This window comes from Nyctereutes procyonoides, unplaced genomic scaffold (assembly GCF_905146905.1).
Source record: "Nyctereutes procyonoides isolate TBG_1078 unplaced genomic scaffold, NYPRO_anot_genome, whole genome shotgun sequence".
Lineage (NCBI taxonomy): Eukaryota > Metazoa > Chordata > Mammalia > Carnivora > Canidae > Nyctereutes > Nyctereutes procyonoides.
Window position 1 is genome coordinate 29,498,444 of NW_026575052.1, and position 288,358 is coordinate 29,786,801.

The 288,358-nt window shown below is 41.5% G+C and overlaps 3 protein-coding genes and 1 pseudogene across 7 annotated transcripts; 1 reads left to right on the top strand and 3 right to left on the bottom strand.

Annotated features, from left to right (window-relative positions):
* Nucleotides 1–16,540: 16,540 nt before the first annotated feature.
* Nucleotides 16,541–25,619, bottom strand: TMEM171 (transmembrane protein 171). 4 transcript variants are annotated; one of them, XM_055331043.1, is made up of 4 exons: nucleotides 25,520–25,619; nucleotides 22,419–23,123; nucleotides 17,968–18,109; nucleotides 16,541–16,810 (listed from the first exon to the last, which is right to left on the bottom strand). In XM_055331043.1, exons 2-4 carry the CDS (start codon nucleotides 23,053–23,055, stop codon nucleotides 16,624–16,626), a joined length of 966 nt encoding a protein of 321 aa, XP_055187018.1. In that variant the 5' UTR covers nucleotides 23,056–23,123; nucleotides 25,520–25,619; the 3' UTR covers nucleotides 16,541–16,623. The 4 variants fall into 4 exon arrangements, with proteins under 4 accessions (XP_055187018.1, XP_055187019.1, XP_055187021.1 ...); XM_055331044.1 differs by lacking the exon at nucleotides 25,520–25,619 and adding an exon at nucleotides 25,364–25,508; XM_055331046.1 differs by lacking the exon at nucleotides 25,520–25,619 and adding an exon at nucleotides 25,299–25,319.
* Nucleotides 25,620–53,727: 28,108 nt separating this feature from the next.
* Nucleotides 53,728–169,598, bottom strand: FCHO2 (FCH and mu domain containing endocytic adaptor 2). Of its 2 annotated transcripts, none has more exons than XM_055331364.1 (25): nucleotides 169,485–169,598; nucleotides 154,540–154,631; nucleotides 140,257–140,331; nucleotides 136,608–136,749; nucleotides 136,363–136,515; nucleotides 125,677–125,781; nucleotides 122,013–122,111; nucleotides 120,683–120,779; nucleotides 108,718–108,762; nucleotides 104,931–105,003; nucleotides 101,412–101,436; nucleotides 96,256–96,316; nucleotides 95,804–95,976; nucleotides 93,885–93,909; nucleotides 92,104–92,146; nucleotides 89,243–89,337; nucleotides 84,188–84,291; nucleotides 79,481–79,610; nucleotides 75,001–75,112; nucleotides 71,522–71,677; nucleotides 71,064–71,196; nucleotides 60,619–60,818; nucleotides 59,892–59,956; nucleotides 56,474–56,638; nucleotides 53,728–56,143 (listed from the first exon to the last, which is right to left on the bottom strand). In XM_055331364.1, the coding sequence occupies exons 1-25, from the start codon at nucleotides 169,515–169,517 to the stop codon at nucleotides 56,121–56,123; spliced, it is 2,424 nt and encodes an 807-aa protein (XP_055187339.1). In that variant the 5' UTR covers nucleotides 169,518–169,598; the 3' UTR covers nucleotides 53,728–56,120. The 2 variants fall into 2 exon arrangements, with proteins under 2 accessions (XP_055187339.1, XP_055187338.1); XM_055331363.1 differs by lacking the exon at nucleotides 169,485–169,598 and adding an exon at nucleotides 158,656–158,906.
* On the top strand, nucleotides 151,709–153,197 carry LOC129513432 (protein farnesyltransferase/geranylgeranyltransferase type-1 subunit alpha-like; annotated as a pseudogene).
* Nucleotides 169,599–199,095: 29,497 nt separating the features above from the next.
* TNPO1 (transportin 1) lies at nucleotides 199,096–260,322 on the bottom strand. Its single transcript, XM_055331633.1, has 25 exons — nucleotides 260,192–260,322; nucleotides 259,965–260,078; nucleotides 257,467–257,542; nucleotides 253,442–253,591; nucleotides 249,702–249,808; nucleotides 247,682–247,815; nucleotides 241,811–241,892; nucleotides 238,372–238,494; nucleotides 236,281–236,399; nucleotides 228,962–229,022; nucleotides 228,220–228,388; nucleotides 224,508–224,660; nucleotides 223,526–223,751; nucleotides 221,239–221,410; nucleotides 219,534–219,620; nucleotides 218,082–218,189; nucleotides 217,790–217,948; nucleotides 217,623–217,710; nucleotides 215,128–215,226; nucleotides 214,823–214,918; nucleotides 211,891–211,966; nucleotides 210,912–211,011; nucleotides 208,249–208,323; nucleotides 207,229–207,371; nucleotides 199,096–204,852 (listed from the first exon to the last, which is right to left on the bottom strand). The coding sequence occupies exons 2-24, from the start codon at nucleotides 260,067–260,069 to the stop codon at nucleotides 207,264–207,266; spliced, it is 2,673 nt and encodes an 890-aa protein (XP_055187608.1). The 5' UTR covers nucleotides 260,070–260,078; nucleotides 260,192–260,322; the 3' UTR covers nucleotides 199,096–204,852; nucleotides 207,229–207,263.
* Between the last annotated feature and the right edge of the window lie 28,036 nt (nucleotides 260,323–288,358).

The following is a 288,358-nucleotide window of genomic DNA, read 5'->3' on the forward strand; positions in this document are numbered from 1 at the left end:
ACTGGTGAAGGGGCTCCTGGGGGGCTCAGTCAGTGAAGGGTCTGGCTCTTGATTTCAGCTCAGGTTGTGACCTCAGGGTGGTGAGATCAAGCCCCGTGTTGGGCTCTGTGCTCACTGACTCTACTTGAGACTCTCCTTCTCCCTCTGCCCCCTCCCCACTTGCACCCTCTCTCTGTCTCTCTGTCTCTCTCAAATAAGATCTCTCAATTGATTGGTCCTACTTCTTATTTTGGAGGAGGACAATTTGGCAATATCTATTAAATTTAAAATGCACATACAATGCAATCAGAAGAGACACAAATATCTCCTAGGGATGTAGCCTTTACATAGACTTTACACCAGAGCGTCCGCAGCCTAGACAATGAATCATTGTTCCTAGTAACACATACACACAAACCCTTAAGTGTCCCTGAGCCTTGGACTGGATAAGTAGGTCATGGTGATGACAATAGGGTGTCTGTCACCATTGAAGAGCGAGCAGGTCTATAGGGACAGGTACGGGGTGATCTCTAAGGCGTGCTGTTGGCTGAACACAGTGTATTTCCATCCATCATTTGCAAAGGGAGAGGGGTCTGTACGCTTGTCACTGGAGCTATGTGTGCGCTTGGATGCACAACAAACAGGGGGAAAAACAGTGGCAGAGGGTTCCAGTTATCCATTGCCAGATAACAAAACACCCCCAAATTTTGTGGCTTAAAACATAATCCTGTTGCTTGATTGAGTTCTGCGGGGTGACCTGCCAGGGATGCAGCCTGTAAGCCCTGGATTTAAGGGCCGAGTCGGCCGACGAGCTGCTTCACTCCCACGGCCCAGGGAGGTGTGCTGGCTGTTGCTAGGAGCTCAGTGAGGGGTGTTCAACCGAGCTCCGACCTGTGCTCTTCCCTCATGGCCCCACCCCGCGTGGCCCTGGCTTTCAGGAGGGGTGTCCTGAGAGTAAGCACTCCCTGGGTGTCAGGTGGAAGCTGCAAGGAGCTCACGACCTAGCTCCGAAAGTCCCAGATTATCACTTTTCTGTCACTGTATTGCTCGAGCAGGCTCCTAAGCCAACCCAGACACAGAGGAATGGAATTAGATTCTCCCTCCGTACAGGACAGAGTTCAAGGCCCCGGCGTCCAGGAGCGCGTGGGACAGAGGGTCCTGCCGTCCTGCACGAGTACAACCTTCCAGACACTAACTTTTTCACCGTGTCGTCTGTGATCCTGCTCGAACTTGGGTCCACATGGGCCTCCAGGCGTGTTTCAAGATTTTAGATGAACCACATGTGTCTCCTCATTCACTTATATTGGGTGGTAACCTCATCCTTCTTTCCAGGCAAGCTCTCCGGGGGACTCGCGGGGAGCACTGTCACCATCATCAATAATATCAAGCCCCCGTGGCCCAGTGGTTTAGCGCCGTCTGCAGCCCAGGGCCTGATCCTGGAGACCCGGGATCGAGTCCCACGTCGGGCTCCCTGCATGGAGCCTGCTTCTCCCTCTGCCTGTGTCTCTGCCTCTCTCTCTGTCTCTGTGTCTCTCATGAATAAATAAAATAAAATCTTAAAAAAAATAATAATATCAAGTCCTGAACTTCCCTGGAGTTCTTGCATATTTTCACTGTTCGTCAGATGTGCCCATCACGCTTCCTGTTTTCAACCACCAACCCACAGTCTCAGTTAAAAATTATCACTTTGAAATGATTATAGCTCAAAGAAATCAATGAAAAGTGACACAGAAAACCACAAAAACAGCTTTTGGAGGTTATCAAAGAACTCTGGTGGGAAGTGAAACCAAGCATGGTCATGCATTTGTTAGCAAAACATTAGATTGAACACACTGTGGGTGGGAAGGAAATTGCTTTGTGGGAGCCTGTGTGTGTGCACATGCGCATGCATGATGTCAAGTGCCCGGAAGCTCACCCCTGAGAGATGGATCTGCACCTAAGTCAGTGTCCGGTGTCTACGAGGCCGTGGACGGTGAGTAGTGGGGGGATCTCAATCTTGAGAATTGTCCACGGCTAACGTGTTTTATTTGCTTGAATTTCTCTCTGGCAGCAGGTGGCCGCGTTGCTCTTTTACAGCACGAAGCCTTGGTGCTCGGCGGCTGCTGGGTTGCGGTCACACAGAAAAGCGCGTCAGTGGGTCAGGAGAACGCCAAGACGGGGCGCGGGGGCTGGGCGGGGACCCTGTGCCCCCCTATCCCCTGCCTGACCATCACGTCCCGCCGCAGGGAAGTGTGTTATCCGGCCAAGCAGCAGTGCGGGGCCCGTTTTCCTCAACTGTCATGTAACTGCTCTTCCGCGGAGGGCACACGGTGGCCGGGGGACCTCCCGGGGGCTGAGCTGCACGGGCGTGGAAGGACGGGAACATGGGTGGCCTGACACCGACACAGACACCAACACCGAGAGGCAGCGAGGCAGCCCCCGGGGGCAGCTCGCAGCGAGGACCTGGGGGGCAGGTGTGCATCGGCCAGGTACCTCCCAGACTCACGCAGCATCCGTGTACGCGTGAACCGCAGTGTGAGGGCGTGCGCCTTGAAGGACCCAGGGAGTGACTGACACCCGGATACTCTCCGTTTTAGGGCAGTTGTGCCATATAACAGCAGGTGCCGCGCGGATCCTCAGGGTCAGGGCACAGGGCCAGGACTCCCGGTGGGAGGGGCGCCCCAGAACAAGGGACTCAGGTAAGCATGCCCCCAGGGATGCCAGCCGAGCTTTGTTGGCATCGCTAAGCACGTTTACATGACAAGGGCAGCAGGTCGTGGTCCTCAGTGCGGCCAACGCAGCCCCGCCTCTCACGGTGCCACCGCCAGGCAGCCTCAGCCGAGACCTTGTCAGAAGTGCAGATGTGCCCCCCCACCCCGACCCACCGCGGTTGTGGTCCTGAGATCTGTGTTCTAACCCGGTGATTCTGACGCTACTCAATGGAGGATTATTTCCCTAAGTCAAGTCCCCCGTTTCCTTTTTCTTTCTTTGCATTTCTCTGTGTGCGTGTTGGGGGGTAAGTCAGGCCATCTCTGGATTGCCTGTCACTTCCAATAACCTATGATTCTGAGACTGTTCTTAAAATGACGACCGTGACTGGGGAGGGGCAAGATGGCGGAAGAGCAGGGTCCCCAAATCACCTGTCCCCACCAAATTACCTAGATAACCTTCAAACCATCCTGAAAATTTACGAATTCGGCCTGAGATGTAAAGAGAGACCAGCTGGAATGCTACAGTGAGAAGAGTTCGCGCTTAGATGAAAGATCTAAATGTGAGACAAGATTCCATCAAAATCCCAGAGGAGAACTCAGGCAACACCCTTTTTGAACTTGGCCACAGTAACCGGAGAAGGACAAACAGTGTATGTTCTCATTCATTTGGGGAATATGAATAATAGTGAAAGGGAATATAAGGGAAGGGAGAAGAAATGTGTGAGAAATATCAGAAAGGGAGACAGAACATAAAGACTTCTAACTCTGGGAAATGAACTAGGAGTGGTGGAGGGGGAGGAGGGTGGGGGGTGGGGGTGAATGGGTGACGGGCACTGAGGGGGACACTTGACGGGATGAGCACTGGGTGTTATTCTGTATGTTGGTAAATTGAACACCAATAAAAATTAATTTATAAAATTTAAAAATAAAATAAAATAAAATAAAATGACGACCGTGCATCAACCAGAAGGCCTGTGTGTGCATCATCGTGCGCGTGTGCTCGTGAACCAGCCCACCCACGCACAGCGCAACCGGAGGCTCCTCTGCACCCAAAGCCTGGTGCCACTAATGACTCGCTGTGTCGCTGGGTCAGCTGCTTAGACTGAAGCTGAGTGTCCTCGTTTATAAAAGGTAGTAGCCTGGCCGGTCCGAGGGTCAGGTGAGATGACTGCGCAGGAGCGCGTGGCCTAGGAGGCTCGGTGACCATCAGCAGTGATGATCTTATTTTGCTACATCTTTTTTTTTTTAAGATTTTATTTATTTATTCATGAGAGACACAGAGAGAGGCAGAGACACAGGCAGAGGGAGAAGCAGGCTCCATGCAGGGAGCCCCATGTGGGACACCATCCCAGGACACCGGGGTCACGACCTGGGATGAAGGCAGACACCGCACCGCTGAGCCACCCAGGTGCCCCATCGCTACATTTCTTTTAAATTTTTTTTTTTTTATGATAGTCACACAGAGAGAGAGAGGCAGAGACATAGGCAGAGGGAGAAGCAGGCTCCATGCACTGGGAGCCCGATGTGGGACTCGATCCCGGGTCTCCAGGATCGCGCCCCGGGCCAAAGGCAGGCGCCAAACCACTGCGCCACCCAGGGATCCCCCTATCGCTACATTTCTTGAAGCTCCCCCTTGGGTACTCAGGGAGCTGGTCCCTAGTAGGGTTGGGCGCCCAGGCTCTCCGTGTCAGGAGACCCCGAAACCGTAGCCTGGGGACTAAGGCTCAGCTGCTCCCAGGCCTGAGGGCCGACCTTCCTGATTATTAGGCTCAGTGCGCTGCGCGTCTTGCGGCGGCGAAGGCGTCACAGAGGTAGAGCGTGCACGTCGTCCTGCCAGGGCGTCAGCCTCTCCGGAAGCTTGAAAAATGCGAAAGAGAAAGGCACAGGCAGAGACTCAGCTGAGATGGGGAGACGGCGGCTGGAGACCGCAGGCCTCTGTCGTCATGCGTGTCTGTTTACATCTTTGTCCGTTTTCGTTGTGTACATTTTCTTGTGGCTTTTGTTCGTTTTTTGCATCATCAAAGGAGCAGAAATGGTTGAGGCCTGGGATAGAGTCAGAGGCGCCTCTGTGCAAAGCTTAGGTGAGGGGGTCCCGCGGGGGCACATGAGGCACCTGTGCTGCCCTTGTCCCCGGACTTCACAGAGAGGCCTGCCCCCAGCCGCACCGGGGAGGGGACAGGCCCTCCAGCCGGGTCTGCCTCCTGGGGGGGGGGGGCTGACCTGGGGGCAGGCACAGGCCACCCAGGGCCACTGCGGAGGAGGAGCAATGCGGGTCCTGTGGTTGCCCCCTGCCTCCGTCCTGCCGTCGACACAGCGGCCCAGCTGGCGGCCCGGGAAGGGGGCTGAGCTCAGGTCAGTGGCCCGTCTGAGGCCGGTCTCTGGCCGGGGTCGCCGGCACTGCCATGGGGCCTGCAGTCTGCAGGAGGGGAGCCCCCAGGCTGCATACCTGCCAGGCGACGGGGCCCAGGGCCCAGGGTGCTCTGACACTGCGTTGACTCCCCGCAGTCCCCTCCTGCCGACCCAGACCCCACAGTTTGGGGGGCATTAAAGGTACTTGCTCCTACTCCCTGTTGCTCCAGAAAGCCCATCAATAACTGGCCTCCACTTGGCTGGAACGCGGGCCAACGGGACGTCCTGCAATACTGTGCTTCTGGTGGCACCGCGGAGGGACCATGCAGACCGACACCCGACATCCTGAGGGTACTGGGAAGTGGGGCTCAGAGTCAAAAAGTGCTGGGAGTAAAATAAAGCCTGTCGTGCAACACAACGCATGCAAATTGAAAATCCATACACGAGGGGCCCCTGGGGGGCTCAGCGGTCGAGCGTCGGCCTTCAGCCCAGGGCGTGATCCTGGGGTCCCCGGATCGAGTCCCACGTCAGGCTCCCCACATGGAGCCTGCTTCTCCCTCTGCCTGGGTCTCTGCCTCTCTGTGTGACTCTCATGAATAAATAAATAAAATCTTAAAAATAAATAAATAAATAAATAAATAAATAAGCAAACACTACATCTTAATTAACAGTAAATGTATTTCACATTGATGTGGTTGCCTATTGGGAGAAAAGAGATTAGTGCTGAGAATGGGGAAGGCAAGGGTAGGGGCCCAGGGCAGGGGGAGGGTGGGGAGGAGGAAGAGGGGAAACCTGGTAAGGGTGAGGAGAGCAAGCGGTCAAGGAGTGTGAGGCACCCGGGCAGAATGAAGTTCCAAAACAAAAGGTAAAGAGGGAGCCAGCTCGCATCTAGTCCTTTCACTTCAGGGGCGGGAAGCCAAGGCTCAGAGTGATTACTCATTACTCGATCGATTACTCATTTGGCCCCCGAGGTCTCACGGGTCAGTGGTGGGAACCAGGTATGTCGCATGTCCCCCCCACCCCCCACCGTACCTCCTGCCCTTCTCACCACTGACCCCCGCCGGTTGTAGTTGTAACTGGAGACGTTGATCACCGTTGGCCCGGCTCACAGCCTCGTAGAGACGCAGCTGCCCTGCTGGCCCCCAGCGCCCCCCAGGCGGGCATCCGACCGCGGCAGCCTCCCCACGGAGGGGCCCCCGGGAGGCCAGACTTCCAGTGCCAAGCCCGGAAACGTCCTGAGCCAACCAGGGCAAGTGGGTTGCTGCGGCAGGAAGGGACCCCCGGCCCGTGTGCTCAGGCTCACAGAATAGGCCATCATGTTCTCAGAGAGGGGGAGGCTAAGATTGGGGTGCCCTGTATGAAAGGAGGACAAAGAGACCTCGAGAGCTGCCCGGTTGATCCCGTGCGGACAAAATTTACAAGTCGACGCCATGAGCAAGGAGAGGACACGGTTATACTTCAGGAAGGCTGACTTTCAGTAGCTTCTGCCTTAAAAACCACCGTGGCCAATTGCAGATCCTCGTGGAGACTCTTTCCAGATGCTTCTGTTTGCTGTTGCTGCCGCTTCTGCTCCCTGTGCCAAGGAAAGGGCTGTGGCACACGCTTCTCTGCATTACAGCTAGTTCTCCCCAAGTCGTGCGCTTTATCTTCCAAATCAAAAAGAAATGAGCAAACCCGGGCGCAGTTAGACATTCCCAAGTGGGGGAGCCCCAGAGCGACCCTGGTGACTCCCACCTCTCACCTCCTGGAGCCCACGAAGCTCTTGGTCAGCCAAGGCCGGGGTAGATGGTCTCTCCCAGGGAAGCTGGGACAGCCTGTTCCTACGTTTTGCTCGGACGCCACGCAGCTACCGCGACTGTTGCTGCTAAAGGCTCGCAGCCGACCCCAGCCCGGCCCCGCACGCCCCCAGTGGGAGCCTCCATCCCCGGAAGGAGACCCTCCAGCCAAGGCCATGAGGGCGCAGGGCTACAGCAGGTCAGCCTCCTGGCTCCGCAGAGACCCCTCCAGGGGCACAATTCCTGTTCCAGCCCTGGTGGCATCGCCGCTGTCTCCAGCTGAGGCCACATCCTTGCTCGGCAGAGCACGCGGGGGGCCAACAGGCACTGCTGTTAGTCGGTCCTAAAGCAGCGGCCGGGCTGCCCTGCATCCAGGGATGCTCTCCTGCTCCCCCTCCGCTCCGGGGCTAGGATCCTGCCCACCCCCAACGGTCCGTCTGCCCTCCCTCGCCTCTCCCCTCTGGTATCCAGAAGCTAGCGCCCTCTCCTCCTGCCCCACAGCCATCATGCGACTGCATCCAAGCTCTTGAAAGTTCGCTAGCGCCCACGCCCCTGTTGTCCTGTGCAACCCCTCACCCCACTCGGGGAGACCCCCTGGCCCTGAACCCCAGCTGACAGAGCAGCCTGATCCAGCGCCCCGTCCACAGCCTGCGACTTCAGGGGGGGCCTGCGAAACACACACACCAGCGGGGCACCTGCCCACCTGGGAAGGCACGCCCCCCCCCACGCTCTGCTCTCTGGGTCCCTGGCCCTCCCCTACTTGTGAAACACCTGCTGCCCCAAGGAAGTGCCTCCTCATTTCCTACCCCTGCCCCCCGTCCCCAGGGCCCTGGGCTGTGTCTCGGGGTCTTCGTGAGCCCAAGGTCTCCTGCACAGCTGCAACCTTGTGCAAGGTGCATGTCGCCTCCTAGAAGGTGTCCTGCGACCCTGGTTCTCCCCGTTGAGCAAACAGGGGCACCTGGGCCTCATTCCCGCCCGTGCGTTGGCTCGAGGCTTTGGGGTTCAGGCAGGATGGGCCAGGGAGCACAGTGCCGGGGGGCGGGGGGCTAGTTTGCCATTCACCTCCCTCCTACCGGGGCCCGGTGCTCCCGGCACAGGTTTTGAGGCCCTCCCTGCACCTGCGAGCAGCCAAGGAAGCCAGGAGGCCAGCAGAGCAGCACCCGGGGCTTCTTCACATGCGTTGTTGCTGGGATTCTGTTTAAAAACAAGCACACAGCAGAATTCAGGGGAAATCGCGACTCTAGCCCTATAGTCATGAGTGTCTTGGTCTAAGAAAAACCTGTAAATGTGAGAGTAAGCCTCCACCTTAGCCCTTCTTCCCCCAATTACGGTCGTTGTTTTTTATTATTATTATTATTATTATGAGGTGTTGGTGGGAAATGTCGCAGTCAGGCAAGTTGAAAGAACATTGAAAATCTATATACCCTCCAACTTCTTCAATAATTTTTAAGCCCTGCCAGCTGTCCCATCTCTGTATTTGTGTGCATGTGTCCCTCAATGAGCCTGTGTATTGCTCGGTGCTCACTATGGTCGGGGTCGCCACCATCTGTCACCACACAGCCCCATTAAGATGTTACCGGCTTGGTTCCCTATGCGTACCTGTCATCTCCGCGACCTATTTATAACTGGAATTTTACCTCTTGGTCCCCCCTTCACCTCCCCCAGCTGCTAGGGACCACCGGGTTGTTCTCAGTGTCCTCTGCCCCTTTTTCTTTGTTTGCTTTTGTTTTATTTTATTCTGTTGGGTCCGCATGTAAGTGAAATCCTGCGGTATTTGCATTTGTCTGACTGTTTCACTTAGCAGGACGCCCTCCAGGTCCATCCGTGTTCAAATGGCAAGAGTTGTTCCTTTACACGACTGAGCTGTATTCCGTTGTGTATTTGCTACATCGTCTTCATGCGTTCGTGTGTCGATGGACATTGGGCTACCTCCCTATCTTGGCCGTTGTAAATAGTGCTGTGATAGGCATCGGGGTGTGTATGTCTTTTCAAATTAGTGTTTTCGTTTTTCTTTGGGCAAATACCCAGTAGTAGAATTTACTGGATCCTACGGTAGTTCTATTTTTAATTTTTTGAGGAACCTCCATAGAGTTTTCCAGAGTGGTGGCATCAGTTGCCACCAGCAGTGCATGAGAGTCCCTTTCTCGCCAACCAACGCTTGACATTCATCTTTCTGATACTATTCTGACTGGTTGAGGTGATATGTCATGTGGTTTTGCCTTGCATTCCGTCATGATGAGCGACATTGAGCACCTCTTCGTGTTGTCTGTTGGCCGTCTCCAGGCCGTCTTTGGAAAGATGTTAAATCCTCTGCCTATTTCTTAATTGGATTGTTTGGGGGTTTTTTTTGTCTTGAGTTGTGTACGTTCCTCACTTATTTTGGATGTTGATGCCTGACCAGATACAGCATTTGCAAGTATCTTCTTCGATTCGGTAGATCGCCTCTTCACTTTGTTGATGGCTTCCTTCCCTGTGCAGATGTGTTTTATTTTGGTGCAGTCTTAATAGCTCGCTTTTGTTTCCCCTTCCTGAGGACACACGTCCTATAATATATCACTCGGGGGATATCCAAGAGATTAGTACCTGGGTTTCCCTTTAGGGGTTTTATGGTTTCAGGCCTTACATTTGAGTCTTGAATGCAATTAGAGATTATTTTTGTGCACGATGTAAGAAAGTGGTACATATTTTTATTCTTTTTGAACCCCTGGAAAATAAGTTGTAGACATCCCGATATTTCAATCCTAAACACTTCAGTATACATCTGAGAGTAAGGACCTGCTTCTCTCCAACCACAAAAGCATTAGCACCCCTAAGAAGATGAACAATCATTCTATAATATGATCTAAGAGCCAGGCCCTATTCAAAATTTCCCAATCAATCTAAGAATCTCTTATAACTTTGTTTTCACCAAATCAAGATTCAGCTGAGAGTCACACATTATGTTTTGTTATTATTTCTTTAGGGTCTATTTATTTTATTTGTTTAAGATTTTATTTATGTATTTGAGAGAGGGAGAGAGCAAGAAAGCACAAGCAGGGGGAGAGGCAAAGGGAGAAGCAGGGAGCACCATGTGGGATTCCATCCCAGGACCCCGGGATTATCACCTGAGCCGAAGGCAGATGCCTAACTGACTGAGCCACCTGGGTGCCCCTCTTTTGAGCCTATTTAAAAATTTTTGTTTACTGATGTAAAATTAACATAATTTTAATGCATCCATTTAAAGCGTACAGTTTGGGTTTTGAAATATATATATAGGGAATCCCTGGGTGGCTCAGCAGTTGGGCATCTGCCTTTGGCCCAGAGCGTGATCCTGGAGACCCGGGATCAAGTCCCACATCAGGCTCCCTGCATGGAGCCTGCTTCTCCCTCTGCCTGTGTCTCTGCCTCTCTCTCTCCTCTGTCTTTCATGAATAAATAGAATCTTTAAAAAAAAAGAAATATTTTATATATATATATATATATATATATATATATATATATATATATATACCTTTACAGCAACCACTCCCATCAAAATATAGAAAGCATTCCCTCGGGCCACTTTTGCAGCCAATCACCGATTCACCACCCCCTTCCCCAGGCAACCACTGATCCTGATTTTTATCACCATAGACAGCTCTACCTGGGCAAGAAATTCAGAAATCCAGTAATATAGCTTATATTCTTCGGTGTCTGTTTTCCTTTGCTCAGCATAATATTTTTGAGATTCATCCATATTGTTGTGTATACAAGCAGCTTGTTCCTTTGTGTTGCAGAGTAACATGCCGTTGTAGGAATGCACCAGTGTGTTTATCCACTCACCCATTGGTGAACATCTGGATTATTTTCCATTTTAAGCTATTATGATTAAAGCTACTATGAAAATTCATGTACAAGTCTTTGTGTAGACATATGTTTTCATTTCTCTTTGGTGAAAATCTAGAGTTAGCGTTGGTGGATCATATAGTTAGTGTATGTTTAACTTTGTAAGAAGCCGCCAGATGGTTTCCCAAAGTGTTTTTAGGACATGTCACCCTCTTACCAGGAACATATGAGAGTTCTAGTTTCTCCACAGCCTCACCAATGCTTAATATTTAAAAATCGTGGGGATCCCTGGGTGGCTCAGCAGTTTGGCGCCTGCCTTTGGCCCAGGGCGCAATCCTGGAGTCCCAGGATCGAGTCCCGCGTCGGGCTCCCGGCATGGGGCCTGCTTCTCCCTCTGCCTGTGTCTCGGCCTGTCTCTCTCCCTTTCTCTATCATAAATAAATAAATAAATAAACAAACAAATAAATAAATAAAATATTTTTTAAAAATAAATAAATAAAAATAAAAATCGTTTTGCTTCTTGCCATTTTACTGGGTGTATAGTGGTATCTCAGTGTGGTTTTAATTTGTATGTCCCAAATAACCAGAGAAGTTATACGTCCTTGCACGTGTTCATTGCCGACTTACATGCAGGTGGCCCTTGAACAACATGGATTTGAATCATGCAGGTCCACTTATATGCGGATTTTTTTACAGCACGGTAAGGACATTTTCCCTTCCTTATGATTTTCCTAACATTTTCTTTTCTCTAGCTTACTGTATTATAAGAATACATACTACAGGGATCCCTGGGTGGCACAGCGGTTTGGCGCTTGCCTTTGGCCCAGGGCCTGATCCTGGAGACCCAGGATCGAGTCCCACGTTGGGCTCCCGGTGCATGGAGCCTGCTTCTCCCTCTGCCTGTGTCTCTGCCTCTCCCTCTCTCTCTCTCTCTCTCTCTCTCTCTCTGTGTGTGTGTGTGTGACTATCATAAATTAAAAAAAAAAGAATACATACTACATATAATATACAAAATATGTGTGAATGGACTGCTTATGTTATTGGTTAAGGCTTCTAGTCAACAGTAAACTATTAGTAGTTTAAGTTTTGGAGGAGTCAAAAGTTATACACAGATTTTTGACTGCACTGGGGATTGGCAGCCCAGCCCGTCCAGTTCAAAGATCAAATATAGGGCAGCCCCGGGTGGTTCAGGGGTTTAGCGCTGCCTTCAGCCCAGGGCCTGATCCTGGAGACCTGGGATCGAGTCCTGCGTCGGGCTCCCTGCATGGAGCCTGCTTCTCCCTCTGCCTGTGTCCCTGCCTCTCTCTCTCTCCTCTCTGTGTTTCTCAGGAATAAATAAATAATCTAAAAAAAAAAATAAACAAGGATCAACTATACTTTTCGTGATCTGTCTCTTCAAATATTTGCCCTTTTATTTTTTTTTTTTAATTTTTATTCATTTATGATAGTCACAGAGAGAGAGAGAGAGAGAGAGAGAGAGAGAGGCGCAGAGACATAGGCAGAGGGAGAAGCAGGCTCCATGCACCGGGAGCCCGATATGGGATTCGATCCTGGGTCTCCAGGATCGCGCCCTGGGCCAAAGGCAGGCGCCAAACCGCTGCGCCACCCAGGGATCCCAATATTTGCCCTTTTAAAACTTGGGTTATTATTTGTTGTTGACTTGCACCTATGAATCTTTTTGCCAGGTTTATGCATTATAATTCCCTCCAGTGACTTGACTTCTCACTTTCTTAACGGTACCTTTTGAGGAGAAATTTTAAATTCAAATAAAATCCAATTTATCAATATTTTCTTTCAAGATTGGTGCTTTTTTGTATCCTAAGAAATCTTTGCCTACCCTAAGATAGATTTTCTTTTATGTTTTTTTAGAAGTGTTGTAGTTTTAGCTTTTATATCTAGATCCCTAGTCCCTTTTACAGTTCATTTTTCTATATAGTGTCAAATGGGAGTTAAGGTTTTTTTCATACATATATCCAGTTGTTGTAGCATAATTTGTTGAAGACTGTTTGCCTCCCGTTGGATTACCTTAAAAAAATAGACCATAGATAGATACGTGGGTCTACTTCTGGACTCTATTCCATCTAGTCCATGGCGTATCCTCTGCTAAGATCACAAAGATTACCAAGCTGTCATAGTAGCTCTTGAAATCAGTGTATAAGTCCTCCACATTGGTTCTTCTTTTCCAGAATTATTTTGAGTCTTCTGGTCCTTCACATTTTCATGTGAATTTTGTAATAAGCTTCCCAATTTTTATTTTTTTAAATGCCTGTTGAGATTGGGATTGGGATTGCTTTGAATCAATAAATCCACAGGGAAAACTGCCATTTTGACAATATTGATTCTTTCAATGCATGAACATGGAAAATATGTCCATTCACTTGGAGCATGTTTAATTTCAACAGTTTTATCATTTTCAGTGTGTGTATATATACATATACACACACACACACACATACACAGATACCTATATATACACTTATCTAAAACATTAATCTTTTGACCTTGTAAATAATATTTCATCTCATAATTGTGCTAAAAAAATAAATAATAAAATAATTGTTTGTGCTGAAATATGGGACATATAAGTGATCACTGTATGTGGACCTTGTGTCCTCCATCCTTACTAGGTGTCTCTTTTGGGTGTCACTAGCTTTTCTGTGGAATCCTGAGGATTTTCTTTTTTTCTTTTTTCTTTTTTTTCCTGAGGATTTTCTGTGTTTGCAACCATGATTTAGTTCTTCCTTTCCAATGCATGTGCCCTTTTCCCCCTGACTCTTGGCAATGGTCAGGACCACCGCAGAACGTTGACTAGAAACGGTGACAGAGAACTCCCTTCCTTGAGTCTGATCTTGTGTGTGTGTGTCGGGGGGGGGGGGGAATATTCAGTCATTTACCAAAAAGTATGATGTAGAAAAGGATTCAGAAAAAAGCATTTTACAAATCTCAAAATCCATTCATGAGTGAAGGTCTTGGTAAACTTGGTCTAAAAAGTCAAAGGCATCTATCCTTGTTTCAAAGATTGTTGAGTTTTGAGTGAGTTTGTATGTGGATCAACCTGAATCTCTGAAGACCTACTTTTAAGCGTTGTTGAGGCAGGTCTAGAGTAGCGCGGTCACCCTAATCCTGAGGTGTCACCTTTCTGGTAGTCGTCACAAAGCCCATGGAATTCAAGGGTCTTTGCTGTGACATTACTTACGATATTAAAAGACCAGAAACAATGTAAATGTGCAGAATTAGAGGAATAGTTGAAGAAACTAGGGAGTATTCACACAATGGGGTACTACATAGTGATACCGCCAAATTAGGCAGATCTCCGTCCCCAGGGTCGTTATGGAGAAGGATCATTAGGTGAGAAAAGCAAAGGGCAGGGCAGCGTGTATTTGCATGTGTGCGTGCATGTACACACGCCCATAAAGTACTATATCCTATCCTCTATACTGCACCCACATTGCAATGTATATTACTTTTCATACATAAAATATTATGTATTATATATAAATATTGTGAAATATATGCATATCGAAAAAGAGCATGTGCATCAAAACAAAAACTAATAAAAGGCATGATGAGTTGGAGGGGTAGGTGGGATGGAGGAGACGAGTCACGGATGGAACCAGGGTCTCTCCATGTCCACCTTTTAATATAGTATATGTTTTATGTGTTCAGAAATAAAATTAAATTAGGGTGCCTGGCTGGCTCAGCTGGTTGGGCATCCCACTCTTGATCTTGGTTCAGGTCATGGTAAATATTAAAAAAAAAATAAATTAAATCCAGAAGCAAAATTAATTTTAATATTAAATATAAATGGGGATAAATGACCCCAATCGTGTATCAGATTAGCAACAGGAAGAAAAATAATTGTTTCAGTGACCTCTGATGCACGACCCTAAGTTTACATTTGGGCTTAATGAAATACACATTTTTTAAGGATTTAAAAGGCTCCAAAAACTCTTTTACTTCGTTCCATCATTTTGATAGCGGTAGTAGAACTGAAGTACAGTTGGAAGGGAGAAGGAGCCCCAGCCAGCAACCTGCTGCGGGAGGAGCAGCCACCTCTCGGCGCTGGAGCGTGGTCCTAGGTCCTTTCCGGGGCTGAAGGGGGCACCCCAGAAATAGGCCGGGAGGACGGAGTGGGGGGCTGCCCCGGGCACATGTGAGGGCACGCCGGCCCCTTCCCAGGACACAGACTTGGGGCGGGGGGGGTGATGTTGGGCTCTGCCGGGGGCACCCAGGGCTGCAATAACTTGTCGTGCCATCGGGCGTAACGTGGCCTCATCCTGTGCCCACCACCCTCCTGCGCCCACCACCCTCCTGCGCCCACCACCCTCCTGCACCCACCACCCTCCTGCGCCCACCACCCTGCTGCCTCCACCACCCTCCTGCGCCCACCACCCTGCTGCCTCCACCACCCTCCTGCGCCCACCACCCTCCTGCACCCACCACCCTGCTGCCCCCACCACCCTGCTCCCTGGCCCAACAGCCATCCTTTCCCCAAGGGCAAACCGGCACCCACGGACTTCTGGTTGCATTTTCATTTCATGGGCTTGTAGGGTAAAAGCACCCGGTTACAGACCCCCCTCCCCCGCCCCGCCCAAGCCTCTGGAAGGTCTTGGTCCAAAACGGAGTCAGTCTACCTAGAAATTTCAGCTTAATCATTTCAAACAAATAACAGCAGAAGGAAGTGGTAATCATCTACCCGGGGTTCTAATTTTAAAATGTGAATAATTAACTTTCCAGGAAAGAAAAAAAAAAAAGGCAACTGAACCTTAAGAGCAGTTGAATCCAGTAAGCGTCGCCATACAGGGCGGACAGCAGCAGCAGAAGCCGCCCCACACTTACCGCAGGCGATTCCCAGGGACGTGGTCGCCGGAGGCCAGACTGGAGCGTTTGCGCCCGGGTCCCGCCCTCAGGCCCCTGCCCGCTGGGCCACGGAGAGGCGTCCAGAGGTGCCACCTGCGCCGCCCTGGCGGGGCCACCCCCACGCGCCCGCTTCCAGTGCGCATTTCCTGCAAGTCAGCTTGTCCCGCAGAACCGCCAGCGCAGCTCCCTCTGCTGCGGGCGGGAGCTGAGCCCTGGCCGGCGCCCACCTGCACCCAGGAATCTGCAGGTGGGTGGGTGGCGGTTGGGGAGCCAGGCCCAGGACACTGCAGCAGAGGCGCGTCCTTCCTGCACCCCCTCCCGGGAGTCCAGTTATCTCAGTGGCCCACACATCCCGCCCTGGGGGCGCCTGCCCCCCGCCCCCCCCCCATGGTGACTGGTTGCCCTTGGCTCAGGTCATGACCCCGGGCTCCTGGGTTCCAGCCCCACCTCATATTGGAGCCCCCTGCTCAGCAGGGGGGCTGCTTCTCCCCCTCCCTGTGCCCCTCCCCTGCTCCTGCTTGCTCTCTCCATGTCAAAAAGAAATACAATTTTAAATAAAAAAAAGAAGAAATTCATCTCCTGACAGTGTCACTGCACATGCACGACAGAAGAAAGAAAGGGGATGGGGGCAGGACAAAAGAGAGGACAAGGAAGGCCAGACAGGGCCTGGGAACACAGCGCCGCCACAGGGTGGCGGAGGGGACGGTGGGGTCGGAGGGGGACAGCAGGGGCAGCGGGAGGTGGCAGGAGAATGGTGGGGGGACAGCGAGGGGACAGCAAGGGGACAGCGGGAGGACAGCAGGGGACAGCGGGAGGACAGCGAGGGGACAGCAAGCGGACAGCGGGAGGACAGCAGGGGGACAGCACCAGCTAGAGGGTTTCAAAAGCCGGTCCCACAGTTTGGTGGCAGCGCCCTTGGGACACGAGTTATTCAGCATCAGGGCCGTGGCTTCTTCATCCACCGACTCAAACGAGGGAACAGGCTGCAGGTGGGCCAGGCCACAGCCCGAGCACAGCCTGTTCCAGAACCTTCCCTTGGGGCCGATGCCGCAGTCCCAGGGATATCAGGATGGAGTCAGTGCTGTGGTATTTTTTTCTTTTTATTAAAAAACAAATTAAATAAAATAGCCATCAGTTTTCCAGAAAACGGAAGCGGAGTGCACGGCTCACGGCGCGGCAGGCCCGGAGCCCAGGGTCGGCGTCGAGGCGGCGGCCGTTTCCTTCTCCTCGTACCTGGGAGGCAGCTCGGGGGGTGGGAGGGGGTCGGGGGCCACAGCAGCCCCAGAAATGGTGTATATGGATTCTCCATGCACCTCGGGGGCGGCGCCCTGGCGCCCAGGAGCTGGGGTCCGACTGAAAAGGAGGGAGAAGGGGGACAGGTCAGGCCCCAGGACGCACCTGAGAGCGGCGCTCTCGGCCAGCGGCGGCTTGTGCGCCTCTGGGGCTGCGGTGACACGCACACCTGGGTGCCTCCCCCCGCCCTTCGGGTCACATTAGAGACCTCACCCCGCTGCTGCCCTTGTCATGAGGGAGTCCGTAGGGAGCCTCGTCTGGCCTGGGTTCAGGCCTGGTCTCCGCAGGCTACCGTGGGGCTGCGGGAGGCAGACAGAGGCCAAGGCAAATGGGTCAGGAGGCCAGGCCCCGGCGGGAGCTTCCAGAACGCGCCACCTGGACCAAGGTCCTAGCCCCCGAGCCCTGTGTGCACCTGCGGTGGGCCCTGCCCCCCAGGCCGGCCCGCCCTACTGCAGTGACAGAAATCACACAGCGGTGGGGACCAGGGCCATGGGTAGGCTAACAGGCCTTCACTGAGGGCTTGGGGGAAGCTCATGGTCGGAGAAAAGAACATAAAAATCCCCCAAGAGGATCACGCAGCTGTGCGGAGCCTCCGTCCCCCGTCCGGGCAGGACGATCCTATCTGTGCCCCTGCAGCCCCCACCCCGTTTGTCGTGCAAGAGGAATGCGGGCCTTGGGACGTGGAGGGGCGGGTGAGGCGGCTGCCACCCCAGCCCTGCCCGGGTCCTACTCCCAGGGCACCCGGGGGGCTCCGCGGTGGAGCCTCTGCCTTGGACCCAGACCGTGACCCCGGGGTCCCAGGATTGAGTCCCGCGTCGGGCTCCCTGCATGGAGCCTGCTTCTTCCCATGACCCCCATGTCCGTCTCCCCGTGACCTAACGTGGCAAAGCCCAACATGGCCCGGGGTGTCCCAAGGCCCGGCTCGGGGGCTCAACACGTGGAGGATCAGTGCAGCCAGGAGGACCTCAAGATGCCCGCACAGGGCTTCATGCTCCACCCGGTGCAACCGCTGTTGTCATTTTTAATGTATGCGCTGCCCCAGAGTTTCCTGAAGGGCGCTCTTCCTGCGAAGGCGATAATCGGGCCGCGCCGTCCACCAACAGAGCCCCCGGCCTCTGATGTCCGCGCCTGCAGCCTTACAGACCTCACCTGGCCTGGGCTCAGGCCTGAACACGTGAAATGCACCTACTCATGAAGTTCAAATGCAGAAGTCTTACCCATAGTTAAAAATACTGTAATACGAAGGTGGATTTTCATCTGGACGCAAACCATCAGCCCCAGGACTTCGAGTCGCTGCAGGAGCCGAGGACTCGGGAAAGTAGGGCGGCGGCGGCGGCGGGAATAGGATCACGGCGTCACCTAGGGAAACAGCATTCCAGTGAGCAGGGCCGCAGGCGCACAGCAGCAGGAGCAACGCGGGTGAATGATGCATTGGGCCCATGAATATAAAAGGTCAAAACACCTAGGCTACCTGCGGAATTTAAACGTGCACCCATCGAATGTGCAGGGGCGGAAAGTGAAGGTGGCCCGGGGCAGGGCGACGGGGGGGGGGGGGGGGGGGGCACTGGAGTGAGTATTCAATGGGGCACTTCCTCCCTGGCAAAGAGAAGCTTCTAGGGGTACCCGGGGGCTCAGTGGTGAGCGTCTGCCTCTGGCCCAGGGCGTGACCCCAGGGTCCCGGGATCGAGTCCCCCATCAGGTCCCAGCATGGAGCCTGCTTCTCCCTCTGCCTGGGTCTCTGCCTCTCTCTCTGTGTCTCTCATGAATAAATAAAAACAATCTTTAAAAAATAAATAAAAAGAAAAAAGAAGTTTCTAGAACTTGATAGTGGTGATGGTGGCAAACACTGGGAAGGTGCTTAATGTCACTGTACACTGAAAAATGCTTAAAATGGTGAATTTTATGTTACGTTGACAGTACCACAGTTCTTTCCAGCAGTGAACCAGTATTTCCCTTTTTTAAAAAAATAATTATGTTGTTATGATGAAGATATTTTTAATATTTTTTAATTTTTTATTTATTTATGATAGTCACACAGAGAGAGATTGAGAGAGAGGCAGAGACACAGGCAGATGGAGAAGCAGGCTCCATGCACCAGGAGCCCGACGTGGGATTCGATCCCAGGTCTCCAGGATAGCGCCCTGGGCCAAAGGCAGGCGCCAAACCGCTGCGCCACCCAGGGATCCCGAACCAGTATTTCCTGATGGGCCTGAGCTAGACCCCTCGGTGAAGTGCCCGCATCCTCGGGACGCCTCCTGCTCCAAAGCCTTCCTCATCCTCAACTTAAGATTTTAAGTCATCACCGCTTGGCAGTTGGAGGAAGCGCGGTTCTCCGGGTGGTGGGAGCCCCCCGGGGAGGAGCTGAGGCCCCCGGGTCACTGCCGCCCAGCAGGTGCGCCTCCGGGGCTCTTCCCACCCAGGTCACCACGCGGTACAGGCAACAGGCACTCTCAAGGGAAGCTTGTTTGCCTTTGGCGGGCGGGCTGGGCCCTCGGCCTTTCTGTGGCCACGGTTCCCTCCAGACATAGGACATGCTTTCCACAGGAGACACAGACTCCACGTGCAAGCTCTAACTTGCACTCAGGTCCCCATACAGACCCCACCAGGGGGGCTGCCCAGAACATTCTAGACGTGTGGCGGCCCCAGAACATTCTAGACGTGTGGCGGCCCCAGTACGCGGAGGTTTGAGGGTACCTCTCCCCGGCCGGCGGCACCACAGGACAGCTCAGGAAACATGAGGGACAGACGACGGTCATCAGGGCCGGGGGAAGCGTCTGCACCGGGGTGCACAGGCCGCTTTACCGCTCCCGGGTTCCCACCCAAGCAGGCACCGTGACCCCCCCCATCCCTGGGCCCCACCTGCTGCACCTGCCCTGCCCGCCATCCCTAAGTGCACCTGCCGCAGAAGTGGAGGCTCGGGTGCTGCTGGGGACGGTGCTGCTCTCGGAGGGACTCCTGCAGACACCGGGGCACCCCTGCTCCCTGCCCACCCCGTACCCCGGCACCCCTGCCCACCCAAACACAGGCACCCCTGCACTGCCCCCCCGCACGCCCACATCCCCTCACCCCTGCACCACCTGCACCCCTGCACACCGACAAACCTACACCCCTGCACTCCCTGAACACCCGCATCCCCGCACCCCTGCACCACACTCATGCCCCACACCAACAAACCTGCACCCTGGCACCCCCTCCCACCCCCACCCACCTGAACACAGGCACCCCCGCACCCCCTTCCCACTGACACCCCTGCACCCTGGCACCCCCATACACCGGCACCTCCTGCACCCCTGAACAGCCGACTAGAGCCTCCAATGCACACACCAACCTAAAGCCAGCTGCCTTCAGTGGTTGTGGGGGTTCATTCTGTTCATAGACCCAGGCTGGCAGTGAGCCTCCGGAGCAGGCCGGTCACCTCCCCCGCCAATACCCAAGCCCCAGGCCCCCCGCCCCTTGCCCGCCGTCCAGGAGGCCCGTCGGAGCCTCTGCCCATCAGCTCCCGCCGCCAGGCCCTGCAGCCTGCTCTCCCTGAAAGCAGTCCCATCCCCTGGGGTGTCCCTTTACTACGTCCTGCAGGACTGGAGGCCCCCTGGGTTGACGGCAGACGTCCTCCAGGAAGGGCCACCTCACACCCTTGCACCTGGACCCGGGACTCAGCGCCCAGTGTGCCCACAGCGGGTGGATCCTGTGTCTGTGGAGGAGGCGTGCCCCTTCTGGGAGCAGCTGGACCCTGGGACTGAGCCCAGAATCGCCTCTATCCTCCAGTCCCTCACAAGGGAGGGCCGACCGTCGATGGACAACACCTAGATTCTTATCCATTAGGCTAGAGGCAGGACTTCTGAAAATGTAGAGCCTACCCCGAAACTATATCAAAGGAGACCAAGACGAGGAGTTAGGCTGCCAGGTTTGATGGAACTTACAAGGTTAAACGGAAAAGATTTTGCGTGATGGAGCGCCAACCTCGGGAGGAGACCCCCCGGGAGTCACTGTGTCCCTGCTTTCTGCTGCCCCCAATTCCAGCCATCAGGAGGGAGGCTGGACCCCACGATCCCCTGATCGCCACCCCAAAGGGCACACATCGAAATGCTCCCAACTCAGAACACCGTGAGCATCAGTGAATGTATTTACTTGTCCCCTCCACCCCCCGTGTTCCCCAAAGAGAACTGAGCACATCTACAACATGGGGTGAGCCCTTAAGTCACGTAACAGCTCCCCACAACACCGGGCGAAGGATGAAACCAGTGGAAACAGAGTTACAGCCCGGGGCCCGGGGGGCCATAGTACCTGTGTGCCCACCTGCCTGGGTTTGGATCCTGGCTCTGCCACTTGCTGGTCTGTGACCCTGGCAAGTTACGTGACATCCTTGCGCCTCGGTCCCTTCATCTCTAACATGGACGTACTGAGGGTACCTGCCTCACTGGGTTGCTGTGGGTATGAAAAACTGGGAAGCAGCTGCCCTCGAGGAGCACTTGGATGGGTATTTGGTCCCAGAGGGACCCCTCGGTCTGTGTTAGCCGTTATTAATGTATAACCAATATTGCTGTGGTCACCACAAATATATAAATACGCAGTCGGCTGGGAGTTTCAACCCTGGCCCCAGGATTTGTCTGTGAATCCATCTGCCCTCGTGCTCCAAGGTCCAAGGCCAGTGCCACGTGAGGCTGGCAGGCCAGGGGCTCCCCCATGAGCCCTGCTTCCTGCAGCAGGCAGCCCGGACCAGACGTCTCGCTCACCACGCTCCTCTGGTGCCTGTGTGACCTCTGCCCCTAGAGCTCCCGGCCTAGCCCTTTAGAGGTCAAGGCGATGGCTTCAGAGCTCTTCCCTTGCAGAAGTAGGAGATGGGGGGGAGTGATTTTTCAAAATTGAGCAGCAATGGGGTTTCTCCTTTGTGTGAAACTGAGGCCAAGGCCGCCGGGGCAACAGTGACCCACTCTTCTGCAGAACCCAGAGAACACAGAAGTCAATTCTCGACATTCCGTGGGGGAAAGAAGAGACAGGTGCGATCACATTTCCTCTTTCTCTGTGCCACCGTTTCCAAGCTTCGCCTCCACCCCGAGGCCAAGGATAACATAGAAAATGAACAATGTGGGAAACGGTGCAGATAGCCCTCGCCCCCAAAACACAGAAGATGGGCGGACTTGGGGATACAGAATCCTAGAACGCTAGCGCTGCCAGGAATCGCCGCAACGCTCATCTTACAGTCACAGAAACCAAAGCCATAAGAGGTTACAGACTTAGGAAGGACAGCCAGTCGGGGACATCCTGGGACGGGACCCCACACGTCCAATACAACACACCCTAGGTACCAACGGCACTTGGCAGGCCTCCCAGGTGGCCGAAGGCTCCCAGGCTATCCTAGTACCTTCTCTCACGTTCCTCTTCATTTGCTCTGTGACCTCAGTCAAGGTCATGACTTCATGTCCCAAAGCTCTTGCTCAAGTAATTAATAAAGAAGTGCTAGAAGGAGACGATGGGCACGCGCTAGGGTTCTCCTGCGGCTTCCCACGGCGGCAGCGCTGTGCACGCACACATGTGTGCGCCTGCGTGCATGTGTGTGTGAGAGGGACGGAGAGAAGAAAGAAAGTAGGCCAGAGTGAGGGCCACCCAGTGAAGCCCTGATGCAACCGCCACCGTGATACGTGCGAGCACAGGACCAATAGCCACGTACCTACGGTGACCTGGACGGGCTCCAAGCTCTGGATCTGCGGGTCCTCACTTTCGGAGGCATCCTGGCCCTCATGCAGGTTGTTTCTCTTCACGTGGGCCACCACAAAGAAACACAACCCCATGAGTACAATCAGGGGCCCCATGATCTGCAGGGACAGGAATCCACACATCTGCGGCTCCGTGTCGGCAGAGTCCGTCTCGTTCAGTGCTTCCTGCGCCCAGTCTGAGCCACAGCCGGGGACCCAAATGCCCAGGATGCTGATGAGCATGCCACTTGTCAGGAACAGAAACCCGAAGATGAGGCACTGGACAAACTGGCGACTCTCCCCACAGAGGAAGGCTCGGTCGGGGTCCGCCGGACTGCCCCGCAGGCGGCTCTCCCGGAGCTGAAGCCGGGCCCGGGAGCGGGCCAGGATCACGGCCCCCAGCCCTACCGCGGCACAGGCCGGCCCGGCGACCTTCAGCACCACACTGCAGTCCTGGAAGACTCTGTACTGGCATGCCTGGAACCCAAAGATGGACAGCAGCACCCCCACACACAGCAGCATGGCACCAAAGACAAAAAGGAAGAAGATGAGCTTGCTGACGCACCTGTCGCGCTGGGCCCCGTCTGGCTCGGCAGCAGCCACGGGTGACATGGCCAGGAGCGGCCCCTTGCCCAGAACAGGCGGGACGGACTGCCTTCCCTCCGGGGGTCTCACTAGCTCTGAAAATATAACCAGACACCAAATTAAAGTGGGCACAGGTGTCCTGACCCGCCCTGGCCATTTCAGAAATCACACTGGGATGAAATCACAGGGAGCAGAACTCCATGCAAATGATACAATGAGTTGGTCCATGAGTCAGAAGCACTGGCATTCAGAAACTCCTGAATATGCCATTTTACGAAGATATTTAGGAAGAGGAAATGCAATTACCAGGCACCTAAGAGCGTCTTTAAAAAAAAAAAAAAAAAAGCAATGACAACAAAGCTGATACAACAAAAGTAGCTGGGTGTGGCTCTTCCTGTTATGAGTCTTACAAACTCCCTTCCCCAGGCAAACAAAACAAAACAAAAAACCCCACAAAGCAATGGTGAGTGTGAGGGAAGAACTGCAGGGATTATTTCTGATTTTCAGACGTCCCATGTTTCATCACAGCTGCTCTATTTCCAAATCGATAAATCTCGGTTCAGTAGCTAACTTCCCGTTTCCTGCTTCAGGCTGCGGCAGCTTTCCATTCCCTGTTTTCTTCTAAGGCTGGGACACCCGCCGGAGGCCCAAGTCCAGCCCTTTCCACGGAAGGGGAGGGCGGTTCGGGAACACGACACAGTGGGCTTGGTGGGTTTTAAGTTAACTCTGCCAAAATGTGACTCTTGAGTTCTCACACAGGTGCTGGGGCTGCCCAGGGTCTGAAATCTGAACGGGCCGGGGGGACCCCAGGGAGCCTGGCACCGCGGGTCAGGCGCAGCCTCTGTGTGTGGGTCACCTCTCGCGTACCCTCCTGCAACGGGGCCTTGCACTTCCACAAAAACATTTAGGCTCAGTTAAAAGTAAGCAGCCGATCAAATCACCAGTTAAAAGCATTAAACACAACAGAACTTGACTTTGAAGGCAGAGTATAAGTGAAATCCAGTGGGGAGGCCCCTCCCACAAGATCACCCAAGGCCCCGCTGCTGTCACCATATAATCACAGGAACCCAAATCTGTGGTTACCAGTTGTCTAGTTTCTGCAGGTTGCCTTTATCACCTTAGGTAACCTGTCTTACCCTGATGGTGGGATATTTCACCAGGACCCTTCAAGTTGGGGCACTGGAAAAGACGACTCGTGTGAAGACCATTTGACTTGCTCAAGGGAAGAAGACTTCTAATATTCCGTCTTTTGTATCTGTCATCACATGCAGGAGCTCAAGGTTAAGGCTGTAAAGCCAAGGCCTCCCCGGCAAACCCCGACCATGTCCGAGGAGGGTCGGTTTAAGTAAAGAGAACAAATGGCTGTTGTAGACGAGGAAGTACTTTTCCAGGAAAAAGTGTATTGGTATCAGAAGGAAGTTGGAGAAGAAGGAAATATAGGAGGGAAATGAGCTTCCAGGTTAAACCTGGACAGACTGTGTGTAAGATGGGATAAGGGCGCCTGGGGGTAGGTGGTGGAGCCTCTGCCTTTGGTTCAGGGTGTGATCCCGGGATCCAGGGATGGAGTCCTGCATCAGGCTCTCTTCAGGAAACCTGCTTCTCCCTCTGCCTGTGTCTCTGCCTCTTATGAATAAATAAAAATCTTTAAAAAAAAAGATGGGATAAAGCTGGGACAGACACTTAAAATACTGTACTAATTTAAAAACCAGAAATCTGAGTCCTGTAATCTCTGTTACTGGTTCCACAGATAAGGGTGATTCTCCACTACAAAGTCCTATCAGGAATTCATTGAATTCCTGGTACCTTCAACTCTGAAGCGAGTCACAAAGGCTTCTAATGTCTTTATTTTTTTTAAGATTTTATTTATGAGAGGTTATTTATGAGAGGAGAATTCATGAGAACACACAGAGAGGAGACAGAGAGAGGCAGAGACCCAGGCAGAGGGAGCAGCAGGCTCCACGCAGGGAGCCGGATGCTGGTGGGACTGGATCCCAGGACCCCGGGGTCACGCCCTGAACCAAAGGCAGTGCCAAACCACTGAGCCACCGGGGCTGCCCAGCTTCCAGTATCTTAAGGCAAATTCCCCAAATACTGGTAAAGTAAGAAGAAGCCTAAAGCTGGACCTGGAGCTCTTTTCCATGGACAAGCGGCCTGGACGGCGGCCACACGTGCGGCTCCCTCGTCCAAGTGGCCTGTGGGTCTGTCCGTGTGTCCGTGTCCCAGGGCGCACCCGCCACAGGTGCCAAGTCCAGGCTTTGCTGAACACCGACCTACGTTTGCTCTCCGAGGCCAGGGCCCGCTCCGCAGCACCGTGTCCCGAACCTGCACAGCTCACCTGCCCGAGGCTCTGCTGCCTTGGGGTACAGGGGGGCCCAGAAGTCTCCCCGGGACCGGGCTCCGCGCGCCGGCTCCGCAGGTTCGGCTCGGCCCTCCGCGGGGCTCCCCGCCCGGCCCCCGCCCGCAGCCCGGCCCGCGGGGACCCAGCGCTCACCTGGGCTGCGGCCTGCGCGACCTGGGCCCCGGGCGGGGCGGCCTCGGGGCGGCGGCCCTCACCGCACGCTCCCACCTGCGCGTCCGGCCGCGGAGGGCGGGCCCCGGACTGGCCGGCGGAGGCGGCGCCGGGAGGGCGGGGCGGGGCGGGGCGGGGAGGGAAGGAGGGGGGAGCGGGGAGGGAGGGAAAGGGCGGGAGAGGGGAGGGAAGGAGTGGGGAGGGGGGAGCGGGGAGGGAGGGAGCGGAGAGGTAGGGAGGGAAGGAGTGGGGAGGGGGGAGCGGAGAGGTAGGGAGGGAAGGAGGGGGGAGGGGGGAGCGGGGAGGGAGGGAGGGAAGGAGTGGGGAGGGGGGAGCGGAGAGGTAGGGAGGGAAGGAGGGGGGAGGGAGAGAGCGGGGAGGGAGGGAGGGAAGGAGTGGGGAGGGGGGAGCGGGGAGGGAGGGAGGGAAGGAGTGGGGAGGGGGGAGCGGGGAGGGAGGGAGGGAAGGAGTGGGGAGGGGGGAGCGGGGAGGGAGGGAGGGAAGGAGTGGGGAGGGGGGAGCGGGGAGGGAGGGAGGGAAGGAGTGGGGAGGGGGGAGCGGGGAGGGAGGGAGGGAAGGAGTGGGGAGGGGGGAGCGGGGAGGGAGGGAGGGAAGGAGTGGGGAGGGGGGAGCGGGGAGGGAGGGAGGGAAGGAGTGGGGAGGGGGGAGCGGGGAGGGAGGGAGGGAAGGAGTGGGGAGGGGGGAGCGGGGAGGGAGGGAGGGAAGGAGTGGGGAGGGGGGAGCGGGGAGGGAGGGAGGGAAGGAGTGGGGAGGGGGGAGCGGGGAGGGAGGGAGGGAAGGAGTGGGGAGGGGGGAGCGGGGAGGGAGGGAGGGAAGGAGTGGGGAGGGGGGAGCGGGGAGGGAAGGAGCGGGAGGGGAAGGAGCGGGGAGGGAGAGAGCGGGGAGCGGGGAGGGAGGGAGGGAAGGACGGGGAGGAAGCCCGGCCTGGCCGCCTCGAGGACCGAGCGCGCCCGGAATCCGGGGAGAAGGAGCGCTCGCCCTCCTGGGCGCGCAGCCGCGGGACGTGGGGGGTGGGGGTGAGGCGAGGGGCTCCGGGGTGCGGGCGGGGGCGCAGCCGGTCCCTCTGGGCGCCCGACCCGGGTGCGGGGGGCGCAGCGCCCGCTGGGGCCCGGCGACCGGGCGGGTGGGGCCCTCCTGCCGCCCCCGGGACCCCGCGGCCGAGCCCGGGGCAGGCCGGCTCCAGCGCCGCCGCAGGCCCTCGCGGGGCCGCCCCCCCTCTCCGTGCCGGCCCCCCTGCGGCCCCCGGGTGCCCGCACAGCCCAGCCGGCCGCGGCTCCCCCGCCCGGAGCCCGGAGCCCGGAGCCTCAGGATGGGCTCACCTGGAGCCGCGTTACCTGGAACCTGCCGGCCCCGCAGCAGAGGTCGGGGCGCCGTGGCTGGGAGTCGGGGGCCAGCCCGGTGCACCTGCGCGGGGCGGGGGGGGGGGGCGGTGAGCTGGGAACCTGTCGGCCCGCAGCAGAGGTCGGGGCGCCCTGGAGGTGAGTCAGGCCCAGCCCGGGTGCACCTGTGCGGCCCCGGGGACGTGCCCGCCCACTTGCCACCGGCCTCCCGCACCTCCCGGCAGCTCCGCGCACCGCTCACCACTTAATGCCCATCACTTTGAGCGTCATGAAGTGTGAGCATCTTGCGCCCCGGTTCATTCAGCAGGTGCTCCCATGGGCCTCACTACAGGTAAAGAAGGAGCTGCTCATTCTCCCCAGGGCGAGAGGAGCTGCTCTCTGGGTCAGGGAGGTGACAGGGACATCCGGGGGCTCTGAGCACTGGGGGGGGGGGGTCGAGCCTGGGCTTGGGGGGGGTGTCCTGCATGGGACTTAGTGGGGCGCTGGTCCCAGAGGCCGCATGTGGACTTTCCCACCAGCCGCAGCCCGGGCTCTGACCACCTCTGCCCTCGCTGCTGCTGATTGTCACCCTAGTGGACCACACTGACACCCTCACTCTGTGCCGGCCTCTGTGGTACCATGTTCCCTACACCCTTGGTTCTTCTGCGTGTTCCCAGCAACCCAGAGACGGCGGGAGACAGAAGAAGATGGGAGAAGGGGGAGGCTCAAAATCAGACAGTTTTCAGGCGAGGAAACTGAGGCCCAAAGGCAAAAATTGACCTCCACAGCTGATTACCATGGAGCAGGGGCCTGAACCCACCGCTCCGCCCAGGTACACCTGTCACCCAGAGGACACGTGCCGCCACAAACTCAGAAAACGACTTTTTAATCATATGGCTTTTTTTTTTTTTAAGAGACAGAGAGAGTAAGTGTGTGAGAACAGGGCAGGGGCAGAGGGACAGGGAGAGAGAATCTGAAGCAGGCACCGCGTGGCACCCTGAGATCCCCGTGACCCTGGGATCCTCACGACCTGGGCCGAGACCAAGAGTCGGATACGGCACCCACGGAGCCACCCAGGCACCCCTATTAGGGGGCTTTTTCATCATTATAACAATATAGACACTGCATCCCGAGGATGTTGTGCATCTACGTGGAGATACCCTGGTCAAGTGTCAGTGAGATGAGGGTGGATCTCAAGGTACACCTGGCTGATGCACGGGTCACCAGCAGCGGTGATTGCACAACAGCAGGGGACAGCGAGCTTTCTAAGAACACAGGCCCTGAGTAGAGGACGTGTGCTCCCCACACAGGCCTGCTAACAACTCTTGTACAAGAGGGCTCCCGTCTCCCTTCACACTCACGCTTTCCTTCTCCCGAGTTTGAAACTCAATCTCTTGGCCGCGTCACGCGCGCGGGTCCCCCAGGGGCCTGTTGATACAGCTGCCCCCGTGGTGCCACATGACTGCAGGCCGGCCACACGTGACGGACTTGAATGTGCTGGCACCAAGGACGATCAGATTAGCCTCCGCTTGGCATATCTGCGGCCTGGACGGGTGGCCTTGCGGGGCCTGTTTGACTAAGTTAAAATCCTTGGAACCCGGTCGTGGGCCAGGTGTGGAAGGCGTAGCCGGCGGCCTTCCCGGCGCTCATCCCGCGGGCGCACCTCCCTCCAGGCGCGAGGCTGAGGGACCCCTCAGTATGGAAAACTGAGTGGCCTCTCCTAGACCGTGGGGCCGAGAGAAATGGCATCAGAACAAGCTCTGAAAAACGGGCGGGTGTGAACTGAGGCGGGAACACGGACGGAGCCGCGGTGTGCGTTCATTGATTCGTGGGCAGACGTTCACGGAGGCCGGCCCTGTGCCAACCAGCGGGCCCCGGCATCCTCTGCCCTCAAGGAACTCCTCACGAGTCCGAGGAGGAGGAGAGAGGCCATGAAGGAAACGTGGAGAAGGCAGCAGGCGCCATGGGGAATCGCGGGAGGCGTTGGGGAGGTCCCGCTCCGTGTCCCCCAGGCCACGCGGAGCTGAGGGGTGGGAAAGCCAGCCCGCTGGTTATCTAGGAGGCCGCGGCAGGGCAGCTCTCCAAGAACCAGTCGTAAAACTATCACAGAGAGCTACAGTGACAGTTTGGTTGAAGAAAGGAAGGGCGTGGGATCCCTGGGTGGCGCAGCGGTTTGGCGCCTGCCTTTGGCCCAGGGCGCGATCCTGGAGACCCGGGATCGAGTCCCACGTCGGGCTCCCGGTGCATGGAGCCTGCTTCTCCCTCTGCCTGTGTCTCTGCCTCTTTCTCTCTCTCTCTGTGTGTGTGTGACTATCATAAAATAAATAAAAATTAAAAAAAAAAAAGGAAGGGCGTCAGACACAGGAGAAAGCAAGTGCAAAGGCCCTGAGGCAAAAGCAGGGAGGGCCTCTTCAAGGGAGACTAAGCGGCCAGAATGACTGGGTGAGCAGGGGAGGAGGGATGGGGAGGAGGTCAGAGAGGAAAGGCACCTGTGTGTGGCTCTGTGTACCAGATGACCTGGAGGTTCGTGGGCCATCGTAAGTGCTGGGTGCGAGGAGGAGCCTTTGGAGGGTTGTTTGGTTTTTTGTGTTTGTTTTTTTAGCTAAATATGGTCTGACTTATTTTTTTTTAAGGCAACAGTGGCCTCCAGGTGAGAATGGTGTGAGGAGGGGCGAGGGTGGCAGGAGGCATGTAGGAGGCTGTTGGGGTGACCGGGGTGACCCAGGAGGGACACAGCTGTGCTTGTGTCTGAAGGTGAGAGCGCAGCTGGCCTCCTACGTCTCCAAGAGGGAGCCCTTGGGCTGCATGTGGGTTTTGGACCCCAGGGGCCAGGAGGATGATCCCAGTATTACTCAGGACGGGGAGGGGGCAGGACAAGAAGCTTGGACTGGTGGTGTGAGACGGCCAGTGGGGGAGCTGAGTGGGCTGTGGGGGAACCCCGTCCTGCGCTCCGTCCAGGCCCACGTTCAGGAATGCAGGATTTCTGATGTCTGCGGGTGGCTGGGGCAGGGGCAGTGAGGGGGGTGAGTTCCTGCTGGTGCAGGGGCCTCAGGAGCACCCGTGTGTCCTCCACTCCCACAGGACCAGGATGACACCTGCCGGACACTCCCTGGCGCACCTGCCAGGCTGAGCAGTGGCTTGGGGGCGCTGCAGGTCGGCCTGTGGGGGCCGGAAGGCAGGAAGACAGCTCAGCCACCCAGTGTGCCGCCCTGCCGTTCCCCTGACACTTTTTGGCCTCCTCTGGGTCTGCACCGAGGAACGTGCATTCCTGTCTCGGGTTCCTGTTTCCCACCACTCTGCTGAGGCCGGCGTGCAGGGATTGGCCGTGCAGGGCTCGATCGCAGGCCCCGGGTGCCCCCGAGACACCTCTGACCTCGTGGAGGCTGCGGCGGCCCAAGCAGCTCAGGGTCTGGGGATGGTCGCTCAGTCACAGCCCCAGGTGGGACTCAGGCTGGGCCTGATGGCCGGGCCTCGCCGCCTGGGCAGGCTGGGGCTGGGGCGGGGGCTTCGTGTCGGGCCCCTTAGCCGGCCGGTGCAAGCGCGGACATCCTGCAGGGTCACTCTCTTGCGGGAACGGGACTGCAGATTCCACTGAGGGGGGGGGGACGGGATACGAGCTGTTGTTTCAGAGAGGGAGGACTGGCCGGGGCCTGGGTGGAGGCTCTAGAGCACGGGGTGGAGCCAGCTGGGGGAGGCGGCAGGAGTCACCTGACATGTCGTGTCTGGGCTCCCGGCAGCTTGCACGCTGCCGCCACACACCTGGCGCTGCCCGGGCTGCAAAGCACAAAGCCTATCCCCGCAGTGAGGATAAAAGGGCCATGAGTGGACCTCATCTGGAGCCTGGCTTTGCCACCTGCGGGACCGTGGGGCGTCAACTAGCTTTCTGTGCCTCCGCATCCTCCTCTGTGATGTGGGAACGAGCACGCCTACCTCCGAGTCCGTCTTGGAGAACAGATTCCTGGCACGTGACGGGCCAGCAGTCGAGGCCCGTCCAGCCCGACGCCTCCTCGCCGCCGCAGCTCCTCCCGGCCGCCCTCTGCTGCGGGCTGAGCTGACCGGGCCCCGGGGAAGGTAGACGATGGATGACGAGAGAGATCGGGGTGCTCCCCGGCAGCACAATGAGTCCTGTCGTCGCCCAACTGCAGCACATTGTCCCAGTTGTTTCCAGGAGCCCTCGGGGCGTGTGTGGCACGTGGTCTCCACCCCCAGCCATCCAGGGTCACCCTGTCTGCCCGTCCTTCTGTCCTGCTCCTCCCCGGCCCCCACCCAGCGCTTCCGGAAGGCGCCTGGGGCTGCAGGCGGCCCTGGAGGGGTACATGGGGACCCGGTGGGCGCCGGGCCCTCCCTGCCAGCCCCCCGCCCCGATCCACCTGCGCGTCTCAGCCCCACTACCCCCCTGGGGTCTGGCCCTCCACTTCCTGCTGGTCGCCGTGACCCCGAAAGAGAGTCAGGCCGGACCGCGGCGCCGGGGACGAGGCCACATGAAGCGGCCATGAGAGTCAGTGAGGGACGGAAGAAGCAAAGGTTAGCCGTGCCCCGAGCCCCATTTGGACAGCCCGTTGGTCGCATGCGGGGGACGGGCTGCCGTCCCTCTGCCCTTGTGCTCGCAGCCGACCCAGCTGTTTTAGGACCCCATATGGCACGTGGCGGTGACCCTCAGAATGGCCCAGACCCCGTGGCCACCTGACCCACACGGCGCAGCCCTCCCAGGCGGTGCCCCCGCCGTCGCACCCCTGCCCGTGGGCGCGGTCCCCAGCAGCATGCTGGCAGCAGAAGCGTGAGCGCCTGAGAGCGGGCACCGGGCACTCAGAGGGCGGCCTGGCGGGAAGCCGCCTCTCCAGCGCCCGAGTTCCACAGAAGGCCCCTCGCAGCCCCAGAACGCAGGCGGGGCTGGAGGCAGCGCTGATCAGAGACCAGGAAAGGGAACTGGCCTCTGGGTTATTTCTTCCCTTATCTCGGGGTTATTGCAAGGACTCCGCGGACACGGGGACAGCGCAGGCTGCCGCCCAGGAAGCCTGTCCTCTCGGGGAATGACCGCTGTGCCTGCGGCCTGCCCGGCTGCGTCGGGGCGGGTCCCTCCCCAGGGACGGCCGGCCCTGGCCCAGCGTCCTTTCCCGCCAAGGGCAGGCTCACCAACTCCCATTCAAAAGCCCTTTTCCGGGACGCCTGGGGGGTCAGCGGTAGAGCATCTGTCTTTGGCTCCGGGCATAATCCTGGATCTTGGGACCGAGTCCTGCGTCTGGCTCCCCATAGGGAGCCTGCATCTCCCTCTGCCTCTGTCTCTGCCTCTCTCTCTCTCTGTTTCTCATGAATGAATAAATTTAAAAATCTTAAAAAAAAAAAAAAAGTCCTTTTCCCGGAGAGACTCCCAGTCCGCATCTGCCTGCTGCGCGACACTTCGGGTGTTTCTGCACAGTCCCGAGTGGTTTCCATCCCGGGCACCTGCCTCAAAGGGAAATGACAGTCCCCCTGGGAGCGCCCCTCTGCCCCTCGCTGCCCCACCCTGTCACCTCTGCTCTTCCTGTCCCCCCCCCCCAGCCAGCTCAGGTCAGGCCACCTGCTGCTCGGGCCCCTTCCCTTTTAGATTCTGCTTTAATCCTGGGCACCCCAGCTCCCAGAGGTGACCCGGGGCTTGCAGGCCCCCCGCCCCTCCCCTCCCACTTCCTGCTGCTGCGCTGTCCCTACCCCCAGGCCCTTGGCTGACTGCGGCCCACACCTTCCCCTCCCCTCTCTTCACGTCTTTCTTACCTTTTTTTTTTTTATTATTTTTTAAAATCTGTTTATTCATGAGAGGCAAAGACACAGGCAGAGGGAGCAGCAGGGTCCGTGCGGGGAGCCCGATGCGGGACTCGATCCCGGGACCCCAGGGTCACGGCCTGAGCCACCCGGGCATCTGCCCTCTTCACGTCTCTTGTGCAGTGTGGATTCCAGGGCCTTGCATCCCAGCACGCGGGCCGGTTCCCTGCATGTCCACACCCACGTCTTCCCATCAACCCACCTGGCCGGCTGGCTTTGCTCCCCTGGCTCAGCAGGGCCCTCTCTGGCCGTGGGCGCTGCTGGTAAAACACGTGACCTCGGGGTCAACCTCGGCCTGTGTGCATCAGGGTACCCGCTCTGACGGGGCCTCTGTCCTGCCGGCAGCCCAACCTTGCTCGGCTCCCAGGCTCACTTCCCTACGACTGTCTTGGCAGGTGGCCTGGAGCCTGGTGAGCCCTGCCACCTGGCGGGTGGCCCCTTCCCTGCCTGACCCATGGGTGGGCCCTTCCCTGCATGGCCCGCGCGGTTCTGGGAGGGAAATCAGCCCTTGGCCAGGCGTGCCTCGCCCCTCATGCCCCTGGCTCGGGTCCCGGGCTGACAGCTCTCTAATTTCTCTCTCGGGAGCTTGACTCCCAAAGCACCGTGGCTCCTTAGCCTCCTCAGGCGGCTTCACACCTGGGCCTCCCACCGAGCCGAAGCCTGTTTCCCTCTCACCTCGGCTTTGCCCCGACCTTGGACCCAAGGCACCGTTGCAGGCTCCCCTCTTTCTAGAGGTTTCTCCACTACTTCTCGCCAAAGGCCTAAGTCAGAACCACCGCCGTCCACGCGCAAGATGTAGGAGACAGAAGAGAATTGTCTTCTAACCTTCTGGATTCTCAAACGAGACCTTTTAATAAGGGACAGAGCTTACTGATGCAGATATGCACCCCCCCCCGCCCCTGCGAGATACCCGCGGGAAAATGAGCGGCTCCCCAAGGTGGCCTAGAATTCAGGCCTAACACCATCTTACTAGGGAAAGGAGCTGAAGGATGGTAGCCTCTTAGGGAGGGTAAGTGATTTTTAGGAAAGGATTGTTCTCTTTTCCTTAGAAGAACAGATGGAAAGTATGATACTGTACAACAAAGTCTGGGCATGGCATCGACTTCTGGGTCAACTTCCAGCCTTCTGTCCTGTGGTGAGAGGTGTTGCTCCCTGGTTCAGGGAACACCCCCCCCCGCCCCCGCCCCAGCCAGGGGACTTACGACAACTGACAACTGAGATCCTTTGGGAGAACCTGACTCCAGGCGGGCAAGGCGAGCTCACGGAAAACCTCTGCGTTTGCTGTTCTTGGAGCCCGCAGCTCACCGTGGTCGCTGTGCAACGTGGCAGGAGCTGGGGGCTCACATCCCGCCACCTTCCAAAGCTGCTGAACGGCTTCTGTGCAGGGCTGGGGAGCAAGCACTTTCGGGCTTGCAGGACGTTGGGTCTCTGTGGCAGGTGCCCAGCTCTGCAGGGAGGGAGGGCAGCCTGGGATACGGGCGGCACGGAACCAAAGGGGTGCACCCACGTTCTCACAGCACTGCGCTGACGCACCCTGAAACGTGACCGTCTGGGGCTTCCACGTGTCACAGAGCGGCCTTTAAAATTCTGTTCGACCATGTGAAGTATTATTAGCATCATGCTTAGTTTGTGAGCCACACAAAACTAGGGGGCAGCCAGATGGGTCCCAGAGGCGTTGACTGTGTCCTACTCTCCCTGGGTTCACCCGGTGAGCCTGGACCGGGGCACGCTGACGGAGACCCCCGGCACTGAGCTCACCCCACCCCAGTCCACAGCCCTTGGGGGCCACAAGCAGCCCTTTTTTGGATAGTTCAGATTCTTTCTCTCACTTTTTTTGCAGGATGAACCCCTTCCCCAAACGGTCAGATTCAAGGTGCAACTGCTATTTCCGGTAATAGTTTGCTCTTGTATTTAACGATCACCAATATGTCTAATATATGCATAGCTGATCAATTAGCGCTAATAATACCTATACCGATAACCCAGCCCCAAATCATCCTAACGCTCATGGTGGAAGGAGGATAAAACAAGCCGTATGTGTGTGTGTGTGTGTGTGTGTGTGTGTGTCTGTGTGTGTGTGTTTCCTTGCAAAGCGAAGCACAGGTGCCTCAAAGCACTGGGATGAGGTGGTTCGTAGGAAATGCTCTTGCCTAAAAACATGACATCAGGGTAAAATTCTCCGGGGAGGAAGGATGCGGAAATAAACATTAATAATAAAAATGTGTAAGATGTATTCCCATTTTTTAAAGCTGGCTAATTAAAAAAAAAAAAAGGCTGTGGTTATGTCATGAACTGAGCTGAGGCCACTTAATCCCTCCCCACTGCCCAGGCCATTCTCGGCAGCTACCAAAGGGGTCGGGATGAACCGAAGGTGAGCTGCCCCCACACAGCCCTGCCGGCAGGTGAAGGCAAATGTCCCAGGGTCTCAGATCAACTCTACTGGACGTGCGGACAGTTATTAAACACTTACTAACAGGCACGAAGCGGTTCATGAGGCTGCATGAGCTTGACGACCGCGCTGGCATCAGCACCGTGACATCCAGAGCCCGGCTCCCCGGGGACTCAACGGGGTCCAGGTGCTCGACAGGCTACAGGTGCACGGCCGCGGGCTGGCCTGTGAGGGGATGGGGTGAGCCAAGGGCGCCCTCCGGGGGGGGGGGGGCGGCGGCTGGCGTTGCTCTGAGTTCCTAGGAGGGCAAGGGGTAGCACCCACCCCCACCCCCACCCCGTGGGGCCTTAAGTAGCAACCCTGGCGCAGAGGTAGCCTGTAGTTGGGCGGCTCCAGGGTGCTGCGTCCCTGGCCCTGGGGGCTGAGCAGCAGCTGGGGGTGGCCGGAAAGGCCCGGCAGTTGGTCTCCCGCCTCCGGACTGGGGCCAGCGTAGCCTAAGCAGCATGATCCCCCACTTCAGCTGTGGCATTTCATTTCAGCTGTCTCGCAGTGAGTGTCAGTGCGCGGAACTGTTCATTCCGCATTAGGCAGCTTTAGAAATGACACATGAGGGACACCCGGGCAGCTCAGCGGTTGGGTGTCCACCTTTGGCCCAGGCAGTGACCCTGGGGTCCTGGGATCGAGTCCCGCGTTGGGCTCCTTGCATGGAGCCTGCTTCTCCCTCCGCCTGTGTCTCTGCCTCTCTCTCTGTGTCTATCACGAATAAATAAATAAAATCTTAAAAAAAGAAGTGACAGCCATTTTATTTTAAGATGTCAATATTTATAACACGCCGTAAACACATGTCCTCTTTGCTGAAACGTATGCGGAAAGTTTTAAATGTCAACTTTCTTAGTTTGTTTTTTCATGTACTGTTCACGCTGACTTCCAAACGAGCAGGAGGGTAGCTTTTCTAAGTCCCCTCGGAGAAGACTCTCGACGGAGCTCGCTGCAGTGGGACAGCGTCTCCGTGGGGGCCTGCACGCGTGCGGGCCGTCGCCCCAGGGCCCCGGGCTCTGCACCTCGCAGGCTGGGGGAACGGCCTTCACGCCCCAGCCAGGAGCCCGCGACACCTTCCCGGGCACAGGGTGCCTCCTGGCCTTTGGTGAGGACCCGGCCGAGGCCGCTCGGGAGGTTCTTCCAAAATGAAGGCGCTCTGCCCTCGGGATGTGCTTTATCCACTGACTCATGGAAGCCCTGGTACCGTAGCAGCTTCTCTGAACTGAAATGAGGCCTCACTTCACCAGCGCCGCCTCCAGCCGCGTCTGTCCTGCCGAGCTCTGCGCCCGCTCTGCACCTGCTCCGGGGCTGCGCCAGGGCAGCGGGGGCCGCGGGAGCCAGCCCGGGAGGGGCTCACTACATATTTGCTAAACGACAAGGTGACGTGAAAAGCTGAGCGATAGAAACCAAGCCGAACCCGAAGATACTCGCCATCAAAACCGAAGAGGCACTCGGCCGACGGTCAGCGACAGGAGAGGGAGTGAGACGGGACCCACGTGTCTGAGGACACAAGACACAGAACAGCCAGGCAGGACCCAAGGGAAGCGCGTCCTGGGGGCTCACGACGTAGGAATTTAGGTGACTGACCTATGACATAAATAATAATTTTGTTTTATTTTTATTTGTTTAAAGGTTTTATTTATTTATTCATGAGAGAGAGGCAGAGTCACAGGCAGAGGGGGAAGCAGGCTCCCTCCATGCAGGGAGCCTGACGTGGGACTCAGTCCTGGGTCCCCGGGGTCACGGCCTGGGCCAAAGGCAGACGCGCAACCGCGGAGCCCCCCAGGCGCCCCAATAATTCCATTTGTCCCTGGGGGCTGCTGCAGGGCCTCAACATTCTCCACGATGACTTGTTCCTATTCTCTCTTTACCTTGGCCAGCTCATCTTTCAGTTCCTACTTTCTTCCTAGACTTACCACGAGCTTTTGATTGTCTTCAGTACGCTCTTGTTTTCTGGAGATAATTACTTCACGGAATTTAAAAATCTATGCTTTTGTATTTGGTCTCATTTTGCATCTGCTCCATGGAAAGAGATTTCTGGTGGGTATACTTCATCGGCCACTTGCCTTTCCTGTCACGTTTCTCAATGGTTTGTTCTTTCTCCTTTTTGTTTAACTATTATTATACAGTATAGATATATTTTGTATGATTATGTGTATACATATGACATTATATATGCTTATATATAGTCTGTATGTACATACATATACAATATATATATTTTTTTAATTATGATCCTTCTTTGGATAAGGTCAGTGCTTCATGGTCAAGATATTTTTAGGAGTTACGTGTGGGGAGAGGCCAGGCCTGCATCCCAGCCACTACAGGAATCCTTCTATGACACAAGGTTAGCTGTGTGAGTTAGTTCTTTTAGATCTTTCTTCTCCCAGGCCAACCAGTATTGCAGCTCTAGGGCTCCTCAGATGGACCACATGATGGTTAAACACGCACTTCTGCATACGGTCCTTCGTCTCCTGCATTATCTCGGAGACACGTCAGGCATCTCCTGCGCATCACCTGCTACCAGGGCACTTGCTTCTTTTCGTTGCTAAACAGGTTTTTGGTTTTATCCCTCAGAATGGTCACCAACTTTTGGAGAACCACGTAATATCAGTTTTGTTCAGGACTCGCTCCTCCATTCCCACGGGTACCCTTCCCACTTGAGGTGCTTGCTGTCCCCCATTAATGAGGCAGCAAGCCTTCACTCACTCCAGCCTCGGGTCCTCCCGCCATCTAGTCTGTTGGAGTGCCATTGCCCCGACAGCTCAGCATCGGGCATCAGCATCGTGGTCTGTGATTTTGAGATGTAGAAGTCCAGTTTGTCAAAGGGGAATTTGCATTTCTGTTTCCCATTGTCACTGTTTGGGGACAATTTTGGGCTTTTTTGGTTTTTTTTTTTTTTTTACTAATTTTTTTATTATTTTTTATTGGTGTTCAATTTGCCAACATATAGAATAACACCCAGTGCTCATCCATCAAGTGCCCCCTCAGTGCCCGTCACCCAGTCACCCCCACCCCCTGCCCACTTCCCTTTCTACTACCCTTGTTCGTTTCCCAGAGAATTTTTTTTAATTTATTTATGATAGTCAGAGAGAGAGAGAGAGAGAGAGAGAGAGAGAGGCAGAGACACAGGCAGAGGGAGAAGCAGGCTCCATGCACCGGGAGCCCGACGTGGGATTTGATCCCGGGTCTCCAGGATCACGCCCTGGGCCAAAGGCAAGCACCAAACCGCTGCACCACCCAGGGATCCCTCCCAGAGAATTTTGAAGGCGGGAATAGAGCAGCATTATTTTTACTCTGTTTTAAAAGGAGGGTCTCCTAGCAGGTGGAGAGACGGGTGAAATGGATGGTGGGGAGGAAGGAGTGCACATGTGAGGAGCAGTAGGTGGTGTCTGGAAGCGTTGGAGCGCCATCCCGTACACCTGAGACTAACATTGTGCTGTAGGTTAACTAACTGGGATTTAAATAGAAATTTAGGAAATAAAGTGGGAGTTCCTTGGGTCAGATGTTGAATGTCAAAGATGGAGTCAAGGCAGAGAGGCGGACATTCCAGGATGCATTGGACTCCATGGTGGGCAAAGGTCAGAGGTTTGAAGAGTGCTTTGGGGCCAATGATCAGACTGGTTTGGCTAAAATATTGAACGAGGCCTGAAGAAATAGGAGAGAAATACACCTGGAAAAGTCAGAGGGATGATGCTTTTGGGATCCTTCAGTGTCAGACTGAGGGGTTTTTTACCCAATTCTATGGTCCAAGGGGACCCATTGCAAGTTCTCACACAGGGAATCCTCGAAGGCACAGCTCATGGGCGAGTGGGGGGAGCGGGCGCAGTGCAGCACAGAGCACGGCTGTCTCCCTTTAGGGGAGCTGCTGCGAACCGACTCCCCCCGTGCTCGCTGTCTCGCTGCCACTGATGTAGCCACACACTATGCGGCCCAGAACATTTCAGCTGGGAAACGGAGTACGGATAGGGAACTAGATAAAGTGACGTCACAAATACCAAGCTGGCCTGGAGCCTGGCCTCCCTCCTCTACCCGATTCCAGGTCCCAGCAGGCCCAAACGGTGGGTTTTGTCGTCTTTCTCATCCCTTACGGAAGAGGGTGCCCAGGAGGGCACAGAGGGAAGGGACAGGTCCGGGGAAGCTGCCAGCCCTCCCTTCCTGCTCGTCCTGGGACGCTGAGCTACAGCTTCCACCACCAGCTGCACGGCCATCGGTTGTCCTCGGCGCTCAGGGCTTGGCCGGGGAGCTGTCGGAAAGCCTGTGCGTTTTTCCGCTCCGGAACATCGGGGAATGTAGCAGCTGCAGCCTTTGCAGCCTCCCAGGCAGTCAGCCCCACGCGGCAATCCATGTGGTCCCTCAAGGCCTGGGGGTTGGGGGGCCAGGGAACCAGGGGGCCGGGGCACCAGGCCCAGGGGTCAGGGCCTGGGCCGTGGCGACAAGCTCCCCGAGGCCCCGCGGCTCTGGCGGCCTGGGCAGCAGCTGGCTCAGCGAGGACACCTGGTCAGGTGGAGAGTAAGAGGGCTGCGGGAGGCACCTGCTTGCTGACCCACCTCCCAGGCTGCGGCCCCCAGCCAGGAGGACAGAGAGGGGAAAGCCCCTGGGAAATGACTGCAGACACCCCGACCACGAGCAAGCCCGACCTCCTGTGACCCGCCAGAGCAGTGGCAGGACTTGGGTTCTCACCCAGCCTTCGACCGTTACTCCAATGGAAGATCCGCTCTCAGGTCCTTTGGCGCTTCGGAGTCCCGGCCGTGGCTCCTAGCACCTGGGACAGAAGGTCTCAGGGTATGGGGTGCCCGGGGAGGGGAGAGGGGGAGCACCTGCCTACGGCCCAGGCCTGACCCGGGGTCTCAGGATCAAGTCCTGTGTTGGCCTCCCTGCATGGAGCCTGCTTCTCCCTCTGCCTGGGTCTTTGCCTCTCTCTCTCTCTCTCTCTCTCTCTCTGTCTCTCAGGAATAAATACATAAAAATTTTTAAAAAGGAATAAAAAAATTTTTAAAAGGAATAAAAAAAAGGTTACATGAAAAAGAAAGACGCTTTTCCCATTGAGCGGTTTTTAACACCCTCACTGTTGACGAATACTTTTGGTCACTGCCTGTGGGGCCCGTTCTAGGCGATTAGGATGCCAAGGTGCTGGAGACCGGTCCTGTCCTTAGGCGGGGAAGGTTCTAGATGGGGGGACAGAGCACCAACAGGCCAACAGGTAAGGAGGTAGTTTTTGGCAGAGGGGTGCTGGGGAACAATCGAGTCCTTAGGGCCCACAGGTCGCTGGCTAAGCTCTTTCAGGCCGTGGGCTGCACAGGATTCCCTGGGCAGGTGGCGCTTGGACAGACGTCCACGAGCAGGGAGCGAGCGAGGCGCACAGAGCCTGGGGGGTGGGGGGGGATGGGGTCCAGGACCAGCCGGGGAGGGGAGAGGGGGAGGGGAGGGGGAACAGGCCCAGGACGAGCTGGGGAGGGGGAGGCCGGGCACCCAGGGCAGGGGAGGAGGGGAGGCAGCGGCGCGGAGCGGTCATCCCGGAGAGCGAGCAGGGGCTGCGGAGGGCGGGCAGTGGTGTCTGCGGGGCGGCGGGGGCAGGTCAGGGCGGCCGGAGGGCAGGGTCCCCACGAGACCCCGGGGTCCCCCACCCGGTAGGGGCGCAGCGCTGTGGAAGTTGCCAGGTGTGGTTACGGGGGAGACCCCGGCTCGGGGGCAACTAGGCAGTGGGGCGGGGAGCAGGGCTCAGTAAGAGCTGGTGAGACCCACGGGCCGGGCCGCAGAGTGTCGCCGGACGGAATGATCTGGAAGGACAGAAAGGGTGGTCGGAGGGCGGGATGAGACCTCTAACCCCACTGAGACCGTGGAGAGGCTGCAGGCGTCGGGACCAAGTGTAGGTGTGACCACGGGACCGCGTGAGGCGGGGGGGGGGGGCAAGCCCAGGTCTGCGGGTGTCGGTGGCCCAGGAGCGGGGTCTGAGGGCAAGGAGGAGCGCAGGTGTGATGGCGGTGGGGAGCACGGCCCCTGGCAGGACGGCGGATGAGCCGCACCCGCGTGCGCCCTGCCCTCCCGGGTGACCTGAGCTGACGGGTGTCCCTCCCCGTCTGGCCCCTCCCCCTCATGGCCCCTCCCCTCGTGGCCCCCTTCGTGGCCCCTCCCCTCGTGGACCTCCCTGCGTGGCCCCTCCCCTGCGTGGCCCCTCCCCCTCGTGGCCCCTCCCCACGTGGCCCCTCCCCCCGTGGACCTCCCCGCGTGGCCCCTCCCCTCGTGGCCCCTCCCCCCGTGGACCTCCCTGCGTGGCCCCTCCCCCGCGTGGCCCCTCCCCATGTGGCCCCACCCCCCTGGCCCGAAGCAGCACCCCCCCACCCCCGCTGGGGATGTCCCCCCTTCTCCGCCCCTTCCCCCCCCTCCGCACACCCCGGCCTGCCCCCCCCTCCCCGCTCAGGTCTCTCCAGCCCCCACCCCAGTCCGGGGCGTGCGGAAGCCCGGTGAGGGCTGCCAGCTGGGCGGGGGCGGCAGGCCGGGGCCTGGCTCCGAGCAGAGCTGAGCACTTTCCTCGCTCCGTGCCTCAGTTTCCTCTCCTGCAAGGGGGGTGACTGTGCGCGGCTCCCCTGTCTGCTCCCCCGGGAGGGAACCGAAGACGAGAAGGTTGGGGGGCGCCAAGGGCGACGGGAGCCTGCGAGCTCGGGCCGCTGGCCAGGGCACCGGAGGTCGCCGGCCTTTCCCGCAGGGACCCCGTTGCGCCCGGAGCCCGGGCACCTGTGCGAAGGAGGGACCGCGGGCACCAGCCGTGCAGGTCACGGGGGCGACGGAGGGGCTCCGGGGACCCTAACCCCGGCCCCCCGCAGGCATCCCGCGTGGACTCCAGAGCACCAGTGGGCGGGATCCACCTGCCCCGGGGTCAGGCCCCGCAGGGCCCGAGGGCGCCCCCGTCTGGGGCACCATGAAGCCAAAACAAGATAAGATAGAAGCGCCCGGAGGGCTCCCTAACATGAAGGCACCGGACTTGGGGCCGAGTCGGGCGGGGACAGGGGTGACCCGTGTGAGCAGGGAGGTAGGAGGAGGCACAGGCGGTCAGCAAGAGGCAGTGGGCCCGTCCCCCAGTGATGGGAAAAGTGGGGTCCACAGGGAAAGGGGGACCGAGAAGGTGGTCAGCAAGAGGCAGTGGGCCCTAGACTACTGGGGCCTTGAATAGGCTAATGGTGGCGATGTTGCTAACAGAGGAGTAAGTGGGGTGGTGTCCCTTTGGGCAGGAAAGGGGCCAAAATGCTGTTTTGTGGAGGAAACCAGGAAAATCATCGTCCCCACTTGTGGGGGAACGAGCATCCTTACATGGACTGAGAGCCGTGTAGCAGGGGCAGAGGCCCCGCAGCCGGTAGGTACAACAGGCTCCGTTCTGGGCGTCGGGCCTGTTATTTATGATTTTGAATGGCTGTGATTTTGTTTTGGCGTAAGCTGAATTCATCATTTTCGGATAGAAATTAAGCAGTTAGGGAGCTTCCAAATACCTGGAAATAAAATAATTGGAATAATAGCAGGTAATCACATGTCAAGGTTGTGAATAAGTCTCTGTTCCTTTTGTTTCCTAAGGGGTACAGGGTTTTCATGTTTTTACCTCCGAAAGGAAGGATAAGAATGTGCTGGAATTTTTAACTGAAACACAGTGAATAGGACCAGAGCTACCGCAGTATAGCCACCATGTTGACTCCTCCAGTTGGCTGACCGTCCAGGAAAAGGCGAAACTTTGTCTTGAACCTGGAAGGCTTAACGCTACTTAGCTTCTTAATGATTTCGTAATAGAGACGTGCATCATTGTTTTGAGATAACTGATGAAACTAACTCAAGGGCGTCAAGGAGGAAGCCATCCTCTGAACCACAAATTTCCGAACCTTGTCCATAGCGTCTGTCTGGTCATATGGACGTTGGGGTTGTTTGATTCAGGTCCCCTGGAGTGGCATCTGTCTTTAGCCCAAAGGAGGGGACGATGGCTCATGACCGTAAGACGTCTTCAGAGGAAATGAGGCTCCAGATTGTTATTTCCACAGGTGGGACAGCGTGATGGGCTGCTGTGGCAGCTCCGTGGAAGGAATTAGATAGAATCGGTGCCTCATCTTTGTCACCTGTGCATTCATAGCTTCGTCATCATTGGTGACCTATAGTTTTCATAATCAGGTAAGGATCCTATCCTTTGTTAGAATTTGTGATAATGGTGAGCAATTAAAATTAGGATAGTAGCAGATGAATGTACTTTATGTGTATCTGTTGCACTTACGTGAGTTAGTTGCTCATGAAATGACATGAAGGACTAAAGAACGAATTAGGGGGGATGCCTGGGTGGCTCAGTAGTTGAGCGTCTGCCTTCAGCCCAGGGCGTGATCCTGGAGACCCGGGATCGAGTCCCACGTCGGGCTCCCTGCATGGAGCCTGCTTCTCCTCTGCCTGGGTCTCTGCTTCTTTCTGTGTGTCTCTCATGAATAAATAAAATGTTAAAAAAAAAAAAAGAAAGAAAGAAAGAAAAAAAAGAACTAATTAGGGAAACGATCTCTAGTGTGTGGTCCTGACGATGTAAAAGTTCCCTAGCAGCTGCTGCTGCTTGGAGGGAATGAATGTGCTAGGAAGATGCAAGGGGTTTCCGGACCTATAATTTAACTTTGACGACGTCGCGGGATTGATACTAACTGTATCAAAGTCTTAACTTACTGAGAAAGACCCAGTGGGGGTGAACCAGTGCGAGCTGGTTCAGTTCCTTATTCCACATCGACAGAAGTAGATCTTTCGAAGGTTTGATAAGGTGGAGGGCAGCCGTGCAGCCCTGCTAGGTTGGCAGCTGTTCACTCCACGGACACACCTTGTGGGCCTGCAAGGGCTTCTCAAATTACAGCAACTGCGTTGCCGTTAGTGCCCGAACCTATCGAAGGGACGGCGTTCGTGGTGTGTGCACACCTGGGTGAGTCACAGTAGAAGTCCTGGTATCCCCGGAAGGCCGAGAAAGTGCTGTGTAGAGAGAGTTCTACTCACACCGACATAGTTGTACAACAGACTTTTGCCCGGGGGGGGGGGGGGTTGTCTGTGCTGAGCGGTGACGCACATAAGGAGGCATCTCGTGAACGATGGTGAGTACTTGCTCCTGTCGATCGGACCCGGTGAAAATGTGCGGCCACGCGGTGCACACCATGAAGCACGACAGAGGCAGATTTAGCGGGGGCGTCTCTGGTGAGCCCCTCAGCGTAAATAAGAAAAGAAAAGCTGAGTCTCCTAATGTGGTGATCACGCAACGTTGCCGCCATGGAGGGTTGCTGGTCGATGAAATCCTTCTATTCCCATGGGGATGGCGGTTGTTGGAGCAGCTGGTGTAGATACTTGAGCATAGCTTAAGTCCTTCCCTCCTGTGCACGCGTGGGGAGGATCATGAGTGACACAGCCCAGGAAGCGGATAGCCACTGCGGCTCAGACTATTCCTATATACCCAAGAGATTGGGGTTTTTTCCCCTAAATAATACACAAGGATATAAAAATGTATCCCAAAGCCAGGTAAGAAAGAAGACAGAAGCTTCCTTGTGGCCAAGGCCTCCCAACAAGGTGGACGCTAAGTTGGACTGCTGCCCCCCTGCGGGACCAGAGGAAGCGGTGTATCTCAACCCCATCTCAGGTGGGGTGTTGAGGATCCTGGCTATGGGGACTGTCCTGGGCGGTAGTGCGAGGCGGGCGGTTACTAGGATATGTCCAACAAGTAGTGCTGTTTGCAGCTGAGATCTAGCTGGAGGTTCTACAGTGATCATTGGGGTAGAAAAGTCAATAGTGCCTAAAATTGGGTTCCCACCTGCTGCGTGGAGGAGGAAAAAGTGGGTTCGGTCAACGGAAGCTCCCATGGGAACTGGATGGCCAGGAGAAAGGGGTCCGTGGCGTTTGTAGCAGTGGAAACGATGGGGGAAGACCTCCCAAACTTATGTATCGGTGCGGGGGGGGGATGCAAAATTGGGGCTCCGAGTACTAGTAGGACTAGCCTGTTTTCAACCCTCCAGTTCTACAAGGTCTGACTCGGGGCCAGAGGTCACTAAGCATGTCCAGGCAGTCAACTGAATGCGCGGTAGATCTGGTCACCCCAGTGTCGCGCGAGGTTGACCTGGTTTGGGTAGAAAGGCTCTGGCCAGCACCTAAAGTCCAGCTGTGGTGCCAGTGACGACACTTTTCAGGTGTGTTGACAGTGATCAGTGGTTTGTGACCGTGGGTGAGACGCCGAGCAAGCCGCCGGCTGCCCACCCAAAGAGGTCGAGCCCTGTTCTGCGAAGCCCTAGGGAAGCGCGGGCGGGAACAGCAGCTGCTCATGCACTGGGGCTTCTCCCCGCAACACATGCATATTTTGAACGTGAGGTTCATCCCCACCAGAGGATAGGACGTGTGGCTGGGCTCCAAACGGCTGATAGGAACAGTGCACCCCGGTTTCCGTCCATCAACGGATACGGTTTGGGTGACAGGACTCATGTCGTTGGGGCCAAAGCGAGGGCTGAGATAGGAGCAATGTGCCACTAACCTGTTAATGATGATATTGGGGGGTGACGGGTCTTGAACACCTGTAGTGATAGCCTCGGCCACGGGGTGGAGCGGTCCCCGAGGTCTGATGCCGGCCGGCCCGCATGGGGTTGGACATAGCCCTGTACTTCTGACTCACATAGTGTGAGCAGGGCCGGGCTGTGCAGAGGAGACTTGATGGGACAGGTCAGTGCTCAATATGGTGAAGGAGAGGAATGGGCCCTCCAGCCAGCAAAGGGAACGTGTTCCGGGGCCTGTGGCTCCCTACACGCTGTGTCCTGGAGCAGGGCGGGTGGCAGGGTGGACCGTGTCCTCCAGCAGCTCGCAGGGGCTTGACGTGAAGGAGCCGAGGGCTCCGGCCCTTTGGCGCTGGGAGAAGCAGGTGGAAGGCGGCCAGGACGCTTGGTCTGAGCTCAGCTCACATGGGGCCGCGACCCCAAGGAACCACCAGTGGAACCAGGGCCGCCCCCCCCTTGTGCGGGTGAACTCTACAATGGGGTCGGGCCCGGGCCCGGCGCACCCAGGTCTGTGGACAGGTTCTTGGGGGGGTAGAGGACCCACAGCCGGACCCGCCCGTCTGGGTTTCAGGGGCTTGTACTGGCCGAGGTCCTTAGTCCCCGTGCTGTGCTGCTGAGGTCTGGGGCTTGGGGGCCGATTAACCCCCCGCTGCGCTGCATTCCCATCTGTCACCCCCGTCTTCACGGGAGCGTCAATCTCGCTGACAAAAAGGAAGAGACAGGAGGTGCCCCCGGCCGGGCGCCGAGTCCCCGTTGGGAGGGGACCAATGCTGTGGCCTTGGCAACCAGGACGGGGGCTCATACTCACCAGGCCCCTGCCCCTCCTGCATCCCCCAGCACAGCCCTTAACACGCAGGCTCGGAAACAATTAAGGTTTGGGGTTTTTTTAAAAATTAATTTATTTATTCATGAGACACACACAGAGAGGCAGAGACACAGGCAGAGGGAGAAGCAGGCTCCCTGCGGGGACCCCAACTCGGGACTCGATCCCGGGACCCTGGGGTCACGCCCTGGGCTGAGGGCAGATGCTCAGCCGCTGAGCCCCCTGGGCTGCCCTGGTTTTTTTCTTTATGGTTAACTGTGGGCGATGGCCCAGCCCTGACACAAGCGTGTGCGGGGGATGCCCCCCGTGACTCAGGGGCAGCGCTGCCCCGTCGGTGGGTCCGGCGCTAGGTGGCCACTCACTTTGCCACCAAGCCCCATTGGGCAGCGTGGAGACTTCCACGCTGCTTCTCGTCCTGCCTGCGCCCCGTTCTCCCGGGAAGCTCGTGTCCCGCGTCTTCCACTAACGCTCAGGAGTCATATTTAAATCCATGTTAGAGTTATTGTTTTTTTAGGTAAACTCAGAGTTTTGCTTTAACTCTGACTCTGTTCCAGCTGCTACTGGGCTCCCAAGGCACCTCACTTGCACCTACAAACCTCATTATTTCGCTTAGACCGACAAGCTTGTTTTCAGAAACTGATGACGGACAGAAACGCCTCTGGTTTCAGGGTGTTTAACTTAAATTCCCCTGTGGGATTGTTGGAGTTAAATCATTAATGCCGCAGGTGGGGCGAGGCGTGTTCATCATTCCCTTGCGGGACTTTCTCTACAGCACCAGTTAGAATTTCTTGCTCCTATACTTTTATTTGTAAATATTTTATTTGACTTATAAATATATATATATTTTATATATATGCCAATATTTTTCCCTGGTTTTTTTTTTGGTTTTGCATTCACATATTTAAAATTATTTTTTAAAGGTTTTATTATTTATTCACGTGACGCAGACAGAGGCAGAGACCCAGGCAGAGGGAGAAGCAGGCTCCATGCAGGGAGCCCGACGTGGGACTCGATCCCAGGACCCTGGGGTCACGCCCTGGGCTGAAGGCAGAAGCCCAACCGCTGAGTCCCCCAGGCGTCCCCCCAGGTTTTAGGTACAGCTGCTGCTAGGCCCGGCTGCCATGTGATGTGGGGCTGGAGAGCCCCATCCCTTGCTGGCCGTGCCGCTGCTTGTGGAGCCCCCCCCCCCAGGGTCTGCACCACGTCCCCTCTGCTGCACCTTCATCTCCGCGGTCTCCTGATGTCCAAGGTGCCAGCGGCGACCCCTCGGCGCCCTTTACCTCCAACACCCTCCTGCGCCCCTCCTGCGCCCCTCTGCGCCGTTGGCCACCGGCTTCTCCCTGTCCTTGGGGCTCTGTGTCTGGTGCTTATTTCATTGTTTCTGTCTCTTGGAATCCAGGTAGAAGTGAAATAATCCACTATTTGTCTTGCTCTCTGACTTGCTTCTAGTAGTCCTACCCTCCAGGCCTATCCATATTGTTCCAAATAACAAGATTTAACCCCCGCCCCCTGCCCCTAACCCGAGCACTGCGCCCCACTCGCCTCTCTGCAGGCCCGCAGCCTGCTCCCCCTCCCGGCCCTCGGGAGCGGCCAGCACAGGGGCCTGTGTCTTTTCACATCGCGGCTCTCCTCGTCCTCGGGGAAATATCCAGACGTGGAGTTACCGAGTCGAGTGGTGCTTCTATCTCAAGGGCTCTTCATTTATTTTTATTTTTTGGGGACCTCCACGTGGTCATCCGCAGCGGCTGCACAGGCCGCGCCCCCACCAACAGCGAAGAGGGTCCCCTTCTCTACATTCCGCCCACTGGGTCCCGTGGTTCTTCATCTGGTCGCTCCCACGAGCCCAGGTGGCCCCTCGTTGGGTCCCGACGGCGTCTCGGCGACCGCGGGGGACACTAGCACCGCCTCGTGTGTCAGCCGTGTGCACGTCTTCTTTAGGAAAAGCCCCACTTTCTCAGCAACACTCTGCCTTCTTGGCGTCAAGTCGAAAAGGCCCCATAGCTGCTTTCGACTCAGAGTCCTTCGCGGCTGTGTCGCCGTCAGTGGCTCATCCCCACTGCCCTCTTGCTGTGCAGACGCTTCACTCTTACGCAGTGGCCGTTGGGCACTTTGGCTTTGGCTCCTCTCCCCGGGGAAGCCCGTCGGGAGACTGCGGAGGCTGCGGGCAGGAGCTGGCCGCCCCGGGGGCTGCAAGGAGTTTAATGCGCTTGGGTCTTTAACCCGGTTGGAGCTTCCCCGTCGGGGACAAGCAGGCAGCGGTCGCATCGCCCCGCGCGTGGCCGTGGGCCTTCCCCACACCTTCAGGGATGAGCCCATCTCTCCCCGCCGCACGGTCCTGCCTCCCTTGCCACAGACCAATTGGCCACACAGGCCCCGACCTATTTCTGGGTCCTGGGTTTCTATGTCGTTGGTCCTTTCTCTGTTTTTGTGCCAACTCCGTACTGTTTTTTGGTGACGACGGCTTTGTGGCGAAGCCCGGGGTTTCAACAGCACCAGCTTCGTCCTCCTTTCTCAAGATTGCTTGGGCTAGTGGGGTCGTTTGTCGTCCCCTAAGAATTTGAGGTTTTTAAGGGGGCACCTGGCTGGCTCCATCGGTAGCACATATGACTCTTGATCTCGGGGTTATGAGTTCAAGTCCCACGTTGGGTGCAGAGGTTACTTACTCAAAAAAATCTAAAAACAAAACAAAACAAAACCTCTCAAACTTTAGACATTTTTGTTGTTGTTGTTCTAATACACGGGAAAGTACTAGTGGCATTGTGATGGCGATCGCGTCCACTGCACACTGCTGTGGGTTGAACGGACATTTGAACAATATTCTTCTAACTCACGAGCATGTATATGTTTCCATTTGCTCGTGTCGTCATCTACTGGTCTCCTCGATGTCTGACAATCTTCAGAGCACAAGCCTTTTATCTCCGTGGTTGCATTTTACGCTGATTTGACGTAGTTGTAAATGGGATTCGGTTTCCTTAATTTCCCTCTTTGTTATTTTCCTATTAGTGTATAGAAATGCAACTGATTTCTGTGTATTTTTGTATCCTACTACCTTACTGAATTTTTTTTTTAGTCGTGATAGGTTTTTTTGGTGGAGTGTTTAGGGTTTCCCGTATTCCGTATCCTGTCATCTGCAACTGGTGAGTTTTCTTTCTTCCTTACCACTTTGGATGCCAGCTGGCTTTTGCTAAGATCAAGTGCAGCACGAATTTGGGTTCCTTTCGCTTCCTTTCCCTTTCCTATCTGTGACTAGGGCTCGGAGCTCTCCGGTGAGGGTGCACATCCTTATCTCGTCCATGGTCTTGGCAGAAAGCTTTCTGCTTTTCTCCCGCTGACCAGTGCTTCCGCCATTTATGGCCTTTATTATATGAAGGATACTTGTTCTCTGCCCACTTTGAGTTTTTGTCATGAACGTGGCGGTTGAATTTAGTCAGGGGCTTCCTCCACATCTTTTGCGATGAGCATATGATTTTTAGTTCTCATTTTGCTCATGTGCTATATTGAGTTGATTTCGTGTCTGTTAAACCATCCTGGCATCCCTGGAGTAGAGCCTGCCTGATTGTCGGGAATGGTCATTGCAGTGGGTTGGTGAATGTGGTGTGCTGTATTTTGTTGAGGATTGTGGCATCTGTGTTCACAGATACTGGGTGTGATTCTCCTCTCTCTCTCTCTCTCTCTCTCTCTTTTTGCAATGTCCTTGTCTGGTTTTGGTATTAGAGTAATCCTAGCCTCATAGGATGAATTTGAGACATTCCTTCCTCTTCAATTCTTTGGGGTTTTTTTTTGTTTTTGTTTTTGATTTTTTTTAAAGATTTTATTTATTCATGAGAGACACAGAGAGAGAGGCAGAGACCCAGGCAGAGGGAGAAGCAGGCTCCATGCAAGGAGCCCGACGTGGGACTCGATCCCGGGACTCCAGGGTCACGCCCTGGGCCGAAGTCAGCATTAAACTGCTGAGCCACCTGGGCTGCCCGAAGTTCTCATTTAATTAAGGATCTTGGCTAAAATATGTCTAATGTTTAATTTGTGATTTACATGTTTATTATAGGATATGGGAAAGTAGGGTTATACGTCTTATTTCAACCTTGTTTTGGGGAGGTTGGCAAGATTGTTAATAAATACAGTTTGTCTTCGGTGGGGGAAGGGGTGTTTCCTCAATTTTTATTTGATAAACACCAGTATGTGTAAAATTCTCTATATCCTGAGAGCATGGACTAAATACCTTACGGTGGTTGAGAGAGTAAATAGTATTTAATACAATCTCAACTACAAGAGGGGGAGGAGTGGGTACTTCTAGGTAGGAAGGTCCTGAAGTAAGAGCCAGATGCCAGGTAGGGGTCGTGTCCCCAAACCTTCATGTTATGGGCCCAGAGCAAGAAGAGGGGCACGTTTGTGAAGGGGTCACTGCTTTCTCAGTTTGGTGACTAAGGAAAGTGGTTGGTTCTGATACACGTGGGGAACTAGGGTTCACTTGACTTGATGGGGACGTGTGCCATCAGTAATATCCAACAGAAGATCGATCGTATCTCGTAGCTTACAAAAGAGAATTTTATGTATCAGGCAAATAACAGCTCTACTTTGTATCATGTATGATCACACGTACTTTGTATCACATATGATATCCTAACGTCTTAATGAGGGAGGGCGTTTAATGCACAAAGCAGCGGATTAGTCTAGAATTCAACACGCACGTGACAGCGTTTCACTCTTCACTCGCAACTTTCAGGGAGGAGTTCAGAATTTCTGCTTTGGGTACTGATGGTACAGTTGGAACTTTTTTCTTGATGTCCTAGGAAAAGGTTTTTCTACTTTTCTGGTTTAGAAGACCGAAGTACTAGATCACAGAGACTGTTTATTTTAGAAGACTATTTTCCATTAAGCTGGTGAGCGGCCTAAGTACAAGAAAAACAAGACAAAGGCCTAGTAGGTGGCCAGCGATGAATGAGTGCTGAACGGGTCGTCGTCTGGTTGGTACTGACAGATCTGCTACTACCAGGCAGAAAAAGCCCTGGCTGAGGGGTCCTGATACACTTCACTGCTTTTATGTATGAAGTGTTGGGATATTGCTAGAACGAAGAGAGGAAAGATTAGAGTGAATGTGCTAAAAGATTAGAGCTGACTTATTGGGGGTGAAACAAGAAATAACAGGTTTCTAACCTTAAAAATGTCCTTAATTTTGCCGAAGCTCCCCAGAAGGCAACCTTTCTCATGAAAGTAATAAATATTTCCTCTGTCCTTTCTCTGGATGATAACTTTTCTTAGAGATTAATTTGGTCGGAAAAGAAATTGATCTCAATTGATCTCATAGTCACTTAGGTAAATCAGGGCACTTAGGTTTGAAGACCCCGCCCCCCCCTCCCGCCGACCACCACCTCTGTGCAAAAGAGGAGATTCACCTCCATGTGGGAACAAGCAGTGCAAGACAAATGCAGTGACTATATTGCAGGACCCAGCAGGAGGCTCAGGCAGGGGTAAAAGGAGGAAAACCCTACTGCAGAAATCCTTGTGCACTGTTTACACTGGCATCAAGTTCAACTTGAATTTGATTTCTAAAACTCTTTTTTGAAATAAAGTTTGGGGTACAAGTATAATTAATATCTCCTGATGAGCACAGAGATGAAATTTAGATATGGGGATCCCTGGGTGGCCCAGCGGTTTAGCGCCGCCTTCGGCCCAGGGCGTGATCCTGAGGTCCCGGGATCGAGTCCCACATTGGGCTCCCTCCATGGAGGCTGCCTCTCTCTGTCTCTCATGAATAAATAAATAAAATCTTGGGAACCCTGGGTGGCTCAGCGGTTTGGCGCCTGTCTTTGGTCCAGGGCGTGATCCTGGAGACCGGGATCGAGTCCCACGTCGGGCTCCCCACATGGAGCCTGCTTCTCCCTCCTCCTGTGTCTCTGCCTCTCTCTCTCTCTGTCTCTCATGAATAAATAAAATCTTTAAATAAATAAATAAATAAATAAATAAATAAATAAATAAATAAATAAATAAATAAAATCTTAAAAAAACAAACTTAAGACATCAAACATTTTATGGAAAGTAAAAATCCCATCCCCCAGAGATTACAATGGGTCACGTATTTTTGTAAGACTTGCTATAGATGAATGCATTGTAAAAAGACTATATTGCCTTTTATTACCTAATAGTGGCATTATTTTCATATCAATGGCATTTTCATATCAATAACTGTAAATCTTCAAGATTGTTTTTAATACTTACCTAGTATTTCACTATACGTGAGTAATCCATTTAACCAGTCCCCCCAGTGTTTTGTATTATGAACAACGTACCAATAAACATCTTTGCATATGCATCTTTGGTTATTTCCCTGATTATTTTGTTAGGATACACTCCCCAAAGTGGTGAATTACTAGTTTAAACCTTATACAGAAACTTTTTTAAAGGCTTTGTTTTCTCTCTTTTTTTTTTTTTTTAATTCCAGTATAGTTACCATACAGTGTTAAAGGCTTTGGTTTCAAATTACCCTATACAAAGGTCATACTCCTACACTCTTCCTAAAAATAAAAACAGATTTTCAAGTTTGCTCTGCCCATTGCTGAGTTTATCTTAAATTTTTTTTAATTTGATTGAAATAATGCAAAGATTCAATTGGCAATAGGCTGTAAGGAAATACCCCTATACCAGCCAGGAATTCTGTGGCTGACCTATTGGCCAGCTCACCTTGGGCCACTGCCAGCCTCTTCTCCTTTGGCTATTTTCATTATAAAGGCTACTTGCTTACTCTGCTTCTCTTACACAATAATGGGCAATAGGATATAAGGACAAATGTGGTGGAAGCTTCTGGAAAAGTTTCTACTCTCCTAACAGGAAGGACAGATACACCAGGCACTGCTCCTTCTCCCAGCTTTCAGTGTAAACATACACTCGACCTGTGGCAGCCATATGGCAACCAGAGGAAAAGGCCAAGAAATGCCTGTTCTGACCCATACCGGCAACAGATAAAGAGTAGGATCTTAAATTGTGTTAAGACAACATTTCTAAGCAACTGGTCAGGAGCAGAGTCTTTGCTAAAGCTTAACATCATTTAAATATACATTGGAAAATATGCTTAAGTATATTTAAAAATCTCTTCTTAAGCCATTTCTCCATTTTAGGGTTATAGTGTAAATCAAGTTTTCCTATATAACCAATTAAAATTAACCAATCAATCTGTATGTCTGTGTAAATGGTTATACCAAGTTCAAAACCAATTACTCCTTACCTAGCTTGCCTTGTCCTATCAGTAGGGGTACAAAGACACATAAACCAACAGATAAATTATATATTACATGTTTATTAAGGGAAAACTTTTATGTAAAATTTACATTTTATGAAAAAATCAAAAATATTTACAAAATTGTGTAAGATAGATTTGCATTGTTCTAATTACAACTCAAAGTAGTAAATAACATTTCTTAAAAACTCACATTTGTTAGAGTTCTGTGTTTACAAATCTGGGTTAAAGAGGCAGCTACAGAGTTTATCACTATACATAAGCAAGAACCAGCTTGCTAAATACATCTCCCATTGAAAAATCTACTGGTCTTTTTTACACCATTAGTGGATTTTTAAATGAAAAACAAAATCAATATAAACTCATATGGCTTCAAAATTGTAACCTGCACCTAATACAAATGTAGGTATCAACACTTGGTATGAAGACTGTGGTAATGAAGAAAGTGCAGAAGTTTAACCATTTCACTAATTTGTACATTTTCAGGTAATACTTGATTAAAAATAAACATGGTGAGTGTAATGGTGTCTGAAGTCCAAGAATAAAGTATTAACTGCCCATTTAAAAGCACTCCAATCGCAAAGCAGTTACATTTAAGATTCCAGTTAGGGACTGTATTTGGCATTTAAAAGAGCACAAGAGTTAGAAATTCTCATTTCACTCACTATTTAGTAAAGATGAACATTTCAGTGTATTGTCTTAATGTGTTGCTTTAGTCGAATCTAAATTTAGAATTGGGCTAACACTGAATATATTTAAAAAGCACGTACTGTGTTATATGTATTGCTAATAAGTAGATTTTCTGCTGCATTTAGTAGAGCAAGACGTTACATAAATGTCTAGTAATAGGGGTTTTATGTTCTGTGAAGCTTAACAGAATAATTAGTGGTTTTATATAAATTATCATATATAACACAATTTATCACTTCTACGTAAAATGCAGGACACTGGCATTTATCCTTATAAATAAAATTCCCATTTTTAATTATGAAACTGTCCAAAATATTTTAAGTCCTTCAATTAGGATTTGCTATAAAGTTAGGTTTTTTTTTTTACTATTTAATATTAGTAGTTCAAGAAATGCTTACCCCAATCCATCACTTCAGATAATCTCCCCATTTCTAGCAGGTGGCAATTAAATAATTGGTAATTTTTCCAATCGTTGAAATGAAAACAACTGGCAGTACGTCTCCAATGCCAATAATATTGCTTAAATGTGTTCCTCACAAAACACAAAACTCATGCTTCCGACACATTCATTCAGTGTATATAAATTTCCAAAGATGAACAGAAAGAAGGGAAGGGCTAAGTGGAGAAATAAACTAGCAGTTACCAATTGACGAGGAGGTTTTCAATGCTTGTTTTACGATTTACATACTTAGGTGGAACAAGTGAAGGTCAACGGTTTTCCCCCTGTAAACATAGGCCATTAGGTGTATTTCTCTTTCTAGTGGCTACAGTGTATCACTAAAGAAGTGAGCCAGGGTTTTGAAGTACAAATTATCCTTGAGTTACTCTGAATTCCCTTCCCAACTGAGGCCAAAGGTATTTACAGAAATGGCTATTATCTTGTAAAAATGCTTGACCACCCTAGGATGAAGAGAAGATCCAGACTGTGAGGGGACAACAGTGAGGCACATTAATGAACACAGACTGGACAGGCACATTTCTGGCTTTTGTTATTGTTTTAAAAGGCACACATTCTGTAATCCATATAAAAATAAATTAAATCTACAGCATTAATTCTTAAAAACAATCACAAATTCTATAAAGTTAACTAACTGCAGAAGTAAATTTCTCTGTCTTTTGCAAGCTTATTTTAAAACACATTGCACTTGAAAATTAGAAAAATCATACAAAACACCATTTACACTTTAATAATGTTTATATGAGAATCAAATTATACATTGTTTTGCTCACACCTTGGGACTCTGGTCTGATTACTTTATGGCACATAACTCAATTTGATTGAGTATTCTAAATTAACATTATCCAAAACTTAGAATTCGTGTTGTGTGTGTCTCTGTTCAATATTAAACTTAGGAAATTTCAAGGCTATCTCTGACTCTAAAAATTTATGGAAAGCTGAATTATTTTGTGCTTGCTCTCCTGAAATTTTAGGCCTGATAATACACTATAACTCAACATAGACACTGAAAGTAATGTAAAATTCCAGCCTAAGAAAACTTCATTATACTGAGAATTTCAGCAAATGTGCTTCCAGAACATGGCAGTTGATCATTAACAGTGTTGAAAAATCATTTCAGTGCTATTGCTTTTGATGACTCACTTCAAAAGTGCAATTTAATGTTTGTAATTAACATTCTCAAATATGTGTAAGTTCAAAGACATAATACAAGCTAAAATAGTGTTGGAAAGAATAGACAACACAGGAGGGCAGGCCTGTACTTCTCTCTCAAGCCAACCAGTTTCCCAGGTCCATCAATAATCTGCCAGGTATCGTCCTGAAAAACACCAAGCAGACCCTTGCGATTACACTTTCAAATGAACTCAAAGGAGGACATTTTCACTGTGAGGACAGATACACAACCCCAGTTCCCACCTGCTGTTTACAATACACTGCATCCGATCCCAGGTGTCCAGCTATACGGACCATTATTACTCTCTCCAAGGTGTGTCTCTATCTGGCATTTTGGTACAAAGGTCAAAGAAGAAATTTTCCATGACTTTAGATTATAAACTGCTTGACAGTTTAATAAACAGTTGCTTAGTAACTTACTGTCGAATAGAAATGTTTCCCAGGTAATATACAAGCTTAAAATCTCCCAACTTACCAGTGGCAAACCGCTTCTTCACTAAGGAAAGCCTATAGCCAGTGCCTACAAGTTCAATATCTACTCCTGAGAGGGTATTCCCCTCGCTGAGGAATTGCACGGCAAGTGTTGTGGGTTTACTAGGTCCTTCCGAAAGATCAAATTTTGCTCTGAGGGACCCAGAACCTACAAGGCAAAGAATGCAGAACTTTAAACAGGGCAACATAAAGTTCACACACGAAAAAAAACAAATGAATAAGATAAACTGTGTCCTATGTCAAATTCATAAAATGTATACAGTAAACAAATCATTGTCCTGTTTCCAAATCAGACTTTATTCAATAGTAAACACCCCTGTAGTTGTGTATGGAGCTTCACCGTGCTACAGACACATGCTGAAGTAAGTCAAAAGAGAAAAAGGAAGTCAATGAGGATAGTTCAGAGGGAGGCCTGAGGAGCAGGAGCAGGAAATGACAGCCAACTGCCATATTACGGGGCTGGGAGAGGGAAAGGGAGAGACCGCAAGGACTGGGAAAGCGCTATCAAAACGGAACATACAACTGTTCATCAGCTGCTTGTTGCCAGTAGAGCTTCTGGTCAACAGTAGACTCTTATGAACTAAGTTTTGGGGTGGGGGGGAATTCAAAATTCTTTGTGGATTTATGACTATACGGGTGGGGTGTGGAGGGTTCAGCACTCCTAACCCCTGCATTGGTCAAGAGTCAAACTAGGTAGTTCCGAGATGCTTTCTTTAAAAAAAAACAAAAAACAAAAAAACAAATCACACACACACACAAAAAACACTTATTCAACATACCTCAGTCTAATAGTATGCCAGAAACTGGAAACCACATAATTATGATGAATATGATAAATGCTAGAAAAAGCTCTCAAGAACTATGAGCAAAAAAGCACAAAAAATGATGGTGAAGAGGACAATGCGAATTGCAGGCAGAGGTCACTACAGGGACAGGGAGGGGAGACCTGAGAGCACAATGCCATTAAGGGACCTGCATACATAACAGAAGGGCCAGAGAACAGGATATGAGTGTGCAAAAGACTAGGGAGGTAGGAAAGAACAAGTCCCAAAGCTCGTTATAAGCCATGATAAGAAATAAGGAACACTAAAGATAAGGAAGACAAAACAATTTCAGGTTAGTATCTCAAAAGGGGAAAGACGTACAAGATGCAAGGCAGGGAAACCAACTGAGTCACTAAAATAGTGCAGGACTCTGGGTGACAGCTTATTAAACAAAGGATCTCAACTAGGCTGAGGGAAGGGAGAGAAGTGAACGCATTTGGAAGGTATTTCAGAGTTGGAATCAAGAAAGGGGAAAGGAGGGGGAGTTTAGAGTGTGCCCAGGCTTCTGGTCAAGGAGAACAGGTGCAACTGCTGGTAGCTGGAGCGACATTCCTGGATTCCCTACGCAGAGGCTCCTAGCACAGAGGGAAGTCTGGAGGACGAGAATGGTCCCGCCGCTCTGTCCGCCGCACGGGCCTGATGGCACAGAGCGGCTGGGGGTGTGCTGCTGCCTGCCTGCTAACGCCTTAAGCCCGCCGTACACTTGCACAGAATTGACCTATCAAGAGAACTGTAGAAGTTCTACAGCAGGCCAAGAGCAGCCACCTTGGCAATCTTTAAGCTGGAGAATTAATTCCTGTCCCTCTTCTGGGCCTAGAGCCAGAATAGAAACATATTCCTACTTTACAGTATTCTAACTGGGGTATTTCTTTCTAAAGGCTGACTAACCCAATAGAAGCACATTTAACACATTTTTCCGTTTCCTCACACACTCTGATACCTGGAGAGCTGGGGGAAACTATTAAAATATCTGGTTAGAAAATTTGTATCTGGGCAGCCCGGGTGGCTCAGCAGTTTAGCACCACCTTCGGCCCAGAGCGTGACCCCAGGGTCCCGGGATCGAGTCCCACGTCGGGTTCCCTGCATGGAGCCTGCTTCTCCCTCTGCCTGTGCGTCTGCCTCTCTCTCTGTGTGTCTCTCATGAATAAATAAATAAATCTTTGGAAAAAAAATTTGTATCTTATTTTTGAGGAACAATTTCTTTTGTTAGTACTTAAAATAGTATAGTTTCATTAAATAGGGGAAAACTGTATGTCCTTTCTTGCCTGCTAATTCATTGTAAGCCCTCAATTCAAACAGGATTTCTGGTTTATTTCTAGTTTTAACTAGGAATTTCAAATTTGTCCTCCCAGAAGCCACACAACTTGACTAAAAGCACTATTACACCTGAAAATAGGCAACTTTCAATTACCAAACAAAAAAGGAGGAACCATAGACCAGCTTGGTTATTTCACCAAATAGGTGGTTCTCTAGTAAAAGTCTGATTCAGCATGGCATGTATAAATAAACAGCCACTATGGATATGTTCGTCCTTGATACAGAAATAAGTGAGAAAAACTGGTATGATTTTTTTTTATCACATTATGCTTAAAACGTTCAAAGAGAAAAAGCTAAGCAAAACTGGAAAAGCTAAAACAAAACAAAACAAACCAACAACTTAAGAAAATTTACTGAAGGTTAATCAGGCATTCAAAAGACAGCAGGAGAATTCTTTGATTAAGAGAAAATGATAATAATTAGAGACTTGATGGTCCTGGAAATTATATTTAAATTGAGTCAGGGAAGACACTAGTGAGCAGCTAGCAGAGACTTTTCCTTTGCACTATGAACACAGACACAGATTTGGTGGGAGTAGGCAATTAACTTGTTTCTCCTTAAAATGAAAAGCAGAGAAGTAAAAGCTGTTGATGGTTAGTTTTACTAAAGTGATATGACTAGGACAAGTTCTCTTAGGAAGGGGGGGGTAGGCAAAGAAAGGGGGTTTTTAAAGCCTGGAAGCTTCTACAGGATTTCTGGGAGGCCAGAAGGACGGTAATAACAGAATGAGCTAAAGGGTGTGTTAAATGAATTTTATTTTATTTTATTTTATTTTATTTTAAGATTTTATTTATTTATTCATGAGAGACAGAGAGAGAGAGAGACAGAGACACAGGCAGAGGGAGAAGCAGGCTCCATGCAGGGAGCCAGACGTGGGACTCGATCCCAGGTCTCCAGGATCATGCCCCGGGCTGAAGACAGCGCTAAACCACTGAGCCACCCGGGCTGCCCATGAATTTTAATTAGTTATCAGGTTGCTCAGCTGGATAGCTCTACTTCAAAATACATAAGCATCTACACACTATAAAGTTCCAGCAAACCAAATGATTTTCTTAAAGAGCAAGCATATTCAACCTAGAGAGGAAAAAAATGCATTCTGATCTCAACAGGTCCACTCTTACTTAAGGTATTAACTTCCACCTAGTGGTCAATTCTAGAACTGAAGGCATGAAAATCCAAGAGAACGCTTTCCATAAAAATGCCTACAAATCCATTTTCAAGGACACTGCATTACAAACAAAAAAGCATATGCGTGCTTACCTCCATTTTCTGATTTTTCTGAAATACCAGACAGTTTCCAAAAGGCTTTCATTTGTTCTGCATTCCTAGAAGAACAAAGTGTCTAATATAGTTCCTTATAATGGATGGACAAACCTTTTACATATTTCACCTGAACTACATGGCTAAATTTACTTTCAGTATCACCTGGTGAAGATGTATTTATGATATAATAGAATGCTACATCTTAATTAATGGAAATTTACTAAATTACATAATCTGGTCAAAGAAAACTGTATAGGTGGTTGAGTACCTTCATTACTAAAGGAGAACAAAATTTTATTAAAGAGTGAAGCAAATAGGAAGAGTGTTAGAATCTCCACTCATCATTAATAATGGGAACAAAAGAGGAAGAGACAAGAGTTACTAAGACAAGTATTCTTAAAGATTTGCTAGATGCTATATTTAACCCTGCAAAAGAGTTATCATTTATTTAAGAAGCAGTTTAACAGAGGCCAATTTGCCTCAGGGTGAGGTTGTACTGAATTATTCAAATTTGAGTGGTGACAGCAAACCTACATTTTGGATTGAGGCTACTATGATTTGACTAATAGGATAAACAGCGTCTTTCATACATACCATGGCCATGGTTTCCATGGTAAAATGCACTATACCTTTTCAAATTTACAAGACAACTTTGAGAACTTAGGTTCTAAAAGTTGGGACTTGAAGCAAAAATTTAGCAAGAATTCAGAAACCAAAAATTTACCATATAGCAGGGGGAAGGGACTGCATGTTGGTGACTCCTCCATCCACTGGTACCACCACCTGTATGTTGGAAAGCACACTGGGTGCCACCATAGCTTCTGGGTTATACTTGTAATCCACTCTAAGATCTGTGGTGCCAGCACTACATTTCCAGTATGTTGCAAGGTTTAGAGGAGTGGACTGAATGCCATTTGATGATACCTTTAAAGAGGGAAAAAAAAAAAAGTGATTTTTTTTTTTTTTTTTTGCCCAAAAAGTGAACAAGTCATGCTAACGATGTGTACATGAACACAAGAGGTCTTGGAATCAAAAATAATGATGAAGGGCAGCCCGGGTGGCGCAGCAGTTTAGCGCTGCCTGCAGCCCAGGGCGTGATCCTGGAGATCCGGGATCGAGTCCCACGTGGGGCTCTCTGCATGGAGCCTGCTTCTCCCTCTGCCTGTGTCTCTGCCTCTCTCTCTTCTGCTCTGTATCTCTCATGAGTAAATAAAATAAAATCTTAAAAAAATAAAATAAATATTTAAAAAAAATAATGATGAAAACAAAAACAAAAACAAAATAATAATAATAATAATAATAATGGCAATATTGCTAGGCAAAATAAAGCAAGCTCATCTCAAAGAAGTAAGAATCATTCTCAAAGTGTGGGTCTAGGACTACATACGTCATAATGTCCGAGACACTTGCGTAAAATACACATTGTTGTAGGTTCAAATGCAGAAAATCTGACTGAGCAGGTTAGGTGCAAGATCCAGAAATAAGTATATTATCAGGTGATTCTCATTTATGCATGTAACTTGTGAGTACCTCTCAACATCCAACACAGAACTAGATTCCTTATGAACTAAAAGAATTCAAATTAAAAAAAAATCATCCTGTAATACTGCAAGCTTAGAAATAGAATACTTCCAACTTCCAGGGTTCAATATTAATCACATGACCCATAGTAAATGGTGCAATTCTTTACCATTCTTCAGTTCTTTGCTCAAGTAACTCCTTTTTAATGAAACCTACCCTGATCACCCTGTCTAAATTTACACATTTTCATTCTTCCTTATTCTGCACTTTGCCCTTTCTTGATTACAAGTTACTATCTACGTACTATATATATATACTGTCTCTCATGCTATTCCTGGTAAATAGCAAGCACTAAATAATAAAAAAGTACACAAGAATAATGAGTACTTGGTATAAACTTTGAGCCTACTTAAGTGGCAGTACTTTTTAAAGTGTTTCCTAGAAACACAAGCCATTTTAATACAATTACTCTATTAAAAAATCAGATAGTATGGGGGCGCCTGAGTGGCTCAGTGGGTTAAGCCTCTGCTCAGGTCACGACTCCAGGGATCGAGCCCCGAGTTGTGCTCCCTGCTCAACAGGGCGCCTGCTTCTCCCTCTCCCTCTGTCCCACCCCCTCGCCCCCACTTGTGCACGCGTTCTCTTTCTCAAATAAATAAATCTTTTAAAAATTCAGGTAGTAGAGAAGTATATGAAATAAGTATATTAATAAGAAAGTATACAGTAAGTGTAAGAAATATACTTGACATTCTTACTCCCAGTTGTTAACACTGTGGGACACAGCCTTACCCACCTTGCAGGCACGCACACATGGATCTCACTCTTTTTAACGACTGTAGGAATTCATTTAATGAATCTCTTCTGTGGATGCGTACCGCAGTGCTCTGTGTACAGTGCTGCAGTGAGTACCCTTTGTACCGTATCTTCTTTTTTTGCCCGTTTGTGTGATACTTGAAGAACTGCTTTCTTGAGGTGGAATTGTGGAATTAAAGGTACAACTACTTAGGGGCACCTGGGTGGCAAAGTAAGTTAGGTGTTGGACTCTTAGTTTCAGCTCAGGTCGTGACCTCACGGTCTTGAGAGTCCTGTGTTGGGCTCTGTGCTCAGGGCACAGTCGGCTTGAGATTTTCTCTTCCTTTCCCTCTGCCCCTCCTGCTTGTGTGCTCGTGTTCTCTCTCTCTCTAATGAAGTTTTAAAGATTCAACTATTCAGCAATCTGACAATCTAACAGAACTGCTTTCTAAGCTTGATTAACTTGTACACCTACTAACAAGCAATCACACCTCTCTTAATAGAGCAATCTTGCCCATTTTTGTCAGTTAATGGGCTAAGACTGATATCCCACTGTTGTCTTAATATTCATTGCTACTGCTATGGATGGAACATCTTCCATAATTTACCTATCTGTTGAGTTAATCACCTTTTACTTTATAATTTATAAGGTTTGCAGTAGTTCTTTCAGTCTATTTTATATATTATGAATACTCTTCCCTCAAATTAAATACAGATTAAGAATTTAACAAAAAGATCTTATACACACTAATTTATTTGTTGTTGTCAAAGATCTTACTCTCTTATTTCATGGCTTCTGGGCTTTTTATTACACTTAGGTCTTGATATTTCAAGATCAAAATATGTAAAATATAGATAATTTATACACACACCTGCACATATACCAAAAGACATATTTAAGTGATTTATTTTAATAACTTTATGATTTCATCTGTTACTATTATTATACCTTTGATACATGCAGACTGAATTTTGGCTAAGGTAGGAGTTAGGGAGTCAGCAAATTTTTCCCTAAATCTCCAGCTTGGTGCTCCAGTACCATTTACTGAAAAATTCACTATGTCCTCATTGCCTCGAAATGCTAATTTGTCAAATAATTAGTTTTTGATTTATTCTTAGACCCATTTCTGGATATACTGTTCCTTTGATCTGGCCATCTATTCAGCTAGTTCCAAACTACTGTAAATACCCTTACAAAAAGTTTTCCCATTAAAACTCAAACATTACTCCACGTTACCATTTAAAACATTTAACTGATTACTCCACTTTTTTTCTCCCAGAGAATTTGAAAATGCTGTCAGGGAGTCCCGGGTGGCCCAGTGGTTTAGCACTGCCTTCAGCCCAGGGCCTGATCCTGGAGACCCAGAATCGAGTCCCACATCAGGCTTCCTGCATGGAGTCTGCTTCTCCCTCTGCCTGTGTCTCTGTGTCTCTCATGAATAAATAAATAAAATCTTAAAAAAAAAGAAAATGACTGTCAAGCTTCCAAACACCAATACATACACACTTCTACTGGGTTTTGGATGAGAATTACATTAAATTTATAAATTAATCCAGAAACATCTAAGCTTTTTACAACTGGACTCTTCAGATGAACAGAGTATTCCTTTATAATTCAACTCAGTAGAGATTGTGTTAGGTTTCTTCTTAATTAGTTTTTACTGTTGTGTGTTCACTGTGGCTACAGCAAAGGATGGTGTTAAAAATTTTTTTAAAGAATTTTTATTGTGGAATACTGACATGAATTTCCAGTGGACAACATAAAGACTCAATATTTGTGTATACACCACAAAATAATCACAGCAATTATTTTTTCTTAGGATGATTAAGATCTACTCTTGGGCAGCCCGGGTGACTCATCAGTTTAAGTGCCACCTTCAGCCCGGGGCCTGATCCTGGAGACCTGGGATCAAGTCCCAGGTCAGGCTCTCTGCATGGAGCCTGCTTCTCCCTCGGCCTGTGTCTCTGTGTCTCTCATGAATAAATAAAATCTTAAAAAAAAAAAAAATCTACTCTTGTAGCAGCTTTGAAATATGCAATACAGTTTTACTGGCCTTGGTCAGGACACTGTATTTTCCATCTGTATGACTTATTTTATAACTGGAAGTTTGTACTTCTGAATCTCTTCACCCATTTTGCCTACCTCCCCACCCTCATCCAAACCCTCTATCTGGCAGCCAACAATCTGTTCTCTGTCATCTCTGAGCTTGGCTTTTTTTTTTAAGTTCCCTATATAAGCGGGATTATATGGTATTTGTCTTTGTTGGTCGGACTTACTTCACTTAGCCCTCAAGGTCCACCCATGACACTGCAACTGGCAAGATTTCATTCTTTATTATGACCAAGTAATATTCCACTGTGTGTGTGTGTGTGTGTGTGTGTGTGTGTGTGTATACATCTATATATCACATCTTATTTATGCTTTTGTCTATTGGTGGACACTTGGGTTCTCTCCATATTTAGACTACTGTAAATAATGCTGCAGTAAATATGGGAGTGAAAATAAACTTAGGAGTTAGTGTTTTTGTTTTCTTTAGACAGATATCTAGAAGTCCAACTGCTAAATCATATGGTAGTTCTTTTTGAATTTTTTTTTAAAACTCCATACTGTTTTCCATTGTGGCTGCACTAATGTACATCCCCACCAACAGTACATAAAAATTCCTTTTTCTCCATATCCTCTCCAAAACTTGTAAATTCTTGTCATTTTGATAATAGCAATTCTAACACATGTGAAGTGATACCTCATTGTGGTTTTGACTTGCATTTTCTTGACTAGTGATGTTGACCATCTTTTCACGTATCTGCTGGCCATCTGTGTTTTCTTTGGAAAAATGTCTATGCATACCTTCTATCCAATTTATATCAGATCGTTGGCTATTGAGTTATACGAATTCTTTATATATTTTGAATGTTAACCCCTATCAGGTTGATTTGTAAATACCTGCTTCCATTATGTAGGTTGCCTTTAACTTTTTCTGATCATTTCCTTTGCTGTGCAGAAGCTTTCTAACTTGAGATACTGTCACTTATTTTTCCTCTTGTTGCCTTTGCTGTTGTGAGTCTGACCCAAAAAATCACTGCCAAGGCCACTGTCAAGGAACTTAGCTACTTTTTGATTCTTCTAGGAGTTTTATGGCTCCAGATCTTAAAATAAATTTTGAGTTTGAGTATGGCGTAAGACAGGGGTCTAGTAGCTGTCCAATTTTCCTGGCGCACTTATTGCAGAGCTATCCTTTCCCCATAGTATATTCTTGGCTCCTTTGTTGCAAATTAATTGAACATGTACGTACTGATTCATTTCTGGACTCTATTCAGTTCTATTGATCTATGTGTCTATTTTTGTGACCACATCATACTGTTTTGACTAGTAGAGTTTTGCAATACAGTTTAAAATCCAGGAGGGTGATACCTCCAGCTTTGTTCTTTTTTTCTCAAGATTTCTTTAGTTATTCAGGAGATCTTTTGTGGTTCCACACAAATTTTAGTACTGTCTGTTCTATTTCTGTGAAAAATGGCTTTGGAACTTCAGGGACTGCACTGAATCTCTAGATAGCTCTAGGTATTTTGGATATTTTAACAATATTAATTCTTCAATCCATGAGCATCTTTCCATTTATTTGTGTCATCTTCAAATTCTTTCATCATTGTCTTACAGTTTTCAGTGTAAAGGTCTTTCACCTCCTTGGTTAAATTTATTACTACGCATTTCATTCTTTTGATGTATTTGTAAATGGGATTGTCTTCATTTTTGTACAGCAGTAACGAACAAGGCTTTTGGATATGGATTTTATATCCTGCAACTCTACTGAATTTGTTTATTCTCAGGTTTTTTTTGGTGGAATCTTCGGGGTTTTCTATTTATCACACCATCTGTAGTGACAATTTTACTTCTTCTTTTCTGATTTGGAAGTGTTTTCTTTTTCTTGCCTAGGCTCTGGCTAGGACTTAAAATACTATGTTGAATTAAAGTGGTGGCAGTAGGCATCCTTTTCTTATTTCTGATCTTGAGTATGATGTTACTTTGGGTTTGCCATATATGGCCTTTATTCTCCTGAGATACATTTCCTCTGTATTCAGTTTGTTTGGAGTTATCATAAATGGATGCTGAATTCTGTCAAATGGTTTTTGCATCTACTGAGATCACATAATTTTTACACTTCATTTTGTTAGTGGTGTACCATGTTGATTTGTGGAAGTTAAACCATCATCCTTATACCTCTAGAATAAATCCCACTTGATTGTAGTTTAGTTCTAAATTTTTGGCAAAATTGGCCTATAATTTTCTTTTCTTGTGATGTCCCTGTCTGGCTTTGGTTTCAATGCTGGCTTCATAAAATGGAACAGCTGCCTTTTTTTTGGGGGGGGGGGTGGTGGTGGACAGTTAGGGAAGGACTGGTATTAATTCTTCTTTGAATGTTTGGTAGAATTCACCAGTGGGGCAGTGTAGTCCTGGACTTTTGGTGCCAGAGGTTTTTGATTACTGATATAGTGTCTTTACTAGAAACTGGTTTGTTCAGTTTTCTACTTCATCAGGATCTAGCTTTAGAAGGCTGTATGTTTCTAAAAATTTATCTATTGCTTCCAGGTTGTCCAACTTCCTGGCATAAAATTGTTGATGGTGATCTCTCATGACCCTTTATATTTCTGTGGTATCAGCTGTAAGGTCTCCTCTTTTATTTCTGATTTTGAGCCCACTTTCCTTTCTGGTGAGTCAAACTAAAAGTTTATCCATTTTGTTTATCTTTTAAAAGAACCAGCTTAGTTTTTTCTGCTGTATTTTAAATCTGTATTTCATTTCTGCTCTTGTTACTTCTGTTGTTCCAACAACTTTGGGCTTCATTTTCTAGTTCTCTGAGGTGTAAAGTTAGAGATTTTTTGTTTCTCAGGTAGGCATTTATTGATAGGAACTTCCTTCTTAGAACTGCTTTGGCTGCATTTCAATAAATTTTTGTATTGTATTTCCATTTTCATTGGTCTCAAGAGAAGTTGTAATTTCTATTTTGATTTATTCATCGACTCAATGGTTGTTCCAAAGCATATTGTTTAAACTCTATGTATTTGTGAATTTTCCAGTCTTCTTCCTGTAATTGATTTCTAGTTTCATATCATTATGGTCAGAAAAGATGCTTGATATGACTTCAGTCTTTTAAAATTTATTGACTTGTTTGTGGTGTAACATATGATCTACCCTGGAGAATGTTCCATGTGTACTTGAGAAAAATGTATATTCTGGCTTTTGGATGGAATGTTCTATATATAGCTTTTAAGGCTATCTGGCCTAACCTATCTTCTAAGAAGTGTTTCCTTACTAATAATTTGTCTAGTTAATTTTCCCCATTCTCACTGGGGTGAGGTGGTATCTCATTGTGGTTTTGATTTGTATTTCCCTGATGGCAAGGGACGCGGAACATTTTCTCATGTGCTTGTTGGCCATGTCTATGTCTTCCTCTATGAGATTTCTGTTCATGTCTTTGGCCCATTTCATGATTGGATTCTTTGTTTCTTTGCTGTTGAGTTTGATAAGTTCTTTACAGATCTTGGATACCAGCCCTTTATCTGACAGGTCATTTGCAAATATCTTCTTCCATCTGTAGATTGTCTTGTAGTTTTGTTGACTGTTTCTTTTGCTGTGCAGAAGCTTTTGATCCTGATGAAGTCCCAATAGTTCATTTTTGCTTTTGTTTCCCTTGCCTTCCTGGATGTATCTTACAAGAAGTTGCTGTGGCCAAGTTCAAAAAGGGTGTTGCCTGTGTTCTCCTCTAGGATTTTGATGGAAATCTTGTCTCACATTTAGATCTTTCATCCATTTTGAGTTTATCTTTGTGTATGGTGTAAGAGAATGGTCCAGTTTCATTCTTCTGCATGTGGATGTCCAATGTTCCCAGCGCCATTTATTGAAGAGACTGTCTTTTTTCCAGTGAATAGTCTTTCCTCCTTTGTCGAATATTAGTTGACCACAATAGCCAAACTGTGGAAGGAGCCTCGGTGTCCATCAAAAGATGAATGGATAAAGAAGATGTGGTTTATGTATACAATGGAATATTCCTCAGCCATTAGAAACGACAAATACCCACCATTTGCTTCAATGTGGATGGAACTGGAGGGTATTATGCTGAGTGAAATGAGTCAATCGGAGAAGGACAAACATTATACGGGGAATATAAAACATTCATTTGGGGAATATAAAAAATAGTGGAAGGGAATAAAGGGGAAAGGAGAAAAAATGAGTGGGAAATATCAGAATGGGAGACAGACCATGAGAGACTCCTAACTCTGGGAAACGAACAAGGGGTGGGGGAAAGGGAGGTGGGCGGAGGATGCGGGTGACTGGGTGACACGCACTGAGGGAGGCACTTGATGGGATGAGCACTGGGTGTTATGCTATATGTTGGCAAATTGAACTCCAATTAAAAAAATATGTAAAAAAAAATAAAAATAAAAAATTGAAGTGAAAAAAAATTAAAAAAAAACTAATAATTCGCCTAGGTGATGTAAATGGGGCATTAAATTCCCCTACTGTACTGCTATCTCCTCCTTCTGGGACACCTATAATGCCAATGTTAGTCTGCTTGATATTGCCCCTTTAAGACCCTTGAAGAACTATCCTCATGTTTTTCATTCTTTTTGCTGCTCTGATTGGGTAAGTTGCACTGTCTTGTCTTCAAGTTTATTGTTCCCTTCTGCTTCATCTGGTCTGCTGTCGAATATTTTTCAGTACTGTGACTTACATTTAGTACTTGATACTTTCTTATATTTTAAGTTCTCACTGTGTCCATCCATTCTTATCCCAAGTTCAATGAGCATCTTTATCACCATTACTTTGAATTTTTATCACGCAAATTACCTACCTCCATTTCAGTAAGGCTTTTTTTCTGAGGTTTTATTTGTTCTTTTATTAGGAACATATTCTCTTGTTTCTTTATTTTGCTTGGCTCTTTGTTTCTGTGTTATGAGCTGAAATAGCCATCTCTCCCAGTCTTGACAGAGTAGCCTCACGTAGATGAACCTTAACATTCAACCTTGCCCTAGCTGTTACTTGTCTCTTGAAACTTGGTGATTATCCAAGCAGCCTATTTCCTATTTTAATAGCTCCCAATTGTTGAGGATGTGCCAAGACCTGTCAGTGTCCCAAAGGAAGTAATCTCAGCACCTACACTGAGACTGACTAGAAGGAAGCCAAACCATTAGGCAGCAGCTTTTTAAAAAACCAAATATACACAGTTTTATAAGACCACAAGCCTAAGACCCGATGCCCACCAGACCATGCAATCTACAGGAGTCTGCTAGGCAACAGTTGAAAAACCTGGGTCTCCAGACAAGTGTATAAGCTCTTTTGTGGGAGATATCAACAAGCTGTAGTAAGGCAGAGGGAGAGGGCAAAAATGACATTGCTCAGCCTAAGTTCCCTGGATGGTAAAGATGGCAACAGCTAAAAAGGAAAAAAAAAAAAAGACAAAAAAACCCAGTTTGAAATAAAAGAATGTATATATATGGCACCTGCTAGCTTTCACTAGTCAGCACTAAAATCCTGCCCATTAGTCCACCTATCCCTGGTGAGTATCCCAATAGGCCCCTGCCTCACTGGCTCATGTTTCATGATTAGCAAATGAATCTCTTTCACCCAAAGTCTGGGTACCTTTTGAATGACTGCTTCTGCCGTGATAACCTAGGGTGAGTGAGTATGTGTGAGAGCCCTCTAAAAGGTGTTTCTCAGATCACTATAGCTCTGGTTATCACGGGCATGAGCTCTGTTGCTTTCCAAAGCCAGGTATTTTGGGGGCTCTTCTCTCAGAAAAAGTTAGATGCCTAATGATAGGGTATGAACCTTTCACTCAGGAAGGGGCTCTAGGTTTATGAGTTCCCTTTTGATTGTTGGCTGCAGTGCCGGAGGAGGGAGGTTTGGGGGGAGTCTGGGTCTTAGCCTCTCCTGCATGCTTCCATGTGACCCTTGTCTTATTTACTAATGTGAAGGAGTTGTTCAGGTAGTTTTCAGATCTTTTTTTTTTTTTTTTTAGAGGAAATTGTTCCAGACACAGCTGCAGATTTGGTGTGTCCATTAAAGGAGGAACGCTCAGGATCTTCCTATATTGCCATCTTCTACTACCTAATTAGTTTTTTTTATCATCAATATTTTTTCTACATTAGAATTCCTAACTGGTTATTTAGAAAACTACTAATTTTTCATTAAACTCACCACTTTACTAGAAGCTCCTATTAGCAAATAGCTTTTCAGTTGATTCCTTCGAGTTTTCCAGGAATAGAATATTACTTATAAGTAATAATATTTGGGTTCCTCCTTCTAGTATTACTGCTTACTTAATTCTCTTGTCTAGCTGTATTAATACATCCAGAAAATTCTGATACTATTAACGAGAATAGGTGTCTCTGCCATTCCAGAATTTAAGTGCTTTATGTGTTTCATTATTAAGACTGATGTTGCTGATCTTTTCAGCTTAAGGACAAATTCATGTATTTAAATTTACTCAGCTTTTTAATCAAGAGTTCATGGTGAGTTTGATCATCAGTTTCCTTTGGCTTAATTTTTTAAGGTTTCATTTATTTGACAGAGAGAGGGAGAGAGAAAAAGCATGGGGGAGAGAGGCAGTGGTAGAGGAAGAAGCAGACTCCAAGCTGAGCAAGGAGCCCAACACAGGGCTCAATCCCAGGACCCTGAGATCATGACCTGACAGATGCTTAACCGACTGAGCCACTGAGGCACCCCCAGATAGTCTTATTTTGACATATCCTTGAATTCCTGGAATAAACCTCTCTTGGCCATGACTTATTACTTGTTTAATCTGTGGGATTCTATCTGTTAATATTTTAAGATGTTTACAAGGATAAGACACTTACCTGATACTTTAATACATCTACATTATAGTAAGAAGCAGCTGGATTTTGCTCTGATAGCTTCTTGAGGTAGACAGTAACAGCTTGCATGTTCATCCAAAAATCTTTTGTGTTAGAATCACACTGTGATGGATCACTGTAAGCACAAGAAATATTTTTGTTATTTTGACTTAGCTTTATCTTTGCCTCTGTATCATCATTTGGTGACCTGGGGAAGACTAGTAGGAATAACTAAAGTTAGGCAGATAAAAAATAGAACATAGCAGAAACCTGAACAATGAGATAATGAACAGAACAGAAGATTTAACAACTACCACCACCACCACCAAAAACACAGGCTGGAGAAGGCTGTTTAATAATAATAAATTTTGGTATTGTCATTCAACTCAATTATTATTGCTCCATTGAAGAAGGAAAAGTTTCTTAAAGAAATTTCACCTTCAAAACAAAAGTACACACACCTGAACACAAGTTGTGCATTTGGAAGAATTTGCTCTAGTCTGCTGATATTTTTCACCCTGAAGCACAGCACAGCTGGAGATGGATTGCTAGTGAAGACTTTAATAACTCCACTCGGGAATGATATTGTCATGTCACCAGTGATCTTCACAATACACCTGAAATTAGGGATTTTGAAAATTTTAAGTGGTACAAATAAGGCATTTTAATATCCATTTAAAACATACTTGGTTTAAAAAGGACACAAAAAATCTTTTATAATTACAGATGAATTATTTTTTCAATTAAAAAATGTGCATGAAGCATGTATCATCATCTTTGCTTAGAATTAAACTCAAACACAAATGCAAGCATAAAGATCATATTCCTTTGCTTGTTTGCAGAGACCATCCTCTGGCTGTCCTACAGGGACAATGCTTTCCTGTAACAGCATCTCCAGTTGTAGCTATTTTTCCCTGACCCTCCCCCCCAGCCCCCGCCCAAAGTCCTGGGCCTGACAGTGGCAGTGGGAGATGTCTTCCTTGCTCTTCACTGCCTCTTCCAACTCTATATTATTACTTCCTTCCTAAAAACCTCCAGCGTCTTGTAACCCAAACCATCAGACTATACTACTTGCTATTCCATCCCTTTCATTTTCCTGACAATTTTAGTTCTTGGCCCACTGTCAGTCTTTCTGTGTACCACTACTCCTACCATAATTTTTAGTGACTTTAATATCCACACAGATAACCCTACTAATATTTTGGTCACCTAGATCGCAGCCCATTATCTCCAGTGGTCCTGTCTTCCAGCCTACTTCAGCTACACTGCAGCCCCTCCATCATCTCAATTTCAGCCTTCCTCTAATGGCCACTTCCCCTTTGCCCGCCTCATTCTGTCTAGTACCACATCTCCAATGAGTCTCCAACCCCACCAAAGCCTCCACAATCCATTGTTCCTACTACCTTTACATTCGTTTCTTCAGATCCTTATTTCCTCCTCTCTTGGGATTTCCTAGTCCATCATTATGCAACACTACCTCTTCTCATAGCTTCTTTTTCCTCCAACCTACAATATTCCTTCCCCTCTACTCACAGTCATTGACTTGACTTTAAATTTTACTGAAGAAATGAAATCAGGGAAAAATTTCCTCACAGGCTCACAACTGAACTCCTGCTTGACTCTGTATCCATACCTTGCCTCCTTTTTCAACAGATGATCAGTCTATACCCCTAATGCCAATCTCACTGCTTCTGCACGAAGGTCATCTCCTCTTACACATCAAAGTACTTAACTCATGCAATCGTATCCTTTCCTACAAGTTCAATTTTTTCCAAAAATATTGGAACTTTCCCATTAGTGTACAGACATGCTAAAATGTTTATCATCTCTAAAAAACATAAACTGAAATTAATAAAACTCTTTGATTCTATCATTTCTCTGCTGCTACCACTCCACCTCTCTGCTTCCACTTAGAGCAAACAACCTGAAAGTTTTCTACACTTGCTTTATTCAAATATAGTTGTATCTGCATCATCTCTTGCTCTTGAACATCCTCCAAGCATGCTTTCATCCAAAACTCAACTAAAATCATCACCAATCATCTCTGTAATGTCAAAAGTCAATTCTTCCTGACCTATCAGATACAGCTTCACACTATCCTTCACAGAAGAGTTTTATTCACTTCATTTCTGGGACACTGTTCTACTGGTTCTCTCCTCACCTTTCTTGCCACGTGCTGTATCAAACTCCATTACCAAATCATTGCTGTCTTCCTGTTTTTAAAACATGGAAGGGAGCCACAGTTCTCAACAGATCTCTAGTCCCTGAGGCTGGTGGTTTTCAGTATTGACTACTGAATATGTTATCTTAGCCTATGACCTATTCCCTGAACTCCAGAATCATGTATCCAGTTGTCTTAGTAAGTACTTCAAAACTTAACCAGTCTACTCTCTTACAAATCTTGACAACTCTGTTTTCAAAATGAATTCAGTATCTACTACTCATGATTTCCTCAGCTAATACCCTTATATAAGCCACCATCATCTCTCACCTGGACTGCTGCAGTTAACCTCCTCTCTCTGCTTGTACTCTGGCTCCTTCTAGTTTATTCTCCATGTGACAACCAAAGTGCTCCCTCAAAAACATAAGAAACCTCTGTTTCTTTTCTCTGTTCAAAACAAACGAAACCTATGTTTCATTTCTCTGTTCAAAAGCCTTCGCTGGCTTCCCATCTTGCTCAAAATAAACTCTAAACTACTTACCATGGTCTACAATTCCCAACATGATCTGCTCCCCCTAAGGAGGGACGACTCCTCTCCATCCTAACTCTAACTTAGTGACATAGTTCTCTTTCCTGTTCATTAAACAGGCCACGTATGCTTCTACCTCAGTCTTTTACACTCCCTGGAATGCTCTTTTCTCAGACATCTGCATGGTTTGTTCCTCAATGTCTTTGAAACATCTGCTCAAATTTAACATCAAAAAGGTTTTCTGATCATCTTATCTTAAAAAAAAAAAAAGCCCTCTATGTAATTCTATCTCCTCTTACCCTAGTTTATTTTTCTTCATAGCATATATCAATTCCACTCCCTTTCATGTTATTCAGCATACAATCATCCATCAAATACTCAAGTGTGGAGGATACTTTAATAGACTAAACAAAGTTCTTCTCTCAAAGGTTTGCATTGGGGATCCCTGGGTGGCTCAGCGGTTTAGCGCCTGCCTTCAGCCCAGGGCGTGTGATCTTAAGAGTCCTGGGATCAAGTCCCAGGATTGAGTCCCACATCAGGCTCCCTGCATGGAGCCTGCTTCTCCCTCTGCCTGTGTCTCTGCCTCTCTCATGAATAAATAAAATCTTTAAAAAAATAATACAAACCTTTTATTTGTTTTTTATCATAAATTAAGAAAACCAAAAAGCTGCTTCTTGCATAATACAAGCTTATAACCGTGTCTTACACACAGTAAGCGCTCAAATATTTGGTGAATGTATGTTGAATGAGTACATGCAAAGTAGGAGTGGTCATTCACCAAAACATTTCTTAAAAGAAGGTTAAACCAATTCCTTGACCAGAGTCTCATGAACGAAACCTATATTCTAGTTCTCTCTTTCAAACAGAACATTTTCACCAATGATACACATTTAGCCAAGGTTCAGAGTTCTATTCTCTTCTAGGTCAGCTGCCATCATCCTGCTCTACAGATATGTTAAACAGATGGGTCATAATGGTCCTACAGCCTGGTCAAGAATATAAATAAAGTGGGGGGGAAAAGCCATTACCATTGCTGATTATAGTGATTTTTTAAGAAAGGTAATTGCTAAATGGCTATATTTGATAACAAAAAAGGCAGGTAAATAAATAACAGAAAACTCTCACCTATAACAGAATCAAAATATAACTCTTAAAATTTACCACTAAGCTTTCTCCCCACCAAACATGCATGTGTGTGCACATGTACACACACACACCCCCCCACACACACACATCTTTTTAAAACTAACTTGGTGGGATCTGCTCCTTTAAAATAGGCATTAACAGATTCTGTAAGGGCAATTGCCACAGGTAAGGTGTCCTGGTTTCCAAGGCTGACAGGGCTGGGACCTCGTGACACACCTAGAATACATGTAATTCATTTGTCAAATCATACAGAAAAGACATTTATAAGATATCAAGACAGGTAAATTCACAATGTTATTAGCTTATCACAAATGACTACTACCAGTTCCATTGTTGGCCGATGTATAAATCTGGAGGTTAAGAAACAGCATAAAACCAACTGGAACATAATACAGAAGACAAGAAAAAGAATCAGAAAAATATGTCACACTGACTTTTCTTTTATATGAAATGACATTGAACGCATGGGTTAAGGAATATCAGAAGGAAAAAGACCCTCCCCTGAAGAACTGAAATTTCCAAAACATTTCTTCATAACCCTTCAGATACTAAACTGTTTCAGGTTCTGCCAATCACACACTCCAGGGCACTAAACTGTATTTTTGTAATTCAGCTACTTCTAAATGAACAGTATAATGTTTCATGCGCTACTCATTATAATTTTTTTTACTTTTTTGGTCCTTACATTACATTTCCTTACCTTGACAGAACTATATTGTTATTTTTTATAACATTCCTGACATAAAGTTCACTTACATAATACACCTTTAAAGTCAAATCATATAAAGATCAGTTTTTTTAAATAATAAAATGTAAAGAAATTTAATATATGCATATGTTCAGGTTTTTTGTGTTTTTTTTTTTAACCTAAGCAAAGTTTTTGGCTTATTTCATAAAGGAAAATTCCTCAAAATAGTTGACTACCGGGAATCTCTGGGTGGCTCATTTAGTGCCTGCCTTCGGCCCAGGGCATGACCCCAGGGTCCCATGATCGAGTCCCGCATCGGGCTCCCTGCATGGAGCCTGCTTCTCCCTCTGCCTGTGTCTCTGCCTCTTTCCTCTGTGTCTTTCATAAATAAATAAATAAAATCTTTAAAAAAAAAAATAGTTGACTACCTTTCTTGACAAATGCACCCTTCCTATTTACACCTTACCACTATTGCTACTGATTGGAAAGTGGAGCATTTTATGTAATATACAATAAATGATGAAATTTTATAAAAAATAAGCCAATAGGGATCCCTGGGTGGCACAGCGGTTTGGCGCCTGCCTTTGGCCCAGGGCGCGATCCTGGAGACCCGGGATCGAATCCCACGTCGGGCTCCTGGTGCATGGAGCCTGCTTTTCCCTCTGTCTGTGTCTCTGCCTCTCTCTCTCTCTCTCTCTCTCTCTATCATAAATAAATAAAAAAAAATAAGCCAATAATATATTCAGTTTTTCTAAGAATGAATAATCTGGTCTGGGTCAACATGTATCTCTGAAATTTGAATATATATTTTTGTTCTATAAATGTCAATGTTCATAGCCACCAGGTACTTTTATTTCAGATAAGAGTACAGTGTACCACAGTGAAAGGTGGAGTTCTTTTGAAATACCTAAAATACTAATTCTGACAAAAATCAGTACTAATGCTCTGCCTCACAAGTGACCCTGAGATTCTACAATTAGAAAGATGTTTTGTTAGCTTTAATGGCCACAAAGACTTTGTGGTATTTAAAATTTTGAAAGAATTTTGACTCAGAAAGTTTTTCATAGTTAGAAAAATAGCTCAGGGATTAAAAATCAATACAAGAACTGCTTCTAGGCCAATAGAAAAAGTAACTCCCTCCATCTCCTGACTGTAAAAAACTTAAAATTTCATATGAAAATTAAAAATCCAATAATATAAAAATCTGAAAAAATCAAAACAGCTACTATTTACTAACTATAATGTGTCTAGCACTGAGCAGTAGGGGGAAAACTCAAAATCTACTTAACATTTTGGTATATCCGCTTTAGTATTTTCTATCTTGTTTTCCTTTCAAGATCATATTGCACATGCATAGTTAAAAAAACTGACATAGGAAATAAATAATCAAGTTCTTAAAATAGTATAAAAGTGTAAATTTATAATACAATATTCAGAATAAATCATTTCTTAGAAATAAAAAATCCCCTGTATTCCTTAGAAGAATATTATGTGTTCTAATTTTGGTTTCATTGTTCTGCTTTTAAACTATATGCTTCAAAAATGCAGAAAGCTTATAAAGTTGAAGTATGAAGTATTTTCCTGTAACAATCAATGGATATTTTTGTGGAATTTCTTTCCACTCAGGAGTAAAAACCACTCCCAACTATTTGCTAACTTTATACCTCTGACCTCACCTCACTAGATGGACAGTCCTCCTAGGACAGCCTTTACTCTGGTAGTTGAGGTATTACCTTTTTTTTTTTTTTTTTAACTGACATCGTACTGCTGCTTCTTTTCTAATGACTTTTTCTCTGACTGACAACGTTAGCAGTAAGATTTATGGACATTTCTTAATGTGGAAGAGGAAAGAAAAGCAGAGAGATGGAAGACAATGCAAAAATTCTATATGTTTTTATAATTGGGGATTTGATATCAATAGATCCTATATATAGCAACTGGACATAATTAGTACAAACGTAAAACCTTAGAGTTATTCTTGACTTCTGAGACACCATACATTGCTGAAAAAGGAAAAATGAGGTAACAAAGTATTTTAGATACATTTTAGGATCATTAGTCAACACATACATTGCTTTTGATACAATACCTTGTGAAGTCTCACACTGCTTTTCAATTTCAGAGAGTGTCCCAATCAAATTATCATCTTCTATCATATTTAAATAAAACAAAATATTGCAGGAAAATAAAATATTTTCAAGAAGAATCAAAAACTTAGCTGAATAAGCATTATAATTTCTAAAAGTGAACTTTTATGGTAGATTTAAAGTACCTTTGTTGTACAAAATCCACATTATATCCTGCCTGCCTAGATCATCGCTATCATCTACCCTGTGGTTCTTCTACTGCCAACACTGACCCAAACTAAAAGCAAATATGTACCTACTCAATCAAAAATAGTTTCATCACAAACTGAAATCCTTCTAAATAATCAAGGGAAAATAGAGAAGTAAAGCTAATTTTGGCACCTAGTCCACCCATCTGACTTCTTAAAGGACCCATCTATGTTTTTTATGACAAAAACAGTCTGTAAAAACCAAAATTAACAAAATCACATATACAAAAAAAGAAAAGGTAAGAATAAAGTGCTTGATACAACAAACAGAAAAACTTATTAAATATAGTTTACCTGAAATTAAAAGACTGGAAAACCGGTATGTTCGTAAAGGTGTATAAAATAAGATGATAACATCATGTTCGGATATGTAAATATGAAATTACTTTTAATCTTATATTAGCCTCTTATTATGTCATTTTACAATGTCCAAACTTAGAAAATGCATTTCTCTTTTCTGAGTTTTCACAAATCGGATGTAACTAAATAGGGCTGTCATTCTCAAACTTACCATGCTTCACAATCACCTGGAAGGCCTGTTCAAAATTGCTAACCCCATACTGAGCTTGGGATTTAAAAGGTCTCTGTTTCTAGTAAGTTCTCAGGTGATGCAGACAGATGGTACAGGATCACACTTAAGAGCACTACTGAATTATGTTCAGTTAGTGTGCATCAGTGAATGGGACTGTCAAAAATGAACTCTTACTGCTTAGAAGCAGCAACAAGGACAGTTCTAATTTTAGGGAAAAGCTGTCACTCCTACAACACAACAGCTTTAAAGTGGCTTTGTGCTTTATTATATCAACAGCTGGCAAGAAACGTAGTAAGAATTTGTAGAAAAAAATTAGTTATAAGTGAAGATAGAAAAATGTCTTAAAACCTAGATGTAGGGCAGCCCGGGTGGCTCAGCAGTTTAGCGCTGCCTTCAGCCCAGGGCCTGATCCTGGAGACCCTGGATGGAGTCCCATGTCAGGCTCCCTGCATGGAGCCTGCTACTCCCTCTGCCTGTGTCTCTGCCTCTCTCTCTCTCTCTCTCTCTCTCTCTCTCTCTCTCTCTCTCTCTCTCTCCTCTTTGTATTCTCATGAATAAATAAATGAAATCTTAAAAAAAAAAACTAGATGTAATAAAATACTGGATTTGGTGGGGTTTAGGCTTATATGCCTATATTTACTTTTAGATCTTTATTTTTTAAATTCTTGTAGGAATACTTCATTGTAAGTACAAAACTTTCTTAAGTTGAATCATTATTGACATAAAAACTCTAAGGAAATCTATCATTTCACATTAGAAAGGACTGTGTTGTATTTTGCCTTCAACTATTTATATTGGTCAGTAGTTGATAAATTTGATGCACTCTCAACAGTGCTAAAAATTTCTCCTATTCAGATAATATAAGCTGTATAACAGAAAAGGAAAATGCGGCACATTTGATAATGCCAACTGTATTTCCAGGAAACCAAAATTTCTAATGTTAAATTCGTGAGCTCATTAAAAAACAAAATTCAGCCTGGCCATACTGGGGATGCTAACTATCACATGTCATCTATAATAATCACTTACCTACTGTTGGAGTATTGGCAGCACTCAATGAAGCTGAAGATGAGATAGAAGAAGAACTTTCTGCCCGTGCTAACGGAGCTGCAGGAGGTGGGCTGGTATTGGAAGTTACAGGTGGGCTGAATGGCCTGGGCTTAAAAACAAAAAGTTATTTACCAAAGTGCTAAAACAACTGCTCCTTATAAGAACAGATTTTTATTATCAGGTAAGATTAATTTTAATATAAATTGATTTTCTTATAACCAAAAATAGAGATGCCACAGGTCAAATAATTTTCAAGTGTAGATTAAAGGCTAGGAAGGCTATTTCAAAATAATGCTGTCAAGAGAACCTTTATTCATATGACATTTTCTCTATTTCAAAAAGTATGTTTAAGACAGATTCTCAGAAGTTAAACTATTAGTTCAAACTGTATGAAGGTTTTTCAAACATACTGCCAAACTGCTTCCCAAAAGGATTATTCACTTTACTGCCTATAAATATAAGAGAATATTTCTCTGTACCCTTGTCAGCAATGAATGGATGAGACTCAGAAGAAGGAAAAATAATTTTAAAATTGATAAAAATAAAATTGGCATTTTGCCTTTTATGAATTTTCTTTGTTAGCTTTCTCTGATTTAGTTTCAGGAGGGCTTAGTATTACCTGAGCTTTCACTAACCCCTCTGCTTTAAATGCTGCAAACACTTTGTCCCTATATGTTGCTTGGCTTTATTTTCACTGTTTACAAATATGTCCATTTTCCTTTTATAATACCTTGTAATGCTTCCCGTTTGAGACAGTTTAACCCCTAAAGGAGGTTTGAGAAAATCAATTCTACTGCCTTCCCACTTTTCTAAACAAAAAAAACAAATACGAAAAATATTTCATATCTTTTACCTGGGTAAATGGATTTTTTTCCTTCCACATTCCTAAGAGTCCCAATAAGACTCAAGATCAACACTTGCTGAGAAATTTCATTTTTTAACATAAGGCATATTTATTAGCTTAATTAAAAATAACCTTTTCCTGCTTATAAAAATATAAACTGAAAACAATACTCATTTAGTGCCTAGTATGCGTCAGGCCATGGGTTGGGTACTAGAAACCAAGCAGTGAATAACAAAGACATTGTTTCTGTCCTCAATTATTTGAGGGACATGAAAACAATTGGCAAAAACAAAACCCTTTATAAGCATTCATACAACTAAAATTAGTCAACTCTTGATTCCATGAATATACATTTACAGATACACACTTACATGAAAATTAGATACCATCCAAGTGTTTTACACTAAGTAAACCCTCACTTCCACAATTAAATAGTATTCAATTATTAGTTCCAGAGAATAGCTTTTTGATGACTGATAATGAAGACAGATTAAAAAAATACAGCAAAGTATAAAACTGCAACTCCCTATGTACACAGATGACAATAGTGCAGGGTATGAGGCCAAACATATTCAATTCAGCAGCTAATCTGAAACTTGCAAACTCAGAAAAAAGTCTTGATCAACCTACCATGGGGGAAATTTCTCCTATAGCAACATGGCTTCATGACTAATATCACATGGCTACATTTTTATAATTTACAATTTAGAATGTGTATTTTATAATTTTTTAGAAAAACACAAAAATATCTATTTTCTCAAGTGGTTTTTGTCTTATTTTAGAATGGCACTGTCCAGTACAGTAGCCACTAGCACTTGAAATGTGGCTGGTTCAAATTAAGTATAAAATACACAGATTTTGAAGACTTAGCACACACAAACAAAAAAAAATAACCTCTCAATCTTTATACTGATTACATTGTAAAATGATTTTTTTTCATATAATGAGTAAAATAAAATGTCAATTTCAGTGTTTTTACTTTTTTACTGTGGCTACTAGAATACTTTAATATTTGTTGCTGCATGATATTTCTATTGAACAGCACTACTTCAAAACAGCAGTTCTTAAATATAAACATGCATTAGAATCACTCAGAGGGCCACTTCTCAGAAGAATTTCTGATTTGTCTGGTGCAGACCCAGAAATCTGACAGAGAAATCGCATTTCTATCAAGATCCTTGGTGATGCTAATGCTGCTGCTGATCTGGGGACCAAACTTTGAAAACCACTGTTCTAGAACAATGAGGCATTTACTATAAGAATGTGAGAAGGGTGTGATTAGTGACCCTTTTGGGCATCTGGTGAAAGGTAGAGAGGCCTTCTCCCCGGAAAAGTGCACATATAAGCATACAAGGAAAAGAACACTCAGATGTACAGCTGGAGAAAATTCAAATACAAATTTCTGGTGGGCAATACAGCAATAATAATCATCAAGAGTCTTAAAAACATGCATACCCTTTAGTTCATGAATTTCACCTTAAAAATTTTTAGTAAGGAAATAATGTCTGCTAAGAAGTAAACAAAAGGATATTAAGAAATTGTTCATAAAGAAATCATTAAGCCAGTTTTGAATAATGAAAACTTGGCAATAAACTAAATGTTTAAACTAATCACATTTCTAAAAACCTCTGGGAAATTTAATGTTGACAGTGGTCTTACAAGATAGAGCATTTATGCTCTAGAACCATTTCCAAAGGTGCTCCTAGAAGCCCTCAGAGGGTGGTTTCTAGAAGGTTCTCAAGGCTGGGACAGGGAGTAAAAGGTCAAAGATTCAAGTATAAAAGTCCAACTTTTAGTTATTTAATAACAGACTTGGAACTTCAGATCATTTGACAAAGAATTCTACTGCTTGGAAGGAGCTTAAAGCCCATGGAATAATTCATGAAATAGAAAGATATCCCCAAAATATTTTCAAGTGAAGAATAAAAAATATGTAAACTATGACCTTTGATTTATCATGCACAGTAACTTTTTGCATATTTACTTGTACTCGGTAATGTTGCAAGTATTTTACACATAGTAACTCATTTCAGTCTCACACCAGCCATTCTCTTTATACTCATTTACACCTGAGGAAACAGACTCCAAACACATAACTTATCTAATGCTGCTCAGTGACTAATTAGTGACTAATAAGCTTGTGCCTTTAACAACTATGTTTTACTGCATCTGAATAAATACTTAAGCACTCAAAAATTAATGAAAGGAGATACACACACACACACACACACACACACACATATATATATATCTGGCTATCTCTGGGTCATAAAATATGGAAGGGATTTTAATTTTTCTGTTGTATTTCCCAAATTTTACATGATCTTACAATGCTTTTGTAATCAGGAAGAAATCTTATGTTATTTAGAGGCAGTCATTTTTATATTACTCAAATAACATCATCTCCTTGGCAGCCTGTACCTAGTCTGTGAGTGCACTTCCTTAACTCTGTTCATTAGAATAAGAAGAGAAAGATGTCACCATTTCAATACTTGGTGCTCAAGCCTTTTCATTTATTCATGAAATATCTACTATGTAACAGGCATTATGCAAAGTTTGAAACTGGCTAAGGCACAGTCCCGTGAAGGGAACACACAGGGAAGTATACACAATATAATTTGTGCACTATAAGAAATAAGGGTAAAGTATATGGTTATAAGGAAGAGTGATTAAATCCACTTGGGGAGGAGAAATGATCAAATAGCTAGATGATATTTAGCTGGATCTTAAAAAAGAGATCATTTTCCTACACAGACAATTGAGGGGCACTTCAGTAATGGGAGCAAAATAAGACATGGATGCATAAAAGAGCATGATATGGTTGGCGAATGGCAGAGAGTTGAAAGGGCTGAACACAGGTTGCAAAGAGGAGAAAGCTGGACAGTTAGTATGGTAATAACATAGGCTGTTGAGGCAACTTTATAAAGAGCCTCATACATTCAGTTAAAACATTCAAACACGTGGATTATGGGGAACCACTGGAGACGTCTATATGGAGAATAAGATGATTAAGTTTGATTATTAGAAATTTAATACTGGCAATTAGTGTAAAACGTGAAGCAAAGTAGAAGAGATGAGAGGCAAGAAGACTGGTTTGGGAGAACCTCACTCTGGATATACCTTGTAGATTTTCTTTAGTTACCTGACAACTTTTGTAGGCCAATGTTTTTTTTTTTTCCTTAAGCAACATGTACTTTGACAAGTCAGTTAAGCGACCTGAACTCCAGTTTATGTTTATTTTTTTAATAAATTAATTTTTTATTGGTGTTCAATTTACCAACATACAGAATAACACCCAGTGCTCATCCCGTCACGTGTCCCCCTCAGTGCCCGTCACCCATTCACCCCCACCCCCCGCCCTCCTCCCCTTCCACCACCCCTAGTTCATTTCCCAGAGTTAGGAGTCTTTATGTTCTGTCTCCCTTTCTGATTCCAGTTTATGTTTAAAAGCTGGACTAGATGCCCTCCAGGATTCTCCTGGCAGTAAACTTCTAAGCCCTAACAACAGGCCACCATTTCTTCCTTAATATTTTACTTAAAGCAGAATTACATGAATACTGTTTCTTAATTGTGAAAGAATAGGTACTGAATGGTATTTTTATGATGTGCCAACTTTCGCAGGCATCTCTTTTCCTCCTGAACAATGTCTTGTTCCATAGGTATGATCACTGAAATAACATGAGGGAGTAAAGGATATGTTGGCTGGAAAAGCTCTTCTATAATTTGAAGATTCAATTAGATAATTCCAAGCAATTAACTGTTAAAGGTGCATATAGAAAAAATACATTTGCATCTTAAATCAAACAATTATAATTAAAAAAAAAAAAAACCTGAGTACATACTATTTCATTAATCCCACTGAGTTTGCCTGAAGTAAGCTTTGGTCTGGAAGCAGGCCTTGGAGGTGGGACAATGGTGCCTACAGAAAGAGGAGTTGTGGGCCTGGCTGGTAGGGGGAAAAAGAGAATTTGAAGAAAATCATTAGCAGTATGTAGAAATTCTTACATAAAAACATTCTATTATAGAAGAACTCTCAGTACTCAAAGCTCATTTTCCAGTTTTTGATATATATATCTGTATGTGTAAAATTATATATATACATATATATGTATAAAATTATCCATAATTGTTGAAATACTGGGAATCTATCAAATGGGCTTTTCTTGAAGCTAACAATATTCCTGAAAATAAAAAAAGTTAACTGCTCAGTAGAACTGACACACAACTGTATTCCCATTTCAATTCTTTTTTTTTTTAAAGATTTTATTTATTTATTCATGAGAGACCAGAGAGAGAGAGAGAGAGAGAAAGAGAGGGAGAGGGAGAGAGAGGCAGAGACACAGGCAGAGGGAGAAGCAGGCTCCATGCAGGGAGCCCGACGTGGGACTGGATCCTGGGTCTCCAGGATCAGGCCCTGGGCTGAAGGCAGCGCCAAACCACTGAGCCTCCCGGGCTGCCCCTCAATTCTTTATACTTATAAAAAAACCCAAACTCTGACAAACTGGCTAGTGAAAATAAACCAGTTAAAGGCTGAAGGTCTTTAGTTTATTGCCAGTACATCTACTTACAGACAGTAATGCAAGACCAAGCCTTTGAAGCAACACCTTTTTAGTTAGTCACATGAACTCTAAATAAAACACTTAACCTTAATTAAAAGTCAAATTACAAGTTGAATTACATTGTAAAGTTTCTGATGATAATTAAAAGTATCAAAAATACATTATTTATGGAAAAAATTCCCCCAAATCACTATAATTAATTTTGGTAAGAAAATACTTCCAGAAATCCTATAGAGTTCACTGTTCCTAAATCCTACATAAAAAAAAATTTTTTTAAATTTATGATAGTCACACACACAGAGAGAGAGAGAGAGAGAGAGAGAGAGAGAAAGAGAGAGAGAGAGAGAGGCAGAGACATAGGCAGAGGGAGAAGCAGATTCCATGCACCGGGAGCCCAACGTGGGATTCGATCCCGGGTCTCCAGGATCACGCCCTGGGCCAAAGGCAGGCGCCAAACCGCTGCGCCACCCAGGGATACCTTTTTTTTTTTTTTTATGATAGAATCCTACATAAATTTAATGTTGTTTTTCAACACCATTTGCAAATTTTGCTACTTTATAAATCAGAGATACTAATATAAGTATTCCTCATTAAAAACAACTCAATTCTGGTAGAAATTAATGAAATCCAAGTGTAAATCATCAAAAGTCATAAATATATTAGCAAAATCTAAACAAGATTTAAGAATGAGAGCAAGTATGTTTAAATCATCTTTATAGTATTTTAAAGTATTTTCAAATCCCTTTAGTTTATTGTAAAAGGTGGGGCTATAATTCAGACTGAAGAATATGGATGGGAGGAAATAGAAATCATAACGTAAGTTTGCAGATGTGCAGGTTAAAAACATATGAATAGTTGGGCAGCCCAGGTGACTCATCGGTTTAGCGCCACCTTCAGCCCAGGGCCTGACCCTGGACACCCGGGATCGAGTCCCATGTCAGGCCTCCTGCATGGAGCCCGCTTCTCCCTCTGCCTGTGTCTCTGCCTCTCTCTCTCTCCTCTCTGTGTCTCTCATGAATAAATAAGTAAAATCTTTAAGAAAAAAAAAACCCATATGAATAGGCCTAAGTACATCTATGGAGAAACAAACAGTAAGGCTGAGGACCGGTGGTCATTGATAAGGGAACACAGATATGAAAGGAAGGGGAATGCAGGTGACAGGAAAGGACCTAAAGCAAAAGGGAGTCACAGAGGAGTGAAAGTCAATGCAGGAGGGGTATGGAATCATTGAGAAAGATCTCCGATGCTTGAAGAAAACCGTAAAACGCTGCTAAGAAACTCTGTGCAGATTCTAAGGCCACTGCCTTCTCCCAGCGAGCCCCACTTCTGTCACGTTGCACCCCTACTTGAAGCTGTGCACTGGAAGAAATATGTACCAGCCTGAGAACCATAACATTTCCCTGTGCTACGACGTAGTGACTTGCAAGAAGCCCATTATTAATGAAGCCAGCACTGACAAGTTATTTCAAGCTTGTGAGAGCTCCATGTCACAGAGACGTACCCCTGAGCTTCATTACTGCCAGACAAGCAGCCTGTCCAACTCAAAACAAACCAAGCCTGATAGAAGTGTTAAGGTTCAGCTCTTTCAAATAATCACAAGTCACTTTTTCCAATTCAAAATACAGGCTGCTTTCAAGAAAAGACTCAATTACTAAACACTCAAACAAATCCATGGGAGACAAAGAGTTTCTGCTGTACTCCTTAAGTTCCTTAAGCTGAACGAGGGGAAAGCAGTTGAAAAACCAGAAGCAACAGGGAAATTCTCAAATAAAATATGAATCTTAAAAAAAATATATGAATCTACATAGCCAAATAGTTTTCTTGGTTCAGGTTAATGTTATGTTAATCATTCAAAACTAGAAAAATATAGTAATACATTTTCAAACAAAAGCATAAGTCCAAACTTTCTATTAAGGAAAATAGGTATGAGAGCATACGAGATTTAAAAAACATAGGGGTAAAACTGAAGCCATAATTATTCCGTTTTTTCAGAGGAGCAAAATGTAACTCTAACAGTTGGTAAAAGTGTAAATAAACACTGATATACAAGCAGAACCCTCCTATAAGTCTTAATGTAGAGCATTTCTTTTCTCTTCATGAATTAACTGAGCACATCAGATCTATAAAAATTCCTTAAAAGTATCTTTTCAAAAATATTAGGCTGGTTTTTAACTCCAACATTGCTCCCATCACTAGCCAGGCACATTGCTGAGTAACGTAGCACTATCACCTTTTCTACTACTACTACTATCACTAGTACTATCACTACTATCACGTAGTACTTTCTTTTTTTTTTTTTTTTAAGATTTTATTTATTTATTCATGAGAGACACAGAGAGAGACACAGGCAGAGAGAGAAGCAGGCTCCTCACAGGGAGCCCGACGCGGGACTCGATCCGGGACTAGGACCATGCCCTGAGCTAAAGGCCAATGCTCAACCACTGAGCCACCCAGGCATTCCCCCCACCCCTTATACCTTCTCAAATATTTTTAGGTTTTTACCATCATCTCTTTTCATCATGACTAACATTCTTTGAAAGGTAAAATAATTTGACATCATTTTTCAGACTATATAGGAAAGTTTAAAAATGCATACAAAAGTGAACTTAAAAAGTAACAAAGGGTTAATAAATGTTTTATTTCCTGGCTACTACACATCAAATGGCCACTGAACAAAAATGAGTCATTTTTTACCTGAAGTTAAAAGTGACAGGGGTGAAACATACTTGAGACAGCAAGAGTTTTGAAAAGTAAGGACTTTTTTGAAAAGGAAGAGACTGTGCTGAAAAAAAGAGTAAGAGACTAAGGGTAGGGCTAGGAAAAAATTTCTATGTAACTAAATCCTGTGTGATACCAATGTGAAAATTTTTATGTGGTATTTTGAAGAATAATTCATAAAACACCATTCTTACATTTTCACTGAACAAAAAGGAGACCTTAATAACTTCAGTTTTTCCTGTACAATTACTTTCCTTATATAATCTATTTAGTTTTATAAAAGTAAATAATAACATGTCCACTGAGGAAGGCTATAATGCTACTTCAGAATATGTTCAACTATCTTTCATTGTTTCTTGCTGTTTTATAAGTATTAAATATAGATCATCATCCCTTCAAAATTGCAAATTGGAGTTAAGGTTGCCTAAAATCCATTTATGTTTCAGAATGTCTTATGTTTGGTAGGTATGTTAGAGTACAATGAACAGAACTTTAGAATTAGTAAGATCCAGGTTTGAATCATTGCTTCATTTCCTATGAAATCATCTCAGAGAAGTTCCAAATCATCTCTGAGCTTTACTTTTTTTCATCTACAGAATTGGGACAATAAAATGGACTTCATGGAGCAGTTAATGAAGTGAAATTAAACAGTGTAGCTTCTAACAGAGCAACATGGCAGGAACTCAATCAGTGCAAGTTCTCTCCCCACCACTCTCCTAACCCCAAATACTGAACAGCAATCCCAAATCCCAAAGAAGGCTGAAGATCAATTTACAGTGGATTTTACTTTCTTATTTTGAACAAGCAGCGTTCTATTAAACAAGCATTTTGAGGCCTACTTTGACTGTTGGCTAGTGGAATTTACTATTTTGAATAAAAGAAAACGTATTCTTGCCAAAACAACTAAAAAGCATTCACCAAGCTGTTTCATACATTGCTTGGGAAGTGCTAAAGCCTTTCTGGAAAGCAGTTTGGCAATAAATATCAATGGGTATATCTTGAAACTCACATGTTGTACTGATAGAATTTTCATAAATTATTTCTTTGTAATAATTTATCTGTGGATGTTCATAAAACAAGAAAGCTAGCTGCAACTCAAATGTCCGATAACAATGGACTGGTTACATTAATGCACATCTATGCAGTGGAATGATCTAAAAACAGAATTATCTGGGCATTGATAAGGGAATGATATATTGAAATGAATACATCAATGAAAAAAATTGGTTTTTGATAAATTTTTGTTTAAGGCATAGGGTCTTTCAGCCAAGTTAACAAAATCAGTATAAAATCACTTTATCTGGCAATGAAAGGATAAGTTAAAAATATTTTTGACCATTAAGTATAACATAAAAGTGATGAATAAATCAGGAAAAAAGTAACTCATGAATTCCTCAGTTTAAATACACACGCATATTGGGACACCTGGGAGGCTCAGCGGTTTAGCGCCTGAATTTGGCCCAGGGCATGATGGAGTCCAGGATCGAGTCCCGCATCGGGCTCCCTGCATGAAGCCTGCTTCTTTCTCTGCCTGTGTCTCTGCCTCTCTCTCTGTGTCTCTCATGAATAAATAAATAAAATCTTTTAAATAATAAATACACACACACATACACACACTACCTGATGATGATGACGAATTCAGTGAAGCCGAAGATGATGAATCAAGAGATGGTCCAAACAGGGGATCCCAAGCAAGTAAGTCGCTGGTCCCTTTCCTGCCATAATATTTAAAAATAAATATTTTAACCAAGGAACACTTCATTCGTATAAAACCTAGTCACTTATTTTTATTTCCTAGAATTGGAATAGCTAAATATATGATTTAAAAGCTGGATATTCTGCCGATGGAATGTGTGAAAAAACTGAACCAAAATTTTTAATTTAAACCAGTATTTGTTAACTGTTCTAAGCAGAACGTCCAGTAACAGTACATAAAGTTGGTAGGGGGCAGTAGAGGAGATTAATGCACACCAATCACACCTTGTTATACTCTAACAATCTTTGGGGCTCCAAGAATAGAAATCATTTCAGCTTTACAAATGAAGAAATCAGGTTTGCTGATTCACAGCTAGAACCAAGTCATGCACAGGAAATTTCTTCAAGTGATAAGAAATCAGGCAGAAATTTTATAAGGTCATACTTAAGTACTCAAAATATTATTTTATCTTCATCTTTGAAATTGTCATGTACAGAAGTAAGCCCAAAAGCTTGATATAAATTTCAAAGTACTGATTACTGTAGTAGATCATACAAGCGCAGGACTTCTCCCTGGGCAACCAATAGCCCAAGCCACTGAGGTAGTCTAGAGAAATGTATGGACCAGTCATGTCTTATGAGAGGTAACCAAAACTATGAACAAAATCATCAAGAGCATCAACTTTCAAGTTTCAAAAATCTCAACACACCATATAACCCTTCACTGACCCCTTGGAATCCACTGGACTAGTTATTTTTAGGATTCAACTTCCAGCTCTTTAATAAAAACTTTTAAATGAATGGTTCTTTTTCATTTTAGTCACATGTCTTTTAAGATGTCTAATCTCGGGATCCCTGGGTGGCGCAGCGGTTTAGCGCCTGCCTTTGGCCCAGGGCGCGATCCTGGAGACCCGGGATCGAATCCCACGTCGGGCTCCCGGTGCATGGAGCCTGCTTCTCCCTCTGCCTGTGTCTCTGCCTCTCTCTCTCTCTCTCTCACTGTGTGCCTTTCATAAATAAATAAAAAAAAAAAAAAGAATTTAAAAAAAAGATGTCTAATCTCTAAGATCCTGAAGTACCTAAATTTTGCCACCACCTCTTTTTAAAAGATGTTCCCAGCTTTAGTGAGCTATGAAAAGTGACACCTTATATAGTTAAGATGCAAAATAAAAATCAACCCCATTAAAACAATACTTTAACGTATCAAATTGCCATTATTTAATACAATATTTTTAAATCTTAGAAAACAGGCTCATTACAATGAAAATGGTTCAATTATCTATAAGCATGTATCTAGTATCACAACATGCACCTACATGGAAGCAAACTAAATTTTGTATATAAAACCTAGAATCACAATTGCATAAATTACTAAAAACAAAATTTTAAAACACTGAACTTATCTTTAAAAATGATAAATGAATACCACCATTGTGCTCAATTAGATTAGTGCCTAGCTAATAGGATCAAGTTAGGGGATCCCTGGGTGGCTCAGCAGTTTAGCGCCTGCCTTTGGCCCAGGGCGCGATCCTGGAGTCCTGGGATCGAGTCCCGCGTCAGGTTCCTGGCATGGAGCCTGTTTCTCCTTCCCTCTGTGTCTCTTCCTCTCTCTCACTCTTTGTCTATCATAAATAAATAAATAAATGAATAAATGAATGAATGAATGAATGAATGAATAAATAAATAAATCTTAAAAAAAGGATCAAGTTATTTTAAGCTATCCATTTAATGAAGCCTACACTTTTACTTATGAAAAAAAAAACATTATAAGACTGTATTCTTATTGACAGATATGGAAATGAAAAAGGACCCATGAAACACTGGCTTCAAATATTTCTTTCTTTTTAAAAAGAGCTAGCAGGGCAGCCTCGGTGGCTCAGCGGTTTAGCGCCACCTTCAGCTCGGGGTGTGATCCTGGAGACCTGGATCGAGTCCCACATCGGGCTCCCTGCATGGAGCCTGCTTCTCCCTCTGCCTGTGTCTCTGCCTCTCTCTCTGTGTCTCTCACGAATAAATAAATCTTTACAAATCAATCAATCAATCTAGCAACATGGTTTCTAGCCTTTTTAACTTGCGACATTTCCTTGTTTCAAAGTTCATGAAAAGTACAGTCTATCTTAAACAGTCACAGCCCAAACTGAAGGAAAAAAGTGAGAATATGTCAATGAGAATGACTAGATGAAATACATATATGAACTTGGGACACTAGCATTTATTTAGAAGCAGTGAAGTCACCAAGGCCAAATATAGTTGAATAAGGATTCTTTTAAAAATTATAGTGTCAAATAAGAATTTAAAACAACCAGAAACTCCACAGAGCATTTCACAGCTTAGAAAAGAGGATGATTACTAACACTCTACTGGAACTGAAACCGCAAAGATAATAAAGCTGTCTAGAAAAAAAAGGACAAAAGAAAATTTAAACATAGTAAAGAGGGAAGGATGAACAGGTGGAGGACCCAGGATTTTCAGTATAAACTATTCTGTATACCATAATAGTAGAGTTACATGTCCTTACCCATTTGTCAAAACTCATAGGCTATACAAGAATGAGCGAATTCTCATGTAAACCACAGACTTTGGGTGACAATAATGTGTTAGTGTAGGTTCATCAATTCCAACAAGTGTGTTATTCTAGTAGGGGATTCTGATCATGAAGGAGGGCATATGTGGGGGCAGAGAAAATATATGCAAAATCTCTATATCCTCCCCTCAATTTTGCTACGAACCTAACACTGCTCTAAAAAGACTCTTACTTAAAAATAAAACTTAACTGTGAAACTTACTCATTGGATGCAGCATATGGCTTTGATTTTGTCAGCTCTTCACCTAATTAAAAAATTGAAACATCAAGAAATTCATAATCTGAGTAATGAAATATTTAAATGGTAAGAGAAACACTGGACATATAACTCAATACTACGAACAATTTAAAAATTGTGGAACTGGGACGCCTGGGTAGCTTAGCAGTTGAGCGTCTGCCTTTGGCTCAGGTCGTGATCCCGGGGTCCTAGATCGAGTCCTGAATTGGGCTCCCTGCATAGAGCCTGCTTCTCCCTCTGCCTATGTCTCTGCCTCTCTGTGTGTGTCTTCCATGAATAAAAAAAAAAATTGTGGAACTGATAACATAAATAGAATTTTTTTAATTATGAAGGAAAAAAGTCAAGTTTTCTAACATGCTAAGACTATCATTTAAGAATTTCAAAATAATAGCTGAATTTCTGCTGTCTTCTTCTTCTAACATCTTTGATGACAAATTGCTTAAGTCAATGAACTATCCTATTCATGAAAATAAAACTGTTCAGACAAGAAAAATATGGGCTAGAACTTTAAAAATTAGAACACATATGTTGAAAGACTTAAGTATCTATCAGTCAAGAATTATAACTGATGAATCATGAAAGCATCTTTCAGGTTCTAAGAATATTATTACATTGACCAAAAATAGTTATTCTTGAAGGATGTTGTATCTTGAAAAACTAAAATTTTTAGAGCAACCTAGAATAACAGTCTTTATAAGACAGGCTGTTTTGCTACCTTTTCCATTAGTAGTATTAATCATTTCATTAGCAACTGATACACAAAGAAAATAGTATCAGTAACATGCAGAAGTCATGTCGGTTCATAAGAAAATTTCCCTGTATCTTAATGTCTTAGATCACCACCCAACACCAGATGAATGCAGAATACACCAACATGGGTAACTGCAGCAAAGTCCGAGGAATACCACAGTGTATGTGATGCCCCTTCATACCACACTGTTCCATTTGGCTCAGTCTGGCCCTGTTTGGCCTCAAAGTACTCACTGTGGTGTTCTCCATCATCTTCCTGCAATTTGCCCTTATGCCTATTAACTCCATAAAAACAACCCACTTTTATCCTCATTTTCCTTGTATCCCCTATCATTCAAGCTACTCACTCTTTTTTAAAAGTAAAATCTTACTTTTAGTTTGATATTTATTATGCATTTAATAGGTCTTTGTAATTGTGCTAGAATTTTTAATAGAATTGATGTTACTTACTTATAGTTTTTATTAAGACTTGTGTTTACAAAAATGCACAACTTGAGTTGGCTGCCTCAACTCTATTTTTTCCCAACTTTGTTATTTTTAATGCATGATTCTGCAGATGTTAACACTCCTCCCCCCCATTTTTTAGTATAATTAAGTTACTCTACTAAAAACTATAGATTACAAAACTGCAATTGTGACATGACTTAAAAATCAGAAAAGCTAAAGCTTACCTCATAAAGCCTTCTGGCTCATAAGGCAGAGTTACGCCAGTTAAGTAATTTAACATTGTTAATAAGAAGCTACTCTTTGGTTTGCTGACTTCTGAAAAATGCTGTAGCCAAGTATTAAACTTGAAGGTGTGTATAAACGCTAAAAGAAATAATATACCTAAAATTGTCTTCTGTTTAAAGTATCCTTCTAGTCTGTTGTTAACAGTTATGATGAAAACAAACCATTTATTCTTCTAACTACATATGAAAGGCTACAATAAGCTTAGTAAACTACCTGATAAATTTTAATAGACACAAAATAACCACTTTAAGTGTCAAACTTACTTGATGAATTCCGATTCATCTGCACCTAAAACAGAATTGCAAACACTAAGAGTCATTAAACAAATAATCTGGTAATGAAATATTTAGTAAAAAAAAATTTTGGTATATTTATTTTCTAAGTAGGTTCCATGCGCAACACAGTGCTTGAACTCTTATGATACTGAGATCAAGAGATGAATGCCAACTGAGCCAGCCAGGCATCTCTACTTCGTGAGATATTAATGGGGACCTAATTTTAGGTTGTTCTTAGTATATTTACTCAATTATAAACTACAAACAAAAAAACAAACTTCCAGTATCTTATAGTAAAAGATAATACATATACCTTTAACTCAATAAAATGTTTTTAAAATATCAAAATGTTAGTACCTACAGCAAGATACTATGATCTGCAAATTTAAAAAGCTTAACACAAGTATTTTGAAGATCAATGTTCAAATATTAAAAGGATTTTAAGTTAGTAGGTAAGAATATAAAATTTTGCACTTACTGGGCTGTGTCTCTAGTAGTGCATGGAAAGAAAAAGAAAGGTATAGTGTACATTTTAAAATTTAAAATATCTTATTTTCTTGGTCTCATAATTTGTCTATTCACTTCTGAATCATACCTAAAATCTACACACCTTAGAACACATGCAGAACATCGTTGGGGTAGGGGACATAGGCTAGATAAGCAAAGTGGCCAGCCAAATATATTCAACACATCTTTTCAGATCCAATATTAACTATTAAAATGTTCTCATTATTTATTTTCTCAGTATGAAATTAATATGCTCACCTTTTTTAAAAAATTGAAGAGGAAAGTACAAAGGTGAAAATTTAAAATCATTAATGATCTCACTATTCAGAATTAGGTGCTTAATGTTTTGGTATATATTCCCCTAGGATTTTCTTTACATAAATATATTTTTTAAATTAGGCTCTTTCACAATAAAAATTTTTAATGGTTTCATAACTTCTAACTTCATACGTATATATTACATATATCTATCATAATATATACATATATAATTTAATCTGGGCATTAATCTTAATGTTAAATAGCAATGGTAGGATAAAACCTCACTTAAGAAATCAGTCTTTTTGGTAGAAAAAAAATTAAATGCTATAAGCACATGACTGAAAAACATTTACTCCCAAATACATAGAGACTATTTAAAATACATAATTAAATGATAATATGAAGTGGGAAGAACTTTTATTCTCCATTATCAAGGAGAACTGATTTAATATCAATTATGTTCAGTATGTACAGATAACTAAATTGTCATTCTAAGACATGCTTTTTTCCCCATAGTTTAACATTCCTGAAATTAGAGTTTGACATCAATGGAAAGATTAGTTATGGCAATTACTTTTTATTTTTTTCCTCCCTCAAAAGCTGTTTATGGTATCTGAGAATTGAGGAATTAACCACTAACACCATGAATTCTTATATGTGTCTTTTTTATATAAAAAGTATGAAATAACAAATGCTGTAGTTACAAAAACATGCAGACATAAAACTTAATCTTTAAATCCCTTGTTAAAGAAAGAATTCCCTTTCACATAAGGTTCATAAAATATGGACAAAATATTTAAAACTGGATGAGGAAAAGATTAATACTGCCATTTCAAACTTCTGAAACATAGAAACTGTTTATAAAATAAAATACATGGCAGAAATAGATTTTCTACATTTTTGTTTCTTTATAAAACACCTCAAAAGGAAGCAAAACTAAGCCAAACTCGGGTTTATGTGCCTATATAACAATCATAAACTGTATGCCTCAATAAAACAGAAGAAAAATTACTAAACGTTCCCTTATTCGATGTGCTTAATTAACTATTGCTAAAATTAACCAGATGCAAGTAGACAAGGTAAAAAAAACAACCAAAGGCTTCTATATAGAGAATGAACTTGCTCATTTTCTTACTTACAGATATTGCTGGGGAGAGTGTGATATTTCCTATAGATACTTTTAATTCATCCAAGGAAGCCATTGTGTGATGGGAGTTATTTGGGTGCATGGGTTTGATCTCTATCCGATACTTCTTTGGTTCTTCATCTTCAGAATCAGAATCACTAGACGAGTAGAAATGGTTCTCTTTGGTATGTGAGTACCAGTTAAAGAATTTAATTTTTAAACTATCTTAACATATAAACAGTTTTTCATACATTTATAAAAAGGATATAAACCTTTAAGAGATAAGATAGACTTTAACAGAAACAGTACTAACTTTCATTAATAAAAACATGTTAAGTGAAGACTATGGAATCACATTTTATTATAATTAAAAACTGAAGTCTTTATTAAACAACAGATTATTCTGTTTTAACTGTCTACTTAGATGCCAACACAATCCATAGAAATATCTAGATGATGAAAGGATATCATTCTGATTTGCTTCTGGTTTTATACTATAACCTTCTTCATCTACATCAGGAATGTTCTATGGGAAGAAGAAGAAAAAAACTTCATTGTAATGATGGCTCCAACTACATAGATACAAAAGATTAGCAAAACAGCTTTACCTATTGCAGTGGCTACATCATTTATCAATGATGTAGGTTCATAAAATTATCAACACTGGCAAAGTTCTATCATTTTGGTTAAGTTAGCTCCAGATCACATTCTATGCTTTAGCGTCTGAAACAGAAAGGCACTGAAAAATGAAATAGGAGAAACACTCTATAAGGAAGAGAACAGGGGTTCAGGCAGGAATACCAGCAGTTCTGTAATAAGCAAATGTTCACCCAAATCTTGAAAGGGAAGAAGTAAAAGCACAAGACTGTATGTGTCTGGAATGAGACATGATGAAATCAGAGGGCTGACAAGTTAAATAAATGGAAATACTTATCAAAAATATTTAACAAAAGAAAACAAATGAAAGATAACCAAGAAAATTAAAACTACATTAAAATAGCATCTCTTATACATGAGACAGGCAAAAATCCAAAAGCTTGAAAATACACTCTGTTGGCAAAACTGTGGGAAAAGGTACTCTTATATTCTGCTGGTATAAATACAAACTAGTAAATCCCTATAGAGAGAAATTTAGCGTTATCTAACAAAAATAGTTAAGTATTTACTCTTCCACCCAGGAATTCAATTTCTAGGAATTTACCCTGAAAATACACCCTCAACAATTTAAAAATACATATACAAGTGTATTCATCAAAGATTATCCGTAACTCAAAACTGATGGAAAGCACCTAAATGTCCAAGCATAGTTTAATAAACTATAGTACACATAGTAAACAGAGTAGTCTACAATTATTATTATTTTTTTTTACAATTATTTTTTAAAAATGGGAAGTTTGGGCAGCCCCGGTGGCGCAGCGGTTTAGCGCTGCCTGCAGCCCAGGGTGTGATCCTGGAGACCCTGGATCGAGTCCCATGTCGGGCTCTCTGCATGGAGCCTGCTTCTCCCTCTGCCTGTGTCTCTGCCTCTCTCTCTCTCTCTCTCTCTCTCTCTCTCTCTCTGTGTGTGTCTCTCTCATGAATAAATAAAATCTTTAAAAAAGTAAAAGATAAAGTTTTTATAAAATACTTTATTCTTATTCCTAGTATCCTAGAAACATACCAGATGTTTAATCTTCTAGAAGTTCTAAGGATTTGCTATAATACAGTACGATGTAATAATTTAAAATAATACTGAGCTGTTTTTTATAGGGTAAGACCAACCTCTTGAAGATTACAACTATAAACTCTGGTCAAAAAAAAACTATCTGAAGGTACTGGAGAGTGAACTAGAGCAACCATTTAAGAAGTCTACAAAATTATATGCTCAAAAACTATAAATAGATCATAATGGAGTCGTAAAAAAAAAGTTCAAATAACCCACAGGGAAGGCAGGAAAAGAAACAAAGTGAAAACCAAAAAACCAGAAACAGAAAACAAACAAAAAAATGACATACTTAGCTCTGATACGTCTATAATTATGTTAAATATAAAGTGTCCAAATGTAATAAAAGGCAGATTGGCAGAAGAGATTAAAATACATGCCCCAACTAGAGGCTATCTGTAAGAAACTTACTTCATGTATAACAACATACGTAGGTTGAGTAAAAGAATGGAAAAATACCATGTAAACATTAAAAAGGGAGGGAGGGGTAAATGAATGACTTCTTGTTAGGTAAAATAGATTTCAGAAAGCAAATAACAGGGTCAGAGTGGGAAATGGTACCCACAAGAATCCATATACAATTGTTCAAAGCAACTTTTTTCTAATAGCTGAAAACTAGAAACAACTAAATGCCCTATGATAGGTGAATGGTTAGAACAAACTTTAGTGCTTCTATATCATGGAATACTATTCAACCAACAAAAAACTATTCATATATCATATATGCAAAAACCTAGAAGAAACTCCAGAGAATTATGCTGGAAGAAAAAAGCCCATCTGAAAGGTTATAATAGGACTCCATTTAAATAACATTCTTAAAATGACAAAATTAGAGAAATAGAGAAAAGATTAGTGATTGCCAGAAGCTAAGGAGGGTGGTGATGGAAGAGAAGTGGCAGTAAAAGGCAACCAACAAAAAAGACCTTTGTGGTAATGGAAATGTTCTGTTTTGACTGTGCTGGTGTCAGTATCCTAGCTGTGATACTGTATTTCTGCAAGAAATTATCAGGAGGGCAGCCCCGGGGGCGCAGCGCTTTAGTGCCACCTGCAGCCCAGGGCCTGATCCTGGAGACCCAGGATGGAGTTCCTCATCGGGCTCCCTCCCTGCATGGAGCCTGCTTCTCCCTCTGCCTGTGTCTCTGCCTCTCTCTCTCTCTCTCTCTCTCTTGTCTCTATGAATAAATAAATAAAATATTTTAAAAAATTATCAGGAGAAAGTGGATGAAAGGTATAAAGGACTGCTCTGTACTATCTTTGCAACTTGCTGTAAATTGATTACTTCAAAATAAATAATTCTCGGTATATCAGGTCTGGAATGCTAAAACTGTTCATAGAAACTTGATATTAATAAAAACTTGCCCAATACCAGTTTATACCTTTGTCCACTCAGTCCATGATTTCTATTTAAAGGCCCTACACTGCTGGAGCAAAGCATTAGGCCAAAGCACTGTGAAGAAAAGAGCAGGTAACTTCACTCAATAATCTTAAAGGCAGGTTTGGATAGTACTTGTGGTAGTGATTTAAAAATATATACTGGGACAGAACTCTTCAGTCAATGAAATATTCCTCAATCTCTGTTTAGATAGGGAGACTGGCTGAAACCAAAAGAAAAAGACAATTCACACTTACTTGGGCAACCTTTAAAAAATATAGTCCCTCAAAATAATTTTTTAATTACACAGACCATTTATAAAAGGAACAGAAATTAAACGATAATTTCCCTAACAAGGCAGGTTATGGATGTTTAAGTGGTTATTAAAACTAGCTATAGGGGGAGCCTGGCTGACTCAGTGAGTAGAGCATGCAACTCTTGATCTCAGGGTTGTGAGTTCAAGCACCATGTTCCATGTGGGGCCTACTTTAAAAAAAACCATAGACAAGTCATAAATAGGCTATAATAATAATAGGCCATAAATAAAACAAAAAAATGAAAACCTTTTCTCCCTGCTGACCACCACTGTAATCATGCTCCCTAAAGGTAACCACAATTAAGTGTTGGGTAACACAAACAAAAAGAACAAAAATATCTACCCATTTATATTTTTTAAACAGGAATTATTTAAAAATCATACTTGCTTCCCTTTAGTAAGCTCTTTCCCTATCAGCAGGCACAGCAACTGATCAACCATGCGTAACTTCAACCGTGGAAAGCAAAACCTCAGAGAAGGTGAGGGGAAGTGGGGGGGGGGGCGGGGACGGGACTACTGTATGTATGTATCTTGATGAAGCAAGTACGTGGAGTTTGTGAATACAGCCGGAACAATAAACCTCAAACAGGACTGGACAGTCAAAAAAACATGCATTCCTTATTTGAGAAGACACTGCCAAACTATCCATAAGACAAATTGTACCAATTTATACTCCTACCAGTTATATGAATTAACCAAAACTTTACCAATATCATATATAAATACAGGAATTTCATTCTAATTTGCATCAGAATGAGACTACTATTCTGAACATTATAATGGTCATTTACCACCTTGTTTCTTTTTATGAAAATAGCCTGTTTTTCTCATAATGCCCTTTTCCTGCTGGGACACTGCTCACCTTTAACAATGATTTGTATGAGCTTTACAAAGGAAAGTAGCCCTTGTTACATGTCTTACAAGTATACTCTGCCAACTTTGCGGATTCAAATTCTTCTATAACGTATTTTTTGTAATTTTAGATGTTTTCTTTCTGTACAAATTTATCAATCCTTTCCTTTATGGCATTATACTTATGCATCCTCTTTAAAAGCCCTTTCCTAATTCCAGACAAGTACTGACTGAAGTTCAAAAGTGGTTAATACTGATCATTATAGAACAGTATCAATGAGCTGAGAGGATTAGAAATGTTTTAAGGGAGTTTACATAAAACATGAAGTTATTAAAGCATTTAATTCAATGTTGCAATCATGAAATAAATGCTACAAATAAATAATTCCAACATGAAATGCCTGATGAATCTTCAGGTTAATGTCAACACATCTGCTAACTTTTTCATTAATTAGTAAACCAAGCGTATCAAAACAAACAACTGGTAAAGTAAATATAGTTCTAAAACACTCTAAGGATTTTAACCTTAGAGCTCACTAAAAATCTATTTATTTTTACTATACATTTACTAACAAATCATAATTTTCTTATTTTAAAGATGAAACATAAAAAGTTTTTATTTAAGTTACATAAAACACAGTGTTCCAAAAGTATCCTTATCTTGGTACACCATTATGCTGTAAAAGATCAAAATGACTTGGGGCCAAAAGATACAGTAATTATGCAAGCAAGAACAATAAGCAAAGGAGACAGTTTGATTCTACTACACTTAGCAACATGACCAGTGTCTAATGAGCAATTTGAAAAATATGTCTGTCTACACATTACGTACACCATTTGGTAATACTCTCCCACTATAACCACGGGGAACTCCACTTATTGTCTTCTTCAATTATAGACAAAGAAATATATTTAAATAAGAAATATAAAATCTCTTCAAAACAAAAAGCAGAGAAAAATACTGACAATCATTATTATTGCTATCTTTTCTGAACTGATAATCTCTTAAAACTCAAACACGTGAAGAGATAAAATAATATTTTAATAATCAGGAATACTTTAGTAAGAGCATCACATTTTAAAATAAAGTAAGCAGATCTGAGATCTGGCATATTTCCCAAGAAAAAGCAGTATGGTATGGTACCATTCAAATTTTCAAAGTAAAATGTCCACTTTTCAAAGATAGGTAGAGCTACCTTCTATTTAATACAAAAGCATCTAGTAAAATAAAGCCAAAACTGCATCTCTAAAATAATTTTAACAGTGAATTTACAATAAGCTGGTTACTATTTTTCTTATGAACTCAACCCAAATATGCTGATTATTTCCTAATGGAAACAGCTAATTTACATGGCTTATATCAAAGTAAAACTACTTACAAGTGAATCTGCATCAGGACATTCCCTATTAAAATAAACAAAATATTAAAAAATAGTCAACTATTAGAACTATCTGATAAATATAGTATATTGAAAGTGTTTACTTGTTAAACATAACTTAAACTTTACAAAAACATTTAGAAAAATCAAATCATGAAGATTAAAATACACCAAATGATCTCAAAATTCAAAAGAGGGATGCCTGGGTGGCTCAGTGGTTGAGCAGTTGCCTTTGGCTCAGGGTGTGATCCCGGAGTCCCTGGATCCAGTCTTGCATGAGTTCCCCGCAGGGAGCCTGCTTCTCCCTCTGCCTATGTCCCTGCCTATCTCTCATGAATAAATAAAATCTTTAAGAAAAACAAATAAATAATAAAAACTTGTACTTCAAAAGTACTTCTTTTCCATGAATATACACATGAATCACATAAAGGAAGCTGTCAGTCCTAGAAAGATTTCTAGTGGCTTTTAATTCTTCCAGTTGAGAAAGTTCTCTCAAAGAAATTCTCTTTAAGAAGAAAGCTTGGCTTAAAAAAAAAGTCTACATTAATTGATAAACTATAAATAACATTTTACAATATATTCTTGTTAAAACTTCAGTTTCATTTGAAGTACTTTCCATAACTAGCACATACATAGAAGTCAAAAGCATTTTTCTCCAAATATGTTAAATGTGTAGTTAGAATTCTGCTTGAAAAAGCTTTCTGGTTTAATACAATAAGCTGTTGAAAATTGGTGTTTTATCATTTAACTGATAAATAGTAATTCGGATATAAACCAGCAAGAAAGTGTTTTAAACCTAAAACTAAAACAATAAAGACCAACATTCTCAAACACTTAAATCCATAAAGACATTGAGACCATGAGGAATAAAGTCAGAAGAATTTCTATGAATATATTCTAGAAGAATTTCACTAACAAAAATCAGAGTGCACTTTATTTTTTAAAAGATTTTATGTATTTACTATATGAGAGAGAGAGTGAGGGAGAGAGAAAGTAATGAGCAGGGGGAGGAAGAGGGAAAAGCAGACTCCCCACTGAGCAGGGAGCCCAACATGGGGCTCCATCCTAGGACCCCGGATCATGACCTGAGCCAAAGGCAGATGCTTAACTGATTGAGCCACCCAGGTGTCCCTCGAGTGCACATTTAAAAGGCATTTGGATTAGTTACATATTCAGTGGCTTGAGACAGTTAATGCATGTAATATCAGAATCTGCCACTTAAATAACAGACTGAAAACATATGTATTAGGTATACCTTGAGAGCCCAATGAGCAATAATGAAAATGTATTAAATTAATATATAGGATAAATGGGTCATCTCTACCCAAAGACTAAGCACAAACCAAAAAAATCTACAAATTGAAGAATTTTGTTAAAGGAAGAGAGGATAGAACAATGAAAAAATAATAAAAATAATGAAAAAAGAGGGAGATGACTACCCTGCTCTTAATCCAAATAGAAGCACCAAAGAGAATAAATGCAAGCCTCTTATGTCTTTCTAGCCAGTTAATTGTCACTTAAAATCGAAAATTTTGAAAAACAGCTTTCTTATTACTGGTATATTCCTATGCATACTCTGAGGAAATGTTCCAGAAAAGGTACTGTAATAATAATAAATTCAATTCTTCTACAGAATCAAATCATTTTAGATATTAGAGCACTCCTACTTTCTTCTTCTTTTTTTTTTTCTTTAGAAGATACAGTTTAAATATAAGTGTCAAAGTTCCAAACAGTTTATTCTCTGGCTTTCAGCCAGAGCTCTCCAGTCCTTGTGATGAAGCACTCATCTGTTTGCTTTCACAGTGGGCCGTAATGAGCCCTGCAGATGAAGCCCCAGGCAGAGAGCAAGCTCTGAGCAGGACCCCTCTTCTACAATACTGGCATTTCAAAGCCTTCAAGCTATGCACAGAAGCATGCCAAGAGCCTCCGGCATTTCAAACAAAGCAGTTTCCAACATCTTTCCTGCCTGCAAGTGTTGAAAGAAGGCAATCATGATGCAGTTGTTTAAGCACTGGTTTTCAGCCCTGGTCTTCTCAGTGGTAAAAAAATATTCCAATATCCAAGTGGCCTAATGATGGTACTGGGAAGTTACTGACCATGAAAAACTATTTTAAAAACACAAATTATACAAAAATATTCTAAGCTCCCTGAATGGACAGCTGAGAAAACCATGTATTATATTATATAATAAATATTTGAATTTAAGGCCTTTACTCTTTATAATATACTAACAGACGACCTGACTTTTATAATTTCACTTACAAATCCATTGCTTAGACTTCTGTAAGTATTTACAATGTTATAGAAACAAATTGTATTCCATCTCCTTAGCAAAAGACAGCTTTCATAAATGCTGAAAAAACATTTGCAGATGAGATGGTTAACTACAGATATAAACCACTCTGCAATTGGTCTTTATTTGTTAAAGCAAATAAAACTTGGGGGCGAGGAAGAAAGAGACATTTAAAATGGTAGGCACTCTGAGAAACTCAGATAAAAAGAATCTAACTAGTTAGGAGGTAATAATACCCAAAGCACAAACTGTTCTCTTACCCTGAAAATATGAGTGCCCAGCAGAGCTCTGCTAGAGAAGTAGGGATTTTAAACACATTTTTAGCCAGTGTTACTGAGTCAGCAAAGCATTTAAGATTTGATTACCATCTTATCAATCTATTTAAGGTTGAGGTAATTATAGAAAAAAAGGATTCATTTAATTCCAGTTTGTCTCTGGTAAGCCACAGATCTTAGAGATTCTCAACCCCAGGTATATGTTAGGAATCATACAGGCTGCTTAAAAGCAAATCAAACAAAAATTATGCTCAACCTCACATCCTGAGAATCTGGTTTAGCTGGTCTGAGGCAAAGCCGGGCAGAGATATATGTATTTTAATTTTCCATGTACTCTAATGTGTAGCCAATGTAAGAAAAAGAAAACTTCACTTACTCATTGAATTTATTATATGCAAATTATATATTCCTTGTAACCTAACATCTTAATTTAAAAAAAAAAGTATATTATATTTATACTCCATCTCCCATCTAAAATTGATGACCTAGTATAAATGTTTAAAACATGTTAGGGCTTTTGTTCTCCTCCATTTTCTATTTATGTGTACATATATTGCTGTGTGCCGAAATGTATATAGAGTTGTCTAGAAGGATTGTCATCAAATAGTTGACCGTGGGTTTTTTCTTAGACGTTAAGAAGACTTAGAAGAATTTTTAGTTTCTCCTGGACTTTTGTTTTCTAAAATATGTATGTATCATTTATAAAAAGAGTATCTTTAAAGTTTCAATTTTAAGACACTAAAATTTTCACCTTAAAATTTTAAAATAAGAAAAGTTAATACTTTTATCTAAAGCCAGATGAGCTAGCAAATGTACTTAGAAAAGTATAGCTTTCAACTCTGGACATACAGAGTTGTTTCTTAAGAAATTTTTTCTTCCCAAATTCAAAACACCAGTCTTATTCTTAATTACTTAATAACAAAGGATTTTGACAATATGAAATATACTTACACAGACTCTGCATCCTTTTCCTTTTTAATTATCCCTGGCAAGCCAAAAGTCTTTCTTTTCCTTGGTTTTATACCTTTAAAAAAATGTATATTGTTACAAAAATATAGTTGTTAGTTGATAAATATTTTAAACTTATGAATCTCTTGTATCTTGACACCTAATTTGCTCATATCAATAAATTTTTATGAAAGAAATCAAAGTATCACCTGCTAAATGCTAATATTTAAATCAGAGTTGCAATCCATTTTGAATTTTCTTAATATAGCCTATTATGCACCAAAAGATTCTAGAATATTCACTTGATCAATATAATTCTTTTTTCTTCTAAGTCTCCCCTAAATTACCTCAGACAAAATAAGCATTTGGAGATATCTTAAAACTTCAAAGAAAGTACATTATTTACTACATTAGATTCTGTTATAAATGCAGGTCAAGTCATGTTTCCTGTCTGAAAGGTCGCAAAATATATAAATATGTTGTTTTTTAAAAAGATGACACAACAGACCCATTAATAGTATACACAGAAAACACAGCATTCTTTTGCCCATATATTATCTTTAATATAAACAATGTTGTAAGTTGATCCTACCAGGAATGAAAAACAAAGGTCATCTTTGTTTGCCTAATATAGAAGTTCTTCCTTCCTCTCTTGCATGACAAATTTATTTGTTAGAGATCAGTCATGCTATTAATCGACAGAATTCAACATTTAACGTTTAGCTGTTTACTCTGACAACCACAGTATATCTAAGACAACTTCTCACCATATAAATGAGAAAACTCAAGAGTAGTTTTTTTTTTTTTTTTTAAACTCAGTGTTATACAGCTACCAAATACCACAGCCAGGATTAGAATCCAAATGTTTTAGAACAGGGTACTTGCTTTCATGCAAAATGAACTCCTTAAACCATACAAATGTATAGTATGTTGTAATATTATAAAGAACAAATACATTTTTATTCTCACAGAGTATTATTTACTATCCATATTTTTTAAAAGAGTATATTTATTTATTAATCTGAGAGAAAGAGCAAGAAAGAGTAAGAATGCAAACCAGGGGATGGAAAGGGAGGGAATGTCAACCTGAGCACGGAGCCTAAGCAGAGCTCCAACTCAAGACCCTGAGATCATGACCTGAGGTGCCACCCAAGAGCTCCTACTATCCACATTTTACAGTAAAGAAAGCTGAAGTACAGAGAACTTAAATAATTAATTGCTCTCAAACAGCTAATAACAATAAGAAGTGTAGACACCTGGGTGGCTCAGTTGGTTAAGTGTTCAACTCTTGACTTCTGCCCAGGTCATGATCGCAGTCATGAGATCTAGCCCAGCATAGGCTCTGCACTGGCCTGCTTAAGATTCTCTCTCTTCCAAAACTAGTGTATTATGCTAAGTGAAACAGGTCGGTCACAGAAAGATAAATACCTATGATTTCACTCATATGTGGAATTTTAGAAACAAAACAGATGAACGTAGGGGAAGGGAAGAAAATAAAATAAGATAAAGACAGAGAGGGAAGCAAACCATAAGACTCTAAAATACAGGGAACAAACTGAGGGTTCCTGGAAGGGAGGTGGGTGGGGGGATAGGGTAACTCGGCGATGGGCATTAAGGAGGGCACATGATGGAATGAGCACTGGGTATCATATGCAAATGGTGAATTACTAAATTCTACCCCTGAAACTAATATTACACTATACGTGAACTTCAATTTAAATAAAATCCTAGGGGGTCCCTAGGTGGCTCAGCGGTTTAGCACCTGCCTCCGGCCCAGGGCATGATCCTGGAGTCCTGGGATCGAGTCCCACATCAGGGTGGCTCCCTACATGGAGCCTGTTTCTCCCTCTGCCTGTGCCTCTCTCTCTCTCTGTGTGTGTGTGTCTCTAATGAATAAATAAATAAATATTTTTTAAAAATAAAAATATTTTTAAAATTTTTTAAAAATCTTGAAAGATATTCTTTCTTCCTCTGACCCGCTTTGCCCCACCCCAGCTCTAAAAAAAAAAAAAAAAAAGCCTAGGCACTGGAGTCCCTGACTCCTCCAATGAAAACCTTACATACATCAAACATTTTCTCCAAATTCTTACAGAAATGTTGGGAGAAAGAAAAATACAAAATTCTTTTCAAATTATTTCTAGTAGCTTACAAAGTGAGATATGTAAAATATGACAAAATTAGCAGACATTTATTGGTTTCATACTATGAAAATAATCCATATAAACAGGAAGGGGGCACCTGGCTGGCTCAGTCAGAGAAGCATGCCAACTCTTGATCTTGGGGTTGTAAACTCAAGCTCCACTATGGATATAAAATCTTTAAACAGACAGGAAGGGTTGTGAACCCTTCCTCCAAGTCATATTATCGCTCATTTTGAATGAAAGTAATAATAACATTAATATATAACCTCATTAATTACTGAAATGTTTCTCACTTTAGAATAAGCCCTTTAAAGGGAAACCCTCTTGGGGATCCCTGGGTGGCGCAGCGGTTTAGCGCCTGCCTTTGGCCCAGGGCGCGATCCTGGAGACCCGGGATCGAATCCCACATCAGGCTCCTGGTGCATGGAGCCTGCTTCTCCCTCTGCCTGTGTCTCTGCCTCTCTCTCTCTGTGTGTGACTATCATAAATAAATAAAAATTAAAAAAAAAAAAAGGGAAACCCTCTTATACTGTAGGTGAGAATGCAAGCTGGTGCGGACACTCTGGAAAACAGTGTGGAGGGTCCTCAAGAAGTTGAAAGTAGAGCTACCCTATGACCCATCAATTGCACCACTGGGTATTTATCCCAAAGATGAAATATAGTGATCCAAAGGGGCACCTACACTCCAATATTTATAGCAGCAATGTCACCAATAACCAAACTATGAATAAAGAGCCCAGATGTCCATTGACAGATGAATGGATAAAGAAGACGTGGTGTGTGTGTGTGTGTATATATATATACACACATATACATATATATGTATAATAGGATGTATAATATATATGTATATAACAGAATACTACTCAGCCATCAAAAAAAAAAAAAAACAAAATCTTGCCATTTGCAACAATGTGGATGGAACTAGAAGGTATTATGCTAAGTGAAAAAAGTCAATCAGAGAAAAACAATTATCCTTTAATCTCACTCATATATAGAATTTAAGAAACAAAACAGAGGATCATAGAGGAAGGGAGGGAAAAATAAAACAAGATGAAATCTGAGAGGAAGACAAACCATAGAGACTCTTAATCATAGGAAACAAACTGAGGGTTGCTGGAGGGGAGTGGAGTGAGGCAATGGGGTAAACTGGATGACGGGCATTAAAAAGGGCACATGATGTAATGAGCACCGGGTATTATTTAAGACTGATGAATCACTGAACTCTACCTTGGAAACTAATAATACACTATATGTTAATTAATTGAATTTAAATAAAAAATAAATGTAAAAAAAGTCTTATACATTAATATGTTTTAATGATTTTCACATTAGTGACATGAGAATGTTTAAAAATGGATGTCAATAAAAAAAACAATCTCAATGTAGATTTGAAAATAAATACATGTTACATTTAATCTTTTAAGATTTATATTCTAACACACTCAATATTCCTTCGGGCAAGCCTATTGTTTATTTATTAAGTGAAGAATAATATCTGTAGGGCTTCAAACCAAATTTCATTATGGGTTCTTCAGATTTTTTGTATCACTCCACAGACATGTTGACAACACTAAATAATACTCTTGATTTATTCAATAAACAGAAGATATTAGCTAGTTACCATGTATTACAAGTAGTCAGCTTACCTTCTACTGCACTAGCAGGGTCACATTCTTCAAATTCAATAAGTCCTAAACAAACAAAGGAACAAAAGATGAACAAAGTTAGTAAAAGTTTAAAAAAAAAAAAGCTGATGGAAAACAATCAGCTCACACCCCTTTACATCTTTTTAACTGACTTGATGTGTTCTCGTGTTATTTGATAGCGTTAATTGAAATATCAGTAATAATTTTAAAATTCAAATAATCCTAACAGTGACAAAAATTGAGACTAGCCTATTATTATGATCACAATTTACTGAAAAGCCTTTATATATAATACTATAGAACTGGAGACACAAACCTAATCTGTCATTTCCGCTTTCAAGGAGCCTGCAGGATACTTGAGAGAAAACAAGAATAAAAGGCAGTTGCTGAATCTTTCGTTGTGTTCATGGGGAGGACAGGGGGGCCAACATAGTAAATACTACTAGAATGCAAGCTTGGGAATTTGTCTCACAGACCACTGTGAACTAGCAAATAATAGGTCTTTAACAAATATCTGCTGACCAAGTAAATGCACTAATTACATAGTAGCAAAGTGGCGATGCTCTAACTGTACAGTGGGGTCAAGAGTGTGAACTTGTAGTTTGCAGGTGAAGATTTTCATGTGAGGAGATACACAAATGCCCCTGCAAAGTGGTCTTATAAGAAAATTAATTTAGCACTGGTTATGAGGGATAGAGTAGAGAGAGAGGAAGATGATAAAATAGAAACCAGCTGAAAAACAATTTAAATAGCCTTCAAATGATAGATAGATCTACTAAGACTAGCCATAAGTGCCATATAATTTCATATATGTGGAATACCAAATTATTTAGGTAGTACAGAAAGTTAGCAAAAGCTTGTATCACTGTTCTACTGAAATATCTGCAAAGCTCTAAGTATCAGACTAAAAAATTATCTTCTATTAAACTGTCATTTTTAAAAAACTGCCCTATTTTTTAATACTAAATTCATGCAAGTCTAGTATTTTTGTGGAATAACTTATTAATGGTAATAGATTCAACATATTATTTCAAAAAATTTAAAAACAGAGCATGAGGAGTGGAAAATGGAAGACTTCATTACTGGTTCTTCTGAGATGTTAAGCTTAACTGTAAAACTCTATGTATAAGTTCATAATCAGAGTTCTCACTAATCATTCCATTATAAAAGAAAGCCACTGATTAATAAGAAAGATTTCTCTACAAGTAGGAACATCTAAACATATTGGCTAAAATGTCCTTCTTAACCCCAAATCTGAGATCCACTTCTTTGCTTCTGGTTTCTATTCAAATAGAAGCATTTAGGGATCATCAAACATTAGCATTTAGGGATAAGCAAAATAACTTTTAAAAACTCATAAAAGTGAGTTGATAAACAACGTCCTAATCAAATAATTAGATATACCTTTCTTACTAAAGTATTCTTATCATATATATCATGTGACTAAAATTAAAAAATACATTCACTACTTCCACCCCCCCCCCCAAAAAAAAGCCTTAGAATCAGAACATGGTCCAATTAAAAATTTAAAGGCTCCAAGTTCACTCTGCAAATCTGAAAGCTAAGAATTCATTAAATGAAAGGGTAATGAGCTTGCTGTTAGAATCCATTAAGAGCTAAGTTAACAGTTTACAAACAGATGAAACTGAAAGATCAATAAAAGTAAAGAACCGTAGTATGTCCATCTGATAATTAGCAACTAGTTGATGTAAAAATTGTGAAAAATCTCTACCTAAATTACCAACAGTTTATTATGTATGATTAGTTTTATCACTTACTAATAAACCTTAAGAGACTATGTTCACCTGTCAAATAAATCTGAGGGTTCCTACACTTACACATCACATAATCTGTGCCCTTAACTATTTACAAAATCTCAAATACTCAGGCTATGGGCTTATGCCTGAGAGGAAAAACAAAACGTCAATGCCAAACAAACTGCGTTATTTAAAAATATTTTAAAAGAGAACCTAAAAAGACTTCTATGACATTACCTCAGCAAATAAGATATATATTTTTTTTAACATCTTTGGATGCCTTCATATATGTGAAAATAGCAAAGGCATCCCTTAACTCTACCAAAATTCCCTCCAACAAAACTTTACATTTTTTTCCTCATGAAACCTTTTTCCTATACCAGACATATCCCGATTGCTTTTCCCTTTACCTTTTCTAAATATCCCTTTAAAATCCATTTGGAATTAGGGAAATGTTCAATAGAAATAAACTATTCAGAATCACAAACATTTTTGAAGTATAAAGTGCCAGATCCTTTCGAATTGTAAAATATATATAAAAATTTTAAACTGAGTACCTTCAGTACATAAGTTTTTCTATTAAAGACAGAAACATGAACGGTTTCTGGTATAATAAAACTAAATATACCTTAAAAAAAAAACGTCAACTCGTGCATGAAAAAGATTTTCTTTTTTAAGTGGCATATGCTCCACATGCTGCTTCACACGGCAAAGCTTTGCGTGCCTGGCTCTGTGCCAGTTGACAGCTCAGCTGGATATCAGTGCACATTCTGACCCCCCTTGTAGCATGTCACTTCTGAAATGTTTCACAAGTAGAAAGTTTATTCAGCATCTCCCTCAAATGCAGTCCACTGCCCATCATTCTGCTATTTAATCATAAGACGAGTTACTTTTTTTGACAGTCCCAAAGCCAGAGTGAGAATCAGAAAGAATAGTTTGCTACAACTGGAATTTCAACTGTTTTAGGGTCAATTAATTCTGTTGTCAAAATAAATAACTGCTCCTAGTGCTTAGATTTTATACTGGGCCACAAGGGCAATTTAATTTGTATAAAAGCAAATAAGACCATTTTGGCTCTACCTCCTGATGCTCTTTTACACATTATATAAAAATGCCATCATGAGTTCAATTAAAGGCAGACCTCCAAAAGGTCAACAATAAAGTAAAACAATTCTTAGAGAGGATTTTTCTTTAATCATCAGATAGCAATAAATTATTGATAGAAAGAAAGAAAGAAAGAAAGAAAGAAAGAAAGAAAGAAAGAAAGAAAGAAAGAGAAAGAAAGAAAGAGGGAGGGAGGGAGGGAGGGAGTCAACCACCTAAAGACTTCATCTAATTCTAATTTGAATTGAAATTTTTAAGAAATGTTACAGGAGAAAAGACAATTTAACAGCAATCTTTAATCAACACAAACATTTTGTGGATGAGGTACAGTATTTTAAAAAGTAAAACATTTACTAGTTCCCATTGTTTTGAAATCAATTCTAAATCTCAGGGCACCAACAGGACAAATTTACAAGTCTGTCTAGTTAATAACTGGCCCGAAAACTGAAATAATAAGGCTGGGCTATGCAAGTCAAGCATACTTCTGCATAGGCCCAACTCAAACCACAAAACACTTGGTTCTAACTAGAAGTCAAAACAATGTATATGAACATGCCCAGATCCCAAAGTCTAATAATAAGAATGATGATAATAGGGGGTGAGGAGGGAACCAAGACACAGGAGAGAGGGAGGGAAAGAGGGGAGGGGATGGGGGTGGGATCATGAGTCATAACAATGGAAGTCCATGCCTAAATTTTCAAGCTTCCTCCTGAGCCTGTGGAACCCAGCACAGCCACATTCCTAGATGCCGGGAGGGCGAACTCAGGCACGAAAACAACATCAAACTCCAGCTTGTGGAGAAGTACAAAGGGCATGGAGCTCAAGTTCTGGTTCTGCCACCTGCCTGCTGGCTAATTACCTTAAACTAGTTACTCTACTTGAACCTAGGTCGTATCATTTCTTTTTTTTTTTTTTTTTTTTTTAAGAGAGCAAGAGATATTGAGAGCATGAGCCGGGGAGAGGCAGAGGAAAAGAATCCCAAGCAGACTTCCTGCTGAGCACTGAGCCTGAGCCCTATGTTGGGCTCGATCCCTCGACCCAGAGATCATGACCTGAGCCAAAATCAAGAGTGGACGCTTAACTGACTGAGCCACCCGGGCAACCCCCCCAGGTCGTATCAATTTTACAAATGCTACTGCAGAATATAACCTTCTACCATATTTGTTTTCCCATTCTCTACATATACCCGTACACACATACAGATTTTTTTCTTACTTTAAAGATTTTATTTATTTATTCATGAGAGACACACAGAGAGAGACACATAGGCAGAGGGAGAAGCAGGCTCCCTGTGGGGAGCCTGATGTGGGACTCCATCCCAAAACCCTGGGGTCACACCCCGAGCTCAAAGCAGATGCTCAGCCACTGAGCCACCCGGGTGCCCCAAATGAGGAGTTTTAGAATGTAATAGTGTCAAGGTCCTGCCCTAGACCCCTGAAATCAGAATTTCCAGGGCAGTGAACTATCTGTGCATTTTTTAAAAAAAGAGATGGGGGAGGGAGGGAGAGGGAAAGGAAAGGGGAAAGAGAAAAAGAAAGAGAAAGAAGGGATAGATGGAAGTAATGATGTAAAGAAGAGAAAAATGAAAAGGAAAATTTCATCTAGTTCTCCAAACACAGAATCTTAACGTAAAATATAATCTCCTACGTCCAAAATCTGACAATACCTCCATATTCCTAGACTGAGTCATGTCTCCATCCTCTGTGATACTGATAAAACCTTGGGTGATTATACCGAGCTCACTAAATCTCTCCGCCCCTCCCCCCCAGAACCTCCCCCTTCTACACACAAGTGGTGCAGAAGCCATGTCTATACTACATGACCTAGTCAGAATGAACTAACATAGAAGGATTACTTGATCCAAGATTACCCGGACCAGTTTCTTTCTCCCAGAAATCTGTAAAGGGACTAAAACCTGGGTTAATTCTGAGCTGTGGCTGCAATTAAAGAACAAGCAGAAATACCTAGAAATTACAGAGAGGTCACCTTATGTCACGTGCCTGGAAAAACAAAGAAAGCCACTGTGCAAAGAAAAAAATAAAGCAGTAGAAATACAGAGGTCAAATGAAGGAAACATGATACCCCGTGTTCCTACAGGTTTGGGTTTCCTTTTGCAGCCTGGCTATATTCCTGACTTTGGATGCTTGGGATATCTCTCTTTCCAGTAAATTTTCTTTTAAATTCAAAGTGTTTAAGCTAGCTTCTTTAACATACTGCAAAAAGAATGAAAACTCTGTCCTTGTTATTATGCACATATAAAAATTGTAATCAGCTTACCTTACTTTTTACTTCTATTTTGTTGCCAGTGTTTATACATTTAACGTTTTTAGTGGCTACTTCAAATTAATGAAATAAGCTTTTATTAAACAAAGCCTGCTCAAAACATTTTAATCTTTATTCACAATTCAGGATTATTATTATTATAAGAATCAATTACTATGCTATAACTGCAGATGTAGTTAGTACAAGGTGTCAGAATAAAGTATTTCTGAGCCCAAAAAGAAGAGCAGAATCAGCTTTTGAAAAAGATTATGGGGATCCCTGGGTGGCTCAACAGTTCAGCATCTGCCTTCAGCCCAGAGCGTGATCCTGAAGGCCCGGGATTGAGTCCCCTATCGGGCTCCCTGCATGGAGTCTGCTTCTCCCTCTGCCTGTGTCTCTGCCTCTCTCTCTCTCTCTCTCTCTCATGAATAAATAAAATCTTTTTAAAATATTTTTTAAAAGCTTTAAAAAAAGGAAAAAAGATTATGTACTACTGTGAGGTACACAATTCTAATGAGATCATTCCTGCTACTATGCTACTTAAGAAGTATATTTTCTTTTTTTTAATTTATATTAATTTTAAGATTTTATTTGTTTATTCATGAGAGACAGAGAGAGAGAGAGAGAGAGAGAGGCAAAGACACAGGCAGAGGGAGAAGCAGGCTCCATGCAGGGAGCCTGACGCAGGACTCGATCCCAGGACCCTGAGATCAAACCTGCGCCAAAGGCAGATGCTCAACCACTGAGCCACCCAGATACCCCTCTTCTTAGCTATTTTTAATTTTGCTTTCTACATAAGGGTTTCTGCTTCTCTGACTTAGAAGTTATTTGTATATTTGACATTATTGCAAATCCTGAGAGCTCTAGAAAGATGATCTTAGATTTTTAAAAAAATATTTGCTTTACCCTATACGTTAGAATAATAAACATAGGGGGCGCCTGGGTGGCTTAGTTGGTCAAGTGTCTGACTCTCAATTTCAGCTCAGGGTCCTGGGATATAGCCCTGCCCCACCACCTTCAGCTACACGCTCAGCAGGGAGTCTGCTTAAGATTCTCTCACTCCCTCTCTCTCTCTGCCCCTCCCCATACTGCTTGTTCACTCACACACACACACACATGCTCTCTCTCTAAAATAAATAAGTCTGGGGCACCTGAGTAGCTAGCTCAGTTGGTTAATAAGCATCTGCCTTCAGCAGGAGTCATCATTCTGGAGTCCTGAGATGGAGCCCTGCATCAGGCTCCCGGCTCAGCAAGGAATCTGCTTCTCCCTCTTCGTCTGTTCCTCCCCCCAACTTGGGTGTGCTCCCTCTCTCTCTCAAATAAAATACAAAATCTTTTTAAAAAAAACAAAATAAACCTTTTTAAAAAGTAAATAAAATAATAAACATAATGTAGAAGCTAAAATTCTCCAAATACCTCAATCAATTTCATTTAGGTAGTATGACCACAGGAATATAATTTCTCCTTTTTCCTTTGTGGCTGACTGTTTCTCATGTGTACCTTTCACAGGATTTTCATATTTTTATCTTGAACACAGTTTAATCCCTGGAAGTTCTCAAATGAGAGCTATAAACCTATATCATCATATAATGAAAATACAGGTAAGTTTTTCAGCAAAATCTTCCAATTAAACATATTTATATACACTGGTCTACCAACTTTTTAGGTTATTTATCCTTTTGTTTCTTATAAATGGAAACTTGCTTAACTTTCTGAATTATAAAAAGCATACACCAAAATTACCAGAATGACTATAAAATAGAAAACTCCCCAAAATATAGTTTTAATCCCCTCTCACAATTAAAATACCTGAGAATGGACAGAAATATTAGAATGTCCTTAGAACACAGAAGGATATTCACAATTAGAAAACACTTGTTTATTCATAACCCTTCAGACCACAGGCACTTTGATATTCAAAGCATCTACTTATACTGACTCAAATTCCAGAAGAGCCAGGCAGTACTTAAAAAATAATGACAAGAAGAGTATGGAGGTTCCTCAAAAACTTAAAAATAAAACTACCATATGATCCAGCAACTCTTGTAGCTATTTATCATTCTCTCAAAAAGATATGTACACTCCCATGTTCACTGCAGCCTTATTTACAATAGCCACATAAGCATCCACTGACTGGGTAAAGGAAATGTGCTGTGAGTATACAATGGAATATCATGCAGCCATTAAAAAAAGAAAGAGATCCTGACATTTGGAATAATATGAATGGATCTTGAAGACATTATGCTAAGTGAATTAAGTCAGAAAAAGACAAATACTGTATGATCTCACTTCTATGTGGAATCTAAAGAAAACCAAACTCAAAGATACAGTCAAGAGACTGGTTGTTATCAAGAGTGGGGTTGGGGGGGTGAGGGGTAGTGAGATGGTTAAAGATGGTCAAAAGGTACAAACTTCTATTATGAGATAAGTCAGTCCTGGAGATAGAATAATATACAGCATGGTGACTATAGTTTATAATACTGTACTTGTACTTGAAAGCTAAGAAATTAATTCTTAAAAGTTCTCATCACAAGAAAAAAAAACTGTAACCATGTAGGCCCAAGTACCCAAACTTACTTTGGTAATCATTTCTCATATGCATACATCAAATCATTACGTTGTACATCTAAAACAAACACAACACTATATGTCAATGATATCCTAATTTTTAAAAGATTTTTATTATCTATCCCTTTATTTGAAGAGAGTGCACGCACACACGTGTTCACGAGTGGGGAGAGGGGCAGAGGGAGAGGGACAAGGATACTCTAAGTGGAGCCCAATACGAGGCTCAATCTCACAACCCTGAGATCACGACCCAAGCCGAAACCAAGAGTTAGACACTTAACTGACCTAGCCACACAGGTACCCCATCTTATTCTTTAAAAAGTAATGACAAAAAAGCCACTTCATATAATAAGCTGTATATAATAGTCTCAATGAATAGGAAAAAAAGTTTTAATGCTCTCAAAGTGTTTGATTTACATAAGAAAATTGGACATAAAATTAGAGGTTGTAGCTTTGAACAGATAACTAACGAAAAATAGATTTTAAGATATACCAATAGTTTAACGAACTGGGCCTCTTGTTTTATTTTTAAAATATAAATCCCAAAGGACAAAAATTAGTTCAAGAAGGAATTCATCCACCAGAGGGGGCCCTTACAAAACAGGAGAAATAAAATGTTAACAGCAATCAGCAGTATATACAATTAAAGGTTAGACTACATTTCACAAAACAAAATCCTTTAAGTCTGTGAATTCCATTATATAATCAAATGCAAAATTTTGATTATATTACTTTTACGAGAAACAAAATTTTCATCACTGAAATAGGCCCCGAGACTCATCTGTTCAGGTGCCCATAAGCCAAACAAACACAGAGCTATAACTCATTATCCACCACAAGCCAACTAGAGAAGTAATATTTATTCCACCTCCTCCACTCTGGCACCATTCTTTCTTTTTAAAGTTAGTTCTAGGACCACTTTTTTTGAAAATCAGTAATTTATAGTCACAGTGTCAACAGTCACCCTAGAACAGTCACCCGATTCTGGATTTAGTGATTATTCTAGGAAAGCCCATGTCATCACCACTCCTGGCCTCTGTCCTACAGCTTACCATTTAGCTACAGGGATTTTCTACATGTCACAGTTTATCTTGAGGCCAGTAAGTTTAAATTTATAAAGAAACAATATCTATCAGTAGCTGCCCATTAATCAGAAATGTATTACTTTTTTAACATAACACTTATTACTCAATAAATGTTAAATTATCTCATATAACCCTCATAATAACCTCATGAAGCAAATACTATTATTATCCCCACTTTACAGATAAAGGTAATGAAGCTTAAAAATTTCATGGCTAGTAAATAACACTACGAACTATAGGGCTAAGTATTACAACAGATAAGAAAATAACTTAATTTTTTTTTTAAAGTTTTATTTATTTTAGAGAGAGAGCTTGAGCCCGGGCTAAGGGAAGGGCAGAAGGAGAAGCAGAAAATCCCAAGCAGACTCCATGCTGAGCATGGAGCTGGACATGGGGCTCAATCCCAGGCCCCATGAGATCGCAAGCCTAGGCAAAATCACCAGCCGGACACTCAACCAACTGAGTTGGCACCACCCAGGCACCCCTAAAATAACTGAAATTTTTATCGAGCTAATTCACATACAGCTGTAAAGGAAAAAATACAGGGAGATTCCTTGTACATTTTGCCCAACTTCCTGAAATGATAACATTTTGCAAAACTACAATATAATGTCACAAACAGGATACCGATAATAATACAATCTGCAGATTTTGTTTAGTGTTATAAGTCACTTTTTCCAGCCAATACATCCTTGCTTTTATTGATCAACCCTTCTAACTACTCTATATAAAATCTGTATTTGTTCTCCAACTGTTTTCATCTCTCTTAACTGGTCTTCACTTATAATTTAATCTTTTTTTGAGAAAGAGACAGCAAGTGTAGGGGGTGAGGGACAGAGGAGGAAAAAGAGAATCCTAAGCAGGCTCCACGCCCAGCAAGAAGTCCAACATGGAGCTCGCTCTCATGACCCTGAGACCATGACCTGAGCCAAAATGAGGAGTCAGACGTTTAACCAACTGCACACCGCCCAGGCACCCCATAATTTAATCTCTTTACAGGGTATTTTAGGGTTTCATACTTTTCTGTAGTTACATATCTCATTCTCTTGATATATGTAAACTTACTCAGTTCTATTCTAATTTCTCCAAAGCATAGGCCCTGGGGTCAAGAACCCTGGCATTTTACTATCTGCTCTGCCATCTACTACCTTAGGCCAATCATTTAACCTCTCACCATTTCCCTCATCTTTATTATGAGAATAACAGTACCTATTTCAAACAGTTGCTGAAGATCAAAGTTTGCCTGCAAAATGGTTGGCACAGTACATGGCAGAGAGTGTCTCACTAAACTTTAACCAGAATTACTATTCCTCACCAAGACTCTTCGAATAGCAAATCCATCCACTGCAACCTCTCTAACATTCTAACTTTACTATTATACGTCCATTTGTTCATTCACTCAACAAAAATGTACTGTTTACACATAAACAGGTGAATCAAATACAGAACTTTCCTTCATATCTGCACAATTATTAAAATCTAAGGTAGACAGCACTAATAACAAAGGAGAAAAAAAAAGTTAAAGTTCTCTGGCACTTTCAATGGAGGAAGTAGCAAATGACCCAGGTATTTAAGAGTTTATGTGCTTAACAAATAAACGGGAAGAGACATGAGGCAGAAATGAAGTACAATACAGCATTTCCTAGAATAAGAACATAAGGGCACCCAAGGTACCCCAGGGTAAAGGGGGCAGGTATAGGAAATAGCAAGCAGTTCCAGTCAGCTACAGTGAGGGTAAGACTAAAGACTATCAGAGATCCTGAGAAGCTTTAAATCCAAATCCAGAGCCTAATCATTCTGTCTATAATGAGAAGTCAAAGATTTATGAGTACTGCAATAAGTTCACAACTGTATACTCAAAATATGAATGTGCTGTAACATGTAAAATAGGTTAGAGAAGTGCCAATACTCAGAAACCTACCACTGCAATTGATCAGGTAGGTAGAGAAAGCATGAAAAGAAGATCTGAAGGGAAAAATACTAACATAAGTGAACCAATGATCTGAAAGTCAATAAAATCTGAAAAGAAAAAGTGAAGATTTAGGTTAAGTCTTAGTTCTGGGAACGGCACTAAAGAAAAATGGCTCCCCGACTTCCCAAAAAATCACCCATTTTCCTGAATTTCAAATTTTTATTTGAATTGGATATTTTAATTTCTTTACTAGACTGAATTATTTTTACCTGGAGAATGAAACAAGTATCTTACAAGAATATGGTATAGTAACCAATATACAAAATCAAGAAATCTGGAAGACTCTATGCTGAGCAGGGCAAAAGAATAGGCTACTTAGTATATGTGATATATCATAATATGCTTATTAAATGTAAGATTCAGAATATTGTCATTGTTTGTTCATAAAACAGGAACCAGGATTCCTATATATCTCCAGTGTCTCAAACACCATCTGAAATACTTTTTAGCATGCAACAAATATATTTGTTGAATACATATGTCAATAAGAAAATTTAAAAAGTTGTTAAGTTTTATGAAAGGTTCTCTGTTAGCCTCAATGCTCTGAGGGCTCAATATTCTCTCCCACTTTTCCTTCTGTTCATAGTGAATATAGATAAATGAATATAGATAATGATACTGCAATCACGTTGTATGGTGATAGATAGTAGCTACACTTCTGGTGAGCATAGCATAACCCTTAGAAAGATGAATCACCATGAAACATGTGAAACTAATGTAACATTGTGTCAGTGTGTCCATATACTCAAAAAAATTTCTTAGAGCTCCACAAAGGGCTCTGTGCTGGGCATGGAGCCTACTTAGGATTCTCTCTCTTCCTCTCCCTCTGTTCCCACCCCAATCCCCCACCCCTGCTTGTGTGAGCTCTCCCTCTCTTTAAAAATAAAAAATCTTAAAATTAAAAAAAAAATTTCGTAGTTAAAAATTTAAAAATAAAAATAAACTGCACTTTTGTTAACTCTTTGAAAAATGTAAATAAGCAACATATTAATTTACTAAAGGTTATAACTACTTTAATATTAAATTATTAACCACTAAAGGCCAAAATAAAAATATTAATTTAACATATTATCAGATACAAAGTAAATGATATTTGATATTTTACAGATTTTTAGATATCTCCCAGGCTCCATTTTGCAGTTTGGGAATTTAAAAGCAAATATATTTGTTGCTGGATGAGAAATTTGTATACATTTCCTGACAGTTTATCATCTTACCAGGTCTTTCCTTCCCAGTGCCTTTTGACTCAGCAAATTTCTGTATTAAGCTTTCAACTGTAGTATTAGCCATGTTATTTATAAATTCTTCATGGACCTATTAAAATGAAATAAAGATATTTTTTCTTTTTCCATTAAAAATTCTTACTATATTTCAGACAGAACTTGGACAAAGCAATTAAAATTTGTTACACCAAAATATGTGGCTTTTTTTGACCCAAAACCTTTGAGAACTTTCATTTACCTAACATGCTGTTATGTTACTCTGAGGGTACCAACCACTGTTTTACATGAAGATATAGCCCCACAGCCTTAGAAGTCAAGGCAGTTTCCTGTCCTCATCTTTGAATGTTTTAGACACATAATTCTTATATAAATTAAAACTTACACAGATCTCTAACAATCTTTGGATCCTTAATAATAAAAAATAATAGACCTCATCTTTCTCTACTCTATCTCAATGCACTCCAATTGTCATAATTAAACTGCTATTAGGGACGCCTGGGGGGCTCAGCAATTGAGCATCTGCCTTTGGCTCAGGGCGGGATCGAGTCCCATGTCGGGTTCCCTGCGTGGAGCCTGCTTCTCCCTCTGCCTATGTCTCTGCCTCTGTGTCTCTTATGAATAAATAAATAAAATCTTAATAAACAAACTGCTTTTATATTTTTTGGGGAAAAATGTTTTCTTAAAGGTTTTTTTTTAAGTAATTTCTATACCCAATGTGGGGCTTGAACTCTAAATGCCAAGATCAAGAATCACATGTTCCACCAACTAAGCCTGCCATGATTCCTATTTTTGGAAATTTCTAAACACAAGTTCTTTTCTTCTCTCAATTTTTTAAAACATTTTATTTATTTATTTGAGAGAGTGAACAAGCACAAGCAGGGAGGAACAAAGGGAGAGAGAGAAGCAGATTCCCCACCAAGTGGGGAGCCCAATACGGGACTCAATCCCAGGACACTAAGATCATAACCTGAGCCGAAATTAGACACTTAACTGACCAAGCCACCCAGGCTCCCCTCTAAGCACAAGTTCTATAACTTACTGCTGTTCTAAATTATAAAACAGCAAAACAATTTTTAAATATTAAAAAATTGATGAACTTCAGAATTTTAAAGTAAAAGGAATGAGCTATGGTTACTTTTTAACAACTGGTTTGAATTATCATCCTTGGTGGCCAATCAAAACACTCAGTTTATTTTATACTTAATACATGTAAATATATATTCTTTATCTGAAATAATCCGTTATCATATGGAGTTCTGGATTTTTAAAAAGTCATAAATCAACATAAAATTTTCATGATCAGTTCAACAAAAGAAAAACTTACCTGGCCTATTTGCAAATGAATTTCCTTTATAGCATTTGACAAGGATTCTATAATTTCCTTTATGTGAATGAGATGGGCTTCTTCAATATCTTGAAACTTCTGGATAACAAAAATGAAAAGTTACATATATACATAAAAGAAATACACTCTGAAATCAAAACTTTTTTTTATTATTATGTATTTTTTTTAGGTAATCTCTACAACCAACATGGGCCTTAAACTCAACCTTGAGATCAAGAGTCACATCCTACCAACTGGGCCAGAGGCCCCTGCAATCAAAAGACCTTTTAAATCATTTCAATACATCTAACCAAATTTAGTGAGTTAACATTATTATGTAATGTTTAATAATACTTCTAGACAAATGGGTCCAGTAAAAACACTGAAATGTTTAACTTTGTATTATGTTAACTTTTTGTTATGCCATTTTTTAGGCATATATGAACTTGTTCAGAGTTTGAAAACACCACATATTAAAATCTATAATCAGGGGATCCCTGGGTGGCGCAGCGGTTTGGCACCTGCCTTTGGCCCAGGGTGCGATCCTGGAGACCCGGGATCGAATCCCACGTCGGGCTCCCGGTGCATGGAGCCTGCTTCTCCCTCTGCCTATGTCTCTGCCTCTCTCTCTCTCTGTGACTATCATAAATAAATAAAAATAAAAAAAATAAAAATAAAAAAAATAAAATAAAATCTATAATCACAGTCAGAAAATTGGAACGAGACCCAAATGAGAAGTGTCACAAAAGTTAAGGTAGAAGTATTTCAAATTGAAGAGCAATTAGTTGACAGAGCAGAAACTCCTGTTTACTTCTGAAGACTTTATAATCTAGCCCGAAGACTCTCAAAGTGTCTTTCTAATCCTTGAAATGTTAATACATACACAGCCTTCAAAAGAGGTAATCTATGGTCAAAGAAATGAGGAAATGCCTGTAAACTCGATCTCAGCAGTTCTCAACCTAAGGTGGGGATATATCCAATCACTTAGAAAATGCTTTCGAACTATAGAACACATAGATCCTCTACTATTCCCTGGAGATGGGAGTGGAAAAAGATGAGAATGTTGTTTGAAAAATTCCCAGGTCATTCTGGTATTTATTCTCCAAGAAGAAAACCACTGTTTGAGTTGGCTTCCAATAAACAAAATAAGAACCCTGAGAAATACTGAAATAAAACATGTTTCATTTTGCTTAACCCAGTGTTTTCCAGATTTCTTTGATCATGAAGCCCTTTTTGTTTTTCTTCTTCTCTAAGTACCTATTAATATTTCACACAACAATGATATTCCTCAAAACAGGATTTGGGAAATGCTGAATTAGCTATTTTCAAACAAAATACATTTGTCATTTCAACTGCACAAACCTGATTACCCATGTTTTTCCCCAAATTAAATCAGTCCTAAGGAATAAGCCTAAATGCCTTGTTATCTTTTCTGGCTAGTTTATCAAAATTAATTTCCTTCACCTCATATTTAATATACAATTTTCTTCAACACTGAGTTAGTTACATGATCAGAAAATCACTAAGAAATTCACTAATATGAATTATATTCATATTTATGCAAAGGGTCTGAATTTTTTTAAAACAATCAATAATGGTGAAATTATGGTTTTGGCAATAATGCAACAATGGTCCAAAAACTTAAATCAATTTTATTCAAGAGAAATAGTGGAATTAAAATGTCTTGTCTTGACAAATTTTTTTTGTAAATTTATTTTTTATTGGTATTCAATTTGCCAACATATAGAATAATACCCAGTGCTCATCCCATCAAGTGCCCCCCTCAGTGCCCGTCACCCAATCACTCCCACTGCCCCCACCTCCCCTTCCCCCACCCCTAGTTCATTTCCCAGAGTTAGGAATCTCTCATGTTCTGTCTCCCTCCCTGATATTTCCCACTCATTTTTTCTCCTTTACCCTTTATTCCCTGTCACTATTTTTTATATTCCCCAAATGAATGAGACCATATAATGTTTGTCTTTCTCCGATTGACTTATTTCACTCAGCATAATACCCTCCAGTTCCATCCACGTCGAAGCAAATGGTGGGTAGACAAATTTTTTTTTTAAGATTTTATTTACTTACTCAAAGAGGGCATGTGAGAGAATACACACACACACACACACACACACACACACACACACACATTAGCACTGTATACTATCACCTTTACTTAAAAGCAGCATGGTTATACAACTGCTTAAATATATTAATATTCCCATCTTGGAAGTAGCAGGATAAACAAAATGTCAATTTGGAAAAAAGGAAAAATAATGAGAGAAAGATGAGTACTGAAAATTCCTTCAGAACACTTTGATGAGGGATGCCTGCATGGCTCAGTGGTTGAGCATCTGCCTTCAGCTCAGGTCGTGATCTTGGGGTCCTGGGATAGAGTCTCACATCGGGCTCCCCGCATGGAGCCTGCTTCTCCCTCTACCTGGGTCTCTGCCTCTCTCTCTGTCTCTCTCATGAATAAATATATAAATAAAATCTTTTTAAAAAAGAACACTTTGATGAAATAATATAAATTAATGAAAAACTCTGACTCTAGTAAATTCTAATTTTTCCAAATTAAATGACTGAAGGGCAAACATTTTCTGACAGTGTCTGCAACATGGCAAGTAAAGACAGATGCCATATATGCCTGCAAGGAAGCATGAAAGCCTTTTCATTTCTGAGATGTGAACGATTCACAGGAACACTCTTTAGAATCCAAAAAGGCAGATATATAAAGTCCTTCTTCAAACTTATTGAATGCCTACCATGTGCTGGGAGTTATTTTAAAAGTGCTGGGGAAATAATAAATCAATCCCTCTTATAACACAACTTATATTTTGGTGGAGGAAGACAGACAATAAAAAATTATGGGTAGAAGAACCACTGTGCTTTAGTACATTCAAATATAATGACTAAGAATAATATTCTAGGAAAAGGTTCCTTCACCAGCCTCAATACCAGAGTGAAGATGAAGGACAGCTACAGCCAAGCCATGAATAAATAGGAACATAACAAATAAACCCCTACTATTGTAAGCCATTGAGATCTGGGGGTTTCTTTGACACCTCAGCAAACCCAGCCTATTCTAACTGATACAGTGAATACAATTCTTGGCATATTAGATGATAACAGGTGCTAAGGAAAAAAACAAGAAAAATGTATAAGAAGGTGGGGGTAGAAGTTTTAGGCATGATCCATAAAAGACACCTATCTTAAACCTAGGCCTTTAAATAAGGCTCTAAAAACATTGAATGGGATATAAATTATCCCAAGTTTATGGAAGACAGACTTTATTATGTCTTCCCTAACTCAAATAGAAGTTCTATGAAGGCAGTTCTTGATTATTTGTTAATGGCTATATTCTTAGCAGTGCATCATTTTCAGTTTTCTTCTAAAGCAGAAGTCAATTTTAACAATTAGCTCTGTTCACCATCTATCAACATCCTCACTTTCCCCAATTCTCTTTAGTCCCTTATATTGTCATAGTTACTGCATCTTGGTCCTCAATCTCCAAAATAAGACGTGTATCTTTAAAACAGCATCAATAAAACACAGATTGTGTATTTTAACATTTTTAATACTAAAAAATTATTTGATACAAGAATTATATTATTTATATCAGTAAAACAAATATCCTGTTTTAGATTTAAAGCTTAAAAATACCAACCTGAGCTGTTTCTGTCATCTTCTGTTCAAAATCAGCTTTTGCTAATGCATACTTCTCCACATAAAGTTTATAGGTATCTGTAGCTTTCTTAGATTTAACAGCTGCCTGTTATAAAACAAAAACATTTTTTTAAAAAACAAAAACATTTTTAACTATATAATGATCTGTTTTCTTTCCTGATATAAGTTCACTTGAAATAACTACTTAAGTGCATTATAAGGGATGAGGCCCATGGGGAGTCCAATATGACATAAACTAACTTTAATATCCTTTTTAAAGTCTTCATTAGTAAGATTTTTTGTTATAGTCACAGAATAATGCAGAAACTAAATGTCAAGTCTCATTTCTGTCTGATGGAATGTGCTTTGAAAAGTTACTTGGTGTTACTAAGAATTCAATCAACAAAAATGTAACAATACCATCAAAATTCCCTTGAAACTCCACACCTACAAGTCTTCCTTCCTCCTACAACATATACATGTTCCGTTTAATGTCTGACTAATAAATATAAAGGTAGCTCAAAAGTTGAGAAAATCATTTTCTTTGATGTTTCTGTTTCCATATGCTCCAATAAATCTATAAATTTGTTTTTATTATTGCCTATTTTTTTCAAGATTACTATTACTTAAAAATTGTTATTGCCATGTTACAGCTCTAGTTTTATAAAAGTTACTTATTCAATTAAAACAATATATTAAATATTAGGCAGTGAGGATTCCTGGATGGCTCAGTGTTTTTGGCGCCTGCTTTTGGCCCAGGGCAGTGATCCTGGAGTCCCGGGATCGAGTGCCGCGTCAGGCTCCCTTTATGGAGCCTGCTTCTCCCCCTCTGCCTATGTCTTTCTCTGTCTCTCTCATGAATAAATAAATAAATAAACAAACAAATAAATAAATAAATAAATAAATAAATATTAGGCAGTGAGGAATATGAAAATAAATTATACAGGAATCTTTTCCTATTTTTACCTAGAAATCAGTAAAAAGCAACAAAGCCACAGAAGTAAAGATAAATTCTAAGGAAGACAGACATTCAGAAGAAAGATTACATGTAATGTGGAGGTTGAAGCAGACATAATGGTTATCAAGAAACTTGACTATTCTCAAAGGACTAATCAATTATCAAAGGACTGACTGATCAATTCTCAAAGGACTGATCAATCTGGACATGGGAGGCTTGGGGGTAAAGAGTGCTGATGTAAATAAGAGTTTAAAGATTGAGGTGCCTGGGTGGCTCAGTTGGTTAAGCGTCTGCCTTTGGCTCAGGTCACGATCTCAGGGTTCTGGGATCAAGCCTCATATCCAGCATCCCGTTCTGCGGAGAATCTGCTTCTCCCTTCTCTTCTGCCGTTCACCCGTTTTGTGTGCTCCCTCTTTGTCTCAAATAAATAAAATCTTTAAAAAAAAGTTTATTAAAGAAGATCAAAAAAGAGAAGATACAAATTTCAAGATACAAGTATCTCCATTTTCTTGATGAGTTAGTCTGCTAACAATGAAGAAGAGTAGGGTAGAGCTAGGAGTTTCACAGGAATGAAAAACATTTCAAGCCAGATTGTAAAAGATACAACAGGTAACAGCTAGATGAATAAAAGTACTACTAAGAGCCAATGAGGGCTAAATAAAGCTGGAAAACATGAAATTTGTGTAGACCCAATCGGAAACAAAATATAATTATCTCCAGGTATGTTCAGGAGTCTAAAAATAAGAATCAGAAACAGAAAGTTGGGTTTACCTGGAAGTTTGGGATTGACAAGAGATGTAGACAGTCCTACTCTCTAAAAAGGTCCCTCTGAATGCTGCTTAAAATATAATGACATACAGTATATTAAACATATATGCTCCATGTTTTCCTGGCATTCTTTTTTCTTAAAGGTTTTATTTATTTATTCATCACACGCACACGCACACACACACAGAGGCAGAGACACAGGCAGAGGGAGAACTAGGTTCCCTAGGAGGAGTCCAATGTGGGACTCAATCCTGGATTCCAGGATCATGACCTGAGCCAAAGGCAGACGCCCAACTGCTGAGCCACCCAAGGGTCCCTCCTGGCATTCTCAAGTAATACAGGATGCGACTTTATCTTGTAATGTAAAGAAAACTGGGTCTTGGAGCTTTAGCTTTACATAGTTCTCTCATTCTTAAAATGGGAAGAATACCACTTATTATTTAAAGCTTTAGCAGAGATGAAATGTAACTTAGGTAAAATGATTGGGACAGGATCTGTCATATAGTTAAATCTACAAAATAAATGGTATCTGCTATTACTATGGTTTCTAAAAGTAACACCATCAGGAGGATATATACTTGTATTTTGCTATTATATCTAAAGTTGTACTGAGTTCTCTATCACTAACATAGTGGTTAAAACATAATAATTTTGAAATTTACTCCTATGGATTGTTTTTTAACTCTTTTCCCATTGTTTCTGGCCTTTTGACATTATTTCTACTACTGTTAGTATACCTTTCTCTGATATCCTGGCCTTGTTCAAACACGTAACAATTACTAAGTAAATTCACAGGAAACCCAGATAACAAATATATAGATGTGAGGAAAAAAATTTAATGGTTTGGTTATTGGTTCCCTTTGGTTATCTGGGGTTTTTGTTTTTTGTTTTTTGTTTTTTTTTTTTTAACACCAAGAGACTTCAGTTTCTTCTTCCAACTCCCTATATTTACAGTCTGTGCAAGAATGATCAGCAACTCAGTCCATGGAGTGATTTTCAATGACAGACCCTAGCAAAATAACATAGTCTCACTAGGAGCCCCTTCCTCTTTCCTTGGTCCTTATCCTAACACCCACTCTTTTTTTTACTGCTGCCCAATAATTTATATGTTAGCTATTTTTTTTAAAGACTTTATTTATTCATGAGAGACACAGAGCGAGCGAGAGAGAGAAAGAGAGAAAGAGAGAGAGAGAGAGAGAGACAGGCAGAGGGAGAAGCAGGCTCCATGCAGGGAGCCTGATGTGGGACTCTATCCTGGGTCTCCAGGATCATGCCCTGGGCTGAAGGCGGCACTAAACCGCTGAGCCACCCAGGCTGCCTATATGTTAGCTATTAATGAAGACTTGAGTTGTGTTCACTCCTAGAGATATTTGTAACTTGAAAAAAATTCATAAAAATGGAAAATTCTCCCCAAATAGGACTATAATGATTGTGTCTATACTTTTTAAAGTAAATTATTTTATGAGATCTTCCCTGTATTCTTTTTACAGGTTCTGTGCAAAACAGGATACCTCCCTTGTGAACTTACCATTAAAACCTCTCTCTAAACTCTTGTTGTGCTCCCCAAAAAGAAGGAAACTTCATGAATACAGAAGGGGAGAATATGTATTTTAGCCTGTAATAACCTTCATAACATCCAGCATATAATGACAAGCACATGGTAGGAATTAAAGCTTTCTACTTCATATAAATTATCACTTCATAATCCAGTGATCAGAAAAATACATGAATAAGACATTTAAAAAACCAAAAATCTAGTCTGTAGCCTATATTTAAAGTAAAATAAACTCTTAATTTTTATTATATTAACAAACAGGAAAAATTCAAATAACATTTTGCTAATGACTATTTTTCTAAGTAAACATATATGCTGTGTTGTAGACAATACAATGACAGTTTCTCACTCACAAGGAATTTACAATCTAATAGGAATTAACAGATAACTGCCTGGAGGGCCATTACTCATTTTAGAAGACCTATGATATATTTCTATAATGTAAACAAAGCAATTATTTTACATTATTCATTACATTTTAAAGTTATGGGACTTCAAGAGATGCAAAGAAGTTTGTTTTTTTTTATTTTTTTTATTTTTTTTTAAGTTTGTTTTTTTTAATATTTTATTTATTTATTCATGAGAGACACACACACACAGAGGCAGAGACACGGGCAGAGAGAGAAGCAGGCTCCATGCGGGGAGCCCAATGTGGGACTTGAACCCAGGACCCCAGGATCACACCCTGGGCCCAAGGCAGTTGCTCAACCACTGAGCCACCCAGGCGTCCCTACAAAGAAGTTCCTGAAGTATCATTTCTTCTTCCTATACTCAGTCTCTAGAATTCAAACTAGTTTTGGTACTCAAATTTTTACTGAATCAACAGGGTTAGAATTAATTAAATTTAAAATTTAAAACAGCATACTTGGGGATCCCTGGGTGGCTCACCTGCATTCAAGCCCAGGGCATGATACTGGGGTCCCGGGATAGAGTCCCTCATTGGGCTCCCTGTATGGAGCCTGGTTCTCCCTCTGCCTGTGTCTCTTCCTCTCTCTCTGGGTCCCTCATGAATAAATAAATAAAATCTTAAAAAATAAAAATAAAACAGCATACTTTTCTTAACTTTCCTTCCTCCCGGAATATTCCCACTGTAGAACTTGGTCTGGCTATGCAACTCTGCACAAACTTATCTGTCCACTATTTCTAACCATAAAATTGTCTTCATCTCAAAAGTTCAGAGTAGGCTCTAACTCAGAAGATAAACGGGTTAGGTTTTTTGGACCCTTTCTGATACCAGGAAGCTGGGTAAAATTTCACTTCTCTTATTTGGAAGCGTAAAGGAAGAAAGAAAATACCATTTAAAGTTCCAACTTACATTTTTTACATCAGCCCTTACTCTTCAAAGATAAAAATAATAGGCCAGAATCTTAAGGAAATTACATACCAACTTAAAATGGTATCTTGGAAAACTAATAAAAGGAGTACTTAATCATAAAGAAATAAAATGAAAAAATATTATTAACTCACAAAGTATTTTGAGTAATGAGAAAAACAAATTTGAAGGAAAATAGTATATCATATAAAAAGATGTACAAGCAACTTTAGAATGTAATTGTATTGGAACATCTGTATTTTTTTTAAAGCAGGAAAGAGCCCTCAGAGGAAACAACTGAATGGCAATACTCAACTAAGTCAAAACAACTTTCTAAATAATACATGTATTTACAGATACTGTAAATTCTAGGGTGTGATTATAAAAACTGAATATCCTAGTAGTAATGAATTTGACTACTTTCATAAAGTCGTTATTAAAAAGGGAAGCTTGGAGCATTTGTTCTTAAATGAGGAAATTATGCTTTTAAAAAAAAACAGCTACATTTCTTCTCACACAAAAAAAAAGATTGGCTTTAACAGATTACCTACTGACAATAAATACAAATCCCACATTTTACTCATTTCTTTAGCATTTTAAATACATTTACTAATATACTATGAGAAATATTTCTGTTTAAGTGCTTATAATTTAAAAAAAAAAAAAAAAAAAGAGGGTAGCCCCGGTGGCGCAGCAGTCTAGCGCCGCCTGCAGCCCGGGGTGTGATCCTGGAGACCCAGGATCGAGTCCCACATCAGGCTTCCTGCACGGAGCCTGCTTCTCCCTCTGCCTGTGTCTCTGCCTCTCTCTTCGCTCTCTCTGAATGAATAAATACATAAATCTTAAAAAAAAAAAAAAAAAGCTTATAATTGCCTGAGTGGCTCACTTAGTTAGATGTCCTACACTTGGTTTCATCTCAGGTCATGATCTCAGGGTCATGAGATGGAGCCCGCATCACGAGTCTGCTTAAGTTTCTCTCTCCCTCTCCATTGCCTCTCCTTGCCTTGTGCTTTCTCTTTCCCATATAATTTTTTTTAATCTTTTAAAAAAAGACAAAAAAAAGCACCCCTTTCTCTAAGCTGTCCACAGCACCACAAGATAAGTGAAGCACAGATCAACTCATAACCCTCAGACACAACCATATGCTATAGCTCTGTCTACTATGTTAATCAAAAGGAAATTCTTTAATTTCATCTAAATCATTATACCTTATATTAAATTTTTCTTGGCTTATATCAAAAGACTCAATCATTTCTTTAAGCATAATCTCTAGTTATCATGTATTTTTCAAGTAGTTACTACATATTAGGTACTAAATCAAACCAATTGTGTTTCACAAAAAAAAAATAAAAAAAGAGCAATATTTAGCCTAGGAATACTTTAACACTTCTGCCTTAATGATATGGAATTCATACTAATTTACTGACCTACAGCTTACTGACCTATAGGAACTGTTCCTAGAGCTCACACATAAACAATAATCTCTTATTCTGAAATATAGTTGGCCTTATCTATATTTGTTCCTAGCTTTTCCATTTTTTGGAAAAAAATTAACTATTATATAGGCAAAGTGGGGAAGGCCCAGGTCCTTACCAGTGCCATCCCCCCCTTGATCTGCAAAGATAACTCCCATTATGTAACTTGGTGTTTATTGTCCCTAATACAGTTAGTTATACTTTAAAAGGGTTTTTTTTTTTTTCCGCAGAAAATTAAAGATTATGTGAAAGGCATCAAAATCTACATATTCTTCTGGAACTTTGCTTTTCGTGCTCAACGTTATGCTTTTCATATTTATCCATGTCAATTTTAATTCATGTCATTCTGGGGATCCCTGGGTGGCGCGGTGGTTTAGTGCCTGCCTTTGGCCCAGGGCATGATCCTGGAGTCCCAGGATCAAGTCCCATGTCGGGTTCCCTGCATGGAGCCTGCTTCTCCCTCTGCCTGTGTCTCTGCCTCTCTCTCTCTCTCGCTCTCTCTCTCTCTCTCTCTCTCTCTCTCTGTGTCTATGATGAATAAATAAATAAAATCTTTAAAAAATAATAATTCATGTCATTCTAGTTTTTTTTTTTGCTTTTATAGAAAACATTTTAGAGCACACGAAAGGAATATAATAAAAACTCCATTAACTCATCATGTAACTTCAAGATTCCTTCCATGCCTCCTCCTCCAATATTTTTTTTTTTTTTGCTCTGGTATTTTAAATCTCAGATCTAACATTTTACCCTATAAAATTTATTCGAACTCCTGAATGGTACCATTATATGAAACAATCTTCTGTTGCTAAACATTAAGGATGTTTTACATAATAAGATTTTTTTCCATTTGACAACCAACTTATTATTAGGGGAGTCTAATTCACTTATACATATTATGGCTTTGGTATCTTTGAACTTACTTCTTCCAGCTTACTTTGAGCCTTCTGTCTACCATTCTTTTTTTCTCTACTTTCTCCTTCCTCTCTTATCAATAAATTTTAATATCTTATTTTCTTTTTGCTTATTTAAAAGACTTAGAATAGATTTCTATTCTTTTAGAAGTTATGCTTAATGAATATACTTGATTACTACTAATTCTGACATACCATTAATTTATAAAGGACACCATTATCTTGTGTACCATTAAAATAGAAAAATGCTAGCACCTGAAGTATAAAATAATGCCTTATCCTTAAAATTCTAATTAGTACTTTTAAAAGACCTCTTTTAGACTTACTTAGAAGTACATTTTTATTCTATTACCATTTCTATGTGATACAGAATAAAAAGGAAAGCAAAATGAATTGTTTGACATACTCCTGTATCTTCCTTATATTCAGATTTGACCCTTCTCAATTCTTTCCAATTCAAAGACTGCGGGATCCCTGGGTAGCTCAGCAGTTTAGTGCCTGCCTTTGGCCCAGGGTGTGATCCTGGAGTCCTGGGATCGAGTCCCACATCGGGCTTCGTGCATGGAGCCTGCTTCTCCCTCTGCCTGTGTCTCTGCCTCTCTCTCTCTCTGTGTCTCATGAATAAATAAGTAAAATATTAAAAAAACAACAACAAAGATTGCTAAGGTCTGTTTTTTCCTCACACAATATTATCCTCAATGTCATCAAGACCATTACTGATACAGTACTTCTTAAAAATGCTCTATTATTATTTCCCAGTTTTCTCCTAAATACCAGTGCTCACATTTTCTTGATCTTACCAGAAAAAAAGGTTTCCAGACAAGTATCAGAACAATTCCTTCCTCAAACGGTCTTAAGATGGTCTGTTATCAAATACGTCAAAGTGCTGCAATTGTCCAATCACATCACCAGATAGAATCACCAAGTTCACACAGACATTAAAACTACACACAACAGGGATCCCTGGGTGGCGCAGCGGCTTAGCGCCTGCCTTTGGCTCAGGGCGCGATCCTGGAGACCCGGGATCGAATCCCATGTCGGGCTCCCAGTGCATGGAGCCTGCTTCTCCCTCTGCCTATGTCTCTGCCTCTCTCTCTCTCTCTCTCTGTGACTATTGTAAATAAATAAAAAAAAATTAAAAAAAAACTACACACAACAGCTACCTAACCAACAGTGATTATATGGTATCATCAGCTGAAGATGCATTCTGATTTCAAAAATGTGAGAAAAAAAGAATTATCTGGTAGCTTTTAATATTCTTTTTTTCTCTGGCATCTAGGTCTGAATTTATCTTTATGTAACCTGATTAATAATCAAGAATGTACTTTCAATCTGGAGACTCTATTTACAAATGCATATTTAAAGTTTTTATGTTAATTCCAGTTAAAATACAAATTAATCTGCGCACTACTGAATTTCTTCAGGTCTGAAAACTTCTGAACTATTAACTCTTTAAATATTAGGAGTCCATGTTCTTCTGGAATGTTGTGAACCTTTATTTATTTTTTTATTTTTTTTTTAATTTTTATTTATTTATGATAGTCACACAGAGAGAGAGAGAGAGAGAGGCAGAGACACAGAGACACAGGCAGAGGGAGAAGCAGGCTCCATGCACCGGGAGCCCGACATGGGACTCAATCCCGGGTCTCCAGGATCACGCCCTGGGCCAAAGGCAGGCGCCAAACCGCTGCGCCACCCAGGGATCCCTATTTTTTTTTTAAAAAAAAAGATTTTATTTATTTGTGAGAGGGAAAGAGAGACTAAGTGCATGAGTGGAGGGAGAGGCAGAGGGAGAGGGAGAAGCAGACTCCCCACTGAGCAGGGAGCCCAATGCGGTGCTGAATCCCAGGACCCTGGGACCATGACCTGAGCCAAAGGCAGATGCTTAACCGACTGAGATACTCAGGCACCCCAGTAACTTTTATTTCTTTGTACTATGTTCTGGGTGACTTCCCTTCCAAACTCAGCCTTTGACCACATCAAGTCTAAAATTTGTATTCTCTATTTCTTTTTTCTCAATAGCCATATTTTTCATTTCAAGTTTTCTAATTAGCTGTTTTCCTATCTAGTAGATCTTACTTCATTATGCCTCTTTTAATTTCTTACTCTTCCTTATTTATAGTTTATATTTTCATTTATCTCTTTGACCATTCTCACACAAAATTTTTTGTTCATCTGTTTTATAAATTTAAATTTTATCTGGAGTTAATTCTTTTTCCATTATTAAATTTACTGTATCTTAGATTTCTTAGAGGTACTCTACGATTTTGGTTCACTCATTTCAAATGGGAGGCTTCTTATCTTTTCATCTTTTCTTCTTTGTCCCTCCATCAGTGCTTTGGGATAGCTCCACTGAAGGCAAAGTAAGTGTTATTACCTAGAACTTGTTATGTTCTATCCTTTGTGGTCACCTATCCCCACCTAGCAGTTTTCAGGTTATCTCCTGCCAGCCCCCAAAGTCCTCAATTTAATATCAATCTTATAAAGGTAGTTTTTAATTGTGTCCCTAGGAGAATATTGGGGATATGGCCAAAATAGTCATTAAATGGTTCCTTAGCTTGATTCACGTCAAAACTGTGTCAGTAAGCCCCCATCTTCCAATAAAGCTTTAGCCCTAGTCAGCACCCCAGTCTTTTTTCCTACCTATCTCGCTTCACATGGTGGGCAGGGCTTCTTGTGCTTTATCTCAAGTAGGAAACACTTAGTCCCTTTTACCACACAAGAGCTTAAATTCCACAGCCTAACTTTGGACTTTGAGCCAACAAACCTGCAAAATCAATCTCGACACACTACTTTGGGTTTCTGTTGTTTCTGGTTCATCAAGCTAATATTCTATTTTTTTTGGACGCTTTTATTTTGTTTTGTTTTCCCTTCTTATATTTTATTCACAAATGCTGTGTCTGGAATGATGTTTTAAAATAATAAACTTATTGTGCCTTATCTTTTTCTCCCTTCCAATTTTTATTTATTGTACAAACATTGAAGGAAATCTATTATGCCAAAATCCATCAACTGTTTTGATTTTTCAATATTCTCTAGTTTCTTCCCATGTATATATACTTCTATAATTATTGTAATTGCTATAATGCAGTTATAATTTGGTTTTCCTTTTTTTTACAGGATATTTCATATAATTTAGAAAGCTTTCGAAATTATCACTCCCTATGCCTCATTCCTAAATGAGATATAACACATCAAACAAGTGAATGGTTAAACCATTTTGAAAGGGGGAAAAATCTACTTTCAACTGAAACGCGACTAGGGGAAAGGGCTGTGGTTTACCGCAATACTACATAAATGTCTTCAAAGTCAGCAATAAATCACTCACAACACATATTTTAAAGCTTATCTTCAGGTATCTGTGCCTTCCTAAATATACCAATCTTGCCTCAAAAAATTTTTATCTCACGTTAAACCTGACACCAACCAGTATCCCTATCAAGTATCTTACTTTATAAAAATAGCCTGCAAATGTCAACAGCATGAAGAAATTACTTCTTTTTAGGTATTTGCTAATCAATGTATTTACCACACACAAAACATATTCCACAAACCTAGTTCCGTTTCACTTAGGTAAACCATGAACACTCAGAGGCACAGCGTCTTCATCTTTAATATCAAATCATTCTGGAGTGTGTGAATATTAAATACAGTCTTATGTTTGAAAGTGCTTTGAAACTCCAGGGATACTACTTTTATTACAATTACCTTTTCTATTTCTCTTTGTGTAGCTCCTTCCTTTTTCAAACGTTCCTGCTCTACACACTTGGCATTGTAATTTTCCTTGGATTTCTGGAGGGCCTGAGTTATGCTTTGAATGGTTTGAACAGCTTCCAGAGTTCCTGCAACTTCTTCTTTAGTCTGAATGGTACAAAATGATTCATCAAAATGACTGAACTGCAAAACACTCAAATCTCTGATCAACTAATCCTTTAGCAGGAAAAAACAGATACCTTTTTATGAGATTTTACTTGTTCTTCTCCATACTTCTGAACTTCCTTTATTAATTCTTGTAATTTTCTAACAAGATCCAAGTGACAATTTGCTAATTTCTCTGTAGATGTTTTGAACACATCCCACACTGGTGCAAATGTTCTGAGGGAAAGAAAATGCAGGAATTATTTAATAAAAGAAAAATTGAAGACTCCAAAATAGAATCAACAGAAACAATGTGATATTCAGCAATTTTAATTAGACAAAATAAGAAATTAAAATAAATCACAAATGAAATGAGTGACAGGTTGACATTGATTTTTAATCCTTGGTTAATTAAAATATTTTTGAACCTTAATTACACAGAAATCCAGTTAAATATTTACCAAAGATTTGGCTATGGCCCTGTCTTAATTTTATCATACTATTTTCTGAGTTGATTTGGTTGGGTTTTTTTTTTGGGGGGGGGGGTCTTTAGGTCTTTTTTTTTTTTAAAGATTTTATTTATTAATGAGAAACAGAGAGAGAGAGAGAGAGAGAGAGAGAGGCAGAGACACAGGCAGAGGGAGAAGCAGGCTCCATGCAGGGAGCCCGATGTGGGACTCGATCCCGGGACCCCAGGATCAGGCCCTGGGCTGAAGGCGGCGCTGAACTGCTGAGCCACCCGGGCTGCACTGATTTGGTTATTTAGACTTGTATCAGAAGCCTTTCTGATCACTGTCTATTGTTAAAAATTAACTCGTTACCAATTTTAATTTGACTATTTAGTGCTCATTTAAAACTCTTCATCACAAAATAAAAGTTCCCCTGAATTCAAACATACAAAAGTCAAATGCACACATGATTTTATAAGAATCTTCATTATTAATAATCATTTGAGAATTATTTTAAAACTGTTACTTGAAATCTTGTTTCAGGTCATTTTATCTGTGTACTTTAACACTAAGACAGTTCTTAGTACATGGTGCATAATGCATGGCATACTTTCCTACCACTTTTTCTCAATATTGAGAATTTAGTATTTTCAGCAGGTGCAAGTATATCCAAGAATTGCTACATGATTATCTCCTGGATAATACTTAGGATGTCAATGAACTTAATCTGTTCAATAGGGAATAATCTTAGGGTAATTTTATCCTGTGTTTTCCTGGGGTACTACCCAAGATAATTTCAAAGCACCCGTTTCGCTCCAGGACCAGACTTCCACTAAAAAACAAATAGCATGAAGCAAAAGGTGGAGAAAATTATTATCCTAATATGCAGTCTGTCCCAATTACTACATTTCCTATCCAGTAAGAATGCTAAATCACAGTGATCATTTTAAGCAAAAGTAAAGAAGTTTAAAGAAGAAAGTTAAGATACTTAGAGCTGTTCTGATTAGATCTCACCTCGCACTTTAAAATCTAATCAGCATCAAATCTGGCAAGGAGTTACACGGAAAACTTTGGGAGTAAAAAAAAAGATAACTACAAAATATCCACTCACTATAGCACCAAAATACATTACTTCATGTAAGCCTGATACATGATAGTGTGGGTTTCACAAAGCAGGAAGATGGGAGTGTCCCTTTACCAAAAGATTCTTTACACCATAAAGAGATTCAACATGAGACTTCTTTAAGGACAGGCTTCTTTCTTTCTTTCTTTTTTAAAAAGATTTTATTTATTTATTCATGAGAGACACAGAGAGAGAGGCAGAGACACAGGCAGAGGGAGAGGGAGAAGCAGGCTCCATGCTGGAAGCCCAATGTGGGATTCGATCTTGGGCCTCCAAGATCACGCCCTAGGCTGAAGGCGGCACTAAACCACTGAGCAACCCGGGCTGCCCTAAGCACAGGTTTCTTGAAGGAAGGTCAAAAATCATTACATTTTTAAAAGTTTGATATACACAACTTTTTTCTGGTCAAGCAATACACATTAATGTATACTAAGCAATAAGAAATAAAATTGACAAGTCTGAAGTTATGTTTAAACAAAAAAATACAGAAAGGAAATTCAATTTAACTAAATATACATCAGTAAAACATTAATATTTAAAATCTTTGTCATAAGTGATGACAGTAACACATAAAATATTATTTATGAGAAACATGCATTCCAAAGAGAAACACTGCCAACATCTTTATTATCAGGAAACACAGTTGAAGTCAATCCATGTTTTTTCTATCTCCCACGTGATAACTAAAAATAATGAGAATTTCCTATAATAAAACCACAGTCGATAGTTTAAAGCCAGCTTCTGCTATTCCAGTTACCTTCTGGCCCTCCTACTGTGGTAATAAATAAACAAGAAATTATGTTTTAGAAGAGGTGTATGTACATAGAGGCTTCAGAAAAAGGAAATTGCCAGAAAAAAAGTGGAGAGATGGAAAAATAATTAAGAATGAGATTATATTGAAGGAGCAGAGGGCCAGAAAGAATGAGAAGACAACTGGGAGGAAAAAAAACAGCAATAGATGGCCATCATATAACAGTCCCCACTGTCCTCTAGGTAAAAACGGTGGCAGCTCCCAACGTTCCTAGCCATAGTACAGGGCAATAGAAGGTCCTCTCAGCTGCAATTGTCAGCACTTAATATAATGGACAGTGTGTTTTATAATGGACTCCTCTCTCCTCTTTATCTGGGCCACAATTTAGTGAGTTTTTTTTTTAAGATTTTATTTTTATTTATTCATGAGAGACACACAGAGAGAGAGAGAGGGAGGGTGGGGCAGACTCCATGCAGGGAGCCTGATGTGGGGCTCAATCCCAGGTCTCCAGGATCATGCCCCGGGCCGAAGGCAGGCACTAAACCCCTGAGCCACCTGGGCTGCTCTTAGTGAGATTTTTATTTAAATTCATCCAACCACACCATAGAATACTTTCATAAAAGGCATTCTTAACCAGTATTTTAGTTCACAGAACCATATGTGAATCTAATAATCAGTATAAATCCTCATTGTCAGAAACGTGAATACGAATGTAAAAATTCAGGGGATTCACAGATTCATCAGAATCCCAGATACAAAGAAATGTGTTACTATCACTATAAAAATCTTTATAAACATTAAATTATTTTAACATGTTATTTAAAACATATCCTTTCCCCAAATTTTAGATAATTAAAAAATATTAAATATTCCTCCTAGAGCTGTTGTGGTTTAAATCATACAATATTTCTTTCCCAAACTATTAAAGCCATGTAGCGTATCTTACTTTAAGTATATCTTATTTTAATATTCATTTTTCAAAGAACACATTTTCTCATTGCAAATTTTCAAGAGAAGGATTTAGTAAATCTATAAAATCACAGGAGATATTTTTAATGCACTGTAATCATTTCAATAAAGTTGGAGTTTCTAAAGATCATTGTTCAACAGATTTTAAGTGAACTTATAGAAAACTACAGTACCATGCATAACACACATTTATAACCTCAAAATTATACTATCGAATGACTATCTAGTTTAATAATGGGAAAAAATAGGTTTCATTTACTTTGACTGCATTAACTGATTCACCAAGTTCAATTATATTTTTTATCAAGAATTCATATGTAGATACATTTTAAATAAGTAAATTACATATAATTATACTTATGAACCATTATGTCTTCAACAAGAACCTAATATTCTCAAGAACTACGGCTAGGTCAACATTAAAAAAGAGTTTTTCAAAGAAATTAACTCACCCAAGTTGTGAATAATTGCTTGCGGATTTTGCTAGTTTTGTCATTGACCTGGAGTATGCCTCTTCTATTGTAGCTCTGTTAAATCAAATTTCCATAAGATAAGAGCTCTTAAACACATAGAAAAATTATCAAAATATAATTAAAACTATAGAAACAAAAAATCCAAATTATATATTAAACATAAGTAGTTACTGGGGTGCCCAGTTCACTCAGTCAGTAGATCATTCAACTCTTCATCTCAGGGTCATGAGTTCAAGCCCTATGTTGGGTATAGAGCTTACTTTTAAAAAAAAAAAAAGTAGGTATGTGGTCATGAATTTCTGGCCTATCCTTAAATGCCCATTGTGCACATCTATTTAAAGAACTAATCTGGTATAGAACTAAAAAAAATTTGTACCAACAAAAATACTTAAAATCATTACTCTATTTTTAATATACCAGTGGTTATGTGAACAAGTACAAGAACACCGCTTCTTATATTCCATTTCTCTGTAAACTAATTCAGTGCGAATGTCATTTGCATTTAATACTTCTTAGTGTACTTAATAGTTTTATTATTCTTTAATACTGTGATTTCACTTATTATGCATATTTAAGAGAACAAAAAACTGAGGATTGTCATTTGGCCAAAACCAAATAAAATTATTATCAAGTCTGAGGTCCTGAATTCAAGGTTTAAGCTATTTTGTGATTAGACTGAAAATACAAATATTTCACACTAGAATACTGTGTTTTATATAGCTACTATTTAGCACGTAGGACTTTAAGCTTAAAAAAATCAACCAAAACCATTAAATATGCAAGAAAAAAATTTTTCCCATAGACACATAATCTCAAATACAAAATATGAGATTTTTTCTGAACCTCTTAACACAAGAAAAGTTAGGTTCTATCGTAACTCTCCCATAACTACCCTGTCCCTTCTCAATATGGACTACCCATAACAGAAATGGTCTACAAACCACCATGGCCCTTCCATCTACTTTGGTAGGTCCAACTACCTTTTTGCTTTAAACGTCCAAATCCAGATCTCTACACTGTTCTTACATCAAATCATCAGTTTAGTATCTAAATGCCTCAAACGTAACTCGGTAGGGATCTTAAGCCCCTCAAACTCAGAATATTCAAACCACACTTATCTTCAAACTCATCTGCAATCCCATGCCCACAAAACCCAGCTCTAACAAAAATGAACTATTAACAGTAACTGGAACTGTGCCTTTTTTTGCACCTTTAAAGTTCTGATGTCTTTTTAATATATCGTATCACAAAGGTGGTACTTTGATCACCTAAAAAAAATGTTAATACAGAAAAAAATTAGTATCTCAATGGCTAAGTTTAACAGCAAAAAAGTGGCTTAATCTGTAACAGTAAACTGATTAAAAAAAAAAAAAAAAAAAAAAACAAACTCCTGATGAGGAAAACCAGAAAAATACAGAGAAAAAGGGACTAAACTATAAGGCATCAGAGAGCTCAGGAAGCAAGTAAGAATGAGAAGGATAGATCTACGGGAAGGATATCTAGAGAAGTCAGATATCAGGTGATTAGCTTTTCCCTGGGGGGCATCTAGAAGCAGCAGCTGAGACTAAAAAGGGAGCAGAGTTTTTCAATGCTTCACAGGGTAAGGGAGACAAAACTAGATTCAGACTTACCAAAGATGAGAAGCATGGGAAATCTCATGTCTTCTGAGACTCAAGGAGTAAAAAACATAAGTAGGCAAGCTCTCAAAGGGACTACCAACAGTACCTTTTCAAACCCTGATACTGGATCCTGTATGGAGGTCATATACACACTCATAAAACCTTCAGACATAAGCAAATAAGACAAATGAACAAAACCCAGGAGGAACAAATTAGCAATGTTCCAAATGCTGAGAATGTCAAGCTGAGATTTTATGAGTTTATATATTATCTTTAAGGAGACAGCACATTAAATCAAGAATTTCAGGGGAACCTGGCTGGCTCAGTCAGTAGAACATGTGACTCTTGATCTCAGGATCCTGAATTCAAGCCCCACATTGGGTGCAGAGTGTACAGGTGTATAGATAGATACATATAAAATATAAATAATGAATAAAATATAAATAAAGAATTTCAGTCAAGAAATGGAAGTCATTTTTAAAAAGTGAAGTAAAAGCAGAGCAAATTTGAAAAGAGACACAAATTCTGTATCTGAAAAATATCAAAAATTATTATCTTGGGCACCTGGGTGGCTCAGTCAGTTAAGCATCTACCTTCAGCTCTTCAGCTCAGGTCAGGATCCCAGGGTCCTGGGATAAAAGCCCTGTATTGGGCTCCCTGTTTAGCGGGAGTCTGCTTCTTCCTCTACTCCCTCCCTCCTGCTCGTGATCTCTCTCTTACATTGTCTCTCAAATAAATAAAATCTTAAAAAAAAAAATTTAAAATCATGGGGTTAAATAGCAGATTCAATACACTATGGTAAGAATTAATAAACAGGAAGAGAAGAGAGAAGACTCTATCCTGGTATCAAGCTCAGAGAGACAAAAGAGGGATCCCTGGGTGGCTCAGCGGTTTGGCATCTGCCTTTGGCTCAGGGTGTGATCCTGGAGTCCCGGGATGGAAACCCACATCCGGCTCCCTGCACGGAGCCTGCTTCTCCCTCTGCCTGTGTCTCTGCCTCTCTCTGTGTCTTTCATGAATAGATAAAAATCTTAAAAAAAAAAAAAAAAAAGACAAAGAGTGGAAAAGAGAGAAGAGAAATGGAAGAATGGAAAACACAGAAAGGACAAAGTAAAAAAATCTAATGTGTAAAGGGAAAAAACATTTCCAGAGATAATGACGAACCATGTTCCAAAGCTGACAAAAGATATCAAACAACATATCCAAGTAGCCCAACAAACCCTAAGAGGATAAATAAAAAGAAATCTATACTTCATCAAATAGTAAAGCTATGTCTATTCCTAGGTATCATATGTTTACACACAGGTGAAAACTGCTGAAAATGAAAGGCTAAAAGAAAATATTAAAAGCAGCTAAACCCTTCCTACCACCAAATGTTACCTTTAAAGAAGCAAAAATTACTCACAGCTAACATCTCAACAGTAGATACTAGAATTAATTTTTTTAAAATGCAGTGAAATGCAAAACTGTGAAAATCCTAGAAGATAACGTAAGAGAGAAGACCCAGAAGACCCTGGGCATGGTGATGTCTTTTCAGATGAACAACAAAGGTAAAAATCTATGACAGAAATCAATAATAAGTTGGACTTCATTATAATTAAAAATTTCTGCTCTGTGAAAAACAACGTCAAGAAAATGAAAAGCCAATAAAAAAAAAAAAGAAAATGAAAAGCCATAGACTGGGAGAAACTACTACAAATGATACATCTGAAAAAGTATTATTACCTCAAATATACAAAGAACTCTTTAAATTGAACAATAAGACAACAATCTGATTAAAAAATGGGCCAATGACCTCAAAAGATAGCTCACAAAAAAAAAAGATATACAGGTGGCAAATAAGCATATGAAAAGATGCTACACACACACACAAAAAAGAAAAGATGCTACACATTATATGTCATCAAGGAAATGTAAATTAAAACAAGATACAACTACATACCCATTAGAAGGACCAAAGTCTAAACCACTGAGAAAATCAAATACTATCAAGGATGTGGAGCAAAGAAATTCTCATTCATGGCTGATAGAAATGCAAAATGATACAGTCATTTTGGCAGTTACTTACAAAACTAAACATATTTTTACTGTATAATCCAGCAAAGGAATTCTTTGGTATCTACCCAAAAGAGTTGGAAAGTTATGTCCACACAAAAATCCACAAATACTTAGGGCACCTTTATTCATTACTACCAAAACTTGGAAGCAGCCAACATACTGTTTGATAGGTAAATGGATAAACTGGTACATACAAACAATAGAATATTATTCAATACTAAAAGAGATGGGTCACCAAGGCATGAAAAGATATTAAGGCACCTTAAATGCATATTACTAAGTGAAAGAAACCAATCTGAAAGTCTATTACATACTGTATAATTTCAACTATATGACATTTGGAAAAGGCAAAACTATGAAAACAATGAAAAATAACACAAACAATTCCTAAGACAGTGAAAATACTCTACGTAATACTGGAACAATGGATACATACCATTATTTGTCCAAACCACATAATGTACAATACTAAGGGTGAATCCCAAGGGAAAACAATGGACTTTGGGTGATTATAATGTGCCAATGTAGGTACATCCTTGGTTAAAAAAAAAAAAAAATGTACCATACTCCAGAGGGGTGGGAAGATGGACAAAATAGGTGAAGGGGATTAAGAGATACAAACTTACAGTACACAATAAATAAATTATAGGTATGAAAAGTACAGAATCGGGGGGGCACCTGGGTAGCTCAGTGCTTGAGTGTCTGCCTTTGGCTCAGGGCATGATCCCAGATCTCAATCCTAGGATTGAGGCCCACACATCAGGCTTCCCTCTCATGAATAAATAAAATCTTCAAAAAAAAAAAAAAGGAAAAGTACAACATTGCGAACAGAGCCAACAATATTGGAATAACTCTGGATAGTGACAGAGGTAACCACACTTACAGTGGTGAGCCTTCTCTAATGTACAGAATTGCAAATTCCCTATGTTGTATGCCTGAAACTAATATAAATTTGTATGTCAACTATACATCAATTAAAAATTTCTTAAATAATAATTTTTTTAAATAAGAAATTTTAAAAAATGTTTTAAATATACCATTCTGGTGAAGGATGTTCAAAATAGGGGAGGCTATGCATGTGTAGGAGCAGAGATAAATGGGAAATCTCCATATCTTCCTCTCAATTTTGTTGTAAACCTAGGATAACCACTAAAAGAAAAAGTAAAAGAGGAAATTACTTCTAAACTAATAGAAGAAAAGATAATTTTTAAAAGGCCAAAAAGAAAGAAGAGGAAAAAATAAAACATAAATAGGATACATAGATAACAAATACTAAAATAACATAGAGTCTGGCAACCTACAGCACCATCAGCCAAATATGGCCCATTACACTAAGTGAAATAAGTCTGACAAATACCATAAAGTATTCCACTTATGTGAAATCTAAAAAATAAATGATCAAACAACACAAAAAAACATAAACAGACCTATAGATACAGAGAACAAACTGGCGATTGCCGAAGGAGAGGTAAGAGAAGGGATGAGGGGGAAAGGACAATATGGGTTAAGGAGAGGGAAAAGGGTATATAGGCTTCCACTTATGGAATGAGTAAGTCATATGAATGAAGCATACAGAGGGAATAGGGTCAAAAGTACTGTGGTAGCACCGTATGGTAATAGACAGTAGCTACACTGTGGTGAGCACAGCATGTACAGCTGTCCAATCACTATGTCGTATACCTGAAACTAATGTAAACATATGTGTGAACCACACTTCAATTTAAAAAAAGAATCTGTATCCACCTACTAACATGGGTTTGAATATATAAAAGCAAAAATTGACAGAAGTACTGGATAAATAGAAAAATCACAATCAAAATGAAAGATTTTCAATAGAACTCTCTTGGGAACCGATAAAATGGGTAGGATTAAAATAAAACAAAAACCAGTAGAGACAGATTAGAACTGAACAACAGAATGCACAAACTTAAATACATATAGGCAACAAATGCAAAATACAGCCTTTTCAGGTACATGCAGGTATTTGCCAAAATTGACTCTATCCTGGTCTGTAACCTAAGTGTCAACAAATTTCAAAACACTGAATTCATACAGAGTATGTTCTCTAACTACATGTAATTAAGCATAAATATATACCTTTAAAAATCACATATTTGGAATTTTAGAAATATACTTCGAAATAACCCAGAGAGGCAAGAAAAAAAGCACAAGGAAACTTAGAATATCTTTAAACAAAATATAATGAAAATCCTATTACTCAAAACTAGTGAGGCACAACAAAGCAATGTTTGAGGGAGATTTACAGACTTTAATGAATATATCAAAAATGAAAAAAGGGGGCAGCCCCGGTGGCACAGCGGTTTGGCGCCGCCTGCAGGGTGTGATCCTGAAGACCCAGGATCGAGTCCGGCATCGGGCTCCCTGCATGTAGCCTGCTTCTCCCTCTGCCTATGTCTCCGCCTCTCTCTCTCTCTCTCTCTGTGTCTCTCATGAATAAATAGATAAGATCTTAAAAAAAAAAAATGAAAAAAGGTTGGGACGCCTGGCTGGCTCAGTTGGTGAAGTATGCAACTCTTGATCTCGGGGTTGTGAGTTTGAGTCCCACGTTGGGTATAGAGATTACTTAAAACAATAAAAATCTTTGGGATATCTGGATGGCTCAGCAGTTGAGCCTTTGGCCTAGGGCATGATCCTGGAGTCCCGGGATCGAGTCCTGCACTGGGCTCCTTGCCTGGAGCCTATTTCTCACTCTGCCTATGTCTCTGCCTCTCCCTGTGTGTCTCTCATGAATAAATAAAATCTTTTAAAAAATAAAAATAAAATCTAAAAAAAAAAAAAGAAAGATGAAAAAAGGCTGAAAATCATTGTCAAATATCCGTCTCAAAATTAGAAAAACAGCAAATTGAACACAAAGTAAAAGGAAATAAGGAACAGAAAGTTAATGAAATAGAAAATAAATATACAAAAAGGGTCAGCAAAGCCAAAAGATTTTTATAAAAATTTTTATACAAATTATTAAACCAACAAGCAACAAATGAAACTGATCATAAAATATAGAGAAGGCACAAATAACCAAAATAAGGAATGAAAAGGGGACATCTAGTACAGATCCAGCACACATTTATAAAGTTCATAAAAGGGAGCACCTGGCTGGTTCAGTCAGCGCGCACAACTCTCTATCTCAAGGTCATGAGTTTCAAGCCTCATGTTGGGCACAGAACCTACTTAAAAATAAATAGACAGATAAATAAATAAAAATAAAAGTCCGGGGATCAAAAAAAAAAAAAAAAAAAAAGTCCGGGGATCCCTGGGTGGTTCAGCGGTTTGGAGCCTGCCTTTGGCCCAGGACGTGATCCTGGAGTCCCGGGACCGAGTCCCACATCAGGCTCCCTGTATGGAGCCTGCTTCTCCCTCTGCCTATGTCTCTGCCTCTCGCTCTCTCTGTGTCTCTCATGAATAAATAAATAAAATCTTTAAAAAATAAAAATAAAATAAAATAAATAAAAATAAAAGTCCATAAGAGGACATTAAGAGTAAGTTTTTTCTAACAAATCTGAAAATGTAGATGAGGGATACCTGGCTGGCTCAGTCAGTAGATCATGCAACTCTTGATCTCAGGGTCATGGGTTCAAGACCCATTTTGGGCATGTAGCCTACTTAAAATAAAAATGAAAAAAAAAATTTTTTTTAAATGTGGATGAGGGCAGCCTGGGTGGCTCAGTGTTTTAGTGCCTGCCTTCAGCCCAGGGCGTGATCCTGAAGACCCGGGATCGAGTCCCACGTCGGGCTCCCTCCGTGGAGCCTGCTTCTCCCTCTGCCTGTGTCTCTGCCTCTCTCTCTCTCTGTGTCTCTCATGAATAAATAAATAAAATCTTTAAAAAAAAGAAAGAAAATGTAGATGAAATAATTCCTTAAAAATATAACTTATCAGGGTGCCCAGGTGGCTCAGTCAGTTGAACAGCAGACTCTTGATTTTGGCTCAGGTCATGGTCTCAGGATTATGGTGGAGCCAGCCACCCTACATACACACTCAGCAGAGAGTCCACTTCTCTCCTTCTCCCTCCATCCCTCCCCTCATTCATGTGTGGACACATTTTCCCTAAAATAAATAAATCTTTAAGTGTATATACGTAAAACTTATCAAACTCATTGAAAAACTGGAATATCTGAGTAATCCTGTAAGGACTGAAAAATTAAGTATGTAATTTGAAACATTCCTAGAAAGATGATTCTACCAGCAAAATCTATGAAATACATAAAGAAGAAACTATAGTATTCCACAAATATTTTCAAAGAATAAAAAAATGAAGTATACTCCCAATTCATTGTATAAGGCCAACTAATCTGGATACCAAAACCTAAGAAGAGTTAGATAAAGGAATTTTTCAGGCCACTATCTATCACAAATATAGATGCTAAAATCCTAAATAAAATAGCAAAGTGATCCACTAATATACAAAAATGATAATATATAAGGGCAGCCCGGTTAGCTCAGCAGTTTCATACCGCCTTCAGCTCATGGCCTGATCCTGGAGTCCCGGGATCGAGTCCCGCGTCGGGCTCCCTGCATGGAGCCTGCTTCTCCCTCTGCCTGTGTCTCTGCCTCTCTCTCTCTCTCTCTCTCTCTCTCTCTCTGTGTGTGTCTCTCATTAATGAGTAAGTAAAATCTTTAAAAATGATAATATATCTCCACCAAGTAGAGTTTATACAGGAATAAGAAGTTAGTCTAACATTCAAACTTCAGTGTAATACAGTTCTTAACGAGATGCCTGGGTGGCTCGGTGGTTGAGCGTCTGCCTTTGGCTTAGGGCATGATCCCACGGTCCCAGGATCGAGTCCCACGTCTGGCTCCCTGCATGGAGCCTATTTCTCCCTCTGCCTGTGTCTCTACCTCTCTCTGTTTCTTATGAATAAATAAAATCCTAAAAAAAAAAAAAAAAATCAGCTTTTAACAAGGAGGAAAAAAAGAAAAAAAATCTTAATAGATACATGAAAAGCATTTGATCAAAGTCAACAACCATTCATAATTTAAAAAAAAAAAAGTAGAAAACAGTAAACAAATGGGAATCTCCATTATCTCCATATCCTGGGATTGAGCTCCATATTGGGCTCCCTGCTCAGAGGGGAGTCTGCTTCTTCCTCCTCCTCTGCACCTCTTCCTGCTCATGCTCTGTTTCTCTCAAATAAACAAATAAAATCTTTAAAAAAAAAATACTGAAATAAATATGAGACTAGGAACAGGACCAGACGCCTGCCATCATCATTTCTATTCAGCATTATACCTGAGGTATTAGCCAATATGGTAAGTCAAGAAAAACCAAAAGGTATGAGGACTGGAAAGGGATATACAAAACTGTCATTTTGTACAAGATGATTATACACACAGAAAATCCCCAACAATCTACAGATAAATTGTCAGAATAAGCAAAGACTAACAGATTGCTGGGCACAAAGTCAATATATAAAAATCAAGTACATTTATATATAAATTTGCAACACCGGGCAGCCCAGGTGGCTCAGCGGTTTGGCACCACCTTTGGCCCAGGATGGAACCCTGGAGACCTGGGATCAAGTCCCACATCGGGCTCCCTACATGGAACCTGCTTCTCCCTCTGTCTGAGTCTTTCCCTCTCTTTCTCTCTGTGTCTCTCATGAATAAATAAGATCTTTAAAAAAAAAAAATGAATTTGCAACACCTTACAAACAAACTGCTTTCATCCAAAATATCTAAAGAGCTCCTTCAGGGGATCCCTGGGTGGCGCAGCGGTTTGGCGCCTGCCTTTGGCCCAGGGCGCAATCCTGGAGACCCGGGATCGAATCCCACGTCGGGCTCCCGATGCATGGAGCCTGCTTCTCCCTCTGCCTGTGTCTCTGCCTCTCTGTCTCTGTGACTATCATAAATTAAAATAAAAAAATAAAAATTAAAAAAAATAAAATAAAATAAAGAGCTCCTTCAATTTATTCTTTAAAGAGGGGGAGGAGAACAAGAAAAAAAAAACACCAGAAATGAACAGGGGGGTGTCCGGGTGACTCAGTTGGTTGAATGTCCCACTCTTACTTCCAGCTCAGGTCATGATCTCATGGATCCTGGGATCCAGCCCTGCACTGGATCCACACTCAGCAGAGAGTCTGCTTGAGGAGTCTATCCCTCTTGCTCTTTCCCACACTGCATGCGTGTGTGTGCCCACTCTCTCTCCCTCTCTCAAATACTTTATTAAAAAAAGAGATAAAGAGGTACTTCATAAAACAGAAAATGCAAATGACCAATAAACATATGAAAGGATGCTCAAGCTCATTATCATCAAGAAAATGTAAAAAATCACAATGAGCAGGCTCCCTACATGGAGCCTACTTCTCCCTCTGCCTGTGTCTCTGCCTCTCTCTCTTCCTGTGTCTCTATGAATAAATAAATAAAATCTTTTTAAAAAATTAATTAAATAAAATAAAATCACAATGAGATACAGGTATCCCTCACCATCTCTAAGTTCAGCCTTCCCATGAAACCTTTCAAAAGCCAAATGGCATAAAGCAAAGAAGCAATTACCATTAATTTATATGGAAAAATTTCTGAGCTTTACTGGACCCAAAAAATACCCCTCTTAGGCTTTTCTGATATCGCAGGACACATCTTGCTAACAGATGCACAAAATAAACTGAGGTAAGGCACAGATGCTCACACAGTTCAAAACTACAGCAGCTTGATGCTGAGATGCTGAGCACAGCTGGAAAGGAAGAAGCCTGCCAGTGGCACTTTCATTGTGTGCACTGCCTCCAGAAAGGCTCACTGCAAAACAAACGCCAAATGCTATTTTCCCATTTCGGTATTTTGCAAAAACCCAAATCCTCTTCAGATTTTTCCCGGTTAGCAAAAAAAAAGCACTAATGTCGATATTTCCTAAGAGCAAAATGACGTAACACAAACCTCTGAAAAGTGAGGGAAACATGTACTACTACTTATCAGAATGATTCAAATTAAAAGACGAGCGATACCAAGTGGCAATGAGGACATTGAATGACTAGAACTCTGAAACAAGGTTGCTGCTGGTGTAAACTGGTACAACCACCCTGGAAAATTCTTTGGCATTACCTACAACAGTTACACATACATAACTCTATGACCTGGCAATTCTACTCTAGGGCATATACCTAATATAAATATGTGTGGCAAGACCCATGTGCAAGAATATTCAAAGCAAAGTTACTTGTAATAGCAAAAACTAGAAATAACCCAAATTACCAAGCAGGCCTACCCACAAAATAGCTTTATTCAAATCAAATTACCTTGATTTTTTTTTAAAGATTTTTTTTTAAGATTTTATTTATTCATGAGACACACAGAGAGGGAGAGAGAGAGAGAGGCACAGACACAGGCAGAGGGAGAATCAGGCTCCATGCAGGGAGCCCGATGTGGGACTCGATCCCGGGACTCCAGGATCATGCCCTGAACCAAAGGCAGGCGCTTAACTGCTGAGCCATCCAGGCATCCCATATTCTCAGTCTTAAAGACAACACATTTTAGAAATTTGCAGATTTTCAAAATACATACTTATACTTCTTTAAAATAAAACTCAGAGGGGCACATGCCTGGCTCAGCTGATAGAGCATGCAACTCTTGATCTCAGGGTTGTGAGTTCAAGCCCCACATTGGGTGTGGAGCCCACTTAAAATCTAAATCAATCAATCAATCATAATTAAACTACAAATTCAAAAACCTTAAGCTTTTCAAATTATTTTAGCATGTTTCATGATGTTTGTTTAAAATGGTAATATTTTGCAGATGGTGGCTACAGAGGGGGTGAGGGAGGCTGCGCAGGACAGCAAGTCCTGCTGGAGCCAGAGCTGGAGCCCCAGCCGCCCCAGTACCAGCCCCAGCCGCAGGAAGAAGCCATGCAGCTGAGCTGGGAGAAGCAGTGGCATCCCCCATGGACGACGCGTTCCTGAGCCTGGACTCGCCCACCTATGTCCTGTACAGGCCCAGAACAGAATGGGCTGATAGAGATACAGTGCCGCAGAACGATGGCCCCAATCCAATGGTCCGGATCATTTATAGTGAAAAATTTAGAGATGTGTACGATTATTTCCGGATCATTCTGCAGTGTGATGAAAGAAGTGAACGAGCTTTTAAAGTCAGCAGAGATGCTACTGAGTTAAATGCAGCCAATTATACAGTGTGGCATTTTCGGAGAGTTCTCTTGAAGTCACTTCAAAAGCACCTAAATGAAGAAATGAACTACATCACTGCAATAATTGAGAAACAGCCCCAAAACTATCAAGTTTGGCATCACAGGCGAGTATTAATGGAATGGCTACAAGATCCATCTCAGGAGCTTGAGTTTATTGCGGATATTCTTATCAGGATGCAAAGAATTATCAAGCCTGGCAACATCAACAATGGGTTATCCAGGAATTTAAACTTTGGGATAATCTGCAGTACATAGACCAGGTTCCTTTTTTTTTTTTTTTTAAGATTTTATTTACTTATTCATGAGAGACACAGAGAGAGGCAAAGACACAGGCAGAGGGAGAAGCAGGCTCCCTGTGGGGAGCCTGATGTGGGACTCAATCCCAGGACCCCAGGGTCACGGCCTGAGCTGAAGGCAGACGCTCAACTGCTGAGCCACCGAGGCACCCCTGTAGACCAGGTTCTTAAAGAGGATATAATAACTCTGTCTGAAACCAAAGATATTTCATAATTTTTTTAAAGATTTTATTTATTCATTCATGAGATACACAGAGAGAGGGAGAGAGAGTCAGAGAGAGAAGCAGGTTCCACGCACGGAGTCCGACGTGGAACTCGATCCCAGGACTCCAGGATCACACCCTGGGCCAAACGCAGGCGCCAAACCGTTGAGCCACCCAGGGATCCCCTACTTCACAATTTCTAACACCACTGGCTACAATGATAGTGCTATGCTGGAGAGGGAAGTCCAGTACACTCTGGAAATGATCAAACAAATACCACATAATGAGAGTGCACGCAACTATTTGAAAGGGATTTTACAGGATCCTGGTCTTTCCAAATATCCCAATCGTTAAACCAGTGATTTGATTTGCAACCAAGTCATAGTTCCCCCTACCTGATTGCCTTTCTCATGGACATCTATGAAGACATGCTAGAAAACTAATGTGACAAGGAGAACAATCTCAATAAAGCATTAGAGTTGTGTGAAATTCTAGCTAAAGAAAAGGACTCTATAAGAAAGGAATATTGGAGATATACTGGAAGATCCCTTCAAAGCAAACACAGCACAGAGTAACCCACCAACAAATGTACAGCAATAACACCATCTGGAATAACTCAATGGAATGCTTTTATTTTTTTAAGAGACTCTAATGCAGGAGTTTAAAGCGATCATTCCCGGGATCCCTGGGTGGCGCAGCGGTTTGGCGCCTGCCTTTGGCCCAGGGCGCGATCCTGGAGACCCGGGATCAAATCCCACGTCGGGCTCCCGGTGCATGGAGCCTGCTTCTCATAAATAAATAAAAATTAAAATTAAAAAAAAAAAGCGATCATTCCCTTTGCCTGTGCTGTAAAACATGCATTGCACAGGTATTGCTCTTTAACAAGAACTAAGCGTGATGCTCCCTGGGTGCTGCTGCTATTCAGACTAGCAACTGATTATTTCAAAGTAAGGTAAATTGTGGGGAGGGAGGGAAGTTCCTTCCCATGAAGGAACTTTTAAAGTCTTATTAAGGGGCAGCCCGGGTGGCTCAGCGGTTTAGCGCCGCCATTAGCCCAGGGCCTGATCCTGGAGACCCGGGATGGAGTCCCACATCAGGCTCCCTGCATGGAGCCTGCTTCTCCCTCTGCCTGTGTCTCTGCCTCTCTCTCTCTCTGTCTCTCATGAATAAATAAATAAATAAAATCTTTAAAAAAAAAAGTCTTATCAACATTTACTCTAATCCCTTAGCATCAGCTCCTCCCTATTTGCAGCATTAATGAATGCAGGTAACTTGTATGTAACAGATATAAGGCAACTTAAATTTGGGTTCAGGAAGCAGGGAACGCAACTGTTACATTAGAGCTGCTATGCCACACTTACAGTATCTTGCTTTCACTGTAACCAACTAATGCCAAAAGAATGCTTTTGTAATAAAATTATAGATGTATCCCAAAACTTGAAAAAAATAAAATAAAATGGAGTATTTTATCCTGCAAAATTCCTCCATTTTTCTATTGTATCACCTTGCTAGTAATAGTAAATTCAATGAAAAATATGTAGAAATTTTCAAACAGTGAATACAAACCAGGAGTTCAGTAATGCTACTCGGAACTATCACGTAAATGTATAGACACCAGATAACCACACTACTTTAAAATGTAACTATAATAATATACTTTTCAAGAGTGTACTTGATAATTTTAAGCCAGATCTAACTAAAATATCCTGGACAGCTCAGTTGGCTAAGTGTCTGATTCTTGATTTTAGCTCAGGTTGTGATCCCAGGGTCTTGGGATTGAGTTCCACCTCTGGCTCCATGCTGGGAGCCTGCTTAAGATTCTCTCCCTAACCCCGTACCCACTAAAGCACCCCTGTCTCTCTCAAAAAAAATGTTTTTTCTCATTTATATTCTAAAATTTAACTAGATGAATTGTTAAATTACTTATTTAAAAAATACATACCTTTCTCTCACAAAATCTGCTAGTTCTTTTGTTGATATCTGTCCATGTTTCATATTATGGTACAGGACATCAAAGCCACTATTTTTTTCCCCCTAAAATTGAAAAAGATTTTTAGTTTAATGACAACAAAAAAAGATTAAAATGACTTAAGAATAACCCTATACTAACCAATATGCAATTCTAATATGCAGGTGAGCTACTTCTCTTTAACTGAACCACTGTTGCTCATTGTATGACTTTAAACTGTATCAAAGGAATACTACACAGTTTGACAAAGTTTACAATTTACTATATATACATATACACACATTAAACATACATGAACACATTCTATAATCACTTATGACTATATTAATGGAATTAGGTCTGAAATTTTAAAAAAAATAACATGCAGTATAATTTAGAAAAGATAACCATAGATCTTTTTAAATACATGACCAAAGCCCATTTCAATTCCTTTAATACACATTAAGGGATTCCTGATTATTGACTTCTGAGTCACAAGAGCCTATTATTAGTCACTTAAGCATTCAATACCACAAAATGCTTTATAATAGCTAACATAAATCTTTTAGTAAACTTAAACAACTTGAGAAGTGAGAAAGGAGATAAAATTTTAACAAAAGAGCAGTAACAGTCATTGGTTAGTCCTCAACTAATGAGAAATTAACAGAACAAGACCACTACACAATCCTAGAAAACCTTTACTGCCATTTTCTCCAATAAATGCTAAATTAGTAAGTCATAGGGAAGACAGAAATATCAATTTTATAAATGAAATAAGACTATTAATAAACTAAGCTAAACTCTCTTTACAATTAGTAGTTTTTCTTTCATGAAAATAAAATAATGAATTCAATTTATTTGTTGGAAATAGCAATACAATAAGCAAGAATTACACAATATGAAACCTAATTTTTTTACAGTTCACCAAAAACAGGAAACCTATTTTAAGAACTTCCAGTTATGTTGAAGGAATCCTTAACAAATTTGTAAACTAATATAGAAATAATTATTTTGCCATATATACAATAAATTAAAATGTGGTATTTGTAATAAGATAATATAGACAATATACTCAGCATTTTGAACATCCATTTCTATTTACCAATAAGAATACAACATAAAAACACAGACTAATGAATCCAAACATATCCATTTGGTTCATACTATTTTTCATTTTTAAGATCAAAAACTTATTATCTAACTTTGCTTTTCTTCTATCTGTAGGTTTTTCATGGAAATTTATCCTAGCCAAAAGAAGACTATTCTCTGAGGTAACCATTATTACTAGTTTATATAAGCAAACAAAAATACATCATCATGCAGATTAGTATGTAAAGCTGCAGACAAAATAATACAGGGCCTGAATCCTCAAAGGGATGAATTTTATTACTTGAATATAATACATAAATTTACACATAATTAGACTATCCACCAATTCCCAGTATAGCCCTGAACCCTAAAAAAAAAAAAATCAAATCTAAAAAAAAAAAAAAAAAAAAAATCTAATCTAAATACTAAAACCATAAAATCAAAGTCTAAAGCTCTCACACCCCAAAATTCTTACTGGACATCTACTAGTTCTCATTTGCACATAAATCTAACAATCAGGGGGGCACCTGGGTGGCTGAGTTGTTCAAGTATCTGCCTTCAGCTCAGGTTCTGATCTCAGGGTCCTGGGATAAAGCCCCACATCCCAGCTCCCTACTCAGCAGGGAGTCTGCTTCTCTACCACCCACTCATGCTCTTGTGCTCTCTCAAATAAATAAAAATCTTCTTAAAAAAAAAATCTAACAAGTCAGGCTACCTGGGTTCCCAATATGCATTATGCATATTCAAATTAGAAATAAGGTGGGAGTAAAGGGCTATTCAAACAGGCACAGGGACTATTAAAAATACTATTTACCAGGCTTACAAGAGAAAGAAAAAAAAATATTTTTTTTAAAGGACCTAAGAACTTTGAGACCATCTAGTAATTCAGGCAATAAAGTCCTGAGTGTTTCTGCTTCACTGTTACAGTATCAGAAACATTAAACAATTAAGAAAAGGTTAAATTATATTCAGAAATTAAGAAGTCTTTGCAGGAGTAAGCTCTTTATTAGAGAACTTCAGATATCCAAAGAACACATTAGTTCTGGAGGATTATTTATTTCATACAATACAATAAGGAAATGAGGATTATTTATTTAGTACAATACAACAGTACTACAGCAGCAATAATACACCCTAGGAAACATTACTAGCTATTCCATCTTTCAGGTCTTCATTTGGAAAGACAAGGAAAACTCATTCTAATAAGGATGTGATACAGAAGAAGCCTGCCTCAAAAGGCACTAACAGGGCAGCCTGGGTGGCTCAGCAATTTAGCGCCGCCTTCGGCCCAGGGTGTGATCCTGGAGACCCGGGATCGAGTACCACGTCGGGCTTCCCTGCCTGGAGCCTGCTTCTCCCTCTGCCTGTGTCTCTGCCTCTCTGTCTCTCATGAATAAATAAATACAAAAAAAAAAAAACTTTAAAAAAAATTGTTCCTAACATTATATTATTTTTGGCTGTCATGGTAATTGTGTCTTGCTTTTTTCCACTGATTAAAAAGGCGGTGCTAAACTGCTGAGCCACCCAGGCTGTCCCTGTTAGGAACAATTTAAATGTCCATCAACCAGTAACTAAAAAGACAAAACGGGGTATACCCATAAAATGGAACATAATTCAGCAATAAAAACGAACACTGATGCATGAGAGAGACTTAACATCATAAACATTTCACGAAGTTAAAGAAGTCAGACACAAGAGACCACATACTGTAGAATTCCATTTATATGAAATGTCCAGAATAAGCAAATATGCTGAGATAGAAAGTAGATGAGTGGGTTGCTAGGGAGAGGGGTTGTGAAAAAAGGTACAGGTTTTCTTTTTGAGATAATGAAAAAGTTTTAAAACTGACTATGATGATGGATGCAAATATCGCTATTACGCAAAACCACTGAACTGTACACTTTAAGTGAACTGCATAACATGTAAAATATATCACAATAAATTTGTCAAAGGTGTAAGCAGGTATTTTTATCCATTTCAATCAATAAACTTTTGCAGAGAAATCTGCAGTATTAACTGACAAAAGCAGCTATTAACACCATTGCTCATACAAGGAAGACAATTATTTTGAAGATTTACACTAAGATAGGATTTTTTATGGGCTGGTCTCAATGCACTTTGCAAAGAGCATTGACACTTACATAAAAGTCCAATGACTGTGGCCTGGGGCAAACAAAATCTTGTTATAATCTGATATAAACAAGTCTTTAAAATCTTTGAAATAATTCCTAATGTGAAGTAGGAAAAAAAATCTTATCATCCTTTGAAGATGTTCAGTACAGAACTGTACAAGTCCTTTAAGAAAACACTAACTTCAGGCGCCTGGGTGGCTCAGTCGGTTAAGCATCTGCCTTCAGCTCACGTCATGAACCCGGGGTCCTGGGACTGAGCCCCACCTGGGGCTCCCTGCTCAACCAGGAGTCTGCTTTTCCCTCTCCCTTCACCCCTCCTGCTGCTCATGTACTCACTCACTCTCTCTCAGTCTCTCGTTCCCTCAAATAAATAAAATATTTTTTTAAAAAAAGAAAAACCACAAACTTCTCAGGATGTATTGTTTCCCATACTTACCACTCTAATTTGACTACACTTAACAATTTGATGTTTATCAATCCATATTCCTTTTCCCATACATATAGTAACATGTTAACTTTTTATTATGAAAATGAGATCACACTATGCATAGTTTTGCATTAGAATTATCAATTAAACTGAAATTTAGCTAAAAAGATAATTAAGTTATAAGTAAGGTCACAAAGTCATTGGAAACATTCAGATTTTTTTTCTACTGTAATTTAGAATCCACAAGTAAGACATATTTGAAATTTCAAGTTAAAAAGTCTGAATACATCATCATACCTATTTTGGAAACTCAAAGGTATCTTCTTCTGGTTGATTTTATAACATCCCTTTATACTTAAATCTTTTTAAAATAAATATAAAATACAACCCAATATCTTTTCACTTGAAGAAAAAATGCACCTCTATTAACAAAACTGTGAAAAAAATCTAGATATAACATACCTCGGTTTTTAAGATCCATGAATAGTAATAGTGGAAAAGCACAAAGCTATAAATCCCAGCAAGTTTGGCTAATGGCCTGGAACTTCTCCTTCAAAGAAGTTTTTAAGAGCAACAGTAAACTAAATACTAAAAACAAAAAGCCTGAGGTGCACTTGGGTGACTCAGTGGTTGAGCATCTCCCCTTGGCTCAGGGCGTGATCCCGGAGTTCCGGGATCGAGTCCCCAGGTCCCCACGTCACGTCGGGATCCCTGCAGGGAGCCTGCTTCTCCCTCTGCCTGTGTCTCTGCCTCTCTGTCTCTCTCATGAATAAATAATAAAATCTTAAAAAAAAAAAAAAAAGCCTAGATATCGTTCACTTTTGATGATTCCAAGATCTGAAAAACAGGCAGAGCATAGGGTAGACTATACAATCAGACCAAAACTGAAAAGTTGATTTTTACCTTGTTCTTTTGAAAAAAAAATTTTAAAGATTTTATTTGAGAGACAGTAAGAACAAGAAAGATCAAAGAGAGAGGGGCAGAGGAAGAAGCAGATTCTCTGCTGAGCAGGGAGCCCAATGCAGGGCTCCATCCCAGGACCGGAGCTGAAGTCAGACGCTTACCTGACTGAGCCACCCAGGCACCCCTCCTTTTTAAATTTTTAAAAGAATTTTTGGAAGGGGATCAAAGAGTCAGAAGGTGGTGTCATGTGAACAGCAAATAACATGCCTAACCTTCCTCTCAACCTCAAACCGCCTCAAAGGTAATAAATAAATATCATCACTTCCTACCACTCTACATTTTCCTTTTGCTCTAGCTCTTATGTAAGCAGTTTTTCTATAAGCGAATAGCACATTTAACCACAAGTTACAATCTCTTCTTGTCAACCTTCTATTTATACATTGAAATTTTCATACATGATCATCAAAACTATACTACAGAACCATTGGCAAGATGTTTTTAAAGCAGAAAACAATACTTAAAGATGTAAAATGAGCACTGCTCAGCAGTCAGAACTACTTGATACAGGTACAAAAGTCACTCAAACACATTTGTCGGTTGACTAATGGGAAGAAATCTTACTATATTTTCTAACCTCTCAGATATATTCTCTAATCTCTTCAGTTAGTTAAATCCTTTAAGCCATCAAATAGATTGATATGGATTCAACAAAAATAGCAGAAGCAAAGAGTTAGGAGATAATTTGTTTCATAACTTTTAAATTTTCTGTAATATTCTATAATGAATGTTCATTAATCTCAAAATGGAAAAAAAATAAATACAACATCAGCTTTCTCCAAAACTCTTCAATCTGTGCATTAAAAGTCAAAGACTACCTTCTTAAACTGACAGCTTGTTCATAATAGTTAAATCTCCTCCTAATTCATAAATGAAAAAAAACTGAAAATAACCTAAATATTCAAAAAGGGCATAGTTTTAAAAATTACCACTTCATTCCATGGAAACCAATGCAAGTCACTGCAAAATATTTTCAAAAAATACTTAATCATATGACAAAAATGCTTGATGGTAATATCATTTGAAAATACCAAGCTTTAGAAAAATACAGCAGAACACACTGTGAATCTTGTATTTCTAAAGATCTTAGAGGACACATGGAAAAGCTATATATAATTTTAATTTTCTTCTGTACTCTTCTATGCTCTACCTATCACATAACAATGGTTATAATTAAATAGGAAAACCATCTTCACTGGCTCATTTCAAACAATTAAAAACTAATACTTCTTAGGATTAAGGTCCAGCATCACCAATTTGCTGTACTTAACGCCGCACCTTCCTATCTTTTCCCTACAGGCAACCAAACATGCTTGTCACATCTTCTGTGACCTTTATTTCTGCTGTTCCATCAAGGAGCTTGTCCCTGATAGAACTGATGGACTCGGGTGTCTTAACTTCATCACACGGTCCACCAATCACTTCTCAATTTAATCCTCTGAATCCGACCACCAGCAAAATCCTCTAGCAACTTCACCAACAGTTACCATTTTAGGTCTCAGTTGCTGTTGGACTGTTTTCGTTTATCACCCACATCTGACCAGTTTATGCTCATCTCTGTGGACCAATTGCTACATTCTTCCAACTCTAGTATTCTTTCATTTTTCCACACTAGATAAACTAGAAAAACCAAACTCATTCCCTCTACATCTCCATGGCACCATATTTCTATATGGATTTCTTAGGGTGCTTCTGTTAAATGTTTTAGAATTGTAAAACCAGGAAGGATAATCTCAAAAAAAAAATGGACTAAAAAAAGTACTTCCAAAGAGTTATGCTAACCAAATGTACAGGACAATATGAAGAATACCTTCTCCTATGCCTTTGCCTAAATAATTTAAGTAGTTCTGAAAGGATTAGAGCATTCAAGATTTAGTGCATAGGGTAGAAAAGAATCCAGACAGCAAATTTTTATCCGTTCCATGTCAATGTTAAAGTCTTTCCCCCAAGTTGAACTTAAGCAGACTCAATCGGTATCAATTTCTCACTTTCAAATTTCTCCTACAGGTAAGGCAAAAATACAAAACAAACCACCATTCCACTCCCTGAAAATTTTAAGGACCTCACAATAAAATTTATTGCCATCTAAAAGACTATGATTTATAATGTCTACCTGTCAAGTCTACTTGAATCAACTTAGATGAATGTGGTAGTTTGAATGTTCCTAGCTTGTTGCAACTGAAAATAATTTGGGCATGGCTAACTGGCTAACAATTATACAAGATCACATTTTCATTTAGTTTATATAATTTGCTTGTGTATGCAGAGATCATCTCTGGAAAGCTATATAAGAAATTGGTAACAGTTATGGCCTTGATGGAGATCTTAATGGCTGGGGTACAAAAAAATAAAAATAAAAAAGGATTTTATACTGTATTCCCTAGGCACTTTTTGAATACTGAACCATGTAAATTTTGCAAATCTGTTAATTAATGTATATGTAAATATACATACTCATAGACTTTTTAAATTTCAGCAGACCACCCAATGGGATATAATAAGCAGTACTTGAAATTTTCAAGTAATAAAAAAAAAAGTCTATATTCTGGGTTTCTATAATCACAACTAATTTTCTAAAAATATATATATTTAAATTTGCATATGGATATATCCCCATGAATATGTGTGTGTATGCATTTAAGTCTCTCATCTAGAATACTAAATTTAGATTGAGAAAATCAAGCAAAGGGTACACCTGGGTGGCTCAGTCCATTAAACCTCTACCTTCTGCTCAGGTCATGATCCCAGGGCCCTGGGATACAGCCCTGCATAGGGCTCTCCGCTTAGTGGGAAGCCTGCTTCTCCCTCTGCCCTTCCCCGTTGCTTGTGATCTCTCTCTCTCTCAAAAAAATAAAAATCTTTAAAAAAAAAAAAAATCAAGCAAAAATATAATGTTCCACATTCCAAAGTCCTATTACTAGCAATTCCACGCTTTAAAAAAATTTTAATCCTCTCAATTTATCCATGTAAATAATAGATCAACTTTTGGGTATATAACCAAGTGCTCCAAATTTATTTAGAAGTAAAACATGACAATACCAGTGAAATCAACAGACTGGAAAGAGACTTCTGCACTGGTTAAACAATTAAAAAAATAAGGACAAGAAACACAGAAGTACTTCAGGATAAAAAACACCCAAGATAATTATTTCATTCTTTTTTTTTAAAGACTGTATTTATTAATTCCTGAGAGACACAGAGAGAGAGAGGCAGAGACACAGGCAGAGGGAGAAGCAGGCTTCCTGCAGGGAGCCCGACACGGGACTCGATCCCTAGACCCTGGGGTCACGCCCTGAGCTGAAGGCAGACATTCAACCACTAAGCCCAAGTGCCCCTAATTATTTCATTCTTGATGTGCTGACTGGAAATAATCTTTGGAAAAGGTCACCTAAACTAAAAATGTCAGTTCAATACAATGTGATATATGCTAAAGAATACTTGAAGTCTTTGGGAGAATGCTTCATATTTTATAGAGATAAGGACTACTATGCAAAATGAGATTTATAAGTTATTTAAATCAGCTACATTGTATTTTTTTTCCCTTCAAATAATTATCACCAGGGCATCTGGGTGGCTCAGCGATTGAGCATCTGCCTTCGACCCAGGGCGTGACCCCGGGGTCCCGGGATCGAGTCCCTCAGCGGGCTCCCTGCAGGGAGCCTGCTTCTCCCTCTGCCTGTGTCTCTGCCTATCTGTGTGTGTGTCCCTCATGAATAAATAAAATCTTTAAAAAAAAATTATCACCAATGAAATCCATTCCTTAAAAAAAAATTTAGAGTTAGTACCCAAAATACATAAAGAACTTCTAGAACTCCACACCAAAAACACAAATACATAGAAGACATAGTTCTCCAGAGAAATATACAGACGGCCACAGACACACGAAAAAATGCTCATCACCACTCATCATAAGGGAAATGAAGATCAAAACCAAGAGAGAGGTGCCTGGGTGGCTCAGTCAGTTGAGCGTCTGACTCCTGATTTCCGCTCAGGTCATGGTCTCAGTGTCCTGGGATTGAGAGCCCTGCGAAAGGCTTCAGGTGCTTAGGCAGTGCTTGGGCACCCTCACCTTCTGCCCCTCCCCCTGCTCATGCTCGCCCTCTCTCGCTCAAATAAATAAAATCTTAAAAACACACACACACAATGAGTTATCACCTCACACCCTTCTGAATGGCTAAAATCAAAAACACAAGAAATAAGTGTTGGCAAACATGTGGAGAGAAAGGAACCCTCATGCATTGTTGATGGGAATGCAATCTGGTGCAGCCACTGTGGAAAACTGTACAGAGATTCCTCAAAAAACTAAAAAGGAATTACTGTATGGTCCAACAATTCCACTACTGGGTATTTACCCAAAGAATACAAAAACACTAATTCAAAAAGATATATGCAGCCGTATGTTTACTGCAGCATTATTTATAATAGCTAAAATACATAAGGAACTCAAAGGTCCATCTATACAGATGAATATATAAAAAATGTAGTGTACACACACACACACACACACACACACACACACACACAATGGAATATTACTCAGCCATAAAAAAGAATGAAACCTTGCCACGTATAACAATGTGGAGGGATCTACAGAGGCTAATAATGCCAAGTGAAATAACTCAAAGACAAATACAATATGATTTCACTTATATCTGGAATTTAAGAAACAAGACAAAGAAAAAAAGAGACAAACCAAAAAACGGACTCTGAATTATAGAGAATAAACTGATGGTTACCAGAGGGGAGTTGAGTTTGGGAATGGGGGAAATAGGTGATTGGGGATAAAGAGCATACTTAACCATGGTAAGCACTGAGTAATGTACAGAATTACTGAATCACTATATTGTACACCTGGAACTAATATAACATTGTATGTTAATTATACTGGAATTTAAAAAGGCAAATTTTAAAAAAATTTAACTCTTCAATTAAATAATCTGGGTTTATATAAAAATATAAAGCCATCTTAGGGATGCCTGGGCAGCTCAGCAGTTGAGCATCTGCCTTCGGCTCCAGATGTGATCCTGGGGTCCCAGGATCGAGTCCCGCGTCGGGTTCCCGGCAGGGAGCCTGCTTCTCCCTGTGCCTGTGTCTCTGCCTCTCTCTGTGTGTCTGTCATGAATAAATAAACAACATCTTAAAAAATATACATATATAAAGCCATTCTAATTAGTATAGTGCAATGTTGACACAGACAATCAAGAACATTATAAATTAGTATCCTACTCTGAGAAAGAACCAGTATAAGAGACACTTCCTTGCTGTACCTGTAAATATCTTTTTAAAGTTACATCATCTTTTGGAGGACTAACAACTGTTTTTAAATATTAATAAGGCAATAGTGTGGATTTCTGCTATCAAAATTAATTTTGCTAACCAATGTTAATGGAAAAGAAGAACATTTTCAACTCGATTATCAAAGGCACTATACTTTGTGGCAAAAAAATGACTTATCAGCAACAAAACACCTGTTCTGTGGGAAGTTTTAAATACATTTTTCTCTTTAAAGTATAATATTAAGTAATTTGTAACACAGCATACTGTTTTAGTTAAGAAAAATTACACTTTAAAGAAAAAGGCAGGATGTGCTACTTTCAAAAGGACTTGAAAATAGTTTGCATGATTCAAACTTTCCTCTAACAAACACCACAACAAAAGTTTGTCTTTCTATACGCGGGGAAAACAACAATTAATAGGTTGTTTGGTTAGAAACTTAAAAGTTTCCCATTACCTCACTTTGACAAGCTTTATTTGTTTTGGCAGTGCCACTTTAAATATTAGGGGAGAAAAGTGAAATTAATATTGTAATTTCTCTGTTTCAAGAAGTTATAAATGATCCTAAAATATGTAAATTTTTAAGTTGTCTTAGACAACTATCAGATTCTCAGAAGTTATTTAGTTCCTGTTCCTAGTCTTTCCTAGTTCATTTAGTCCTCCTTTGGAACTTTTTATAAAGCTCCAATTTAGAGCTTTCAGTCCCAATTCCAGGCTTGGAAGTAAATAAAATGCAATCTATTTTAACTGTATTCAATAGTGAGAAAGTGAAGGCAAAGACAAAAACAAATTAGACTGGGAATTCTCTCCAGATTTCAGATATCCAAATTTAGTCCTGTCTGTCCCTTAAGAGGGACAAACAAGGGGCACCCAAAAACTAGTACAAAGAATGTTCATAGAAAGCATTACTCATAATAGCCAAAAACAATAGACGAGGCTATGTTCAAAGCTCAATTAACTGAGACAAAAGAGAACTTTAAAATGTTACTGTACAATTTGTAGTAAACTATACTTCAATTTTTAAAAAAAATCTTAATATACATTTTGGAATTAAGTTATTAGAAAGCTTCAAAAACACTTTCATCCATCAAAAAACGTGCAAGAGGCAGCTGGCTGGCTTAGTCACAAGAGCATGCTGGTTCGGGGCGGCGGGGTGGTATAGAGACTACTTAAATCAACTTTTTTTAAAAAGAAAACATTTTGGGATGCCAATTTTAAATCCTCATAATAGTATTATAAGTTGCCTAAAACCTAAAGTCTGGGATCCCTGGGTGGCGCAGCGGTTTGGCGCCTGCCTTTGGCCCAGGGCGCGATCCTGGAGACCCAGGATCGAATCCCACGTCGGGCTCCCGGTGCATGAGGCCTGCTTCTCCCTCTGCCTGTGTCTCTGCCTCTCTCTCTCTCTCTGTGTGTGTGACTATCATAAATAAAAAAAATAAATAAATAAAATAAAACCTAAAGTCTGAAATTGATAGGTTATATATGAACTAATTAATTAGGTTGACAGACTAAACCTAAAATTCACACAGAAACGAAAGGGATCCAAGAATAGGCAAAAAAAATCTTGAAAAAGACAACCAAAGCTGGAAGACTCTCACTTCCTGATTCCAAACTTACTGCAAAGCCATGGTAATCAAAACAGTGTTAAGGATAGACAATGAAATACAACTGAAAATTAAGGAGTAAACCCATAAACATATGGCCAACTGATTTTCGACAAGAGTGCCAAGATTTTTTAACAGAGAAAGGAAGAGCCTTTCAACAAAGGTACTGAGACCAGATATCCACGCAAAAGAATGAAGCTGAACCTCCTTCTGGCACCACACACAAATACTGACTTCAAATGGATCCTAGGCCTAAACAGAAGAGCTAAAACTATAAAACCCATAGAAGAAAACAAGTAAATCTCTGTGGCCATGGGTTAGGACAAACTTCTTAATAAAACAAAAGCATAAGTAATAAACTAGACTCCATCAAAATTAAAAACCGATGCGTCAAAGGAGAATATCAAGTTACGTCACACCAGTTGGAATGGCTACTATCAAAAAGAAGTAACAAGTGTCGGCAAGGTTGTGGAGAAGAGGGAACAGTCGCACACTGTTGGTGGGAATGTAAATTCACGCGACCACTATGGAAAATAACGTGAAGGTTCCTCAAAAAATCAAAAATAGAAGTATCATACAATCCAATAATTCCCCCTCTGGGTATGTGCTTGAAGAAAACGAAAACATGAATTCAAAAAGATTTATGAACCCCTGTGTTCACTGCAGCATTATTTACAATACCCAAGATGTGAAAGCAACCTAAGTGTCCATCCATGGATGAATAAAGGAGATGTATACATACACAATGGACTATTACTCAGCCATAAAGAAGAATGAAATCTTGCCATCTGACATGGATGGACCTAGAGTGTATTATCCTAAGACAAACAAGTCAGAGAAAGACAAATACCATTATTTCACTTATATATGGACTCTAAAAAAACAAAACAAATGAAAAACAACAACAAAAAAAAAACAGAAACATTCACAAATATAGAGAAAAAAGTAGTGGCTGCCAGGGGAGGAGGGGATGGAGATAGGTGAAATAGGCGGTTAAGAGGTTCAAACATACTATTATAAGTAAGTCATGAAGATGAAAAGTACAAGCATAGGAATAGAGTCACTAATACTATAATAGTGTAAGACAGTAATGGCACACTGGTGAACATTTCATAATATATGTAATTGTGGAATATCATTCACCTGAGACTACATTGTGTGTCAAGTATACTTCAATTAAAAATAATTTTTAAAAACAAAATAAATATAAGAAATATATTTTTATACGGACACCATCAAGAGAATGAAAACAACAGCCCACAAAACAGGAGAGAATGTTTACAAAATTATATATCTTTTAAAAGACTACCCAGAATTAAAAAAAAAAAAAGCCTGTTACAATTCAGTAATAAAAACAAATAACCTAATCTAAAAATGGGCAGTGAATCTAAAAAGGTATTTCTCCAAATAATACCTAATTTTATAGGTATTTATTTGTTATCTCCAAATAACAAATAACCTAATCTAAAAATGGGCAGTGAATCTAAAAAGGTATTTCTCCAAAGAAAATATATAAATAAGCACATGAACAGGTGCTTAACATCAGCCATCAGAGAAACGGAAATCAAACCCGCAATGAGGGACGCCTGGGTGGCTCAGTGGTTGAGCACCTGCCCTCAGCCCAGGTCGTGACCCTGGGTCCTGGGATCGAGTCCCGCATCCGGCTCCCTGCACGGAGCCTGCTTCTCCCTCTGCTGTGTCTCTGCCTCTCTGTGTCTCTCATGAATAAATAAATAAAATCTTAAAAAAAAAAAACGCACAATGAGATAATACTTCACACCCACCCACTGTAATAAAAAAGACCGATAACAAGGATTGACCAGGATGTAGAAAAATTGGAACATCAGACATTGCCAGTGGGACGGTACACCAGACAGTCACTTTGGGAAAGTTCAGTTTTTCAAAACGTTAAAGAGTAACAATATGACCCGGCAATTCCATTCCCAAAAGAAATGAAAACATACTTCCCCACAACGACTTGTACAAAAAATGTTCACAGCGGTATTACTCACGATAGCCAAAAAGTGGGACCCACCAAACCGTCCGTCACTCATGAGTAGATAGGACAGTGGCAGGTTCGGCCATAAAATGTAATTAAGCGCTGATGCACGCACCTCAGGGATTAGCCGGGGAAACATGCTAAGGGAAGGAAGCCCATGCAAAGCGCAACGCAGACGATCCCACTCAGGCCGCAAGACCCGCAGACACAGGACTATAGGGGCGGGAGCCTGCAGATGCCTAACCGGCCTAGGCTGACCTAGGGGCGACAGGGGTCACGGCTGCTGGTGGTACAGGGATTCTTTGCTGATGACCCTGTTCTACAACGGCCCCGCAGGGATGCATGCAAAGGAACGCAGACAGACCCCTAAGCTGTATGCTTAAATGAGTGTGTACTATATAGTGCGTGAACCGTGGCTTAACAAAGCTGTTCATTTTTATTTAAGATTTTATTTACTTATTCATGAGAGACACACAGAGAGAGGCAGAGACCCAGGCAGAGAGAGGAGCAGGCTCCCTGCAGGGAGCCCGAGAGGGGACTCGATCCGGGGTCTCCAGGATCATGCCCTGGGCCCAAGGCAGGTGCCCAACGGTGAGCCCCGCAGGTGTCCAAGTTTGTATGACTTTTTTAATAAAATATTGTATTTATTTATTCATGAGACGAGAGAGAGAGAGAGAGAGAGAGAGAGAGAGGCCGAGGGAGAAGCAGGCTCCATGCGGGGAGCCCGACGCGGAACTCGATCCCAGGACCCCGCGGTCCCGCCCTGGGCCGAAGGCAGGCGCTCCCCCGTTGAGCCCCGGGGCGGCCCCACATAGCTGTTTTCTTCAAAAAAACAAAAAACAAAAACCTCGTGTCTCCTATTTGTGCCCCTTGCGGGGGGGGGCGGGGGCGGGGAGAAAATAAAAGATTGTGGACCAGCGGCCGACCGCGCGCGGACGGGGGTCGGCGGGGAGTGCGCGGTCCGGTCCCCGAAGGGTCCTTCACCCCCGCGAGGAGCGGCGGGCGCGGGGGGGCGGGGTCGCGGGGGGTCACGGGGGGTCACGGGGGGTCGGGGCCGCCCGCGCAGGAGCCCGGAGCCCGGAGCCCGGCCCGACCCGCCGCGTCCTGCGCTTTGTCAACAGGCCCCGAGGCCAAGTCCCGGGCGGCGAGGCGGGGAGGAAGCGCGGGCCGGGCGGGGGGCGGGGAGGTGGGGAGGGGGAGGGGAGCCCGCGGAGCCCCCGCCCCGCCCCCCGGAGCCCCCCGAGCCCCCGCCCCCCGCTTTGTCCCGGCTTCCTGGCCACGGGCGGGCTCGGGGCCGCGCTGACAGCCGCCGCCCGGGGGGTGGGGGGGAGGGGGTCCGCGGGGCCCGGGGCGGCGGCGGCGGCGCGAGGACCCGCCCGCCCGCGGAGCCCCCCCGCCGCCCGCAGGCCGCCGCCCGGCGCGGGAGGCTCAGCGCCCCCAACCCCCGGCCTTACCCAGAAATCCTCGACGAAACGCGCCATGACCATCCCGCCGCCGCCGCCGCGCCAGGCTCCGCGTCCGCGCCCGCCCGCCGCCGGGTAAACACGGGCCCGGCCCCCGGGCGCCCCCGCCTCCCCCGCCGCCGCCGGCCTCCCGGACGCCGGCCCGCACCCGCACCCTCCAGGGCGCATGCGCCACCTAGCGGCCGCGGCGGGCGCGCCGGGGCCGGGCCGCGCTGCGCATGCGCCCCGCGGCCGCGCCCGGGCGGGGTCGCCCCGGGCCCCCGGAGCGGCGGGGTCACGGCGGCGCGCGCAGGCCCGGGGCTGCCGCGGGACGGCCGGGCGGCGGCGGGGGGGGCCCGGGGAGCCCGGCTCAGCTCGGGGCGACGCTCCGGACGACGAGGGGCGCGCCCCCAGGGCCCCGGGCCCCAGCCCCGCGCCCCGGGCACGCGCAGGCCCAGGCCCAGGCCCGGCCGCGCGGCGGGACCCACCCCGGGACCGCCCTCCCGGACCCGGCGCCTTGGGAAACAAAATTAAAATTAAAATTAAAATATAAAAATAAATAAAATAAAAGAAATATAAATATATAAATAAATATAAATAAAATAAAAATAAATAAGATAATAAAAGAAATCTAAATACAAATAAAAATAAATAAAATAATTAAATATAAATAAGATAAACAAAAATAAAAATTAAGTTAAATTAAAACAAAATAAAATAAAAAATAAATAAAATAATAAAATAGTCTTTTCCAGGGCTTGTTCGTTGAAGCCCCTAGCTCTCGTGGCGACTTGTACATTTTGGAAAAACAGACACATCCTGGCACAACGTAAAGGAAACCCCCCGCTCACTTTTCCAGAGGTTGGGAGCGGGGGACAATGTTCAGTCCCCGTAGAGACCGGCCTCAAGGTCGCGGCCAGCAGCTCAGCTCAATGCGCAGTCTGCAGCGCTTGCAACCGAGCCCCGAGCCTCCGACGCGCGCACACTCGGGGCGGCTCCCCCGACACGCTCGCTCGTCGCGCCTGCTCAGGTCTCGTGACTCCAAACGGAATGAGCGTTTGCTTCTTGGGGAAAATGATTTTGGTCCTCAAAAGCAAAAACCACACAGTGCCTCGCACGTGCATGGGGCTGTAAAGGGTTTGTTGAATGGGGAGTAAGTGGATACTGGTGTTGTGATTTTTTTTCCTTTTCTTAAAAATATCTTTTTTTTTTTAAAGATTTTATTTATTTATTCATGAGACACACAGAAAAAGAGAGGCAGAGAGAGAAGCAGATTCCATGTAGGGAGCCTGATGTGGGACTCGATCCCGGGATTCCAAGATCAGGCCCTAGGCTGAAGGCACATGCTAAACCTCTGAGCCACCAGGGCCGTCCTTAATATCTTTTAGAGAAAAAAAAAAAAGAATGTCTTTTAGAAATATATAGGCTGTAACAATTTGCTTTAAAATAACCCCCCCGGGGAAAAGGAACAATGAGTAGGGGCATGGCAGGACTGACTATGAGCTAGTGATTGTTGGGAGCTGGGTTATGGAAACCTGGGTACAGTACTACACTCCCTTTGTGTATGCTTGATACTTCCTTTTCTTTAAAAAGTCTTCATAACACTGTCATTTACACCAAGTGTGGGGGGAAGGCTCAATCTGCTACAGTTCTCTGAACCATTAGTCTAGCGCTTTCTTCATCCTGAAAAAAAAAAAAACTTAAAAAAATACAGCCATCTAGATCTCTCTGCAAATAAGGTTGGCATTAAAATCCTAGTATCACGAGGCACTACCCAGCTGAGACGTAGGGAGGAGAAGCCTTATCCTAGACTCACGCTTACAGGACCTCACATGTTACAAACACATTAATTTATTTAAAAAAAAAAAAAAAAAAAGACAGATGTCTCAGATAGAACCAGATCTGAGGCTGAACTCTGGCCCATAACTGCATGTACCCTCTCCCATGACCAACCCCAGTCAGGCCCCTGGGAAAGACTTCTTCATAGGTATTGACCTCTGTCTTCATTTTTTTTTTTTTTTTGACCTCTGTCTTCAGAACAAAAGGTGTAACTCCAAGTGCAGAGAGAGCGGTGGGTGGGAGAGCTGCCCACATCAGGGACAGGCTCCTTGAGGGTCAGCGGTGTCTGAGCAGCAGAAGTGCTTAAGCAAGTTAACTCGTCCAATTTTTCCCCCCAGCAGGAATGCAATAGATTCTTGCATAACAAAGTACTGTTTTGGGATCCCTGGGTGGCGCATCGGTTTGGCGCCTGCCTTTGGCCCAGGGCGAGATCCTGGAGACCCGGGATCGAATCCCACGTCAGGCTCCCGGTGCATGGAGCCTGCTTCTCCCTCTGCCTGTGTCTCTGCCTCTCTCTCTCTCTGTGTGTGTGTGACTATCATAAATAAAAAAAAAAAAAAAAGTACTGTTTTGCACAGACTCTCCTTTTTTTAGTGTTCTAACACTGACAGTTTAGCCTGGCACTCAAATAACTGCACAGGGAGCACTCCACTTGTACTCGTACCTGTGGTCTCATCAATATATCAGAGGCGGGGTTACCAGAAAGACCAGTATTCCATGTACTTTGGGGATTTACAAGACTCTGTAGGGCTGAAACCCCATATTCTGTAATTGCCCGATATTTAAATTGTGGGAATTTAGGGTAAACACTGATTAAGGTGTAGATTTCAGCCAAGTAGAAGAAGAATGTGAGTTGTGTCCTGCTCATTCTGTTCTCTCAAGTGAGGTTTGCTGGGGTGCACAGACACTCTGGCAGAGCGTAGATAAGGCCACCAGAGGGTGGCTCACTTTTGTGCCATTAGGTATTTGTGACCCACACACTTAGCCCTTGCTTATTCAAACACATTTTGAAATTACTAAGAACTGACACACATAACAACACTGTTCCACTCACTGCCTATAACACCTGGTACTTAATAGTCACTCAATAAACATGCGGTGAAACAGTGGATGAATGACTGCACCTATCATAGAAATGTCACGGTGGATGATATTTTGATTATGCAGTGACTCCATTCTTTTACTCATACCCTTGGTGCTAGGTCTTAGAGCTTTATAAAAAATGGCATTATTTACATTCTACTTGATATAATTTTCTCACATTGATTTTTTCAAAAGAATTCTTTGGGGCTTGAATATACTTTTTTTTTAATTTCTTAAATTTTATTTATTTATTCATGAGATACAGAGAGAGAGAGAGAAAGAGAGAGAGGCAGAGACATAGGCAGAGGGAGAGGCAGGTTCTCTGCAGGAGCCTGATGGGGGACTCGATCCCAGACCCTGGGATCATGCCCTAAGTCAAAGGCAGACACTCAACCACTGAGCCACCCAGGCATCCCTTGAATATAATTTTTTAAGGGTTATTTATTTGCGAGAGAGAGAGAGAGAGAGAGAGAGAGAGAGCAGATGGAGGTGCAGAGAAAGAATTCTCAAGCAGACCCCCCACTGAGCACAGAGCCTGACCCCAGAAGCCTGAGATCATGATGACCGGAGCCAAAATCAAGAGTCAGCCACCTAACCTACGGAGCCACCCAGGCACCCCAGCTTAAGTACGCTTCTTAAAGGATAAGCTGCCTTTTGTAATAAAAATTGAGATAATAATATTCAAAAACTGGCTCCCAGGGGTTGCTGCTGGTCCCCAGTAAACTCTGCCCCAAGCATGTGCGTTACTACTAAAGCGGTAACAAAACACCCATGACTTGACAAGTGGTAGCAAATAAGAGAGGAGAAATTAACACAAAATTACCTAAATCTACATTCTCTGGTTTTACGAAATATGGCTTGTCTCCCAGATTTGAGGACAAGATATCCCTTTTCATTCCTTAGTTTGATCTCGTACTTCCCATCTTGAGGTCACAGCTCACACCTCCTTAATCAACATTCAGTTACAAAGGCCATTTCCTCATTACTTCATTCGAAACCAGTTCTATTCCCGGAGAGTAGGCTACAAAATAAAACACGTTTCCCCATTTATTTTCAATACAATTTTGCAAAGGTGCTTCTATGTGTTTCCAAGATGAGAGTGGAAGAGGAGAAGCTGCGCTAACCCTCTCCTACATCCTGCTGATCTCTTCAAGGGCAGCATCCTGTGCGGGATGCAGTAGACCCCATACACATCTCGCATCTCCTACTTGGCGAGAACAGGGGGCAGAAGAACTAAGCTCCATTGAAAGAAGAGAAAGAGGCAGATCCCTGGAGTCTGGCGCTCTCCTGTTTGTCCCCACTCAACAGCAGCATATCGAAAGCCAGAGCTTTTACGCAAAACAGAGAGGAAAGCAAAAGCTTAGCAGATGGTGTGCAGCCAGACTGCTCTGCAAGGGCGGGGAGACACAGACACGCTCATCAAAGTGCAGACTGGAGCTAAATATCATCCTCCACGTGCTGGTCTATGTCAGAGCAGCTTCTGGGCACACCTGGCTTCTCTCCTGAGTGCACCTGGGGTTCACTGGCTGTTCTTTGGTGTGGCGTCCTCTCTAAATCCAGAATGAGATGTGCTTTCTGATGGACTCTATCATCATGCTGTGAAACAAACACAGAACACCTGACAGGTTGTTCAGGAGTTTACAGTGCTGCTGACCACAGGAAACCCAACACAAGTTTCAAAAGTGGGAAAAAAAAAAAAAAAAAAAAAAGATAGGGGCACCTGCCTGGTTTGGCCGGCGGAGCACATGACTCTTGATCTCAAGATCATGAGTTCCAGCCCCATGTTATGAGGGGCTCTGAGACGACTTAAAATTTTTTTGATTTTTAAAAAGTAAGAAAGGAGAGACACCTGGGTGGCTCAGTGGTTGAGCACCTGCCTTCAGCTCAGGGCATGACCCCGGGGTCCCGGGATGGAGTCCTGCATGGGGGGCTACCTGCATGGAGCCTGCTTCTCCCTCTGCCTGTGTCTCTGCCTCTCTGTGTGTGTCTCTCAGAATAAATAAACACAATCTTTAAAAAACAGGTACGAAAGGAGAATTTGCTCAATTACAGAAAGTCAAAAAGGTACAAATTACAGAAAGTCAAAAAGGTACAATACTGTAGACACATACAAAAAATGTTAAGTGGAAAGAGAAGATGACAGGAAGATACATTAAAATGATAAGAATGTACAAATATGCATATAAATGGACAAAATCAAAAGAAAATGGAAAATGTATGCGTTCAGGTGTTGAGATTGTGACAATTACTAAACACCTAAAATGTATTCTAAAGTAGGATATAAAGAGCAATCACTGTCCTTTGTTTTGATTTGAGTATAAATGTCACTGGGCCAAAAAAAATAAAAAATAAATAAAAATAAATGTCACTGGGCCATATCTTCCTAGGTCTTTCATTAACTCTCTCCTCTCAGTCATTCAGACAATGAACAATTATTGGGCACTTAACACAATGAAAAGACTCTCTGCTCTTACAAAATTCACAATCTGGGCAGCCCGGGTGGCTCAGCGGTTTAGCGCCGCCTTCAAACCAGGGTGTGATCCTGGAGACCCCGGATCAAGTCCCACGTCGGGCTCCCTGCATGGAGCCTGCTTCTCCCTCTGCCTGTGTCTCTGCCTCTCTCTCTCTCTGTCTTTCATGAATAAATAAAATCTTAAAAAAAAATTCACAATCTGACATAGACTCATAAGAAATAAGACAATAGAGACAATGACAATCCAAAACAATGTGCCCAGAAGAGTGCCTGGTGTACAGTTGACAATAAACATTTATTAAATGAAAAATGAACAAGTCACTGTTCAGAAGGATAACCTCAAAGAAATTCAATTTGTCCCCTTTTGTTTTTCTCCCTCCCCACCTCTCTCTCTCTCCTCTCCCTCTTTTCTTTCTTTTTTTTTTTAAGATTTATTTATTTATTCATGATAGACATAGAGAGAGACAGAGAGAGAGAGAGAGGCAGAGACACAGGCAGAGGGAGAAGCAAGCTCCATGCTGGGGGCCCGACGTGGGACTCGATCCCAGGACTCCAGGATCGCACCCTGGGCCAAAGGCAGGTGCTAAACCGCTGAGCCACCCAGGGATCCCTCTCCCTCTTTTCAAGAAAGCGACAGGAAATTGCCCTGGATTCACAGGGGGTTTCTTCCATTAGCCCAGATGTCTCTAGTCCCTGGGGCAGTGGGATCCAGAGCAACTTTTAAAACTCTGCGCTTCTGGGTTGGGCTAGCCTCCTAGGGGCTAACGGTATATGGGGCCTGGAAGGACAGAGCACTAGGGATTGTAACCATCGGAAACCCACGGGAAGAGGCACCTTTGATCAGCTCCGAATAGAAGGAGTGGGCCTGGTCTCCCTTGAAGATTTGCTGCAGCCTGAGCAGAGAGCCGGAGCCCATTGTGCATGCCCCATGGCACTGGATTTCGGCGGCAGCAGTGCGCCCGGGAGAAGGGTGGGCTCTGCATCCAGGGAGGGGAAGCGGGGCGCTGCACCCCTCCGTTTGTGTAACAGACGTTTTGCGAACACCTATATTAAGCTAGACCCTCTTCTACACACTGGGAGGTCCACATAATTCACTCCTCTCATGGCACTAAGTGTGGGAAGACAGTCCCTAAGGATGAGATCCTCTTGCATAGTGATACACTTGGGACGGACTGTGGGAGGGAGGGTGACCTCTTCACCCACGGTAGCATCTCTAAGGAAGTGACGTTTGAGCCAGGACCTGAGTGAACCAAAGGCAACAGCCATGCCAACATCTGCCCAGAGGCCCCCCCAAGGATCCAGCCACGCGAAGGCCCAGAGTTAGCAGTGAGCTCCCCGCGTCCAAAGGAGTGGAAAGGAGGCCGCAGGGCAGGAGCAGCAGGCCAACGGGGGAAGACGGGAGACAAAGCCGGAGAGGAAAGCAGACCCGAGGGTGGAGAGGCCAGCGCGTAGCCCAAGGGGACTAGGAAGCCAGGGGAGGGCTTACGGCCTCAGAGATGCCTGCTTTATGCTGTGAAAGATCGCATGGACCGCTCCGTGCCAAGGGACGAGGCGGGGGTGGTGGCTGGTGACTCGGAGGCACCTGCAAGAGGGATGCAACAGTCGGGGCGGGAGAGGAGAGCAGCGGGCTCCTGCGGGCAATGGAGGGGATAGGGACGCAGCAGCCACCCCAGATGCGCTTGGATTGTGAAGCGGACGGGATGTGCTGCTGGGCGGGGCATGGGGCACACAGGGAAGCAAGAAATCCAGGATGATACCGGAGGTAAGATGGTGCCACACCGATGGAAAAGACTCAAAAAGCAGCTGTTCTGGAGAAAGGGAGGAAGACCCAAGGCCTCTGATTGGCTGGGTTGGGTTCCAGGTGCCTGCCCGCTGGAAGTCCAAGTGGCAACGTCTACCAGGCAACTGGGTGTGTGGTTCTGGAGCTCAGGACAGAGGCTGGACAGATGCTGCACCTTTCAGGGTCATGGACAAATACAGATGAGACCACAGAGAGAGACAGGAGAGGAGGGGGGACCTGAATAAAAAGGGAGGAGCTGAGCCAGCAAAGAGATTAAGGAAGAGTAGCAAAGTAGAAGGGTCAGGACCAAGGGGTAACGCTGAAGCCAAGAGAAGGTTGTAGGACTGGTCAGTGGGTGACAAACATGGGGAAATGCCCACCGCAGTCAGCCGGAGTGAGGGACGGGTCTACGCACGCCGCCTTCTCCGCGGCTGTGTGACTGTGATTCCAGTGGGTGGAAGAGGCAAGGGGAAGCAAAGACCACCAGGAAAGCCAACTTGTTCGAAAAGTTTTGCTGTGAAAGGGGAGGGCGAGGTAGGCGGCTCCTAAAAGGAGCAGGGACGGAAGGGGGAGAGCCTGAAGATGAGCTTGGACACCAGAGGGGATGAGCCAGAGGTGGAAGGGGGAGATAATTGTAGAAACGGGGTCCTTGAGTCAGAAGAAAGGACATGGAATCCAGAGCAAAGTTGGAGCTTCAGGAGGGTGCTTCTAGCTTTATGGCCAATAAGGATTGTGATCACGTAGTTGGAAAAAGTCGTCCTAACTGCATCGTGCAATTGTACTTCTGCACGGGCAGCGTCCCCTCCGTGTGTGACCTCCCCGAGTCCCCACATTTACCCTTTGAGTCCACACTGTTAGGATCCCAGGCTTACTGATGCTCCAAAAGATTAAATAAGTTGCCAAGGTCAAACAACTAACGGATGGCAAACTACTGCTGGCTTGTGGTAGACTTACTAACAGTGGTAAACGCGTGACCCAAGTATTATGAAGAAAGGTGGGCGAGCCCTCAAGAAACAGGTTAAAAATATATATATATATAACGGATCAAGGGTGAACGTTAAATTCATCCACCCAGGGCTTTTATTTATGTTTTTTTTTTTTTAACTCATGGCCTGGTGTTCATTTGACAGCTCCTTTGAACCTAGGTGCTCTGAGTTAACATGAATGTGAACTAATGAGGATCCCATAAAAATTTCCAACAAATGTATTTACATCTTACTCTTTTTTAAAAAAATATTTTATTTATTTATCCATGAAAGCATGAAAGACACACAGAGAGAGAGGCAGAGACCCAGGCAGAGGGAGAAGCAGGCTCCCTGCAGGGAGCCCGATGCGGGACTCGATCCTAGGACACCAGGATCATGACCTGGGCTGAAGCCAGGCACCAAACCGCTGAGCCACCCAGGGATCCCAACATCTTTCTCTTTTACTAAGTCTTTCCTCGGGGCTCCTGGGTGGCTCAGGGGGTTAAGCGTCTGCGTTCAGCTCAGGTCCTGATCCCGGGGTCTTGGGATTGAGCCCCGTGTCTGGTTCCCTGCTGGGTGGGGAGGCTGCTTCTTCCTCTCCCTGTGCCCCTCCTCCTCCCTGTGCTCATGCTCTCTCTTACTCAGCTCTCACCCTCTCAAATAAATAAATAAAATAAAATCTTAAAATAAATAATTAAGTCTTTTCTCTCCACACCGTCAATTCTGAAACACGCAAAAAAATGTAATTGTCCAAAACTCAGATTCCAATCAAAATCTAGGGCTGTCCCACCCTAAACAGGATGTCTGGTCATTGTACTAGAAACCAGTCACTTCTGACAAGCAGAGGGAACAGACAACCAAGTCCGTCTGTAGGCAGGACTGCGATGTTCCCTATCAAATCCTTAAGACCCGGGAATTCTGATGAGCTCGCAGGGAGGCAGCTGGTCTGGGCCAAACTGGCCAGATCCAAAGACGACCCAATAAAGCTTCATGTCTAGCTTTACAAGTCCACTGGATGACATCTGCCTTCATATGCTTTTTTAATACTGTTTCAAGAACAAACTGTCACCAATTAGTTATTTTTCTTTTCATTTAGGTCCAGAAGATGTATGTTATTTTTTTTTCTTCCCACTTCCCACATACTAGCTAAAACCACTTCTTTCTTCAAGCTGTCTTCAAGGATAACTCCTCCAAAAAAAGAAACTACCAAGCCATTACCTTCTGGGTAATCTCACTTATATTTCTTGTTTTCCCCATGTATTTACACATATAGCCTTTAGATTAAGGGTTTTTTTTTAAGATTTTATTTATTTGTTTATTTATTTTTAAGATTTTTATTTATTTATTCATGAGAGAGAAAGAGGGAGAGACACAAGCAGAGGGAGAAGCAGGCTCCATGTGGGGAGCCCGATGCAGGTCTCGATCCCAGGACCCCAGGGTCACAACCTGAGTCAAAGGCAGATGCGCAACCGCTGAGCCACCAAAGTGTCTCTAGATTATTAAGTAGTTTTTATCTTGACACAAACAGCTCTATGCTGTTCTATGTGGCATCGTTCTTGTTTTTCTTTTTCTTTTTTTTTTTTTTTTTTGCAGGTGCATGTGCTTGTATTGGTGGTTATGGGGATTCATCCTTCTTTGTTCACTCTTGAAAACACATCATCTCCTATTTCTCGATGTTTTCATATGGGCTCCCATATTGGGGGTGTGGATATATCTACAAGTACATATACCCATTCACTCATTCAACAATTGTGTGTTGCGTGTTGGTACTGCTTTACCTGTATGACACACGGTAATGAAGAGAACAGGTAAATCCTGCTCTCAGAAATCTTACAGCACAGTAGGAATGGCAGGCAAAAATAAAATAAAATATGTAAGTAAATATAGAGTATAATGTCTGCACTATGTTAGGAGACACATAGTCTAGTGATAAGTGTTATATTAAAAAAATATGGCAAAAAGAAATAAGAGAGATCAAGGGCCATAAAGTATTTTATGTTTTATATATATTTTTAAAGATTTTATTTATTAAAAAAAGATATTTATTTATTTATTTATTTATTTATTTATTTATTTATTTATTCACGAGAGACACAGAGAGAGGGAGAGAGAGGCAGAGACACAGGCAGAGGGAGAAGCAGGCTCCATGCAGGGAGCCCGATGTGGGACTTGATCCCAGGTCTCCAGGGTCAGGCCCTGGGCTGAAGGTGGTGCTAAACCACCGAGCACCTGGGCTGCCCTAATATTTTATTTTAAAATAGCAGATGAGAGAGGGACCTGGGTGGCTCCATGGGTTGAGTGTCTGCCTTCAGCTCAGGTTGTGAGCCGAGGTCCTGGGATCGAGGCTCCCCGAAGGGAGCCTGCTTCTCCTTCTCCCCCTGCTGCTCCCCCTGCTTGTGCCCTTTGCTCTCTCTCTCAAATAAATAGATAAAATCTTAAAAAAAAAAAAAAAAGCAATTGAGCAACTAAATAAAATATGGCTCTGGAACTAAGATTTTAATCCTGACGCTGATACTCGTGAGCTCTCTGATCTTGGGGAAGCTACTCAACTACTTGTGCGACCCAACCGCACGTCTGTAAAGTGCAGATAATACTAGCACCTGCCCCAGAGAATTGCTGTAAGGACTTAATTCTTTAAAACATGGAAAGTACTTAGAATAGTGTCCGGCATATAGGAAACGTGATAAATGCAAGCTGTGCATGTTATTAAGAGCCCCAGGGGTGATGGGGGCGCTATTTCAGGGAGAATGTTGGAGGAAGGCCTCTCTGAGAAGGTGAGTGGAGTGAAAGAGTCACCGGCTGTCTGGGGGCACAGTCCCTCCGGGAAGAAGGAAAAGGGGGTGCATAAAGCAATGAAGGTGGTGTGGCTTAAGCAGAACAAGCATGTAGGAGCCGTAGAAAACGAGGAAAAACCAGAGACCAGGTCACCCAGAGCCTTGTAGGCCACAGAACAGCTTCAGGTGTTGTTGGGAGAATCCTAAGAGGCCATCACAGGGCCTTCAGCAGAGGAGGATCACGACCCAGCAAGAGCATGCTGGCTGCTAGAACAAGCTACACAGGGGCAAGACAATGTGGTGCTAACTGTTCACCACCACACCTCTCCAGATATACTACCATGGTGTTCAAGGTGTGTGAATAAACAGAAGCAAGCAAGGTGCGCAACAGAACGTATGGCATGTCCCATTTGCATGAAAAGAAGAAAACTGTGGGAGCAGCAGGCTGGCTCAGTCAGCAGAGCAAGCGACTCTTGACCTCGGGGTTATAAGTTCAGGCCCCACATTGGGTGTACAGATTGCTTAAAAATAAGATCTTAAAAAAAGGATACTGTGTATGTGTACACACATATGCAAACGTATATGCTCACATGTATATATATATATATACATAGACATTTTTTTTAAAATTTTTATTTTATTTTATTTATTTATGATAGGCACACAGTGAGAGAGAGAGAGGCAGAGACATAGGCAGAGGGAGAAGCAGGCTCCATGCACTGGGAGCCCAACGTGGGATTCGATCCCGGGTCTCCAGGATCGCGCCCTGGGCCAAAGGCAGGCGCTAAACCGCTGTGCCACCCAGGGATCCCCTATACATAGACATTTTATACATATATATACACACACAATTTATGTATAGTGTGAGTATTTTCTTTTTTTAAAATTTTTTTTAAGATTTTATTTATTCACTCATTAGAGACACACAGAGAGAGAGAGAGAGAGAGAGAGAGAGAGAGAGAGAGAGAGAGAGGCAGAGACATAGGCAGGGGAGAAGCAGGCTCCATGCAGGGAGCCCAATGCGGGACTCGATCCCGGGGTCCCGGAATCACACCCCAGGCTGCAGGCGGTGCTAAACCGCTGCGCCACCGGGGCTGCCCTAGTGTGAGTATTTTCTTACGCGTTTACATCCTATCTTGGGAAGCATATATAAGAAACTGGTACCTAGGCTTGTCTTTGCATTTAGTCTGAGCCAAAAGACCCAGAAGCCTTTGTGATTATGTCCGAAGAGGGGAAGTAGATCATAGGACGGCTCTTCTTCACATAGGGATGCAGGGAGTCCAGCCGGATGCCTGGCTCTTTGGAAGAAGGGGAAAACAAATTTTGGTAGCTGGCAAGTAGATCTGGCCAATGATATGTTGTGTCTCTTCAGTCCGTTAGGATAAGTCTTTTGTTACTGGAATATTCTCTTGAAATATATCTTAAATACTTCCTAAATGTTCATTTGAATGATACCTTCACTAGCTTATTTCAGTGTGTAAACTGACAGACACCAATCGTACATATATAGGTTTTCTTTTCCTTGTTTTCCAAGAATGATGTTTGTTTTTTCATTTTGTTCTGTTTCTTTTTTTTTAAGATTTTATTTACTTATTCATGAGAGACAGAGAGAGAGAGAGAAAGGCAGAGGGAGAAGCAGGCTCCATGCAGAGAGCCTGATGTGGGACTCCATCCAGGGTCTCCAGGATCAGGCCCTGGGCTAAAGGTGGAGCTAAACCGCTGAGCCACCGGGGCGGCCCCTCTTTTTTTTTTTTTTTTTTTTTTTTTAAGTCCTCCTCTCCTTTGTGTGCCTACCTCATTGTGCTTTCAGCAATGCCTATTTTCCATTGTGCTGCCTCTCATGTCAGGTTCCTATCTGCAAATGTTTTTCCTAGCTTTTTTTTTTTTTTTTTGAAAGATTTGATTTACTTATTCATTCATGAGAAACACAGAGGAGAGAGAGAGGCAGAGACCCTGGCAGAGGGAGGAGCAGGCTACATGCAGGGACCCCGATGCGGGACTCGGTCCCAGGACCCCAGGGTCACGCCCTGGGTTGAAGCCACCTGGGCTGCCCTTTTCTAGCTTTTTTAAATGTGATCTCTACGCCCAACCTGGAGCTCAGACTCAGGACTCTGAGATTAACCGTCACGTGCTCTACCGACCGAGCCAGCCAGGTGCCCCTCAACAATTTTTCATTTCTTTCCGTTTCTCCCTGAGCCCAACTATCTTGTGTCACAACACAAAGAAACACATGTCTTCATGTTTTTATCATACGTACATTCCTTTAAATATTTCTGCTTTGTGCTCTTATTTTACACAGAATTTAATAGAGATAAAAATTTAAAACTTAATGACAACTTGTTTTGTCTCAGTTTTTATCTGCTCCACGGTGAGACTTCTTCATCTGTCATTTGGTTTGCCTGCCCCACACCCCCCCATCAGCATTCTTTATTCTCTCTTTCTATTGCTCCTATGATAGCACTTTTTTCTTTTTTTACTTATTTAGCTTTTTTCTTTTCTTTTTTTTCTTTCTTTCTCTCTCTTTTTTTTTTTTTTTACTTATTCAGCTTTAAATAAGCTATTTGGATAGCCATTTACTGGAATTCCGTGTGACAAAGGCCAAGACACCATTCAAGGTCAGAAGAAACTCTCCTCGCAGCACATGGTGATGCGTGTGTATCAGTTCCTTTAGATTTTGCTCCTCCATAGCCCACCAGCGTCAGCCTCAAAGGGGTGACCCAAGGCAGTCTCTCTCCCTCTCCCTCCTCCCTCAACAACAGACAGCTTCCTGGAAAATATGATTACTCTATGATATTTTTTGCTTAAGTCAACTTCCTTAGCTTTTTCTCAGGAACAAACTGATGCCAGAGAAGTTCCCACCTCTTCATTCCATTGTTGCAAAGGAGGGACTACCAATTGTCCCCTTAAGCCACACTCCCTACTTTGGAGGGATGGTCCCCACCGGCCTGTTCTCAGCTCTGCAGCTCTGGGCCCCATGCTCCCCTGTGTCTGTCTGACCTTTGCCAGGCTGGCAGGATTCCTTCCTATTTTAGCTACAGATGCCTTCTAGTTTCATCAGATATGGAGTTGGCGTTACTGCTTCTCATTCTTTGCATTACTCATGGGTGGTTTCTAAAAACAGAGACAGGGAATGACTTTTCTTTGTCAGGTTAATACGCAGATACCTTCAGAAGATAATTTTGCTTTAACTCTGCCTGGCATTGAATAGGCCCCTTCTGTCCATATCCCTCTTTAGTTCCAGGAAATGTTCTTTTCTTATTTCGTTGATAATTTCTTCCTTTTAATTCTCACAGTCCTATACCTATAGTTTTTGTTGTATGTATCTTCCATGTCTTTTAACATTATTTTTTTTCTTTTCTCCTTCTTTCTCCCTCTCTTCTTTCTTTCTCCCTCTCTTTCTTTCTTCCTTTTCTTTCTTTCTTTCTTTCTTTCTTTCTTTCTTTCTTTCTTTCTTTCTTTCTTCTTTCTCCTCTTTCTCTCCATCCCATCCTTCCCTCCTTTTCTCCCTCTCTCTTTCCTCTTTTTTCTCCTTCTCCTTTTTCTTTTCTTACCATACCATTTTGGGAGAATTTTCTCTCTTTTCAATAAAGATTTTATTTATTTATTCATGAGACACACACACACAGAGGCAGAGACACAGGCAGAAGGAGAAGCAGGGTCCCCACAAGGAGCCCTGATATGGGACTCAATCCTCGACCACAGGATCAGAACCCGAGTCGAAGGCAGACACCCAACCACTGAACCAACCAGGCATCCCAGGAGAATTTTCTCAACTCAGTTTTCCAACTCATTTGTTGCATATTCGCCGCAATTATTAGGTTTTGCAATCATTTTAAAATTTTCTTCAGGGGATCCCTGGGTGGCTCAGTGGTTTAGCACCTGCCTCTGGCCCAGGGCGTGATCTTGGAGTCCCGGGACCAAGTCCCACATTGGGTTCCCTGAAGGAGCCTGCTTCTCCCTCTGCCTGTGTCTCTGCCTCTCTCTCTCTGTTTCTCATGAATAAATAAATAAAATTTAAAAAAAAGAAGAATAAAAAGAAAAAGAAGAACTGTTTACATGGCAGCGAATGCATGTTTGGTTACAGGAATCGGCCTCATGGGAGAGGCTAAGTAGGTAAGTTCTCTTTTTTCCTCAGTCTCCCTGACCCCGGGGGCATTGTCCTTTCTCTGTGACCTTAGTTCCCCCCCCCACCCACTGTCATATGCTGGTAAATGTTTAACCACGGCTCTGGGGGGAGGGGAGCCCGCCTGGGTTGCAGGTTTGCAGCAGCTGCTGATCCCTGTGTCCTGGTGCCTCCCCGGGCCCGTGTCAGGCCTCCCCCGCCCGTGTCAGGCCAGCAGCACCTCACTCGCGGGATGCGTGGGAAAGACGTGCACGCTGACCCCCAAGCCTGGGAGAGCGGCCAGCAGCGACAGAGCAGACTTCCCGGGACCAGGCCCTTGGCCTTCCTGGAGCGCAACCCGCTGGGCGCGGCCAAGGCCTCCAGGCCCAAGCAGCTGGGCTCAACCGCTGCCTTGTTTCGTTAACTGCTCCGGGGCCCTGGCTCGGGAAGGGGTTCAGGTTCTGCTCCGCTAGGTTGGTTTGGCGGCTGATTCTCATTTCCTTTATCCCTTTCCTTACAACATGGCCTTTCTGGCTTTCCTGCTCCGCCTTGAATTTGTTTTTCTATTTCTTTGCTGCTTATGGGGATTTGGAGAAGGGGCGGCAAAGCAGAAGTCCTTCTCCTATTTCATGTCTTGACTTGTTTTCATTAGAAGTCACTTCCTCTTATTTCTCAAAGGCTGATTGTCCTCCCGTGACCGCTGGCCTTCCTGTGGGCTCATTGTCCTGCTCAGGCCCGGAAGCTGGAGCTGGCCGCTGGGAGGTTGCTGGGAAGCCAGGTGGCTGACGGGCTCTCTGCCTCTCCCTGTGGGCTCCCGATGGGGACACCTGCTGCGCTCCAGAGCCTCACTGGCCAGAGGGCAGCAGCCCAGCAGGTGCCCCCCTCCGGGGTGGACACGGCAAGTGGCCCACAATGGCCAAAGCAGAAGGATCCAGGTGAGTCTCTTCCACGCTCACAAATCTGCATTTTCCACCCTCACAGACCAAATGAGATAGCTGCTCAGATTTTTTCAGAAACTAGTAGAAGGTGGTCAACCCCAGATCCCCTCCATGCGATTCTTTGGTTGACACAACTGGGACCGTGACACTTGGAAGAGCCTCTCCAGCCAGGAGGAAATTTACTCCATCCTGGAAACATGGGGGGAGGGGGGGACAGGACCAAGTGAGTTTGTCCCTGGAGTAGACTCTCCTTCAGGTTAACTATATGGCAGACACTATTCTAGCCTTTACACGAGTCAATTAACTTAATCATCATCACAACCTTCTAAAGCAGGCATCATTATTATCCCGAGTCTATAGATGGAGCAACTGAGACACAGATAGTTCACACGGTCTTTAAGGGGTTGAGGCAGTATTCCAAACTGGGAAGTCTTGTGAGGGTTGTCGTGAGTCAGTGCTGGTGGTAGATTCCAGGTGGGTGTGTGCCTAAGGTACGCAGTCGCTTCCTGTCGATGGCAAACTGCCAAAGCCCCGTCAAATAATCGGGTAGCAGTAGTTTCAGGTCCTCGGGTGCACAGGCTCATCCATGAGCTCAGCGGCTACCTCCCGGGTCACATTACAGAGGCAGGTTTACAGCCAGCTTATCTCCTTGTGAGAGAATGTATTTTCCAAAAATGGGCAAAACAGCATCTCCCATCCCATATGCTCTGCTATAATGTGCCTCTGACACTCTTGCAATTGAAAGGTGTGGCGGGGAGCGGCCTATGTTTTCTTTCCTTGAACCTGGGCAGGATTGTGACCTCAGTGTCATCATACTATGTGACTTTGGATGTTAGTTCATAAAAAAGCAACACAATGTCCATTTGGTTATCTTGGGACGCCGCACCTTGAAACCAAACCATCACACTGTGAAGAAGCCCACAGCCTGTGGGGAGGTCCGTACAGCCAGAAACTGAAACCCAGGGAACACATCCTCAGCTGAAAGGCCAGCCAACAGCCAGGACCAACTTGCCAGTCCTATGATGACACATCTTGAAAGTGTATCCTCCAGTCCTCAGGAAGGTCCCACCAGCCAATGAAATGTTGAGTAGAGATGGGCTTCCCTTCTTAGACCCACCCAAACTGCAGATTAATGAGCATAATAAAGGGCTGTTGTTGTTTTAAGCCACCAGGTTTCTGAAGTGGTTTGTTTTGCAGCAGTAGCTACACTCCTGGATGCCACCTGCTTGACTCCATAAAATCCAAAACAACAGGCTCATCAGTGGGACTTGCCCCAAGGGCTCTAGAGTGACCAAGTTTGCCCCATTTCTGCCAAATCCTTGAGTTGCATCAGACGAAAAAGAATATAAAGAGTCTATTTATAATCTTTCCCCCATTTCACTTTTCACCTTGAAGTCTTTAATCTCTCAAGAATACATCTTAAGGCACGATACAGGGATCTAACCGAATTTTCTTCAGGTTATCACACAAGTGTTTACCAACTTTTCATTCTGTTATTGAGGGGCGTCTGAGTGGCTCAGTCGGTTAAGCGTGGGGCTCTTGATCTCCACTGAGTTCTCCATGTCAGGGTCCTGAGTTCAAGCCTCGAGTTGGGCTCCAAGCTGGGCATGGAGCCTACTTATTAAAAAAAATAAAAAGCATAGAGTCATTCTGTTATTGATTTACAATGTCACCTTTGTCATAATTTAAGACATCAAAGGCAATGTCATCAAGGTGAAGGTGAACTAGAAACAAACCTACTGTGAAGAAGGGAAGAATGAAGAAACTTGCTAATCCTGACCTTCACACTGGATGGAGAAGGTAAATCTGCTAAAATAAACACAAGCTAGCACTTACATGAACTTGTCCTCTGGATTCATGCTACTTGAAAAAGCAAGCAAACAAACAAACAGCTCCAGCAGAGCACTTATTTCAGCGGCCCTGGGCTACTCATATGCCAAGTAAGTAGTGGAGGGAAATAAAAATCCTCTCTGGAGGACAGTCCTTTAAACCCCCAGCTCAAGAATTTCTGTGAATAGGGATCCCTGGGTGGTGCAGCGGTTTAGCGCCTGCCTTTGGCCCAGGGCGCGATCCTGGAGACCCAGGATCCAGTCCCACGTCGGGCTCCCTGCATGGAGCCTGCTTCTCCCTCTGCCTGTGTCTCTGCCTCTCTCTCTCTCTCTCTCTCTCTCTCTCTCTCTCTGTGTGTGTGACTATCATAAATCAATAAAAAAAAATAAAAATAAAGAATTTCTGTGAATAAAATTTCAAGGAATACGAGAGCAAGGGTGAACATCACAGAACACAAGCCAACCAGGCACCCGCAGTGAGAGAGATCAGAGATACCAGAGTCAGACACACAATACATTCAGATATCGAAATGATCGGATAGTGAAATGAGTATGTTGAAAGGCAAAAACAACAACAACAACTGATTGAAAATAATGAGCAAGGAATTAGAGACTATGTGAAATGACCAGATTTGAAAAAGAGTCAAGTAGAATTTTGGTCAAGGCTATAATTATTAAAGCTTAAAACTCAATTGGAGGCTGGGGCAGGCGCCTGGTAGCTCACTCAGTTGAGCATCCAACTCTTGGTTTTGGCTGAGGTCATGGTCTCAGGGTCGTGAGGTGGAGCCTCGCTTCGGGTTCCACGCTCAGCCTGGAGTCTTGCCCCCTCCCATCTTCATGTATGTGCTCTTTCTCTCTCTCTAAAATAAATAAATAAAACCTTTAAAAAATTTTTAGAAAAATATCAATGGGAGAATTAAATGGCCAATTAGACAGAACCAAAGGTAGAATTAATGAATTGAAAGCTAAAGCTCTGAAGACATTGAGAAAGAGCTAAAATTGTAAAAGAATATTAAAAGATATAGATGATGGAGTATGTTCTGACAAACATTTAATGGCAGTTCCAGAAGTGAATAAGAGCTTTAAAAAATGAAAGTGAAGTTTCAATAATTTTAAGAGAATAGATTGGGGGTGGGTGAATGGGCAACGTGGGTGAAGGGGACTGGGAGACCTACATTTCCAGTTATGGAATGACTAAGTCAGGAGGGTGAAATCCTCAGCATAGGGAAGAGAGTCGAAGGTAGAATAGTGTTGTGTGGGGACGGATGGCCACTGCACGTGGGGAGAGCACGGCATAGCATATAGGGAATCTGAACCACCATGTTGCACATTGTGTGCCAGCTCTACTTCAATAAAAATATAATAAAGTCATTTGTTTTAACAAAGAGAATGGATAAAAATTATTAGTAGACATTTATCTTCAGACCTAGCAAGTCCAGTGCATCACGAGCAGGATTCATTAAAAATATTTCAATGTGCAGATTCATCATGGTGAAAGGAGGCACCAAAGACAAAAAAGGACCTTAAAAACAGGAATAGATCACCTAGCCCACCACCCCTTTGCCTCAAAGGCATTTATACTGAAGATTGATGTTTTAACAGCAACAATGTAAGGCTCAAGAGGGTGAAAAAATACCTTCCATGTAAGAAGAGGAAATAAATGTCAGTCTATAATTATCTACCAGGCCAAAATATCCTTCAAGAAAGAAAACAAAATTAAGAGGTTTTTTGTCTTTATTTTTTCAGACAAACAAAAATAGAGCTACTACAACTAAAGGAAATTCTAAAATATATACTTCAGGCATGTAAAAACTGACTTTAGGCAAAAGATTGGAAATGATAAGGAAAGATGATAAACCCAAAGAAAAGTAAAATATAAAAGTAAATATAATGTATACTTTATAGAGTTTTTTTTTAAAAGAGCAAGAGCTTAAGTAATATTCAATAATTGCACATAAGTGGGAGATGGTGAGGGCCAGAGTGGGCAAGATCCTAAGGTCCTGGCACTGTTCCCTTCTGCCTCAAAAATACTAGACAGCCTTGGATGACATATTAGGTATGCACATTAAAATAGCTGAAATCACCGTAAAAGAATGCAACTTTCAAACTAATAGGGAAAGAAAGGGATTAAAGAAAGAAGAAAAAGGTTAATCATTCCCCCCCCCCAAAAAAAAAGTCAAGGAGAGAAAGAGTTGAGACAGATATAGAGATAAATCCACACACAGCAGTAATCATAATATATGCAAAAGGATTAAACTCTCATGAGACGAAAACTGTCAGACTGGATTTTAAAAGCAAATCCAATATGCTTTCAGATTGCCATTTTCTTTCCCTTTTTTTTTAAGGTTTTATTTATTTATTCATGAGAGAGAGACAGAAAGAGAGAGAGACAGAGACACAGGCAGAGGGAGAAGCAGGTTCCATGCAGGGAGCCGACGTGGGACTCAATCCCAGGACCCGGGGTCACAACCTGGGCTGACGCTCAACCACTGAGCCACCAGGCGTCCCTCGATTGCCATTTTCAAGTGGTTCATATAAAGATAAAGAAAAGATAAACAAAAGAAGTGGGATGCCTGCGTGGCTCAGCGATTGAGAGTCTGCCTTTGGCTCAGGGTGTGATCCTCCGCCTGGGTCTTTGCCTCTGTGTGTCTCTCATGAATAAATAAATAAAATCTTAAAAAAAATAAATAAAAAAAATAAAAAAGAAACATAAAAAGAAAAAAGATGGAAAATATACATCAAGCCATACAAGCCAAAGAAATGTAATTAATAAGTAAGTGCATTTACTTGTTTATTTAACAATTAAGTCAATCGTAATTTATTAATTTGTTAAAATCATAACATTTTAATGCCCCGGGCAATCCTGATGGCGTATGATTGACAGGACCTAAGGACCTCAGGGCCTTTCTCCGACGTGGGGCAGCACCGCTGGCTAAGCCCTAGGAGCCCCAGGAGGCCAGCGGCCGTCGCAGGATCCACCGTCCCCGGGGCTGTGACCCGGGCGAGCTCCCAGATGCGCACCGGAGGGTGGCAGCAGCACCCGGGGGGCCTGGGCCGGGGTCCCTCCCTGCTCCCGGGGCGCTGCTTCGGACCGTCGGGCCTGCCGGGGACATCGTGCCCCTCCTTTGCCTGCGGGCCTAGGAGGAGGAGGTCGGGGTGACAGCAGCTTCTGAGCCGGCCGATCCGCCGCCATCCGTGCGACAGCCTCTGGGGAGGAGACATCCAGGTCTACGGAGCCCGGAACCTGGGAACCAGCGCTGCCCTGGGGGCACCCGGCTGCTGGGGGGACCGTCCCTGCGGGTACAGGCGAGCAGGGCCGGGGGACCATCCCTGCAGGCACAGGTGACCGGGGCTGGGGTGACCGTCCCCACGGGCACAGGCGAGTGGGGCTGGAGGACCGCTGCTGCGGGCACAGGCAGGCGGGGCTGGGGGACCGTCCCCACGGGCACAGGCGGGTGGGGCTGCGGGACTGTCCCCAAGGGGAACAGGAGGGTGGAGCTGGGGGGACTTCACTCCGTGAGGAGGGCACCAGGTCGCTGAAGGGGGACGGTCGGGGCGGCCCGGCTCCTCCTGGTCTCCTTACTGTGTGCTGAGTGTAGGGCCCTACCTGCCCCCCTCTTCTGCGGCTCGTGGACCCAGGACACAGCAGCAGCGGTCACTTCCGACCTCAGGATGCAAGACAGTGGGTATGGATGACACTGGGGGTAAGAGAAAAAAATCTGTTCAGAAATCCACTCGGGGGACGCCCGGGGGGCTCAACTGTTGGGCATCTGCCTTTAGCCCAGGGGGTGACACCGGAGTCCCAGAATCAAGTCCCACATCGGGCCTCCTGCTAAGGGGACAGCCTGCTTCTCCCCTTCTCTCCCCACTGGCTCCCTCTCACTATCTCAAATAAATAAATAAAATATTTTTTAAAAAATCAATAAAATGGGACACCTGGGTGGCTCAGCAGTGGGCGTCTGCCTTCGGCCCAGGGCGTCTGCTACTCCCTCTGCCTGTGTCTCTGGCTCTGCCTCTGTGTGTCTCTCGTGAATAAATAAAGTCTTAAAAAAAAAGAGAGAATAATCAATAAATGCTGAGATGAAGGAGTGAATTCTCATTAAAACAGAATATGTGCATAATTTCGCACTATCGGCCCACAAGATATTTATCAGTTACAAAGGGAAAAATAGTGACTTGATGGTTGAGAAATAGAGCAAACATCACCTTAATTAAGAGATCAAAGTTGGTGTCCCTGGGTGGCTCAGTCGATTAACCATGGGACTCTTGATTTCACCTCAGGCCATGGCCTCAGGATTGTGGGGTCGAGCCCCTGGTTGCCTAGCATGGAGCCTGCTTCAGATTCTCTCTCTCCCTCTGCCCCACCCCACCCACCCCCTGTCTCCACTCCCTCTCTCTCTCTAAAATATAAATAGATAGATAGATAGATAGATATAGATAGTACAATTTTGTCGGCCACCAGTGATATATATAAAAGCACCCTAATGCTAAAAGTCCCAAATCTGAAAGCATCGTTTAAGCAAATCTGTAAGTTTCCTTGAATGTGTTTGTGTGCTCTCTAAAAAGAGAGAGAGAGAGAGAGAGAGAGAGAGATCAAAGTTGACATCACTAATAGCAGCACAAACTGGCATCTGCCAAAAATGCATATTTCTGAGTCTTGTAGTAAGGAAGCAGTAAATAAACCCAAATTGTGGGACATTTTATAAAATAATTGGTTTATCCTCTTCAAAAATGTCAATATCATGAGAGACCATGACTGTGGAGTAGTTCTCGATTAAAAGAGACACACACCTGCCTGACTATAAGGAGGGATACGGACATTTTATTTTGTTATAAATGACATTATTGGGACCATGGGTAAAACTGGAATCAGCATGCAAATTAGAATCTAATTTTGTTTACTTTTGTGTGGTCAGGCAAGAGCGTATTTTATGGGATACCTGCTGAAGTATGAACAGATAAGGCAACACCTGCAACTTACTCTCAAGTGGTTCAGGGGAGAAAGAAAGTACCAGTTACTATCGCTGTGTAACCAATTACCCCCGCACCTAAAGACCCCAAACAACAATTTTCCCCGACGGAGTACCTTATGTTCACACAAAAACCTGTATGTGCAGGTTTAGGGCAGCCTCATTCGTCATTTCCAAAAATTGGAAATGACCAAGATGTTCCTCGACAAGGGAAGGAAAAAGTAAGCTGTCGCACGTTCATACAGCAGAATAACCCCTAAAACAACAAGAAATGAGCACCCGATTCATGCAGTGTGGATAAATCCTAGAAGCATTTATCCAAAGTAAAAGAAGCCAGACTCAAGAGCTCTCCACTGCATGACTCATTTATAGGATGTTGCCCAAGAGGCAAGACTGTAAGGATGGAAAACACCGGAGGTGGCCAAGGCCTGAAGTGACAGAGCGTAGCTGTTCACAGGGACAGGTTTTGGGGTATTGAACGGTCCTGTCCCGCATAGTACAGGGTGGCAGAGAAATGATGTGCTACATTTGTCAAAATCCATAGGATATTTACTGGAGGCAGTTTTTTTTTTTTTTAAAGACATTTACTTATTTATTCATGAGAGAGAGAGAGAGAGAGGCAGAGACCCAGGCAGAGGGAGAAGCAGGTTCCCTGCAGGGAGCCCGATGCAGGACTCGATCCCGGGACCCCGGGGTCACGGCCTGGGCCCAAGGCAGATGCTCAACCACTGAGCCCCCCAGACGCCCCGCTGGAGGCAGGTTTTTTAAAAAAGAAATCAACCAAGAAGTTGGGGGGACGCAGATGGGCTCCCAGGTGCAGACGGACACACGAGGGCCTCTGTGTCTAAGCAGTAGGGTGAGCACCAGGCAAGCTCGGGGTGGGGTGAGGAGGACGCGGACTCCCGCCGAGCCCAAGGCCGAGTCCCGAGAGCGGGGCAGGGAGCGCGAGCTGGTTTCTCGCTGTGGTCAGCAGTTTGAGTCACGGATCCTGGAACCACTTTATGGGGTCACCAGAGGTGAGGGAGCCAGTGAGGTGCGGCCCGCATCAGCCGCGGGGTTTGGTCTCTCAGGGCAGCAGGTGCGAGGTGAGCGAGGCAGGGGTGCAAGCGCAGGCGGGGGCTGGATCGGATTACAGTTGGAGGGACCCCTATACACCTGTGTTGGTTTAGGGGCCCCTGGGGGGCTGAGGGGAGCGTGTGCCTTGGGCCCAGGCCGTGACCCCGGGGCCCCGGGATCGAGTCCCGTGTTGGGCCCCCTGCAGGAGCCTGCATCTTCCTCTGCCTCGGTCTCTGGTTCTCTCTCTCTGTGTGTTTCTCAGGAATAAATAAATATAATCTTTAAAAAAAAATGTTGATTTTTACATACTGGCACGGAAATAAATGCAGGTAGGCGCGTATGCATGGGCTAGTGCGTATCTGTGGGTTCCTCGCCCTGCCCAGGGAGAGGACGCAGGGCACTCAGCACGCCCCGCACCCGGACCTGGGGGCTGAAGTCCCAATCGCCAATAAAAGCGGGGGGGGGGGGGGGGGGCTCCTCGGGGAACCAGCTGAGCCTGGCGGGAGCAGGAAAACACAAGATGAGCCCGGAGCATCACTTAGGGCCAGACGGGAGCAAGGGCTAAGGACAGAAACAAGAAAGGATGGGGGACACCTGTCAAAGCGTACAGACATCGAGCTGGCAGAGTTCCCGGACGTCAAAGCTGGAACAATCTGAGCAACAAGCCACGGCGGCATTGGGCTGGGCCCCGGAGAATGGACGAGCGTCTGGGGGTCCGTGCGGGTAGCAGCACACGGCCGAGCGAGGGGGGAGCACGCCTTGCGTGGGGGGCCCTTCCGGAGCACAGGGGGCTCCGCAGCCCCTGGGCCGTGAGGTGGGTTTCCTGGCTTGCGGACTCTGCACCCAGGCCCCGTCGGGGGGCTCCGTGTGGCCCGACGTGGGAACGCTGCCGCGCACAAGCTCGCGCTCAGGAAGGGCAGGCAGCCTTCCAGATTCTCTCCCTGGAGGAGGACTGGGGGTGAACCGCAGGGGCGGAAAGCTGCTCCTGCGCCACCGGCCTAGCGCGGCCAGGCGCGGCCCCACCTGCTGGCGACCTCGGCCTCAAGCCTCCTCCGATGCACTTCAGGCCTAAAGGGACCTCAAGAGCATCGAAGTGTGTGTCCAGAACCTTCAAGAGAATGCACAAGGATTGACCAAAGCAGGAGGAGGCCTAACAAAAAGAAATTCTCCTAAAATCCTAAAGTTTAAGAAAAAAAAAAAAAAGAACCACATTAACTCCTTCCGCCCCTCGTGTCCACAGCGGGCCTTGGAAGGGGGGCAGGGTTTGCGCGGGGTCCAGCTGTGGCAAGGGGGTCGCGGTAGGAGACCGCCAGCTCGTGGGCCCCATGTCCGGGCCGGGGGATGCTGACCCGACCTCGTGGAAGATGCGAGGGCGCCGGGGCCGGGCCGTCAGTCCTCACAGCTCTTCGGTCCCTAAGGCCACGGCTCCAAGTGCCCCTGAAGCGCTGCTGGACACGTGGCTGCCTCCTCAGTGCCCGTCCGTTTCTGCTCTAAGAGGAGGACGCGCGGTGGGAGGCCTGGGACGTGTCCCTGAGCCGCATCCCCGGGCCCCCTGGAGAGCAGCCCCTGACCCGGCCTCCCGGCGACCGCCTTGGCTCTCTGGGACCCGTGCTCCTGTGCTCCTGTGCTCCTGTAACAAATGTTGGCTGTTTCTGAGTTGTATGTATGGAGATGGTTTTTCTGCAGGTGTCCTACTGCGACTGGCTTCCTGTGTTCAGGACTTTTTTTTTTAAGGTTTTATTATTTATTAAATATTTTATTTATTTATTCATGAGAGACAGAGACAGAGGCAGAGACACAGGCAGACGGAGAAGCACACTCCACGCAGGGAACCCGATGCGGAACTCGATCCCGGGACCCTGGGGTCACGGCCTGAGCCAAAAGCAGATGCTCAAGCAGTGAGCTACCCAGGTGCCCTCTTTTTTATGTTTTTATGTTTTTATTTTTTTAAAAAAGATTTTATTTATTTATTCATGACAGACACAGCTAGAGAGAGAGAGGCAGAGACACAGGCAGAGGGAGAAGCAGGCTCCATGCAGGGAGCCCGACATGGGACTCCATCCCGGGACCCCGGGGTCACGCCCTGGGCCAAAGGCAGATGCTCCATCGCTGAGCCCCCCGGGGATCTCCTTTTCTGACATTCCCAGGTTGCCCTTCCCACTGGCGGCGTCCGGAGCCGGGCTCCCATCCCCAGGGAGGGCATGGGGCAGCCGTGGCCCCACACTCACCCACGTGAGCACACCTGCACGGAGAGCACCAGGTGCCGCATCCAGCCCCGTCTGCAGCTGGTTCATCCCGTGGACGCCTACCGCCCTCTGCCTGCTTCCCCGCTGGCACTGCCTGATGGGTCATTAGAATTTAAGAAAACCCTTTTTTTCTGTGAAAGGAGCTGCAAAGTCTCTTCCAAGTTTTTACTTAGTCATGTAGAGACTTTAAGGCTTTTTAAACTAATCTTTCGAGACTTTTAGGGAGTCCGACCTACAAACACCTTCCCACACTAAGACTATATATAGTCGTTAGTCTCGGTTTTCTTATTAGTGTTTTTAATGTAGAGCTATCTAGAATTTTCTTACTCAATATGAGGCAGGATATATATATATATTTTTTTTGCAAATGTCTACCCAGTTTTGCTCAACAGTTGTCAAATAATCCATCTTTTTTTTTTTTTTCACTTAAGTGTCATATACTAGTTTCATGTGTATTTAGAGGTTTCCAGATTTGGTTCTTTTGAGCTATTTTTTAAAGGTCTTATTTGAGAGAGTGAGAGAGCGCACGAGCTGCGGCAGAGGGAGAAGCAGGCTCCCCCTGAGCCCCGAGCCTGACGCAGGACTCGATCCTGGGACCCTAGGATCCTGACCCGAAGGTGAAGGCAGATGCTTAACCCCTGAGCCACTTGGCAGCGAGGCCGGAGCCGCCGTCCTTGAAGTTCCACCTCTGCAGGTGTCATTAAAAAAAATAAGTGAGGGATCCCTGGGTGGCGCAGCGGTTTGGCGCCTGCCTTTGGCCCAGGGCGCGATCCTGGAGACCCGGGATCGAATCCCACATCGGGCTTCCGGTGCATGGAGCCTGCTTCTCCCTCTGCCTGTGTCTCTGCCTCTCTCTCTATCTCTCTGTGACTATCACAAATAAATAAAAATTAAAAAACATTAAAAAAAAAAAAAGAAGTGAGCATCTTGGGACGGGCCCAGCCTCCTGGCACGGCCTGGCCTTGCTGGCACCTCCTGCTCCCTCACAGCAGCCCTGGGACGCTCCTGCCTTGAGACAAACACCCGCTGCTCATCTTTTGGGCCAGTTTATTTGAACTTTAGACACACGAGCTGCTCATCGTCGGGGAAGCCCTGTTACCTCTATGCTCTTGGAAAGCTCCCACGTTCCTTGAACGACGTCAGGTTCCAAGAAGCGCAGCTGCTCGGGGACCAGGGCGGCGGGGGGCGCTCCCCGCTCCACCACGGAGGACCTCAGCGTGGGGGTCTGGGGTCATCGCTGCCAGCTCTGCGCCTGCGGCCAGGTCGCCTCCCGGACCCCAGGGGCCTGCCCTCCACTGCCGCCCCCAGCCTCGTGTCCACAGGCCTGAGTTCCCCAAACCCAACCCGGTGGAGGAGCTCCCCCGGCCCCCCGTCCGCGGGCCGGCCAGACCCCTCCCCTAAGGCACCTCCAGGACCCCCCGCGGTCCCCGGACGCAGGCGGCCTGTGCCCGGCCTGGTGACGTCGCGGGTGACAGTCGCCCTCCACGTGCCCCACCGCCGCGAGGCCCGCCTGCAGCTTCCCTTGGCTTGCGCTCGGCGGGAGCGCCACGGGCTCCTCCTCCAGGCTCGGGCTCCACAGCCACCGTCTGCACTGTCCTCCCTGCCGCCACGGCCGCCCCCCACGGGCACCTGCACGGAAGGAGCCTGCGGCGCCCTCGGCAGCCGGGGCGCGGGACACACGGCAGGGCGGGCTGGACACCCACCGAGGGAGCGGGCGTCACCCCGCGGCCCCCGCGTCACACCTCGGCCCCGCGTCACCCCGTGGCCCCCGCGTCACACCTCGGCCCCGTGTCACCCCGCGTCACACCTCGGCCCCGCGTCACCCCGCGGCCCCCGCGTCACACCTCAATCCCCGCGTCACCCCGCGTCACACCTCGGCCCCGCGTCACCCCGCGGCACACCTCAGTCCCCGCGTCACCCCGCGTCACACCTCGGCCCCGCGTCACCCCGCGGCACACCTCAGTCCCCGCGTCACCCCGCGGCCCCCGCGTCACACCTCGGCCCCGCGTCACCCCGCGGCCCCCGCGTCACACCTCGGCCCCGCGTCACCCCGCGGCCCCCGCGTCACACATCGGCCCCGCGTCACCCCGCGGCCCCCGCGTCACACATCGGCCCCGCGTCACCCCGCGTCACACATCGGCCCCGCGTCACCCCGCGGCCCCCGCGTCACACCTCGGCCCCGCGTCACCCCGCGTCACACATCGGCCCCGCGTCACCCCGCGTCACACATCGGCCCCGCGTCACCCCGCGGCCCCCGCGTCACACATCGGCCCCGCGTCACCCCGCGGCCCCCAGCGCACGGAGGGCGCTGCCCTCGGCTCCCGGCCCCGCAGGTGCCCCGGAAGCCCCGGGACCCTACGTCCCGCAGCAGGTGGCTGCCCGTCCGCGCCTGGTGTGCGTCCTCCTGGCGCCCAGGCCGGCGGCTCCCAGGACGAGGACGTGTGTCTCCCAGGAGGCAACGCGAACCTGGGGGGGTGCGGGGGGCGCCTCGAAGGAAACCGGGCCCGGGCCGGCGGCGGCTCCCCAGCAGCGCCCGCGGCCCACGACCTGCGCTTAGAGTGAAAACATCAAGTCTGTATTTCAGTTTCCCTAAAATGTTAGAGACTTACCAAAAAAAGGTTATTTTTTATTATTATTATTTTTTAATTAAGCTTCGGGTACAACTTCTTTTGCGATTGATTGCCGCAAAAATGGGGATCCTGAGAAATAATTCGGCGGCTTCGGGGCATCTTCGCCCACAACCCACGGCCCAGATTCCGGAATCTTTCGTGAAGATGTGGTTTGTATTTTAGAGTAAGATACCACCCAGATTTCAAAGCTGTTTTTCTTTTTTCTTCTTCTCTGCAACACGACGGAGTTTCTAATATTCCATGAGCAGGTAACAAAAGGAAAGAAGTCGGAGGAGCCTCATTTCCCTTAACGTTTTTTTTTTTTTTTTTTTGGTTGAACTCATCTAATTTCAGGTTCCTCCCTTGTTCTGAGATGTCCTAAAATCTCAAATAAAAAAGACCACTCAACAGCTGTGCACACATTTCCCCTGAAATGTATTAATATGTTTAATTTGAATTAGTCACATGCAACTGTAATAACTGGACTACAACCCGAAGACGGTCGTATTAACTTCCAAATTCACAGGCCTGAATTTTTTGAAGGATAAATAGGGAGCCTTAATAGGACACACATTCATACACATTCATGCCATCTATCCGTACGCGGTTTTATTTATTCAGGACTTCGTCTTTCAATTCCTTTTACAGAGCAGTATTTTTTCCCTCCTCGCCCACCAAGAACTGAACCTACAATTGGCTGTTTAGGAAACACACCACCGACAGCAGTTAAAGTAAAACATGGGGCAAAAATTTTTTTTTTTACTAAATTATACAAATAAAAAAATACTCAATTTAAAAATGGTTGTCAAACAAGAGTGTTCAATGTGTAAGCTAAGGAAAAGAAACCCCTCAAACAAAAACCCCAAACCCCAAAAACAACACAAGACTTATCAAGACCCAAAGTGGGGGGGAGGAAAAGAAAGCTCATTTCCTTTCATTAAAAATCAGAGTGAAACATCTATAGTTAAACAACTTTATTAACATAGTCAAGCAGTGATTAACATTCACATCTATTATGTCACATCATACAAATGTAAATACAAAATTACTACAGTACAATATATATTCTCTGCATGATCCAAAATATTTGGTGGCCCCAAAAAACTCTCTTTAAAATTCAGCAGCTTATCAAAAATTAAAACCATATTCTATTTAAAATGAAGATCTGTTAGCACAGAGTTAGACTTCAAGAAATATCAATTTAGTACAGTTTGAGAAGTTGCAGGAGGATATATTTGAAGGACACATTCTAACATAGTGTGGCAGGTACAGGAAACATCAGATTTAAAGCTTTTAAGCATAACTCATACAACCTAAGTTGTCAGCAGAAAGATCCAGTTATTTATAACTAAAGCTAAAACTACTAAATTATTGCACCCAATGTTAACATGAATATTAATTGTAAAACTGCTTTAATAATATGAAGTGAAGTCATTAACCACGTTTAAACATCTCTTCTCACAGATGATAATCTATTAAGTAAAATTAATTATACAGTATTGTCTAATTATTATCTCCATAAAAATCATCCAATCTTAATTTGGTTATATATCCACATAGGAAAACATCAATAAGGTAATACGGGGAAAGTAGAGCGAAACCCCTTCAGGAGGCTGGTATTATTAGGAGGGGACAAACACTGCCTTATAGGCTAACCATGTTATAGTAGGCTTTGAGGAAGATAATTAGATTTGCAAAGTAGCTAATTCTGCGTAATACCAAGCCATAGTAAAAGGGGACTCTAAGGTAGATGAACAAAAATTGTAATGAGAGGGAAAATACTATTTTCCTAATTAGCGATACAATGCTTGGCAAATAGATTTGGTATGGTTTTAAAATGTACAAGAGGTGAAAAAAAAATCACCATTTTAACTTCCCTCAAAATCATGCATACAGTTTTTTTTTTTTTTTAAACACAATACATTCTGGGATACAAATCACAATAAACAGTTGCTATAATTTAAATGTATATCTTAAAATTAACATGTATAATAATTAGGCATAAAGATAAAGAATCCTCTACATATAAGTAATACCAATGGGGGAAAGGTCTACATTAGACTGAAAAAATTAGTCACAAGTCACCTGGAAAGTGTACAAGTGAGTGAAACTTTTATGCAAAATTTCAGAGGCATTAGAAATATCTCCGTATTTAATACAGTATGAAATGTACTAAGTAGGTATACAATGCTCTTGCACGGCTTAATTACTAGATGATATTGTTACACAGCGCTTTACTGATCTGATTTTTCATCTAGATTATCCCTTAATCTGAAGACCACAGTTTTAAGATTCCAATGCCTACACTTCAGTAACAGTACTAGTAGCAACAGTTAGTGTTTTCCCCCTTGTAATATTTGCAAAAGACAAAAACTCAATAAGCAAAGCTGTGTGTGTTTTATTTAAAGTACTACGAAAGAAGGATTTAAGTTGCAGTTATGCATGGCACACTCTTCTCTTGGGAAGAGCGTCTTTTGCACCGTTATGTTAATACATTCAATATGAATAATATAGATTAATTATATGAAGCAAAAAACCCACTTTTTTTTTTTCTTATGGCAAAGGCCTTAAGTTAAATTTAGACTAAAGGGCTTAAGAGATAATTAGTTTAATTCTGGCATTTCAGCTATGCAGGGTGATTTAATACAGGACAAAAAAAAAAATCCATTTCCCTATCTTAAAGGTTTGGAGAAAAGGAGGACCAAATTGAGCTCACTTTCAAGGTAAACCTGCATGCAAAAGGCTTGCCAGGAGGGGTCTATATCATCACCCTAGTCTGCTAGATAAGAACTGGAAAATCTGACTAAATGCAAAGATTCTTCATGAAATACACTAAGAAACAAAGGATGACCACCCCTTATAAGCATATGTCACCAAAGCAAAAAGGATACAAGAGTATTCACCTGAGATAAAACTTGTATCTGAATATTCCATAACTGAGTAGACACAGCATTTCAATAGAGGAAAGTCAGTTGAAATTATTTTAAAATATACATCTGATCCTATTTTACAATATATGCAATTTAAGCAATTCAGATCAATGAAAAAGTCTTAACAAAAAAAATCACAGTGTTTATCAATATGTTAATTACAAAATGTATGCTACTTATTTCATTTTTAAGATGTAATGGCTTGGTTAAGTGTCTTAAAATCTATTCTTCTGGAACCTAACTTGCGTCACAAAATCAAGTAGCAATAATGTAAAGCATCAGAACTGGCTCTTAAAGATTATTTACATGTTGATTATTTGGGAAATAACCAACTAAAAAATATAAAAAAGTGATTTTTTTTTACACAGTATGAAGTTATTAAAGAGATTAGACAATACAAAAAGCAAAATTCTTTCCTGAATAAATGAATTCTGTGGCACTAAGTTCACGTGCTAATGGACTGACTACAACACTGAACTGCCAAACATGCACTTAAATTATATTAAATACACTTTCTGTTTCCAACTTAGGTTGATCAGCAGCTTTTGTTCTGTTAGAATCCTTCAAAGAGAGAAGCTCGAACAGGAAAAAGAAGGCATATATAAAACAGTAAACACTGACCTCCTGAGGTTCCTACAACATAAAAATATTCAAGTAGAAAATCTACATCACTTAGCAGCGGCTATTTCTGTAGTTGAGCACACTAACAGCACTTTAGTGTGTAAGGAGCAGATGAAGTAAGCCGTGCTTTAAGCATGCCAAGAGGCAGAAAACACTGGAATGTAACAAAGACAAACACAAGTTCATAGACATTCAGTCAACATTCAAAACTAGTAAAACTACACCACAAGAATTAAGTTGCTTTATATATATATCCCATGATGTATTTAGTTTTATCAGAATAATAAACGCTAAATCAGAGCTTACCTCAAAAGATAACTCAAATGGCTTCTGCAAATTCCTATGCTATACTATGCATCTGAAATATAAATTAGGAAGAAACAATAACCTGGGGGTAGGGGGAGGGGAGAAACACAAAACATCCAACCCCAATCAGGTTGCCAGTCGTATTTACTTATTAGTTTTACCGTCTATTTTTAAATTAAATTCCTTTTAATTTAAAAACAGGTTAAGGGACAAAAATGGGCACATTCTTGTGTTACATATCTGCTTAATTGGAAACCAATTCTTAACCGAATAGGCGACAAATTGCTTTTCAGTCAATATAAAATGGTCAATCACAGGTCCAGATACCTTTATTGAAGGTTGTTTTTATATGTTTGTCTTAGTCAAGTGTTTAGAGAAGACTTTTGCCATTTCTTTCAACTTAAATTTTACTTATTCCAGAATACTAAGATATCTCTCATGTTAAATTCTAAAAAATATTTGAAAAACTACAGCATATCACTAGGATTTAAGGATAAAACAGCTACTCTCATCAGGTTTTCAAGACTATGAAGCAAATTTTGAGCTCCCAGTGAAGCAAGGTACTAGAAAGCAAAATGCTACATACCCTTTGGATCCAACTTATAATTAAAAAAAAAATTGGACATTATAAAATAGGATTTAATTTCAGGCTCTACAGACTGAAATTTGCAAAGCCAAAGTAGAGGAAAAAAAGTGAAAGAACATGTTTAAAAAAATACACACATATACACACACACACACAATAACAAAAACCTTTTCTGCATGCTACCATGCATCTGAAATTTTTTTGAAACGGTATTTTAAAATTCACACGCATACAGCTCAAACTTCGGTGCAATGGCTGTATCATTCAACACCTTTAGAAGAACAGAACCATGCAAAGAGGAGCAACTGCTTATAAAAATGGTTATTCAGGATTTATTCTGCAATGCAAAGGTGACAAACTAAAATATAAAAAGGTTGTTATGGCTTAACATTTTTGTTGCAGATTAAATATGCAGCATTGAAAAATGGAAAGGTGTGGCTTCATCTCTGACCAGCAGAGTTAAAAAGAAAAATCTCTCCATTTTCCTTCATCATCATGGGATACACTGTTCAGGCAATCCAAATTAATAAAGACTTGCACTTTCATATGGACACAAGATCAAGTGTACCAGTTAGGTTTTCACATTCACAGTATATAAGAAAATACACATGGAAGGAAAAGTAAAGGGTTAACTTAACAAGGATTTATTCACAGGAATACATGTAAGTAGAGAAAAATAACAGAAAAGCTAAACAAATGAAATGAAGAGGATCCAAACCAACTTTCACTCTGTAGCTTTTTACTTGCACCCTGTGTGCATATATATCTAGGGCACAGAGGGCCACCAACATGCGCCAATACAGTGTAGGAACCCTGCATTACATCCATTAACTTAAACATATCTTTAAGATCATGCTTTGAACAAAAAAAAGAAAGCTTAGAAGGCAATATGTTGAGTGGGAATAAACATTGAAATAGAGCAATCATGTCTTCAACTTCTACAATTGTCTTTATGTGCCAACTAACATTTATGCAGCCTCTTACAGATCTTTTACCATGTATTTTAAGGTTTAGAAGTTTCGATAAAATCACTAGTATATAACCATGCAGAAAGCACATCACACTGACAGCACAGAGGCAAGGATTTTGCACAGGTATATCAGCTTTCCACATTGTGCGGGTTACACACAATACAATATCAATCTTACGCCTAACAAGATCCTAAAAAGATATTTCAAGGCCTAGCTGTAAACTACAGTACTTTATATCTATATTCTTAATAAAAATAAAAAATCCACAAATCTTAAAAAGGAATTTTAAATGCAGGGCTATATTGAATTGGTAAACCGCAACACAAACTGGCGCAACAGAGGTAAATGAATACCAATCTCACTCTATGTGATGCAAGCATGCTACTTTCCCACTAATTTAAAGTACTTTCAATCACTATGAGCCAGAATGCATGCCTGAACCTTAAACTGCACTTTAAAAAAGAACATCTTGGCCTAGAAATTAAATCTAATGAAGTACAACCATCAAATTATATCCACTACATTAATGTTTTAATGCAAAATCAAGATGTCAATCTTTAGTCTGATACGCCCAACCCCATTTATTCCTCCCTCCCTGCCCACCCCACAAAGGTAAAAGGAGTGACTCATTTGGCATTTCACAGGGTGCTTCATTGTTTCAATTTGTTTTGTTTTATTTCCAACTTTTTGGGGGTACCTTAAATTGTAACTTCCAAGAACCTGCTTCTGCTATGGGTAGGCAAGCTGATTTTAATTCTATTAGCTTCATTTGTGTAGTTCTTCATCAGCATGCAAAAACAAGGCCCCAACATGTGGGAAAATTTATAAAAATTTTTAAATAATAATAATAAAAAAGCTTCTTTACTGTTTGTAACCCCCATTCTTAGGTTTCCTTTATTGTGCGCTATAGAATTTTTCCTCTTTCTCATCCCTATGCATCATTTATGTGGTTCTTGTTTTGGTACAATTCCCCATAATATTGCAGGATGTACTGTTTTGTGAGTAGACTGAATAGGTTTTTTTTTTGTTGTTGTTTTTTGTTTTTTTGTTTTGTTTTGTTTTTTGCTTCTTCACATCCAGTGCGGAGTTGTAATTGGAGACAGATTTCCACCCACAAAGGCTCCAGATGTTAAAACGTTTCCCAACATCGACTTAATACAGTGACGGCAACACCTCCCTCCCGCCCCTCCCAGTAGGGTTGGGATTGTACTGTATTCCCTACTGGTTTACCCTTCCCCCCTGTAAAGGGTAACATTTTCCCTGGGTGCAGAGGCTCCCTCATAGTCTCCAAGACTGAAGGACCTGTAAGAAAACAAAACAAAACAATTTTATATTTTAACATTTGTTTCTCTTAAAGCCAGTGAAACACAAGACTAATTAAGAATGCTATCTCTAACTAAAGAAAATGAGAAACGGGACAAACTGCCTAAGATCATGCGGGCAGTCACTGATAACCCATTTGGTACCTTCCCCTATGGTTTTCTCCCCCACCCCTTTTAAAAATATTTTATTTATTTATTCATGAGAAACACAGAGAAAGAGAGAGAGGCAGAGACACAGGCAGAGGGAGAAGCAGGCTCCATGCAGGGAGCCCGACATGGGACTCCATCCCGGGTCTCCAGGATCATGCCCTGGGTCGAAGGTGGCACCAAACCGCTGAGCCAACCGGGCTGCCCACCGCTATGGTTTTCAATGGCCATGGCATCAGATATGATAAGTGACACCACGCTAGGGACATGCAGAGAGAGGTGTGGAGCTCTACATCATATAGATGCAATTCCGGTGGATGCCTTGTAGGATGCTATCCATCTCGTTTTTTCTCCTCCTTTGCATGAGGAGCCTCCAATAGAATTGGTTATTCCTCACTTATTTAACAAGTTGCCGTACTTTTATCAAAATCAAAGAATGTTTTCTTTTTTAAAATAATCCTTTACTTGGTGAGAATGAAAACATTACCTTTAGGGGGGTTCACAATATGCCCAATATTAAGCAAACAAAAAATCTAATTAATCAAAAAATAAAGGAGCATTACTGTGTGTTGGCTGTCTGGTGAGTTCTAGCTTAGGAGGTACTAAAGGTATTCACACTGCACTAAGGTCACTACATTCAGCAAAAAGTAAATTTTAACACCTGCCTTCTTGATATTTATTAATAATTCTTCGGATCCTATCCTAGTCAGCCATTTCCTATGCTCTCAGACACGATTTTCCTGTTGAGAACTTTTTCAACACTAGCAGTTTTAATGGTAAGAAACACATTAAGAAATAAGATTACTAGGATATTGTAATCAGTGCCCGATAGTGGTCCTTTCATAACAAAAACCTACTAACCACTCATGCCAAACACTGGACATTTATGAAGACTGATATGAATTCACAGAGGACGATTAGCCCATCTGTGGAAAAGTGCAAGCAGCAAACTTTTCTCTGCCTCTGAAAAAAAGAGTATAAAAAAGGAAGAGAAGATACTGATCCACTTTTATCTCTAATTAGCAAACTGGTAATTATTTTATACTTTGTCTTAGAACATGATCATCTTGGTACAGATCACGGAAGATAATAAATCTGAAAGTGCTAATTGAAGATTCCACTCACTGTTCTTTCAGGCCTTGATGTTGAGTCATTCTCATCTATTCCACTTTCATGATTTAACACAAAGACAATGAAGCACTATTCCCAAAAGCCAAAGCCACAAAGACTCAAAACTACAGGGAAAAAACACATTCAGGGCTCTGAGATAGTCCAGAGGCTGCAAGTCCATTCCCACGGCCTTGTACGTTACACAGCCTGGATGGGGAACTCTTTCCAGGGTTAAAAACTAGCTCTAAGGAAACAAGCGAGGGAGCCAACAAAAATTCCAACTGAGAAGATAATTAAGTTTGGGGGACATCTTCTGGATGCACACCGAGTACACACTCTGGCCCTCCAGTCAAGTATGTCTCAGCTCATGTTCAGGACCTAAAGAAGTGTATCCCTGTTCACTGTACTGATCCGTATTCATAACTAAAGTTTATTGAGCTTACTTTACTAAGCTCAATTTAGTAAAATAAATTTAGCAATATGCTAGATTCTGGCATCACATATAGTTCACTATTTACAAAATAGCTCAAAGAAGGAAGTGAAGCTAAGAGATAAGGACTGTTAGTTCAACTTCAGTACAGAAGAACCGAAGGAACAAGAGTCCATACGGACTTACCCCTCTACCACCCCAAATCCAAAAAGACTCATCCACTGTCCAGACAATTTTAAAATACTGTGCTGGCCGCATGGTAGGTGCTCAGTAACATAAAAACTGAAAAAAAAAATGAGTATTAAATATTCCTATCTACTGAGCCCCAAACTGAAGCAATACTGGTGGGCTCTTTCCTAAAGCTCACAACACAGAAGTCCTTGCTATATCAGGGACTATAAATTCATGCTTCAAAATAATTTTTATCCCGCAGGTGAATTTGGGTGAAATCTTACAGGAGGAAAAAAAAAAAAAGGATTAGTTTGTTTAGTTTCTAAAAAAAAAAAATTCTCTAGCCTAAGTAATTTCAAATTTCAAGTCTAATATAGCATGAGATAGTTTTATTTAATATCTGTGGAAAACATATAGCTTTTATGCTGCTCAGTGATTTTAGATTGTAGACCTAAGTCTCTTCACCCTGAAAAACTCCACAAACTTCTTGCAACTTACCCCTAATTATGGGACTGCAGCTTAAGTGTATGACATTAAACACCATAAAAAGCTGCAAGACGCTCTTTTAAGGGAAGCGGAAACTGGTCAGAAAAACGCCTCCAATTTTCATCCCCAACTTGATTTTTAAATCCATGAAGGATCTGCAAAAAGTAAAAAGAAAAAATCGTTAATTTATCAGTAACAAGAGAAAAACAACAATTTGCATTGCTTCTTAAGTAAAACACTACTTATTGACTTTCTTTTTCTAAAGTTTTATCCCTTTTGAAACAATGATTCTCAAACTTTGTTGGATTCTATAACATTCTGTCCGTGTCTTGCCTAAAAGCACCTCATAATATATTCTAAGCTTTGCTTTGAAAAGTTTAGAATTCAGCAAGGGTCCCACTAACAGGTGTATGCTAAGCAAACTCTGACCTAATAGTAACGAACAATGAACAAAACGGTACAGAATTCATCCAAGGCATAAAACTTCCATGCCACATTAAGTTTTTTCAAATTAGAAATATACAAAGCTTTAGGTGCATGTCCGCAACCACAGCTGACGAACTTCAGTATCAGAGCATTCAAGTGATTCACTTGATTTCTTATTTTGTGATAGCTGAGTACTGGTTGGAGTTAATCCAAAGGGACGTGACTAAAACAAAGAACTAAACAGATTTAATCCCTGTGGAAACCACTTCAGATTTACTTTGTTCAACAGTTTACATTATACTCCAAATCGGAGTCAGCTGTCATTGAAAATATGTGCTATTTTGTCTAAGGTGTGATAATGGGACCACATGAATCCGTGGTATTGCCCAAGAAAAGATTTTTGAAGTGTGTGTGCTGCCGATACTGAGTCACTGCTGTACCTTAAGATCAAGCCAACTTCTATGCCAAAAACAAAGGTTATATAGTCTACCAATATTGATTTGGAGAGTCTAAGTTTCATATGAGCTTTAAAAATAATTTACACTTTCCAACTAGGATTGTAATAGTCCCAATATGTTCATCATAAAGACTTTTTAGTTACCTTACCTTACAGAACATGTCTCTCAGATCATCTTTTGGGTTAATCCACGATGCAACAGCATCACAAAAAAATATAAAATCCTGTAACAAGCAGGAAACACACCTTAGGTTGTTATTTGTCAAATACAGCAAAACGAATGAATTCATGACCGAATCCTGCCTCAAAAAAACTTTAAAAAAAAAAAATCAACTATGCTTAAGGAATTTTAAAATAACGGTTGTCTTCATTGTTCCACCATCAAGGAACCTCTACTCATTCAGTTTATATTGGAATTCAATGCCCTTTTTATTTCTTTTTACATCACAAAATCCCAATCTCGTAAGCATGTAGCACACCAGCAGCGGACTGAAACTATCAAATGAGCAACCAACTTAAAAACCCTTCATATATTGAACACATAAATTCAATAATCTCACAGTTCTGACTGGCCTAGAAATAATTTAAATCTACCTAAGTATATTCCAAATAAGCTTGATCTGAACTATGGGGATGAACAGATCTAAATTTCAAATGGAAACTTAAAAGGAAAAAAACTTAGAAGAAAAATTAATTATGTAGTTATAAATAATGCCTAATTCAACCCAACCCAGTGCAAACAAACGGGAACAAAAAATCCAATGTTCAATTACTAGCATAAATTGGGTTATTCTCACTACAAGAACAAGGAGACAACAGGTATATGCTTTAAATGTTTCGTTTAAGTATTTTTCAATCTTGACTATCATACTGAAACAGATCAATAGAGCACTGAAGACATCGCTTATGTTCTGTTGTCAACTACTTAAGATTTTACAAATGTCAAAGCGCTTAATTTTGAAATTTAGTGACTGAAGAATGTGCATAAAATATTGAAGCAAATAAAATTCCATGTGCCTAAAGTTCATGGTTCATTTGAATTATGATTGTCTTTCAAACATCAAAGTCTGATGTTAAAAATTTAACATGTGTACACATACATCTATAATTTGTGATTAAAAACGTAACTAATAAAAAATAAAACTGAAGATATTTTCTTTTAACCACATTCAAATAAAAATATATAAAAAGCAGGGATTTCTAACCAACTCTTTAAGTTGGTAGTGATTTAATGTCCACACATATTATGTGTTCCTCTCACAGTCAATGTTAATTCAAAAACAAGCAAAATAATAAAATCCTGATGGGAAAAGGATTCTTCTTAATATAGTATACGTTCTATCAGACAACTCTAAAAAAACACACTTAAGATGACAAAAAGTTAAGTATTGAAAAAAACCAGAAAGCTTAATGCCAGGAACGGGATTTTTGCAACTAGGGACTATTTCCAAAGATAGTTCGGGTTCAATACTAAGTTATTGTTTTACAAATGTGAAACAGTCAAAAGATTTTTTTCCACTTCTGATTTATAAGTTTTCAATGCCTAACACCACATTAATTTGAATCTTACAAGCCAGTAATTAATAATGTTTCTAAACCTGAATTAACAACACAGTCACATTAACAGAAGAGGGGAGGTATCAAAGGTATTAATTAAAAGATGTTTGTCTTGGAAATTAAAGGCTATTTTGCTGGAAACACCTCCCATACTTTCTTTTCCTTGCAATTCATCTGCTGAGCAACCTGGGATACTTTAACCTAGAGTTCCACGGCCTGCATTTTATTTTGTTGATCTCGTACACATGGCGCCAATCAACATGTTCCTCTGTTTTGTGTGTCTTGCAAATTTCGTATCTGATACTTTTGCCAAATAATTTTTTTAAACGCTAAAAATGTCTAGATATTATATAAACTAAGAAACGAATAAATCATAAGCTCTCCAAGTTAAAACAGTTTCAATGGCTAATTCAGTATTCTATTTTGTGCACTAGTGAATTTCTTTTTCTTTCTTTTTTTTTCACTAATGTTTTTTTTTTTTTTTTTTAATGATAGTCACAGAGAGAGAGAGGCAGAGACACAGGCAGAGGGAGAAGCAGGCTCCATGCACCGGGAGCCTGATGTGGGATTCAATCCCGGGTCTCCAGGATCGCGCCCTGGGCCAAAGGCAGGCGCAAAACCACTGCGCCACCCAGGGATTCCCCCCTCACTAATGAATTTTTAAGTAACAGAAAGTAACCTACTTGGGTCACTCTCTTTAGTGTAGATATCTGCAAATTCAATAAACTAATATTCAATGGAAGGAGGCGTGTGCAAAAAAAGGTAATGGGGATGAAATATGCTCTGGTATGTATGTATGTATGTATTTATTTATTTATTTACTTATTATTTATTTATGATAGTCAGAGAGAGAGAGAGGCAGAGACACAGGCAGAGGGAGAAGCAGGCTCCATGCACCGGGAGCCCGATGTGGGATTTGATCCCGGGTTTCCAGGACCGCGCCCTGGGCCAAAGGCAGGCGCCAAACCGCTGCGCCACCCAGGGATCCCAATGCTCTGGTTTAATTTGAGACAAGAATAATAACTTTAGTATCCCAGTGCTATTTATTTCATGACAAAAAAAGTTTCAGGAAATCATAAGCATTATCTCAAACTATTAGAAAATATACAACTTTTTAAGAACTTAATGTTTTTAGTATCTTTGAAAAAATATGTAATATATGTGACATTTTCCTAATTAAAGTGTTTAAAAGTTCACGTTTTAAAATTTCATTATTCATAACATTAAAAGTTAGAAAATCTTTGTGACATCTTACTTGGATTACTCCACTGGGATTCACACTGATCATGGTACAAATCCCACGAAATGCTGAATCCTTTTCCTCATTGTCCCTTATGTTTCTGAGAGAGGTGCACCTATTAAATTATAGAACTGAGTTTAGCATTTAAGTAAAAAGCAGGTTCAATCACAATACTAATGGACAGTATTTAATGGAATAAGCACCACAGTATAGATAATGTTTAGAGTCAAGGAATTTTCATCAAGTTCACATTTCTCATTCTTCCTGCATGTCTGGCCCATCTAATCTCAATGTAGTGGAAGGCTTGAAATTCACATTTTCTTATTAATAGATTGCATCTATAAAATGGACAGCTGATTTTAATCTATCTAAACCGTTAATCAGGCTGAGCCAAGAGTAAATTATGAATTTTTAAAACTGTATTATGACTTGTATTCCATTAAACACTACTAAAAATGACTTGAATTGAAAGATTATCAATTGAAAGAAGCAGAACATAGGATATACTGCCACAATATAAACTACTGTTATACAACTTATGGTGTAGATGTTTAACTTTACATTAACAAGCAAATAAGGTTTTTATACATAACGTAATTTAAACATGTATTTCTTAATGCAATCCAAGTTTTCAAATTAATTCTAAAAAAGAAACAATGCAAAAACCTAAATTTATAGAATTTGCATGCATCTTTATTTTACTGGTGGATATTTAAATGCTTTTCATGTATAATCAAGCTTTTTAACACAGCAAGCATGTGACAATCTTATCCCATGCATCAATTAGTCGTTAGCCACAACATAAAATAAATATACATGACGATGCTACTGAAAAACCTCACAAACCTGATAGGACAAGATTAGTCACATGGTTGGCAATGATTAAGGATTGTGATTTTTGTAACCAACTGAAAATATATCTAAAAGTGAGATAGAAAGAGAAAGAAAGAGTGAAGAAAAATGAATTAAAAAAAAAAGATTGAATAATACACACCAGGGTCTTATAAACTGCTGTAGCATGGGGGCCACCTCTTGAGGACAAACGTAACCAAGACGACCAATTGTTATTGCTAAGGTAACGCAATCACGGTTATACACCACCAAACGCCAACCAAGACATGAGCAAATGAGGGGGAAGGAGAAAAAATAAAGAAAAAACAACAAATAACTCAGAAACAGAAACCAACAGAATTTGTGTATGATAATAAACATAAGATTTCACCAGTGCTGTTTATTACCACCCCCTAAAATAAGGGGCAGCAACATATATGGCATACTCTTGGAAAAAGGAAAACAAAAGGAATTAAAAAAACTTTAAAGATTGAGAGAACACCAAAAACCATGATGAATTGCTTTTCTCGCTCAATCTAATATGAAGATACTCTGTTATTAAAAAGATGAGCGATTAAATGCATGGATTTAGAGATTTTCCATTCAGAACCAGTTGAATTTTCAGAATTTAATAATGAAATCTATGTTTTTCCCCCAAGAAATATTAGTGAATGTAAATGATTACATTTCTGAATTGTTTACTCAAACACAGTTCTCAGAAATTAAAACAGTTAAAATTTCTTTACTTCTCTATGTCTTTTTAAATAAGTGATTTTCAATCTTTTAAAATCATCCAGGAATTTAATCCCAATTTAGGTTGTTTTGTTTGTTTGTTAACATTTCTAAAACAAACCAGTGGACTGTTGCCTGATAGAAAAATCAACCATCAAATTTTAGGTGTTGCAGTATACACTGAATAAATCAATTGGTCAATCATTTGGTGCTGTGTCAAATTCCGTTCCAATAAACCTCTGATGGTGATGACCAATGGTAACAACTCAAATAGCCCACTAATTTCAAACCGTATTTGACATGAAGGAAATTTACAGTCCACTGTAATGACGTGATATGTGGACGGAACAAATAATCTGTCTTTGCTATAAAAGGCATAGCACAAAATAGATAATAAGACATTATACTGATCACATGCTAGTACTTTACTTAAAAAGAATTTCGAAGTGGGAATTACTCAAAACATATTCACCATCAAAATTCAGGAAGTTTTTAAAACTTACGAAGAGCTAAAAGAAGTTGCAACTCAGAACTGCATTCTGCAATTCAAAGGTACATACATATAAATACATTTATACACAACGGGAAAAAAAATACAAACAGAAAACAAACCATAAGGTGCTTTAATGGTGTTCTCTCAAAAACTTACAGGTTAACCTTTCATAAAAAAAGGGTGGGGGGGGAGGGGTAAAGAAAAATGTTTTAAGGATTACTTGAAGCAAACTACACAGATAATACTAAAATCCAGCAGATTCATATGAAGCAAGAGAAAGAAAACCTATGTTCAAAAGACACAAACTATGCAACATTCTCATTAAACAGGCAAGTATGAACAATCCAATGAAACATGCGATAAAGCAGATGATGGTCCATTGAGAAAGTTCAGTGTAGGATATACTAATTGGAAAAAGAGCAAATAACCGCATACACTAAGGAATTGGCTTTATGAAATATTAAGAAAATGTAGAGCTGCTAAAATCTACAGACATTAATTAGCCTCTGACAATGATCTTATTTTAGTAATTAACACCCACCCCGCCTTTTGGATAAGGAAAAATGGAAACATTTTCTGCAGCCACTTGTGATAAGATTAATCCAGTGAATCCCAAGTGTTTTTTTCAATCATATCAATTTAATCTGTCAACCTGATGGGCGTTATCAACTACTTTTGATTTAGAGTAAAATCATACTTAGAATATAAACTTATAAATAAAGCCAATTTGTTAAAGGAACTGTATAACAAATTCACAAGCTGATATCCCACAAGAAACTTTAATATACATTACATTCAACATTTATTTGCAGTTATGCATTCACATTTAAAAATAAATAGGAAGTTTCTTTAGGTTCAACAGTAATTTTATAATGGCAAGTGTTCCAAATCTGAATGTCATGTATAGGTACTGCATTCTAAAGAGATAAAAACCTGACAAGATTTCATAACCATCCTAATACACAGATTTTTGTACTTTTCAGCAAGACAATCTAATTCACTTTATGATATAAACAGTACCCATACAGCCAAACAGCTATAAAACTGTTTCTTAATTCAAAGATTTCCTTCCATACCAATAAACATATCAACTTTAATCACATTAAAAAACTTTCTATATTCAAAAAATATAAAATTAAAATGTCTTTGAAAACAAATTTTCTTATTTAAGAAATCTTATTTTAAACTTTATCCAGTATTTCAGTAAATCCCTGACTATATTTACTGGAATTCTCTTAGTTACATAAAGAAAAGGATGTGCTTGATTTGAAAACAAAATTCACATCTTTTATCATTATTAACAAAATTCAGGGAGGGTGGGAAGAAATCACCCTAAAATGTGTTCTATAGTATGGAAGGTACTCTTTAATATCAACATGCTCTCTATAAATGCAAAAGAGAAACAAGCCTCCTGAATAAAAATCCCACAAAATACTGCCTAAGTTCTCAATTTGAAGGAAAATATACAGTGAAATATGAAATACACATGCATTGTTAACCAATTATAGCCCCTACACTAATGTCTATTTTTGGTCTCATTTTTATAGATTAAAAAAATTACTTCCCAGCTGCCAGTTACTCTCTGAATTAACATAAAATTAAAATTCATATTGTTCAATAGTTATTTTAGCTGGGGTCCATTCTAGGGAGTATTAAAACACATAGAATAGAGGAACAGTGTTTTTTGAAAGTCTCTGACAATTGGTAATGCAATACAGTTAAAACAGTACATATCATTACTGAGAATCTCAAACAGCCGTTAATAATAAGCTGTGCTTCTATAGCTAGCTTTGCTTTGGTTTCTCTACGCATCTTAACCTTAAAAGGCAAATAGTTTTCTCTTCACCATAACAGTTCAGTCATGTGGTACCTGTATTCTCTAACAACGTCTTTGGTGTGTTGGGTCTGTTAATGATTTCTACAAGCTGGTGCAACACCATAGGAATATAAGGCTGCATCTCTATACCTAAATCACCCCCAAAAGAGAAAACAAAGAAAGAAAAATTTCAATGTTAAAATATATCAACATAAAATACTTTAGTTGCCTTTATTAACTGTGATATAAGTTTATAAACATATGTAAATAACTCATTTAAATTAAAAAGAAAAAGCAATTACAAAAATACTAAGGAGTCTAAAAAACTACAGTGCATTTAAAGGGGAAAAAGATCTTACCCATTTGAATGGAGATTTCTCCAATTGCCCATGTGGCATTATTGCAGACTGAAATGAACTCTGGATTTAGGTTGGTTCCCAATATAGGCATGAAATCAGCTAGAAAAAAAATTTTTTAACAACTATGTAGTAAACTTTTCAACAGCAGTGTATTGTGCTTTAAAGGAAATCTACTAGGTAGAAACTGAAATCTAGGCAAGAAATAGCAATTTTTAAAAGGTTTTCATAATATTTAAGAAAGTGAAAGAGGCCAATATCTGGCCACTGAAACTTTTTATGAAGTAGACCAGGAAACATCATCAGCTTTGGTCTATTTTAGGTATCATTAAAACGAGTTGGTCAGAGTAATCATAATCACTCTTGTTTATCAGATGGAGAAAATTCAAATTAAAAATGAGGAAAACATGATACAACTTTCTTCAAAGCTAGTTTTTAATACACACAAATTTCTTTAAAAAAAATCAATGATTTTGGCTTTTAAAGTGACTTTTACCTTAGTGCTCAGATGGTGGTCTCTAAATATCATTTTCCACTTAAAAGGAATGAGGGCTTTCAGAGAAATGTCTCATTGCAGGCTCAAAGCAGTAAATGTACAAAACAAGCCTGGACTATTTTTGTCATACCAGGAAGGACCAAGGAGCCAATTGGCTTAAGCTCCCACTGCCAGTGGTAGGACAATTTGAGCATCGTGAATTCATACTGACACTCAAAAAGAACCAAACACAAACAAAAACTAAACTCTGAAACACAATATAGATACCTGTGGAAGATGCTGGGTATCATTTCATTATTTTGAAAACTGGTAAACAAAGAGAAAGAATCAAGTAATTATCCTGCCTCTCCTATATGGTTTGTACCTCACGGTAATAATACTGGTATGAGAAATGTCTTTATGTATGTATTCTCACTGTTAAATCAAGAATTAGAGTATTATCGTTTTTAAAAAAGTTAGGTTAGACTTAAGCCAGGGTTTCTATAACCTCAGCAATACTAATAATTTGGTCCAGATCGTTCTGCCATGGGGGGAGGGGGGCATATAGAGAGGGGAGGGTACTTTATCACTCATTGTCTGATGTTTAGCAACATTCTTTGCCTCCACCTACTAAATATGAGTAACACATCCCCAGGGTTAAGTAAAATGTCTCCAGACACTACCAAGTGTTTGGGGTTGAAGGTATCAAAATTGCCCCTGGTTGAGAAACTCTGATCTAGAAAATAACCATGGTTGATAACACACACACCACACACCACACACACACACACACACACACACACACAGAGAGGTAACTAGACAGTGTACCTCCTGAAAAAGATACACATGGTTTATGAAGTCTTTAAAAAAAAAAAATCCCTTCATACAAGTTTAAATTCATAAAAACTAAATCATGTGGTAAATATTTGTAAAATAGCTATTCATAAGAATTCACTAGTTTCATTCATAGTAGTACGTTTAAACATGAGGGTTTAATATAGTATAATTAAGGTTATTATGCAAAGTTCAGAAATATACTTGTTAACTGAGAATTGGGTGAAGTTGGTCAAAGGGTACAAACTTCCAATTATAAGTTTTGGAGATGCACTGTACGACATGATGATTGTAGTTAATGACATTTTATGTTTGAAAGTTGCTAAGAGAGATCTTAAAAGTTCTCTTAATAAGGAAAAAAATTCTTTTAAGTACATGAATTGATGAATGTTAACTTACTGTCACTTTGCAATAGATACCTATATAAAATTGTTATGTCATACACCCAAAACTTACACAATGTTGTATGTCAATCATATCTCAATAAAACTGGGGGCAGGGAGGGAAAGCTAAAACACCCAGAGTATACCTCTATCAAATGAAAAAACCATTTCAAGTCCGTGTTTTAAACCATGGTCCACTAAACTGTGTATTGTAAGAAACTATCATCCAAAACATTGGGATATAGAAGTGAAAGAAAACAAAAACCCATTTAAATCCACGATTCTGATAGCAATTCACAGTTTACGTTATTCAAGGAATCCCTTAGTATCGTCACAAAAGGCTAAGACAAATGCTATACTGTTAGAACAAAAACAAATCATTACTTTAAACTGTTTGAAGAGTTTCCTATGATGGCTGAAGAAGCACACTGGTTTATCATTAGAAAGACTATTATTACCTCTGGGTACCTCTAACCCCCCAAAAAGAGGCTACTCAAAAATTACCAGGAAACTAGCATAAAGGTACCAAGGTTTGATAGGTGGCTTGTCCTTCACACTAAAGTAATACTTTTCCAGCTTTTCTCCAGTCACATGAGTGAGTGCCTAATGAGCTGCTGGAGTGATAATGAATTCAGCAAAGCAAGGGGGTTCCCATCCTACCTGCTTCACTCGGAGCAGCTTTAAGTAGTAAAATGTACATTTATAAATGTTGGGATTCCAGGACATTTCAGTCTAAGGATACAGAAATATAATTGATGTAAAACTAATTTAAAAAAGCGCATCATGGCAGTAGGAAATACTCATACCTATACAAGGCTTAACATGCTGAAAGCAAGCTTTCGTCAGGTCACCTAATAGGGCGAAGGAACTCTGTCGAACTTCTGGCATTTTATCCTACAAGGAATAAGAAGAAATTAACCCAATGTGACACAGAGAATCCGGTTTTAATACATTTTAATTTAACAAGTCTCACCTGCATGCACTGATACATTAGTGTTAGAATGTTACTTCGGGCTACTAGCTGTTCAATGTTGCCTCCAAGTCCTTCAGCCAGGCCACTCAGTAAATCAAGAGCCACTATCATAAAATCTTTATCAGGAGCCTCATATTGATCTGGTTGAGCATTGTTCAGCTGAAATTAGACAAAGGGTTTAAAAAAACTTACTTTGATCAGTTAAGTGAAAAGATTTGTATACATTATGTCTATCCTTAGAAAAATGTTTATGATGCCAAGGAGGGCAGGTATAAATAGTCTTTAAAAATACCATGGCTTGTGCAAGAGTCTTCTGTACTAGGTTTACGCAGCGCTGGTACACAGGTTCACAGTATGGAAGGAAACCAGACTGCAGGGCTGTGGCAACTGAAGATAGGCACTAGAAAAAAAAAATCAGGTACAAATGTAAATTTCTGGTTATACGTAAAATGATGATATATGCTTAAGAGTGTACTCAGTAAAATTCTGGTCATTTATGAGCTCGTTCTACTATTCTATAACAGGTCATCTTTGCAAACCTCTCCTCTTTGGATACGACTCACTGTTGTTTAGTTTGCTGCTGGTAAGGGGAGATTTCCTCCAAGAAAAAAAAAGTTTCTGTAATGAATATTATCCTTAGAGAACCAGACTAAGTATTATGTATTCCTATTTTTTCCCTCAAATATAAGAGGTATTTATTTATACTCTCAACCTGCTCAATGATGTAGGCGGACTTTAATGGGCACCTTCTGAGCCCTGCCTGAAAATAAATCTATTTAATCAGAATGATCCTTGTTTTGTTGGGCCCAGAATTAGCCAAAGCTCTTAGTTATGGAAGTTTTTACTTCGGCTACGGACAAACCATGGCATAAGTGGTGACCACTGAAATGACAGGGTCTGAAAGAAGAATGATAACGACTGAAATGGCTCTACCAACACCAATTCATTTAAGTTATTACATTTAATTACGTAATAACGTAACTGAATTACGTTCAGTTATTTGAATAACTTATCAAATATCAAGCCTCAACCTGGACAAAAAAGGGTAAGTCCCTCTTTATTAGCACCAAGGCTTGATGCTACTTCACATTTGACTATATGTGTGTATCTACACAATAGGTATATAACACATAAAATAATTTGAACTATATTAATTATTGTGGCATAGTTATGTTTCCATACAAAGAAATGCGATTAAATATAGGATATTAATAGGCTAATACGGAAAGATCTCCAAGATATTTGATTACCAGTGAAGCAAAGCAATCAAGAAAACATACAATATAATCCTTTGATGACCTTAAAAATACAAACCCAACCTAACACATCCATTATGGTTTTCCTATTTTACAGTATTTCTTAGTATGGATGTACCATAATTATATTTTTAAAAAAGATTTTATTTATTTATTCATGAGAGACACAGAGAGAGAGGCAGAGACACAGGCAGAGGGAGAAGCAGGCTCCCTGCGGGGAGCCCGATGTGGGACTAGATCCCAGGACCCCAGAGTCACAACCTGAGTCAAAGGCGGATGCCCAACTGCTGAGCCACCCAGGCATCCCTGGATGTCCCATAATTAAAATACGGGCAGTTAACATACTTATTCAGCATTTTAACAGGAATGGTTCAAAATGTACATCTATTAATATTTTACTTATCACATATACCCACATTTTATACTTACACAGGTGTTTCTGATTAAACACACTATTAGATTAATTAAAGGTTACCAGATTAGCATACCTCAAGTAAAGGGAAGAGATCTTTATCTTCATCCTTTAACATGTTCCATTTCTGGATCAGCGGAGGCATTAGCATCTGAATATATTCCTATTTATAATGATGAAAAAACACATAAAGCTCCACTATCATATGTAAATAAGTCCATTTTGGGTCTATGAAAATTAAAATCCGTTTAAAGTAATTGTGTAAAATCATTATGGAATGCATTTTAAGAGTCTGCTCCACTTAACACCTTAAAAATTTTTTTTTCTGCTTTTCATTTATATAACCTTGTTCTATTTTTAAGTCATCTTATATCCTTTTTTGAAATAAAATGTATACAAATGTACCACTACAAAAATTATTTGGTCATAATCAGGGATAATTTGCTTAAGTTTTACTCTGATTTTTTTTCTGTCCTGGGGCTTATAACATGTAGCATGGCCCTTGCTCTAGAATGTTATAAATGACAGATAAATTTAAAGAGGCATTTACAGAAGATTCACAATCATTTAAGTGTTTTTATTTAAACTTTAAAATCCACAAAATACTAAATAATAGTTGTGTAAACAAGAGGCACAGATTCCAAAGGGTCTAAGACATTCAGAAACACTCCTCACTCCCCTGCACACAATACAAAACCAACTAACATCAAAGCAAACCCACAAACCAAATGTCCTGTACCAAGTTTTAAGTATAACTTATAAACACAATTTAAGAATTTTCATATAGCAATCACAAATATGTATCTATTCTTCTGTTGGGAATTTCGAACTATACTGAAATTCTATTATTTAAGTCCTATTTAGACAAATGCAATTCTATCCTCCTCTTAACCCTACGGGAAACAGAATTTGAATCTTTAGCCATACATACTTCTTCCATACCACTATTTAGCATTTTTAACTTATTATCCCGATTTCTAATTGTTTTATCTTAGTATATGTTCCCCATACCTGTATGTTCCAGTGAGAAAACAAGTATGTCTAGATGTGGTATTCTAAAGCTTCAATATTTATGAAGTGGTAGATATAAAAATACTTGGAATTAAGCAAAAGCTGAAAGCCACAATATAAGACCTCAATCCTTTCCTAGATAGTGTTGGTGCACTCATGTGATATGACAGGATTTTCACACCAAGAACGTATTTACTTTTAATTATTTATTTATTTTTAAAGATTTTATTTATTTATTCATGAGAGAGAGAGAGAGAGAGAGGCAGAGACACAGGCAGAGGGAGAAGCAGGCTCCATGCAGGGAGCCCAACGTGGGACTCAATCCCAGGTCTCCAGGATCACATCCCGGGCTGAAGGCGGCGCTAAACCGCTGGGCCACCTGGGCTGCTCACCTATTTATTTTTAATACCGTCTAGAAAGTAAATATACTTGCTGCCTTCTTCAGATACATTCTTTTTTTTTTTTATTTTTTTTATTTATGACAGTCACAGAGAGAGAAGGAGAGAGAGGCAGAGACACAGGCAGATGGAGAAGCAGGCTCCATGCACCGGGAGCCCAACGTGGGACTCGATCCCGGGTCTCCAGGATCGCGCCCTGGGCCAAAGGCAGGCGCCAAACCGCTGCGCCACCCAGGGATCCCCAGATACATTCTTAAAGTACAACATTAACTGTTCACATTTCCCCAATTTCATTTCCAGATATATGTTAATGTATTGATTTTAACTGTGGTACATATTTATTTTTTTAAATAGTTAATCACAGATACTCACTGGTTTGTTTAAATGATGTCCTACTGAATCTGCTAAAGTTCCTATGGCATCATAAAGAATGAGCAAGTTCTTATGCTGGTATTTACTAAATGCGAAGACCAAGGTATCAAGTATATAAGCAAGGTAAGGAACAAGTTCCGTACAAGCCTCCTCTTCTAAGGTAGCAAAGGCACTACAGTTAAAAAAAAAAAAAAAAAAAAAAGAGAGAGAGAGAGAGAGAGAGAGAGAGAGAGAGATTATTACTCTTGTAGTTTATAATAGAGATATAAAACTAAGTCTATAGTTTATAGAACATTTATTCACACTTTCCGTGCCTATCACCTTACTTCACCATACCAGAGGCTTATTTTTATTATTTCTTCCCCATTTCCTATCACTTCTTTCAAAAATGCTGGAACCTATGGGCATTTGCTTCATGGCAAAAGTAAAATCTGAAAGTGCTGTTGGTTCTTATGTTCAGTCATTCAATACATTTATTTGGTATTTACTTTTTATTTAGTTACTTAGTGCTGGGGCTATAGCAATGAGTGAAACAAGCTTAAAGGGAGCTTAAATTCTAGTGGCTGTTCCAAATTAATGAAAACAGAATTAAAACTTTAACTTCTAATCACCATTCAGATTACACGCTAAGGGTCACAAAAGGACACAAACATTTTTAATTGTGTTTGAGGTGTATCAAACACAGTATCATGACCTCCTAAATGTTTGTTAGCAGGAGGGGGGGAATGGGATGATGCAGGTGGTCAAAGGGCACAAGTTTTCAGTTACAAGAATAAATTCTGAGGATCTAATGTACAGCACGGTGATTATAAATAATAATAGTGTTGTATACTTGAAAGTTGCTGAGAGTAGACCTTAACCATTCTCACCACACAAAGAAGACTTATGTCAACTCTGTGAGGTAATGGATGTGTTATCCTGATCTTGCCAATTGTTCCATAATGTGCATGTTTAGCAAGTCATCGCATAGTACACTTTAAATATATGGATTATTTTTGTCAGTTTTTCCTTGGTAAAGGTTAAAAAATGTTGGTCTGAGTCCTACACTATACATTAGAATGCAGTGTGTTTGTGAGGACAAATCTGCCTCATTTATGGCTTATCTATTATGACAAATATACATGAAAGGCAAACACTCCCGAGTCTGAGGAGTTAACTTCAATCTAGACCTAAATTTATCCGGACTCTAAGGTGTACCTGGCTCTTCATTTCTAAAATTAAGGTTTGTATTATTTTCTATTCTAACCACTCAGGAATTTTCTAAAATGATAGGCTTAAGCTATTTGTTAGTGAAAACCCTACCTTAAATTATAAACTATTTCCTTTACAGCACTTGCCATGAATTATAATTACATGGATGTTTGGTATTCTATAGTAGCCTCGAAGTTTAAAGATGGCAGGGACTGTAAACTCAGCACTTAATATATCCCTAACAACTAATAGAGAGTTTAGAAAAACAAAAACAAAAACCAACAATAAATTTGCAGGAAACCAAACATAGTCTGTATCCTTCTCTCGTTAAAACAAACAAACAAACAAAAAAAAAAACAAAAGGTAGTTACTATTAATCACCAGAGCCCCTTTAGTTCAACTTTCTTTTATTAAGAATGAGAATGCATCTAGATATTTTTGCTTCACATCTGGTAAAGTACAATTCCACTTAAATTTATTCTCATCTTTTTCAACTATTTCTTATTAACAAAGTCAACCATAAAGTAATTCTCGTTAGAAAGTTAGGAGCTGTAAGTGTGTCAGGACTTTTCAGAACAGAAAGGTTTGTTCCAGAAAACTGGAATATTTATAGTAATGAAACTAACTGCTGATCTGATATAAAAACACAGCAGCAAACCCAAATGACAGAACAGCTGCTGGAGCAGATTCACTAAGTGACGGAGGACAAGTCACTGTGGGGCTCTCTAATGGAGTTGTGGTAGCTGGTTTTTACACTAATGATGTGAATCTGCTCAAACTTTGCTATCCTTTCAAAAGCGAGACGTCCACCGTCACCACTCTGATGTCTGCAAGAATTAGGGTGGAAGAGAATTCTACTGTTACCATAGCCACTGAGAAAAAAAGAAATGAGTTGAAGGAACAGCAAAAGCAAAGACTGATGCATAGTTGACTCACATTTTGATTTACAGAATCATCAGATTAAAAAATACAGGTAATAAAAGCTCCATTAATGGTTTAATACCAACATTCCACCACAAAGCTGAAAATTAATTTCTCACGGAAAATGTCCCCTCCCTTCCCCGCCACAATTAACAATGTTATGGATTTGTCCCACCTGCAGGCAGCTTCTTGTACTCTCTTGTTGCTGTCCAGGATTCGCTTTAGCAACTCTGTCATTAATGGCTTCAGGTACGTATCGGGGGGCTGGCTGACTACCCAGTGTGCATAGCGGCTAAGAGTCCAGCACGTTATGGAACGCACAAGAGCCTTTTTATCAGAGAGGCACTGAATAAGGTGAGGAATGAGCTCAGGCAGGTATGGAATCATGCCTTGCATACAACCTGGAAAAAAGGTAACAAATCTCTCAGAAAGTGCTAAAATTCGGTTAAAACAAAATTATTTCAGCTGAATACTAAATAAACATATCCATAAAAAATATTCAGTCATCTCCACTGCAATAAATATAGTACAATAATCTGCTCCAAGTTAAAACAAAACAAAACAAAACAAAACAAAACAAAACAAAACAAAAGCTAACTGCTCCTAAGTATCTTTCTAGTAGGGTTAAGAAAGTTCACTTTACATCTGTTATACAAATAATGGCTTTCAAAAGTACCTACCAAATACTTTGATTTCTTGTATATACAAGCCTAACAGTCAAGACACATTAACCCTCTATAGAGGATGATGAGACTCTCCTACCAGGCTTTTATACTTAGCAAGGGAGAAAATTATTTTTCTAGCAATGGGGATGCTTCTGACATCAGTCCTCTCATTCTGTTCCCTGTATTGTAACAGGAGCATTTGTAAAATATCTGGGAGGGGTTAAAAGTTAAGCCTATAGCTGTTTAATAGAGTTAACTGGTTGAAGGTAAAAGCTTATCCTAAGATAGCTTTTGGATTCAAATATCTTTTTTTAAGGTTAGTGTAGATCATGGTGTCCTTTATTCCACATCAGCAACACCAAGAGAGCAAAAAAAGTATGTGAATTCCAGACTGAATGGTCTTTGCTTATCAGAATAACTACTCCTCAAAGCGGCCCATCTGCATTAGGGTCCATCAAGGAGTTCACAGTTTAATTTTGACTTAAGACTTACCTTCAGCAATTGCTCCTAAAACCAAGATGCCGGATTCTTTAACAACCCATTCGTGATGAAAAAGCAACTCTTTCAAAAGGGGCAAAATATGTGGCAAAAGCTCATCACGATACACATTTGCAAGAACGTCTAGGGCAGCAGCAGAACATTTTCCTAAAGAAACATTTAATTCAGGAATATTACATTAAACTCTATTATCATGAGTATTTATTATATGTGTACCGCCTTAATCATACACCTAAAGTTTAAAATAATTAAATAGCAGGTAGTCTGTCTCTATTAACAAATACTTTTTTATGACCAAGAATTAGCAAACTAATTACGAAGATCTTCTATTCTGTATATGACTGCCACACAGGATTTATCTATCCAGAAAAACCGAAACAAATACTGTTCCACTCAATTTCATGCTTCTACAATATGAGGTCTAATTCTACAAATCTGCAGTAAAATGTGTACATTTATTATTTCTACTTAATATTTCTTAGTGGTAGATCATTCAGGATCAAATACATAATGATTCAGGAGAAGGTTAAGCAAATAAATCTCACCAAGTCACCAACACGTGAAGCATAAAATATGCCAGAAAACATTCTTTCCAGACAAAGGAAGCTATTAGCCATGGAACTAGGTATCAATTCAGATTGCATTTAATAAAAAAACAAAACAAAAATTAAAACCAAAAATATAGTTAAGTATAAAAATTTTCCCCAATGTGATTAGGCATACTAAATAGTTGGTCATGAATTGTTACACAGTATTAAAATTCATATTAAAAAAAAATCCTTTTTGAAAAAAGGCTGTTAAACTAGAAGTGACACCTTACTCAAGAAGGGTCTTTGTTGTACTGCACGGTAAATCCATACAAATGAGTATTATATCACCACAAAAGAGAAAGAAATCTTTTTTTTTAATTTTTAAATTTTTTTTAAATTAATTTATGATAGTCAGAGAGAGAGAGAGAGAGAGAGAGAGAGAGAGAGAGAGAGAGAGAGAGAGAGGTGGACAGAGAGGCAGAGACACAGGCAGAGGGAGAAGCAGGCTCCATGCACTGGGAGCCCGATGTGGGATTCGATCCCGGGTCTCCAGGATCATGCCCTGGGCCAAAGGCAGGCGCTAAAATGCTGTGCCACCCAGGGATCCCCAAGAGAAAGAAATCTTTATGTACTAATACAGAAACGAGTTACATGATATATGGAAAACAACCAATAACATTTAATCTCTAGAAAGTCAGTCTTTTCTCCAATAAAATAAAAACAAGGGTTTTTCTTTTTCCTGCATGTTCATAGAAAAACTTCTGGGAGGATATAAAAATGGGATGTGAAAAAGTAGTTCCCTTCCCCAATTCAACATATGTTATAGCTTGTGTAAAGTTAACTATGTTATAATCTTTTTTTTAAAAAAAGATATATTTGAGAGAAAGAGACAGAGGAGGGGAGGGGAGAGGCAGAGGGAGAAGCAGACTCCCCGCCCAGCAGGGAGCCCAATGACGAGAGGCTTGATCCCAGGACCGCAGGATCATGACCTGAGCCCAAGGCAGACACTAAACCACGGGGCCGTCCAGGCGCTCCCTGTACTGTAATCTTAACCCATCCTGTCTCCAGCCTCAAAGTAGGGACACCCTGGGAGAAGGTCCAGTAGCCCCACACAGCGCAGTTTTGCTTTTGATGGCTTTAGTTACCTTTGGTTAAGTGCAGTCTGGAAGCGGATGATCCTCCTGATACACCACCCGAAGGCTAATAGTAGCCTAATGTTCTCATCATGTCTATCTCATACCCGCCCCCCCCAACTCATCATGCAGACATTTATCATCTCATAGCATCACAAGAAGGGTGAATGATGCACAGGAAGAAATCCTGAGAGACCACATTACATAATGTTTATTATGGTATGTTCAATTGCTCTACCTTTATTATTAGTTATTGTTAATGTCTTACGGTACCTAGTTTATACATTAAATTTTATCACAGGTATGTATGTGTAAGAAAAAACCATACATACAGGGTTTGGTACTGTATGTGATTTCAGGTACCCACAGTCTGCAGATAACAGGGGGCTGGCTCTGTGATCTGTGATAGCAGTGAAGACCTAGGGCTCTCTTACTGTGAGAGAGCTGGGATTCAAAGTTAAGTGTGCCATCAGTACTAGCCATGGTGACCAACCTTGGGCAAGTTTCTCTTTCTGCAGCTTCCTTACCAACCTAAGGCTGTTGTAAAGATTAAATGGGAGGTGCATGCCAAGTCCTTGGCTTAGTGCTGGGCACACTGGGCACTCTAAGGAACTGTTACAGGAAACTAAAGGGGCAGGAGGAATTAACGTTTAACCAAATGAATTACACAGTCCGGCCTGATGATTCATGTCCCTAACTGCTTTATCAGTTAACTAGGGGAATTCTGTTTCCCAGGGGACAACAGGCCATGTCTGAAAACACTGCTGGTTGTCACAACTGTGTGTGTGTGTGGTGCTGCTGGCATCTACTATAGAGTCATGGGTGCTGCTCAACATCCTACAATGTACATGACAGCCACCACAACATAGAATTATGTAGCAAAAGGTCAACTGTTGAAGGTTGAGAAACACTAAATAGAGCAGCAAAGCTTTAAAAATCAGCACACAAACAAAAACAAAACACGCGTCTCAGTTCCTCATCTCATTAGACTGTGGCCTAGAATGCCAGTTCAACAGATACGATTTGCAGCTAAGGTGAAAACAAGACATTTCTAAAAGCTTTTGAGTATGACAAAACAATTTATGTTATTTTAGATTTATCCTTGATGATCAACTAACACTCATGCATATTATCATGAAAAATAAGTTTATGTTAAGAAAACAGGGGTAGCCTGTGTCCAGAGTTCCTGTTTCATAATGCCAAATAAAATATATATGGCCTTTTGAGAAATGGCAGTTTGAGGTAAGAATTCTTTAAGCAATAGAATGAACATTAAATATAAGAACAGGTCCACCAGGAAAATGCAAACCAAAACCACAAAAAGATAATTGTATCTACTAGAACTGCTATAATAAGATAATAGAAGTTGGCAGGCATATGGAGAAACTGGAACCCTAAGACAGTGTTGTAAGAACGTAAATGGTGGGGCCACTTTGGAAAACAGCCTAAACAGTTCCTCAAAAGTTTAAACAAAGACTTATCATATCCTACTCCTGTTTTATCTCCAAGAGAAGTGAAACCTATGTCCACACACAAACGTTACATAAATGTTCAAAGCATCATCACTCCTAACAGCCAAAAGAGAGAAACAAATTGTTCACCAACTGATGAACAGATAAATAACGTGTGGGATACCCATATAATGGGTAATTTTTCCACAATACAAAGAAATGAAATATTGATAATATACCGTAACTTGGACAAACACTGAAAACCTGCTAAGTGAAACAACAGAGTCATGAAGGACCACATATTGAAGGACTCCACGTACAGGCAATGTCCAGAATAGGCAAATCCAGAGAGACAGAACAGGTATTGGTAGTTGCTTTGGGCTGAGAGATTGGAAGAAAATGGGGAGTGACTGCTAATAAAAACAGGGTTTCTTCTTAAGGTGATGAAATGTTCCAAATTTTATTGTGGTGATGGTTGCATAACTATGAATATATGAAAAACTACTGATTTGTGCCATTTCACGAGGGTACTACATGATATGTGAGTTAGCTCTCAATAAAGCGGGCAACCGTATTTTTCCTTTTGACTTACTTAGATTCCAGTCAGAAATTGTATCATCATCATCAATTTCATCGTCGTCATCATCTTCCTCTTCAATTCCATCTTCATCATGCTGCTGAGCCACTGTCCTTGATCGATGAAAACGTGGCCTTATATCCTGTTCGCTATCAGGAATTGTTTCATCTTCTTCAACATCACCCTGTTGTGTTTTTTTTTTTTTTTAAGAAAAGTTTTGATGGTATTAAAATGTTATAATAATATATACATGAATAAAAGAATCAGAATACTGAGAGATGATGCCATGCAGATGAAGGTATATACACCACTTCATTAAGAACCACTCCCCTCTGCAGAAAACAGTTCTTTATTAAGAGGAGAAGAAACTATTCTGTAACCCATGGTAAGTATCAGGTAAGTATATGGCCTCCCATTAGCTAGTATAACCCAGAGTACCTGAATAAAATTCAGACTATATTTAATGAATTTTAAAATAAACTATAAAAAATTTGAATCAACAGGAAATTGATGCTAACTCTGCCAGTGTCACCAGCTGGTTCCAATGAAGTTAGAATACACTAGCACCCAAATTCATTGTGTACTTCTATTTTTGAACTCTGTAGCATATTATACACACACACACACACACACACATATATAAATAAAAACCTTACTTACACAGGGTCTATTTTAAATGAATATTCTGTTAGTCAAATTCAAAGATTCTCTAAAGTCTAAAAAACCTTGCCTATTCACCAGAAAATAGTTTCCTTACCTTAAGTAGGATAATATCTATATCTGAGTACTTCATGCCATTCACTAATACAGGAATCAACCTATAAAGAAATAAAACCACAAAATATTAAAAAGTCTTAATGACCTTACGTATACTACTAACACCAAAGAGACAACCACCACTGCTAATCTGGTCTTAAGACCATACCGTATAATGTCTGCCCTTCTCAAATGACGAGTATTCCTAATACAAAGCCTTTTACATGCTCATGCATGGGATCTATTGGATGGAATCTAAGTAGCTTGTCAACACTTAGAAATAAAACCAGTAGCAAAAAATTTACAATTTCTCTTCTAAGAATTTATCCTGAATATGCTAACACACATTCCCAATTCTTAAAGATTAATAATGTTTCTTGATGAAGTAACAAAACTGGAAACAATATGAATATCTATCATTTAGGGCTTCGTTAGAAATAGGTTAAAAATGAAACACATATAGCACGGTTCAATTGGAGTTAAACATGAGATTACCCATGTCATTACTTGTATAAACAGACTATATAGGAATGATATACAAAAAATACAAAAAAAAAAAAAAAGGTATTTTTGGGGAGAGAACTGAATAGGCAAAAAAGGGATAAAATTAATCATGTATTTCTAAACATTGTGACATTTTTACAATGAGCCTACATTCAGTATTTGCACTCCTTTTAATGAGAGATGATAGTGTTTAAAATGTAAAATATATTAGGTCTAAAGTAATTTATCCTAAATAATAATGCAAAAATGAAAGAGCTTTATCAACAAAGGTTATTATAGTCTTCAATAAAGAAGATAGGAAATTTTAATGTATTAAGAAATGAAGAACTTAAATTTCCAATAAAAAATTATTGAAATTGGGATATCATATCCGATCTGAAGTATTAATGTAGTGATTAAGACACAATCAAGATGTCTGTAAATGTGGGATCCCAGGTATCTGGGATAGTTAAAAAAAATTTATCAGTTCATGTAAGAAAAGGTCAAAATACTAACTTCGATTCCTTTTGTAGCTATGAGAATTTTAAACTTTGACTAGTTTCTTTTTTTTTTCTTTTTAAAAGATTTTATTTATTTATTCATGGAAGACACACAGAGAGAGGCAGAGACACAGGCAGAGGGAGAAGCAGGCTCCATGCAGGGAGCCTGATGTGGGACTCAATCCTGGGTCTCCAGGATCACACGTCCTGGGCCGAAGGCGGCGCTAAACCACTGCGCCACGGGGGCTGCCCCTGACTAGTTTCTTAAGTTTTGATGATTTCCTTTCTCACTGGCCCGTCACACACTTAAGAGTCTACTGGGGATAAAAAACACTTGGGAAGCATTTAAAAAGTTCGCAGTTCTAGGGACGCTTGGGTGGCTCAGTCAGTTGAACATCCAATTCTTGGTTCAGGCTCAGTTTATGATCTCAGGGCCAGGAGATCAAGTCCACGTACACCTCTGTGCTCAGTGCTCAACCTGAGTATACGTGGGATTCTTTTCTCTCCCACGCTCCTACCCTGCCTCCGAGGGTACATATGTGCTCACATGCTCTCTCTCTCTCAAAATAAATAAAATCTTAAAAAACAAACAAAAAAAGTCCACAGTTCTCTGGCTTCTGAATTCTACCTTTCACTGTTCATGGTGGCTTGCGAAGTGTGAATGGACAAAAGAAGTTCATACTCATGACCACCAGCAGTGGGCTTATTAATAAGCACTTCCCTGAAAACCTATTGAGAAAGGTATTATGATCACCATTTTACAGAGGAGTCAACTAATGCTTAGAGAGGTTACATTATTTTCACAAGGTCATTAATTTTAAATAATGGGAAAGTCAGAATTCAAAATCAGGCTGGCCTAACACCAGAAATAATTTTCTTCCCCCATACCAGACATAAACGCTCACTCTCTACATTCATGTGTTAGGCCTTTGTAGAGGCTTTATTCAAAGAGTTAAATCCTTTAACGTCAATTAAATATATGTGCAATACCAACTGTGAGTACAACTCTGTCATCAAGGAGAGAATATTATAAACCCTTGTTAATTAAAGCAATAGTAATAGGGAAAAGAAAGCAGTGGGGTTTAAAATTCCCTAGAGATATATACATAAAAAAAGGGGGAGAGGGGAAAGCCACACTTTTATGTTTAAAGTCCTTCTAAATTCTAAAATACAGATTAATAGTTATTTAACATTATAGCTAATATAACACGACTATATAAAATTTATAATAAAACCCAATTTCATAAGCTATAGGCATTTTGCAGCTGAGTCAGATTCATTTCCATCACCAATAAAAAAAATCATTCATCTTTGGGATGCCTGGGTGGCTCAGCGGTTGAGCATCTGCCTTCAGCTTAGGGAGTGGCCCGGGGTCCTGGGATCGAGTCCTGCATCGGCCTCCCCGCAGGGAGCCTGCTTCTCCCTCTGCCTGTTTCTCATGAATACCTACCTAAATTTTTTTTTTATTTTTATTTATTTATGATAGTCACAGAGAGAGAAAGAGAGAGAGGCAGAGACATAGGCAGAGGGAGAAGCAGGCTCCATGCACCGGGAGCCCGATGTGGGATTCGATCCCAGGTCTCCAGGATCGCGCCCTGGGCCAAAGGCAGGCGCCAAACCGCTGTGCCACCCAGGGATCCCCCTACCTAAAATCTTTAAAGAAAAAATCATCTTTGGAACTTTGGGGAAATAGGGAGGACAGATGGCAGACCATAAAGACAGTGAGCCCCCCCCCCCCCCCCCCCCGCCTTTTAAGATTTTTATTTTATTTATTCACAAGAGACACAGAGAGAGAGAGGCAGAGACACAGGCAGAGGGAGAAGCAGGCTCCATGCAGGGAGCCTGATGTGAGACTTGATCCCCGGACCCCGGGGTCATACCCTGAGACAAAGGCAGACGCTCAACACTGAGCCACCGCCTCACCCTTTATTCCTTTTAAGATGGAAAAAATGGTAAAGTTCTGGAGAAAGAAGTGAAAGATCACGTTCAAAGAGAGAATGTATCTATATTTGATAGAGTGAGGTCCCTGAAGAAAAGATTATGCTATCCAAGACCATCAGGAGAAAGACTGGTTAGGTGAAGACAACCCACGTGAAAATCTATCTTTAAGTTGTGGGGCAAGATGAAGGGTCATTTATTTTCCCTATAAAGCAGAAGTGCTCAGGATGAAAGAAGAGAATTCAGAAGAACAATGAAGGTTTGAACAGTTGCTCTAGTGAATGGAAGATAAAAGAGGATCTGAAAAAAGAAAAGTTGGCAGCGTGAAGAGTCCACGTGACAGTAAAAACCATGGATTTCTATAGCCATCAATTCTCCTGGTGGTATAATTTTCCCAAAAACACAAGACAAGGGGATCCCTGGGTGGCGCAGCGGTTTAGCGCCTGCCTTTGGCCCAGGGCACGATCCTGGAGACCCGGGATCGAATCCCACGTCGGGCTCCCGGTGCATGGAGCCTGCTTCTCCCTCTGCCTGTGTCTCTGCCTCTCTCTCTCTGTGTGTGTGTGACTATCATAAATTAAAAAAAAAAAAAAAAAAAAAAAACCACAAGACAAGAAGAAAAGACAGTTTTTAGAGCAGAGCAGGGGAGATGCAGGGCAGCTGGAGGTTTATGGTCAGTAGAGTTGACCTATGGATTATGATGTCTGTGCCAGAGAAAGAAAGAACGAAAAAATGTGCAGGAAATAAGGGAATGCTAAGCTGGTCAAGAAAATGAAGCTGGAAACTGAGATATGGAAATTAACTCTGACCATGTGGCAATGTGCCACGTGTCTGATGAATCCCAATCTTGTATGGCAGTTTATTATTTTTAGGTCTAATTGCCTCATGTAACCAATGGGAAATAAAAGAAATTTTTTCCCTTTCTTTTTAAAAGTAAGCTCTAGGGTAGCCCGGGTGGCTCAGCGGTTTAGCGCCACCTTCAGCCCAGGGTGTGATCCTGGAGTCCTGGGATGGAGTCTCACGGTGGGCTCCCTGCATGGAGCCTGCTTCTCCCTCTGCTTGTGTCTCTGCCTGTCTCTGTGTGCCTCTCATGAATAAATAAATAGATAAATCCTAAAAAATAAATAAATAAATAAAAGTAAGCTCTATGCCCAACATGGGGCTTGAACTCACAACCCTGAGATCAAGGGTCGCATGTTTTACCAAATGAGCCAGGTAGGAGTCCCAACAGAAAGAGAGCTTTTAATGCAACATCATGGGAAAGCAATAATGTTAACTGCAACCATGAATGTATCCTGAGACCTAAAATATGGACTAGGCATTAGGTTACTTGTTTTATGTGGATTAATCCATTTAACAGTGTCAGGAGATATTACTGCATAAAAATAATGGCGAGGAAAAGCCAAAATAACTGAGATAAAAAAAGAAATGAAGACTTGCTCTACCAGATAGGAAAATATATATGATTAAATATTTAATAATCAAAAGATAATAGTGGCTAAAAAAGAAAGAAAAAAAAAAGACCAAGAGCCCAGAAACAAGTAAAAAAAAAATTTTTTTTAAAGATTTTATTCATTTATTTATGAGACAGAGAGAGAGGCAGAGACACAAGCAGAGGGAGAAGCAAGCAGGCTCCCTGAAGGGAGCCCAATGCTGGGACGCCAGGATTGTGCCCTGAGCCGAAAGGCAGACACTCAACTGCTGTGCCACCGAGGTGCCCCCAGATAAAGAACTTACCGTCATCCCTTGTCACTTTGGTGCTTTGTGAGTTCACACTAATAATAAGATAGTTCTCATTACGTATACAATTTTTACTCCTAAGCAAATAGTTTTTGCTCATAATAAAAACGAGTCTAGTTAACAATGCTAGGAAAAACTAGTATCTTTTATTATATTTTCTATCTCAGCATCAGATCAATGTTGATATTCTCCAGTTCTCAAAATATATTATTCAAATGAAAAATAAAAGCCTTGTATAAAATAAATAAAAATGGATCCCAAACCAATGGTTTTGGAAGACGTATAAATAAAAGCCAGTTATCATGGACTTGGGTTATTCAATGTCAGCAATAATTAGCACAGCAAAATGAGTTCTGCTCTTATAACCTGGTACCAAGTTCTTGCTTGCTTTAAAGATATTTAGGTTTTATTAGTGTAATGAGCAAGTAGGAACATGAAGCTAAAATTGCAAATTATCAAGTACTTCCTAATGTTATAGCTTGGGTTTAAATTAAAACAATTTCTTCAGTTTATGTGAATCAATGTTTATAGGACTTTTAGAGTCATACAGTCCTATAGTAAGAATCCAGCATATAGGGGTGCCTGGATGGCTCAGTCAGTTAAGCGGCTGCCCTTAGCTCAGGTCATGCATGATCCCAGGGTCCCAGGGTCCTGGGGTCGAGCCCTGCATTGGGCTCCCTGCTCGATGGGCAAGCCTGCTTCTCCCTCTCCACCGCTGTGCTCTCTTGTAGATAGATATCCAGCATATTATAAAAGTGGCATCAGTTAGGGAGAAAAAAAAATTAATATATGGATTTCCTAAAGAGAGAAAACCCATTTAGCACAACACCTGGCACTTTATTCCCAAATAAACTCCAGAGAGTAGAACAAAATAGAGAAGCAACTGCTGCTTTCTGGGTGGAAAAAGGATTTACTGAAAAAGAACTTTATGGACATGAAAATGAGATCATCCAAGCAATGTAAACATTTGAAAAAATGTGACCCCACCAATATTGTAACAAACTAAACAAGCGGCTTTGGTTTTTGCTCATCTAGATGGCTAAGACTGCATGCAATAGGCTGGGACACTGCAGTGCTGACTTTACCACACAACAATTTGAAGTATTTATGCCCCTATGACCTTGGTAAAATTAACTTGTAAAGCTTTCTACCTGAGGGGCACCTGGGTGGTCATGGTCTCAGGGTTGTGAGGTTGAGCCCCGGGTCAGGCTCCATGCTGGCCATGAAGTCAGCCTCAGAGTCTCTCCCTCTCCCTCTGCCCTTCCCCACTGTCTTTCTCTTTCTTCCTCTCTAATAAAAGATTTCTACCTGAAAGAAGTAACCACTTATGGACAAAGAAAGATGCTGACTCGACCATTATTTAGGATTTTAAAAAAGGGCAATTTAAATATTCATTAACAGAAGAGTCAATTAAATACACATACATACTATGCACACCATGAGGGAAAAGTACTCAAAATTTAAAAAATGATGATACAGAGGAAATTGCATAAAACAGAACTGAAAATAAAATAGTATAATCAAAATTTTAAGCACTAAATATAGCTAGACACCACATGAAGTACTTTTTACAGACTATTACATTTAATTCCCTCCCCAATACTCTGAATAAATGGTATTTGGTGTATGGTACTAACACAGAAAAAAAAAATCAAAGACAACATGTCAAAACTACTCATACTGATTACTCAGGGTGGTGAAAATTATTATTATTATTTTTTAAAGATTTTATTTATTTGAGAGAGAGCACAGTGGGGACAGAGGGAGAAGCAGACTGCCCACTGAACAGGCTGCCATGGGGCTCAATCCCAGGGTCATGACCTGAGTGAGCTAAAAGCAGACACTGAAACAACTGAGCCACCTGGGTACTCCTGAAAATTTCCAATTTTAATGTTTTTCTACGAGGCTGTATTTATTTTAAAAAGAAAAAAGCAAGCATTACTTTTAGAAGTAATTTTAATATATGTATCAAATCATTATGTTGTACACCTAAAACCAACACAATATTTTATGTCAATTATATCTCAATAAAATTGGAAAAAAGTATTTTTTAAAACCTGATGTAACAGCATTACAAATGGGCTTAATAACAGGCTAATAAAAAAACTAGAAAGCATCTATAACTATTGGAAAATCAGTTGAGGGGAAAAAAAAAAAACCCAACAGAGTCCAGTCAAATTGGAATAATTAAAAAAGAACTGTGACATGAATTATCCAAAATTATGATTTAGAATAAATCATCTATAGTTAAAAAAAAAAAAAAACACCGAAAACAAAAAACAATGGCTTCTTGAAAAATCTCTTTAGTTATAACCAAGTTATGCCAAGTAAAATTAAGTCTGACTTTTTTTTTTTTTTTAAATTTTTATTTATTTATGATAGTCACAGAGAGAGAGAGAGAGAGAGGCAGAGACACAGGCAGAGGGAGAAGCAGGCTCCATGCACCGGGAGCCCGACGTGGGATTCGATCCCGGGTTTCCAGGATCGCGCCCTGGGCCAAAGGCAGGCGCCAAACCGCTGCGCCACCCAGGGATCCCTAAGTCTGACTTTTTAAAACTTCATTCCCTGATGGCAGAAGAATGTCATCTAAAAAATGTAAAAATGAGCAATTACTGTTAATTTTAAGAACAAGGTAGCATGCAAAAGAAGGAACACTTACTTAGGAAGATGCCTGACAAGTACATCTTTGCATATGGGTTGCTCAGCCAAAGTGAGCCAGAATTCACAAGCTTCTAAAGCCACATTTTCATCTTGATCTTGCGTCCTCTGTAGCATGTACTGAAAATAAAGCATTAATGTTAATCAATTTAAGTTATAAAACTAAAATAAACCTAATTTTTTTTTTAGCAAGTTAAAGGTCCTCTGCTACTGCCTTAACTTTATAGCGATTCTCAACCCAGGGTTTGGATTTTTCAAAAAGTTTCCGAGTCAACTCTAAAATGCAGTCAAACTTAACCACCGCTTTAGAATGCTGCCTAATGAAAAGTGTTCAAATCATGAATGGTGTATCTGCTTCTATATAGGTGTATTTTATGAAACCCTTGAGATTTTAAACCTGTATTAATTAAAAATTGTCTTCTTAGAAAGATCAAAATAAAAAACTCCATTATATCTTTCTTTAAAATGAATCTTTTAATAACATAACTCAAGCTGTCTCTTGTATATATTTTCACATATGTAAAGTGATATTTAGAAGGAAGTAGGGACATTTCCTAGTGCAACTGTAGTTTCCAACACGCCAAACCAAATTCACTCTTAATTGTACGAATAACTGATCTTAAATTTACCCAAAGGCAGCGCCTACCCCTCTTAAAAAAAAATAAAAACAAAAACAAACTTTATGTGTTAAAACAAAATAAATCAAAGGCACACACATGTTTTTCCAATGTACCCAAGCCTGGAAATGAGGTCAAGTGTTGCATGTTATCCTTTGCCTGATTAAAACATCTCATGTGGCAAAACGTGGCAACGCAACAGTCGTGATAGGCCAGTCGCTATTACATCCCACACGGTGTCCTACTACCTAGCTGAGTATTGCTAACTGTGGCCCTGTAAGTTAGGCTCCCAGCTGTGACTAGACCCCAGCAAATGCTAAAACTTTCTGGTTAGCTCCGACTTGCACTGAACTTTCAACCAACTCAACCTGATTCTTCTAAGCACTTCAGGGAGAACAGGTTCATCACTTATTCCCACATAATCCTGCTGCCTATCTTTACCTCTACAATGATCTTTCCTTAGGTTTTGGAAAAGGAGTTGCTGTACACTGTAGATGCTGGCCTTTTTCTTACAAGTGTTAGACCCCCATTCTTTAAAAAAAGATCTTCCTTCTGCAAACCATATAAATCTCTGGAAGTGAAAAGAGGATCTACACCTTATTATTTAGGGGCTCCTGGGTGGCTTAGTTGGTTAAGTGTCTCCCTTCAGCTCAGGTCATGATCCCGAGTCCTAGGATCAAGTCCCACATTGGGCTCCCCGCTTAGTGTTCTCCCTCTGCCTCTCACCCTGCTCGTGCTCTCTCTCATAAATAAAATCTTAAAAAAACCCCACCATATTATTTAATACACTTGCAAGCTATATACTAATGTACAACTATAGCCAGTAATATAAAAATTAGGTCATACAATTTGATTCTAGCAGGACTATTGTCCAAACAAGTTTTGTTCTAATAATAATTTTATTTTGTTACTATGTATTACTTCCTTTAAATATGGTTAACTCTTGATCAACGTATACTCAGAATTTCCTAGTAAAATTATTTTAATTGCAGAGGGATTGAAACAGTCTTTTAATATCTAAATGGTTTGCTGGAACTAACTATAACAATTATGTATTTTCATCTCAGAAATTTCACTTTTACCATAAATCGTTAGGTGGGTCAGATCAATATTACCAGCAATCGATGGAAAGCAAACACTTAACTTTAATTCCAAACTCCAAAGACATAAGAATGTGCCACTTAATTTAACAGTTTTAGTGATCATTTGGTCTAACACATATCCAATTAACATAGAAATATTTAAATTATTTTGTGTTCTTCTGGTTAACAGCTCTTTTCCTTTAAGTAAATTTCCCTCTTTATAAACCTCTTTAATCTCAGGAAAGTCACCATATTTTTAAGACCATCATGAAGTGTTTTGCAGTTATCTGCTGACCAATGTCTTAAATAAATCTAACATTATACATTTTGTTCCCAAGATTTTTCTTGGGGGGGGGGGGAGGGAGGAATGAGCTTTTAAGTCCCCTGTATTACCTCAACTATGTTATGCATGTGAGGAAGCAGGCGATCCATTCGAACTTCAAGCAACATCACAAGTGCCCGGCACACATTTTTCCGTACCTCTGGTTCTTCATCACCAGCCAAAGCAAAGAGATTCTATTGCATAAGAAACATTGTTTTCTAGTTAAGCATCCAATATATTAGAAAGGTTTATACGTAACAACCAGTCATCTGTAAGTAACATTTAAAGAAACTCTAAGATAAGGTACAAATAAAGACTGAATCAACTGAACTGCAATATTAAGTTGTAAAAACAATTAATTAAATGTAGGATGGTAATTGCCAGAAACTGTGATTTTGATAAAATGATCTAATGCCATTCTTTTGGAAATAATGATTGGCTGTGTTTTAAGATAACTTTTAGTTTGTGAGAATAAAATAGTGTCATTAGGACACGGGGCATTCATCTAGCTCACCCAGAGGATAATCTTTAAGACACAATTTGATTTTCCTTCAGAGGAACTGTCTGTCAAGAGATTATTTCTACCAATCCTGAGTCTTAAGGTAGTAACAGGTGTAAGTTCTTAAGAAGCATCAACAATGGAGAAATAGCCTTAACCCCAAACTGCTGCTGCTCACCAAGTCAACTACTGAGGAAACAGCAAAAGCAGCCACTGGTCTCAAGCTGTTCTTTAACAAGCTTGTCACCAAGGTTATGGGGAAAAAAAGCCTGAATAAACAACAGGCTATTTCATTTCATCTTCAAGACATTATTATTCAATTTTACAGATAAAGTAAGTTTAGAAGTTATGTAACTTGCTAGGCAGGGGGAATCTGAATATGGTTTTCATGGAATTTTAGGTCCACACTCATTTCACTGTACCAACCAGCCTCCACTAGGAGAACAAGTTGTCTTTTGTACTGGTTGCAAAATGGACATGTGAAAAGAAAAAACAGCCTTCCCCCTCTCATTTCTGAATTTTCCTTTAACTGCACAGACTTCAAAGTAGTAAAAAGATCATTAAAAAGATAGGAAAAATCCAATGTGTCCCATCTTTTCTCAAAAATCACAGACCATCTCCAAATAGATGAACCTGAAATCTTATTACAAGGGGGGTAAGACAATGGAGAAATTCAAGTATCAAATATGACAGCATGTGAAGTATTGTGGCAAAATTTTAAAAACTTCACTTCCCCAAGTCCTGCCTCTGCATTTGACACTCTGTACTTCCTTTTTAAATCATGTTTTACATGCACATTCTTTATTTAATCTGATGTCTTTGTCTTAAGTACAATATCTATCTTTGCCAAGGTAGGTCTTAGCCACTGTTAGTAACCAATACACTTTTCATTCAATATTGTCAGACTCAGCAGACTTAATATTTGCCTCTGAGGAAAAAAAAATAATTAAAGAAATAAACGGTTCATTTAGCAAATGGTTTGAGGGCCTACGATGTGTCTGGAGGTTTACTCCTCCTGTAGGATGGAAAACTCGAATCTTTTAGGATTACCAAGAAGCAAAGAAGTGTTAACATGGTATTTAACACCAATGGGAATATTTTAAAATGTTGGTAAACGTTTCTGCTCCACTTGCTAAGTGCTAAAGTTCATGTGGAATGCAAAAGCTTTCAGAAGAGAATTTTATTTCTTTTATTCTAAATTATATTTCTGTGTAAGATTTTGGTATATCTATCCTTGTTCCCTTTTTAAGCTGTGAAATACTAAGAAGAGCTACTACTAAAATTACGAATTCTAAAAATAATAATAGCTGTAGCTAACCTGTATGCTTGCTTATTCTGTAGCAGGCATTGTTCTAATTTAGTTACAGCAAATATCTTTTTAACAATCCAAGAGGTAGATCTATTATTAGCCTCATTTTACAGATGATGAAACTGAAAACATCAGTCAAATTATGTGCCCAAGGTTAATGGCTGTAGGGCTGAGCTTTATTTGAACTCAGGTAGTCTTATTCTAAGACCTCTAACATCATCCACTACCCTCTACATCAAAGTGTAGGCATAAAATTTATGTATCCCTAGCACCAAGCACAGTGTCTGATTCAGAGTATGACTCAGTAAATATACACTGAAGATTCATGTTTTAGTTTCAACTTTTAAATGGCTAGAGGATCTTTATGGCTACTACTCCTAGTCTACCAGTAAGAAATGCTCAGAAAGAAGCTGGCCAATTTAAGTTTTGAGGAAAAATTATGACAGCATTCCCCCCCTTTTCTCTTAATTGTCCCAACAAGAATACTAGCAGGATGGCCTCCAAAATTTTTAAGAAGAACTGGGGCTGGGGAGTGGGGAGTGTGTGCCTAAGATGGCTTAGTGAGACTATTGATTCTGGCTCATGTCATCATCTCATGGGTGTAAGATCAAGCCCTACATTGGGCTCCACACTCAGAGGAAGTTTGCTTGAGATTCTTGCCCCCTCCTCCAACCCAAGCTGGCTCTCTAAATATAAATAAATAGATAAGTCTTAGAAGAAAAAAAAAAGCTGAAGGAATAGACTTTCATTTAATGAAAGTATAAGTGAAGTGCTTAGAGAATTTTAATGACTTGTTCACAGGACGCCTGGGTGGCTCAGTGGTTGAGCGTCTGCCTTCAGCTCAGGGCGTGACCCCGGGGTCCTATGATCGAGTCCCACATCAGGCTCCCTGCATAGAGCCTGCTCTCCCTCTGCCTATGGCTCTGCCTCTCTGTGTCTCTCATGAATAAATAAAATCTTAAACAACAACAACAACAACAAAACCAACCTGTTTATGATTGCTGTTACCAAGTAGTAGTAGCTCTGAAGAATTCTACTGCTTAGGGTTTACGGCCAGAAAAACATGCTTACGTTGTCTTTCTGCTTTTAGGTATAAAAGGGTCTTTAGAAACACTTGCTGAGATTTAAGAGCCAATTTTTTCCTGACACCTCTAATTCTACAATGGTTTAGTCTGTGCCTTCAGATTCTTTGTTAAGATTATTCAGACTCACTGATATTTTTTTTTAATTTTTTATTTATTTATGATAGTCACACAGAGAGAGAGAGAGAGAGAGGCAGAGACACAGGCAGAGGGAGAAACAGTCTCCATGCACCGGGAGCCCGACATGGGATTCGATCCCGGGTCTCCAGGATTGCGCCCTGGGCCAAAGGCATGCGCCAAACCGCTGCGCCACCCAGGGATCCCTCACTGATGTTTTATATTTCAAATACTAAAGTGAACTGGGAGATTCAACCTATATTTGGAATTTGAATAGTATATTCAAATAAAAAAATCTCTAGTCAAGATATTAAATACCCACATACCATAATCAATGTTTGTATTGTACATTAAAAAGTTTAACAGAAGGAAAATGTTTTAATATAAGTCAACAAAAGTCACCAAGTCTACACTATATCCAATTTTAATACTACCAGAAATAATTTAACATCTGACTTTCCTAAAAGCAAAGGAGGTGGGGGGGGGAGGGAGACAAATCTTACCTCAATAAAAGAATCAATGTGCAACATCAGAGCTTGAGTCCTGCTGATGATAAACTGATTGACACATGCAACAGCATGAGACCTAGAAACAAAATTTAAAATTTAACACATGCACACTGCAGCTTTTTTCTATTTACAGAAGACTGACAGGAACTTAAAATATTCCTCCATAAAATAATTATGGTGTATATATAGCTATAAATACATGTATTCGTACATATATACAAATATATACACAAATACATACCCTTAAAAGAATAAACTTTGTATATTCAACACAGAATATGAATATTAAGTGAAAAACACAGGTTCTAGAACATTGTTAGTACTTCTCTGAAAGTACAATGTGTCAGAAAGGACACTGCATATTTTTAATAGTGGATACCTCTGAAGAGTGGGAAGGCGGATGGAAACATAATGGAAATTTATTTTATATACGTACAGATTTTAAAATAGTGGGTTTATATTTATTCCTTTGAAAACTAAAAATGAGAAAAACTCTCCGATCTTTATGTTTAGATCTAGCCAATTCAACTCCACAGCAAGTCCTAATGGCACCACCTTTGAAAACACACCCATAATCCAATCACTTCTTACCAGCCTCACTTCTTCCCTAGTCCAAGCCATAATTTCCTACCAGGATTACTCCAACGGGTTCTAACTGGCTAACTTCTGCTATACCAAACCCTACCACAACCTTTTAGATACACATGAATATCACATCACACCGTTGTTCAGATTACTGCAAAAAACAAAAAAACCCCACCACAATCTACTTTTCTTTTTTTTTTCTCCCACAATCTACTTTTCCTACAGAAACTCAGATGGCAAATATTCTAAGACCTCTGTGGCACTTTATCCCCCATTCCCCAAACACAACCTTTTAAAATATAAAATCACTCTTAGCTCCTATTATGGGCTGAATTTGGCCCCATGGGTCACAGTTTGCGGACTACAGACCTAGACATTCCATTATAATGTGGTTACTCTGCTCTCCTAAACTTCATTTCTTACTGTACTACAAAGCTTTCTTCTTTTGTCACTGTAAAAGGCTTGTCCCCAACTCCAGAGCCTTTATACTTGCTGTTCCCTGTTTTAAATGTCCTTCTCCTTGACCTTTCGAAGATTTGCTACTTTACTTTGTTCAGGGTCTCTGCACATGCTACCTTTACAGAAAACCTATGTACGATACCTGTGAATGACAGTCTAACCCCTTAGTCTCATTACTTTTCCACAGTATTCATCATGGAATTTTATCGTCTGTCCTGTATGCCTCTTCTGATAACCCAAGAGAAAAAGACAAAAAGGTACCACAGCCAGCCAATAAACCTATGACAAGATGTTCAAAATGACTAATGACAGAGAAGTAAACCACTGAATTAATAACAAAACACAATTTTTAATCTATTTGACTGGCAAAAACTAAAATATATGACAATACTAAAGGCTGAATGTGTGCATCCCGAGAATCTTGTTCTTTGTTAATACTACTATTTGATGCAACCGCTCTGGACAATTCTGGTGGTTCTCTCCTTGTTATTTGCCTTATGTCCCAGAAGCTCCTCCCCCAAAATTTTATGTCTTCCTAGAGAAACTCTTGCAAATAGACCAAAGGAGACAACCAAATAAATGCTTTCAGCACCACTATCCACAACAGCAAATACCTGGAAGCCACCCAAAGGCCAGAAGGGGAGAGGAGGGTTGAGGAAAGAGCATGAGTAAATAGTGTAATCGTCATGCCTAGTAGTATACCATAGTCAAAACAAATGAGCCATAACGACAAAATATGGATGAATCTTAGCAACATAATATTAAATTTAAGAAGTCAGATCAAATTCAGTAAAATATTTTTTTATAAAGTTAAAAACAAAGACATACATACCCTTTATATCTATACGCAATAAACTTATTTTTTTTTAGCAATGTAAGAGAAGGAAAAAGTTGGGATTTGATGTGGGTTATGGTCCTCAAGACCTCAGCTCTTGTTCAGGGTGGCAGATTGGAGTGCTTATTGTTAAAAATAATAAGTAATTGAAGACTAAATGGAAGTGGGCCACGATGACAATGTTATGAGCTAAAAGTCATAACCCAGGCAGCCTGGGTGGCTCAATGGTTTAGCGCCTGCCTTCATCCCAGGGCGTGACCCTGGGAACCCCGGATCGAGTCCTACGTCAGTCTCCCTGCATGGAGCCTGCTTCTCCCTCTGCCTGTGCCTCTGCCTCTCTGTCTCCTCTCTGTGTACTCTCATGAATAAATAATAAAATCTTTAAAAAAATAAAAATCATAACCCAACTTTGTGTACCTGTGGTACGATTTAAAAAATACAATAGTTCTGATTTTTCAATAGCTCATTCCTTTGCCTCATTCTATATTCTTAAAATTCAGTAGTGAACTATTCAACATAGTATTAGAAGTCCTAGCCTCAGCAATCAGGCAACAAAAAGAAATAAAAGGCATTCAAATTGGCAAAGAAGTCAAACTCTCCCTCTTTGCAGATGACATGATACTGTACATAGAAAACCCAAAATACTCCACCCCAAGATTGCTAGAACTCATACAGCAATTCGGCTGTGCGGCAGGATACAAAATCAATGCCCAGAAATCAGGGGCATTTCTATACACTAACAAGAAAGAGAAATTAAGGAGTCAATCCCATTTACAATTGGACCCAAAAGCATAAGATACCGAGGAATAAACCTAACCAAAGAGGTAAAGGATCTATACCCTAAAAACTACAGAACACTTGTGAAAGAAATGGAGGAAGACACAAAGAGATGGAAAAATATTCCATGCTCATGGATTGAAGAATATATATTGTGAAAATGTCAATGCTACCCAGGGCAATTTACACGTTTAATGCAATCCCTATCAAAATACCATGGGGACTTTCTTCAGAGAATTGGAACAAATCATCTTAAGATTTGTGTGGAATCAGAAAAGACCCTGAATAGCCAGGGAAATATTAAAAAAGAAAACCATAGCTAGGGGCATCACAATGCCATATTTCAGGTTGTACTACAAAGCTGTGGTCATTAAGACAGTGTGGTCCTGGCACAGAAACAGACACAGAGATCAATGGAACAGAATAGAGAATCCAGAAATGGGCCCTCAACTCTACGGTCAACTAATATTCGACAAAGCAGGAAAGACTATCCACTGGAAGAAAGACAGTCTCTTCAATAAATGGTGCTGGGAAAATTGGACATCCATATGCAGAAGAATGAAACTAGACCATTCTCTTACACCAGACACAAAGATACACTCAAAATGGATGAAAGATCTATATGTGAGACAAGATTCCATCAAAATCCTAGAATTTATTAAACTCAACAGCAAAGAAACAAACAATCCAGTCATGAAATGGGCAAAAGACATGAACAGAAATCTCACAGATGAAGACATAGACATGGCCAACATGCACATGAGAAAATGCTCTGCATCACTTGCCATCAGGGAAATACACATCAAAACCACAATGAGATCCTCACACCAGTGAGAATGGGGAAAATTAACAAGGTAGGAAACCACAAATGTTGGAGAGGATGTGGAGAAAAGGGAACCCTCTTGCACTGTTGGTGGGAATGTGAACTGGTGCAGCCACTCTGGAAAACTGTGTGGAGGTTCCTCAAAGAGTTAAAAATAGATCTGCCCTACGACCCAGCAACTGCACTGCTGGGGATTTACCCCAAAGATACAGATGCAGTGAAACGCCGGGACACCTGCACCCCGATGTTTATAGCAGCAATGTCCACAATAGCCAAACTGTGGAAGGAGCCTCGGTGCCCATTGACAGATGATGGGTAAAGAAGCTGTGGTCTATGTATACAATGGAATATTCCTCCGCCATTAGAAACGACAAATCCCCACCATTTGCTTCGACGTGGATGGACCTGGAGGGTATTATGTGGAGTGAAATAAGTCAATCGGAAAGAGACAAACATTATATGGTCTCATTCATTTGGGGAATATAAAAATTAGTGAAAGGGAATAAAGGGAAAGGAGAGAAAAATGAGTGAAAATATCAGTGAGGGTGACAAAACATGAGAGACTCCTAACTCTGGGAAATGAACAAGGGGTAGTGAAAGGGGAGGTGGGCAGGGGGGTTGGGGTGACTGGGTGATGGGCACTGAGGGGGGGCACTTGGCGGGATAAGCACTGGGTGTCATGCTAAATGTTGGCAAATTTTACTCCAATAAAAAAAATTAAAAAAAAAAAAGTTCAGTAGTGATTTTGAGATGAAAGAACATGTTTACTTTTAATGCTAAGAACTGGTCACCAAAAATTGAGTTTCTTAGAAGTATGCAAATTACACTTTCTTTCATCACTTTAATTCAAAGATTAAATGACAACTTCCTAGGGAACATGAACTCTATCTAGTTAACTATTTTGGAAAGAGTAACATTTTATTTTGGAAATGTTACTATTTACTTCAATGACACTACCATAAATGACCAGCTATTAAGTTCCTTCTCTCAGAACCACACTGTATTAAGTACCACCTAAGATAAAAAGTAACTAAAATAAAATTGAGAAAAAAGAAAAAGAACTAAAGAGAGGATTTAAGCAAGAAAAAGATTCTTGATTACCCTCTGTTCACACTTTTGAAATCATAATCCTTTGAATACAGCTTGGAACCTGGGAGTAAGCTCCAAAGGACATCTAAACTAACAGTTAATGGCGTATGCATTTAGGTTCCTGCTGTTGGCTATCCTTAAAACTGCCTCTAGGATCCTGCACAACTTCTACTTTAAATAGTAATATGTTTTTTGATTATTCTACATAAAAGCACGAAGCACTGACAACTGGAAACAACAAAATCAAAGCAACGATCAAGAGCAATGACTCAAAAAAAAAAAGAGCAATGACTTTCACAATAACAAACAAAAAAGACAAGTTAGATTAAAATATGTTAATTGGAGAGGAGGGAAAAAACATATGGCACAGTTGCGGGAACTTCTGAAGTAACAGGAGTCTTACATACTTTGATAGTGTGAAAGCATCATCGTAATTATAGCTTGATAGGATAATAGATGATAATCAAATTGGCCAAAGGTTAATATTTAAATATAATATTTTAACAACTATATGCTAGGCACTATTCAAGAAACTATAAATATAGAGGAAAACAAAACAGGCCACGGTTAATTTCTGGCCAAGCAGGCCTACTGGTTTCAGAGTGTATTCAAAAATCGTCCGCCTTCATGCTCAAAACATTAACCAGATGTAAGACTCTTAATCTAGGGCAGCCCTGGTGGCTGCTCAGCAGTTTAGCACCGCCTTCAGCCCATGGCGTGATCCTGGGGTCCCGGGATCAGGTCCCGCGTTGGGCTCCCTGCATGGAGCCTGCTTCTCCCTCTCTCTCTCTCTCTCTCTCTCTCTCTCTCTCTCTCTCTCTCTCTCTCTCTCTCTCTCTTTCAGGCATAAATAATAAATAAAATCTTAAACAAAAACAAAAACCTCTTCATCTACAATTACTAAATAATCCAGATGTCATACTGGAGCAATTTTTAACACAGTTGCAAATGAAGGTACCTGTACATGGCAAGATCCATAAATTAAAAACAACACAACCACCACAAAACACTCTGAATTTCAGCCTTGTTACATAAAGGACCTGAAACGCATGCCTGTTAATCATTAACAAATGTCATTAACATCTAGAAGGTAGAGAACTACTGTATACAATGAAAATTTCATCAGAAAAAGTTAATGTTTCACGGTTTTGCTATTAAAAGAATAAATTTCAACTACTGAGGTTCACCTTTGTAGAATATCAGTATCTTTTGCCAATCACAAATGTATTAGGTAATGCAAACTAAAGTAGTCAGGCTTAGAGTTTACAAATTAATTTAATATTGGCTACATAGATACCTTATTTTTGGACTACTGTGCTTGAAGAACTGCAAAAATTTGGGGATCATGATGTTGAGAGGACGATCTAACACATCACTATCTAAAATCTCAGCAGAATCTTCACAGATCTTCTGAAGGGCACCAAATGCTCCCTGTGGAAGACATTTATATTATTAGGATTAATTAAAAAAGAAACCATTTTAAAAGGAAATTGAGGAATATTGACTCATTTGTATGAATTAATGTTCCCAGCCCACATAAAATACTGCCTCATAAAGTCCATAAATTTAGTCATCAATTTTAAGACAGAAATCATTATGCCACTGAGTTATCTAAAATCTCAGTTTATATATATTTGTACTTTTTTAGCATTTAATGGCTTAAAATTAGAGAATATTCTGGTTGGCAGAGACTGCAATAAATATTATCTAATTCAAAAAGTTAACTTCTCCTGAAATATTCTTATCAATTTTAAGTCAGAAAGAAATCTTAAAATCATTTAAAAAATTCCTTATATGTAAAACATTAGCTGGATAATGGTGACAAAATCCGTAAGAAGGGCAGAAAATTCAAATTACCAACTACTTCCCTACAACCATTTTTACACCAAAGGGGCCAACCCAGAGCTCCTATATATAATATGCAACCTACTAATTACCTCAAACATCTAATTTACTGTTTATAATCCCATCAGCAGCAGAAACCTAGTGCTTATTTTCATGGTACAGTTAGCTGAAGAATAAGATATGACTTATTAGAAGCTCCATAATTTCATGTTTACTGCAGTTTTAATTTTTTGTAATTCTTGATAAATGCTTGTTTTTTTTTTTTTTAATTTTGACCTCCTTTCATGTTATTACCACTATACCAAAGCACTATTTAAATTTTATTCAATTCTTACTTGATGGCTGAACACACTATTTCAGTTTTTCTGTAATCTTAGTGTATTTCTAAAGGCATTATTGGAAAACGTATACATGAGAAAATAAGATTTTTTTTTTTAGGGAAGGAGAAGTGTGATTTTATTTTTTTATTTTATTTATGTTTTTTTTTTTTTTTAAAGACTATTTATTCAGAGACACAGAGAGAGAGAGAAAGAGATAGAGGCAGAGAGGCACAGGCAGAGGGAGAAGCAGGATCCATACAGGAAGCCCGACATGGGACTTGATCCAGGGTCTCCAGGATCATGCCCTGGGCTGCAGGCGGCGCTAAACCGCTGCGCCACTGGGGCTGCCCGAGAAGTATGATTTTAAAGACTCCTTTTGGGGCAGCCTGAGTGGCCCAGTGGTTTAGTGCTGCCTTCAGCCTGGGTCCTGATCCTGGAGACCTGGGATCGAGTCCCGCATTGGGCTCCCTGCATGGAGCCTGCTTCTCCCTCTGCCTGTGTCTCTGACCCTCTCTGTGTCTCTCATGAATAAATAAAATCTTAAAAAAAAAAAAAAAAAAGGAAAAAGACCCATCTGATTATTTTTGTTAGGTTATTTCTTTAAAGAGGCAAAAAATACTAAAATGGTTTCCATTCAAAACAGATTTCTAAACAAACTAGAGGCCTGCTAATCAAAGAGATTCTTAAAAATACTCAGTAACAAGTGAGAACTCCATACAGACTCCCTTTTCCACATGGAAAGGTCACCACTTATCAGTGGCAAACAGAAGATCATAATTACTACATGATTAAAACTAGATTACATACACTTTAGCCATGTCATAAAGTATGAGGAACAAAAACAATTTAGGGAAGGCAAAAAAGTACTCATGGTTGGTAAATTTAAGCCTATCTTTGAAAAATACCACATTAATGGATTAACTGATTATAATTCTTTGTAGCAATTATAGTAAAGAGGTTTTATGAATTAATCCTTATAGAAAACAGGGAAGATAAATGGTCACTAACACAAATAAGAATGACTTGAGGCTTCTGCTTCTAAGTTTTTAAGTTGCAGGTCTCAGAGGAATTATATTTTGGAAGGTTACAAATATACAACATGATGAGAAAAATAGAGAAGAGTAAGTATGTTAAAGAAGCAAATTTCTTTACCTCACAAGTGTTGTAATCTTCAGAATCCAATAGGCTACAGAGTTTTGGTAGGAGGTCAGGCCAATTCTGCAATTCTCCCTTGGAGGCTATGGTTGTAATCAAAATACCTTGAAAGAAAACACGTTATCTTTAGGAAATCTTATGTTAGAAACTATCACAGGAATGCACACACGTGCGTGCACACACATTCATTTAAATGGTCCAACAAATCAGCCCAGGACCTCCAAAACATGTAAATAAAAACATTCACCAAGGACCCCCTTTTGGCCATAGCACGTTGGTTGAAAAAATCACAGCATAAATCAGGTTTCTAATCTTGTTTTCCAACATTTTAGAAATGTTGTATTTTTAACAATTATCTGTTTAAAAAGACTACAACTTGCTCTTTTCCAACAATAACAATAGTCCCATTCATTAAAATTATAGCTGACCCTTGAATAATGGGGAGGGGGCATATAGAGGCTGGCCCCACCTCAGTCGAAAATCCACACGTTAACTGCTGACTCCTCAAAACTTAATAGCTGACTGGAAATCTTAGGGATAGCATGGCCGATGAACATATTTTCGATTAACGTATACTTTATGTATTATATTTATTATATATGGTTTTTACAGTAAAGCTAAAGAAAATGTTATATAAGCAGACCCACACAGTTCAAGGGTCAGAAGTGTTGTATACAGAAGAGTAGAAAGAAAGAAAATGGACCAAAACATTAATAGTGCTTATCACTGGGTGATGAGTAGGAGTCTGTCAGTTGCTAACAAAAATACATAAAGCTAAAATCAGCTGTCTGACCTAAGCTAGGATCACCGCCAAAACCATGGCAGGGAGAGTGAAAGCAGATGAGCCATTATCTGATGATAATTCCGTGTGCAACAATCCTTCTGGTGGTGGTGGTGGAAAGACCCACACAACTCCTCCACCATTCCCACTGACAGGATCAAGGATGAATCACTGGCAAGGTGATCTTGGATCCAAGAGGCTGAGGGGCACATGCTCACTGATCATGTCACACTCCCACTGGATTGTTTCAAGTGTGTTGTGTAGCTGAGCTGTGGCAGTTAATGAATTTGCAAATGTATGAATACATAACACAAAAGTTTTGCGTTTATACAAACAGTAATAACGCAAAGGGTTTGTGTTAATATTTTCCTCTGCCTTAGCAAATTCAACATGAGTAAGATGAAACAGTTTGATGATTACAGATCATTTAGTACCGTAATTAAGATCTATATAAACTTTTATATATAGTAGGCAAATTATATGTACTCTAAAATACTAATTTGTAAAAGCGGAAAAAAAGTGTTCTTTTATTTTGAGAATTGTGAGATATCCAAACAATGCTTGGCATATAGTATACAGTAAATAATCAATGATTATTACTAAGCAGCGAATCCTGCTTATGTATAAATTACCTTAGAATTTTCCATAGTTCGTTTTGAGAGAGTTGCTCCCAGTGGCAAAGAACTAAAAAAATGTAAAGTTGTTGGCCAATGTGTACTATGCACTAGAAAAAAATCTTAACTATATGGTAAGGGTCAATGGACTGATAGCATTTTTAAGATATACCCCTTAGTAAGATAAAAAAGCACTGATGCTAAAGGTAGAGCTACTCCTTCCTGCCAATTATTCTTTCCTAAAGTTAAAATTTCTAAGAATTGGGGGCGGGGGCGGGGAAGAAAGGTCTGGACTACCTAAAGAAAACAAAGAATGTCTTAAAATAAGCAGTAATAAAAATTAAATGCCAAGTTATAATTTGTCACTAACAGGCTGCTGACATTCTTCTGAAGAGCACTAGAGAATGTTAATAGACCAACAAATTCAAATGTAACTGTCCCATATAATTTCATCCACTCCAAAAAAATTTAAGATTTTATTTATTCGAGAGACAGAAGAGAGAGGGAGAGGGAGAGAGACAGAGAGAGAGGCAGAAACACAGGCAGAGGAGCCCGATGTGGGACTGGATCCTGGGACTCCAAGATCACGCCCTGGGCCAAAGGCAGGCGCTAAACCGCTGAGCCACCCAGGGATCCCTTTTTTTCTTTTTTTTCCAAAGGTAGGCTCCATGTCCAGGGAGCTCACAACCCTGAGATCAAGATCTGAACTGAAATCAAGAGTCAGATGCTTAACCAACTGAGCCTCCCAGGTGCCCCTCCCCAAAGATCTTCGACTACCTAATATACCTGCAAAAAGTGAAAAATTGTAATTCTGTGTACACAACAAAGATGAGAGTGAAAAATCAGTGTGCTCAGCAATACCCACTAAAATTTTAAATATTTAAACAACACACACTGACCCAGTAATGTCACTTCTAGGAATTCCACAGCAGCTTTCCCTTATTATATAAACACACATAAAGGATAGTCACTAAAATAGTAAAATTACAAACCGACCATATATTCTTCAACAGGAGAATTTGTCTAATGGCTTACCACACAGTCAAGGAAATGTAGTCTTTTCAAATAAACTCCCTAATATGTACAGGTAAGATTAAAAATTTATATCGATGTGTCTGGCACACATTCACCATTCTTTCTCCCCACTGTCAAGATTGGCAGCGCATTAGGAAGGTATGTGCAGGTTCATCAGAATGAACCAGGAATTCCCTTTCCTTAAATCACAAATGCCCTCCCCTCCGTTCATCCCATTTAAAATCGATGTTAGTGGGCAGCGCGGGTGGCTCAGCGGTTTAGCGCTGCCTTCAGCCTGAGGCGTGATCCTGGGGACCTGGAACCGAGTCCCATGTCGGGTTCCCTACATCGAGCCTGCTTCTCCCTCCACCTGTGTATCTGACTCTTTCTGTGTATCTCTCAGGAATAAGTAAATATTTAAAATAATAAATAAATCGGTGTTAATAACGGCAGTTTAAGATGTATTTTGAGAGATGTCATAGAGCCTTTGCAGTGTAAGATGAAGTGGGTCCTTTTCAAGCCCACCATGAGACAGAAAAATACAGAAGTGAGGAACTCTCAATGAAAATGACTGAATCCTTACGGATGTTCTTAACTGACTTCCACTCAACCAGCCTGCCAGATTAACACAAGTGTTCTGGGTCCCCATAAAATTTATCTGCGTAAAGTCCCATGGTGTACTGAAGGCTGTCCATTCGTAGGCCACTTGATTCCAACTGCCTATCTCTGCTTCCACAAAGAGGAATTACCAACAGTCAGTTGTGTTGACTCCCAAAGCTATTTATACCAGCTATCATAATTAACCTTTTTAATTCAATATTACAAAAACTGATAGTAGTTTTTACTCAAGTTGAACACTGAGAAGTCTCAAAACTTGCTGTAATTATATATAGACAAGGCAAATATTAAGAACAAGGGTAGGAGATAGTGAAACCTAAGATCCTATTCTCCAGTTGTTTTACAAAGTTTTCTTTCCATGTAAAGAAAGTGAAACTGGAAAATTATATCCCATGCATTACACAAGGAAGTCAGACAATGGGGAACTCAAAGAAAAGGCAGTAATCCTAAATTAATATCATCTGTTAATGCCCCACTTTAATAAACGTTGATTAAGCGACGATCAGTGACTCTAGACTAATTAAGGGATTTCACTACAATAACGAGTATTATTTCCAAAGCATTTATTTAAAAGTGGCAATGAAAAAGTCCCCCCTTCAAAATCCAACATGAAAGGGATGACAAAAGTTCCTAGGAGAATAATCTATCATCTCAAAAAACCACCCAGTTAAAAACAGGATAAGCCATACCACTCTAACACTGTAACTTACCTACGGTGGCTCTAATCAGAGGAGAGGAGTCGCCAATATTGTTTAAACATTCACTCTTAATGAAGTCTGTTACACCATTTGGGAAGTTCTGAAAATGTGCTTTCACGTTATTCTTCAATATGAGACCACTCAATGATCTTGTGGGTTCATCTGTAATAAAATAATACTACTGAGTTTTAAAGTAGTTTTCATTTCAAAGTGTAGTTAACGTTTCAAATACTTCTATCAAAAAATTGATTGCAACATTCCAGTAATTTTGCGATAACCAGGAAAAAAAAAAGTATCACAAATGATTATCAAAAGATTAGCTCCATGATTTGTAGTTCAGGGTTTCTCAACCTTGGCTTTACTGACATTTTAGGTCAGATAATTCTCTGTTGGGTATTGTTCTGTGCGCGCCATAAGATGTTTAGCAGTACCCCTGGCCATAGATGCCAGTATCACCTTCCCAAGTTGTGACAACAAAAATGTTTCTAGTGTCCAGATTGCTGGAGGGGTGGGGTGGGTGGCAAGGGGAGGGGGGCCAAATTGCACCTGGTTGAGAACCACTGACTCAGTTTAAGAGTTAATTTAGTTTATATATGGCCACTGTACTCAAGCTTTATTGGAACCTCACATATACATCAAATTACAGATCTGAAAGTATTAGTGACTAAAAGTATCCTATTAAAAAAATTAAGTGGACAAAGAATATACGGGATCACCTTCATATAAAAATAAATGGCGTTCATTTATATCATGTTTTTCACTTGACTCTGAGCTAAAAAAAAAAAAAAAGGGTAAAACAATTTTAAAATTTCCAGAAAATCAGAATTTACATAAAAAAATTCAGTCCACAGACGGGTGTTAACAAATTTTTAAGAAGAACTTTAATAATACCAATAGAATGTAACTGATGCTTTACCGATTGATATCACCCCAATATAACAACAGTTAATATCTTCTGAATGTTTATTAGGTACTGAACACTGCTAAGTGCATTCTAACTAGTGTGCTTTTAATCTTCACAACCTCTTGAGACAGGAGTTATTATCCCCACTGCACAAATGAACAAACCGACGGCTCTGCCAAAGTCACACAAAGCTATTAAGTGGGGAAGCCAAAATATGAACCTCAGGAGTCTGGCTCAAGCCTACACTTGGTGCATTCTACAGTATCGCCACCCTCCACAAAGGACTAGAAGACATGAAGAGCTGGAGCGGTGAACGGAATAGGCTTTATAGCTAGCGCTACTGTTTTTACAAACCCTATTAAAAAAAAAGAAAAAAAGAAAAAAAAAAAAAAGATACTCCCAGCCTGTTCTGGTTTGCAGTATGTTCCTAGAGTCTGATTGGTACTGAATCATTTAAGGGTGAAACATACAGAGACACAAGAGGATACCAAAGTTTCTTTGTACATAAACCCTACCGGGGCCACCACAACAACATACCCTAAAACCTTTTATGTCACTGTCTAAAAACGGTTTCAATTACAACCCATCCCAATGAGTAACTTAAAATGAAACAAAAACAGTTCTAAGTTCTCTTGCAAGTTTAAAACTACCATAAAATAAATAAGTAACCAGTTATTTAAGTAATAATTCTATTTTCTTAAGTCAGCCTTTACTAATTCACTCAATTTTATTTTAAATGATACGTGTTTAAAAGATATACACTGTTTTTACAATAAATGCTATGAGATGAAGACTTTTAATAAGTCACAATACAAAACAGAAGTGGCTTAAAATAAAAAATATCAATTATTTTATATTAAAATATTTGTTGTAGTTAAGAAATATCCTGCCGTAAATCCAAGAAGCCACCAGTCCACCATTTCTTTTTTTTAAAAAAGGTTAAGGCTAATTTACTTTATTGGACCTCAATTTGCTATTAGATGAGCTTATCTCTGAGATCTCTTTCAGATCTAAAATTTTATTCCACGATTCAGTGTAAACAAATTCATAAGAGGGGATGGCGAAGATATTACTAAATAAGCATTTCCATCTAAAGAGGTCATTTATGTTCCCACACTAATATGATGACCCCAATGCCAGTTTTAATAGAAAACTAGACACAGTAAATTTGTGTTCCAAATAAGACACAAGAATAAATATTAACTCTCATACTAATGCTAAGCTCCTACTATGTCCTTTGAGAAATAATGACTAATGACTTAGAGGTAGTTACACCCAACCTCTTGCTATTTGAATTCAAAAAATACTTCTGACTTACTCTGACATTCCCAAAACCCTTTAAGAAAGAATAAAGCAGTCTAACAATCTTTAACATTTGGAACTTAGGATGTGCACACTGACCACAGAGTAGATGGTTTGGTGAAAGTAAGTTTAAAATTTCCAAGTCAAACAATTAGGTTAGAAAAACTCATTTACTAAATATCAAAATTTTTAAAAAAGGAGTAAACACTAATTTGATTATAAACTAGTAAGTGGGAAAAATAATCTCCGTATTAAGAAACAAAGTATCAAGTATATTTAACAAACAAGGAATATTAATTGCTCAATTTAAATATATGCTGAAGAAACTCCTCGTTTCTTAAAACCTAGATTTAGGTTTAATCCCGTCATCAAAAATTAAAATCCCTAAAATTAACTAGAATTTTAAAAATTAAAAACAAATCACAGTACTGTATAAATCACCAAAATCTGAATAAATACAAGATCAGTGAGGGGCGCCTGGGTGGTTCACTCAGTTGAGCTGCTGACTCTTGATTTTGGCTCGGGTCATTATCTCAGGGTCCTGGAATAGAGCCCTGGGTGGTCAGCTGAGAGCCTCCTTAAGGATTCTCTTTCCCCCACCTGTTTGCCCCTCCCTCCACTCATGCGCCTACACTCCTTAAAATAAACAAAATAATCTTTAAAAAAAAAAATTAGTGTGATTTTACTACACATGAAAGCCATTAACCCCCTAGAGCCTTGGAGTTGAACCCTTACGATGGTCTGGTAGTCTAATGCAGGCATTATGTAGCTGAAAAAAAGCAAGACAGTTGAATCAGCATCTGTGTCTAAGACTTACTTCCCAACTCCCAAGTGCCCTGATTTTTTCTTTTCTTTCTTTTCTTCAAAAACAAACAAACAAACAAAACTAATTGCTCCATGGCTTCTAAAACACCCATCACTGAACAGGGTATAGTGTTTTCATTTAGAGTCCAATCAATTGCTCAATCATATTTTTGTGCCTTTTGGATGTCTGACAATGTTCCAGGAAGGGAATCTTCAATACTCAAATAATACTATGAAGAACACCTCTCACTACAATATAAGTTCCATGAGGGCAAAGATTCTTATTTTGTTTACTTTTATTGTCCCTAAGCCTGGACACGAAGTGGTACTCAATAGTATTTGTGAAACGAATAAAGTCTACTGGGACACATGACCTGTATCAGAAACAATCAAATGACCATTATCATTTAAAAAAATAAAACTAATTTAAAAATAAATAATATAAAACTAGTTTTCAGGCTCTGAATTGCCAAAAAAGTAATTTAAACTTGACTCTGTTGTTTTCATTATACTGTTCAGTATATGGTTAGAAAGTTAAGTCACAAAAGTTTATGAAGAGAATGACTCCAGTTTTAGTTAGATTTTAAAAATAGTATACAGCCATAGAAGACTGTAGGATTAATCAAGAGTAATATAATAAATCTCTCTGGGTGATAGGACTATAAGTCATTTTGGTTATATGTACTTTCGATGTTTTCTACGAATCCACATACATTCGGTTATTTAGTAAATCCTACATTCAATCGGTATATTAAATTTATGACATTCATGTACAAGAATTCAAGTTAAAACACCAAAGCCAACTTTGCAACACCCTTTTCATTCATAAAATACGAGGGAACTTATTATAAAAACACCCACCTAACAACCTAATGCTTATTAAACATCTAAATACTTTGCTCATTCCACAATGTAAAGCAGTGGTTACTACAAAATGCAAGCCTTTGATATGAGTATCACTCAGCTTATTTTAACAGGTCTTGAAGATCTTTCCAAGTAGTTTTTAATCAATACAAACCTTACTTACCTTCAGACTTTAATTTTGTAAGAACAAAAATCAAGTAGTTGTTAAAATCTGGATATTGATTGAGTTGTTCCAGTTTCTAAAACAAACAGTAGTTAAGGAAACTTCTCATTGTAATCTAAGGGAAAAAAATCAAGTGTTTTTAATGTAAAATCAAGAATCTTCTTTTGTGTCATTTTTAACCTTGCACTTTTTTCTTGAGAAGAATAAAGTTCTTAAAACCATCAATACATTATTCCAAGAACACACTAATGGTTATGTTAAATCTCTTAGGTGCTTTATGACTGAAAGAGTAAACTTAGTACCTGTATCAATAATTATATTCAATAAAACATAAGTCTCACCTTCAGAAGGCTCAACATAGCAAAAAAATGATCAAAACAGAATTTGTGATTTGAACTTTAAAAACCTTAATCAGAAAGGTACTTAGATACAAAAATGATGACAAAAATGAAAAGCATTCCAAAGAAATGAAAACAGGTCTTTAAAAATCACTTAGGGAAATCAACTTTATAAAGTGGATTTTTAAACTTAAACTGAATATAAAATGTCACTTATACACAAGTCTGTGTATCAAGTCCTATTACATAAGGTCAGTATGAAATTACTGAACTGCAATAGTTCTACAATTGCCCCCCCTCCCCAAGATCTAACATTTCTAGGGACTTAAGTCTGCAGGTATTTCATTCTGTTGGCAGTCAACAGTGACATAAATGTTGTATCGTATCTTTCTTCACGGCCTCTTAACCTCTCTAATACTTTTTTTTTTCCTAATACTCTTCTTAATAATACTCGTAATTGGGTTTTACTAGACAGAAGTATTCAAATGTCTTTACTCAGATCTAAGTTGTTTTGTTCTGAAATTAAAACCATGGTGCAAAACTCTTAGGTATCAGCTATTGCTCACTGGAATACCCTCAATAGTTAGTGGTGAGAAGGTAAATTAACTAGTTAAAAGGCGGTCTCTAAAAAATTTCCAAAGTCTTTCCTTGCTCAAGTAAAACCCAGCGGTCTCTTTCTTTAGTGAATGGCCAAGATCGAAAAGCCGATGCGCTAATTTTTCATCAACATCTCCTCGTAAGATTTACCTTCTTGCAACTTGGGCTGGATCTACCCTTATTATTAAGTCTCAAGCCCATACAAAAACGACAATGCAATAAACGCTTTACTTAGGACACACAAAAGAACAAGGTCATCCATCACCAGGCACTTTGAGAATATAAAGCAATGCTTATTATTATTATTATTATTTAAATACGGTTTGCCTACTGAAGTTTAATTTGTTCCTTATGCTCCAGGCACACAGAACGGACTGCAAACATGGATGGTCTGCCCCAGCGCAGTACGAGGCGTGTAAAAGGTATTTAATAAACACGTACCGAAACAGGGAATAATCCTCTATAGCGCTACGGATGGGATTGCAAGGTTGGTCCCGGGCTGGGCTAAGTGGAGAATTAACTGTGCCGTACGATCACCTGCGAGTCCACTAAGTACCATCAACTGGTCTCATCCCCTCGGCCACAGCCACGGCGGGCGAGGCCGGGTCGCAGCCGGGCGCTGGGGCCTGCACCCCGCGGGCTCGGAGGACGCTCGGAGCTCCTGGTCCCCGCTCCGGGGTGCTGCCCCCCGAGATCCTGCCTGCCCCCGAGGTCTTGCACCCCCAGGTCCTGCACGCCGAGGTACTGCCCCCCCAGGTCTTGCCCCCTGAGGTCCTGCTCCCGAGGTCCTGCCCCCCCAGGTCCTGCCCCCCGAGGTCCTGCTCCCGAGGTCCTGCCCCCCCAGGTCTTGCCCCCCGAGGTCCTGCCCCCCGGAATTGCCCGCGCGGGGCGAGCCGAGCGGCCACGTGCCTCCGCCCCGGGCCGGGGTGCAGCAGGGCCGGGCCGCGCTGCCCGCCCCCCCCCCTCCTCCTCGGCGGCTCCGCGGGCTGCCCGGGGCGCCCACCTACCGGCTCCGCGGGGTCGCTGGGGGCTAACAATAGAGACCACAGGGGTCTCTGCGAAAAACCGCAGACGTTAAGTGTCTTGTTTTTGTCTTAAATTTCTGTAGCCGGGGCGCGGGGGCCAGGAGGGCGCGTGTCCTGCCGCCCGCGCCGCAACAGGTGCGAGGCCGGGCCCCCCGCCTCCGCGCCGCCGGGGCCTCGGGGACCTCGGGGGCCTCGGGGGCCTCGGGGGCCTCCGGGGCCGGGCGGCGGCGGCGCGGGGCCGGCTCCACCCCGGGAGCCCCGGAGCCTCAGGCCGCCCCCCCACCGCCCCGGGGCAGGCCGGCCGGCGGGCGCACGTGCGGCGGGGGCGGCGGGGGCGCGGGCGGGCAGGCGGGGGCGCGGGGCGCGGGGGCGCGGGCGGGCCGGCGGGCCGCGTGCGCGGAGGGCGGAGGGATCCGGGCGCGGCGGCGGCGGCGGCGGCGGCGGCGGCGGCAGGGCGGGGGGAGGGGCGGCGGCCGGGCGGCGGGGCCCGCGCGGGGCGGCGGCGGCGGCGGCGGCGGGGAGGCCTCGCGAAGGATACTTGTTGCACGGTCCTCTGGATGGTGGTGTCCGGGGACTGCGACTCCTTGAGCAGCTGCAGGATCTGCTGCAGCCCCTGCTCGTCGGGCTTCCACTCGTACTCCATCTTGGTTTGCTGCAAAGAAAGCCAGACAGGAAGCGCCGGCGGCCGTGAGTCCCGCGCGCAGGCCCCGCGCCCCCCCGCGCCCCCGCCCCGCCGCGCCCCCGCCGCGCCCCGCCGCCGCGCACCTGCCGGGGGCGCCCGGGGAGCCTCGGACGGCGAAGGCCGGGGACGGGCCCTCGCAGCTCGGCCGCCAACGTCCGCGTCCGCTGCCGCCGCGGCCGCCGAGCAGGAGCCGACCAGACTGAGTCACCGCGAATTTGCAATCTGGCCCCTAGATCCGTTCCCGGGAGCCCCCTGGGTCCTAGTGCCGCGCGGCTTCCGCCCGCCCGCCGCCCAGCGACGCAAGGGCGCGGGGCCAGGCCCGGCTGCTCGGCCCCCCCTGCCCTCCCCCGCCCCCCCCCCGCGGGACACCTGCAGAGGTCGGACTCGGGGCACTAGTCACTCCGAGTCCCCAGGGCGAGCAGTGGAGAACCACAGACATGGTTGGGGGGGAAAGGCCTGATCACTACCCCCGACAGCTCCATACTAGGGGGAAAAAAAATCATAAAGTTCACATTTCAGTTTTAGATGCATAGCTCCAATATTTAGTCTCCACTATCTGAAATGTATTTCAATCACAGTCCACACCGCAACAAACACGAAAGGTTGCATTTACGTCTGCACAACGGGACTGAAAAAAAACTGCGTTCTCGTATAGACTCCTGATTCCTGAACTTGTAAGCGAAATAGATTCCGTCTGAAATACCACATCTCACAACTGAAGACTTTGGGGTGAAGGAAAAGAAAAACGTGATTTTGTAAGTGGATCGTGATGAATTCTATTAAAGCGCTGTCACAGACCTCTCCTGATTTCCCTCCAGGCCCAACCTGGGCAGGTGTTACCGGCCCCATGTGCCAACCACGGCTCAGAAAGATGGGAGCAAATTACCACCGTTAATTAGCCAAGGCTGGGCCCAGCGCAGGTTTCTCAGGCTAGGAAGAGCTGCGTCGGCTACAATCAGTTCAAACTATTCTACCAATGACACAGTTTCAATAGAACTAGTGGCTGAAAACACAACTTCAGTATCAAGCATGAATTATTTGTAAAGACCAAATTGAGTATGATGAAAGGCTATTACACATGGCTTTATTCCTACCTGATGGTTTGACAGATGAAATTAGTCCCTTCCTAGTAGGAGGCACTTCCTAGCAGGGGTTAAAATTACCTGACTGCATGTCTCTAGTTAGCACTGTTTTTCTTTCTTTCCTTATTTTAAAACCTTTCCTCTCTCCTTCTTCCACTTTGTTTTCTGGGTAATACCCTGTAACGCAGCTTTGCTCACCACCTCTTACTTCCTAAATGACCCAAAGTGAATACCACCCCCCCACCAATAATTATCTAGACGTATCTGTTAATATTGTAGCGTTTTTATTCCACTCTTTGTTCTGTGTGCTCATATGTACACTATATTTTATAATAATGGGATTGTCCTGGTTTTTTGCCCAACTTCAGGTATCATTATTTATTGAAAGTGTTTTTTAAAAACAGGATAATCTTCTCTTGTACTGCTGTGACAGAATTTAAATACACTTTGACATATACACAACCTGTACAAATCATATGCATGCGACTAAATGGATTTTCACAAACCGAAGATGCCTCTGTAACCAATGCCCACACCAAAATATAAATCATTACCAGTACCAAGGTTTCCACTGTAACCACTTCTCAGTTATCCAGAGTAATCCCTCTTATTAATATCTATCATTAGAGATCTTTCATTCCCTCTTAGTACTTCGGAAACTTGTCTAAAATTACAAAAGTTGTAACAAACAAAACAACATGGTTGTACACATAGAGTTAATTCAATCCTACCTCCAAGCTTATGTCCATCACAGAATGTTTTAAATTTGATAAGAATCTTGCTACACCTTTCTCTGTTCTCAAACATACATATAGTTCTGGTTTGGTTTTGTTTAAGATCATATACTATAAACTACACTCTGTTAATGCTACAACCTGTAAACACATAATAGACCATCATTCCCAGCTAACATATATATTTAAATCACTTTTCAATAGTCGCATATCCATCATTAGAATGGATAAAACATAGTTTGTTCAACCACTTCTTGATGGGCTTCTGGGATGCTTCTACTTTTTTTTTTTTTTTTTTTTTTTTTTTTACCACAACGAACAGGTCACAGAAAAACATTCTTGCACTAATGTGTCTACAAAGTAGTAGCAACCCAGTAGGATTATTAGGCCAACAGTATGCGCGCTTAAAACTTTCTAACAGTTATTACCAAATTACTTTCTAAAAACAGTTACGCAATTCACACTCACCAACAATATGAATGTTTCCTTTGCCAGCATATTCTTTTAATTTTTGTGACTCTAATGGGTAAAAATTTAATTGCTCCTAATACAAGAGTAGGGGACATGGGTGGTTAACAGGAGAGAACCTAAAAATCTGAACTTTAGTTACGAGTTGGAGCTGCTACCATGCACATCACACCAGTGGAAGTGCCATCTGGATAACCTACTTAACTCCTTAGCTGCCCTCTTGAATAAAGTGAAGTTGGTGCCAATAGCGGTCAGTCCCAAAGACATCTTCAGCACACCTGTCCTGATGAGGAGTGCCCCATAATATCATTATCACACTTCTATCCCTGGACCCAAGTAAGTAGAATTTTTTTCCCCAAAGTTTAGTATTAAGAACATTTACTTTGATTAGCCTATGATGATGGGATAGATAGAACAAAGATAAACCATTCCCTTAGACCTCACTCAGGTTGTTGGGAACAGATTCTCAAAAATATTTGGTAACTGCTAGCTAAGAGATGTCAGGTCATTCTGAACTTCTAAATGCCGTTTTTTTCTTACTGTGGTAAAATATACATAATATAGAATTTAGCATTTTAACCATTTCAAGTGTACAGTTTAATGGCATTTCAGTACATCCTCATTGTGCAATCAGCACCATCCCAGTTCTCCAGAACTTACCACATTTTAACAGCCATTAAAATTAGGAGGAATCTTCTGCTAGGGTAGCCAGAGGGACCACAGGGTTATTTGGATAACATCTGAAGTACTGCAAGCTAACCAAGGACACCAGAATTCCGAGGTGGGACTCATTATTTAAATAGTAAACCACATCTATAATAAATAGAATATCAAGATTAACACTGGATGTTCTTGAAGTAATTACTATTCCTTTTACATGTGGAAGACTCAGATCTAAATGTTTCAAAAAAGGAAAGTAGTACTTCAAGTTTTTCCCTTTTAGAGTATGCAAATCATGCTGGTTGGTCCATGGCATTCCATGGTGAACACCCCTCAACCAAAGGCATTTCATCAGCCAAGACAGTTAATGTGAACTCGCTGAATAGAAGATGACACCAGGATAAAAAGTTGCCTGCTAAGTTACCGTACGATACCATTTGGGGCCTTCAGCAAACTGAAGAGTTCCAAACTGTTAAGAATTTGCATGTCCATAAAAAGTTTGAATTTGCCAGAGTTAAAAATCGTGTGAGGTAAAGACACTAGTTGAAAAAAGTAAAAATAAATCTAGTTTCTTCCCTGTTGGAGGGGTTGTAATATTGTTTAAAAAGCAGATGGGAGGTCTGGACTCAGCTAACCTAAGTTTAAGTCCTAATTCTTCCACTTGGTAGCTATGAAAACCTGGACAAGTTAATTCATCTCACTGAGCTTCAGTTTCTCAACTATAAAATGAGACCGTATCAGCTCTGTGGTAGGAGAGCTGCTGTACCTGCCTGGCATATGGTATGGTTGGAAATGTAGTAGTTTTAATTGTCACATTATTGGTTTCCTACTGCCTGCAAGATACAATCTAACTTCTTTTTCAAGGAAGAGGCCGTTCACGACCTGGTCCATCACCTCTAGAAACAGCTCTTGTGATTTAACCTCAAACTTTATGCTCCACCAATACCGACTGAGCCTCTGAATAGGATTTCCTGACTGGAAGGTTCTCTACATGTGACCCTTTGGCAATCTCCTCACTCTTCAGAGCTACGCTCATCGATTCAATTTCTAAATATTTATTGAGAGTCTTCTTTGGCATCATTTTTGATACTGGATACTATTTTTCTTCCATGATATCCCCACAAGACTTTTTTTTTTTAATCCCCACAAGACTTACATGTTTTTTTTTTCATTACAAATCTAAAGTTTATAGATATTTTCATTTTGGAAACTATCATATTATAATTATTTCCAGCTCTTAGCAATATATCGTGTTCCCTGAGAAGAGAGACAGTGTCTTTCTGCCTTCTTTGCCTAGCAGAGTCTGATTCAATAAATATTTGTTGAGTAAATATTATTGCTGCTGCCATTAATTCAACTGAATATTGAACTGAGCAACTACCATGTGCTCAATGAGCAACAAAGATTCAAAGATAAGTAAAATATTGTTCTTGCCCCCACTAAGCTCTCCTTTAATGAGAGAGACAGATGCACGGTCTATGAATGAAGAATATGAAAAAGGTGCAATAGGAGGGGAGAGGAACACGAATATACTCTGCCAGGAAAGAGAAAAGTGCTTTATCCCTCTTTGGTTCAGAGCTTTTTCTTCCCCATCTAATTTCAATTACATTCAAAAAAAAAAATTTACTGAGCAGTCAGCTGTTTCCACCTATACGGTAAGTTACTTTGATGTGAAAAATGTTGCCTTGCTTGACAGGGTTTCCCCAAATGGTGAACCACTCCAAACAAAATAAGGCATACTCTTCCTTCAATAGCAGTTTTATTCCTGGAAAACTCAGCATTTAATTAAAATCCTGCAAAAAATTCCATGTGCATGTGTAAAATCATGTTAGGCTCTAGCTGATATTTTTTCACCCATGTGACCATCAAAAGTCACTCAGGGCTTAAGATGCTTCTTACCGGTGACCACCCAGAACCCCTCAGCCCCGCCCACTAAATGCCAAGAGCACTTCACCAATTCTAGCACTTCCCTCCCACCCCGGTCCAGATAGCAGCACTATGGTAGAACAAGTACAAGGGCTGGAGGGACATTAAACTTACCCATCTAGGAGGTCAGGAAAGAACCTCCTTGAAGAAGTGACTCTTTACCTGAGAATCTAACAGCAATTACCAAAAAGTGGAAGCGAGAGGAGTGCAGCGGCTAGGAGGATCCCGCAGACCCTGTTGGAATGTATCCTGAGCATCACAGAAAGCTTGTGGAAGGGGTTATAAACTAATAGAGGACATGATCAAATAAAAGTATGGAAGAGAATTACTCTTCCTAGGAAGCAGAAATGAGAAAGGAGAGAATATTGTGCTGTTCAGTATTATGTTAATTTTCACAAGCATAATATTTTCATAACAAAAAATGATTTATACATAAAACCCATCAGACTGCAATGTGGGAAATCAGTGGAGGGGCAGGAGGGCACAGAAGACCTAACTGTGCATTCCGAATTTAAAATGGAGTTCTAGAAGCCTGGGTGGCTCAGCTGACTCTTGATTTTGGCTCGGGTCAAGAGATCAAGACCTGCATCAGGCCCCATGCTGGGTGTGGAGCCTGCTTAAGATTCTCTCTCTCCCCTCCTTCTGCCCCTCCTCCTCCCCAGTTGAGCTCTCTCGCTCTCTGTAGATAGATAAAATGGAGTTACAATTTCAGAGTTGTGAGTTAGAGCCCCACATTGGGTGCAGAGACTACTTTAATAAATAAACTTAAAATAAAATGGAGTTCCAGTTAGGGGAAGGCCTGTCGTCTTTCACAGACAGCCAAAATACTATAAAAAACATCTGGTACTTAAATATTAAAGGGATAAACACATCTATTATTTGTCAATAGTAACAATAGCTAATGTTTTTGAGTCCCAGGCAGTGTCCTAAGCACTTACACATGCTAACTAATTTATTCCTCAGAACTCTATGATGTATTAAGATTACCTATATTGGGGCACCTGGGTGGCTCAGTCAGTTAAGTGTCTGCCTTCATTTCAGGTCATGATCCCAGGGTCCTGGGATGGAGCCCCACATCAGGCCCCTGCCTATCTCAACGGGGAGCCTGTTTCTCCCTCGCCCTCCGGTTCATGCTCTCTTTCTCTCCCTATCTCTCTCTCTCTCTCAAATAAACAAATAAATAATAAAATAATCTATATTTTGCAGATAAGTATATTGAGGCACCAGGCAGTGAAGTTGCTTGCACAAGTTTACTTACATAACATAATAAACGAAGCCCTGATTCAAATCCAACTGATATGGCTCCAGAGTCCAACCTCTAAGCCTCTGATATACTGCTTTTTTCACAGAAATATCAATGTCTGTAAACTGGGAAACTAATAATATATAAGACCATTTGTATTTTAAAGAAATAACAAGTATTTGTTGCCTTTATAGTGAGGTAACAAAGTAAAAGTCAAATTTCACTATTGTAAAATAAAGCAGTATGTATACTGGGAACATATAAAAATGATATATTTCAATAGGTCTGAGTACAGGCGTTCAAGACATTCAAAATTGAATCTTTATAGCATTCCTTGTTGAAACTAGGTGGCAAGTATTATCTTCATTTGACAGATAAAACAAAATACGGCTTTTGTCATTTGCTGAATGTGAATCAGATTTGTAGACTCTCAAAGTCAATGTCTCTTATACTGGCTTTTTACAAAAAGATGCTATGATGAACAGGGAAGAAAAAAAATCAGCTACACGAAGGGCTAAAAAGAGATTCTTATGTCTTTTAAAGTTACTTAATAAAACTTTTAGGAGAAATTGAATCAAAGTTCAGTTTGATGAGAAATAGAATGAAAAGAAAAAAGGCAAGGTTTAAAGGTAGCTGATTATTAAGAACTTAAAAAAATGAGGTATTTTAATGTCAAAGAATCAAAATGTCAACAGGCTTCTTAAATTATAGCTATCAGTGAAACTGGAAAGTCTTTTAAGAGATTCTATAAAGTAATCAGAGATTAAGGCTCAAGAACAAAAAGCAGGAAAAGCAAAACCCAACTGTTCAGCTCAACCTACTTGAATGGAGCTCAAATAGATTAAAGGGGAGGGATCACAGCATATGAACCCTCTGCTGTTACAAGGTGCGAGGCACATAATAGGTGATCAATCAATCTGATTCATTGATTAGGGTGAATGATTTAGTTCACCACTTGGAAGAATTATGCTAAGAGGTTAAAATTATAATCCTTAGGCATTACAATTTATTAATATCTAAAAGCAAAAAAGATTAACAACAACAAAAAGAAAATGGAAAAAGGGACTAAGGAAAATTTAAATAAATATATTCTTTCAGTGCTCTTCCAGGAGGACCTTCAAAGATGACTAGGCCTATGTGACTCAAATACTCAAGTATAGAAATATTCAAAAATTTTTTTAAAAAAGAGAGTCTAGGGATCCCTGGGTGGCGCAGTGGTTTGGCGCCTGTCTTTGGCCCGGGGCGCGATCCTGGAGACCCAGGATCGAATCCCACATCGGGCTCCCGGTGCATGGAGCCTGCTTCTCCCTCTGCCTGTGTCTCTGCCTCTCTCTCTCTCTCTCTCTCTCTCTGTGACTATCATAAGTAAATAAAAAATATATATATTTATAAAAAAAAAAGAGAGTCTAGTATCAAAGTGAGCAGTTTTGTCTTTTTAAAAAGATTTTACTTATTTATTCATGAGAGACACAGAGAGAGAGGCAGAAACATAGGCAGAAGGAGAAGCAGGTTCCCTGTAGGAGACCTGACGCGGGACGTGATGCCAGGACCCCAGGATCATGATCTGAACTGAAGGCAGATGCTCAATCACTGAGCCACCCAGGTGCCCCAAAGTGAGCAGGTTTTAAGAAGGAAAACTTGATTTCACAACCCAATCCAACTACAACCAGGTACTTCCCATATACTACAGCTCATTTAATATTCAGTGCAGCTGTATGAGGTAGATATTAACTCTATTTTATATTAACTGAGGTTGAGAGAGGTTAAGTACTTTCCTGGCCAGTGTGGGGGCAGATGGGGCACTCAAAACCAAATCTGTGTGATTTCAGAGTCTGGACTGTGCCTAGTAATAACAGCAACCCTGTTATCATTTACGGAGTACTTCTATGTGCCAGTTACTACACTAAGTGCTTTAAATGCATGAGATCACTGAATTCCATGAGTAGGGACTATTATTATTTTATAGAAGAGAAACAGCCTTAAAACAAGTAGTGCGTCCAAAGTCACAGAGGTCATAATGAACAAAGACAGGACCTAAGCCCAGATGTACCAGACTTCAGAGCCTGTCCACTGAACCATGCTGTTGTATTATTCTCATTGTGCCACTTTCATGAACATGTGACTAACCATTAACAGAACTCTTGGGTAGACTTCTTGAGTAGACTTCTTTTCCTCTCTATTCCATGCATGACCAAAATTTCAATAGCTCTCTTGATGAGTATCTGCTTTCTTCAGTTCTGGTGTGATAACTGCACCTTGCTTTTCAGAGTTTAAACTTTTCTTATTTTTTTAAATTTTTATTTATTTATGATAGTCACACACACACACAGAGAGACAGAGAGAGAGAGACAGGCAGAGACACAGGCAGAGGGAGAAGCAGGCTCCATGCACCGGGAGTCCGACGTGGGATTCGATCCGGGGTCTCCAGGATCACGCCCTGGGCCAAAGGCAGGCGCTAAACCGCTGCACCACCCAGGGATCCCTAAATTTTTCTTATTTTTAAAAGTTTCATTTATTTAAGTAGTCTCTACACCCAGCATGGGGCTTGAACTCATAATCATATGAGATCAAGTTAGACACTCTTCCAAATGAGCCAGTGAGTCACCCAGAGAGTTTAAACTTTTCATTTCAATCAAATAAAAGACAGCAGTAATACTTTCCATACATTCCCTTAACTTTTGGTAACATTATTTTCATCAGCTTAAGATAGGATGTTATATTTTATGTGAGACTCATGGTAACCATAGAGGAAAAATCTGATAAGATTATGAGAAAGGAATTAAAGCATACCAATACAAAAAGCCATCAAATCATAAAGGAAGATAGCATGATGAGAAGAAAAAAACAACCTTAAACCAGTCAAAAAAAAATTGAAATGGCAATAATATGTCCTTACCTATCAGTAATTACTTTAAATATAAATGGATTACATTCTCTAATCAAAAGACAACGGGAGAACAGAGTAAGAAACAAGATCCAACAATACGGTGCCTATTAGAGATTCACTTTAGCTTTAAGGATACACACAGATTGAGATCGAAGAGAGACCGCAAAGGGTATTCAAGTAAACGGTAAAAAAAACAAAGCAGGGTAGCAATACTTAGATCAGACAAAATAGACTTTAAACTAAAAATGGTCTAAACAGACCAAGAAGTTCACTATATTAATATAAAAAGGCCAATCCATTAAGAAGTTACATATTTACTGTAAATATTTATGCATCCAACATCAAAAGCACTTAAATATATAATGTAAATACTAACAGAAGTAGAAGGAGAAATGAACAGCAATACAAAAATAGTTGGGGACTGTTAACATCCCATTCTCAACAACGGATAGATCATCCAGACAGAAAATCAATAAGGAAGCAGTGGACTTGAACAATACGATAAAGCAAATGGACCTAACACACATTTCATCCAACAGAACAGAATACACATTTTCTCAAGAACACACTGAAAACTTTCTATGACAGATAATGTGTTAGTGAAATGAAATAAGTCTCAACAAATTCAAGATAGAAATTTTATCAAGTACCTTTTCTGACCACAATGGTGAAACTAGAAATCAGTAATAGGAAGAAAGATGGAAAATTCACAAGTCCATGGAAATTAAAGCAACACACACCTGAACAATCAATGGATCAAAGAAGAAAGCAAAAGAGAAATAAAAAATATCTTAAGACAAATGAAAAGGGAAATCTAATATCTCAAAAGTTACAGAATGCAGCAAAAGCCGTTCTAAGAGGATAGTTTATAGCCATAAGCACACTCATCTATCAAGAAAATATATCAAACAACGTAACTTTATACTTCAAAGTAGTAGAAAAAGAACAAAGTAAGGCCAAAGTTAGAAAAAGGAAGGAAATAATAAAGAGGAGAGCAGAAATAAATGACATAGAGTTTAAGAAAACAATAGAAAAACCAACAAAACTAAGAGTTGATTCTTTGGAAAGATAAAACTGACAAACCCTTAACTAGAGGAAGGAAAAAAAATAGAGGAACCAAATAAATAAAACTATAAATGAAAGAGGAGGTATTACAACCGATACTCCAGAAATTCAAAGCATCATAAGAGACTACCATGAACATTCTATACCAACAAGCTGGACAAGCTGGAAGTAATGGATAAATCCCTAGAAAATATAAACCTACCAAACTGAATCATGAAGAAAGAAAATCTACACAGACTTAATAGTGAGTAAGGAGATGAAATCAAGTTAAATTCCAATAAAGAAAAGCTTAGGACCAGATGGTTTCACTAGTGAAGTCTATCAGACATTTAAAGAAAAATTAATGTCAATTCTTCTCAGAATCTTAACAAAAAATTGAAGAGAAGGGAACACTTTCAAACCCATTTTACAAGGCCAGCAATTCTGATAGTGAAGTCACATAAGGACACTAGAAGAAAACCACAGGCCTTTACCACTGATGGTATAGATGTAAACATTCTCAACCAATTACTAGCACAATGAATTCAACAGCATATTAAAAAAATCTGACACTATTATGAAGAGGCATTAATCCCTGTGATACAAGGACAATTCAACACACACAAATGAGTCAGTGTGATATAACACATTAATAGAGTGAAAGATACAAGTCATATGATCTCGAGACATTCAGAAAAACCATTTGACAAAATTCAATTTCCATTTATGATAACTCTCAACAAATTTGGTGTTAGAAGGAACATACCTCAATATAATAAAGAACATCTATGACAAACCTACATGTAACATCACACTGAATGGTGAATGGTTGAAAGCTTTTCCTTTAAAAATCAGGAACAAGGGCAGCCCTGGTGGCGTAGTGGTTTAGCGCCGCCTGCAGCCCAGGGTGTGATCCTGGGGACCCTGGATGAGTCCCACATCAGGCTCCCTGCATGGAGCCTGCTTCTCCCTCTGCCTGTGCCTCTGCCTCCCTCTCTCTCTGTGTCTCTATGAATGAAAACATAGAATCTTTAAAACAAAACAAAACAAAAAAAGATTAAAAAAAAACCAGGAACAAAATCGGGGCAACCATTCTCACCATTCCTATTAAACACAGTACTGGAAGTCTTAGCTAAAACAATCGGGAAATAAAGTAAAATAAAATAAAATAAAATTAAATTAAAATAAAATACATCCAAGTCAGAGTGGAAGAAGTAAAATAGTCTCTATTCACAGAAGGCATAATCTCATACTTAAAAAAATCCTAAAAACTTTGTTAAAAAACTAATAAATGAATTCAGGAAAGTTGCAGGATATAAAATCAAAATGCAAAAAACAGCTGTATTTCTATACAAGAACACTAAATCATCTGAAAAAGAAATTAACAATTCCTTTTACAACATCAAAAAGAATAAAATAATTAGGAATAAACTTAATTAAGTGAAAAATCTGTACTCTGAAAAGAACCCTGATGTGCCTGAAGACACTGATGAACAAAACTGAAGAAGACATAAACAAATGGGAAGATATCCTAAGTTTATGGATTGGAAGAATTGATATTACTAAGGTGTTATGCCACCCAAAGCAATCCAGAGATAATGCAATCCCTATCAAGATTCTAATGGCATTTTTTTACAGAAATAGAAAAATGAATCCTAAAATTTGTATGGAATCAAAAAGACTTTGAATAGTCAAAGCAATCCTAAGAAAAAAGAACAAGCTAGAAGTATCATGCTTCCTGATTTCAAAGTATACTACCAAGCTATAGCAATCCAAACAGTATGGAGCTGGCAGAAACACAGACTTTTGGAACAGAACTGAGAGCCTAGGAACAAACCTACCCACGTACAGTCAACTAATATTTGACAAGGAGGTCAAGAATACTCAATGGGTAAAAGACAGTCTCTTTAATAAGTGGTGTTGGGATAACTGGGTATTTACAAACAAAAGACTGATATTGGCCCCCTATCTTACACTACTAAAAAATTAACTCATAAAGGATCAAAGAAAGACTTGGACGTAAGACCTGAAACCAAGGAACTCCTAGAAGAAAAAACAGGAAAAAAGCTTCTTGACATTGGTCTTGGCAATGATCTCATGGGTATGACAACAAAAGCACAAGCACCAAAAACAAATATAAACAGTGGGACTACATCAAACTGCACAACTTCCACACAGCAAAGGAGATTGCCATCAAAATGAAAAAGCAAGCTACAGAATGGGAGAAAGTTTTACAAACCATTATCTACCAAGCAGTTAATATCCAAAAGATAAAAGAAATTCATAACATCTTAACAGCAAAGAACCCAAATGATTTGATCAAAAAATGGGCAAAGTACCTGAATATACATTTTTCCAAATAAGATATTCAAATGGCCAATAAAAAGATGCCAACATCACTAACGCAAACCAAAACCACGATAACATAATGCCTCAAACCTGTTAGAATGGCTATTATCAAAAAGAACAGAGATAATAAGTGCTGGCAAGGATGTGGAGAAGAGGGAACTAATACTGATGGGAACGTAAATTGGCGCAGCCACTATGGAAAAACAGGATGGAAGTTCCTCAAAAGTTTAAAAATAGAACTACTATGTGATCCAGCAATTCCACTCCTGCATATTTATCAGAATGAAATTAAATCACTATGTTGAATAGATAACTGGGGCCTCATGTTCACTGCAGCATGACTTAGAATAGCCAACACATGGAAATACATTTATGTCCATCAACAGATATATGGATAAAGAAAATGTGATACACAGTTGACCCTTAAACAACACACTGGGTCTGAACTAAATGGGTTCACTTAGATGCAAAAAGGTTTTTTTGATGCAAATACTAAAAATGTATTTTCTTAGTAACACTTTCTTTTCTCTAGATTTGAGGATAAAGTATGCAATATATATAAGATATAAATACGTACTAATTTTTTTTCTGTAATTGGTAAGGCTTCTGGTCAACAGTAGGCAATTGGTAATTAAGTTTTAGGGGAGTTAAAATTATTTATGGAATTGGAACTGCACAGTGGTCAGTACGACTAACCTCCATGTTAACTGTATATATATATATATATATATAATGGAATATTATTTACTATTAAAAAAGAAGGAAATCATTTTTTTTAATTTTTTATTTACTTATGATAGTCACAGAGAGAGAGAGAGGCAGAGACACAGGCAGAGGGAGAAGCAGGCTCCATGCACCGGGAGCCCGATGTGGGATTCGATCCCGGGTCTCCAGGATCGCGCCCTGGGCCAAATGCAGGCGCCAAACCGCTGCGCCACCCAGGGATCCCAAAAGAAGGAAATCCTGACATTTGTGACAATATGGATAAAACTTTGGGGCTTTATGTAAAGTGAAATAAGTTAGAAAGACAAAAGCTTTATGAACCACATATTTGAGAAATAAAGAGAATTCCAAAGTCATAGAAAGGAGATTGGTGGTTGCCGGGGTAAAAATCGGGAGGGGAAATGGATGAAGAGAGTCAAAGGATAACAAACTTCCAGTTATAAGCTGATTAAGTTCTGGGATGTAATGTATAGAATGGTGACTATAGCTACAATATTGTATTGTATATTTGAAAGTTGCTAAAAGAGTATAATAGAAAGTTTTACTAAAAGAGTAAATCTTAAAAATTCTCATAAAAATAGTAATAATTAAAAAAACTATATGTGAGATTATGGATATGTTAACTAACTTCACTGTGGTAATCATTTTACTATCTATACATTATATAAAATCATTATGTTGTACATCTTAAATTTCCACAATGTCCTATATGTCAGTTATATCTCAATAGGTTAAACAAAATTTTTTTTTAAATTTTTATCTTCTTAACAATCGACTTAGAGAAACATAGGTCTTTTTTTTAAAATTTTTATTTATATTATGATAGTCACAGAGAGAGAGAGAGAGAGGCAGAGACATAGGCAGAGGGAGAAGCAGGCTCCATGCACCGGGAGCCCGACGTGGGATTCGATCCCGGGTCTCCAGGATCGCGCCCTGGGCCAAAGGCAGGCGCCAAACCGCTGCGCCACCCAGGGATCCCAGGTTAAAAAATTTTTTTAAATAACAAAGTGGATAAGAAAATTTTACTACTATTTCCTCCCCCCCCGGCCCCCCAAGAAAGACCTGGGTTTGGAATGGAGGCCTTCCTATTCTTATTTATTTATTTATTTATTTATTTATTTATTTATTTATTTATCTATTTATTTACTTATTTATTTATTTATGAGCGACACACAGAGAGAGGGAGACAGGCAGAGACACAGGCAGAGGGAGAGGCAGGCTCCATGCAGGGAGCCCGACATGGGACTCGATCCTAGGTCTCCAAAATCCCACCTTGGGCTGCAGGCGGCGCTAAACCGCTGCGCCACCGGGGCTGCCCTAGGCCTTTCTATTCTTGTTCCAATGTTTCTTCTACTCTAAACTGTTCCTTTTAATTCATGGTTCATAATATATGTACGTATAATTAAAAGAGTAGTTTGTTTTTAAATAACAGTGTGAACATATATGCAAGATGGAAAAAAATCTGTATGCACTTTAGCAAGGCTATGATAGCTCTCAGTAAAATCCTGGTATCGAACGATTTAAAATATATTAGCACCAGGCAAGTTACTGGTTGTAACTACATTTATTATATTTAAGGAACTGATAAAAAAAAGGGCTATGATGCAAACAGACAAACATTCTCCTGTGTAACACATCTGAAATTATAAAGTCAATACAAGGTGTGAATATTTTAGAATCTATGTGTTTATAAAGTAAGACACTGATTGTACAATTGATAGAAATCTAAGTTCATAATTTTTAGGAAAATTAGCACCTTAGGACAACCATTACAGATCATTTTGGTAACTACAAGTATACCGTTTCACTGTGGTTAGATTGCTTCTGAAATGACAGGGCCCTAAGATTTTCTCATTCATGTCTATATCCTTGATTGTTATGGTGAATGAACTGGCTCACTATTTCACATTTTCAAGTGTAAAGAGAAAAAGGAACAGAGCACTATGCTCACTGGCCAGGGCTTAACTGGAAAAGGGTTAGAGTGCCTTCGCCAATAAAATTTAGAAAGGTAATAAATGGTAAGCGGTTAGTAGGCTGATCTAATCATTAGTTTTTATCTAATCTTTGTTCATTGAAATCTTTCTCATACATAACGGGCACATATCATTCAGATTTCAATTATTTAAGGCAGAGACAGGAGAAATAATTTATGAAAGGAAATCAGTTTTTGCAATTTTAGCTCCTAAGATGAATACTGTTCTATGCTATTTATTGTTAGTAGGCTGGAAGATAAAGGAAGCATGGGTTCCAGAGTCATACGTACAAGAGTTCAAACCTCAGTTCTCTCAATTTTCTTTCTGAGAGAAGTAGCTGAACTTTCTAAGTCACAGTTTAGTTGTCTGTGAAATGGGCTGAAGAGAAGATTAAATGAGAATGCAAAATGCTGCAATAGTAGCTACTTAAGGATGAACACTGACTAATGTTCATTCCTTTTGCACTTCACCTCCCATTAAAATTATCATTAAAACAGATTTACCGATAGCAGTTAGTGCCACCAGACACCATTAAGACGAGGATGAAATTATTATTATTTTTTTAAGATTTTATTTTTAAGTAATCTTCATACCCAACTCAGAGCCCAAACTCACAACTCTGACATCAAGAGTTGCATGTTCCACTGACTGCGCCAGCCAGGCACCCAAAGATGAGATTATTTTTGCGTGATCAAAGGATATGCAATGAAATAGGCTGTGTGACTTGCCATTTAAATGAGGTGATAGTCTAAAGAAATAAAAATCAAAACAGAAATATTGAAGGAATAAGAACAAAGTATCAGAAATCAAATGTTAAATAATTAAATTAGATATGAATGTAATCAATCTGAAAATTTTCTAAGGGCAAAAATTAAGTAGTTGACTGAGAGTAGTCTTCACAGTATGTAGAGATGGGAAAAGAACATCACAAAACAAATTCTGTAGAGGTAGTCCACAAATGGAAAAAAATATCAAGAAATAATGTATGACAGATGGTACAACTAACCATTTAGCATAAAAAATAACAGCATATATTTTGTGAGTGTTCAAGTCTGTTTTTCTCTTACTATGACAAAGAGACTCAACTAAGATTGAGGCATAAAAACATTAATGACTATGGGGATCCCTGGGTGGCTCAATGGTTTAGCACCTGCCTTCAGCCCAGGGTATGATCCTGGGGTCCCGAGATCGAGTCCCGCGTCGGGCTCCCCGCACGGAGCCTGCTTCTCCCTCTGCCTGTATCTCTGCCTCTCTTTCTCTCTCTGTGTGTAGCTCATGAATAAATAAATAAAATCTTAAAAAAATATATCCTTTAAAAAACATTAATGACTATAAAACCTAGAATGAAATATGAGATGGTAAGGAACTCCCTGGACACAAAGAATAATGATAATATACTATACGTACCAAGTGTTCAGCTTGTAAGAAATATACACTTAAAATGGAATCTTGGCTCAAAAAGTTCATTGTCCTTTTCCAAATAGAGATACTGAATTATTAGCCAACTGATTTATCATGTCCTTATCACCATTTCAACCCTTTCAGCCCATGAAACTGGAATTCATCAACTTTAACTGAACTTAGAGAATGGCAATCGTAACATCTTATCTTCAGAATGAAAACATTAGACAACATCTATCCAATCCTTCTATTTAAAAAAAGAAGGGGGGGGGATCAAGACTCAGAAACATTACAAATGAATTAAGAGGAAGAATCTGACTTCAACTTTTAAAACACAGAAGATTCAGTTCTATATTATTAAATTCTTTACCCCTTTTGTTTTTTCATAGTACACTAATTTTCTGAAATTTTCTACTAATAAACCCAAACACTTTCTACAGGGAACTGGGGTAGTTCAGGGCCCATGCCTCAGTGTTCGGTCTAATGGCAAGGCCGATACTTTGTGAGTGCATCTCCTAACTGATGACACCAAGCTTGGGTGACCTGGCCCTCCATATGATGAATCCTGGCATGAAAAAAATGAGCTGGGATCCCTGGTTTAGCGCCTGCCTTTGGCCCAGGCGCGATCCTGGAGACCCCGGATCGAATCCCACGTTGGGCTCCTGGTGCATGGAGCCTGCTTCTCCCTCTGCCTGTGTCTCTGCCTCTCTCTCTCTCTCTCTGTGTGACTATCATAAATAAATAAAAATTAAAAAAAAAAAGAAAAAAATGAGCTAAATCAACTGGATTTCCTCTCTCAGAAATATGAATAGAAAGTACTAGGATCATTTACCATTTGCCAGTTCTCAAAGAAGATGCTAGAATGTGATGATGTGGCAGGCAGGGGGGTCATCATTAGATTGTCCATGCAAGACAAAGGCGTAGAGATTCTAAGGGAGCAGAGAGGAGAATGGACGGCACCGAGAGAAGCAGGGAAGCACAGAGCAAGATTACATGGTCCACCAGATGGAGAGCAACTACTCCTGGGAGTCGCCTTGCTTCCTGATGGCCTTCTACTTCCACAAATGACTTAAGATAAACCTGTCCCTTTCTCTTAAGACAGTCTGAATGTGTTCCTCTTCCTTGGAACCAAAAGAATTTAATTATAAAAGAAATATTAAGTGACTCATATAATCATGAGATTACATATGTTAAGTGTTATATCATAACAAACTATTTCCAAACTGTTTTTAAGCAGCAAGAAGTAAACTTTTTAGGGAGTTCTCTAGGAACAGTAAGGACTGGTACAATGAAGCTGATGACTTTTGTGGAAATCAACTTCCTTATTAGCCTAACAACGAGAGTAAACCTGAACACTGACACGGAGGTCTCTGAGGGATATGGAGTATAATGAATATACCCAAATGGGTATAGAATAAATGGAGTAGAACAAGAGAGAAAACGAAGAATAAAGCCAGCTGCCAGTTCAGGTGTACATCCTCTTTACTCATCTACTTCTACCTTTCCCCTGCCTTTTCCGAATTATACCATTTTGATTTTGAACACTGGCAATCACTGTCTCTGCTGCCATCAAGGGTAAAAAAAAAAAAAAGCCTCATAATATGTTTCGCTAACACCTCATGCCTGTGAGAGATGTACCCTTACTATGATGTTAGCTTTCAAGTGATACCAGCTTCTCCAGACTAGGGCAGTCCACATGTCAAAGAACCTACAATATCCCTTACACATTTCCAGGAGGCATCACAATGTATAAATATGTGGATAAACACATGACTTATTTGAACAAATATAAAAGGGAGCTCCTAGCATATCACAACAATAGAAAGTTAGATGATGCAACAAGAGAGCAATATATTAATTATCTAGAAAACTATCTTAGAACCAATTGATAACACATGAAACGAAATTCACAAAATACAAGAGCAAACATGAGAAAATACTGAACCTTATTAGTAATAAAAAAATAACAATGAAGTAATATTTTTAGACTAATTAGCAAAGATAATTTTATAACAATAATACCCTATGCGGCTGAAGATATATCTTTGAATCAACTACAACAAATTGCTGAAGGTAAACTAATACAACCCATCGGAAACCAACTTAGCAACTGTATCAAGAGCCATAAGCATTTTTATACCCTTTGTCCTCATGATTACACTTCTTAGACTGTATCCTAAGAATCCGAAGTAGAGGGGAAAAAACTGTTATTCTCAAAGATTTTAACCTGGGATTATTTCTAATACAGCAATAACTATATGGATAAACATTCAACTACTGGGTTACTATGCAGTCATTCAAAAAGATGGTTAATTTCTGTAATGACATGGAAAATGTTTATGGTTAGAAAGTGAAAAAAATGATAAAAAGTTGCATGTAGAGAACAATTACAAAGAAGTAAAACATATGTATAAAATAAAGACAGAATTGTTAAATGAAAAAGACTAGAAGGAAACAATGAAAAGCTAGCACTGGATTAGTGTTAAGATTATGGGACATTTTGGTTTTTAAAAAATTTTCAATACTGCAGTTATATTACCCTGAAAATAAAAATAAGTAATAAAAATCTCCAAAAGTGTAATTATTTGAAGTCATAAATAGGACAGGGAAAAATACCTGAGAATGTTCATAATAATGACAAAATCATTAAAAAGTTTAAATTACACCTTTTTTACTTGTTAAAAAGGTGTGAAATATAGGTTAGAAAGTTTTATGTGAAAATGCTTAAAGGTTATGGCACTTGAAGGGTTAAATTTTAGTTATAGAAAATTGAAGTACTTGCAGAACTTTTTCCCAGATTATGCCATGAGTAAACACAATGATATAAAAGAGGATACTGGAAATAAAAAATCTTTATAGCAATGGAAAAAAACTCAGTTTCTGCAAAGCAAAAGAATCATACCAAAGAAGGTGTTTTATACTCCCAGAGACCTAGTCTCAGAGAAAGAATGGAAGTTTTACTTTTACTTAGATAATGGGAATTACTATAGTTTCTATATTTGATTAGTTTTTTAGATTATAGTTTACCATAAGCATAGAAAAATTAATGTTATGATGACAAATTAATATTAGGATTTATTTAATGTTTAAATGAAATACTAAATAAAGATATACAGAAAAGTTAGACTACTACAAAATTTAAAACAAGAATACCAAAATTTTGTTTAAAATAAAGGGGATGCCTGGGTGGCTCAGCGGTTTAGTGCCTGCCTTTGGCTCAGGGCGTGATCCTGGAGTCTCAGGATCAAGTCCCACATCAGGCTCCCTGCATGGAGCCTGCTTCTCCCTCTGCCTGTGTCTCTGCCTCTCTCTCTTTCTGTGTCTCTCAGGAATAAATAAATAAAATCTTAAAAAAAAAAATTCAGGGCTCCTGGCTGGCTCATTCAGTAGAGCATGCGATGCCTGATCTCAGGGTCATGAGTTCAAACCTCATGATGGGCCTGGAGACTACTTAAAAAAAAAAAATTCAATCACCTCTCATTAAGTTCATAATTTTCCAAAACACTGGCACATAATTCCAGAAGTATCGTTTAAGAAAAAAAAATCAGTAAATAGCTTGATTAAACCCTATGCAGAATGAGAAGAAAAAAATTCCATGAAAATGTAAAAGCCAAAAGCAAATTAAAATAAATTTTAGCTTAGAAAAGAGGGTATATAATTCTTCTACAATAGTTGTTAAGACTTGTGGCAATATATTCTACAGATTTTCTCAGTAATCATAAGTACAAATATTAAAGCAAAAAAAAAAACAAATATTAAAGCAAAACTAATGTATGTTAAGAAAATTTCAACTGCAGAAATAAATGAGCACATACTACAAATAATTTAAATTTGCTATTTAATATATACTAAACAGAGTTCTGGTTCTTTTCATTTTGCTAATCAATCATTGTGTCATATACTATTTTACTCTTTAAGAAAATAATTCATAAATCATTTAAAATGGAAACATTTAGATAATAGTAAATAAAAACTAAGATAAAAAAACATTGTTAGAATCATCAGTGGAATCTTCTTAATATATTGTTCTGCCTAAGGAAGTCAGTATAATAACTAAGAAGGGATGGAAAACAAATATGTTTATAAATCATCTTAACTTGAAGTCAATGGTATAGTTCTATGCACCTATGTGGTTTATGAGAGAGACATCGTCCACGAACATAACACTTGTAGTTGGTAGTCACAGGAGTCTAATGAAATGTCTCAAAGGCACCCATTAGTTCTATTATACTAAACTGATTCTTAGAAAAATAAATAAATTCATTTATTATAAAAAAAGCTTTTCCTACCTCTTTTTCTTAGAGTCTGGTTGGGTGCAAAGAAAGCAAATCTTTAAGTCACATGAAATATTTCAATTAAAAAAATTTCATACAGCAACTAATCCATATTGTTTACAGTTCATAAAAGACATATCTCCAGTCAACTCTTCATTATGCTTTCTTACAGGAATAGTACACATACTCTAGAAGGAAGGAACTCCAAAAATTAAATCCATAAGCAAACATTCATTAAGCACTAATACATGCAGGATTTTAGAGCTGGAAACTGCAAACGCAAATTCCTAAGATTTCTTTATGTTATTTAGGCCAACAATTCAATGTGTTATGAGGCATTTGAGGAACATGACTGAAAACATCTGAGATGTCTAGGAGTTTGTATTTCCAAGATTCAGAAAATGATCATTTCACCTGAAATCACAATTTTGCTCTGACTGCCAAGCAATTGAAACTCTACTAGGATCTCATGGGAGTATGAATGTTATCAGTCCTGTTTTATAGATAATTTAAAAATTGCCTGCTGTGTACGATCCGCAAGTCCCAACACCAAAACACAAGCCTCTAGCCGTCTAGGATGAAAGGGGAAAGTAAAGCTGGCATTTTCATTAGAGTCTTTTCCTCTTTATGCTTCAGCCTTGTACTCCTCTACTGGCTTGGACGCTTCCCCATCAAATTCCTACACTTACTCTTCAACCACCCTACCACGCTCTTGAATCTGAGCTTATATTTGCTCTAAAATAAGACTCCTGAAAAACCGCTTCCCTTCACAGTTTTTCCAGTTTGATCCTTGACTTTAGGAAGGATGAAGTGTCATCCATCCCCATCCGGGAGAAGGATGGGTGGCCTGACACTTGAACCACGGCCACAGCCTCTCTGGAGCCACCAACTCCGGGTAACTTCACGGAGCTTTTGGACAAACTGCTTCCAACCATGGGTCTTTAAGTCTTCGGTGTTGTGAAGAGCCAAAATAGCACCAGGACAAAAGGAGCATCAGAGACCTGGGGTGCTTGTCCCAGTTCTCCTCTACAGGAAGACTGGCCGGCTGACAATCCTGAACAAATCGCTTAAGTCATTTGGCTCATTCCCTTAGCTATAAAGCAACCAATGACCCTGGACTTCTCAGCTTCCAGAAGTGAACCATTTTGCTGATTATAAACAGTCTGGTCATATTCCACACACAAAAGCCAGCCTTTCCTCTTTACACTTGCTACTGGAGTTCTCCGAGCCTCCAGTGAGACTTGGATTCAATTCAACTGTTCTAATGTAGTTACGGGACCTACTAAGTTGCACGTCATTTGATTCTTTCTGCAAATGCGGAGCTCTTGTGCCGGGCTTAGGTCACTTCTTACAGAAGTCACATTCAATAGCAAGAACAATCTTTTTTTTTTTTAAAGAGTTTATTTATTCATGAGAGAGACAGAGAGAGAGGCAGAGACACAGGCAGAGGGAGAAGCAGGCTCCATGCAGGGTGCCCGATGCAGGACTCGATCCCAGGACCCAGGGATTATGCCCTGAGCCAAAACCAGACACCCAACCGCTGAGCCGCCCAGGTGTCCCGAGCAAGAACAATCTTTGGTTGAAAACGTTATTTATCATAAGTTGGATTTCTATCCAACAAAAGTCTTTACCCATTATCCCTTTAAAATTATGTAAGAGAGGAGCACCTGGGGGCTCAGATGGTTGTGTGTCTGCCTTAGGCTCAGGTCATGAGCCTAGAGTCCTGGGATTGAGCCTCATGTAGGGCTTCCTGCTCAGTGGGGGTCTGTTTCTCTCTCTCCTTCTGCCCCTCCCTCAGCTCGTACCACCCCCCCCCCCGTCTCTGTCTCAAATGAATAAAAAATATTTTTTAAAGAATGGTGTAGGAGAAACTATGTAAAGCATTATTCAACTAAAAATCCAACGGAGTGGGGCTGCCTAGGTGGCTCAGTCAGCTGGGCTTCCAACTCTTGGTTTTGGCTCATGTCCTGATCTCAGGGTCATGAGATGGCCCTATGATGGCTGGGCTCCGCACTCAGAGTAGGGTCTGCCTGGGATTCTTTCCCCCTCCTCCTCCATCCTCCTCTGCACCTCCTCCTGCCCCCTGCCCCTTCATGCTTGTGCTCTCTTTCAAATAAATAAACAAACAAATAAATAAAAATAAAAAAAGAAAAATCCAATGGAGCATTCTAATTCCTATTCTGGTTTCAATGATTCACTGTTTAATGCTTTTTTTTCCCAAAATTAAGTCTCATAAGATTTTCTAATAAAGGTCTGACATGCAGCATTTTAGGAGCTTAAATAAACTCTTTTTTGAAAGACAGAGCCTAGAAAGTTACAATCATCCTTTCATTATATGGATCATTGCTGGGCAGCCCGGGTGGCGCAGCGGTTTAGCACCGCCTTCAGCCCAGGGCCTGATCCTGGAGACACAGGATCGAGTCCCACATCGGGGTTCCTGCATGGAGCCTGCTTCTCCCTCTGCCCCTCCCACTGCTCATGCATGCTCTTTTGTTCTAAAATAAATAAATAAATAAATAAATAAACAAATAAATCTTTATTTAACAAAAAGAATGTTACTGAATGAGTAACAAAACTATAATATTGACTGTAAAAAATTGAAAATTTCTGAATTTGATAACCATATGTGGTTTCAGAAGATAATATCCTGGCTCTTAAGATACACATGTTAAAGTATTTAAGGCGTAAAGAGACAAGACTTAGGAAACCTACTCTCAAATGATCAAAAATATAACTGTGTGTACGAGTAGGTGGAAAGAATGTGGCAAAATGTAAACAATTGGTGAATCCAAGTAAGGTATATATGGGAATTGTCTGAATTATTCTCACCATCTTCCTAAGTTTAAAATTATTTTAAAATATTATCTTAAAAAAAAAGCTTTGACTCCATTCCCTACTCAATTTCTGTACTTCCTTCCGTGCACAGAAACATCTTGAAAGTTGTATACAGTCACCACGTCCCCATCTTTACTGCACTCCAGTGAGACTGAGATTTCCTTGCTGCCAAACCGAATGATTTCTTCTTGGCCTTACCACAATTCCTCCACAGTGCTGAACACAGGCAACCACTCTTTTCCTTTCTAGCCTCACATCTTCCTGGTTTTCTTTTTATTTCGCTGGCTGCTCTGCGTCAATCTCCTCTGCAGGCTCTCCGGCCCCTACATATCCTAGCTCCCTTTCTTTTCTCGGTCTATATAACCTCATCTAGTCTGTGCCATTGAATAGCACTCTGAACTCCAGACTCAGGCACCAACATTTTATAAGACATATTCATTTGTTTGTGAAATGGGCATCTTAAACTTTGCTGGCTAAACCACAACCCTTGATACTTTCCCTCATCCCATTTTATCTGCTTCTCTTCCAATTGTCTAGGCCACTAAGGTTCACGTAGTTGTTCAGGGCAAAATGCTAAGGGGTCACCCTTGACCTCCTTTATGTTCTACATCCCAAACACCAGCCAGTGCTATCAAAACATATCCTAAAACATACTCTGAATCTGACCAATTCTCATCCCTTCCAGCCTACCCTAGTCCGGGTATATAAAACATGCTAGCATGGCAATGGTCTACTACAATGGGTTCCCTTGCCTTTCTGTTTCATTCCCCCAACAGCCTATTCTCTGAGATGAAGTAGCAAAAATGATAATATTGAAGCTGCAATTAAATCAAGTCTTCTGACCATCAAAATTTTCCAATAGTTTCTCATCACACTTAAAATAAAACCTCATATCCTTAGCACAGCCTACAAAATTGTACCTAATCTTAGCTCCCATCTCTCTCTGAACTAATCTCCTAGCAGTTTCAAATCCTTTTTCACTATGTTCCATGCTGATTTTCTCACAGCTCCTTGATGTTATGCTTATTCCCACCTAAGACTCTTTACTTTTGCTTTCCTCAAATATTCATATTGCTCACTCCTTTTCTTCATTCAGATTGCTTGCCAAATACGGTATTTAAGAAAGGCAATGTTTTCTTCCCTTTCCCTACATCCCACTACTACTTCCTCTTACTGCTTTAGTTAGTGCCTATTTCTTTTCCCCAAATGAAAAAGTGACATGTGGCTGCTTCTCACTGTATAAAAAAAGGAAACAATATGGATGAAATTCTAGGTCTCTTCAAGTATCTCTCCTAATCCTGGTCTCCTCCCCAAAGGTACTCTAATACTGATTGGATACATAAGTTGATAGAGCAGTTTTCTTTTTTTGTCTACATTTAAATAGTATGTTTCTGTAGAAACAATGTTTTATTTCTGTTTTATAAAAAGTCTTTTCAGGTGTGCCTGGCTGGCTGGCTGGTTTACTAGGTAAGGGCATAGGACTCTTGATCTTGGGGTCATGAGTTCGAGCCCTGCATTGGGTACAGAGATTACTTAAAATAATTTTTTTTTAAAAAACTTCTTTCAAAATATGCCTTAGCTTTCCTATTCATTATATATAGTTCTATTTCATTATTTATTGCAGTATGAGTTATTGAATACTTAACCTATTTATAATTTTATACCATTACAAGCAATTCACTCATTTAACAAATATTTGCTGAATGCCTACTACATTCTAGTTCTAGTTGCTGCAGATAGAGCAATAAACAAAACAAAGATCTCTGCCCTCTTGGAGCTTACATTTGTGTGGGATGAGAAAGACAATAAACAGAATATACAATGCAAACTGTGTCTGCAAACAGCCAAATAATAAGTATTCTATGTTTTGCAGACCACATGTCTCCTATATATGGTCTCTTTTTGTTTTACAACCCTTTATTTTTTTTATTTTTTTATTTTTTTATTTTTTACAACCCTTTAAAAGGTAAGAACTGCTCTTAGCTCACAGGCTGTACAAAAACAGGCCAGAGGGCAGTGGGGGCTCTAGCTTGCTGACCCTGATATAGCACTGTAGAAGGTGGTATGCACTATGCAAAAAATTAAAAAAGAATCCAGGATAAGGGGGATGGGAGAGGATAGGATGCAGTATTAAGAAGGGTGGTTAGAGGAGGTAAGATCTGAACAAAGATCAGAAGGTAAGGCCAGTGAGCCAAGTAGATATTTGGAAAGTAGATTCCAGACAGCTGAACTAGCTGAAGCAAAGATCCTAAAGTAGGAGCATGACTGATGTTTCTGATACAAGGAGGACAGTGAGCAAGGAGGGAAGCGGTAGTAGGGAAGCGGAGGTTCCATATGGTAGTAGGAAATAAGGTCAAGGAGGTAAGGAGAAAGGGGAGTGGGGCTGGCACATTATATAGAGCCTAATGGGCCACTCATCGTAAGGACTAGATTTTCCCTGAATCAAAAGGAGAGCCAATGCAGTGCTCTGAACAAAGAAGTGGCAGGGACTGTCTTAATTTGTAAAAGGCTAGTTCTCACTACTACATGAAGAAAAGACTGTTGGGAAGGACTAGGGTAGAATGAGGAGACCAGACAGTAACCTATTTAAACAGTATTCATGACAGTAGTAGCTTGGATTGAGATGGTAGTAGTGGAGAAGGTGAGGTACCCTATAATTCTGGATGTATTTTGATGTGTAGAAAAAATAGGTTGTCCTGAAAGCATGGATTTGAGGAATTGTTAAGAAAAAGCAAAGTCAGGGATAACTCTTAAGATTTTAGCCTGTGCTGCTAGAAGAATGGAGTTGCCACTGACAGAAATGGGGAAAGTCTATGTGTAGAGTAGGTATTGGGGAGGAAGTTTAGGAGTTTAGTTTTGGTCATGCTGACTTTTATGTAAATCATTAGACATTCAGGCAGAGAGGTTGAGTGGGCACTTGAACATATGAGACTGGAATTAGGGAGAAGAGCTGAAGATCTAAATTTGGGCACTGCTGGCAGTTAGATGGTATTTAAAGCCACGAGACTGAATAAAATTACCTATCAAGTGAGTACTGTTAGGAAAAACAAAGAACAGAAAACAAAAAGCAAGGACTGTGAGAAAAGGAACGCAGAATTACAAGAGGCCAAGACAGAGGTAGAAGATAAGCAGGGGTGTGTGGTGTACTGGAAAGCAAAGACGTGGTTCAAGGATAAGGGAATAAGCAGCTCTGTCAAATGCTGCTGATAGGCCAGTAAGATGAACAGAATCAATGGCATATGGCATTTGATAGGATGGAAGTTACTGGAGAACATGAGTTGCTTTGGTGGGATTGGTGCAGAGAAAAGCCTGATTGCAGTGGGTTTAGCACACTACATGGGAGGAAAAAAATTTGGCATTACCAAGTACAGACAAGTCTTTTGAGGAATAATGCTGCAAAAGGAAACCTAAAAAAAACAAATAAACAAAAACAAAACAAAACAAAAAAAAAAACAGGGAAAAGTTGATGAGAAGTGATTTGAGTTTTTTTGTTTTAAATAATGGGAAAAATAATAGCACGTCTGTTTGCTGATGGAGATAATTCAATAAAGGAGAAAAATGATGTGGAAGGAGAGAAGCTGAATCAATGCCCTTGAGCTCAGGAGAGGATGGGATCTAGTACAAAAGCAGACACAAGAACATGAACAGTGAACCTAAGCAAGCAGGACGATAGCATGTATTGACACAGAGGCTGGGAGATACACAAGATGCTGGGAATCTGTGGAAGTTCTCTGATTGCTTCCATTTTCTCAGCAAGGTCAGGAGCTAAAAGTGAGGATGGGAAAAGAGATACCAGAGGTTTGAAGAAGAGAAGATAGGAAGTAGTCACGCAGGAACGGGAGGATGAACAGATTAATACAGTACAACAACAGGCAGCACTTAGGGCCCCCTTGAGGAGCGTGGTCAGGCACGGGGGTGTGTTTGCCCGGCTATACCAAGTTACAGAAAGCAAGTACGAAGCAGAGAATTGGTTTTAACTAGGGCTGTGCTTCTATCAAACAAGCAAAGAGCAAGGAAGTGGATCCAAAGGAGTTGATGAAAATGATTAACCATGAAATCTCAGCTGAGTTAGGAAAGGGAGTGAAAATATCAAGGTCAGTGGCAGGGAAACCAGAGCAGGATCAATGCATTGGAGATTCCATTGGGGTCAAAAGATGGTTGGTGCTGAGATCCTGGAAGGAGTGAACTACGAAAATAGAAAGTGACATCACAGAGTAGAACACACAAAACTGTAACTACAGCAGGACTGCAAGAGGGCAGGACTATGGGAGTGAGGGCCTGAGACAGAGTAGACGGATGCTGGAGGCAAGGTCGAGGGGGCCAGGGCACTGAACACATCAGTTAGTGTCCTCCTTCCCTTCCGTTATAAAGACTGGGGTAGTACTGGAGACAGGGGCAATGGGCCTGGAGCTAAAGTAAGCACGGGGAACGCAGAGGAATGACCTGGAAGTCCCTGGTAGCAATTACACTATGACTAGTTGGTAACAAATGGATCACAGACGCTGAGGATATTTGGGGCAGCGGGGGGTGGTGGGGTGGGGGAGTGGGAGAACAGTCCAAGAGCAAACAGGAGGTGACAGCAGACGCTTTTCCCACCTCCAGGAAGAGTGACAAGGAGAGCTACAGAAAAAAACAACAGCGCAAAAGGCAG

Bases quoted from the DNA above. Each gene is read 5' to 3' on its own strand.
- TMEM171 (XM_055331043.1), bottom strand. From the start codon at position 23,055: ATGTCACCCGTGGCTGCTGCCGAGCCAGACGGGGCCCAGCGCGACAGG. The intron at 18,110-22,418 runs GTACGTGGCTAT...CTGTTTCCCTAG, and splicing joins GCCCGTCCAGGTCACCGTAG to GTGACGCCGTGATCCTATTC. The intron at 16,811-17,967 runs GTAAGACTTCTG...CCTCCTTTTCAG, and splicing joins TACAGTATTTTTAACTATGG to TCGGACCCCAGCTCCTGGGC.
- FCHO2 (XM_055331364.1), bottom strand. From the start codon at position 169,517: ATGGTCATGGCGCGTTTCGTCGAGGATTTCTGG. The intron at 125,782-136,362 runs GTAATTGTAATA...GTTTTATAACAG, and splicing joins CACAAAGAGAAATAGAAAAG to GCAGCTGTTAAATCTAAGAA. The intron at 95,977-96,255 runs TCCTTTCATCAT...GGTACTCACATA, and splicing joins AGAAGCAAATCAGAATGATA to CCAAAGAGAACCATTTCTAC.
- TNPO1 (XM_055331633.1), bottom strand. From the start codon at position 260,069: ATGGAGTACGAGTGGAAGCCCGACGAGCAGGGGCTGCAGCAGATCCTG. The intron at 249,809-253,441 runs GTAAGTTACAGT...TTTTCTTTCAAG, and splicing joins TCTGATTAGAGCCACCGTAG to GTATTTTGATTACAACCATA. The intron at 241,893-247,681 runs GTATCTATGTAG...TTTTGTTTCTAG, and splicing joins CACAGTAGTCCAAAAATAAG to GTCTCATGCTGTTGCATGTG.